The 270,025-nt window shown below is 38.8% G+C and overlaps 10 protein-coding genes and 1 long non-coding RNA gene across 21 annotated transcripts; 3 read left to right on the top strand and 8 right to left on the bottom strand.

Annotated features, from left to right (window-relative positions):
* The first annotated feature begins 56,835 nt into the window (after window positions 1-56,835).
* Window positions 56,836-60,510, top strand: glulb (glutamate-ammonia ligase (glutamine synthase) b). Its single transcript, XM_058403575.1, has 6 exons — window positions 56,836-56,993; window positions 58,014-58,205; window positions 58,336-58,497; window positions 58,611-58,757; window positions 58,874-59,201; window positions 59,512-60,510. Exons 2-6 carry the CDS (start codon window positions 58,040-58,042, stop codon window positions 59,825-59,827), a joined length of 1,119 nt encoding a protein of 372 aa, XP_058259558.1. The 5' UTR covers window positions 56,836-56,993; window positions 58,014-58,039; the 3' UTR covers window positions 59,828-60,510.
* A 21,814-nt stretch (window positions 60,511-82,324) lies between these two features.
* On the bottom strand, window positions 82,325-88,263 carry LOC131361348 (uncharacterized). The gene is made up of 3 exons (XR_009206021.1): window positions 88,195-88,263; window positions 85,893-86,035; window positions 82,325-85,613 (listed from the first exon to the last, which is right to left on the bottom strand). It is a non-coding gene; the product is annotated as an uncharacterized LOC131361348 (long non-coding RNA).
* Window positions 88,264-91,680: 3,417 nt separating this feature from the next.
* znf648 (zinc finger protein 648) lies at window positions 91,681-95,353 on the top strand. Its single transcript, XM_058403383.1, has 2 exons — window positions 91,681-92,464; window positions 93,337-95,353. The coding sequence occupies exon 2, from the start codon at window positions 93,384-93,386 to the stop codon at window positions 94,542-94,544; it is 1,161 nt and encodes a 386-aa protein (XP_058259366.1). The 5' UTR covers window positions 91,681-92,464; window positions 93,337-93,383; the 3' UTR covers window positions 94,545-95,353.
* Window positions 95,354-95,363: 10 nt separating this feature from the next.
* sec16b (SEC16 homolog B, endoplasmic reticulum export factor) lies at window positions 95,364-119,042 on the bottom strand. 4 transcript variants are annotated; one of them, XM_058403382.1, is made up of 26 exons: window positions 118,643-119,042; window positions 118,424-118,544; window positions 117,631-117,920; window positions 116,751-116,848; window positions 116,553-116,643; window positions 115,953-116,037; window positions 115,589-115,709; window positions 114,986-115,131; window positions 114,800-114,861; window positions 114,058-114,196; window positions 112,869-113,111; window positions 112,212-112,309; window positions 109,590-109,671; window positions 109,269-109,386; window positions 108,907-109,018; window positions 107,524-107,629; window positions 107,200-107,337; window positions 106,402-106,500; window positions 105,620-105,704; window positions 104,822-104,848; window positions 104,444-104,740; window positions 102,722-102,750; window positions 102,417-102,521; window positions 102,233-102,325; window positions 101,196-101,301; window positions 95,364-98,022 (listed from the first exon to the last, which is right to left on the bottom strand). In XM_058403382.1, the coding sequence occupies exons 2-26, from the start codon at window positions 118,463-118,465 to the stop codon at window positions 97,985-97,987; spliced, it is 2,850 nt and encodes a 949-aa protein (XP_058259365.1). In that variant the 5' UTR covers window positions 118,466-118,544; window positions 118,643-119,042; the 3' UTR covers window positions 95,364-97,984. The 4 variants fall into 4 exon arrangements, with proteins under 4 accessions (XP_058259365.1, XP_058259362.1, XP_058259363.1 ...); XM_058403379.1 differs by having other exon boundaries at window positions 95,365-98,022; window positions 104,444-104,848; window positions 118,643-119,041; XM_058403380.1 differs by having other exon boundaries at window positions 95,366-98,022; window positions 104,444-104,848; window positions 118,488-118,544; window positions 118,643-119,040.
* Window positions 119,043-121,980: 2,938 nt separating this feature from the next.
* On the top strand, window positions 121,981-124,695 carry gadd45ab (growth arrest and DNA-damage-inducible, alpha, b). The gene is made up of 4 exons (XM_058404216.1): window positions 121,981-122,146; window positions 122,743-122,844; window positions 122,977-123,193; window positions 123,942-124,695. The coding sequence occupies exons 1-4, from the start codon at window positions 122,097-122,099 to the stop codon at window positions 124,053-124,055; spliced, it is 483 nt and encodes a 160-aa protein (XP_058260199.1). The 5' UTR covers window positions 121,981-122,096; the 3' UTR covers window positions 124,056-124,695.
* Window positions 124,696-128,391: 3,696 nt separating this feature from the next.
* On the bottom strand, window positions 128,392-181,981 carry gng12b (guanine nucleotide binding protein (G protein), gamma 12b). Of its 3 annotated transcripts, XM_058404156.1 has the most exons (6): window positions 181,408-181,981; window positions 171,932-172,044; window positions 149,163-149,200; window positions 148,928-148,976; window positions 133,014-133,132; window positions 128,392-132,760 (listed from the first exon to the last, which is right to left on the bottom strand). In XM_058404156.1, exons 5-6 carry the CDS (start codon window positions 133,104-133,106, stop codon window positions 132,635-132,637), a joined length of 219 nt encoding a protein of 72 aa, XP_058260139.1. In that variant the 5' UTR covers window positions 133,107-133,132; window positions 148,928-148,976; window positions 149,163-149,200; window positions 171,932-172,044; window positions 181,408-181,981; the 3' UTR covers window positions 128,392-132,634. The 3 variants fall into 3 exon arrangements, with proteins under 3 accessions (XP_058260139.1, XP_058260138.1, XP_058260137.1); XM_058404155.1 differs by lacking the exon at window positions 148,928-148,976 and having other exon boundaries at window positions 181,408-181,971; XM_058404154.1 differs by lacking the exons at window positions 148,928-148,976; window positions 149,163-149,200 and having other exon boundaries at window positions 181,408-181,952.
* A 942-nt stretch (window positions 181,982-182,923) lies between these two features.
* dr1 (down-regulator of transcription 1) lies at window positions 182,924-190,022 on the bottom strand. Of its 2 annotated transcripts, XM_058404152.1 has the most exons (3): window positions 189,279-190,017; window positions 185,415-185,578; window positions 182,924-184,085 (listed from the first exon to the last, which is right to left on the bottom strand). In XM_058404152.1, the coding sequence occupies exons 1-3, from the start codon at window positions 189,496-189,498 to the stop codon at window positions 183,933-183,935; spliced, it is 537 nt and encodes a 178-aa protein (XP_058260135.1). In that variant the 5' UTR covers window positions 189,499-190,017; the 3' UTR covers window positions 182,924-183,932. The 2 variants fall into 2 exon arrangements, with proteins under 2 accessions (XP_058260135.1, XP_058260136.1); XM_058404153.1 differs by lacking the exons at window positions 182,924-184,085; window positions 185,415-185,578 and adding an exon at window positions 185,585-186,373 and having other exon boundaries at window positions 189,279-190,022.
* A 3,247-nt stretch (window positions 190,023-193,269) lies between these two features.
* Window positions 193,270-204,634, bottom strand: scinla (scinderin like a). Its single transcript, XM_058403378.1, has 17 exons — window positions 204,476-204,634; window positions 202,251-202,436; window positions 201,210-201,364; window positions 199,973-200,134; window positions 199,391-199,540; window positions 198,763-198,849; window positions 198,117-198,249; window positions 197,480-197,568; window positions 197,172-197,387; window positions 196,367-196,500; window positions 196,179-196,269; window positions 195,895-196,065; window positions 195,513-195,687; window positions 194,890-195,005; window positions 194,596-194,673; window positions 194,416-194,476; window positions 193,270-193,894 (listed from the first exon to the last, which is right to left on the bottom strand). The coding sequence occupies exons 2-17, from the start codon at window positions 202,429-202,431 to the stop codon at window positions 193,734-193,736; spliced, it is 2,160 nt and encodes a 719-aa protein (XP_058259361.1). The 5' UTR covers window positions 202,432-202,436; window positions 204,476-204,634; the 3' UTR covers window positions 193,270-193,733.
* Window positions 204,635-213,606: 8,972 nt separating this feature from the next.
* si:ch73-389b16.1 (coiled-coil domain-containing protein 18) lies at window positions 213,607-215,795 on the bottom strand. The gene is made up of 3 exons (XM_058402219.1): window positions 215,089-215,795; window positions 214,606-214,819; window positions 213,607-213,739 (listed from the first exon to the last, which is right to left on the bottom strand). Exons 1-3 carry the CDS (start codon window positions 215,267-215,269, stop codon window positions 213,646-213,648), a joined length of 489 nt encoding a protein of 162 aa, XP_058258202.1. The 5' UTR covers window positions 215,270-215,795; the 3' UTR covers window positions 213,607-213,645.
* Window positions 215,796-219,626: 3,831 nt separating this feature from the next.
* Window positions 219,627-251,868, bottom strand: btbd8 (BTB domain containing 8). 5 transcript variants are annotated; one of them, XM_058402560.1, is made up of 19 exons: window positions 251,681-251,868; window positions 251,050-251,215; window positions 247,068-247,247; window positions 244,865-244,995; window positions 244,389-244,506; window positions 240,380-240,469; window positions 237,837-237,917; window positions 237,620-237,716; window positions 234,959-235,047; window positions 233,621-233,723; window positions 232,967-233,149; window positions 232,509-232,685; window positions 231,322-231,451; window positions 229,877-229,950; window positions 226,868-227,417; window positions 225,644-225,731; window positions 224,956-225,080; window positions 222,656-224,494; window positions 219,627-220,556 (listed from the first exon to the last, which is right to left on the bottom strand). In XM_058402560.1, exons 2-19 carry the CDS (start codon window positions 251,151-251,153, stop codon window positions 220,015-220,017), a joined length of 4,701 nt encoding a protein of 1,566 aa, XP_058258543.1. In that variant the 5' UTR covers window positions 251,154-251,215; window positions 251,681-251,868; the 3' UTR covers window positions 219,627-220,014. The 5 variants fall into 5 exon arrangements, with proteins under 5 accessions (XP_058258543.1, XP_058258544.1, XP_058258545.1 ...); XM_058402561.1 differs by having other exon boundaries at window positions 251,050-251,218; XM_058402562.1 differs by having other exon boundaries at window positions 251,672-251,868.
* A 2,010-nt stretch (window positions 251,869-253,878) lies between these two features.
* Window positions 253,879-266,484, bottom strand: ephx4 (epoxide hydrolase 4). Its single transcript, XM_058402069.1, has 7 exons — window positions 266,078-266,484; window positions 264,090-264,175; window positions 261,298-261,455; window positions 257,475-257,603; window positions 256,735-256,838; window positions 255,638-255,786; window positions 253,879-254,578 (listed from the first exon to the last, which is right to left on the bottom strand). Exons 1-7 carry the CDS (start codon window positions 266,318-266,320, stop codon window positions 254,338-254,340), a joined length of 1,110 nt encoding a protein of 369 aa, XP_058258052.1. The 5' UTR covers window positions 266,321-266,484; the 3' UTR covers window positions 253,879-254,337.
* Between the last annotated feature and the right edge of the window lie 3,541 nt (window positions 266,485-270,025).

Raw genomic sequence — 270,025 nt, forward strand, 5'->3', positions numbered from 1 at the left:
CGTATTCCGTTCATATACACCATTTATCTATTATTTATGACTAACCACTACTGTCATGTGCTGCTGGAATACACCCTATCAGGTTAGCTCTCCTTCTCCCACCCTCATGCTACAGTTTATCACCAGTGTTGTGTACCCTGCATGCTCTATCTAAAAGTCTCCATGCACTTTAATGAGAACAGTGTCAGGTTTGTAGTGTGAAGTACTATTAAATAAATACATTATACTTTACAGCAGATGATGAAATAAGAGCAGATCATATCTCTCCTAATATATATTGCCTCTTTGCTACCCCCCTCCACCTCCCATCCCCTTTGGAAGTGTGTAAAGGCTCCTCTGACCCTCAGGCAGCCCATCAGTCCACACATATGAATCATGGAAATGCCAACTGCAAAGGTCACCACGGCAACAGGGCACAGATGCCACGGCAACCAGGCCTAGACACCAGTCCACTAGAAAACAAAAAACAGTGAATACAAACACACCGAACCATATTGATTCGCTAAAGGTCAGACTAAATGCAACTGAACTACATATATTTTCTTGATATGTCTATCCAGAGTAACAAAAAAGAAACATACTGAACTGAAACAGACTGAAGTTAATACATAGTGTTATTCTGCAGTGCTTTGGGTTTCTTTCAAGCTAAACATTGCTGAAGTGTGAACAATCCAGTATGTACATATTGTTGTTTAAAACGATGACATGAAGTTTGACAGTCTAATCATTAGGATTGTGTAAAGGACTGCTCAAATGATTTATTTATTTTTTTATTTTCATGTTCCAGTCCACTAATTTGATTGGACAAGCCAAGATCCAAAAAATGCTGATATTTAGAATACGTTCTAAATACATTTCACTTGGCTTGCCTGTGTTTCCTACACAAAATTTCGAATTCTAGTTCATTACACAGAAACTGTACCATTTACCAAGGGCTGTTAGTCAGGCTGTGTATCACATGCCAACACGCAATCCAGCTTTAACCAGCTAGCTGTGAAGTCTTCTTCATTGATGGAGCAAAAATAAACCAAAATATTCTCTCTTATTGTGTCTGAATTGTCAGTTCGCAGTTGTAGCGAATATTGGCACATAGTCGCCACAGCTGAATCACAGCCTTGCCAATATTCAGTAGAACAGCACTCTTGCACTTGAGATATTGCCTAAATTGAAGGCAAGTAAGATGCAGAATAATGACATCACGGCGTCTTTTAAGTGTTCCTGAGTTAAGAATCTTAATCATTGTGACTTTACTCCATTAGCCTTTACAGAAAGGTCACGATGGGGCAATACATTATTTTGATCTAAATTATGGCATGAAGTCTAATCTTTATCTTGCAAAGTCTTGTTCCTCGCTTCTGCAAAGACCCAGTAAATATTTTTAATAACATGTTTCATTAACCATTCCCTTTAGAGGTCAGTAAGATGATTACTTTGGTTTTTACTTGTTTACACCACTGAAAGGCTTTAAGGGTTGTTATTCATGCCAGTGCAAGCCAAATTCGCCAGCGTGCTGTTAACTGGTTGCCAATTACTTGCATTGTGCTGTTTTTCATGGCCATCAATTAGGCTTAGCCGATGCAGCCATTTTTTGCTGACCTCAGGCATAGTGTTATAAGACCTGTTTTATTTCTTACAACCCCATTATTTTTGAATGCTTGCTATTTATGTAACCCCACTTAAACTCCAATAGGCGAATTCAAAAACAAACTAAATACAAATTTATTATTTTATTCTCAACAAAAAAAAAAAAGAGCAAACATGCACCCATTGAACAACAGCATTTGTTGAGCATTTTACATCTGAAAAATGTGAGATTACTCTATTAATGCAAATGTATTTACATAATAAGGCAATGTAGGGATACCAATCAATTGGATTCCTTCACTTTCACACCTCCTTTTTTGTTGCCATTTAAACAATGATCTTAGAATTAACTAAAACCAGTATACCTACATACATTAAATTGTAAAATGATTTTTTTTGCCCACAGACCTGGTGTGAAGCAGATTGTCCAGATAAATTCCTCAGATTTCAATTCAGCTAGCTTTAACTCTCACGTGTAGAAATTTGTTAGAAACGGATGTGACAGTGATTGTGTTTGTGCAGTGGAACTCAAATTTCATCACATGAAACAACACAAGTTTACTTGTAATATGATCAGACAAATAGTAGTAGTCCATATTATAACCCATAAGGACATAAAGTGAGAATTTGGTTTTTATTGTGTTCTGGAAACAAACTATTATATAAGCTAGTGTAGCCCAAATATTGATTTAACTGCAGATCTAGACTGTACAGTTTAGAATTAATATTAAATGATGTTATATGTGGGAACTTGGCTCTTTCTCTTTAATGCCTTCCAATCCATTAGCCTGACATGAGTATATTTACAGTAATCCCGCCCATGTCTTTTTGAGATGATGGTGGGATTTGCATTGTTGCCATTCAAAATAATAATGTGCATACTTGCATACTACATCAGAGCTGGTCCGCAAATCATTTTAAGAAGAATTTATGGCATCTATAGATAGATAGATAGATAGATAGATAGATAGATAGATAGATAGATAGATAGATAGATAAAGTATATCTATAGTATAAAGTCTATCTATCTATCTATCTCTATCTATCTATCTATCTATCTATCTATCTATCTATCTATCTATCTAGCTAGCTAGCTAGCTAGCTAGCTATGTGCAAAGTTCTGAATGTAGCTAGATCCTGAAAGTGGGGCTTTGACTGGGAACTTGCTGGAACAACTCCTAGTTAGGAGCATGTGGCAAACCAGTCAAGTCAAGAACTGGAGCCTTGCCTTTTTAAAAGGTGATGACAGCCATCACGAATATGTTAATATTTGTTACAGTTGGATGTGGGCTTTTTGTTATGTATAAATTAAATATGGAGAAATGCCAGAAATCATAATAAACCCTATGGGCAGAGAGGCAGAAAGTGCAAAGTTCAGAGAACGGTCAGGCAGAGATGTGCCTTTAAGCAACAGAAACTTCTAGATTGCGACGACACAAGTTAAAGTCTTTCAAACTTGATCTGCGACAGCTTGCGAGCTGGAGTGAAAGGTACGGCACACTTCACCATCTATGAGTGTCTTCCCAACAGATGGATCAAAGATGTGCATCACACTGAAAATCTGGAGATCTTAATAATTCAGCAACTTCTTGTCTGACATCGAGTGTAGTTCAGCTCTCTCTCAAACCGGGCACATATGGAAAGACAGACGTTCCTTGCCCAGAAAAACGCGAATCTAACAGGAGAAGTCCCCAAAGAGATGAGAGAAGAAGCGAGAAAGGTACGGATGGACAGAATGCTACTCAACCCCCCTGAGGCCTTGCAAGACTTCTCCCTTAGTGTTTGAATGCATGTGTGTATGTGCGTTAGTGTGTGTGAAGTGTGTGTAAGTGTGCAGATGTGAACAGCTTGATACAGTGCACCACATGCTGCAGGGAAATAGTCCTCCTGTTCACAACGTTAATTTGTGCTGAAATTAGCGACCAGCCTGAAGTCTGCCATTCTGCAAATGATTGATTAAACTTACCAACTTTATCAAGAAAACTTACTGTATGGTAAAAATAGTGAGCAGGTTTATATTACAAATAAATTTGAAACCCATGTATCCTACATTTCCTATTAAGCAGAAAACATAAATGTCATCAATAAAGTCTTTAATTACTGACGTGAACCTCATTGAACCTCATTAAAACTGTTAATTTGATCTGTTGTTGGTATGCAGAGCTGTGCTGAAAATCAGACAATGGTCTCAGAAGGGCTTCACTGCTTAATGAGAAAATAAATGGAAATTAAATAGGGCTGTCAAAATTAACGCATTAATAACACATTAACACCATATATTTTTCATGCTACTATTTTCTGACCACATTTTGAAGCACTAGTGAACCACTTTTGAACGACTGAAGGGTCTGTAGTGTAATGATTGAATGATGGAGAAAGCTGCAACTGGTTTATTAAGTAAAGACTACTGGACGTTGATGGGTAACCATAATTACCTTGGGGTTATTGCACATTATGCTGATGAAAATTGGAATTGTGTTCACATCCTCTTACCATAATAACAGAAGAGGCACAATGCCAAAGTGTTCGCAGTGCATTTTGTGGATGTAGCAAAGCAGTGTAACGGTGAAAAGATGTACTTTACGTATCAGTTCAGGGATAATGATTTCAGCTGTCTTTTAAATACCTGGCCTGTATCATGCACAGTCCACAGTCTTTTTCCAACACAATCCACCAAATGCTGCAAAACAAGCATGCAGTTTTGAAACTATGTATTTTTCACATTAGCACAGATAAAAAAAAATTTTACATAATAAAAATGGACTTTTAAATAGTTTGACACTTAAAGGAATAACTCACGGTTATTCATTATGTTTCAGTCTGTGTACATTTCTGTAGCCAGGTTGTGTGCACCATTCTTTCTGGCTGCCAGAAAGCCTTCTACAGCACTCGGCATGAATCTTTCAAACCCTCTCGAACCTGATGGCTATACAGTCCTATTGAACATGTACAACAACAGCTGCACATAAAACATGAAAGTTTGATGGACGCTGGTGAGCTTTTTCATTTTATGCTGCTTCTGCAGATTTGAGAATGCTTTTTCTTCTGTATTTCCAATCCGTTTGACACAAAAGACTCAAAAAAAGATTTTTTTGTTATTTTTTTGGGGAGGGTGGGATTAATATTGTGATTTAATGTAATCTACCTGTTTTTTGGCCATCAGCTAATTGTCAGTCTTGGTGTAAATGACCAGCACTTGCAGATGGAGTGGAAAATAAAGCGTTTTAATAACATGCTGTCTAATGACATGCCCATCTTTGATAACAGTGATACTATATATTGTTGATTCATGCTTCTAATGCTGGTAAGAGGATTTTCTAATCGAGAGATCTGTAGCTTTCATATGCCAGCTGTACAGAATGTGGGAAATCCAGACGGGCTGGAAAACTTGAACATTTGTATGTTGAGTTAAATTATTATTCTGCATTACCATTATTCTGAGTCCTCCTAAAATATAGCAGCTGGTTTAAGAACATTTCCCTGACTTATCTCATTCAGTGTGCAGCCACTGAAACTTGACTGAAACACTGAAACAGTTGAAGACAACTGTTAGCAGTTCATAGTTTGCTATAATTAAGGTGATGTAGATGCAATGATGTACATGACAGACAAATGACCTGTTTTCTGCATTGACCCTGAGAACCTGTTTTCCTCCATGGTGTAACATTAGCAGCTGAGCTGATAGACTGCAGGGTCTGACCAAGTGACACATAGTCATCAGTATAGTGAAGCTCAGAGATCTTCTAGATCCACAACTTCCCAGACCAGAATTTGCTTGTAGTTGTTAGCCTGCCTCCTTTACCCATGTCCAAGTTTCCAGTCACATTGATTGCTTTATCTTGTGTTTTTCTTTATTGTAGCAACAGGAATTATGAAAAAGTACAAGCGCCTACACGTAATCCTGTAAGGAACAGGTCAGACTATTTTTGTTTAATGCATATGAGTTCATCCACCCTTGAAAATCCATATGAAACTCGGAAGTCCCAGCCAACAGAAAACAAGAGAACAGACTGTGGTGTCTGAAAAAAAAAACAAAAAAAACAAAATGGAGGAACTGCTAATTACTATGTAGTCTTCACCCCACTAGTTTCTTAATGTTGCTCAAAATCAAATGAACTAGCCGGCTATTATTAGGTGTTCACTTAACATCTTTTTCTCCACACCACACCAACACAAAGAAAATGTTGAAGTTAAAATAATGGTATTACGTGATGCCCAAGTGCAGGAATTAAGATCAACTAGCCAAAACTTGAAAATCTATCAAATATCAGTTTAAATACATATCAGACAATACAATACAATTCAAATAACTATAGATATCACATTAATATAAGAACAAATAGCAATAAAAAATCTTTGATACAAGGTAAAAGCCCTTGACAAAACTGATGCCTTTAGGTGTGACTCAGTGGTTGTATAAATTGCCTATTGTTCCATAGGGAGTAGTAACAGTTCGACTGTGGAGGTAAAATACATGGAGAAATACACTGAGAGCATTCCTTAACACTAAGCGCTACATTTAACAGTGGCTGCTACCTAGGAATCGCTTCATCTGCAGACACAGAAGCATTGTGCTTACTTATTGGTATACTTAGTTCAAAGCTACATAAAACAAGCCGGGACTTAAAGGAATGCAAGTGGTCTGTAGTGTCTTATTTCTGACCTCCAAATAGGATATAATCCAAAATTTCTCTGTGGAACATTTTATTTTTAATAACCATCCACTAAATCTTCTTGTTTATGGAAGCGACATTGTGTTCCTGGATTCATGTTCCAACTTTCTGAGAAAGATCCCAATCACCGTTTCACAGCAGTGCTGTTCATGTACTTTTGAAGATTCGTATTTATGAAAACATCTTCTTTAATCTGGAGGATTTGCTGCTTTACTGCAGCGTTCACTCCTGAAGGGTGTCTGTTCATTGCAGTGGTAAGCCTGGCATGGATTCAACACCTTTTGGAGCTCTGTCATTTGTTGGATGGAGAAATTGGCTGCGGTGTCCTCACATTGCTCTAATATCAGTCCCTGATGAGTTCTGTCATCTGCTGATTTTATGGGTGCAATAATGTAGTCCCTGAGGTCACAGAGACAGTGTATACTGCATCCTTAGAGCTTGGCATATCTTGAGGGCCCGCATTCACCTCCTTTCTTTGTTCTTTTTCGAGTCACTATTTGAGAATTCAAAGTAAAGCTTTATTAGAGTAAATGAAATATTAATACGTAAATAAAATATTGATTTAACAAGCAAGACGCTGCTCTTTTTTGTTCGAAGTTGCAAGCATTTGTTTGCATTTGTCAGTTTCATAATGCCTCCATAATCAGTGTCTCATTTTTCCAAACATGATGAGCATTAATGTTTGTTTCCCGTTACTGCATATACTGTAATTCAGAATGATTTTCCGAATGACTCACATTTAGTTTATAAAATTAGTTCTGGTCCACTAATTTAAAGTTAATGAGTGCCGTTCCATGAATGCTGATACATATATGTTGTTGTACTGAATATCAGCACAGCTCTGATTACCTGCAACCTTGTACCTACGGCTGAAATCACATCCATGTTGATATTCAGTACAGCAGCATTTTTGCTTGTGCAATTTTGCTTAATTAATGCTTCATCCAGCATTTGAAGTAATACTTGTCATTACTGCTAGAAACCATAGTTTGTGATTAAAGTGTAGTGAAGGGAATGAGGAGTGTTATTGGGGTTAATGGGGTTAATGCCTTAGAGTGTATCAGTGAGTTTGGAAATAATTTTAGCTGTAATTTGTCTTATGCTGGTTTGAAATAAAGTGGTGTGCTGATGCTCCAGATTTTCTGGTGTGCCTAGTTGAAGGGATGTATTTTTAAGTGTCTATTTTGACCAAGAAGGAATGTCCTGACAGGTACAGTTTCCTGTCCAGAAGACATTACAGAGTAGGCAATTTTTAGGTCACTTTTTCTAGCCTTCTTTCCTGCTCAGTTGAGCAGTGCAGTCTTTAAATAGGGCTGCTCTCACAGATGTCTGTGAAACATGCCGTTCAGTCCCAGCTGCCAATGACCACCGCTTCCCTATCGCCACCAGATTTGTCGTAAATAGTTCCACTAAACAAGATTAGATAGCAGCAAAATGAAGTTATAGAATGGTAATAGGGGTTCAAATCTCCTAGCTAGACTATATTGAGAGATGGTTTCAATGGAAAAGAGAGACCTATGTGACAGTGCCTCCTCTCTACGGGAGTAAAGACAGTCAGGAATGTGCCTTAACGCTGGCTGATACTCTTCCTTTTCTTTCAGGATATGATTTTGTCTTTGTCTTTTGAGATTTTCCGAAAAGGAAGCTGATAAGTAGAGAATTGGAACAGCGCTGAGATTTTCTGTCCAGTTAGCATGGTGTTGCAAAACAACCTGTTAGTCTGAGCCTGATTTCCTGTTAGTCTGCTTCTCTACTAGTAACTGATCCTAAACACCTCTAGCTAAACCCTTGAAGCAGACCTTTAAAGAAGCAATTTGTAATACTTAGAGCTCTCAGCTGACTGAACAGCAAATTTCAACTGCAACAAATACATTGACAGGCCATCCTCTTTCCTCTGACCAACCCCACACCCTCTATTGAAAATATATTTATAGGCATTATGGGTGACCTTTAAGGGAAAAGGGGGAAAGCTAAGCAGTTCACTTGAGGAGGAGCTGATTTCCAGGCTCAAATAAGTGATAAAAATGTGAATACTAGTAAATGTGAGTAGTAGCAAAAAATTAGACACTTCCATTACATGGCAATATTACTGTTTTTTTTTTAAGGCTTCTTTGAAACCATCTGGATGTCCAGCTCACTGGTATGCAGGAATGTGGGGTGGATATTATTGGAGTTTGGAGGAATAGAAAAACAAAAATAAAACTAGACTGACACAGGAATCAATTTATGAACCGTTCCACTTTAAGCAGTTAAGCTGCCCTGTTAACATGGTAACACTAAACACACACTCTCACAGTGTTACTTAGTACATCGCATACAGCTACTGCCTCGGATCGTAGATTAAATAATAAACACTTTATTACCATTGAATAGCTGCCTTTATTTGTACATAACAGTACAGTGAAATTGTTTTTTCACATATCCCAGCTTGTTAGGAAGCTGGGGTCAGAGTGCAGGGTCAGTCTTGATAAGGTGCCCTGGAGCAGAGAGGGTTAACGGCCTTGCTCAAGGGCCCGACAGTGGTGGTGCTGAGGCTTGAACCCCTGACCTTCTGTTCACTAACCAAGCTCCTTAACGGTTCAGGCACTATGGTCCTCTTACAATAAATTCTAATAAGTTATGAATAATTGAATGTAGATAAACAAAAAAAAAACCCTGCCAAATGAATAAATGTAATGTAAATGTGATGGATTGGCAAGGACAGGCTTAATCCTGTTACAATGTTTCACCCCAATTTTGCTGTCACAGACAAAAATCACACACTGTAAAGACTTCTTTATTTATGAGCTAAGATCTGTGGTCCTAGGACGCATAATGTGACGTGTTCACTGGCAGCCGAAGCAGTGCCATTGTGACCAAAGACAGCTGACAACAAAGTTCTGCTAGTGTCCAATTTTTAAAATGAAAATCTCAGAGTGTGATCTCAGCTATGAGGCTTGTCTAAAAGCCACAGAAAGGAGGACAGCACAGAATTATGTGACAGCAACAAATAATGGCAATAGTGAAACATAAACGAAACCTGTGGGATTTAGGAAGAGCATCGTGTTGAATTGTGGCAGCAGAGAAAATGTCTCATGTGCTAATGGACAGAAAAAATATCCTTATTACCTCATGCTCACTTTGAAGAATGGGTATTCCATGTTGTCCTCTTTTACCCAGAGGCAAAAACTCATCCTTTTGTTGCCATTTGTTGTGTTTTCTCTAAGCATAACATTGCTACTATTATAACGAGACCTTGTTTCTGTTTATGCAAGCCTGCTTTCAGCACAAGCCCGGTGTATATCATTAGAGAATATCCGTCGGATATTCTGACATGGAGAACATCTCCATGTCTCACAGTCTGTTATAGAATCCGGCCAAGATTTAATTGGCATTAACTCATCATAATTTTAAAAGACTAAAATAATCGCACAGTCTATAATCAGGCTTTGCATACAGGGCAATAGAATACCCTGGTATTCTGTTCAATACCAGGGCTAGCCAGCAGTAGTAGGTTGCAGCTGGATAACGGATGGGAAGCAAGTGTGCATCCAGCCACTACTCTGAAATAGTACACTAGGCACATCCCATTCACCCTGTGGGGAGCCAATGACAAACTTAAATGAGTCTTACACACACACACACACACACACACACACACAGACACACACACATAAGCACAATCAAAAGTTCAGGATGAGCTAGTTAGGTAGGCTGCATCCTCTGTCTCTCAATCTCTGGCTTTCGCTGCCAGTCTTATGGCCTAGCCTCAGGCACACATAGTTGTTAGTGTCTAACAGCGGAGATGGTGGTGTGAGAGCAAGGCAGGGTCTCATTACCTCCACCACACACACACACACACTATTCGCCTGTAGTACAGGGCATGTGTATGTGTGTGGTAGCTGGATCCTGATGTGTTGTGATGTTAGGAGAATAATGAGGCTCCATGGTGTGAGACTCAACATGCTCGTAGGAGTGATGGTTCAGGAGGGGAACAGCAGTAGCAGCATCCAGCTAGCGAGATGGAAGGTCAGAGAGTAAAATCTACTGTGCCCCAACTATCCTTCGTTTCCATAACACTATTTTTGGCATTCTGTCTTTCTCCGTCCCTCATTTTTACCCCCTTCAGCACCACACTTAGTATTCATATGGTCAACAGAGTACACATATCGCTTTGTCTTCAGTCTCCCTGTCCTTTCTAAAAATCTTTTGTTTAATGGAATTCTGCAGTGAAGACTACAGTCTTTTTAAACATAGAAGCATAAAAAAAACCTACACAGCAGCCCTGGTGCTCGTCTAACACGCAAGATCAGGCAACAGTCTACTGCGAGAGCAGCCACTGTTGAGTAGCTTAATATTATTGACTAGTCAACGCAGAGGCTGTAAAGAGCAGACGAATGCACACACACACACACACACACACCCATCCTTCTCCACATCTCCACGCCAACGCCTCCCTGACTGACAGGTGCATTTGATAAGACATGAGTTTTCCATTACTGTGTCTGGGCTGATGGCTATGAGTGCATACACGTGTAGAGCTAATACAGAGCCATGTCTGCATCGCTCATGCCTCGCACTGCTGCACCGCAATACCCGCTGATTGCACAGGCGCACAGAATTTCCCACCCCGTCCCGACTCATGACCTTCTGTCACACACAGACACACGCATTGCACAAGGCATTGGGCATCCAGGAATCTCAGAATGTGTGCGGTTGCTGATATATGCAGGGGTCGGGCGGTGGGGTGGTGGTGACTAGATTTGGAAGACTTCGTTCTGCCTTCTGAATAATTCAGACATGACACTCCACATCTGATGTCAGATTAAACAATTTCTGTGGAGATGCTGACTGTAAATAAGATCTGGACCAGGTGACAGCATTATTTTCGATGGGCAGGAGATGAAGGTGATGGTACAGTATAACCTCCTAGTTGGGCTCTTGTGAAATATTGGGAATGCACAAGATTGGGTGGGTGATACGATCTCATAAAAAAATGAACGGTGGATCGAACAGAGTAACGAGCTGCAGATGGTCATAATATCTTTGATACATATGAGATTATGTCCGAGAGAGGCGGCAATAAAGATGGAGGCAAAAAACACCAGCGTGTCCAACAGTGTCTGCTATCTAAATTATACCATGGCCACTGAATAATATGAATAATATGAAAAAGCTCATTCTGATTAGATTTTTTTTCACTCATTTTCTAGTCCCTCATGCATATCAATAGGACACTGTTATTGCCTCATTCTTCCAGTTCCCTGAGCCTATATATTCATTATTTGCATAACTAAAGTTATTAGTCTAATTGCAGTGTCAACCTATGAATATAGCATAAGCCATTACTGATGTCACATAAATGGTAAATACATAATATGAGGAGTATTCATTTAGAACTGGGATTACATTTTTGCCTTCCTCATATTATCAGATAATGGAAAGCGACCAGCCAATCAGAAGCGAGGATTTTTAATGAACATTGGATAATTGCATGTTTCGTCTAGTTTCGATGCTAATTATGTCAAGAGTCTGGCTTTTCAGGTAGGTGTACTTGAGAACGTCTCTTCAAACACTAAGGTACAGTTTCTAATGAAAAAGCCACCCAGGTATATAGAAAATACAGTATAATATTTATTGAAACATGCAATAGCTCTGGTGCTAATTTGCTGGTAGTGTTGTACTGTGTGCATCTACAGTGCTGGTGCAGTCACAATTGTGTTGAATAGGAGGAAATTGGTCTGATTTCTCTGTTATCGCCTAAACTCAAAACAGCAAGAACCTTTTCTTCCTTTTTCTTACACCGTTTTCCAGTGTTGTTCAACATCGTTTTAATGAGATAGAAGCACACACTGGACTCAAAGTTCCAGCATACAATACAGCTATCCGGTGCGGCTGCTCTGAGCAGTTACAGCAATGCTATTGATGGTGGTATTAGCATGAAATGTGCAGGTTTGTGTTTGAGCAATGGCATGGTGAAGAGATGAGGAGGTGTAAGAGCACAAATAAAACACTGTTGCATCAGTCTCAGTCATCAGAGATGAAGTGAGCGCTATTCCCACAGGCATCAGTATAAGCAGGCAGCCGAATAGCATTGTGGGTAATGCAAGGAAATATGAACCATTCCAACATGTCGATGAAAGAACTCGGACTCAAAATTTAAATGGAACTGAAGAGCCATGAAGCTTAACATGCAATGCATTCAAGGTGATTTTTTTCCCTTTAGATTTTCAGGTTTATTACGTAGTTTATTTATTTGTAGAAGTTGTCTAAGCTAGCTGTGGAAGCTGTATAGTTATTTCTTGTTTTTACGTGTCATGTTCCACAGAAACATGGGCAGCTAGAACCCAATCATCACGAACTAGCTCACGTTCACCTTCATCCTGATGGAACACCTGGACTCAGTTGCACAATCACAGCCACAAAGCTTAATGTCTCACACACATTACATTACCATATACACTTGGTGTCGGTACCAAGTCTTTTAATTCTACGCCACAGCGTTTATGGTTACGTCTCTTCCATAAGTATGACTGTTTCCTGACTTCTGCATGTTCATTGACCATGACACTGTGTAACGGTTTGGATCCATCTGCCTTTGATTTAATAAAGAAAATGAACTGTCATCATCTCCATCACCTAGCATTATGTATAATAATAAAATGTCCATATGACTACAAATGGACAATGACAAGGAGACAAGAAGACAACATGGTTTAGAAAGGTGTTTAATTTGTAATGAAATATTACAAATGAATGGAAACTGGTGCTCATTTCCACTGGCATGAGGGCGAATCCTGACACCTTTGTGAAGCAAAAAAAAAAAGGAGAGGGGCTTATGGATGAGACATGATGGTTTGCTCTGCCCACATTAGAACATCTTGGCACTAATATCATTATTTATGCAGATGGATTGTTTGAGCTGACATTCCCAATGACTTTATCACAGTGTTTGGACTTGAATAAAGATTGACTTGAATGCTTATTGTTGCTGAATTCTCAGTGAAGGATGACAAAGTGTAAGGTCATATGCACAAAAGAGCAGACAGGATGCTGAGAGAAAGCACTTTCTGTTTGTCTCCTCTTTTCTCTCTCCTCTGCAGGGTGATGTATGTATCTCCAATACTCGCCTTCAGAGGAGCGATTGCATTCCAGCGTGACAATCCTATCAGATGGGTAATAAAAAGAAGAGGTTTTGTCTGCCTTCCCTCTCCTGCTCTCTCTCACATACACATTCTCCATCCATCTCTCTCTCTCTTCTTCATTCTTTCTCTTCTTTAGGTGATGAGGGAGTCTTGCAGACAAAGCCAGGCAGGTGGATTACCCTGAGCTCACGAAACTCAGTCTTTCATAGATTGCGATCAGACACACACACACACACACACATACACGTACACACACACACACACACACACACACACACAGCCAACACTCAGCTTCATTGTGTTATCTAATCTACTGATAATCTGCCTCTGGTCTCCACCGAGACATGACAAATGATGATCAAATACATATTTACGACTAAGAAAAGCAGGGGGAAAAACAGATTTTGCAGAGTTGAGCATATTTCCTCACACACTCTGCTGACAGGACACTGGAAAGAATATAAAAATGACAACCAACTATGAGAAAAAAGCCACCAGGGTTCACATTAATCAAGCTGAGGCGCCAGCTAGCACTGTGGATTCACACAAAAACACCTCGTCCCATTTCCACAGGGTAGGACAAGTGGGGCTGCTCCAATCCCACAACACAACCCAAGCCAAGAACTTCCTGTTTCTTGTTTTGCTGCAGTTCAAACACTTTACAGGTGCGACAAGGCCTGATGCCGCATTTCTTAGAGTGAGCGAAGCAGTAAAAGTCTAGCTTGATTTGCAGACAATAACAACTACTAGAATTTCACATATTTCCTGTGTTCAAAAGTCATCTTTTGTTTTCAGACAGTTTGAATCTGCCCTACACACAGCCTCAAAACTGGAACATTCTGCTGATTTATTCATTTTTCATCATGCACATGTTGTCTACTTTATTTTGTTTGCAGTTCACAATTTTAAGTGAAACACTGGGGGCTTCTTCTTCTTCTTTTCTTTTTTTTTAATCGAGGTTCAGTGAGCAGCAGCAGTTACAACAACATGCAAAGAAATGACTTTCCCAGTAAATGTTCATGCTTATTAGCATCTCTGTCTCTGTCAAAAACAACAAAAAGGGGCAAATGATAAGGTTATGCTGTTTATTTATCTGACAGTTTGAGATTTCAGTAAAGTGTTGATTGGAAGGTAGTTCAGAGCATGAGTACAGTCTGTTTGTTAATTATCAGGAAAAGCTTTACAGATCTGTGTAGATTTTGTAGCTCTACAATTGAAATATTTATTTGGAAAAATACCCCATGCATTTTATAATGCAAACAATACAATTGGAAATGGAGCTTGAAAGCACTGGCCATGTTTGGAGTTTCTCCCCAAGGTAGGTGTTCCATTTTTATTAGTTTGAGCAGACTATAAGGGTTAAGAGCTAAAGGAATTGAGTAGAAACCCTTTAGCTGTGGCAGCTTCTGCCATTATTCAAAAGAGTTCCCATTATTCAAATAGTATTCAGTCCAAGTTTATTGTGCTGGCAGAGAGGCCACAGAGATTATGCACACCAGCACTAAATCAATTTGCCAATTAAATCTGGCATGGATTTTTTTTTATAAAGGGAGAAAGAGGAAGCAGAGTAAAACGGATTTCCCAGTAGTGTTCGCTTCCTCACCGCCACTGCTATTCCTGGTGCTTAAACGGATGGAGATGCATCCATTTTCGGAACAAGGACTCAAAACTAAACTACTTTGAGCTTTTCAAATGGAATAATCTGTCCTGTTGGTTCCTTTCACGGGATGTGAGGGCAAACAACAGGAAACATACTGACAGCATGAAAAAGTGGCCTTTTCTCCTTGTACCATTATCAGTGTTTGAAGGTGTATCTACTATGGAAATATTTACATTACCATGGCAAGTGTAATTTAACCTCAAATATAAATTAACCTCAGTCTTGATCTATTATTTCCATATTACATATATGTTATATAAGGCGGCACGGTGGCTTAGTGGTTTGAGTCTCGCTCCCACTCACTGTGTGTGTGGAGTTTGCATGTTCTCCCCATGCTTATTGGGTTTCCTCCCACAGTCCAAAGACATGCTTCTAGGTTGATTGGAGTCTCTAAATTGCATGAGTGTGTGTATGTGTGTGTGTGTGTGTGTGTGTGTGTGTGTGTGTGTGCCCTGTGATGGGTTGGCACTCCGTCCAAGGTGTATCCTGCCTTGATGCCCGATGACGCCTGAGATAAGCACATGCTCCCCGTGACCCGATGATAGATCGGATAAGCAGTACAATGAAAAATATATGTTATATACTTGTATCCTATTTAAACTCACTTGAAGGCCACATTAAAAGGTCAGCTTGATTTTAAAACAATTTCCTTAATTGCTTGTTTTCTTTATTACCTGATACAAGTTAAAATATTAGCCAAACTATACCCTCTTTCAGTGGATATTAATTGCATCACTGGTAACTCCTACACAGCACTACAAATCCCAACCCTGGAATAATTTCTGACAACACATTTTGTTTCAGCCCCATATTAGGTCATTCATGATTGGCCAACTTCAACTATTACTTTTGTAAAATAGTTGATTCATACTTACCTCATGCTTAGATGAATGTAATTGCCTTTTTCTATGGCATTTAATATTAAATCCTTAATAAATGGTTACTGCAAAATTCATTTGCTAAAGTCTTTATTCACACCACACATTCAGCTCAGATTGTACCTGCACTCCAAGAGTTAATGGATATAATGGAGTTCTTAGTGCTGTAAAAGTCTTTAAAAAAAGAAAATTGCATGATTTTGAGTATAAAATTTTAATATTTTGAGGAAGAAAGTCCAAATACAATGATAATATGGTACCTAATGTATTGGGGTAATATTTGTGTATTTAAATGAGCGGCATTAAAGATTTGGTGATTTGGTTTTCCCAATAAAGAAAATCTCTATGACTGCACCTCCTTCTCCTTATTTAAAAAGCAGCTTAACTTTTTCTCTTCCCCCCAAGACCTCTTTCTTTCTATTTCCTATCAGAGTTTTTTTTTTTTTTTAATGTGTATCTAGAGTGACCTTGAGTGTTATATAGGGCGCTATATAAATGGAACACAAAGTATTTCATTTTTGGGGAGTGGCCTTCAAAAAACATCTTTGGAGTCAGGGCTGGCAGATTAAAATGGCGCCAAAGTGTGTAGAAAATAATAGCTGTATATTGCACCACTGCAAAACGAAATGAATTCCGCTAGACAATGCGCATTTTGCTAAAAATGACCAGATGTGTCTGTCTGTGCCTCTCTGTATGTGCGTGTCTGTACCAGAAATGGGACTAATGTCAGTCCATTACTTAATTACGATGCGTAGCTTGTTTAACCTTATTTCTGATGCATGCAGCATACTAAAATTGCACTACATTGTGATGTTGTTCCAGGACCACAGCGATGTCCACCCTGATTGCTATGAGTTCACCTTTCTCAGAAATCAATGAAATGGTCTTCATACATTTTTATGCTGCAGTGTCTCTGTGCTTTGGTGATGAAGTACCTAGACTGAAGTTACATTGGATGTTGCTGTAGTGAAAAATCCCGTAATGGATTTTAACCTTTACGTTTTGAACTGTAAAACGTGTCTTTTTAGATGTCCGGGTTTGTCTAAATGACTTCTTCGGAGATCAGATGAAGGCTGTGTCATTGTCTATAGAGATAAATATTTCCATTTGTCATTTGTTGTCATTCTGATCCCATACCGAGTCTCTGCCAATGTGATCTATTTAAAACTGATGTGTTACTGATGGAGATTTTCTAGGAAGAGAGCAATCACTTTGTAATAAGCACCATGCTTGGACATTTAAAAAAAAAGCCACACATACTTTAAGCATTAGTACCTATAGTTTTACAACAGTTAATAATCTATTATAGTAGTGTTTTCTTTTTTTTCAATCTAATTGATTACATAAACCTGGCTGTTAATTCAAAGATTGATTTCTTCTTTCATGTTTTGCCAGTAGAGTGTATTTATTTATTTATTTATTTATTTATTTATTTATTTTAGACGGGTGCTCAGCAGTTGTTTTTCAGCTATGTTTGCCTTTCTGAGATCTAAAATGGGGGTGGAGTAAAGGGGCCTTGGGGAGTGTCTATAACAAGACTGACAGGAGGTACATGTCAGCGCAATCAGGAGTCTTCGTGGACCTGTTTTCCCAGACGGTTTTTCTCAGGCATATGGTACACTTCTGTTGATGACATTTAACAATCCATAATGTTCCACATATATTTCCAGGCAATTTGTAACAGCAAGACAGGGAAATATGACCTAATGCACCAAATACTAATAAAGAACATCATAATTATTATTTATGTGAATCCAGGGCATTTCTGCTTCCAATTAAATTAATCTAGGATATTGTTTCATATTGCCATATTCACATTATATATTTTATATATAATACGAAATATGATGGTGTATAGCAAGGAACAGTTTAGAGTAGGTAGACACAATTTAACCCTATTTCACATTCAAGTTCTACTGTAAACAATTACACAAAAAACCCTTGGGTGAATTGTAATTATTATAGGTTCCTGTTACTTCTTTCTGGTCATATCCTATAGATCCAAGTCTTAACCATGGACCTGGGGATCTAGATGGGAGTGATGATGTTCTATTTGCTGTATGAATGCTGTGGAGGATGTGAACTGTCCTGAGGAGTGCTCCCATGACAATCTGAGATGACATGCCTCACAATTATCATTTTAATTTATTTATTTCTATTCCTTCTGGTATTACCATTACTAGTATTATTAAATCACATGGTTCTGTTATTATCAGACTTTGTTGAATAAAGAAAGAAAATAACAAAGAAAGTGGAATTCCACACAGGAGATTCATAATGCTGGTGAATACGGTGCTGAAGACAAAATAACGGAGCTACTTTTTTTCATTTCGTGTTTATTTGATGTTATTATAAAGGTCACCAAATAAGAGCTGAAAAAAGAAGGGAATGCAAAAAAAAAAGAAGAAGAAGAAGCTTTGAGATCATGTAATCTTCTAGTTGTTATTAAGAAGAAGCCAGAGTGTCTTTTTCTTTGCAGCTCTGTATCCATGCTGTAATTAGTTGTTTATTTTTCTAGCATTAGGTTGAATCTTATATTTTCATGTGAACAATGTGCATGGATTTAAATTATTGGGTTTTTTTGTACTTGAAAATATAGAAAAAATGCAAACAAGGTGTCTTTTCATTGTTAAATGTTATGTGTATATATATATATATATATATATATATATATATATATATATATATATATATATATTATTAATAATTAATCCTATATATTAATAGGATTTCTAATGATATGCATTCACAGTTTTTAAGGTGTTTGTATGAGCCCATACTGCAGATAAAACAGATGTGCAGAGGGCTTAAAGAGGTGGGGCTGTCATTAAAGAGAGGCCAGATGTAACATTGCTTTTCTCTTAGACTGCCAGCTGCTGCGCTCACAGGTAAAGCATGAGGCTAATTCTTTGAACAATGCAACTGTATACAACACAGGGGGAAAAACAATCCATTGCTCTTGGTTTTGTGGATGATGCTGGAAAGACTTCTGTGGCCACAGACCACAATATGAATGACAATGAAGATGGAAACATTGATCTAGAGATGAAATCTAGCAGGGTATCTGCTATATATATATATATATATATATATATATATATATATATATATATAGTCTGTAAGATTGACATTTTAAAAACCATTTCAAGATAGGAGGAAAAACTGTTGAAGGGAATCTTAAAGAATATTACTATATTAATATTCAGTGTTTCATTTCAACAACCCAATATCTAATGTTATGCTGTTATAAAGCTAAATCTACAATATGTCTGAAATATAGACTGCAAAACGCAGTAGAAACTCAAATCAAAAAGTAGATATAAATGAACTAAAAAATGTTTGTGACCAATCTCTTATTAGTCACTTACAGCATACACTTGTACACAATATAAGACAATTACAGGCTTTCACTAACAAGCTGAATCTTACCTTTTTTCATCAATAACACCTTTACACATGTGTTGTTGCCTGTTATAAAAACATTCATATAGATTCCCCTCATCTGTGTTTGGACAAAGAATCAAGTCCCTAATATAAAGATGGAACATTTTTCCATATTTAAATGTGCTGTATGTACTTTACTGACACTGAAAGACATGCTGATCTGTTCAGACGGTTGGTGTTTTCCACAAAGAATCAATAAATAAACAAGAGTGTATTTTTTTTTTGACACATTGCAGCACTTTGGTCCCTGTTTCCCATTGTGTTGTTATTCTATTATTCTCTGTTTAGTGGTAGGTTTTTTTCTTATGTAACGTGTGGTATGCAGATGTGTGCTTGACCATTTTATTTCTAATTTTGTCCTCAATCTCAGCCTGTGTGGTTTTGATTAAAAATCAGTGATGCTTATTAACTTTTTTTTCTTACTATATACTCAAGACAGTCCTTCAAAGCTGCATTTCTTCTGCTAGAAATGCTTTGGGTTTTTCCAAGGCCAGCAAGGGTTTAACAATGTTTGAACTCTGAACTTATATTTTAGCTTTTCCTTTTGTAGTATTGGCTTAGGAAACAAAAATTTCTGGGTAGAGCTCCATCAAGGGAATTGAAATAGGAAAGAATCAATAGCCCTGTACACAAAGCCTCAGCATGTTCCAAGGCCTTGCATCTTCTAGTCCACTAACATGATTTACGGTCTTTTCAGTGAGACATCCACACTTGTCTCAACTCTGTAGCTGTGGGGTTTAGACTTATTTAATGCAGAACAATTTAGAGAGCTGCTGACTGCTGGTTTTGTGGGGGGTTTTTCATGGAGTACTTTGCTTCTACAGTACAATTATAAATAATAAATGGTTTTTTTTAACCAAAAAAAGTATTTAAAATACAAGATGCCATGATGGATCTGTAATACTGAGCACATGTTTGGGTGGTCAATAGAACTAACTTGTCCGTGTCATATAGGTGTCCACTGATGTCCCTGTGGTGATTTTTAAATTCGTGTATTTGTTCACGCTTTGCTCAAAGATGTGCAAGATTGAGAACAATGCTGGTGAGGTTTTTAGCTATTGTTACAGAGCTATTAGCTATTGTTAGCTATTGCTAGATTAAATGTTTGGCTATTTTACCTCTGCTGATGCTTAATGACTCCAGAGTGTTTTGTGAGCTCTTACATTTAACATGTACAAGAAGAGTTTGTTGGTGAGAAGTCGTAATGCTTTCTTTGAAGATAATCAAAATGTTCATCTTGCTATAGTGGCATGGATGGTTTGTGTTGTCAGTGAGCTAATGTTCAGGTTAATCATTTAACTAGCTATTAGGTTATGATAATGTAACATTAACCCATTAAGCTGACTTCCAAACCAATGTAATTAATAATGGCTTCTCGTGTATGCTTCTGTGGTATTCTCTGCTGGGATTTATTTTAAAATCTAATTTTAAGCTAAGATTAAGTTTAGGAAGAAAAAAAGATTTAATAAGATCTCACACAGGGCCCACAGACTCAAAGGACAGCTCTAAAAAAAAAAACTAGAAACTAATGTAGAAACTGCTATGCTTCCAGATCTTCTTCCTTGTCATCCTTAGACTACAAGAACAAAGGCTAAACCATAAACACAGAAACATGGGCTTTTAGATGGCTGTAACTTTGTGAAGTAGAGAAATAAATGGACTTCAAATGGTTTGGGTCAAAGATCTCTATTAATGATCTCTATGATAAGAAGTTATCACATGGATTGCTTGAAGTTACGGACAGAAAACGAGGCACAAAAGGTTAATGTGAGCAGTGTCTAGATGTCCAGCATCATCATCAATTTGAGCAGTGAACTGTAAACTGTAGACTGTGTCCTGTGTCATTTAGCATGCTATTATTATTATTATTAGTAGTAGTAGTAGTAGTAGTAGTAGTAGTAGTTGTTGTTGTTGTTGTTGTTGTAGGGGCAGAGAGAATTTAAGTTAAGATGTTTAGTTGTTAAGAATTAGTTGTTGAAATGTCTTACATGTTTGCGGTTGGTGGCCCAATTCCCATCTCTATCCAGTTTCCAAGCTCTCCCTGTGCATCATGGGTTTCCTCTGGGTATTCTGGTTTCCTCTCCAGTCCAAAGAAATGCTGATTGGCATCTCTAAATTGTCTGTGTGAGCATGTGTGTGATTGTAGCCTGTAAGGGTGAGTTCAAAAAGCCCTAATGCTTTGGGATATGCTGCAGGTTTCTACCCCTGGTAGAATAAGTGGTAGAGAAAATGGATGGATATTATCTATCTATCTATCTATCTATCTATCTATCTATCTATCTATCTATCTATCTATCTATCTATCTATCTATCTATCTATCTATCTGTCTGTCTGTCTGTCTGTCTGTCCTTATGTCTGTCTGTCTGTCTTCTATCTGTCTGTCTGTCTATCTATCTATCTATCTATCTATCTATCTATCTATCTATCTATCTATCTATCTATCTATCTATCTATCTATCCGTCTGTCTGTCTGTCCTTATGTCTGTCTTCTATCTATCTATCTATCTATCTATCTATCTATCTATCTATCTATCTATCTATCTATCTATCTATCTATCTATCTATCTATCTGTCTGTCTGTCTGTCTTCTATCTGTCTGTCTGTCTATCTATCTATCTATCTATCTATCTATCTATCTATCTATCTATCTATCTATCTATCTATCTATCTATCTATCTATCTATCTATCTTTTAATTATAATTATTACTTAATATCATCCCCCGAAGACATTCAATTCTGGCCAGGAAGCAGGAGTTGTGATTGATGCTTGTTAATGCTCTGACACTAATTTTAGCAATAAGGATGCTTTAAGCTCAGTTACTTGAGTTTCATGCAAGTAGAACATCTGTTTTTCATTAAAAAAATATCATTTGCTAGACACAGATTTTAAAATGTAATATAAGCATTTTAATATTGATTGAGCACACCTTTCCCTGTAAAAAAAAAAAAAAGTGATGTCTCTTTTCATTGACTCATGTCAACTGGATCAGCTCTAAAATGCCATTTTTTCTAAACTGGACACGCTTAGCAGTATTATAACCAGTGTCTGTATGTAAAAAGTCTGTTTGAAATTCTGCTCTACCCTCTAAATAAGATTCCTCTGTATTATGTTTTATAAAATGCTTTTGAATAAGTGTAACAATCAACAAGGCACCACACATATGCATTGATAAATATAGTAAGCATCCCTGCATTAATGATATTGCGCTTGCTGCGTCTGTGCTTCATTAAGAAGATTTATTTCTTTATCCTGATAACTGATTGCCTGCCCTAATACAGTAATAGCTGCAGTGTATGCAGACTTTTCCTGTCATGCTGCTTCGTATACACAGCTGAGAGTCAAACACACATTTCACCATTCACGCTAACAGCCCTGATGTTGAAAAGATTTCATAAATTAAACTGCAAAGCGTTGTAGCATTCCCTACATCTACAAAAAAAAATGAAAGAAAGAAAAAAGACTCATACAGCTTTCATCTCTGCAATAATACTACAAATTGATAATTTACCATTTACCAAGCCGCAGCGCACTTCTAGAATAGATTATGACAGGCTTAAGTGATCTAATACTTTAGTGGAAACCCAGACTGTGGTACCACATGAAATATTCAATGGTATTCAAGCCCATGTTGTTGTTGTTTTTAGCATCTTCCAGATATATCATCTGCAAAAAGAAAAATCTACATTTCAGAATTGGAGAGTGGGAATGAAATCACACTATTCACTTACAGGCTGCTCTTTGCTGCAGAAAGAGAATGGCAAAATCTTTTTTTTTACATTTCCAGAAAAGCCTTTGACAACAAAAAAAAATAAAATAAACTTTAAAAATAACTAGGTTATTAATAAATTGAAAGATTCCACAGGTAAGAGTGCATTCAGTTGCAGAAGTTTGCTTAAGATTGTGTTTACTAACGTTTGAGAACAATGCTGGTGCTCCAACATTATTCATTATCAGCACATGTGATAAACATGTTAAAATATGGCTTTACTGATATTGCAAAAAAAATTCAGTGCACAGGAATATAAAAATCTGGAATAAAAATTATATCTCAGGGTGTTTGTACTTGACACATATACCTCTGGGATAAAAATAAATGGAAAGTTAAAATTTTCATTTATTTTTATCCCTAATGAGCAAGCCAGAGGTATATGTGTCAAGTACAAACACCCTGAGATGACAAGAGGAAGAAACCTTGAAGAGAACCGGATTCAAAAAAGAGGAACCCATCCTCGTCTGGATGACCCTGGAGAGTTTGATTATAATAGTAATAAAAGTAAAAGTATGTGGACACCTGACCATCCACACCCATAAGTGTTTGTTAAACATACCATTCTAGATTTATTCTCCCCTTTACTGTTATAATAACCTCCATTTTCCACTAGATGTTGGAGCATAGCTGTGAGGATTTGCTCATTCAGCCACAAGAGCATTAGTGAGGTCAGCTAGTGATGTCAGACAAGCAGGCCTGGGGCACAGTCAGCATTCCAGTTCAGCGTCCCAAAGGTGTTCAGAGGGATTGAGGTCAAGACAAGTTCTTACAATCCAGGCTTATCAAACCATGCTTTAACGGAGCTCACTTTGTGCACAGGAGCAATGTCGTGCTGGAACAGGTTTAGTTCTCCTAAAATTTGAATGTTACAGAATTAGAGAATACAAAGACATTCATACAATTGTGTGCTTCAACATCTCAGACATTTTCACATATGGGTGTGATGGTCAGGTGTCCATATACTTCTGGCCATGTAGTGTACATATATAAGTTGTTCACTAAAAGTATTGTATTTCGTATTACATTTGTAACTTCCATTAGCTATCCAGTTATGTATAGTTATATGCTTACTAAATATTGTTTTGTATTAAAGGTCATTTGCATGTCGTGCTCATTCATTTTCCGTTTCAAACACCAAGAAGAAAAATTCTTTTTAAAAGAAAATACTGACTATTAAAATCATAAAACACATTCGAGTGATCACCATTACAGCAGGTTTTAATCGCTATTATATCCAATAATTGCTAATGAACATTGAGGTCATTTAAGATCTTCCTATAAATAGTCCCAAACAAATATTTAAGCAAAAGCTGTTTTGAACATCTTGTTTGCAGGGTTGGTCTTTTTATTTTTCTTTTAAAATATTTTTTAAATACAATTTTTGTTTGTTTGTGTCAAACCTTACCTAAGAATGATATAATCCTTTTAACGACCATTTTCACAAAGCAGCTTTACAGAAATCTTGGTCCAGATAATGAATGCACAAGTACCAAATGACTAAGGACCAAGTGAGAGCAAATGAAAACAGCTTCAGAACAAGCAAAAGACTAAAAAGGGGAAAAAAGCAAAATGAGAAAATGAGATTCCATTGCAAATATTACTGCAAAAGTATTTTAGAGTGGGTATGACTTTGCAAATGGTCAATTTGTCACTAGCCACAACATACATTCAGACAAAATATTACATTAAATATTGACTAAAAACATTGGGAAATTGTCTCTGCTGAAAAATGCTACAGCACAGTGCACACTGATTCCTGGGAAGCCAATCGATGACCTGAGCCAACTGAGGGTGCAAGGAGGGGGGCTAGGCAGCTTCAGTGACCAAGTGACCTTTTTTCTCATCTCTGGGGTGATGATGACTATGACAAGTTGCATTGATCCAGTGGTTCATAATGTCACCGAAACCCCTTACAACTATAAATCAAACTTTTAAGAAGTTGTTCAATTCACCCATTCTTTACTAACCGACTTGTAAGGCCTTATAATGTACACAGGAATGTCAATCAAAGACTATGAAAGGAATTAAAGTATGGTTCCCTAGACATTTTTGCATAATTTTCTCTTTACTCAAAAAGTGTAGTCAATCAGCCAAAGCATATTTGGTGTCTGAAATTTACTTTAGTTTTGTAATAAGCTATGAAGTCTTTTCCAAGCTTCATATGTATTTTGTATCTCACGGCGTAATGAACTGGACAGGATGACAAAGACAAATTATTTTGTGCTGTGGGTGCACTGAATCACCACTTATCTTCATCAGACAGCCAATCAGATCGAAGAGCGAGTGGGATTTGCTCTGACAGAAACAGGCTTTCTCTGATCAAAAATAGATAAATCATTGGCGGACATGTTTGAATTTTACATTCCTTTCAATTTAAGATCTTAACACAGGCATGTCATTTTTGGTCGCTGTGGTTTGCTAGGGTGATGGGCTGCTGCGTGTATCGAGTTAGCTTAATTTGTTGTCTGTGAACAGCACTACTCTTGAAGCTCTCAGCCATAAAGGACTCATGATTTTTAGTTATGTAAGTTTTCCCACTTAATAAATAAAGCTGTCATTTCAAAACGCTGCCTAGCTAATATTACGAATAAAAGTCACTTTTTATACTGTACTGTTTAATAATTAAATAACTTTGTGATATTTATTTAATTGAAAATAACACTATACATAAGGTTGTATATATATATATATATATATATATATATATATATATATATATATATATATATATATATATATATATATATAAATCATAATAATTGACGTCCCTGTAAATCGACAGGTCACAGATGATATTAACCGCGGACTACTTACCTTACCTCCTTTATCAACCTTAGTTTAGACACAGTGAGCACATCAGCAGTGCTTTTTTCTTATCTTTCTAGCCCAGATTGTGGGTAATTGTTTGTTGTGTATTCATTTTTATTTCTCCCCAGATGCAGAATAACACTGCTGGATGTGGTTTCAGTCAGATATTTACAATGTGGGTATGTATTTACTGAAGATTTCACAGATTTCGGGTAAAATTGACAGAACTTCAGAGCTACATTAGCCCCCACACACCCACCCATCACCCCCTCCCCCTGTAGCTGCAGCACAAAGCAAAAGACACCAAGTATATAGTATCTTGGCTGATTGAATACATTTGGGGTAAGTGGAAATTTCTGTGAATTAGTGTGAGTTCTCTGCCAGAGGAATATAGCCTTGCTTTTGGATCTTTTCCTCAGTCTGACATTTCAAAGCATTTCAAAGGGAAATCCCAAAATGTGGCTGGAATCTGGAGCTCAGAAACCAAATTTATCTCTGCCGAGCAGAACAGGAGGTCAGCAAATGGTTCGGGTTCAAGAGAAAAAGAAAATATAATCTCTCTCTCTCTCTCTCTCTCTCTCTCTCTCTCTCTCTCTCTCTCTCTCTCTCTCTCTCTCTCTCTCTCTCTCTCTCTCTCTCTCTCTCTCTCTCTCTCTCTCTCTCTGTGTGTGTGTGAGTCTCCTGGCCCAAATGAGAGCCAGAAGTGCTAGTCTGTTTCCTCTTACCCTGTGCAGTGGAGACAGGGAGCAGGGGTGAGAAGTCAGATGGAGGACAGTATGACAGATCGAGGAGAGGTGAAGCACAGGTCAAACACTGCAACAGCCATTTCCTCCCTGATCCCTATCTCGCTCTCCATTACACTACACAACACCTGGGAGTAATACGCACACATACACACACATGCCTCAAATGATCCTACACAAGAAACACATGCTCAACTTCACTTATCTTTGAGGAACACAATACACACTCTCTCGTAACATCTACCACACACTATGAACGAGCAATCCCATTCACTCATGAAGAATCAAATTTGTGTGTGTGTGTGTGTGTGTGTTGTGTGTGTGTGAGAGAGAGAGAGAGAGAGAGAGAGAGAGAGAGAGACTCTCCATCTCCTCATAACCTTCCTCTGATTGTGATGATGCCCCCCCACCCGCCACCCCCCAGTTTAATCAGGCTGGAACTCTCTAAAGACAGATTCAATTATCCTCCACACCTGAACACACAAAGACTCGATTCTCTCCGCCGAGCCCATTGTTGCTCTAAGCATCAGCCTCGCTAATGGGAAATATTGATTCAAATTTTCTCTCCCTTCAGCTTCAGACTACTGCAAGCAGATTTTTCTCTCTGCGGCTTCGTTCTGAACTCGTAGGTGGATTGGGTCGGAATCACAAGTGGAATGGGCATTTATTTCATTCCAAGTTTATTTCCCTATGGAGCGCTAGAGAATCTGACTCGCACAAGAGCAAACTCTGAAATCAAACACTGGCCCATCAATTCCAATGATACACGTTCAATATGGATAATAAAACGCATCAATGACCCGTCCTGCTGACTGAGATAATGTTTCTAGTCATCATGGTGAGCTTGATGCTATACAATACTATATGCTGCAGGATGCTATTTAGCTAAATGCTATACTGAGACAAAAAAATCTGTTCTTATCATAGACAATCTATTATTGTCTGTCTTCGGCTTTAGTTTTTTCTGCTTCCTGTTTTTTTCTCTATTCTATTTTATTGCAATTGTATGTTTTCTTATAATTATTGTACTATATAATTTGGTACAGTATCAGCTACCTACATAGGAATTTTGGTATCCACCCCTTAAGCACTCTTGTGTCACTAATAAAGGCAACTGTAGACCTAGGTTTGTAATTAATAACTGCAATAACTCACAAATCCTCTGATTCTTTGGGTCATGCCAGGTTATACAGTGATGTACATATATCATTCTGCCCTATTACAAAATTTGGATCACAGCATCATAACTCTCTTTATTCTTAAAAACATTTTTCATAATGCACAAGTCACCGAACAGGAAGTGAGGTCATATCTCAGCAACACATGTGTTAACACTAAGCTAAGCACACGTGTTTAGCAAACCTATGTTAACAATCAGGTTTGACTTCATTTACAGCTTTTGTTTTCCTGAAAACAGGAAGTGAGGTAACATCTTACCATTTCTTTCTCATTCTCTCAGTTTCATCTCTACCCTGTCTTTCTTTCTTTCTTTCTTTCTTTCTTTCTTTCTTTCTTTCTTTCTTTCTTTCTTTCTTTCCTTCCTTCCTTCCTTCCTTCCTTCCTTCCTCCCTTCCCTGTGCTCTATTCCTCCATTTTTCTCTGTCTCCTTTTCTGTCACTCTTATCTTTCTCCCTTTTTCCGCTTTTCAGTGTCCTTTCTGTCCCTTTCATCAATCCCCCCCTCTCATTCTCTCTCTCTCAATGTCTGTCTCCCTCTCCTCAGTAGGCAGACATTAGGATTCAGTAGTCCAGCCAGCGAGAAGTGCAGTAGATTCATCATGATCTGGCTCTACAATGTACAGTGTCCACACACACAAGTGCCGTGCAGATCAGTCCATAAATCTCAGTCTGTAACATTCAGCTCACATGATGAAGCCTCACTTTCTCCAGACGGAAGAGGTGTCGACATCTACATGGTGCTCATGACTCTGCTGAAGTGTTTGAATCCACAGACACTTATCAGTCCCCCTGGACAGAGGACACGGTGTGTGTGAGCACAGAACAAATCTATCAATTTCACTTGACCACTTCTGTACATGCAATCATTACTATATGCCTTTTTTTTTTACTTGCACCGTGTCTGAATATTACCATAACATGCTGATACACATATACACACATATATACACAACCATCATTCTGCTGCTCTCCCTCCTCACTGTGAGCCAAAATGTATTGCTTCCTCACTGTGATACCAAAATGTATTGCTTTAAAAGTCATATGACTAAATGACACTTTCTTGTATTGTTGCATGTTTTGTCTTCCATTACCAAAGTAGCTATGTTAGCTAGCTACCTAGCTAATTTTATTTTCTCTGCAAATATAACAACTAATGACATTTGTTTGCTAGAATAGACTATTTATTTGACAAATTTTAGTGTTCCACCAGTGTAATTAAAGAAAGAATAATGTGACTGAGTGACCCTACTTGATTCACTGAGCTATATCAAATAAATAGTCTTATCCAGCACACTAAACATAGCTATCAAAATTGTCTAGCTAATGACTATGGATGTAATTTACAAAGTCACCATGTATTATGCACAAACGAAAAATGTATAACGTTAATCAACTCCCAGATAGTGTACAGGCATCTTTCGCCAGTGTCAGCACACACGTACACAAATTACTCCTCAGCAACGTCTCAAGGAAGCTTGTTTGCTAATTTGGAGCGCAACGTCGTTTTGGATCGCTGATAATGCACATTCTTAACATTCCATTTTTTACAGTAGCTTTAGCCAAGTTGGAATATTTTTTTCAGTTGCTGTTTGCAGTCAGTCGTGTGTTATTGTTTTTTTATCCACAGAAAAACGAAGATTATATCAAATAATAACAGAATGAAATTTGTGTGAAGGGAGCTGAATCTGCTTATCACTCAGTGAGTGTGTAGAGAGTAAAAAAAAAATCATCAAAGTATTACAACACTGACAGATTTAAAGTCACACATTCTAACCAATGATAGTTAAAAAAAGCAGCAGATAATCACGATGATGTATATGATGACATCTTCCCAATTAGCAAGCAAGGCCACTGTGACATGATAATTGATTGCACATATACCAAAGTCTGTGTGGAGATTATATATATATATATATATATATATATATATATATATATATATATATATATATATATATATATATATATATATATATATATAATATTTTAATATATATATATAATTAAATATATATTTATTTTATTATTAACAATATAAAGGTTAGTTTTTGAATAAACCCAACACAGTTACTGCATCCTTATTTATTAACTTCATTTAAATGCATTTAAAGCCCACACACACACACACATACACACACACACACACACACACAAACTGCATCCCAGCTCTTACTCGATTTCGTTCCAGTCATTAGCAGTGTAGATTTAATACTTTCAGTTTAATGTGCTTAACCGACAGGTGTAAAAGTAGCTAAACTGTAATAATACTACTAATCAAAGACTAACAATATTAAAATATCAATATCAATATTAAAGTGAACAAACATTGTTTCACTTCTTTAGCCTCAAGCAGTTTTGCTTCCACGGCTGATGAAGGACTGCAGGAAAGCATCTGTAAAGCACAAAACCGAAGGAGTGAAATGTTTCTGCAAATAAAACAACTATAAAGAGCAGTAAACAGTAAAAAAGTAAATCAAATCAGTACTTGTGTGACCGCTCTTTGCCTATAAAACAGCCTCGGTTCTCTAAGGTACAGTATCATAGTAGTTTTATGAGGAAATTTGCAGGTTTCGGGCTGCCAGGATGCCTGAAACTACCAACCACAAATTTCCTTTACAAAACTGCATGACAGCGAACCTTAGAGAACCGAAAACCGTATCTGAGAAGTGTTCTTTTACTTGATATATTACTTTCTTTAATCATGTACAAACAATTCTCTGCAATATTCAATTTGTTGGAAAATGACTATTTGACACACTAATGCAGAAGACATCATATAAACTTATATGATAATATTGATATATTTCTTTTTTATTTATTTATTTCTATCAGTGTACAGCACTGTATACAGATAAAGACATATTTAGTGGCTACGATAGCACAGATTAGTACATTGTGATATATACTGTATCTCTTTTATGATGGATTGTGATTTCAGTAGTGTAGAATGATCAACACCCTTAAAATGAGTATTTTCTGATGAAGATGGTCATTGCCAAAGATTTGATGATTTTGTAGGTGTTTAAACAGAGCTCTTTTTATTTGGAAGTATATTTGGCTCATCGCGTATTGAAAACATTGCCTCTGGCCGAACCTCCTGGCAGAGGGAATCAGGTTTTTGGTCTGAAATTTAAATTTATGATGCCATCAGTCTTCACAAAAGCACCTGCCACAAAACTCCAACATTTCAGTGATCCACCAGCATATTATATACCAGGTATAAAGTCTTCTTTTACACAGCATGAAACAAAGGTTCGATTTTGGTTGGCTTATTTGGCTGCAATACAATACAGTCCAAATGGTGCATTGGTGAATTTCAGGTGCTGCATTTTGTGAAATCCTCTCATCTTTCTTGCATCTTTCAGATTTTGAATGTTCACATCCCTAAGCATCACTGCTTATGTAATGTTTATGTCCATTACCTGATTTGTGCAGGTCAACAACTGTCTGTCTCTTGTGTTGAAGCTTCTTTTATTTCTTCCCATGGTAACGGATGATATATGAAATGTGTGCAATCTCACATTTATACCCCATGGAACCACAACATGGATGAAGGCGACAGAGTTCCTGAGAGCAAATGAAATGCAATATGTTTATCAAGCATGACACTTTTATTGGAAATATTCCATAGGGGTGTCAATAATTTTGCGTGTATATTTTTAAGATTATTTATGAAAGAAATGATTTGATTCGGTTTTAAAGGTATTTCTTATTAGAATGATTTTCTTTTAGAACCAAGATAAATCATTTGAATTTGAATTATTGCGTGTGATGTTTATTTCCTACAATTTATTTATCATTTTCTTTTTATTTCTCATGCGTGTATATCTATATATATATATATATATATATATATATATATATATATATATATATATAGTACCTTAGTTAAAAAAAAAGAAATTAAGTGAAATATATATCACTTTCTTTGTCATGGCATACATATTGCAGACAAAGCGGGTGCACTCAGCTCATAGTTATGTAAATGGATATGCATAAAATTATGATTTCATTATATGTACATGTTCCTTGTAATAGAAAATGAATCATTTAATGATCTTCCTCTTTCACTCCCTGTGTCTCTCTCTCTCCCTGTCCTCTCTCTCCCCTGGTTCAGTGGTGCATGTAGACTCCTTGGAGTGCCGTCATACCTGCCTCTCCCACCGAGGCCCATACGGAGTGAGAGAATGAGGGAATGAGAAGAGGGAGGGGGGTGAGAGAGGAATCCGTGATCTGCTATCAAGCGTTCAGGAGAGCGGAGCCGGCGGTAAGATTGATGACACCCTCCGGAAGAAACAAAAGATGGGCGCGCGGTGAGCAGCCGCTCATGAGCCCTGATAGACTCGTCTCTTAATAAACATCACTGATATGTCAGCCACGCCGTGTTTCACCCAAAACAGCTCTCAGCGCTGGTGAGAGGGAGTCAGGAACGGCTCACGCACACACACATACATATTCTCACGGCAAATACGAACACCCTGCTGCTCACTGCTGCTCAGTTAGTCAGGATGCAGCTTCGTGTGCAGAGTCACTGGAATAGAACGGCACGTGCCACATTATGAGGATTAATTCAAGATCATTTGCACCCAACGCCACGAAGCACTTTCAGTGTCAGCGTGTCAGAAGTGAGACTTCCAAAACACTGAGGTGCTGCAGTCTTAAATGAAGACAGATGATCTTGAAAAGGCTTGGGATTTCTAAATTAAATCAGCCGTTTGCAATAGGCCGGTAATCTTTAACTCATTCCTGGGAAATCCCACAGAATGCTGACTTCGGTTATGAAGAGAGTTTATAGCTGCTGTCTTTTGTGAAGTGATCGTTGCTATGCCTACTACAGGTGAAGGCTATATTTTCCAAAATTTAAACTTTGAAGGGTCCTCAGAGAGAGGTTGAAAGTAATGGCCATTTGGAGTGCACTTGAAATAGCTCGGGTCAGGTGTCTAACAGCTAAAAAGTTGGCTGAGTGGGTCTGTTACATTTTTACCAAACAATGGCATGCTAAATGCAGTGTATGTGTGCCCTTGCCAGGTGCTGCACCTTTTTTTCATTCAGAATAATAACAGGAGGTTGTCTCTAAATGTTCGTTTTTTTTCCCTCTTCAATAATTGTTTAAATAATCCCTCATAATCATTTACTTGTAAAGGCATTTGAGAAATTGTTTTCGTACGCGTCGGTTTGGAACGACCAGGTAAATGGCTGCTGTGTGTATTCTCCACTGAGGAGCCCTGGGTAGGCTTTATCGCTTCAGAATACGCCGCATATCATAAGCTGTAGGAGAGATGGGCCCGTTAAGCTGTTTATAATAAAACGATTATATGAGGATTCACACTAACAGGCTGGGCCTCGTCAATTTTCATGATCAAAATAAAGTTTAACGATAGAAACAGAGTTTCTTCCTGGGCCACATAAACACCTCTAACTACAGTGGCATTTGTTCTCTAAATCAAAAAGAAAAGGTCCTGAGATGTTAAATATTTTAGCGCGAAGTAGCTGCAGGCAGCAATATGAGATAGGAGTAATTATTACTTACATCTGCACAAGGCCACAAGCAACACAAGGAGCACGCTTTGGGATGGTGAAACACTTTCACTGCTCATTCTGGAGAAATAAATGTGAAGAATCCATCAGAGGTTGGTCGATATCTGACATTATTTTGCAGACAGAAACAGAAAGAGAGGGAGACTAGAATCCGCCGAGCAACCACAGCTCAAAAAAGACGAAAACATTTCACCGCAAACCCCTGCCAGCTTTATGGAGTCTACTATTTACAATATTCTGTATTTTCACGATAAAAAATGTTGTATCTGTCACGATTCTATCTCCCAGACTCCCCCTCTACACTGTATAATGCCTTGTTAAAGCCAGCCGTGTGTGAAATGGTGTTTTGAAATAAATGAAACCGACCAGGAAGGCCGGGGAGTGGAGGGGGTGGATATTGCCGTGTCAAGCTGACAGGCAGGCAGTGAAAATGTAACAAGTGCCATCATCTTAAGGAAAATCGGGATTAAATAAAAGAGAAAAAAAACACCCTGCACACATGCGCGTCTCCTGAGCTCATATTGACATGTTGGCGGCAGGCCATTCTTCACTGTCTCATCAAGACAAAGCATTATGGGAGATCAGGCCAGCTGTGCGTCACACGGAGGCCTCCGTTCTGCTTTGTGTGGATCACCAACATTCCTCGAACCACGGCAAAGCCATTGAGGGGGAGCAAGCTGTCAGCTGGAGTTTGGAAATGGAAATTTGGAGAAAGTTTCAGACTTTCACTGTGAATATGTATGAAACGTCACTGAGATGACTTCGATGTCGATTCAGGAGCCATTTATTGTTTATCAGCGAAATCAGTCTTTCACATGAATTTGTGATCAGTGTCTTTCTTAGCGAGGCGCTGCGAAGGCTAACCCTGGATTTGCCATTCTCTTTTAGCTGTTAAATACCACAAAGTTCAGAAATGCAGCAGAATCATGAATTTGTACTGTCTCACAGATTCTTCAGTGGCTTTCTGTTATAAATATCTAATTTCTGTGAACAAGCTCTTCGTCTAATAAGAATTCTACTACTAATAAATGTTTTGCTATGTTTTCCAGTGATGTTTAACATTGGCATAATATTATAAGCAACAGAGAGTGCGTAGACATACTGTAAGCAGAAAGAAAAGCATGAGTGTTTAAAGGTAAGATTTGAAGATGTTGTATACAGCAGTATACATTATTTATACAGCAGCATTATACTATTATTTATAGCAGAAGGCACAAAGCTACACGGTCACATTTATTTAAAATGAATTACATATTATATTATTTTACATATCGCAGTATTGCAAAATATTTGAAATATTTGCTGTCACTAACTGATCTGCACACGCTGAATATAGTCTGTGCACTGTGATCTTTTCATTGAAGACATGAAACAACAGTAGGTCATTATGAGTCGGCCTTGGTTGGAGCTATTTCAGTGTCAGTTTGGTGTGTCATGACCCTCAGAGCTGTAACCACACGCGGACAGACACGCAAGCCACTCAAAATGTACACACTTTCACAAAACCACTCAAACCTATACAAACAAAACCTGACATTATTCTTTTCATATATACGGGAATGGTGGCTTAGTGGTAATTAGGAGGAGAAAATCATATATCATGTCTCTAACACGGTGAGCTTGTATATCTTTAGGGGTCGTTAATTTTAAAAGAGCACCATTAACCTGGGGTGAGGTGGAACGGGCGAGTGAGAGAGGGCAGCTTTTATAAAACAAATGCATGCAGATGTGACCGGAGGGACACAGGGGAACGGGTGAAGGAGGAAGACTGATGTTTGCTTCTCCCGCACCGCTCTCTGACTCTCTGCCCTGATCCCTCGTTAGGTGGGAGAGTAAATCATTAAAAAATCCCCCAGCTGTGGGAATCATGCATTGATGTAAACCAGTTGTTCAGACATGAACTGCAGGGGGTATGAGCTGCAGCGACGTTACATCAAAGGTGTAATTCTTGAATTTAACACCTTAATCAAAGTTTAACATCATTCATAAACCAGATGCATTTGGAAGCTCAGGTGTTGATTTTGGATGTGTCTGTGATGAGCAGTAGCAAGAGGTGAAAGGAACTTTTGTTCAATAGCGCTTTTACAACAGATCAGTTCTGTCAACGATGCGCCAACAGCACAAGGAGAATTCTCAGCAGTGGCTTTCTGGTAGTCCTGAGATTTGACCCCATAACCTCCCTGTCACTAGTGCAGAGCCTTAACTGCTGAGCTGCCACTATTAGATGCTACACGGTTTACTTCTTCAGCTCTTTAGGAGGCTAGAAAGCAAATGTAGATAAACAGTAACACATGCTTATAGTTTTGATGTTTTTTTTTGTGTGTGTGTGTTATGATTTACTCTAAACTGGTGGCTGTGAGGTTGCTTTTACTTGTTAGATAATGCACATTAGTCCTCTAGCTCCGATCCAAAATTAAAGAAGCCAAAATCAAACACCAAACATATGTTGGCTGATCAACTAAATTTGGGGCAACAGGAAAATTGTGTAAATTTCATCTTTGGCTGAACTTTTGCTTTCAGTCTGTTTCTGAAAACATCCTACTATAGAAAACGACTCTGGAAGTGAGCAGTGCTCAGTGCTGTATGTCGGGGAATATAAATATTTTTTCTCTGTGTCCCCACTTGGCGAGGGCATGGTTTGATTCTCCCCCAGAGTTGGAACCCTATAGCCCCAGAGGGAGGCGGCTGATTGCTGTTTGGCCTTTGCCGTCCTCGACCAGAGCCAGCGTGTCACATCTGAGAGGTTTATTTTCCTACATCAGAGAGTAGCGGAGTCATTCCTCACCCGACAAGCGCACTCAGAGAGACTGCGCTGACCCGACAACACTGAGCGCCACACAGTCGGACGATTATTTAGGCTCTTTCCTACATAAGCGCTCACATCAATCTCATTCCTGCCTGAAAACGTTTCTGAGCTCCTGGAAGATGCTAATCAAATTTAGCAACTGAAGAATTCTTGGCTTTTGCGAGGAAACATTGTTTTTGTTCTGCTTCCTCTATTTCTATAAATCTCAAAAGGCTCCCCATTACACAAATCGTCCACTGCATAGATAGTGGGAGCCATTATTTCATAACCTTGTATTGCACAATATGTCCAATTGGGATTCATGTGAGAGCCATCCTTAATAAGAATACAATACCTGGGTAAAGAAAAGAGAGCTGTGTCCCAAATGGCTCTCTATTAGATCTACAGTACCGCATTCAGTGCCGGAGCCATTATTTCACTCCCTATTTAGTGTTCTTAGATAAGAAGTAAAAAACTAAATCCCAAGTGGCTCCTTATGGAAGAGTTCCCCACCAACTGTGTAGGAGCTATTATTTCAAACCCTCTGTAGTGCCCTTAGATAGAGAATAGGGAAGTGAATTGCAGACCTGGCCCATATGGTGGCCTACATTGTGAAAGACGTTGTGGAAGAAATATTTTTACTCAAATACATCGGGAATGTTTCATTAATCGCGCTAACCTCTGTAACGTATACTTTGCTGCTGTTCAGTAAGCTAAGAAATAAATGTACAATAGCTCAAATGGCTAAATCATACTGTAGCTATATAATAGTATGTTAAAATGAGAGGCAATAAAACAGCTACTGAAAATAGCTAAATAGCTTATTGGTCTGGTAGTTAGCTTTCACCACTCTATTAAGAAAGGATTCATTAAAATACGGTAATAAATAAGATGGGGTTACAGAGAGAGGCTATTACTGCAGTGGCTTAACATTGCTTACATGACCTAGATAGCTAGCTAGCAAAATCAGAGGTAGTAGGTCCTCAAGTGTCTTTTTGTAAAGATAACATTAAGGGGCAACCATGCTTAGTGTCCTGTCTTTATTCCTGTCTGTAGTCTAAATGTGCACAGGGGCGAGTCATGCTGATTGCTGTGGGCTTTTATGAAAGAGCAGAGTGAGGAGAATGGATGTGCTCGGCTGAAGCAGTGTGTCGTGGTGCTGCATGACCGAGCAGCCCAGAGGAGTTCAGATGGAGCTGTGTGAAGAGTGAACCCCCCCCCCACCCCCACCCCCACCCTCACCTGCTGTTCTCTCACCAACATACCCAGCTCTGTGGACACTGAATCCCACTCCACACACAAACCCCGATACACATACTTGCACACACCGACTGACATACACACACTTACAAAGCCATGCTCATGCACAATACATGTTTATGCACACTGACAAACTCATGCACAAACACAGAGAAAACTAGAATACACACACTTATAAAATCCTGATACACCTTAATACATGCACATAGACACTGAGGCTCATTTAAACAAAACCATGGTCATAAACACACATACAAACTCACAATGTATGCACACAAACACTTCAGAAAAACACACAATAAAAAAAACCCTTGATACACACACACACACACACACACAACTACAACACACACACCTACAAAATGATATTGATATTTGCTCCGACTCACTCACAGAATTACAATGCATGCACATAGTCATTCAAAACCACACAACCCACAAGTCTCTATTTCCAGCCAACATACATGGAAAGGTACAGAAGAGCATCAATCTACACCACAGCCAATAGCTCCACAAACACTTCCCCCCCCAACCACCCCCCTCCCTCCAGCACACACAGACAAAGTCAATAGCGATAAGCAAGCATCGATATGTGGACTGTCTGCATGCATATCAGTGTTTGGTTCTCTTTTTCACATGAAAAACAATGTTGATATACTTTATGGTGCTTTGTTATACATCCGATTGATGCAGAAATCCAATTTATTCTAACATGTCCAGATAACAGAGAAAATGACATTTTAGTGGTTTGGGACATCGTAACCACTGCACTACACAGAATTGTTAAAGAAAGGGGGAAATTGTCATGACATAAATGTTTAGATGGCACCGTAAACACATATAACCTCTATCTGTATGTTATAGATGGTATTGCTAACATCTCTTAATCATGTGATAATCATTTGAATAATGCATTTGTAAATGGGTTTTGTTAAAATCGGCAGATAATCTCAGCATTTTGGGGACGCTCTTCACCTTTGAAAATAACATTGTATAAAGACCATCGGAAATTGATAGTATGGATCCTATGCATTGACTTTCTAGCATTTAGAAAGGCTGATGTTCTGGTATGAATGTTAGTTTTACCAAATAAAACAGAGTGGTAGATAATCAGCTACAGAGGTCCTTATAAGAAGGACACAGTCACTGATATGGATAATTTCCATGGATCTTACATAGATAGCATGGGTCTGAATATCAATAGCATTGGTATGAATGTTAATATTGTCTTAAAACAATGGAATAGGATTGAACTGAATTTGATATTTTCAGTCCAGCCCAACGATTCTATATTTATCCTGTGAATGTACATTGACAAATATAATACTGATCATATATTTGACCACAGGATATAAAATGTTTTAAGAGCACAAGGCAATCACACCAGTGATGTTTCACATAGGTTAAAAACTAAAGCCTTTAGAAGGCTTCTCATCCACTGTGAAAACCTTTGTGTCAGGTCACTATTTAGAAAAATATTAGGGAAATATTTTAGGTATTGATATCAGGATCATATTAAAATTTGGGGGACTGGAGCGGGGTCAATGGGCTCAGCACAAGTATCTCCAGCCGTTCTAAATGTTAAGTAGTCGTGTAAATCATAAATGTTGTAACAGCATTAAACATCAAATGAAGCAAATTGGAGAGGCACTTAGTTTCAGAGGTACAGCGTTAAATCATATTTTCAAAAATAGGTCTACATTTACATCTTAAGAGCAAATGTATAACGGCTTAGGTTTCTTTGCAGCAATAAAATTTTACTGTACCTACTAATGATAATTACCACCCTTTCAGTCTTCTTTGAAAGTCATTTAGTCAATTTACTATTTAAAAAGAAATGGCTTTCCTTCCTATTCCAAAAGAATGGGCTTTACAGAAGGTGGGGTTCAAATTTCAGTTTTCTTATTATCACTGATTCCCAAATGTCTCAGTATTGAACATAAAGTGCACTATGTAGAGCGTAGGAGTCATTAACTTAGCCCTATTCAGACCTTATCCAGTGAATTTAGACAGGGAGTAGGGAGCTGAATTTCAAAACAGCTCTCTATGAAACTTATAGTGCCCTACAGACGGTATAAGAGACATTATTTAATACCCTATGTAGTGCACTTGCTGAATCCCTAATAGCTCACAATGGCACATATAGTGCCCTAGATGTAATACAGTGGACGTTAATTAACATTCTATGTAAGGTATTTGGTATGAAGCGGGGAGATGAATTCTCAATAACTAAGCATATCATATATAATGCACTCAACACGGTATGGAAAACATTGTTTTAATAAGTGATAGGATACTTGGGTAGGGAGCTTGCATATGTTTCACTCTAGCACATACATAATATACTGTATGTAATATAAGGATCCCTATGGCAAATTTGGTGTCCTAGATACAGCATAAAATCCATGCCATATGTAGTGTACTTTGATACAGAATAGGTAGACATTTGGGATTTAGACCTGAGCAAAGAGGTCCGTCTGCCCTGTTTCCATAATCACACCTAACTTGCCCACAGTGCCCCCTGCTGTCTATGTAGAGCACTAAACTGTCACAGCCCAGTTACTGAGCTTTGATAAGACAAGACAAAGAGAACATAGAGAAATGTGGGATTTAAGTAGTATAATCAGTATATAAGGCACATTTTGTTACTTTGGACCATATATAATTCTGGAAAATCAATAACAAATCATGGATGCAGATGTTACTGCATTACCGCATAATTTAGCTCAATTGTGTAGGTGCTTTTTGGACACTATATGTGTTAATTCAATATAGAAATACTTTTATTCCATACTTAATTAAATACATATTCATTTAGTGCTGTAGATATTTACTATAGCACTGTATAAAAATAATAATAATAATAATAATAATAATAATAATAATAATAATAATAATAATAATAATAATAATAATAATAAATGTAAAAAATCAATAACCTCTTTGCAAAATAGCAAAAATGTACAAAATTAAATCATAGTCTTCAGTAAAAAGGATTCCCTGATTAAAATTGTCCAGTTAAAAAACCTAAAACGTGCATGTTCAGCGCAGGTCTACCATGGCATAAGGCAACCGAGCAAAAAGCAAGATGTTAAAGCATGATAGTCAAGGTTTGTGGTAAACATTGGATTATGGCTGGAGTTTAAAAGTTATTTAAGCTGTATTGCATTCTGGCCCGTCCATGCATGCAAATATAAAGACGCGAATCTTGTACTCTATTCAATAAGAAGTAGGAATCCAGTCCATAAATGAAATATTAGTGTGATACTATTACACTTTCATACTTTCATCAGCAAGTCCCATTCTATCCATTTCCTGGACTCGGCTAGTGCTAGTGCAGGTTTTGTGGGGTCTGTCCCATCTGCTGAAAATGATATTCAGTCTAGGATTCTTATGGTCTAAGGGGCTCTTGCACTCACTGTTCCCCCTTACTGATGCCCCTGCTTATTAGTATTCAGGCTGCACAATTTTGAATGTTTACTCAAACCTGTCAGTGTTACTTTAGCAGTTGGGAATTTGCTGCAGAGATAAACTCGAAACTAGAAACGCCCCACTGCCATGTAGTTTATAGTGTTTTTCCTGACAGAGAACACAAACAGGCTTGTCACAGTGTATTTAATTGCTGCATGTCCAGCCGAATATCACTGTCACGGCTGCAAATTAACTACAAAGTGCGCAACGAGCATCAGCGAGTATCAGAGTGCCGAATAAAAGCGTTGAGCGACAGATTGATGGACATCAGCACACAGAGCCGAGCTACACCTGAGCTCAATACACCACACACGTGTTTGACAGCTGCTATATATCTGCTTGTTTTCATTATCAAGATGTATTATGTTTGATTGCAGTGTATTATCTTGTCTATCTAGAGCGGGGGTGTCAAACGCACATCCTGGAAAGTCATGGCAGCCCTGCAGAGATTAATAATAACGATACATTTTATTTATATGATGCTTTCCAATAGATCAAAAACATTCATAATAAGTAGCAGATATATACAGATATATACATGTATGTGCACACAGATGAGATTGGAGTCTATCAAATCTGAAAAGGCTTTGATGGGTCAAGGATTGATGCATAGGAGGATGGATGGATGGATGGATGGATGGGTGGATGGATGGATGGACGATGAAAGGTGGGAGGATGGGTGGGAGGAAATGGGGGCTAGTAATCAAGCCTATAGAGGGATTTGGATGGGGAATAGTGATTATCTAGATAGAGGGATTGTTATCAAAGATCAGATGGATAGTGATCAGGTAAAGGATGTTATATGGCATTAGAGAGAATGTAGTGCTAATCAGTGGAGGTCTAGTGAGCAGGTAGAGGAGGATAGCTTGAGGGATAATATGCAGGTAAGTAAGGTTGGAAGGAGGGATAATGAGCAGGTAAAGAAGGTTGGGAGGGGGGATAATTAGCAGGTAAAGGAGGTTGGATGGAGGGATAATGAGTAGCTAAAGGAGGTTGGATGGAGGGATAATGAGCAGGTAAAGGAGGTTGGATGGAGGCATAATGAGCAGGTAAAGGAGGTTGGATGGAGGCATAATGAGCAGGTAAAGGAGGTTGGATGGAGGGATAATGAGCAGGTAAATGAGGTTGGATGGAGGGATAATGAGCAGGTAAAGGAGGTCGGATGAAAAGCTATAATGAGCAGGTAAAAGAGGTTGAGTCGAGGACATACAGCTCTAAAATATGTGGCTAGTAATTGCATGGATAACATGTAATTACATTAGATGAATAGGAAAATTAAAAGAAAATGAAAATGGTGGCCGGATAATTAATAAGACAGAAACATATTGTGATCCACATTTAAAACTGGGTCCTTCTCATGATTTCCATCGTTGACATAAAATGTTGTTCGACCACTTGGATGTCACTTTTAATGATGGCACGAGCAGCTTATACTCTTGACCTAGAAACGTGGTTTGCTAGGGCTAATTAACGTCTGAAATGAAAAAGTGGTTAGGATGCATTAATTAGGCTTCCTTCTTATCTCCTTTCATCATTAAGATTCTCCATTCGAAGCTTGTCATGTAATTGATATTGTGAAACATTATCTAGTCCATCTAAATCAAATGAAAATGGTTAATTGGCATGAGTTATTCCATTCAAGGTCCATCATTAAGGATTACATTCTTGGAAAACTCGTTATTGGTTTCTTTTTCAGGAGGAGGTAATTGGATTCTTGATGAAGAGTTTGGTTTTTATAGAAATGGTCTTTTTTCAATCAGAGCTCTTTAATTGAAAGTAAATCTTTTTTTTTCTCCTTGCTTCACCACACCACAGAGCAACGTCAAGTCTTGACATGTGTCAAACATCTTCGCTTTTGTCGTCTATGTCAGCAGATTCACAGTAGTAGCTGTTTAATATGACTGATTCTGACAGGGTCAAAATAAAACATGGCTCCATGCGTAATGCTCATGTCAAAAAGAGGACCGTTCAAATCTGATCAGATTAAATGCATGATGTCTGATAGAAATATATAGCGACACAGTTAAGCATGTACAACATTCTACAAACTGCTCATGAAAGGCATACACACACACACACACACTACACCTCTCCCCAGTGCACCAGATGAGGACTCTCTGTGTGTCTGTGTCCTCTTGTCCTTGGGCTGAGAAGGATCTATTAGAGCAGACCTTCCCATCAGCCCGTTCATTAGCTCTGAGGCTAAAACAGACAATAACATGTGAGGCCAGGTGTCACTAGCCACTGAAACACATGATAAAGATGCAGAATACAAAGCAGATAGAGCAGGAAATATAACAAAAAACCATCCCTATTCCACTGAATCATCAAGTTCAGATGAAACTCACATCCTCATTCTTCAGATTCAGCTGAACCTCACCAAAGTCCCTTGGCAAACAAAAATAAAGAAAACAAGTTTCATCATTGTGCCTTTCATAGCCTTTTTCCTGTGGTGTATTTCAGTATATATTAACAGAAATGATAGGGATTGACAGGGCTTTTATAATAAAGAATAGTGTATTTAACAATTCAGGTATGCAAAAGAGAGAGAGAGAAAGAGAGAGAGAGACGTACCTTTACCTTTATTAATCCCCCGTAGGGGAAATTTAAGTTGATTGAGTAGCGCAAGGAAGAGGAGTAACATCAAATAAACCTATAGATCAAAAATAGTATAAGATAAATAGAAGGAATAAAAAATAATAGATAGATAGATAGATAGATAGATAGATAGATAGATAGATAGATAGATAGATAGATAGATAGATAGATAGATAGATAGATAGATAGATAGATAGATATGAATACATACACATATGAATATATAGAAGAGTCTAAGAGCCTAAAGCAGTGGAATGGTGAGGTTTTTGTGCACAGGGATCAGAGAGTGTGATTTGCAGAGAGCAGCTTAGCAGGGTTTCTTTCTGATGATCCTCTATCTGAAGCTTAAGCTTGCTCCACATTTGTCTCTTTTGCTGTTGTTGCTCAAGAAGCATTAACTTCTTTCACCTTTCTTCTTTTCCATTTCTCTCTGCATTTAATTTGACTTTCATTTAGACGTCTACACAGTACAAATTTCAACTACATTAAAAAGTGCAAAATCATCATCCAAATAATTTCTTATGTACAAATCCACTGTAAGTCTGATACCGCACTGTGGTCAGATTTAATTCTAAGCTCAGGTTGCTGTCTGTCAGATTTTATTTATTAAATTTTTTTTAGTGTTTTTTTAGGATTCCTCCAGGTTCTTTAGTTTCCTCTCACAGTAGGTGGACTGGCGATGCTTCATTCCCGCTAGGGGTAAATGAGTGCATTAAAATGTGTCAATGTATGTGTACATCCAGGGTGTATTCGAACCTCATGCCAACATTTTTCCATGGTCAACACCATGAGCAATAAAAAGCAATTACAGAAGATGAAGAAATGAATTACGAGTAATTTCACCTTAACAGTATGATCCTCATGTATTAAGATATACAGAGTGCTCATTTGTGTGTAGCTGTGTTTTTGGTGATTTACAAATCATTTTAAAAACTATTGTGTAAATGATATCGTGTGCAGTGTATAAGATGGAACTAAATACATTGTTCCTTAGAATGCAATCTTTCCCTAAAAGTAATCTTAAAAGGATATCTCTACTGTGGTAATATTGAGTTTAAAATAATCAAGAAATGTGAAATAATGGTCTTTTAATGCTGGAATAGGTAAATATAATACCTAACATATGTACATTATTAGTGACAAATCAGGTAACAGGCAAAATAGATAATCTGCTCATTAAAAGGTGCAGTCTTAATTAGATGATGTGATTAAATTATCCTGCATGTTTTATCTATGATCGAAGTTTGTATGTGTTTTTATAAGGCACGTTTCAGTAAAACAGGGACTATGTTGGGAAAGAGAGTTGTCTTTTTGTGCATTTCATAGATGAAATATGATATGCAGGGTCAGAAACCACAAGCGTGTGTGTTTTAGAACTAGAGATTGCACTATGCTAAACTGTGAGTTGTTTAAGGGTCTTACTCCAGGGCCTCACAGTGGCTACTGTCTCTTTGGCTTATAACCACTGGCTTATAACCTAAGCCACCAAACCACTGAGCTACACATATGACGTAGGAGGCGGTATTTCATACTGTATATAGTGAACCTAATCATAAACTAGAGACCTGAATTGGGAACTCCATAGGGCACATGAACATACATACAGTGTAGGAGCAATTATTCCAAATTCAACGTAGTGTAATTATATGGACTAAGAATATAAAGCCAAGATGACCCATTATTGGACATGTACATAGAGTACACAAGCCATTATATCACAATATGGTTTGAATACTCTACTCTAAATTTGAAGATGTATAAATTTGGCAATTTAAACTGATAATAGATAATAGATCTGACGGTAACATAAACAATAGGTTTATATTAATGAGCTTGTTTGAATATGTTATTGTTCTTACAGCACCAGCAGATACACAGGTGGATGTTCCACACAATCAAAGGCTCATAACAACCAGATTGATAAAATAAAATTTGTTGTTTAATAAATAAAGTCATATAAGAGTTTATACAGTTAAGCTTTCTGTTAGGAAACATTTAACATTAATAAGAGGAGTCTCTGGGATCAGTGCTTATTGTGCATAAGCACAATAACACACTTTGAGCCATCCTGATGTAAGAAAATAATCCTCTATGCACTGACAGCACCCCAGTGCATCCTGTGCAGTCTTTTTGTATATTGGGTAGGGATCTGAATCCTATATATCTCCCAATGTGCATATAATGCATTGTGTCTGGGGTAAAACCCATTATTTCATACCCTATTTAGTCTGCTTGGATAAGGAGTAGTGAGCCATTTGGGCTCTATTTGGACCTAGGTTTAACACATCTGCTATATATCCACAATATAACCATATTCAGCATTCTATATTAGAGCCAACACCACATTCTTGCAATATAACGATCACCTTGAAATATGTCTGAGAAACACTGGAGAGTAATAAGGCGTTTCCCTAAATCCCAGAACACCTCAAGGGCCTCGCACACTCGCATGTCTCTGATCCACAATCCAAGACTCATTCTCTCAATTTCTCCAATTTACTCAATAAACAAAAAGCCCATTTCACAAACCCACACAGAGATAAGACAAAAGAAGATGTGCAATGAGCACACAGTCTAACCAGAGCAACATCACTGTAATCCCATGGGCCTGTGGGACAGGAATCATCTTAATAATGTGGCGCTCTGTGGGATTATGTCAACCTGAGGGCCAAACCTCCAGCGAGGAGCTCTGAGGGTGTGTGACAGCAAAGGACCGGCAGCAGCGTGGCATCGCAGGAGGGGAGGAGGAGGCACTCATCTGGCACAGCCTGGCACCGAACCGTTTGTCTCAGAGAATGCGCCCCGAAACATCTGATGTGACACGGCTTCTGCTATTCTTAACCATACACTCCTGTGGCGCTGCTCCACTGGCACTGTGTGTGTGTGTGTGTGTGGATAGGGGCAGCGAATGAGGGAGAGTGAATAGCTATAGGGGCTTATGGCTGCTGCCTGACAGAGGCACATCTGACATTCTCATGGCAAGAATATGCTGTTAAGATCTCGCTCTCTCTATCTCTGTTTCTTTTCTTCTTCAGCCTCTGGGTGTGTGAGCCCAGATTTGCCCATCTGTGTGAGCTCTCTACCTCTTGCACAGCTGCTAATACAGAACTACATCAACAACCAGAATCAGTGACCCAACATTATCAGCAATTACATTTACTTTTAGACACTTTTATTCACTGTGGCTTACAAGGGATGTAGAATTCAGTTCAAGTAAGACGTGTGCACATTCCCCCTAGTCTGTATGGGTCTGACTTACTCCGAATACTCTGTTTACCTCATACTGCTGAAAAAACAGGTTGTTAATATGTTAATTTGGCCTTGATGAGAAGGAAAGTGTGAATGTTGCAGGAATGCACAATAATACTACTATAAATATCTAATAATTAGGAGCACTGATCCTGCATTGATGTTCAGGCGATCTCTGAGGACTGAAATCTTCAGGTATTGGAAGGATGTGAAAGAAACTACAAAGCTCTTTTCAACAAGGTGAAACCATGGCAGAAATGAGTGTGGCATTACACAATTTAAGGAGCAGTGGTACAGTAGCTACATCATTCTCAGACTATTGTGATCGGGATAAAATGTAGAACTGGACCATAGACTGTAAGTATTTAGGAAAACTTCCACTTGTTACTCGGTAGGCTATTAACACAGATTTATATTTCATACAATCAGCTACATGACCAACACCACCACCAACACCACCACCTCCACCATCATGCTCAGTTCTGTCGACTCACATTCCTTTCAGTCTTTTCTGGCTGCGCTGCATCTAAGTACATTAACAGTAAATGTAGCATGTAAGAGCGGGATGTTTGAGTGTGTGAGTTGTGTATGGGTTTGTGTGTGAAGATTATGCGTGCTGACACTCGACAGACAGCTGAAGTAGCTGTAGGCCACCTGCTCACTGCAGGCGGAGTGTGTGAGAGGAACCGCAGGCCTCGTGCAGAGTGTGTGAGAAAGCCCAGAGCCAAACGCAACATGCAACTCTGCTAAGAAACTCCAGCTCTCCTACTCCAACTCACTGCCCAACAGCTGCATCACCAGCAGAGGCTAGAAAGAAAAGCATTAAATAAAACCTCCATTTAAAAAAAAAAATCTCCTGCTTAGAAACCACACAATTGTATATCAGTTCAGGTATCAGTATATCAGGATAGGTAGTGAAGCCTTCCTCTCTCCCCTGTTGAGCAGAGCCACAGCAGCCAACAGAAAGTGTCTGTTAGATCATGTGTAGAAAATAGAGCAGTTATTACTCTCCTTTTATAACAATGATTCAAGCAGAAAATTTGGCAGCCAGCTTTACGTGTCCCATAAGAAACATGTGTTAGCTTTTGGCCTGAGATATTAATGGCAGCTGTAAAATAAGAGAGACCTAAATGATGCACTGTGTATTGGTAATAACTAAACTGGGAGAAAATAAAATAAACCATGATGCATAGTAATGTGTCTTTTTTTTTTCTTCTTTTTTTTTGCAGGGCAAAAAAAGGTTGCAGGGCTTGTGAGAGGTCCAAGAGAGCAGATTCGACTGTGATCTCTGGGTGGAGAGAGATATATTTCTTTCTCCCCTGTCAAGTCACAAGAATACTAGCCAGTCCTGGGCATCTGTGAGCACATGTAAGTGGAGGAGGTTAGATGACACACTCCTCAGTTTGAAAAGATACAGTGGTTGGCTTCACATGTCTCAAAGAAAACATGTGGCAGCATTCCTGTTGATAGACGTCATGTGATGGGACTGGCAAATGATCAAAACCAGGAGGAAATGGAGTAAAAATGTTTTAAGTCAGATCAAAAGCTAGCTCACTGCACTTAATAGTGTAGTATAAAAGTTATGCAATATAGTGCAATGATCTATAATATTGGTTCATACAGTAAACGAAGAATGTTTTGGACTTTGCAAGCTATACAGACTTTAGATATAGTATTTTTAAAAGACTCGTACTGTAAATCAGAAATTATTCTACATGCTGAACATTTAAAGAGCATTTAAGCTCCACTCCATTACTAAAGATAAACATATAACAAGAGAGTTACCGCAGGCATAGGCACTTTTAGAGACTGGAAAACAAGTGTGTGTGTGTGTGTGTGTGTGTGTGTGTGTGGTGCACTAGAGAGAAGGGTGTTCTAAGCCACCATTCCCGTGAACATTAATGAACTCCTCTCCATTTGGGAATTGTGCCACTATCTCTGTGCTGCCATTTGGCAGGCACATTTGCTTTAATTAAAAGAGCACATTTTAGAGAAATTAAGCGCCGTCTTTCACCCCTGGGTCGTCTCTCACTCAAGCTGCAGTCTGATGACATTTAGATGATGTGTTTGTATGTGTGTGTGTGTGTGTGTGTGTGTGTGTGTGTGTGTTTTGAGGGGTGTGTGTGACCTGCTGAGCTTTGACAAGTGTAAGACAACAGTATGTGTTGAAAATATTCAATAAGCAATTAGGATTTCATATCTCATGATTCAATCAGTAGCCAGAAAATTATTTTGTTCCAGTGAGTTATAAAAATGATGCTGCACTACAGAATTAAACAGGTTTTAAATCATCTGTAGGAATCTGATAAAACAGGAATCTGTAAAATTATGTATGGCTGTGAAATGTGTACAATTATTAGACATATATATATATATATATATATATATATATATATATATATATATATATATATATATATATATATATATATATAAAGATAATGTAAATATAAGATAGTAAATAAATATTGTATTTAGGAAGGAAATTAACAACTGATAAGGAACTTTGAGGTGATATTACTGTACACGGTAAATTAAAGAATATTGTTGTTATTATTTAATATCTTATTTCTTTTCCCCCCATAATGCACGGAACACATAATAAAACATAGCCACGCCTGAAAATCTCTATGGTGGATGGTTTAAAATGCACAGATACACAAAATAAATAAAATTTTATGAAATGTAACTTAACCAATTCATTACAATGATAATAATTTATTGAAGAATAATTCTATTTGAGAAAGCAAAATGTTTTATATGACTGACTATACTTTCTCTCAAAATCAAAATTGTATTCATTTATTTATTTTTTTGCATGTGTGAATAAATTGAACTTTTGCATTTCAAGCCTCCTTAGTAATGGGTCAACCATTAATGGTTATGAAATTTTGTTCAACATATTCAAATGTATGAATATTTGGAATAATCCGCAAGTCAGTGTTTAGTATGAAGCTATATCATCCAAACCTACTGGAAATCATGAAATATTAAAGACTGAAAGTAAATTATAAAATAGAAAAAAACGTGAATCATTAGAATGTTCTTTATGTCATCCTGGCCTAAGCAGAGATGCTATTTACTCACAACTTGACATTTTAAAATGCTTTTTAAAAAATGTAATCCTGATACTAACTTAAAAGTACATTTATCAGCAAAGAAAATGTTTAATATCAGATCATTTTCCCTGAGATTAAATACATTTTAACGTTTATATGCATGTTTTGAAGAAAGAAAGAAAGAAAGAAAGAAAGAAAGAAAGAAAGAAAGAAAGAAAGAAAGAAAGAAAGAAAGAAAGAAAGAAACTTTTTAAGAAAGCTTTTAAATAGTAACAATTGCTAAAATTGCTCTACAGTCATGGACTCTCTCATATATAATAAATATTAAGAATGCGTAAAACTACAAGCCTTCTGATGTTTCCCACCAGTGACAGATCAAGTAAAATGAAAATATATTGCAACAGCTGAAATGAAATTAAACACAGGCAAAAGAATACCGACACATGGTAAACATTTACTACTTTTACATAATATTCTTCGACTGTTGATTAGAATGTTTAATAAATCATAATGACTGTAAAAAAAATAGTACTTCAGTGTTTAAAATCTATTATATTGTATGCTAGATGTTTGAAACTATCTAAAATATTCTGTTCTGTGTTTAAAAACCTTACCAGCCTTTTTTATTTCTTTTGTCTGGTTATCTCTCTCCTTCTTGGTTTTCTTTCTTTTTCTTTTTCTTTTTCCTTTTTTTTTTAAATATTGTTACTCTGAAGTGTGCTAAGGAAGCACTTCAACTTCACTTCAACAAGTTATAGCTTTTTGTTAAAAACCTATTGTTTAAATGGCAGCTAGAAGGCAACAACACACAAAAGCTAATAGACAAAAATCTCTGGAGCACTGCTATGTTCACAATGAGTATAAGGTTTGAGCCCAGCAAGAATTTTTAATGAACAACATGTTCAGAAAAACACAGCATGTCTCTGTGAACCACGGTTAAATTACTTTAACATCAATCAATACAGTCTTGATTTTATTCAGGATTGGTGTAGATACAATATATATATATATATATATACAGTATACACACACAAATCAAAAGATCAAGTTCACTGGGTCCATGGCGTGGTGAATAAGGACAGGACCCGATGGCAGGCGGCTTCACGCTGTACACACTGTCATTTTTAATATCTCTGACGTTTGATCAGATATGCTCATCCTCTCTCTAACGATAACGCAGATAAGCAGGTCTTTGCATGGAGAAGAAGGAGAGCTGCAGACCCCCCCCCCCCCACTGGCCTTTGCACTGCCCCCTGTCTCACTCATTCAGCCTCTCATAACACACCACAAAGCAGGCAATCATCTCCATAAAGACACAGCACACTCCTCTCATCTACTACCACTTTCCCTTTTTGCCTTTCTGTCCCCCAAATTGGTTTGGAGCTGACAGGTTTTAGAGAATAGAAACACACACACTCAATTGCTTTTTTTAATTGCTTTTCTCTGAGAGTAACAAAGAGAGAAGGGGGGGGGGCTGATGGGGGGGATAATTTTAAAGCGAGTCCGACCATGTTAGCAAAAAGGATTCTCCACTGAACTGTCCCACTTATTCTGTGTTGGAAAACTTTTAATTCAAATTACCACTGTAGATTAATTTTCTGATACATAAAGCATTGTTCTGCATACTAATTTGACACGATTTCTCTATTGTGCAAGGCCGAGGCTATAATTAACGCAGGATCTTAAGCCTTTTCATTGCACATAAGAGCATAAGTGATGCAATTATGATTTCACAGACATCTCTGAAATGGTCTTTTCTATGCTTTTAATAGGCAGACTGGGGCTATTTGATTGCACTGAGCCTCTAGAAATATTGTTGTGAGTAAAAGTTGGTGAACACACTGGAATGATCTGTATTTCTGCATGAAAGGCTCCTAAATATGATCTGATCTTCACTTAACCTAGAAATTCAGAGGGCTGCTCTGACCAAAAGAACACAGTTTACATTAAAATTAACATAAAAGGAGATAATCTTAATGATGTTCCAATATTTCCGTTTCAATTTTTTGAAGTTTGAACGTACTAGCACTCATCTTTTTTTGTATTACAGACTTATACTGACTTATACTGGGATCATCTTGTGTCACTATAGTAGCCAATACACACTGCATAGCTGTAGCCGGTCAGAGTCCTGCCAAAGCCATCTTTTGCCCTTTACCTTTAGAGTGATGTTTATTCTATTAGGAAATTTAAGATTTAATATTTGTGTAGCTGTTTATGAGAATGTCATACACACCCAAGGTAGAATTGCAAAATTTGCTAATTCTTGAGTTCTGGATCCAAATAGGAACCATCTACGTCTTAGGGCTCTCCAGCTACAACATATCGGTTGGTGTATATGTGTTAGCAAACCTAAAGCCCGAAAGATGACAAACAAAGGGAGTGAGCTGGTGTAATGCCAGGACCTGCTCATGTCTCCAGACTTACACTCCCTTTTAAAACAACATTTTTTTTCATTGTAGTTTAAGGTGTTAATCACCCTACTAGCTATATTTCTATGTTCCTGAGTGTTCATTTGTATTTCACCCATGTTATTAATATGTGTATATTTCTGTTTATCTTTTTTTTTTTCACTTAATTGAGGCATTAATAAAGGTTAGTCCTATCATACACATGCAGAAATAACAAACTTTCTCATATCTCAGCAATTCACATTCAGGTACACAAAATCATTGATATACAGTCAGGTGTAACTAGAGCATCTAATGCTGAGTTGCATCAGGGTTGCACTCACCTCTTGTGTAATGAAGGTATAATAAAGTAAATGTGTGAGAAACTACACCTATTTCAAGATATGAGCAATTACAGCTATTTTAATACACACACTGCCCAATAAAACAAGGATTTGGCTTCTGAGCACAAAGGCATGTAATAGGCGGGGAAAATGTGTCTTTGTGGGTGCTCATTAGATGTCACTCAGTGAAAGAGAATGTTTTTTAGGCTGTAGAAAAGACAACTGTTGTGTATGCGTAGGCATACGAAATGTCAAACATAATATGGACCAGAATAGGACATGTATTTAGGGGACATATCAAGGCGGACCAGGACCAGCTTAAAATGGACCAATAAAAACACTTTTTTTAAAAAATTAACCTTCACACACATCACATCTTTAATGTAACAATGTCACTTCCAGGATATATAATTTTCTCAGTAATGTGTTCACCAAGGCATCAAGTTTACACAGTTTTAAAGATGTAACTTTTATGTGTCTTTTTTTGTCATTTATGTTTCACATAATTTACAGTGTTTGTAGAAAATTCTCATTTCCCTACAACTGTGCATACATTGTCCAATTGTTAACAATGATAAGCTACTATACATCTGAATATACATTCTGAATATACTTATGTCTTCTCTCTGGCATTCTTCACGTACGATATAATGCAATTTTGACCAGTTGTCCAAATTGTCACATTGATGATAAGCTTGTCCAGGCAGACTCTTTTTGCAGCTCATTATGTATGTAAATGTCACAGCCATAATGCTAGAAATAGCTACTCGGATTTCCATCACCATCCTAATTTATATTATGAAATTGTAGTATCTTCAGTAGCTCTTGCTCAAGCCTTATGAAAGAGAATACAGCAATTTAACCCAAACAACAGGAGCACTGTATGCTGCTAATAGCCTGCAGGTTTATTTGTATTGAACATGTGCTTGGTCTCCTCATTGCTGAGATACGGTAGGGAAGCATCTGGTGTTGCACTGCCATCTGGAAGGGCAGTCTAGGAATTACAAAAACAGAGAGAACATATAAAATGGTCCTAATATAAGTCCTACTTAATTTGCTACCCATGGGAACATTTCAACCCCCTCGTGACTGTTTTTAATGAGCGCTGAAAATCAGGTTTTCTCTTCAGTGTTAATTTAAATCTGAAAATTTTGATTTGGTTATTAACATGGTCCCATGGCACATGGTGTCTGTAAAAGGTTAGGAGCACTGTTCTGTTCACTAGCTCATGCACACACGGACAGACAGACACAGAGAGAGAGAGAGAGAGAGAGAGAGAGAGAGAGGGAGAGATGAAAGCGAGGTATTACACAAGCTGTAATTAGAGAGGGAGAAAAGTACATTATATTACATGCATAAATGCAATGTAATACACTATATAGTATGCATAGCACTATTTGCCTTTTCTTCTACCTTTACCTTTTAAACACATAAAAGAAGCCTCCAACTAAATGAAGAAACTGCACATCAAGTCTTCTCAACTCTTTGTCGTGGTCAGCTGATACCAAAAAACAAATTTTTGATCCTCAACACTATCAGCACATTTGCTATAAAATGGGGACTGCTGACCCCAGCTCCACTGTGAAGATGACCAAATCTCTCCCACTTTGTTAGACATTAAGAATGAGGTTCAGTAGTGATGATTAATGTAATAAATGTGCATTGAATGTGGGCCAATATTCCTGAAATACTGATATGTAGAAAATGGTTTTGTTTAAAATAAAAACAAGCAAAAATAAATATGTGTATAATATGAAAATATGTGTCCCTATATGTATATGTGTACATATGTGTCCATGTTTTATCAAACACAAAATAACACATTTGGCATGTCATTCATTTGTTATTCATTTGATTATTCAATTTTTATTCATTTTAATAAAATGTCCCTGTAACTCCAGAAGGGGGTTTAAATCTCAGCACATCCAAAGAGCCACTTTTGTGCACTTTCTTCTCAGTCGTTTGACTTTTTGTTATGACTGAATCCTATCTCAATTGTGTCACATTAAAATGAGTAAATATAGTAAGTGTAATGTAAATAAGTTCCTAAGGCACTTTTGTACAGCGTAAGAAGCCAGTGATGATGCACTTTTGTCAGAAATGTACTGATTCTCATGAGATTTTGCGTACTAAGCTGCTATTTGCCTGTTGAAAAATGAAACATGAGCATTATGGCTAGAACAAAAACTTGTTCTCATACTTGTTGAATACAAAAATGTTTACCTTTCATATTTTACCCTAACTGTAAGGTTGTTACTGCAGATCAAAATATATCCAACAGGTGGCAATGATGTATCAGTATTGTATACTAGGGATGGTGCAAATAAAATTAAATCAAGTCAAAGTCAAAAGTCAAGTCAAAGAAACTTTATTGTCACTTCAGCCATATATAGCTGATGCAGTACACAGTGAAGTGAAGCATATAAAATAAACAACAGTAGCATAAACAGTAAGTCAAAAACATTAATAATTAAGCCAAGATCTCTCTCTCTCTCTGTGTGTGTGTGTGTGTGTGTCATGGGATCACATGACAGTCTTTACAGAAGTGTTCTGTGTTTGAGTTTAAAACAGTTTGCAGTTTGATCATCGAAACATTTGAAGCATTTGAAACCGCCCAATGTACTAAGTGCTCAAATTATTGAGACCAGCCCAAATGATATGCAACAATGAAAGCAGCACAGACTGTCATTTACTGACGACAATCATAAACCATCCAAATTCCTCCCCAATTCACTGACCATATGTTCTGTTGTTTTGTGGCTTGCGTTGCATTCAGAAAATATTCAGACAATTTCACTGTTCCTCATCTGTTTATATTACAGCCCCAGGCTTATATGTAAAGTCTGTGATCCTCTATAACATGTCTATACTTAAAAGAAAAATAGTTTAAAAATAGTTTGAAATTAAATGTATTACACTTTTGGGATTCTCTCTTGGCTGTAGTGTAAAGTAATAGTGTGATTTAAACCTTACCACAAAATCACATATATATGTATGTTGTTCTTCTTCTTTCAGCTGCTCTCTGTTTTGGGGTCGCCACAGCGTGTGGTCTGCACATTTCAATTTGGCACAGGTTTTTACGCGGGATGCCCTTCCTGACTTAACCCTCCCATTTAATCCGGACTTGGGACCAGCACTGAGAGTTAACTCTTCAGTGGCTGGGTTAGCACCCTGCCTGGGAATCGAACCCGGGCAACAGTAATGAGAGCACGGGATCCTGCTGCTGGACCACCAGGGGGCAAAATCATATATATGTATGAAGGCTATATTTCTGACTGCACTAAAAGACTGACAGTTTTAATTAGTGGGCACACAATAATTTACAAGAAGTAAAAAATAATATTCAATATTATAATATTATGGACATTACTGAAATTTGAACAAATACGAACATTTTAAATTTGAACATTTCCAAATCTTGGAGATTAGCTAATTAAGTACTGTTTTAATGTCTCAAGCTTTCTATACACATGGCCATTACTAATGGGGTGAAAGGATTGTAGTTTAGTTTAGTTTAGTTTATTTATAAAGCACATTTAAAAACGACAGGAGTTGCAACCAAAGTGCTGTACAACAAATATAAAACAAAATACCCAATCAAGACAAACAAAGGGACAAATAAAATTTTACACCCTCACACCGAATTAAAACAAAACGTAATGGCCCACAGCTTATGGGTTTCTGTCCCCACACACACACACGTTTCATTTCACTATGTACTGCGTCAGCTATATGTGGTTGAAATGACAGTAAAAGCTTCTTGACTTGACTTGACACACACACACACAAACAGGGGGCCTATACCACTATTTGATCAGGGCTCCCAGACCTCCCAGCTTGTATCCCTGCATTCCTACTTGTCCCCTTGGCTATACTGTAGACTGCCTGTGTAGTGAAGTTGATCTGTGTTTCCTTGACACGCCACTGTGAGTCGCTATTGACCACTAACGTGTGTGTGTGTGTGTGTGAGGGTGTGTTTAACATGTAATCACAAGTATAAAAGACAAATATTCGACATCCGGTTGGCCCTGCCTATGTCCAATCGACTCTTCCCGTTGGTACTACGTCATCGACGCCATGGACCGGTTATCCAATCCGTCCTCTCTCTCTCTCTCTCTCTCTCTCTCTCTCGCTCTCTCTCTCTCTCTCTCTCTCTCTCTCTCTCTGTCTCTCCGAGGGTCATCCTTCCAATGACATCGCTCGATTTCCATTTCGTCACCGAACCCGTTTGGTTTCCCACTTACGCTAAGTCTGCCTGGTCACATGTCTCTCCATTATCCAATCAGAGAGCAGCAGCTTCCTCTGGCGCTTTAAAAGTTCGTGACACGGGCGCGTTTACCGGTATCGAGGATGAGAGAAAGAGATTTTGTGCTTTCCACCAAAACCATCTGGACACACTACTGGTCATCTACTTATTATTTATTCCTGTTGAAAGGTAACGAAGATTCAGTGTGGTTTTTGTGTGTGTGTGTGTGTAGTTTTCTTTCATTAGATTAATTATGTGTTAACTTTTGGTGTCGCACAATATCTTTTAATTTATTTTTTCCCTTCTCTAAATCAATCATGTTGAATAAACATGTTTAATATTCAGATAATGGAGTACTTCTGAATGTGGTTGATTTAAGGGTTTCTGTTAAGGAAGTTTCTGATTGTTATAATCAGTCGTTTGTAACTTCAGTTGTCTGTTGCATCATTCTCGTAGAGCGGCAGGTCAGCAGGAGAAATACACATGAAGTGAAATAAAAGCCCAGTATGGCTTTTCAGGAATATTATCAGCCTTTTGTTGTTGTTAAAGAAACCTTTTGTATAATTTTTTTTTTAGATCTGTTAAGGTTAAGGTACGTGATCAGGAATAAGTCCTATTGTGAATGACGAGGTAAAGTTCTTAAAGCACTTAAAATGGTTATATTAGTGTGTGGGGTGAAGATGAGGATGATGAAGTGCTTTGTCCGGCATGTAGAGGTGTAGCCCCTGGACCCTGTGTAGCTCTGCTCCCTCTCCATCATGGCGGTGTGTCTTTGTGTGCATGGCGCTCTGAGAGCTTCACTCTTTGTTGCTTGTTCGAAGTTTACGAAGACGCTAGAGGACGCTAGAGGCCCCCCCCCCCCCCACACACACACACACTTTTTAATTGGCTATTAATGAAGTTAAATGGTGTTAATGAACTCGATAAAGGACCGAAATTGCAAGTTCAGTTTAGTACAGATCACACACGGTACAAAATGTACCCTGGTTCTTTAAAGCTCATATCTGAGCATCTGTTCATTCAGAGCTCTAGTTTTAGAGAAAAGTGTATTGGGATAGATAAATAAATAAAAAGAGGTGTATTGGGATGTTTATTGGTCATTTTTTACACCAAAGTATCGTGAAACTGTATCTACTATGTTCTTTACTTGCATTGAGGCAGGATTTCAAGCATCTAAAGTAATTATGGTGTGTAATTATGTGATTCTAGGTTTCTTATAGCCCCAAGAGGAAAAAATGGCCTTTTCCACCAGTTCGAAGATGAATAAAGCTGTGAAGCAGCAGTACATGGACCTGCCACAGGGAGATAAAGTGCAGGCCATGTACATCTGGATTGACGGGACCGGAGAGGGACTTCGTTGCAAGTCCAGGACTCTAGACTCGGAACCCAAGAGCATTGAAGGTACGCTTTAGTTGACTATTTTAATGGGGTCTTTCTTTTCAAGATGCTCTTTGTGTGTAAACATTGGCTAAATATCGAAGTCTGATTGCTCTGATTTGACTTGGAAGTTATGGTTTGTTGGTTTCTGCAGAACTCCCAGAGTGGAATTTTGATGGCTCCAGTACATACCAGGCTGAGGGCTCGAACAGTGACATGTACCTCATACCAAAGGCCATGTTTAGAGACCCATTCAGGAAGGACCCCAACAAGCTGGTTCTTTGTGAGGTTCTCAAATACAACAGGAAACCTGCAGGTATGAATTTGATATCACTTAATTATTGCTGGTAAAAATTTCAAATCTAGTGTCATTTATGAAGGAGTGTTTGTGGATAATGACTGTATGGACTTTATCGATTTTTCTCTTAGAAACTAACCTTCGTCATACATGTGAAAAGATTATGAGTATGGTGACAGACCAGCATCCTTGGTTTGGAATGGAGCAGGAATACACTCTTCTTGGCATGGATGGTCATCCTTTTGGCTGGCCCACCAATGGTTACCCAGGACCACAAGGTGAAGATTTTTGTGGATTGCACTATGGTTTTTAATTCTGTCCTACTCTCTACCCTTACTTATTTAGGATGAGTACATGAATGACTGAATGAGGGGATGTTGTGTGTTTTCAACAGGTCCTTATTACTGTGGTGTGGGAGCAGATAAGGCCTATGGCAGAGACATTGTCGAGGCCCATTACAGAGCGTGTCTGTACGCCGGTGTTCTGATTTGCGGCACCAATGCAGAAGTCATGCCTTCTCAGTGGGAATTCCAAGTGGGTCCTTGTGAAGGCATAGACATGGGAGACCACCTGTGGTTATCTCGTTTTATCCTGCACAGGGTGTGTGAAGACTTTGGAGTTGTGGTCTCCTTTGACCCCAAACCCATGACTGGCAACTGGAATGGTGCTGGCTGCCATACCAACTTCAGCACCAAGAACATGCGAGAGGATGGAGGCCTCAGGTACTGACATAATTACAGTTGAAGAGTGTAGTAATGGATCTGTTAATTTTAACAAGACCTAATATGTAGCATGCTATAATTGAAATTGTATTAAAATTAAACTCTCATCTCTTTTAATGTGTAATTACAATCTAGTTTTAATTTTAATGTCATTGTATATACAATACATATGTATTTTTATTTTAGAAAGAGTAGATGAAGCAGTTTGGAAATGGTCAAGTCCTGACACCTTGACTATTAGACTTATAGAAAGGGACTTTTTTTTTTTCTTCATGCTGAGGATCACTTTTTTTTTTTCTTTTTTTTGCAGCCATATTGAGGAGGCTATTGAGCGGCTGGGCAAGAGGCATCAGTACCACATTCGTGTCTATGACCCTAAAGGGGGGCGTGACAACGCCAGACGTCTGACTGGTCGGCATGAAACCTCAAGCATCAACGATTTCTCAGCTGGTGTGGCAAACCGTGGGGCCAGTATTCGAATCCCACGAGCCGTGGGCCAGGAGAAGCGAGGCTATTTTGAGGATCGCCGTCCCGCTGCTAACTGCGACCCATATGCTGTGACGGAAGCGATCATTCGCACATGTCTACTTAATGAGGAAGGGGAAGAGCCCAAAGAGTACAAATGAACTGTAAAGAACTCCAATGTGCCTTCTTTTATATAAGTAATTTGGGGTAACACTATATATATATATATATATATATATATATATATATATATATATATATATATATATATATATATATATATATATATATATATATATATATATATATATATATATATATATATATATATATATATATATATAATATATAAAATATTTTTTTCTGTACACTATGGTTTTACTGGATCCTTGTACATTGTTGACTGGTCAATGTGCTACAAGAGCCTAGGTGGAGCTGACTGAAGAAAGGTACTAGCTGTCTCTCTTCCTCACTGTTTTAAAAAAAAATTATAACTCTGGTTTTGGTTCAGCCTCAACACATCACTGCCAAATTGTTGTAACAGACCTTATTCTGGATGCTGGTTGTCTGATGTATGAAAGATTCCTGTTCGCATAATATGAAGTTAGTTTTCCCTGTCACCCTCTGTTTTTGAGCATTAACATGGGACTACCCAAATGATTTTATATTCCTTTTATAATCATGTTTTGTTCTTATCCAGTTTAGGGTACAGATGACTGATTTCATTTTTTATGGGTCAAAAAGCAAATGTACATCTTTTTAATGACTTCGGTGTTATTCTTAGTGTATAATTTTGTAACAGATTTTAACTATTACAGGTACATTAAAACGTAGTATTTTCTGATATATTTGTACTCGCTTCCTTGATTTGCATGGGTGTCGGTAACAGTACAGTAAACATATCTTGGGTGATCAACAACTTGGCTGGTTGGTTCCTACAATTTTTAGGTCTGGTGTGTGAAACCTGATTTTCTACTTTTAAATTTCCCCAAAGCTGTGGGAAAGGGTGTGTGGGAAGGTACCTTGCCATGCACTGATTCCATTTAGGATCTAGGATTATCTCTGCCACTCGGTATAGGAAGAATTGCACAATTGGGTAGTTTGCGTGCCACTAAATAGATATGAGACTTTCACACCGTTTCAAACGTTTGCTTAAAAATATAAAATGGAAAATATCTGCTTTTCTTGTTGGTGAAAATTGTGAAAGTCTTAAAATCCAGTGTTTTTCAACAGTCAGTATTGCCCTATGTGATCTTACTAAAAATATGTAAAGCTTTGGAGTGATAACACTTCACAATAACCTTTGGCTAAAAATAGTACAATGAGCTAAAACCCATACAGCATTCTATAGCACAGGCAAAAATCAAGCCTGTATTAAAGAGCCGGTGACCGGAGGGCCACATTCAATATCTAAGGATTTTCAGGTCCTTTTTTTGCTTAAATGCAACATTCCGAACCAGCTTAAGTTAAACCTCGATGAAAAACTAACAGAGCAACATGGATATCAAATGAATACAACAAAGTAGGTGAGCTTAAATAAAGGAAGTGTCAGGGAATGCATCTGCTTCAGGATCACAGATTTTTTTTGACCTATGTTTAAGAGACCCTGTTAAAATCTTCAAATCAGCCACATACTTGATCTGTAAAGTGGAAAAGTTAATAATGTAGACGTCAACCATTGATTAAATAACAAATACTCTGCCTGTGACCTAGTGGACATTCAGAGCACTTCTGCTACAAAAAGTAGCTGAAGTGTTCCTATCTGGATAAAAACAGCACAGTACATCTTGCTGAGTTTCACAGTGTGAACAAACTAGCACTACATTCACTAGAATGTACAAGACATATGCCATTCGAGCCATCTCAACTTGGATATTTCTAATGGAAACCTTATTTAACCCAGTTACACTGATTGAGATATAAATATCTAATACGTTAAATCTTCTTCCACATGTAGCATATGACCCATGCCAAGGCAATCGGCAGCTAGAACTTACCATAAACTGAAAGTAGCAGGCTTGGCAAGTTTTAGCTCAGTCTACAACATGTATTTACATGTGTTTTTTAAGGCTTTTTTGCACAACTCTATCGAAACCTTTCGTAGTAACCAATAGTGACATGATTACAGGATATTAAAACAGATAATAAATAATCTATTGTTTTAGAAATGCAGTGTGACAACATGACCATTTGCTGAAACGGCTGCAGCTGACAAGAAGTCTTGTGATTGTAACATTTATTGTATGAGACAGTTATAGGAAGGGTGTGTATGTGCCCTTTTAAAACAGAAAGTGAATACAAATTAAAAGAGAATACATCACATGTTTGCATTTCTGTGATGCTGTCTTTAAGGAAGTAATATGAACCATCTTTGTAAACAGCCAAGCAAAAACAAGCCAACATAAAAATGAAAGTATGTGTAGACACCGGGGAAAGACGACACTTCAGTGCATGTAATAGACTATTAGTTGATGTATCGAAAGAATTGTCACGACCATACTCTGTAAGATGTGCAGTGAAATGCTTTTGCAACTTTCTGTGATATAATAGAATGAAAAATAGAATTTACATAAATAGGTATTTACTTCTATCAGGTAGAAAAAGATCAGTAGCAGAAACAATATGGCTATATTTCAATGAAGTGCAAATGTGGGCAGTTGCACGCAATCTTAGATTAAAAATTAATAAACTAACCAAGTTGGGGTTTTTTTTTTAAAGATTTTCTCATTTTTCTATTGTAGTTTTCATATCTCTGAGCCGTATTTATGTTTCCAAATTTTATGACCACTAGTGATTTTTATGATAAAATTTATTGGTTAATTGAACACACTGAATGCAAATTCCTTCTTACAATCTTCATATCATGATAAACAAGCTCAAGCTTTATCACGTTATCTATGATGCTGCAAGTAATTTTGTTAAAAAAATAAAAAAACATTTTACAGGTGTTTTTTGTTATATGAGGAAATTCTCCTTTGACTCCCAGTCTAAATTGAGCCTGTAAAAGTTTCTCATGTCATGACCAGCAGAGATTTCGTAGAGCTTTTTTCCCCGCAAAACAGAATTCTGTTCCCAAAAGTTCCTGTAAATGTTTATAGCCGCCTGCGAAAGTAAAGAAGGATAAGGGTAGAGGTGTACAGCGTATGAGGTCATCAGGTCTGTGAATATACAAAATTATCACAGAAAAGTAACAATTATATTGTAGCTTTGAGGTGATTTTGTGGTACCGTGAATTGTTGTGAGCACATCAAGTCTGGGCAAGTCTCAACTAAAAACTTCCTCACATAGCAGAAGAAGGAAAAGGGGAGAATAGAAGACCAGATTAAAAGGAAGCACCAACTCATCGTTTGATTACAGTTTTTGTAGTCTCGTGGATTTGGCTTTTTTTATAAATCCTGAATAAAATGAAAGGCTTGTGTGCTTTTGCGCATCCTGTAATTCCTCTGCCGTGATTCTGTCCTGCCAAATGACGTGCCGTCGTCTCGAAAAATAACATCTGAAGTTAGTGCTCACACGGCTGTGACAGATTTCAGTAGTTAAAGGACAGAAACCATCCTCCGTGTCGCAAAGAAAGAAACAGATGATGACATCCAGCTTTAAAGGTTCCTCGAGGTGAACAACTCAAGGAAACCTGTAGCGTGTTAGATTTTTTATTTTTTTTTGGAGGAGTTAGCATTCATAGCATTCATTCAACTTTATGCATGACACAATAATAGCCTTATTATTTGAAAAGTATTTAGAATGTAACTGGGCAGGATCAGATGGTTTTAATGCAATAACTGCAAGCAGAGCATGTTTGCCATGATAATTTGTCGATGCAAAGCTTTGAGCGGTGAGTTTTATGGATATCACTAAATGCAAGTGAGTTGTGGTCTGCTCATGATCGGCATTTGATTGGCACAATTCAACATAGACACGTATGAAATAAACCAGCATTAACGAAACATTTGTTAATCTGGGGGAAAAATGTTCATGAATAATGGCTTATTAGAACTGCATTTATTTATTCAACTAAATGGTATTTTTAAACAAGGCTTCACTGTATTCACTGATATAAGTGCACACGCTAACATTCTGTGACTAGCTATGCAGTAGGCAAAATGTTGGATGGTGGGAGGCTACCCACAGTGTAGGGCTATTGTTTTTACATTATTAGAATTCCATCCATTCATTTTCTGAACCATTTATCTCAGAGGTTCAAGACACAAGATGCACAAGGCAGGGACACCCTGGACGAGGTGCCAGTCCATCACAGGGCACAATCACATGCACACACACACACCCATTCACATACCGTAAGAAATTCAGAAATGCTAATGAGACTAGAGTGCATGTCTTCAACTAGGGAAGGAAACCAGAATAGCCAGAGGAAACCCCTGAACACAGGGAGAACATGCAAACTCCACACACGTACAGGGCAGGAATCAAAAGCCAACCCTGAAAGTAAACATGTTAATCACTAAGCTACAGTGCCAAAATTAGTGGACATTAAATGACAAAATATTAAGTAATGCCTTATATTTCTATAAAAGGTTTAAATTCCATCTTCACATGTAATCATGGATACTGAGAGAATGCATGTTCTGCTGTGAAGAGCGCAAAGGATAGGTCATGTTTCCAACCACAAGTTGCTATGCAGATGATGACTTTCCATATAAGAAAACTTGAAAGGAAACTGAGAAAGAGAAAAAGACAAATTCCCTAAATCTCACCAAAATACACTTGTTTGGGGGGTGGTAAAACTTGTAATATGCATAATGGATGGGTGATCAAAAATGATCAAATAATAAAGCAGTTAGTGTCTGTCAGATGCTGTTAGAAGTTGTGTATCTTTACTGCATTAGTATAATGTTGCTGTTCTCCTTCAGCTGCTCTCTGTTCAAGGTCACCACAGCAGATCATCTTTTTCCAATCATTCCAATCCACATATGTGATTTTGGCACAGGTTTTATACGAGATGTCTTTCCTGACCCAGGCCTCTTACAATGCATAACCCTTCAGTTGCTGGGTTAGTTTCTTGCCCTGGAAGAGCACAGGATCCTGCTGCTGGACCACCAGGGAATTATGGCAAAAGGATAATAATATGTTTTATAGAACTTGGTCATATGGTCATTTCCAATAGTGTACATTCACAAGAGCCATTTACCTCAGAAATACTGCTTTTATGCAGGGGATTTTTAGTTGCTTTACTACTGAAAACTTTGAGCATTTCTAGTAGTTTTTAAATGTAGAATTATTTAATGTAATTTCATATTACGTGTTGTTCTAGATGGTTCTTCTTGGCTTTTTTGTTCAGCAGGACTGATCCATCATGTGTATGATCCAATGGTGATTAAATAAAAATGCAAAGAAACAGTGGGAAAGTGGTGGAAACAGGAATAAAAATGTAAATAGAGTAACGAAATAACTAGCATAAATATTTTTGTTTTGGTTTGTATCAAGATAAATATCATTTATCTTACACAGTGAAGAATTAAAGAGCATTGAAATAAAACCACTTTAACACATTACAAAGCCGTTAAGGTGCAAATTTGCAGATTCACGTTGGCATGTTTTATGTAGACATGCTGTAGCTGCTTATTTGGAAACTCAGCCTGAGTTGTGTGACCTCTGTTTATCATAAACATACTGGAAATTTATGTTATTTACATCATGCCATCCTATATACCGCTTTGGTCAGGGTTTAGTATGATCATAGATTTACTGGAAATATTTATGTTGTTCACAGTTCTACCAAATCTGAGATACTGTTTCTGGGTAGGGTTTAGTATGAGCAGTACATATAAGTATGTTGTTTTTGATACTTCTTGTATGACACATGATTTAAATTAAATGTTGTGTTCACTCTTTCCCTCATGTCTGGGTCCTAAATGAAGAAACAAACATAAACTGATCCATGCACACACACACACACACTCAAGACAGCAGGGTGTGGTGATTACAGTCATGTACACGCAGCAGCAATGAGGATATGTTTAGGAAATGCAATTAAGGCAACCACAAATGGCAATTACTAAGAGCTTACGCACAAATCACACACTCACACAATTACATACACAAGCCCAGTAAACACACACGGACATACTATACATATACATTATAATATACACACAATCTGATTCACATCTAGATGATAACACATACGCGCACCTAGACACACGTGCTAGCACACATGTATCTATTTCACAAACACGTGAATATAATCACAGATCCGTTTGGATAATACAACTGCATACACCTAATATATATACATATTTTATGCACCCTGGTCCATTTCTAGTCTCTTTATTGACTTTTAGAAACTTTTGTAAAGAAAGACATGGACCATGAGGCCATTTTTAAAATGATTTGCAATGTGTGTTTTTGTTTGTTTGTTTTAGTGACCGCCTAATAATGAAAGTTGATTCAACCCTAAAATCTGTGCTGAGAGCTCTACGCCAAATCTTTGCATAAAATTTAAGAGTAGAACCCAGAAATAGAGTAGACACGCAGTAGTCTTCAGAGTTTTGTCCCAGTAGTAGAGGGAAAACAGAGGATGGCTTGGTGTTTTTGAGAATCGTAATCCAGGACACAGCGGCAGTGCGTAAACAATCGTGAAAAGTAATATATACAGGCGTGATAAAAATGGATATACATACTTCAACGCATGTGGACATGCGAACACATACATGCACACTGAAAAACACACTGATGTGCTAACACACCAGTGAGCACAGAGTACACAGAAGGAAATGGGAGCTTTAAGGGGAATTACATGTCTAAAAACATGGGAGGTTTCGAGAGGCTAGTAACTGTGACGTTGCCATAGCAGCGATGACTACCCATTCAGTTTTGTATGTTTTACCGTATGTGTGTGTGTGTGTGCTTAAGGGGTTACTGTCAGCCTTTTTAAAACCAGTGCATGTCACAATTTTATGCCTCCATCAGCAGTTTTAAAACCTGAAAGTGTTTTAGTGCCACACACATGATAGCCTTTAGTGTTTAACATGAGTACCTATATGAGTCCATTTATAAGAGCCGGACAACAGTGAGCTTATTCAAATGCAGAAAAAAAAAGAAATTAAATGTAGATAAAAATGATATAACACCAAAAGAGCTGACCTTTCAAAAGTAACTTAAACAAAGCAAGTTGATCTGCTGTTAGACTTGTTTAAAACGTGACACTCCAGTGAAGATAAAAAAGAGCAAGGCATGAAATCTTTACTGGTGCATTCCAAGTAAGATCATAGAATAGGAAGAAGAAAAGAGAAAAATTCATACTATGCTTAACCGGCTGGTTCCACAAAACAGGACTCTAGTTCTAGTTCTAGATCAGAGGACTTTATTAGGTTTGAGTATGCATTTCTGGTAAAAACCTCTAAGTGTAAAGTTTAAGCAAAAAAATTCCCCAAAGGCCTGGAAAAGCTAATAAACACTGTCTGTTATAATGTTCTTATATCAAAATGTTTTGGGGTTTTTAGTTTTTTAGTGTACAGCTTGGGATCTGATGTGATGGCAAGAGATGTTTTGGGTGTATAGCAAATTGTTGTCTCGAATGTAGCCAAAATACCTGCACGAGTTCTGATATTAAATTATTATTCCAGCTTTCCAGAGCAACCGGCAACAACTCTTTCTGTTCTCACACATCACCTGGCTGTTCGAAGACACACAATCACTGATGAGTTGTTCCATGAGATGAAGGATGGTTGTGTGACCTAGAACAGAAACGAATATGTCATGTTTAGGGACAAACTGTGATATGACGCCAATGTCAAGGTTGCCTGCTGCTTCAGTTATGCAGCTGAGAAAGCAAGGCAAGCTGGGATGAGAACACAAAGACTTGCCTGAAAAGGACTACAGCGGTGGGGGGGTCACAGCATACACACACACACACATACACACACACTGTCATGAGTTGGAAGTGAAGACAAATGCAAATGGATTTTGTGGTTTTATTACAAATGAAAGCAAACAAATCCAAAACAGGTAACAGTCAAGTTAGTGGTCAGTCAGGTGATCAGCAATGCTCAATATGCAGGTAAAATGAAAAATCACAAACGACATGCAGAACAAAGTCAATAGCAGAATAAGAATGCACAGAAATAATGGCAAGTTCCGGTAGATACACCCCACACTTCACTTCACAACATGAGTGTGGAACTGGAGTCAGTCCTTATATAGAGTGTGAAGCTGATTGTGTTCAGGTGTGTGAATATCAGGAGAATGAGTGTGGAAGTGTAGTCTATAACAGAAATATTTGTGGGCCACATTGTGTTCTGGGAAAACGAGTCTCATGTTGATATCAGCACTGACCTGGCACGCACGCACACACACACACACACACACACACACACACACAAATCACTGTAATTCATTCTAGTTCATTCTAATTGTTCATTCGTACAAGCATCTACACAATATTGTATTCATAAAAGTCCTGTAAATTCAGAAAAACTTTCATATCCTACTCATTCTCCTGAGTGTGTGTAAAATTATGCATAACTAGACTAACTAAAGCAAACATTTATTGATCCGATTCAAATTATAATTTGCAAAAAATGTACTTCATTTAATTCATAATATATTGATTATACTGTCCTGTTTAAATTCACTTATTTATACATATACAAATAGTTTTTTTTTCCAGCAAGCCAACCCAAATCTATTTAAAGCAAATAAGACTAGTAATTCAGAAGTAATGGCAGTATATAAAAGAAGGGCAGACTGTTCTTCTCATATGGTATCTGTAAGCTGAGGCAGTTCAGATGACAAAATTGATACTACTGGAGGAGTTAGCTGTGCTTGGCAACTATTTTGGCACATTTCAAAATGTGATAAGTGACTGATCTGGCATGTCTCAACTTACAATAAACCATATACTGTACTTCCTAGTGTACTTCAGAGTGCATTCCTCCACCAGCCCTAAACCCTAGTGAGGATGCAGTTATCCAACATAGCAAGGGTAATTTTGATAATTTCACCTTTTGCAGTGATCCGCATATCACCTGTGCCATGCAGACACCTTGTAATTTGCATGTGACTGCCATTTATCCACTTACAGCATGTAAATCTGGTGGAAAAATGTTTTGTTTGATTTGGCTTAAGCAAACGTTTACACACATTTTTACAAAAAAAGACTGATAATATGTGAACATGAATCTTTCAGTCTGTGTATGTTTTAATAAAAACAGTCAAGACACTGTGTGTGTGTGTGTGTGTGTCTGTGTGTGCGCATGTTGATGAAGGTGCACTCTGGTGTACTCTGGTGACCCAGGAGCAGACAGAAGGGGAGGAGTACCCTGTGCATGAGCTACTAGGTAAACACTGGATCTAACTGGATAACTCAGTAAAGCTCTATTAACATCACACATTGTGACAAAGTAGCTTTGCCACAAAACAGGTATAGATTTACATCACTAATGACCATCTAGAGGTGACAGTGGAGAGAAAAAATTCCCTGAGATGACAAAGAAACTGAGAGAAATCGGGCATGAAATGTAAACAGTTCTACTCTGGGTGACGTATGAAATTATAGATTATTATTCTTCCACATTTTTCTGTAATAAAGTTAAGTAGTACTAATTGTGTTGAAATAGGAGTTGTATAATTACAGCGGCAGTTCTTACATACAAAGCTACAGTAAAATGATCCCCTGACGAACAGTGTGGCTTGAGTATAAACTGTCCAGCGTATCCATGGCACCATCCAGAGTGAGTCACAATAGGGCTGGACGTTGTGGTTAGAAGTGGACAGTTCATAACCATGACACTTGTTTATGCAAGAAAAAAAACCCAACCAACTGAGATTCTTAATTCAGGATGAAGTCAGACTGTAGACAAGAGCAGTACTGTAATAATTACATAGTGAGGTATGCAATAGTACCGTGTCTAAATGCCTTGCGGTGCATAAACCACTTCAAATCCTCATCCACAAGGCAGAGAACAGCCTTCACAGCTACCAGATTTCAACCCATGGAGGGATGTGGTACACAGGGGATATTTTTTATCCCTCCAGGATAGTTCCAGAGATGCGTAGAATCTTAATACACTTTAAACAATTTTCATCTCTCACATCCACAACCATACACAGAATGACAAACAAAATTACGATCAAAATGGAATTTACTATACTATGTGGGGGGAAAAGGAAGAAAGTACATGGAAATATTAACCAATATATATATAGAACGTAGAATAGTATGATTATTATGAATAAAGCGTGGGTGTGCTGATTTGTGCAACTGTAATGCGGTTCTTTGCCAGTCAGTATTTTTTTTTGCTTGTATTAGTCGTGCACCGTAAATGAACATTTCTACTTTCCACATATACAGAACTTCTTGACAGTTGGAACTCCTCTGTACTGTCCTTTCACTTGCATTCTTGGCATATTAGTTACACATTGAAAAGGATTGCAGCACTGTAACCAAATATTAATCTCTTACTGTTTATAAGTTGTTCATTCCTTGTGTGTTCGGGCATACGTCATATAAAATGTATTCTGATTTATTTCAGTTATCTGACTAAATTAGCAAACTACTATGTTGTAATAACCCTAACGTTTTTTTTGTTTGTTTTTTTTAATCATAGTCTTTAAATGTGGATGATCTTCACTTTTTGGTGCTTCTTTGAACCATTTAAGTTGCATTTTTTAAAAAGTCAGAGCTCAGAGTCTTCCCCACACACTCACACGTACGTGACAATCAGCACGCAAAATAGCTGCTGTAATTGCAGGTCATAGGTCACTAAAGACAGTACAAAATACCAGGTATGATTACAATGCAGCAGATAAGAGACCAGATACAGGAGGAAAATATTTTGTGATTGTGTCACTTACATGTAGAAAGGTATTTCCTTCACCAGGAAGCTGTTTTTTAAGTCAGATGCCATAAACTAGGCAAGAGAGGAGATTTATTTTTGTGACCATGATTCCTGTCTAGGGTAAACTAAGATAGAAGGCACGGTAGTGTAGAAAGCTGTAAGCAAAGGACTAAGCTTTGTTCTCTTGGGTAAATAGAAAAAGAAATAGAAATAGCAAGCAATAAACTGAGAATGCTTGGTCACTTGTAATAAAACATCTATAAAGAGCCTACATTTCCTAATGCAGTGATCAGTGCCCATCCTACAAAGTTCTCTGGGGATCTCCCCTACCTGTACCATATACAGTATTTCCTCTTTCACATTATACAGATATATTTTGGATTCTTAGTATTCATGTAGGAAGCTAACAACCAGCATGGATGACATCATGTATGCCAACACCAGATGTAGTTTCTCTTTTTATCATTCATCAAACAATTCTGTACATGCACTCATCAGATATTGGAAAACTTTCTGTGATGGCATTATAAATCAAGATGAAACAAAATCAAGTAACATGTGGCAGGGAATGTTTTGTTGCTTGAGGCTGTTGTTGTACTCTTTAAAATTTGCAGTAGAAATCTGGAACAGCAGACCAGTAATCTTTTTTTTTTTTTAAACAAATCCTTGCACAAAAGGATAAACAGGTGATGTAAAAACAAGTGGACTATATCATACAAAGAGTGTTCAAAAACACAAGTCAGGATATACCGTGTCCTACGTCTAACGAACAGCGAAAAAAAAAGATTCAGAAACACCTGACATAATTTTAGGATTAAGTAGGATATGGTGCCATGCAGTGCACTAATCATTTCACTCCCTTTCTCACCGTTATAATGTCCTCGTCGAACCTCTGCATGGGCTGTGCAGCATGACTTTACGCTACACACTCCCCCACTGCCTGCCTTTAATCAGCCAGCTTTGGGAACATTCCCACAACTCTAAAAGAGCAAGGGAGAGCGAGGCTTTACAAAAGTTCCTTCAGAGCGGTGCACTGGTAAACAAGCAGGGTTACATTCACACAAGTGCTCTGTCTCAAATGCCTGGCAGTGTTTCATTTGCAAAAGTGAACTCCTCCAGCAACTGAAACTATCTACACTGACTGAAAGAGATCTTGTACTTGAAGAGATCGTTTCATTTACTGCATTTTTTAGAATGTTTCTATAATCAACAAAAATCATTATTAAATCTTTCTACAAACACACCCATATTGGCACGACTGTTCATTATGGGAGATCAATCTACATTTGCAACTTTTGATGAAAATTATAATTCGCATGGTTGTTTTTACTGTGATTATCAGACACCTATTTTCCTTGCTGCAGCATTGTTGTGCGCTCAGCTTTGGTTACTGGTCTGCTATTTGCTCTGCGTAGTTCACACCTGTTTGCTAATTGTCTCGCCTATTGTCTGTTTCTTATGTTGCGTATTACCTAAGTGGCTAGGGTTGTGTGTTTTCGTTGTTTGTTTTCAATAAAAGGCAAAACCTGCATTTGTCCCATGACTGCTTCTACCTGTCTTTCAAAAGCCAGAATATTATTTGATATAATTATATCATGATGTAAACACTTAGGGAAATTAGTATTCAGACATATTTGCTTTTGTTTTCATTTGTTTTAACTGAACATACTTTCAAAGCACTGCATATGTAAACACATGATGTAACACATCACATGATGTATATATATATATATATATATATATATATATATATATATATATATATATATATATATATATATATATAAAACATTATGAGCACTGACAGGTGAAGTGAATAACACTGATTATCTCCTCATCATGGCACCTGTTGTTTACTAGGGAAACACATGGCACCAGGATGACACAAGTCTGATCCACGGAGGCCCCACCTCACAACTTACAGGACATAAAGGATCTGCTGCTAACATCTTGCCGCCAGATACCACAGCACACCTTTAGGGATCTAGTGGAGTCCATGCTACGATTGGGCAGGGCTGTTTTGGCAGCAAAAGGGGGACCAACACAATATTATGCAGGTTGTCATAATGTTATTCCTGATCGTTATATAAATACATCGGTGTATATATATATACTGTATACAGTAAAGTCAAACGGTACTACGTAATGTTTTGAAAAAATATTCAGTATGAGCAGAGTGTAAATAAGAGTCCTGAGACTCATATATACAGTACTACGTAGTGTTATGAAAGAATGTTCAGTATAAAGAGAGTGTAAATAAGGGTCCTGAGATGAGCACGAGACAGTCTTTATGTTTAGGTTCATGTTCTCCTCAGTTTCCTAGTACCCTGTTAACTGAAAGTTTAGTTTTACTTTTAGTTTATTTAAAGTATTCATAAATGAACAGTAGCTTAATTGCAGAATTGGTAAAAATTAGAAAACTGGTCTATATAGTGCTATATGACAAATTAAATAAATGGAAAAAGGGTTAAAAATCTCTTTTCTGCAGGGCATTAGAATGCAGCAAGAAGGTAGCCTAATTAACAGATAATTAGCTTTATTAACAGATCAGTATCTTAATTCATGAGCTGTTTAATTAACAGAACTTTAGCTTAATTAACAAAACTAAAAGACATGGAAAGCCCCGCTGTGGGTTCAGGATTTCATTCCAATTAGGCTACAACTATTTCCACCTTTTCAATCATTTGATCTTGGCTTTAAATAGATGAGGTGTGGCTTCTGTGTGCTTGGAATGAAACCTTGCATCCACACCTGCTCTTTCCAGATAAGATTGTACACTATTACTTACCAACATTTGATATATACCAGACTTTTTTAAAACACCCATGTTCCTCTACTGTAATAAAGTGTGAAGTGCAAGTCAGATTGTGTTTGAAATGAAAAGGAGAATTTTATGTCTAACCAAATGAAGTCATATGAAAAGTAATAGCATTCTGCTTGAAATGGGTGACACTCAAAATGTTAAAGAAAATGTTGCTCTGCAGTGTATGCTTGTGACAAAACATTATTAATGTAGAGAAGGTGCAAATTGTATAAGCATCTATATGTAACATTTTTCTGTGAAAGTGTGAGACTACTATTCTCCCTTTCACTCCCTTCAGGTGAAATGCTGCTCAACTGGGTTAAGGTCCGCTGATTTGGCCAAAACATCTCCACATGATAAAGTCCTTTGTTGTGTTGGCAGTGTGTTGCCTTGCTGCATTAAGAAGTTCCTCCCAAATATGGGATGCATTTCTCTTTAAATTGGCAGACAAAATGTTTTTTATGGACTTATAAATTCATTCTGCTGCTACCATCATCACCAAAAAGATTAGTGAGATTGTTCCAGAAGCAGCCATGTAAGCCGAAGCCATGACATTACCTCCAATGTGCCTGAATGATAAGCTCATGTGTTTTAGATGCTGAGCAGATCCTTTCTTCCTCCACACTTTGTCCATTCCATCACTTGCAGATAATTCATCTTGGTTCCAAAACGTTTCGGGTTCATCTCTGTATTTCTTTGGTGAATTCTAATCTGTCTTTCGGATACTGCTGATCAAGTGGTTGTATGTTGTGGTACGTTTTCTATGAATGGCAGCTTGTGATATCTTCACCTCTGCCCTGTGGAGGTTGTTGGTGATGCCACTGACTGTTGTTTGAGGGGTCTTCTTCACAGCTCTTACAATATTTATGTCATTATCTGTTGTTTTATATGATGTATGATTATTAGTACATCGTATAGTAACTTTCTTTTTCAGGACTTTCCGAATTGTCCAAAGTTTGTGCAATTGCTATGATCTTTTTTTTTTTTTACCTCTTTTGTCAACTTCTTAATGACTTACTTTTTATCCTGTGAACAGTTTTCTGGTCTTTAACTTGGTCTATCCTTTTTAACAACAAATACACAGGTGAAACCCAGGGCTCAAACCAAGAGTAGACTCTGAGCGCTATTCATTGTTCAAACAATCAGTATAACAGGACACACCTGGTCAGCAATGAACACTGTCAGTCATTCACCAATATTTTTTTTTATGACTGTAATGGGTGGCTTCAAAAAAGTGTGTCATTTTCTACATAACTAGATGTCATTTTCAACATAACTAGATGTAAATATCAGAAATAAAATTCAGTTCTGATCTACCATCTCATATTAATTGTTTGAACTTGAAAACCAAATGGTTTCAATGTATAGCAAAAAAAGAATATAACTGACCTTGCCATTCTAATACTATTGGACTATATGTACAGTATGCTGGAAATTGGCAGCATCTCTGGAAGCTCCTTCAACACACTTGTGTTGAATTAGCATGTGTTGACAAGTAGTTAGCGTCAAGGAAGGTTTGTGGCTCACATGTTTTAGGCAATCATCAATGGAAATCAAGTGTTAAACGTTCATTTCTGCAAGATTTTGTGTTTTTTCATTTCCTGGAATTGAAGCAACAGTTTATAAAAAGGGTTAAGAGTTTCAGGACATTTATTTAAGCAGGTAAATCATATGGAGTAATGCAGTCTCATTAGACATGTCTGTATATCCTTGTTGAACCAGTCTGACCTGCTGTCAGCAATCATGCACACAGATCTTAGAAGGATTTTAACCACAAATACACTATATTGCCAAAAGTATTCGCTCACCTGCCTTGACTCGCATATGAACTTAAGTGACATCCCATTCCTAATCCATAGGGTTCAATATGACGTCGGTCCACCCTTTGCAGCTATAACAGCTTCAGCTCTTCTGGGAAGGCTGTCCACAAGGTTTAGGAGTGTGTTTATGGGAATTTTTGACCATTCTTCCAGAAGCGCATTTGTGAGGTCACACACTGATGTTGGACGAGAAGGCCTGGCTCTCAGTCTCCGCTCTAATTCATCCCAAAGGTGTTCTATCGGGTTGAGGTCAGGACTCTGTGCAGGCCAGTCAAGTTCATCCACACCAGACTCTGTCATCCATGTCTTTATGGACCTTGCTTTGTGCACTGGTGCACAGTCATGTTGGAAGAGGAAGGGGCCAGCTCCAAACTGTTCCCACAAAGTTGGGAGCATGGAATTGTCCAAAATGTCTTGGTATGCTGAAGCATTCAGAGTTCCTTTCACTGGAACTAAGGCTCCTGAAAAACAACCCCACACCATAATCCCCCCTCCACCAAACTTTACACTTGGCACAATGCAGTCAGACAAGTACCGTTCTCCTGGCAACCGCCAAACCCAGACTCGTCCATCAGATTGCCAGATGGAGAAGCGCGATTCGTCACTCCAGAGAACGCGTCTCCACTGCTCTAGAGTCCAGTGGCGGCGTGCTTTACACCACTGCATCCGACGCTTTGCATTGCACTTGGTGATGTATGGCTTGGATGCAGCTGCTCGGCCATGGAAACCCATTCCATGAAGCTCTCTGCACACTGTTCTTGAGCTAATCTGAAGGCCACATGAAGTTTGGAGGTCTGTAGCGATTGACTCTGCAGAAAGTTGGCGACCTCTTCACACTATGCGCCTCAGCATCCGCTGACCCCGCTCCGTCAGTTTACGTGGCCTACCACTTTGTGGCTGAGTTGCTGTCGTTCATATTTAGGAGCGAGGAAATTTCACAACTGGATTTGTTGCACAGGTGGCATCCTATCACAGTTCCACGCTGGAATTCACTGAGCTCCTGAGAGCGACCCATTCTTTCACAAATGTTTGTAAAAACAGTCTGCATGCCTAGGTGCTTGATTTTATACACCTGTGGCCATGGAAGTGATTGGAACACCTGATTCTGATTATTTGGATGGGTGATTTTGGCAATATAGTGTATATTAAACACAATATATATATATATATATATATATATATATATATATATATATATATATATATATATATATATATATCAGTGGTGGACCATCAGGGCCAGCAAGGCCTTCTCTGCTGGCCTAAACAGTGAATCACTGAATCACTGTTATATATATATTTAAATATATTTAAATATATAAATTTAAATATTTAAATATATTTAAATATATAAATATATATTTAATATATTTTTCCATGAATGTGTATTAAATTATTCCCAATAGTCTATTCTCTACATTTCATAGCTTTTCTCTTGGTTGCGCTGCTTCCAGTAGTGTATATTTAAGGCCTTCAGAATCAATAGTGCAGGCGCCCGGAGCTTAAAATAAGTGGCAATGAAACTGTTCTATTAACCAATCAGATTTGGAGTTGGCGTCACTGGGGCCACCTAGCAGGCATACGATTACATCAGCAATTTTCCGTCTTTTGATTGGATAATTGGAGTAGTCAGAGGCTGCGAACCACACAAACTAAATAAAATATATATATTTTAACTCACAATGGCTGACAGAGGAAAATAAATCGATTTGGTCGCAGACATCCTTACAAGACTTCAAGAAAATCCTTTTGATTCTTCAAAATAGTTGGTAAGCTTTTTCAAGAACCATTTATGCTTTTGGCTTTTCTTTTTTTCTGGGTTTTCAGTTTGCCTTCATTCCAGATCCCCAGGGTGGGCTGTTATTTTTTTTTTTTTTTTTTGCTGCAGTGAAAGGAAACTTGTGAGACTGAATTGTGTTAATTTGTTTTTTGCTATATGTAATGTAATTTTATTCATGTTCGCTACAAGAGCCTGTGACACAACGCACTGTTATACACTGTTATATATTCGCTGTGTCTCATTTCGGATGCTGCGTCCTCCGGAGATTACAGTTTGCTGTATATGGCATCAAGAATGTCTTTTTTGAGAAAAGTAACCGTAATAAAAATTGATTATTCCTTGTGAGGTGTGAAATACTGTAGCCTAATTTCTTTTTTACTTTGCTATTTAACGGTTGATTAGTATCTATTGCCGTGGCGTCATAATGATGGTATAGAGGTGGATTAATTCAGGAAGGACACCAGTGAAGGCCTTGGTGTGAAATGCACAGCTGAAAAACAGTTAGGAAGCCCATGCTACAGTGACGTACCATTTAGTACAATAATCTGCAGTTTGATAGTGAGGGTTAAAGTATCTGTGTATTTAATCTGTGCATTTTTAAAGAAAGAATTTAAAGTGTCTTATAAGTCAGCTGTTATCTATGTGTGTGTGTGTTAAATATCCCTCCCATTTCTGACATATGCTGGAAAAATCTAATTCATCCTAGTTTCATGATTCATTTATTAAATATTCAGTAATGAGTTATGATGTCAGATGGGATGTGTCAACAGGAAAGTTGACACATCCTAACAGGAACCTTAGAACCAAAGAAGGTCAACAAACCTATTCTGAGTTATAAGTAAATCTAATGTAATCAAGATATTTTTATATCATTTTCTTGTCTTCCGTGTTCTTTTCCTGCTCTCAGAAGTGCTATTTTAATCAATTCAAAGGAACACACCTTCCCCACGAACTGGCACACCTTCATGATATGCCTAACATGGCATGAGGAAATAATAAACTGCTTTTGGTTCATGCATGTTTAATATTTTACATGAAACCAAAAGTGTTGATTTGTTGAAAATAACATCGCATTATTAAGTAGGTATATTCCAGCGTATTGTAATAACTAAAGTCAAACTGGTTAAGGTTCATGACTGTGGTAAACTGAAGTCAAGCAACAGCACTCTGTAAACAGCAAAAAAAATAATTGTCTTAAACATGTGTTACTTGTGTATCAGTGTGTTACATGTGTAACATGTGTAAACGTGTTAAATATGTCTCATACAGTCTACTCCTGTTTAATTCTCTCTCTTTGAATCTGGATATAGATAATATTTAAGCGGTTATTATCTACACCACTACTGAAAAAATATGTTTTGTTTGTTTTGTTTTTTTTTACCATGGAAGCTAAATGGTTAAATACCTGACCAGAACTAGCAAGACTGTTGAGGGGTTACAGAGCCTGAGGGACTGTCTCTATCCTGTTCTACCAAAGCTGCTTAATGAGTAGGCCTTAGCCTCTAATTACTCTCTGAGGTCAACCTGTTCTGTCCCTGTAACTACTTATAAGTGTAAGAAGGCATGTGATATGCAAATGTTTGGCTGAATATAATCAATCTTCATTTTGCAAGAGAATGAACTTATTTTATTTTATGCATCCAGTCAGGCTAAAAGCAGTGAGTTATTCTAACAGTGCTTCATAAGTTTTGATTTAATTTACTTGCATTAAAAAATAATGATATTTTATTATCCACGATTACATAAACGCCCACCGCACATTCTTCTTCTATAGGATCATATTAGGAATAATAGGGTTTTCTGTATAAGTTTATAGTGGCTTTCTTGACCAGAGAGTAGCTCGACAAACCTGATGGTAAGATAAGATGTAAAACACGGCAATGAATGGAAAAAGCATTGGTATGAACACACATTGTGAGGTCAAGATACAAATAGAGATAAAATACATATCTACTTACAGATCCAGAATACATCAGAAGTAATGAGTTAGAGGGTGTAACGTTAGGAGAGAAAAGAATGCTATGATTTTAAGTAAGTAAGAAACTCTGTGGAATTAAAAGATGATAATATCATGCTAATATCATTAAAATGCATGCATTCAAACACTGTGATAATTAAGTACCATGCCAATGATCATGTATATACTTCTTTAATGAAAGCTGTACAGCTTCTTTTCAACTTTTTAGTAATAAACGCTACTAGTCAAACAAACCAGATAAAGTAGTGTGCATGCTTATAGCTAGATGTCATTAAACATTAAACATAGATGCCAGAATATATACAGAAAGTCACATATTTGTAGCGATAGACATTAGTTCAAAAATTGCTTTTATTCAAGAATACAGAATAAAATTCTTTTTTTTTGGTGTAAGACAATGTGCTTGCATGCACACATACAAACAGCCACAGATTGCAGCCATTTTGACACACATTCATCAAGGGAGCACCCTTTAATTCTTTTTGTGAAGAATGTTTAAGTATACAATTGTTAGGACTTTTGCATCAGTAGAAGGTCAAAGGATTAGGTGGTAGAAAAACTCATGTAAAGTACCCGAGTACTTGCATACATAATCATACTATTATTTTCAACAGCTAGTGTTTAATGTAGCAGTGTATCTTTGCGTATTAACTCATGATGGCCTTTGTTATACATGTGACACTTTCCTGAGCGTCATTGGCCTGTCACACCCGTCTTGTACTGTGCGTCATATACTGTGTGAGTGGGTGTGTCATGTTTTATTTCTTTCTTTGGGTGTTACTGCCAAGTAAGTACTTTTTTTCTGTCGGATATTCAAGCACATTCTGTACATACTGAAACTACACCAACATGCACACAAATGCAAATGTAAACAAAACACTGTGCTGTATTCCCCTTGTATTCAGAAATTGCATTTCATACACTCTTGATGCAGAAGGTGAAGGAACATTATCTCACACATACACATACTCTATACATATAAAATAGCTATGGAATATTAAGAAACGGTTTTTAATTTTATCATTGAGCCATTACAGATTAATGCACACATCACCACCACTTTCAAAGCATATTTCTTACACACACACACACACACACGCCCATAATAATGCATACAATCTATTTTGATGGAGTTTCTACACACACCCTCCTGCACTGCCCACACACACATACAAACATACACTCTTTATTAAAAGCAGTCTCTTCCATGCATTAAACACTTTGTATTTTTACAGAGATTGTTTTTGTGTGTGTACAATTACATTTTATTTAAGCCTTTCTCAGCTGGGTTCTAGGTTTATGTACCATCATACATTTTTTTCAAAGTTCATTAATGCATTTTTTTAGGGTTTAGGAGGATAAAACCCATATGTGAGACCCATATTCACCTTTGCCACACAAATTTGATCTGTTTTTGCCTTATTTTGTAACTGTCAGGAAGTTCTGTATATACCCTCTGCCTCTTGCTGTCTTTTGTGTCTATTCACTTCTTATCCAGGTGTCTGACTCCTCCTAGGTTTACTCTTTATTCTTGCCTGGTTTTCCTTTGAACTGAAACAGAGGTGTCAAGTATACAGCCTGAAGGCCTGAACTGGCTTGATAAAGGTTCTACTCGGACCCAGCAAATGTTAAATTTAAAGTCATCTCATAGTGTGTAATGGAACTGAATGATAAAAAATACACAATTCTTCATCAGCAAGATGGAAATTTGTTTCTCTCCTAAAACCAGATTATGTGTTTCACAGAAACAGTATTGAATACTTATGCAATTAAAAAAAAAATTGTAAATAATTTCTCCTCCACTTCAATATTATGAGTTTTGTGAATCTTCAGTTAAGTCCATTTCAGTTCCAGGTGGAAAAACTTCAAAATCTGGAAAAGTACTCATTGCAGGGTACTGTCTGCCCTAATGTTTTCAGCACCTTAGGTGGAATTTTCCATTGACGACCTCCCTCCATTAACTGTCTGCCAAATACCTTGCAGCCCACATCCCCCATCAACCATCCCCCATCACAGTAATCCTCTCAAAATTAAAAATAATCATAATAACTACAAAAAAAAGACCCTAAATTGACACATTTTGACTACCAAAAAGAGTATGAGCATTTTGTCATGCCTGTTTAGATACTGATGTGCAGTTGTAAGTTTGGGTTTTCTTTAAACCAGCATGCATTTTGCATAATGTTTAAACATCTTAATGTTGTCCAGTGTTGAAGCAAATCAGAGAGACACCCACCGAGCAGTGAATATGCTCACAGGGCAAGGTAGAAAGATTGTGTGAATGCAAGTAAAATACTATAAAATATTCAGTACTAGCCAATACTACATGAAGAATTTCCACAAAAAGAAAGGGAATGTTTGAATGTTTCATATCTTTTGTATTACACCAGGTTAAGATCATTTCAACTGAGGTAATATAGAGATTTCATGTTTAGGTTTGGGATGACTTAAAGAATCTAATAATACATCGATCAGGCATAACATTATGAGCAGTGAGAGGTGAAGTGAATAACACTGATTATCTTCTCATCATGGCATCTGTTAGTGGGTGGGATATATTAGGCAGCAAGTGAACATTTTGTCCTCAAAGTTGATGTGTTAGAAGCAGGAAAAATGGGCAAGTGTAAGGATTTTTTTGCGAGTTTTACAAGGGCCAGATTGTGATGGCTAGACGACTGGATCAGAGAATCTCCAAAACTGCAGCTCTTGTGGGGTGTTCCCGGTCTGCAGTGGTCAGTATCTATCAAAATTGGTCCAAGGAAGGAACAGTGGTGAACCGGTGACAGGGTCATGGGTGGCCAAGGCTCACTGATGTACATGGGGAGCGAAGGCTGGCCCGTGTGATCCGATCCAACAGACGAGCTACTGTTGCTCAAATTGCTGAAGAAGTTAATGCTGGTTCTGATAGAAAGGTGTCAGAATACACAGTGCATGATGGGTCAGGGCTGTTTTGATAGCAAAAGGGGGACCAACACAATATTAGGCAGGTGGTCATAATGTTATGCCTGGTCAGTATATATAAAAGTCTTTTTCAAACTATATTACTGAAATGGTTTCATTATCATATTGCTTTTACTTAATTTATGACATTTTAAAATGAAATACAAATAAAATTGCTAAATAATATTTGCTTTCAGACATTAACTGCACTGGTGTTTGCACTGGAAACGGCAAAACAGAATCCTATTTCAGTTCCAGAGAAAGCTGTACATCCGAGTGTGATAGAAAATTCCAGCACTGAGTATGGTTTCAATTACAGCTCACTTTCCTGGAGAACAAAGTCTTCACAAACCAGCTCCAAAAAGCAGAATGAGTCTGCATTTTTTGCTTGTTTGTTTGTTGTTTTCAGTTCACCCATGCCATGAGCAGTACTGGGTTATTTGATAATCATTCCCAAATTTATTATTCACAATAAATTTATATAATTTATATAATTTATATAATTTATAATTTATAAAAAAAAAAAAAAATGATTGCATGCAAGTGGTCTCCATTCACATTAAAAGCCTTCAAGCATTTTGGAAATAAAGTTTTGGATCTACGAGTACAAAATAACAATACAAATCTAATCACAAGAACTGCAGGTGGCTAAACAGGTCACAGACCTTGACATCAATTGGCATCCCTGAGAGGATGCTAATGTCTGCGAGAGTGCAGAAGGTTGTGATCCTCTGCTGGATCGACTCTGAGAATCTGACCTGTCCAGCTGCGAGGCATGACTGAACACTGTAGGCCTTGGCTCGCATTAGCTACAGCTAAATACGTCCGCACCGACAGCATAGTACAATCCTTTAATCACTCTCTTTATAGCAACTCAAATTAAACCTCCTGTTTCCAGTTGACTTTAAATTATGGCAAAGGATTTAAATGATTTGTCTTTAATGGTTATAATTTCATGGATGTACTATGGATGTGTTCGAGCAAAAAAACTTGAACTTACAAATTTACAAAGTGTGCAGCAATCCTGGTTGAAAGATATTCTAATTATATTTGAAAGTATTTTCTACAAACATTAAAGTAGTAACACTCGGGTTTTGTGTAAGATGATGTAACTCTGGTTTTTCTGAGAATTATAACCAACTGTATCATCCATTTTTTCTCAGAAACGTGAGTTCTGATTACAGTGTAGGAAATTCTACAAAAGGGCCTTATGTGTGGGTCCAAATCCATGCAAAACCTAAAAAAAACCCATATGTGTAATATAAAGCATGTATGTTTTTAATTAGACCAAGTGCTTATCCTTACATCAGTTAGACTCGGGCAAAATCAAATTAGCTACAGATATCCAGCATGAAGTACAGGCCATGCTTTCTGCTGCTTGTTTTTCCACGTCTGCAGGAAATTCCTAACTTGAGGGTTTTCTCCATGTTTAAATCTAAATGAAAGAATCTGATGGAGTCGACTATGGATTCTCTGAAACTTACTCTCAGTAAAGTCAAAAATTAAACCAGGATGTACACGAGGTACGAATTGTTGCACCTTCCTTTAACCTTTGGAATAAGTACTAGAACATTTTGTTTCTAACACTTTCAGTTCTAGGATTTGGGTCACTAATGGAAACTATTTCATTTGCTGTTGTGTCTGCCAAATGAAATCCTGTAAGCTGGCTAGAATTACACAAACAACATTATGATAACTCCTATAGATAGATAGCTGTTGATAGATCCTAAGCTTAAAGCTGCATTCAATGTTAGAAACATTAGTTTTAGGTTCTTTATTTGTTTGTTTGCTTTTTCACTGATCAGGTCCTTTAAACATTTACCTCAGGAAATAGACAATAACTAACAGGACAAGCTTTTCTACAAGATTTAAGTGTTCCGTAAATCTGTGTGATCCTATTTGCATGTTAAATATGGATATCCACCTGTTTGCATAATACAAGTTATACTAAGAAAACCGTTGGTTACTAGCTTACATTCACTGTTAGCATAAAGTGACCACTTTTTAATAATGATGTTTTTAAATAAAGAATCACTAGCAACAAATAACATCATATTAGATTGTATATAAGCACATCAGCTTGTTGTTAGTCTCAGGTTAGTAGCACTTTTATTTGGCTTGAATTGAATTCTGCCGCTTTTGATAACAGCATCTCCCAAATAAATAGCTGTAAATAATTATCTCAGACTACTAATTCACATCCCTGGACTGATCTCCTTTTAGCGAATTATTAATCGGGAATTAAAACCTCATCATTTAGGGTCATTCTGAACAAAAAAAACAACATGTAATATCCGTTTAATCTCCTGTATTCATCCATCCTGTTTGTAAGAACCGTAAACCTAACCATAATAGACAAGTCCTGTATTATATTACAGTGTTGGCTCTGCTCACTGTGAATACAAGCATGGTGCATGTGATACATGGTCTTCAGATGAAATTAGAGTGCAAAAGGAGCTCTAATCAACAGAACATCTGATTGTCAAAAGGGGCAGGAGTTCAGCTGGTTCCCATACAGCTCAATGCAAAAACACCACAGTTGGAACGTGCAACTCTTTCTTGTGAAGCACCGTCATTAGTAGAACTGCTTTTTACTGCTTAAGTTTAACAAGCGTACATGCCACAGCTATAATCAGGATGTTTTCGTTGCAAAAAAGAAAAAAAAAACGTATGCATATCCCATGTTTAACTGTGTATAAACACATAATGTCTGTTTTATGTTTCAGGCTATATACAGAAGACCACTTTGAAATAATATGATTTTCCCAGAGCTGAGCTAAGAGTTTCTTGTATAGCAGAAATCTGATCGTCCATACAAGAACATATAAAAAGTGTGTTGCTCAATATGTAGAAGCTTGCGAATATTTTTTTTGGCAGGGGATTATAATACTTGAGTAGTGAGCTTGCGTAGTGTTTCGTAGAACAGGTCTCGACACAGAGCATGGGATTAGTTCAGGTTCATGAAGTACATAGCATAGTCAAGCAACAGGATAAAGGTAAACAGGGTTTTATATTTTAGGTGAGTTTGATTTTCTGAGCAATTGCGTGGCTTAATTACAGCTTTAAAAGCTGGGGCCCCTGTTCTTCTGAATAGCTGTCAGGCCAGCAGACTGCTGTGATAAGCTGTAAATTGTGGCCCTGCATTTGTACAAGATTGAATGTCTTGCTCTGTGGTTAAACATCAGTGTCTGAAAAAAGCGACAACTGACATGGAATGTGTATTGAGTACGACTGAGAAGACTTTATAGAACTTTATAGAAAAAATTCGAGACACATCAAACAAACACTGTCTTTGAAAAGTTTTTCACAAGGTTAAAGCTTTCATTACTTAGACAAAATTCATGTGAAAAAGCGTATCACCAGTTTCTTAGTAGCAGAATTATGCAAGTATAATAGATATGATCTAACAGGTGTACATTATTTCCTATTTGTTGTTAACAGTTTTAGTCTTTAGACTGAACTGTAACATCATATAACATAAAATGCAAGATCACTACCCAGAAATGGTATCATACTTAAATGGCGCAAATAATCCTCACTGCAAGTAAGCAGCGATGCAAACAGTCAACTCAGGTAAAAATGAATTTCTGACAAAATATCCAGCATTATAATACTGATATGGTAATAAGTCACGCATGTTAGTTTCTAATTAGCAACATTCACATTCCTTTAAAAATATTATCATGTGAAATGCATAAGCGCTGCCAGGGAACAGTAAATTGTCCCAGGAATCAACATTCCCCAGTCTTCCTGTCCAATTTAGAGGGATCTGGTTTGAGCCAGATGCATTTTGTATGTAACGGCAGTCTAAACTCCCTGAGGCAGAGGTGCTGTGAAAGATAACACACAGTTAGGCCTTGTGTGGTGTTCAAGAAAGTTACTGACATTGCAGTGCATCCAGCAGACACTGGAAACTAGTATATGTGACTTGGATAACTATAAATATATAAGATGTTCAGAAATGTATAACTAGGGATTTCGATAAATACTAAAAATGAATAAAAGGCACTAGTGCAATATGTATGTAAACAGACTCAGGAAAAAAGCCTGGTGGCTTAATGGTTAATATCTTTGCCTTATACCTCCAGGGGTGGAGGTTCGATTCTCACCTTTGCCCTGTGTGTGTGTGTGGAGTTTGCATGTTCACCCTGTGCACTGAGGGTTTCCCTTTATGTATTCCAGTCCCCTGTACAGAGTGTCTGCCTCCTGGTGCCCCAAGTCCCCTGGAATAGTCCCCAGGCTGGCTATGACCCTGTGTCAGATAACCGGTACAGAAAATGAATGGATGGATGATGGCCAGACAGATGGCCTTTTCTGAATCAGGAACACACAGTTAAATGGAAACTGTGACAAAACCTAACATAATATAGCTTGGCATAAAGGTGTCCTGCTGCTTGTAACATTTTTTTGTATAAATATATAGACCATAATGAAGACACTACCATGACCTGAATACAAAGGGAACATGTCAATCTTTTACTTTTATATGTTAAGCTTTTACTTGTCTAGGAAGCTAGTTTATATATTTATAATTTGTCTAGCCCTTATATATGGGTCAAACAGAACATTTAAAAAAAAATTACTTAAACATTTCATCATATCACTCAGTGCTTTTTTAAAACTTCTGTGTGTTATAATGTGGCATTTTGTACAGACTACATATTTTAGCCCTATTTTCTTTTCACATATATCTGCACTGCCAACCCTGATCCTTTATTACATCAGCCAAATTATTTATTACTTCAGAGAAGAAGCTTAGGTAGCAAGTGTCTTGTTATGGTTCAGGACCTAGATATCAGCCCATGGGTGAGGCTGGTACAACCTGAAATATACACAGTAACAGGACACACTTGAGAACGGGCACCAATTCATGTACCGTCTTTCCTTGAGGCCTGAACATATACAGTTACAGTATCCTGTTCATTAATCAAATAAATATTTAGTGTTTACACATAAAGTCTGTCAGAGTTTAAATGCTTAATGTTTATTCAATATATAACAGTATATTTCACCAGCACCTTAGAGACCTTTTTTCATTAGATTTAATTGTTTGTACAGTAAATAGGAGCTCAGTCTATAAGGCTCAGAAGCAATGGTCTGAATGTTCTAAGTTCAAATTACAGAGCTGTCTGAGACTCTCTCCTGGGCCCTCGTCATCTGCTCAGCTTTAAGCTGTGATTGTATACTCTCATACTTATAAATTGCTGTGGATAAAAGTGTAGGAGGGGTTAACAAATCATTTCAAGGAACTGCTCATGTTTCAGAATTACTGAGAACTTCACGTTAAAGGACATTTCGTTCTGTCTCTAAAGAAAACATGCACCCAGGCCCTGGGTGGAGACGTGAGGAAACCGAGACATCTGCGGGGCAGTAGTGGTACTTCAGGTTATTTACATCCTTTTTGCCACATGGTGATTCCTGTCCAAACTCCCAAAAGAGGCTGGGAAAATGAACACAATGTTCTCATCTAGTAAGTGAACATACACACACTCATTTAAAGTGGTACACTTCTTTTAAAAACTCATTCACAAGGATCATTTCACTGAAGATGAGCTTGATCTTAAATGAATGGGTTAGTTAAACATTTGACTGGATTATTACAACCAATTACTTTGGTTATATTCTTCCAAACACAGGGTTTTTATTTTAACATTTTGTTGTATTATTTGTTTCTTATTATTATGTGTTTATAATGCTGTTTCAAACAATAATGCTGAGGATATCCAATGAATGACTAATTGTTGTTGAAATATTTATTTATTATTCATAGCTAATTGCACAATTCAATGCAATATAAATTGTCAACAAACAATCCACCTTGCTTTTTGTTTTTAAGTTTTCCTAAAACAATTTTTCCAAACATCTGGCTCCTACACTTCTTCTGTTGCTTTCTGCAGATATTGCATCATGTAAGTCCCAGATAAAAATAAAATAAAATAAATAAAACACATGTAATTGTCAGTTGTGTTGCTTCTCTGTAAATTTAGGACCAGATAAATCTATTTTTAAGTTACAGAAACATCATATTTTAGTGCCTATTAAATGAAATAAATAACTCGTGGAAACTCTGTGAAGTCTGTGATTGGTCATTTTTAATGTCACTCAAATGACCTCTTCCCGTTAAAGTAGGCGGTTCTTGGCCACGTTTATTGATAAATACAGTATAATGCACGTCTGGTCTGTGATATTATTATTATTATTATTATTATTATTATTGTTATTATTATTATTATTATTATTATTATTAACAATTACAACTAATAAGTTGTTATGGTGGCAATGATCGGACAGTCGATGATGCCAAAATGGACAAATTGAAAAATGGGGGAAATAAAGAAATCTCTTGGCGGCTGTATTTTCATTTAATAGCTAATGGATGAATAGATTTAATATGTGATACTTCCAACTCACCATTTTTAATCCCCAGTCCATGCAGATTAACCCTGTATGAATTTTCTTTGATGCGCATGTTTCAATGGCACACATTTCCTGGTTTTTAGTAAGAGCCCTGTGTATTTAATAAACATGGTGCGCCATCTAGTGGCCATTTAGTGTAAAAGCATTGCTGCACGCGTGTTCACCAGGTTTTTAAATATGGCCGCTCACGTCTGTGAAGCGCTCATTTAATAGAACACGTGTTTTCAGTTTTGGGAAATTTTTATTTGTCAGTGGATATTTACTCTGTAAGGACTGCTTATTGTTGATTTTTTGACACACGGCTATAGTTTATTAAAGAATACTGCAAAAATTGTATCAGATTTGATATTGTAGGCTTACGTAATAGATAGATAGATAGATAGATAGATAGATAGATAGATAGATAGATAGATAGATAGATAGATAGATAGATTTTTAATTTGTCTAGCCCTTATATATGGGTCAAACAGAACATTTAAAAAAATTACTTAAACATTTCATCATATCACTTAATACTTCCAGCAGTATCTGCAAACATAATAAGGTAAAAAAAAATACTACAAAAATAATAAATACTAGCAATTTAGAGGTACTAAAGATAATAAGGTAGAGATATATATATATATATATATATATATATATATATATATATATATATATATATATATATATATATATATATATATATATATATATATATAAAAGCACTTTATCCCATGTTTTTTGTTTGATTGTTGTTATTATAGTTTTTTTTATGATTGATTGATTGATTTTATTTTATATTATTTTATTTTATTTATTTATTTATTTATTTATTTATTTATTTATGCATTTTTGCTATGACCAAATTAATCTGCAATTTAAAATGAGGAAAAGTGTTTTATAAAAATTAAATAACGTTAAATAATGATCCCAAAAGTTTAACATATCAAGTGCAACATAAACAATATGTATATAATTATAAATGTATAATTATGTAATCATTTTTATAAGCATAATATTATAGGTCTGGAATTTAACAGTGCCTGTCCACTTCACTCCTAAAAGCAGCAAAATAGCTTTTTCTGTATCATCATCAGTATTACTCAGAAAATGTTTTTCTGTTTTAGTTCTATGTGGAATGATGGTGATGGATGTTTTGTAAGTTTTTTAAAATTCTTTTGGATCAGGCCTTGTGAAATCTTCTGACTGACCATCTCAGATTTGCGTCATGCTTTCTGGAAACAATGAAAGTATCTCCAGTAAATTTCAGGCTTAGACCTGAATTCGTTTATGATATTTAGAAATTTTAATGAGGGGACAAATTGCTCTAATTTTACTGTTAGAAAAATAAGTACTGTTTGAGTGATGAACCAGCTACAGTTTGATAAAAGCAGGCCAAGACAAGAAGGTTTTGCAGTTCCTTTTCTTTTGTCATTGCTGCAAACATCTGATTTATATGTAAAATGCCTACATCTCTGACACCGTGCGCCAATGGAGAAATGTTCAGTTGTACTGGAAATAATCTGAAATTGCTAAAATGTACTACAGTTCCCAAAGTCCTATACAATCAATATACACTACTCACAAAAAGTTAAGGATATTTGGCTTTTGGGTGAAATTTATGGAAAATGTAAAAAGTTCACACTACAGTGATATATCATGAAAGTAGGGCATTTAAGTAGAAGCATGCAATGGTGATTTCCTCATCTCAAACAATTTATTGAAACAAAAGCCAACAACAGTGGTGGGTTTACCACAACAAAAAATGTCAATGTCTCAATAATTTGTCATGTGCCCTTGACCATCAATTACAGCTTGACAACGATGTCTCATGCGTTGTTGTCAACTTATGAGTCCACTTATTGTGCTCATCGTGAATCGACTTTCATCAGAGAACAGCACTGAGGCCCACTGGTCCCTCATCCAGCGTAAATGATCCCTGGCCCATGCAAGACGATGACGCCTGTGCCTAGTGGTGTGGTCAGGTACCCTTGCAGATCATCTAGCACACAGACCACGCTGATGTAAACGGTTTCAAATGGTCTGACATGACACTTGGGTGCCTCTCACCTCCCTTAAATGTGTCTGGAGTTGAGTGGCATTCATCATCTGGTTCCGCAGGGCACTGTTCACAATGAAGCGGTCATCAACATGGGATGTGGCCAAAGGACGTCCACTTCTATGCCTTTCTGTGACTCTTCCAGTCTCTCTGTATCTCTGTCGCAACCTGCTGATGACACTCTGTGACACTCTAAGCTCAGTGGCCACTTCATATCCTTCACATCCTGTTTGAAGCCTCGCAATGGTGAGGTACTGCTGATCAGTTGTTACTGTAGGTGTCGTCTTGGTCTCATGATGTCAAAATGTGAACAGCATGATGAAGTGGACTGTTTAAATACCTATTATATATACCTAAATACCTTAATTGGTTAAATACCTAATTGAACCAGAGAATTTATTGGTCGATTCATGGATCAAACACCAGTTGTGAATTTTGCCGTTAAGCACCTTGTTAGAGAACAGCAAGTGATGCAAAAAGTACTGAAACACTGAACAATTGGACATGTGCATTCAAAAGTGTAGAGAAGATCAAAATAAGTTCACCTGTAAAGGTTATAGTGCATTTTAGGTGCATCCTGAAATTTCACCCGAGAGCCGAATATCCTTAACTTTTTGTGAGTAGTGTATGTATAATGTGATAATTGGTGAAAAGGCTACACACATACACTAAAATGATGTTCCCTTTTTTAAAAGTCTCTATGTCTTAAAAAGTAATGCAGACATAAGCCTAAAATTCTGCCTGCTAATATCTGGTGATTTATCCAAATGTTCTGGTTTATATCACCTACATTGTGTAGTGTTGGGAGGTTAGAAAAATGATTATTTTAATCATTTCTACAGCAATATATCACCTTATTCTTAGCAACAGCTCATGGTCATGAGCTGCTCACACACTTCTGATGTATGGATATTTTTTACTCCAAAATTCCTCTTTCCCTCTCTTAATATTTACAGTCTTACAGTAGAAATGGTCCGGTACATCATATATACACTTTCGTTACTTTGTAGTTGTTGATTTGTAGTTGATTATATTTGCTATAAAGTATAATACTCAATGCTGCAGACTGAATGACTGTTCATTGTTCAAGTATTCACTAATTTTTGCTGTAAAACTAACTTCCCACACATGTTAATTTATAGTTCTCCTGTGTGCCTGTATCTGGAAGCCTGTATCTTTTATTTTATTTTATTTTATTTTATTTTATTTTATTTTATTTTATTTTATTTTATTTGATAGTTCCTGATTCTGTTTGTTCAGGTATATATTTTCTATGTATATATATTGCATGGATCCCTTTAAATATTTTATTTATAAAATGAAAAGAAACTGGACCAATCACGATTCAGTCTAGAGGAACCCATCTGGGTTTGTGCAGAGAAGTGCATGGGAGGCCAAGGGTAACTCTGTGTGGAAAAAAATCCACAGCTTACAAAAGGTTGAATAGTTCAAGGAGGTAAGGTTTAAGTATTCTCTGATTGTAAAATCACTCCATCTCTTTGACTTTGATATAATTGATCTTATATATGCAAAACACCAGCATGCCAGAACTAATTACCTAAATATACATTGCTACTATATACGTTGGTGTAGATCTGATCCATGGGCAACACTTGCACATGTAAACAGGTGGGTGAGCTGCCATTGCTCAGAATTGACTCCGTCCTTCTCGGATTCCCTCTGCCGCTGACAATCAGTTAATTCTTGCAGTCTATCTGGTGCTCCTTCTGGGAGCTATCGGGTGATCAGTAACATACCGTATCAGCATATGTTATTTGTGTCTCTTATGCACTTCACTTGGTAGATCAATTAAGTGCAGCATTTATGTACACTAATGGTATTTTATTTGAATGTAAAACATTGATACCCAATGAGCCGTTGCCTTTAACGGTTGACTAATTCATTAATGAAGCCATGACGGCCGTTTTCTATTACATGTATGGTAAATATGAAGCAAGAAAAATATGAGTGAAGAAAAATGTGGGAAGTGCACGTCATCCTGTATTGTTATATTGTATTGTACATTTCAAGAGATGTGATGAATTATGTACATTATATGCACAGTATAATATTCTAAAGCACCATGTGGCCTTGCTGAATTGCTGACAAGTGTGTGAGCCATGCAGAAGCGCTCAACTCCTCCTCCAGCATCAGAATCCTCCCCGCTGGTTAAAAATGCAGCAGTCACACTGAAATCAACCTCAGCAGACGTGTAGCCTGAAGGTAAGAAACTCAGACATATGCAGATGTCCTGTTGTCACAAGTAATTGCTTGAGAAATATGCTATCACATATCTAAGCTCACACTGACAGTGGGGATTTAATCAGGTGTTATTTTGTTTAGGAACATGAAATTCCTCTGGCTTTCTTCCAGTGTGCTTCTTCGATGTCATTTATCTTTTAAACTTTCAAGATGCATTTATTTATTCAGTATCTCTTAAGGAAAAACCTTTAAGTCTGTTATTTATTTTATGTCACAGGTATCTTGGTAGTCTAAAGATATGATAAGTTAAGTGAAGTGATGTATCTGAGAAATGCTTATCAGTTTTTATATTATATTATATACCTTTGTATATACAGTACAAAGGTTGCCCGAGATTTATGCATTAGTAGTAAAATGTAACGACGGGAATTAATGACAGGTTTTGGATTCCATCCTGCTGTCAGTGAGCTCAAGACATGTTTTACACAGATGGCTTGTCATCAGCTCAGTTTTCCTGGTTTTATTATTATGCTTTTAAATGCTAAATTTTTTTTTATAAATTGCCATAGCAAAGAGCCAACCATAAGCCAAGTATTTAAATCCTTTATTAGTTTATCTTAGATTTCAATAAATCTAAATAAGTTCACTCCTTTCAGCAAATGATTAGAGACTTATACTAAGAAGTCAGTGCAAGGAGACATAAGTTATTGTGTTTCACTGTGTCAGTGTTTTGGTCTTATAACATTTCATCAGGAAATCCCAAGCACTGAACTTTAATGTAGTTTAATGTGGCCAGTTGGAACCACTGAGGTATAAAAACATTGTCACTCACTTGCTTTGCCTTGTTTTAAAGATCTGGTTATTAAATTTTACCTACATTTTTTTCCCCGCAGTCTGGTGACCTGCAATTGTCTGGGACGAGTGCTAACCAAAACTAAAAATGGCAGAAAATTGTAACAGCTTGAAGCCTGACATCTTCAGTGATAAAGCCTACATGTCAAAAAGAAGCATCAGAAAGACCTTAATTAATAAAATACGTTATGTTCCCATTGAGAGGGAACTCACCGCTAATGCTAAGGAATCATCGTCCTCTGCTGGCTGTGAAACACAGCAGGAAATGAATGAGTGTAAAAATGTTAGTGTTATCCAGGAGGTTGGATCTAAGCCTGAGGAAGTGTCCAGCTTTGCCGGCCTGGGGCTGAAACCTGAGGAAGACTGGACTGAGTTTGAGTTGGCACCAGCTCTAGAAACACAACAGGACACCACAGTAGATAAGACTGTAGCAAAGCAATCCAGGGAACACGAGCCAAATTCAGAACCAAAACAAACCGGCAAGCCACATTATTTTTTTGCAGCTATGAAGAAGCGGTGCATAGAGGGAGATGCAGAAAACCGCCCGTACAAGTGCCCTTACTGCAGCTGGGCCTTTAAGAAATCCAGCAACCTACTGAGCCACATGGAGACACACAGTGGGCTGAAGCCACACGTGTGCGAGCTGTGCGGAAAAGCCTACGCACATCAGGGCACCCTGCAGCAGCACAAGCGGCTACACACAGGTGAGCGGCCCTACAGCTGTCCATTCTGCGATAAGACCTACACATGGTCCTCTGACCACCGCAAGCACATCCGCACACACACTGGCGAGAAGCCGTACATATGCACAGAGTGTGGCAAGGAATTTGTGCGCTCATCAGACTTGCGCAAGCATGAGCGCAACATGCACACCAACAACAAGCCCTTCCTGTGTCGTGCATGTGGCAAGACCTTCAACAAACCTCTAGCACTGCTACGGCATGAGCGTACGCACCTGGGTGAGCGGCCTTTCATCTGTCCAGACTGTGGCAAAACCTTCGCTCTTCCCTCCCGTCTGGCTGAGCACCAGAAAGTCCACAGTGGTTTGAGGCCGTACGTCTGCCCCATCTGCACAAAAGCCTTCACTAAGTCCTCAAACCTGAATGAGCACCTGAGTGTTCACACGGGTTTCCGTCCGCACACGTGTGGCGAGTGCGGTGTGGCTTTTGCCATGCCTTCACGCCTGCTACGGCACCAGCGTGCACATGCAGCCCGACGACTGCAGCAGGTCATTCAGTTACCAGTTTAGCACTTGTGTTCATTCATTACTTAGTAATATTACCTCCCATTTTAGCAATACAGCTACAACAGTAATTTACCTAACATTTTGTCTCTTTATTGATAGGAATATAAACAATCCTGTTGGAGCCTCTTCCCTTCCATAATGCGATACTGCTAATGACCATTGGGATTCGAAAATTAGACACAAAACTCATTTTAATAGCTTACAGGGTTCCAACAGAAAAGTGATTGCCTTCTTTTTAAGAGATTGATTGTTCAAATCCCAGTGATCATTTATGGCCAGAATCCAAAGTGACTTTTCTGTGCATCTTTATTATAACCTCAACAGAAAAGGGGTAATTTATGTGGCACAATTTTTCAAACCTAATGTACCTTTTTATTTTATATATTTATTCTATTTTGTTTTTGTTGATCTGTTTAGCATTGTTTTGTATTTTTTTTTTCCATTTGTATGTATTATGTCTTTATATATCATTATAGGTATAGGTTTCTTTGACTTGACCTCTGAACGCACATGTAGCCTGACGACTGCCGCCAGTTTAATATGTGATTCGTTTTTGTTATTCATTCTGACATTCAGACAATTTCTTACTTACTTTTTTTGTTGAGCAATGGTATTTTTTCTCTGTCTAATGGTTTCGAAATGTAGATGCTTACAATTTTTGTCACCTCCTCCACCATTGCAGTAAATCTTTCCTGTCATACCCGGTTGGCGGATATCCATTCTGAGCCATGCCTCTGTGGAAGCCTCTGAGCACGTGTTCTGTACTGCTATTAGCACAAAGTTAATTTAAGCCAGTTTTAAACCCCACCAGGACACTGTGTTCCATATGTTGATCGCACATTTTGGACTGGCTTAGGGACATAAAATTACAAGAGTCAAGTATGCTATACTTGTTAACGCCTCACTGACGTTTACATGAGTGCTCCCTATAAAAATACCATTCAAAGCAATGACCACTTCAGCTTTATCTAGTCTTGTCATCACGATTTATTCACGATCAGAAAATACAGACGGGTATTTTCAATGCCTTATCCGAGTGTTCTGTGCCAGTTTGAAGACCAGCACTTGAGTTACAAAGCAGAAGAAAAGAAACATATCGAAAAGAAATGAAGAAAAACCTTCATCAAAAGCATTTTGCACATCACACTGATTAAACCTTTATCTATTCTGTTATGTTTTGTTTCCTCCTTTTTTGTTACTCGAATTTCTCTGTTTCAGTGTGTTAAAATGAAACCTGAACCAAGTACGGTATATTGCAGGAATTCATAATGTTAACACATCATTTTTTGTTATATTTTATATGTTGTACAAGGTTAACAAAAAAAGTTATCATCAATTTCTAGTATTCTTCATAGTATTTTAAAGACCTCGGCACTGTTACTTCACAAGTCATTTCAATTATAACACAGTTATACTATATTAGTTTATAAAATCGAAAACTACAAATCCCATTAACAATGGATTTCTGAATGCGATCCACACTGTCAAAAGCTCAACAATAAGAAACTTGTGTTTCAAGTGTTTTATTATAATCAAGAAGTAGAAAATCAAGAAGGTGCTTGGTAAAGAAAAGGCAGCTGAATGCTCTGGGCATATATAGCTTACACAGAAGGAACATCATTTGAGTGCTAAATAAAAAAATCATCTGTGGATTCACCTTTTAATTAGGTTTAACTGTGCAGCATAAAGTGAAAGAAGGCCCTTCTGTCAACAGACTACTTTAATTCATTCATTCATTCCCTCTCTCTCTCTGTATCTGTCTCTGTCTGTCTCTCTCTCTGACGCTTGGTCCCAGCTAAATCCCGCTCTGCCAACTCATGGTAAAAGGAGCCACCATCCATCTCGTGTAATTCTGTTGTCCTAATTGGAAAATTCCTTGAGGAATGTAAATTATGCTCATAGTTACTCAAGGAGGTTCTCTCAATATAGTACCAGCATAAGGCCCATAACATGAGGACGTTTCATTTTATTTTCTCCCATTATTCAAGGCCAAGGACTGAGTCACATATATAAATTGTCTTACTGCAAGAGAATATACAGTATCAAATAAACACACAGTCAATCCAACATATTCTGATCATGCAAATAGTAATTGGATACGTTTAATAAACTCTTAGTTGGATATGCTCAGTGAGCAAAACATTATTTACAAAACTATGAACATCTTTTTAAGATATAGCCACAAACTGAACAACTGACCATCACTTTGTAATTATTATGCAGTTTTGTAGAGGCGACATAAAAGAGAGACAAAAATTACGATGTTCTACATTTCATACTGCTTTACACTGAATTCATTTCAGAACTGCAAAACGGATTTCTTTCTTCAGTCACAGCATTTATTAACTGCTATGTGTTTTATTCTTAATATATATTTGCCAGAAAGGGTATTTTTATATAATCTGATCCTAAACCTCAAAATCTAGAAAACCAAAAACTACCCACATAACTGTGGTTATTGAAGGTCAAGAAGCCCTTATAGAGTGAATACTGATATATGAGAACCCTTTTCAGTGTACAATATATAGGCACCTATAAAGGAAGTAGGTTTTTCACACTTCTTAAATCCCAACTGAACCCCACACACAAAAACCAGGATTCCTTTCCAAACGCATGCTACAGAATGTGAGCTTCCCAACCTAAACAGGACAGTGTTCAAAAATGAACAGAAGCGTTCGGTTAAGTCCATTTTTGGTCATCATAGATATGAAAAAGTTGAAGATACTATAAAAAAAAAATACTTCTGAACCATTTACAATCACCATCTGGAACTTGTTCTCTTCTAAATGAATTAAATATTTGATCAGTTGCTTCAAAAGTGTGCAAATTGCATCATCGCTTCAAAATGAAAAGTATAATTAACGTGATAAACATATTTTCAAATACAAAACGCTTGAAATGTGACAGATTTGCGTTTTGTTCCCATCACTACACAATATCATGGAAATCTAGTGAGGCAGCTACTATAAGGAGTTTGGCTTCTCTTGCATCATAAACCTGAGACTTGCATCATGTACTTGTTGCCCAGTTTTGTGCTTTCCTGAAATCTGTTGCATAATCATTAAAAAAAGAGCTCACAGGACAAAGCCAAAGCTGTTGTGATATTTCAAATCTGGTCCAACATCACAGCTGAAACACGTCCTTACTATTAGCTCCAGCTCTCAGTCGTTTCATTTCTTCAGTGAAAGACAACAAAGTCTAAGCCCTTTTGTCTCAAACGCACTAATGCAGGTTTCTAATGTAATCTCAAATAGTGCAAATTATTCATTTGTGTACCTCTTAAAAAATATGAAGTGATGACCATGTTTTCCCGGTCATTAAGGGGTTCTTTGGGTTTCTGCTTGATCAAAATCTAATCCTGAGATGTTGTGATCCAGACTCAGCAGGTTGGCCCCACCTGTAAGCCTCTTATGAATAGAACAGCCCCAATGTGCCCAGCTGTATTAGGGACCCTGGCCCAAAGCTGCACCTGGCTTTAGACCTAAAAGACAAAAAAAACTCTAGTCATAAGGTGAAGATAAAAACAATATTGACCTTTTACATTCCAGGCATCTAGTAAAAACTAATTGCCAGGCAAGGAATTTGTATGGCATGACACTGCAAAGTTTTATGGGTCAATGACAAGACATGTCTTTTTGCATGTCCTCACAGCCTCTGGAAAAGTATCTGCATTCATCCCAAGATCCAGTGCACCCAGCATTCTGTGAGATTATAGCAGATTGACCCTTTTCAACTAGACTGGGTGACTGGATCATTCTGAAGAATATGTGCTGTTTATAATAATGGAGAATGAACACTGTTACACTGCAGGAGGTTGGCAATGCACAAACTGACTGCCGTTAAACACTGACCCTTTTACTGAAAACTTAAGCAATCATACTTGGGCTATATCTCAAACTACTAATTTACTAAGTAATGTCAGTAGACCATTGGTTTCAATTATACTAAGCCATACTACTTAGGCAGAGGTGGACGAAGTACACAACTTCCTTACTTGAGTGAAAGTACAAATACTACTGGTCAAACATTACTCCATTACAAGTAAAAGTTGTAAAGACAGATTTTTACTTAAGTAAAAGTACAGAAGTACTTGTTTTTAAAAGTACTTAAGTATCAAGTAAATGTCAACGCATTGTTTTATTATTGTTGCATTGTTGTATGCAATACTTACAGTACCTTTTGTAGCAACCTAGCAACCTTATTTCTTGAAATTGTGATTATGGCTTACAGATAAGGAAAACTCAAAATTCTGTGTCTCAGAAAATTAGAATATTACATAAGATCAATAAAAAAAGGATATTTCAAACAGAAATGTCAGACTTCTGAAAAGTATGTTCGTTTCTATACACTCAATACTTGGTTGGTCCTTTTGCATGAATTACTGCATCAGTGCGGCGTGGTATGGAGGCAATCAGCCTGTGGCACTGCTCAGGTGAAATGGAAGCCCAGGTTGCTTTGATAGCAGCCTTCAGGTCATCTGCATTGTTGGGTCTGGTGTCTCTCATCTTCCTCTTGACAATACCCCATAGACTCTCTATAGGGTTCAGGTCAGGCAAGTTTGCTGGCCAATCAAGCACAGTAACACCATGGTCATTGAACCAGCTTTTGGTACCTTTGGCGGTGTGGGCAGGTGCCAAGTCCTGCTGGAAAATGAAATCAGCATCTCCATAAAGCTTGTCAGCAGAAGGAAGCATGAAGTGCTCTAAGATTTCCTGGTAGATGGCTGCGTTGACTGTGGACTTCAGAAAACACAGTGGACCAACACCAGCAGATGACATGGCAGCCCAAATCACTGACTGTGGAAACTTCACACTGGACTTCAAGCAACATGGATTCTGTGCCTCTCCACTTTTCCTCCAGACTCTGGGACCTTGATTTTCAAATGAAATGCAAAACTTACTTTCATCTGATCCACAGCCCAGGTAAGACGCTTCTGGCGTTGTCTCTGGTCCAGGAGTGGCTTGACATGAGGAATGCGACATTTGTAGGCCATGTCTAGGATTCGTCTGTGCGTAGTGGCTCTTGATGCGCTGACCCCAGCCTCAGTCCACTTCTTGTGAAGCTCCCCCAAATTCTTGAATGGATTTTGCCTGACAATCCTCTCAAGGCTGCGGTTATCCCTTTTGCTGGTGCACCTTCTCCTACCACACTTTTTCCTTCCACTCAACTTTCTATGAATATGCTTGGATACAGCACTCTGTGAACAACCAGCTTCAAAATTACCTTTTGTGGCTTACCCTCCTTGTGGGGGGTGTCAACGACTGTCTTCTGGACAACTGTCAAGTCAGCAGTCTTCCCCATGATTGTGTAGCCTACTGACCCAGACTGAGAGACCATTTAAAAGCTCAGGAAACCTTTGCAGGTGTTTTGAGGTAATTAGCTGATTAGGGTACGACACCATGACTTTCCAATATTGAACTTTTTCACAATATTCTAATTCTCTGAGACACAGAATTTTGGGTTTTCCTTATCTGTAAGCCATAATCATCACAATTTCAAGAAATAAAGGCTTGAAATATTTCACTCTATGTGTAATGGATCTATATAATATATGGGTTTCACTTTCTGAACTGAGTGACAAAAAATATTGACCTTTTTCATTATATTCTAAATTTTGAGATGTACCTGTACACATCTATGTGTATCCACTCATGAACATTTCAATCAAATGGTCTGTAAATGAAGACTGGTCAGAAAAAAAAAATCTAACCTGCTTTAAAACCCAGCTACACAACTGTAGCTGTACAACCACCCAACAGCAACACTGCTTTAACAAAGAGTTATATATATCAATTCATTTACATCGTTTTAATATGCATTTACACCACTGTCCAGGCTCCTCCCTCCTGTGTGCAATGCGTTGTGGGCAATACCCGTTAGAGTGTGCATTGTTCTGCACTTTGAATTTTTGGAATACTCTTTTCAGTATACTACGATTTGGGGCATAATAATTCTATTTTTGAATACTATTTAGGACACATAGTATGAGAATTTGGACACATATTCAGCATACGTTTTTGTGTGTTAACTAACATCATTACCAATGCGTTGGTGGTGTATAATATACAAAGCATATATTCGTCCATTTTGTCAGAAATTGATCAATTGAGCAATTGAGTTAAAAAAAATTATGGAAAACCACTGAACTTTACAACACGTGACGCTACAAGAGTGAAAAAAATCATCCTATGATTAATGTAACTACTTTCTACTCAATGACCTTGACAGAAATGTAGTGGAGTAAAAAGTAGAGTATTTGTCTTTCAAATGTAGTGAAGTTAAAGTAAAAAGTATCCAGAAAAAATAATACTCAAGTAAAGTACAGATACTCAAAAAGTGTACTTAAGTACAGTACTCAAGTAAATGTACTTCTTTACTGTCCACCTCTGTACTTAGGGTGCAAATGTAGTTTGGGAACCATCCTTATATTATGATACACTATTTGTGCACCAGCGGTTACTGTATCCCAGAGCAACCTTGCTTTGACTAAACACATTAAGAGTCAAAGTGTTAGGACTGAAAAAGGAAGTTGTTTTCTCCTGGACAGAAAAAAAAAATGGTGGAATTATAATCATAGAAAAAAAGAAGCATTACAAGGGAGACATTAGGATCATAGAGATTTGAGAACTGCGCATGCACACACACTGAACTCACCAGCTCTCTTAGAAAAAGGATTGATGCCAGCAGCTTGGGTCTGTGACGGCAGCATGGTGGAAGAGACCTTTGGTGGAGCAGGGAAGGTAGGAATGGGTGTTGACTCCTAAAAGAAATTTGGACAATTGGAAAACATCTCTGAACCCAGTAAGGTCAATAGACCAACTAAATACACCTATATTACAAATACTACACATATACCATATGGCCAAAAATATGTGGAAACCTGACCATCATACACATACATAATTATTGAAATTCCTGTTCCAAAAGCATGGGCATTAATATGGAGATGATTTCACGTTTGCTGCTAAAACAGCCGCCACTATTCTGGGAAGGTTTTCTGCTAGATTTTGGAGAGTTGCCTGTTTATGCCCAAAAGCTTTAGTAAGGTCTGGCACTGATGTCACGCAAGAAGGTCTTGTGTGCATTTGACATTCCAATTCATCAATTCATCCTAAAGGTTTTTTATAGGGGTTGAGATCAGGGCTCTGTGCAGGCTACTTAAATTCTTACAAAACAACCTTGCCAGCTCTTTAAGGACCTTGTTTTGTGCACAGGGCCACTGCCATGCTGTATCAGCTTTAGGCTCAGCCCCTTGTAGTGAAGGTGAATGTTTCTGCTCATTAAAAACTGTGTGGCTTCTAACTTTGTGGCAACAGTTTGTGGAAGACCCACATATGGATGCAGTGCTCAGCTGTCCCCATACTTTTGGCCACATAATGTACACACACACACACACACATACACACATACACACACATATATATATATATATATATATATATATATATATATATATATATATATATATATATATATATATACACACACACATACACACACACACACAGTGCAAGTACTTCTAACTAACAGGAACAGGAACTTTCCAAGAGAAAGTTCATAAAAACTGATTAAAATCAACTGTAATATGTGATTCTGTTTACATTTATTTTCAAGATGTATTGAACTTAACCTTACTGAACATCTTTGGTACTTATTAATAATGTCTGGAGCAGTAGTAGCAGTATATTTACCATGAAAGCAGGTTTGGTTTGTTCATACTGTTCCTCTGGAGTTTCTCTTGTCTTTGACCTGAACCATCCACTAAACCATCCTGACTTTGATTCCTTTTTAAAAACAGAAAATAAAATAAATGCAAAGAAGTTGTACTAACACTTTAACAGGATTTATAATATTTAAAATATATGAATCACTCACCTTTTCTGATTTCTGAGTATTTGTTTCGTTTGTATTAGCCTGGGCAGCGGGTTCCATGCTCAGATCAGCACTACCCAGAGCTGTTCCATTTTGAGGGCCTCCCATCTTAAAAACACATAGTTGTTTAAAAATGTTATAGAGTAGGAAATAAGTAACAAATGTACTGTGCTTACTTTTAGATTCCATGAAAAATAAACCTTTGTATGATTACTAAATACTGATTGCTAAACTGAATGATGATGGTTTTGTTTGGAAGAGAAGGGAAATCTGAGAAAAATGAACTTTAACATCAACTCATTTCTTACCATGTTTTTACCAGCGGAGAAATCACCATCTAGGGAAAAAAATCCGTAGAGAAAATTGATATACAAACATATACAACTATGCAGTATATGTATCACATTACATATATTATGTTAAGCTTTAAAATGTTAAAAAAAATCAAATAACAGTGTTATTACAAAGCCATATTTTTTAAAACAAATAACAAACTAACACAAACATTTATTAACAAACTCTACATTCACCATCATCATTCAGTAATGAAAACATTCTCCATCACCAATACTCACATATAAATATTAATTCACCAACAAACACCAACATTCAGCACACACCAACATTCACCAACATTCACCATCGTTCAGCACACACCAACATTCACCATCGTTCAGCACACACCAACATTCACCATCGTTCAGCACACACCAACATTCACCATCGTTCAGCACACACCAACATTCACCATCGTTCAGCACACACCAACATTCACCATCGTTCAGCACACACCAACATTCACCATCGTTCAGCACACACCAACATTCACCATCGTTCAGCACACACCAACATTCACCATCGTTCAGCACACACCAACATTCACCATCGTTCAGCACACACCAACATTCACCATCGTTCAGCACACACCAACATTCACCATCGTTCAGCACACACCAACATTCACCATCGTTCAGCACACACCAACATTCACCATCTTTCCGCACACACCAACATTCACCATCTTTCAGCACACACCAACATTCACCATCTTTCAGCACACACCAACATTCACCATCGTTCCGCACACACCAACATTCACCATCGTTCCGCACACACCAACATTCACCATTTTTCCGCACACACCAACATTCACCATCTTTCAGCACACACCAACATTCACCATCTTTCAGCACACACCAACATTCACCATCTTTCAGCACACACCAACATTCACCATCTTTCAGCACACACCAACATTCACCATCGTTCCGCACACACCAACATTCACCATCTTTCCGCACACACCAACATTCACCATCTTTCCGCACACACCAACATTCACCATCGTTCCGCACACACCAACATTCACCATCTTTCAGCACACACCAACATTCACCATCTTTCAGCACACACCAACATTCACCATCTTTCAGCACACACCAACATTCACCATCTTTCAGCACACACCAACATTCACCATCTTTCAGCACACACCAACATTCACCATCTTTCAGCACACACCAACATTCACCATCGTTCCGCACACACCAACATTCACCATCTTTCCGCACACACCAACATTCACCATCTTTCAGCACACACCAACATTCACCATCTTTCAGCACACACCAACATTCACCATCTTTCCGCACACACCAACATTCACCATCGTTCAGCACACACCAACATTCACCATCGTTCAGCACACACCAACATTCAGCATTCAACATTTACCAACAACGAAATTCAGCATCACCATCATTCTAACACTAACACACGCTATATTCAGCAGCAAGCAAGAATATTTATTCACCAACATACACTAACTTTCACCAACTGCAACTTTCAGTAAAAAACCTTTAAAACACACACACACACACATTCACCAGCACCAGTATTCACCAATACATATTCACTGATATTCACTAATGTTCAGCAACATTCACCAGCACACATTATTTGGGTTTGTTGGTGATTGCTATTTAACGCCCAAAGTGCAATGACCCAATATTTTTCAACAGCGTTCTAACCTGTGTTACTGTGACTCCTTGGATCTAGACTGGATTCCGTCTGATGGTATGATGTGTTAGGGTGACTAACACTATCCTGAACTGCAGGAATTGGTGGGAGTTCAGAAGATACCAGATTCTGATGGGAATACATGGGAATTGGAGCATAGATTTGAGGAGGCTGCTCTTCAGCAACACATGTTTGGGTTTCTGGCATGTACGATTGTTCCTCTGAGGGGTAGCAGGGGTAGGAGTGTTCTGCTGGGGAGTAAGTGGAGTAAGACTGCTCTTCTGAGGGGTAGGAGGACTGGGGATGTGCTGCAGACAGAAACTGATTGGAATGCACATTTCCTGAATCATTATGATTGTCATCAGTAAGTGTAGTGTGGATCATCTCACTGGTGGAAAGTTCATCTTGGTTAAGATCTACAAAAACATACACGTGTTACTTTACAGCACTGAACAGATCAAAATACAGAAAACACATTTATAACAAATAAAATTTACAATGAAAAAAAGCATAAATCAGTTTGTTGTATACTATTGCTGGAGACAAACCTCTGACGTTACTCCGCATTATCTCTTGGTAAGAGATATGTGTTATGTTTATTTTTATGAAGTTAAAAATATAATAAAAGTGCCGCTTGCCTCTACTGTATATAAAGACATAACAGTTTGCTAACAAGCAGACTGAATTAATTAGGTCATCTGAACTGTAATGTACAGCTCAGTTATAGCTACATAAACCTCAGACTGAAAACAGCATTTTAAAATGTTATATTTTGGAAATACTAGCATTTTATTGCATTAATTAAATAAAGCATTTCATTGGTTCTGCTTATACTTACGAGAAATGTCTATTGCCATATTCTGGTGTTTTGTTGAAGCAATGGCTACAGATTCCAGCAATCTGGATGAACTCAGGAAGTCTATAGTCATGCAGACCTGATCCATTGAGACTCCAAGTGGCCAAGCTAATACATTACACCTACCCTAATAACACCGAGGCTTGGCCCTTAACACACCCCCCTGATATTCTCTCCACAATGAATGATGAGGGCAGTCAATGGTAAACAGTACTGTAAAATTGACTTTACAAAGTCTCTCCTGTTCTACTGTCTCCTACTGGATGTGCTGCTAATAAAATGAATGACGTGAATGTCCCCATTGTGGTAAGGTTGTGGGACACTAATTTACCTGCACACTCCCTCTTCTCCTCTCGGTTCCAAGCAGTGGCTTTTGCAGCTGAGACGTAGAAACCATTACTGCCTGAGTCTCCCATCTACAAATACACATGCTTTATTGGGACTGCTATATAAGACATAAATCCAGATAATTACAACAGAGGCAAATTACACACAGGAAGACAGAAATGTTGGCGCATAGAGCAGTGTAACTGAACTAATTATGTAGGAATAAGAGACTACAGGGTATAAGGAATAGAAATGTATTTATTCACATTTCCAAATGGGGCAGATTAGGTCCAAAGTTTCTGATCTGAAAGTGACAGACAGCAATACTATGACTGACCTCATAACCTTTGGATTTGATTTGTATATATACTAATTTTAAATGCTAACTTATTCTGCAATTGTTTATGTAGAAATGGTATAACCAAGCCTAATAATATGCTTTACTTGAAAACAAACTGGTATTTTTAATCTACATTAGCTTTGCAGCTACAGAGCAGACTGCAGCCTAAAAAATAAAAATAAATAAAAAAGAATTTAAAAAAGCCTTAAAAATGTATACATCATTCACTGGTATAAATATATCACATACTACTACCACTATAAGTCTCACTGTATTTTAATGTAAATAAATTACATGTGTCATGTTGATTTTTTTCTAGACCTCTACTAGCTACAGACAGAAATAGAAGACAAGACAAAAATAAAAGGTCTATGTTTTTATCCTGTCAAGCAAATCAACCAGTAAATTATGGTCAGAGTGACCGCACAGATGGAGTATGAGCTCACCTGCAGGTCCTGTAGACGCTGCCGAAGGTGAGACAGCCAGTCTGGATCAGCGCCTGTCTCACTGATCTGTGTTTCAGAATGTTTAAGCCTGTCCACCATCTGTGGAAGCAAACTAAAACAATGAAAAGTCCACACATTTATTACACCAAATGATTTTTATTATTATGCCAATATCTTTATCCAGGTCTGAATCATAATATTGTTCTGCTGTGCTGTTACACTGTACTGTGTTGTAAAATAAATAAAAAATATAAAATAAAATAAATAAAGCTTGTATTTTGGATATCACAGACTTTACACAAGATTCACATGCAATGTGCTTAAAGATTGTGTAATAATCTGGACAAAAATAGAAAAAAAATTAATATTTAAAATCACCACACACTGGGATCAAGACACAATTTGGTTCAGTGCTCCTATTTATACATACATTTACGTATAAAATGCTTTAAAATAGACTTCAAATAGCTAGCAATGTATTGAACAATCGTAAACAGCATCTCGGACAGACGGGCAGCGGGACAGATGGACAGACATCCCATAAGCATAATACCTCCACCACATGATAGTGTACAGAAATTAAATTAGTTATCCACCATTTAAAATCAATTCAATTACAGTATATAATTCCACCTTTAAACTTTGGGTCTGATCTCCTATCCAAGTCTAACACTTGTGAATTTATTCCTAATTATGTACTGAAGAAGAAAGTAATCCTAGCTACAATATAATAAAGCTGGGAAAGCATGATAAAGCATGCACATAGCTGAGTGGCTTTTTTTAATGAGCATGCGTTACCTTGATAACTTCATGGAGCAGTATGATGTGTGGCTCTTGTATAGCGAGTAGAGCTTTGGCTACAAGCTCACAGTAATGGAAGGCCTGTGAGAACAGTCCGCAATCCAGCAATCGACACGCATACACAAACTTATACACCTGCACAAGACACACCACAGCAACAGTGGAGCAAACAGGAAATAACCATCAGGTAAGTCACAATTTAGTTAAGCAAATGGTTCATGTCATTGAACTGTCTTTGACCCTAATTGAAAAAACCAAATGAATAAACCAACTTCTGGACATGACTGTACATAACACTAAAGGGAAACAGAGCAGACGTACCAGAAAAGAAGGGATGGCGAAGGACGGGTTTGACAATCTCTGGCAGTATTCAAACACCTCAGTGCAACGAATGGCTGAATTATGACAGAAGTCAGCAAATGAAGCACTGCAGGATTATCATATAAACAAAAGAGAATTTAGTATTGTTTTCCAGTAGCATTTGATGCAAGTGAAGGTAGAGACAAGCAATACATCTTCAGACATTTCAATACAAGCCCAAAATCAATATATCCAGCATAATGCTGCTTCATTTTTTATGGCAAAATCATAGCAAGTGCCAGTGACTGGCAGGAACAAATGACTGAACAAATGGACTAAGCTTATTATTATTAAGCAATTATGATTAATATGATATGATCTTATGTCTTCAAAAATCATCACACACATAACTCATGAAGGAACACAAAGCAATGTCCAATCAGCAATGACCGAGAGTGACTTGTAGTACATTGCACTTTCATCAGGTTGCACAAGATATATGAAATAAGACTGATAGGTCATGTGTAAAAGAATGGTTTAGAAACTCCAATTCATTTTGAAGCCACTGACTCGCTTTGCATGAAGTGACCATCAGTATATAAATGAAAGGGAATTCACTGGGGGGGGTTAGTCTAAAATCATTAATCTTGGTGTACCCCTAATAAAGCTCTGAGCACAATGTGCATGCCAAATATTAATTTAGAAAAGAAGAAGACCTTCTCTGGAGCATTGCTCTGTAGACATAGACTCGATTTTTCTTAGAAACAGAGAGCATCCACTCTCAGAGGAAACCCCATCATTAACATACTTGTCTGTATTTCCAGTGTTTTATGGTACTGTAAGGTAAGCTTTGTTTATTGCATCCACGCTATTAAGAAAGAAATTGAAAGAGGTTTTGTGAAGATACAAATTCCTGAGCACACAAATGAGATGCAAGGGAACATACAAATTAGAGTTCTGTTGCATCCAATTATATTTATATAGCGCCTTTATTAAAAAGCTTTACTAACAAGCAAGCCATAGACAACAGTGACGAGGAGAACACAAGCTAGACACTCAGAAGGGAAGCTATACTCTCCTGGGTGACAAAAGGTAATGAGATTATGAGTTATTACTTACCCACAAATGTATACTAAGTCAAACAGTACCATGTGTGTTGAAAAGATTCGTAAGTCTTTACCTTTAAAGCCTATAGTAGCCAAATGAAGCTATCCACTGGAAAATGAAGTCTTGAGTGTAGATTGTTTTTAGTAAGTGCATTAGGCTGGATAACATTAGGCTATCCAGGTGACATCATCCACAGTAATCTATAATGCATCTGTGTGGTACCATCCACACAGCTAAAGAATATAGCTATAACTCATACAACTATAATTATATATATAATTTATGTAAGCGTCTTACTTATGATTGCTGCTGAGTAGCACCAGATGCTGTGCTTTGTTTGTGTACCAGCCGAAGGGTGTGTGAGCCATGAGGTAGCAGATGTGAGCTGCATGCAGCAGGCCTCTGGAAGCTAACACAGAAACATAAAAAACCCAACAGAAATGGTGTCAGTGCTGAACAGTGGTCTCTAAAAATGTCTTGGGGGGCTGTCTGCATTTGTTTCAGGACTCTTTATTGAATTATGTGGGTATATAAGAAAGGGAGGAATGGTCTAAGCTAGATGGACGTATAGAACTAAAGTTTTAATAACTATTAGAGGACATCTGGGAGGCGAATAACAATAAAATGTGAGAATTGGATTAATGTATTTAATTTTGTACCTAGTACGTCACCCAAGTTTATGATAGACCTGCAGTGCAATGCAGAATCTCCAGTTTCGTTGGACAACATAACAGCAAGGTGAGGCCTCCAATCACCCCACTTCTCCTTACTATAGGACTGAGAGAAGAGAAGAGAAGAGAAGAGAAGAGAAGAGAAGAGAAGAGAAGAGAAGAGAAGAGAAGAGAAGAGAAGAGAAGAGAAGAGAAGAGAAGAGAAGAGAAGAGAAGAGATATGATTAGGCAAATCAGAATACATACAAGAACACATGTGATAAAAATGATCTAGTGTAAACCACAACAGAGAAAAGATAATGGTGTTACCGTGGCAACAGCTGGAATCCTCCCAGAAAGGAACTGGAAAAGGGTTTGGAGTGGATCACTAGAAGATAGACTCGCTGTAAACCTGTCATCACACACACACACACATTTATATAATAAAATACCTGTAATAAAGTTAACACATGAAAAATCCATTTAATCACTCAGCACCATTAACTGTACAAGTCTGTTAAATTATATTAACAAATACTCCATATATCAAAAAATAGTAGGACACTGGACACACAAATTAAGTAATATGACTGAATAATGTTAAGCTAATTATGGCTTCACCAAATATTTGTAAGTGTAATATACACTTTATATATATATATATATATATATATATATATATATATATATATATATATATATAATATAAAAACTAAAATTTAGCATTCCCAGCTCAGATAGTGCAGCAGCCATTAGTCAACACCTTGGGGGAGGGAAACAAAAAACAATAAAAAAAAAAAAGGGCTGACTCAGTAGTTTGAGGCATGTGTGTGTGTACGTACATACACACACACGCACGCACGCACACACACACACACGCAAACCTCAGCTGGCATGACAGTGAGCCTTATTTTTTAACTTTATTAAGCAGTTTATCTTGCTCAGGCTTGTGATGGATCTCAGGAACACTGGATGCAAAAACGGAATACATTATAGATGGAAAATATACCATATGCACACACATTCATACTCTCATTCATCCCTAGATGCACTTAAGAGTAGCCAATCTATCTACATCTCTGTTTTTGAGAGGAAGAAGTTAGCAGGAGAGCCCAAAGGAAACCCACACAGTCATGGAGAGAACATGTGTAAAACTATGCACAGACAGTAACCTGAGCTCAGGATCACAGAGGAAAAATGTCTCCCAAAATAGGAGGTGACAATTTACTGTCCATCAAGCACTGCTGGATAGTAACCCGGAGGGGCAGAGTTAGATTTCACTCCAGCCAGTTCAGCGGCAGAATCAGGTGCCCATGCAGAAACTGAGACTTCTATATCTGACTTGCAAATGCTTCAGCCAACAAATTTACACGCTGGACATTTGATCTCCTCTATCACTACGGTGTTTATGGCCTATAAAATGTCCCATTACAAACCAGATGCTCCACTAACCAAAACATGCCAGTGGGATTATTACGAAGATGAAGCATTTTGGCAGCAACGAGAGCTACTTTCTAGACAGAAATCTTGCCTCTGCATTATAATTTGTGGGATTGTGCCAGCTGGAAGGCCCCAGGAAGCCCACATGCTTGAAATGATTTAATGCCTGGCACAGTGTGCTACCGTGTCATCTAGTTAACTCAGCTGTGTGTGGAGAGGGTAGCACTGTTTTGTCATTCACTACTCTGTGATGAGTTTAATAATCAAAACCAAAAATTTAATAATCAGCAAATATGTCTAATTTCCTCTGTCACCATGGTGAACACAACCTAGAAATTTAGTGTCACATGTAAGATTATTGTGGAATTATTATACTGAGTGTATATTTTAGCTGCCTCACTAGTTTAACAAATATGATATGATTTTAGTTGTGGTGTTTTTAAGGGCTTAAATGGTTTGCTTCTATCTAGCAGGTCTAAAATGATTAAAGGTGAAAACATTGATCAGTTATACAAGAACCTTTGCAAGAAGAAACCATGTCAACAAGCTAGGAACAGCTCCAAATAAGAACCCTGGCTACAGGGTTAGTGTCATTACCTATGTGTATGTGGACCAGGAGCGTAACACAATGCCATTTTCTGTATCGGTTTAGTGCTCAAAATGTATAGAATATACATATCTGAAATCAGAAATAATTTTCTGAGTATGATCCTCTCAAGGATTCAGCCTAATACTGTATAATCTCAGCAAGCTGTTCCTGGAGACAGACACTTGATCATTTGGGATAAATTTACATTTAAAGCTCCGAATTTATATCACAATTTTGTAAAGCTGCTTTGTAACAATGTCCATCATTATAATTGGTGAAAAAATAAATTTGCAGTTGAGGTGAGAATTTTGCTGATATTTGGCAACCCTGCCCATGTGCTTTGAGGTACTGCTCTGTAAAGAATCACATAAAGGTAAAAAAAAATCCCAGTGCCTGAAGCTGGCAAGCTTTCTTAAAAGAAAAAATAAGCTACCCTTTGTTCATATCTGTATACATGTCTGTTTAGGTTGCATAGGTCACAAGACAAATCATAGATCAACACTTTTGTATAATCAGTAGTTTGTTATCCTCATCTGCACTTGACTATTTAGAAAAGCAAATCTACAAAAAAACATGGCCAGAGCTGTGATTTCTAAAACACACACTTAGGCCTTCTCTACAGCAGAGTCCACATGTAGCAGGACCGTGCCAGGGAAATTGTTCAACAATGCTGGCCCCTGTCTACATTACACTCTGTGGGATTTGTGTCAGCTGGAAAGCCACAGGAAGTCCACATGCTTGGCCAAATGCTTAAAATGATTCCATCGCTAACAAATTGTGCTAACATTAAATCTACTTAACCCATCTGTGTATGTGTGTATATGGGTGGAATCTAATAGAGATCTGTGAATCCTTGATCAGGTTTGGTAAATATATTAGGAGTAAGAAAACTGTTATATAGAGGAACATACAGTGACACGCACCTACTCAGTACAGTGCTGTAGGCCCTACTGTCCATCTTGCTGGCCAGAAACAGAGCATGACCCCATAAGCCACTTGTCATGGCTGACTCCAGCGCTTCCTGTAAGGATAAGAGGCACATTTAGAGGAATTAAAGGTTCTGTAATCGAACTATAACATTAAAAAGTTGAACTGCAATTGAAATGAATTGTTTATCCATATAATAACAATTTCTCTTTCACTATCGGACAAATAGCCCACATAAGACAAGGCATATGCAAAATACATACATGGCCAATTCAAACATTTGGCGTAAGATTTTTTTTTAATCAAAAAATAGAAAACATAGCATAGAAGCCTCAGCCGTTTTTTTTGATTGGCATCAGATTTAATATCAAGTCAATAGTTTAGCTGGGATGGTAGATAATTGCTACAGTAATCACTGCAGGCCAAACTGTTATACTAATATACAAAAGAATTAGAAGTAGCATATAGTGCTGAAATGTTCAGTACAACTCATACAGCTCTACACTTAAATTACTCATCCATATTAAATATAATTTATTTTATTACCAATGCTAAAAAAAAAAATTAAACCTTGGCTGTCTGACTGTTTTATAACACACTGTATTATAACACAGAAGAAACCAGAAGCCACCAAAGTGAGTGAAAGTAATGACCTTCTTTCTTCCAGCCAGCAGGAGTTTGGTGTAGTTCTGGATGTTTTGCTCTGAAGTTTCTTCACTACTGAGCGGGTTTCCGGTTAGGAGATCCGAAGCGTTAAAGCTATCCATCTCCGATTTTGGAGTTTCATTCAGATCGATGAGGCTGCCCACATCTGACTGCTCGCCATCTCCATCACACGCTCCTACGATGTGTCTTCCTCGAAGCAGGAGTTCTGCAATATCAGAACCGACGATTCTCTGCACAACACGCAAACAGTGTCACCAACTAAACAGCCCAGAGTGAGCACACACATGTTTTAGAGTTTGTTCTTACAGGCCCACAGCAATGCAAAGCTTGCACTACCACATCTGACTGAACTCATAAAAACCACGCATATTGAGCCGGGTGTGTTAAGCCTGGAAAGATTTCATCCACAGTCTGAGTTTAAAAAGGAATGGTTCAGTCAAAAATCTTTTTGACTGATTTTCCCTGTCAACATACACTACCAGTCAAAAGTTTGGACACACCTTCTAATTCCATGGTCTTTCCTGATGTTTATTTCTTTCTACATTGTAAAACAATGCTGAAGGCGGCCGAAATACACAATAATGTCCTTTGAACAGTTGATATTGAGATATGTCTGCTACTGATGCTCTGTAAAGCCTTCATAATGGCTCTAATCTGAGGTGCTGTTAATTGGTGATTTCTGAGGCTGGTAACTCTAAATGAACTTACCTCCTCCTGAGGTAAATTTTGGTCTTGCTTTACTGGGATGGTCTTCATGTGAGCCAGTTTCATCATGGTGCTTGATGGGTTTTGCAAATGCACTTGACAATACTGTTCTTGCTAGAACTATTCCAGAACACCTGACCTTCATGTCTTAAAATAACAACTGACTGTTTTTTGTTGTCATTACATATGGATTACTTAAGTCCATGTGTGTTATTTCATAGTTTTGAAATCTCCAGTATTGTTCTAGAATGTAGAAAATAAATCCCTAAACAAAAAACGTTGAATTAAAAGGTGTGTCCAAACTTTTGACTGGTAGAGTATACGTAATCAGTCAGACAAAACATGACTGGTATCTTGGGTTTGCTGAAGCACTTTTGCACTGGAGCTTTGAGGGTAATGTGTAACTTTAGTTTACTAAACTCTCACCTCCACACTAACGGTTTGGCATAACAGCAAGCCGTTATTTCTTACCCCGTTCTGTCTACACAGCAGTACCAGGAGATGCCACAGGAGGGAGGCAGAGGGAGCCTTAAGTGTGGTTTCATCCTTCAGACAAGAATCAGCCATCTGTAGGGCAAAGTTAATGACATCCACCTTATGCAGATCCTCCCTACATAAAAGAATGAGATAGATAGATAGATAGATAGATAGATAGATAGATAGATAGATAGATAGATAGATAGATAGATAGATAGATAGATCTCTTTGTGTTGAGGCAAAAAATGTATGATTTCATAAATAAACTATTGAAAATGTAAAAATTATAACACCTGACTACTGAAATGCTGCAATATTTTCCAGCAGCTTGTATCGGGTGGCAATGGTAATGTTTGGTGTTTAACAGAAAGCATCTTATAACTATATTGGGATTATATAGAGCCATGTTTATTAGACAGATAAATGCTTGTTGGAATAATTGTGCACAGTATCATTTTTAAAATTTCAGCTACATTGCAAAAAGATTTTTAAGCTGCTAATCACAGGTCTGAGACTTGGTAAATCTTGCCTCTCAATGTACTGAGACAGATAAGAGTAGAGAATACTAGCTATTAAGTATAATAAATATACAGTATAAATAACTTTATGCAAAGTAACCAAGGAATTAGCAATGTTAATGCATGTAGTCAAATAAGACTGTCTTGTAGTTGAAAAGTAAACAGTAAATTCAGAGAATACTAGCTTCTAAAAACGTACTTTTAAAGACAGGACATACCTCGCCAGTGGTCCAGGAAAGCCTCTCATGTCATTCTGCTCATGCGTATGACTTAGTATAACCTATGCACATCAACACATCAAACATATTACCTCCACACTTAACAATACACATTTTGGTGTTTAATCCAAATGATCTAGCCTCGTTAAGAGCTGCTACAGTAATGCCTGACACATGCTTCCGTACCTCCAGGCTGTGGACCTCCACCTGAGCAGGTTCCCCATGAGATGGCAAAGCTGGAGTGACTCTCACCAGCTGCCCTGCAGGCCCAAAGCTCAAAGCCACATGAGGAACACTGAACTTCAGCGGAACCATTGACTTGGACTCAGGCTCTGGTTGTATTAGCATAAAGACGTACAATTAAAGTGTTAAAGGAAAATGACAACAGTCGTAGCACAGAGGTTAAGAGTTTTGTTTTAGTAACTATAAGGTTGTATCATATTTCTGGACTAATTCATCCTTTATACAGTAAGTGAGTGTGAGAATATTAATTTTATTTTTTTACTGAAAATATTGTTTTTGGTCATTTCCAATGGATACAATGCTACAACTAAAGAAGATTAAGCTGAAAAATGAAAACAGTATTATTCCTGTATTATAAGTAAGGAACTGTATTAACTGTATTATAAGTAAGGAACTCTAGCTGCTCAGCTATGTGCTTAAATTAAACAGTCTTGAAATAAAATGCAAATGCACTCTGATGATCAAAATCCTAAGACTGTTCTGTTGATTTACGGGCAAATGTGACATTATGATGTTTATTCTATGTATGTTTACTCCTAGATCTACCTGAGTGTGCTGGAGGTGGAGCATTGCTCTGCTCCTCTCCATTCATGTACTGGCTGAGTTCGTACGTGCTCGACGACAAGCCAGAGGTTTTAGAGCTGGCCAGGCCTCCAGGTTCAGATACCTGCAGAGTACATTTGGGTTAAGCTTGATACAAGACAAGATACAGAGTGCTTTGTTATGCTTTAGTTTGCTTTAGCTTATGAGTTTTCACATTGCACAAATACACCACATGTTACATTATTATTTAAAGGCATAAGAAATAACTAATATACAGTAACAGTACATGCAATTATGTTTACCACTGCGTTAACAATTTTGTATAAATAAGACATCATGGTAGTAGGACAGTGAAGATACAGCTGACCTCTCCAGCTTCATTCCTGGTATCCATGCTTTCTCTCACAGATATACCACCGTCATACTGTCCACTGTCTCTTCTTGGCTCATACCTGAGAGATTAATTTAAAAAAAAAAATGAATCTCTCATTTTACTCAAATTGTAGATATTAAGGCAAATCTATGGTTTAAATTAAACTTGGATGAACAAATTAGTAAACATATATAGATATATTTCTGTAATGAAGACCGCATGATTTTCTCATTATTTTCTGATTTTACATAATTCAGTAAAATCTTAAACACTAGCAGTATTAGAAATAGTATTATGTTAGGGTTTATATTTGCATACAATATAGTACTAGAGCTCAGCTCTACTGACTGGACAAATAAAACAGTGGTGGCTATACAGGCAGTTCTTAAGGTTCTGAAGTAGAAATAGAAAAATTGTGAGTTAAACCCTAGGACTGTCACATAACCACTGCTGACCGTTGAGTAACTGATCAGTTTTCTGTATGGCTTGTATGAATCGATTTGGACATGTGTATGTAAGGAATGTGCAATTCAGTCCCTGCTGAATGCTTGCACATCTCTTACAGACAAAGAAATTAATGGAAAATTTCCTGACCCGTGCTGAGGTGTGTATGTGGCTCCTGACCACTCCTGATGCCCCTCTGTCCTCCATCCCTGCACTGGCCATCCACTGGCATCTGAGGCTGCTGCATTAACAGAAACAGACTTGGCAAATTGCATTTAGCAGGAACACTATTGCTTAATAATTATTTAAATTAAAGTTTAAAAATCTGGTCCATGATTATGTGAATACCTGGATATCCATAATGTCCTCTGTAGTAGCCATGGTCATAATAGCTGTAGTCATTCCTGTAGTCCCAGTAGCCCTGAGGAGGATAATCGTATCCCTGCCTAAAAAGATCAAACTAGTTAGATACACACTTCTCTTACTTATTTCTATAGTACTTTAGAAACTGGTCAGTTCTAGTCGCTTTACATTGATTAGAAGCAGGCTGGAATATTGTGTATAGCTACAGATGGATTATAGACCACCAACCAGGCATAACATTATGACCACCTACCTAATATTGTGTAGGTCCCCCTTTTCCTGACGAAAGAGCCCTGACCCGTACTGCACTGTGTATTCTGACACCTTTCTATCAGAACCAGCATTCATTTCTTCAGCAACAGTAGCTCGTCTGTTGGATCGGATCACACGGGCCAGCCTTCACGCCCCATGTGCATCAATAAGCCTTGGCCGCCCATGACCCTGTCGCCGGTTCACCACTGTTCCTTCCTTGGACCACTTTTGACAGATACTGACCACTGCAGACCGGTAACACCCCACAAGAGCTGCAGTTTTGGAGATGCTCTGATCCAGTGGTCTAGCCATCACAATTTGGACCTTGTCAAACTCGCTCAAATCCTTATGCTTGTCCATTTTTCCTGCTTCTAACACATCAACTTTGAGGACAAAATGTTCACTTGCTGCCTAATATATCCCACCCACTAACAGGTGCCATGATGAGGAGATCATCAGTGTTATTCACTTCACCTGTCACTGCTCATAATGTTATGCCTGATCGGTGTATAGCTGCACAGTGACATGTAGGTAGGTGTATCTTATAAACTAAGCATAGATTAAAAAAATAAATAAATAAATAACAACAGTAAGATCACATCACTGTACTAACCTGGATTGTGATCGAGTTCGGTCAGGTGTATAGGTTTGGTTGCTGTATGCTGACTCTGCAGGAGGAGGACCACTCATGTAGTACATGTAACGTGGATCTGGAGCATACCACTGTCTCTCGCTCTCCCTTATATTTGCGGGAGGGTAATGGCCTCGTTTTCCTGTGTAATGGAACCTGTATTGCTCATCTCTGGCTCTGTGATCAGAGAGCTGGTTCTGTGTCCACTGTTCATTCCAGTCCTGCCCTCGGGGATCCATTATATGCTCAGTGTTGAAGCCAGCCACAGTAACCTGTCACATTACAGACACACACTCCTATGAGAATAGCTTTATTAGAATATAATATTTCAGTCATTTTCGGAGGATTGGGGGAACTTATTACAAATGATGGAATGTCTCCTAGGGAATACAAAAAAAAAGTACAAACCCTGTGTGAAAGCTTCAGTGAGCTAAAGTGAAGTCTAAGGTACACATATAGTCTAGCAATAAAAGATTATAAATGTGATGAAACATAGGCTTACAATGTTTTGTAATTACAATTTAAGTCATTCTCAAGACAGATGTTATTCAGAAAAGAATAAAAGAAAATAGGATAGAATTAAACAGAATACAATATTGGTGTCTTTGTTTTCTACTTCTGTGTGATAATAACCACCGCTTATTGATGATACATAAGGCCAGTTTGTGTTTATCTTGTGTGCGAGAGTCACAATGAAGAAAAACAAAACACCACAGGAAAGACGGAAGAGGGGAAATGATGAGGGAAATTAAATCTAGACTTTTAGTATACATACTGAGAGCGGAAAAAATACTTTTACAGCCACAACTTGATCCATTCATTTCTAATAACATACGCACTTGAAAGATCTTTCTTTAACAGCGTCCACTAAAGCATAAAGCTGTGATCATCATTTCCTGCACAAACAGCAGAGTTATAAACATAAGTTAAGGAATAAGAAAGCCAGATGTTAAACATGCTTTAAGGAATAAGAAAGCCAGATGTGTACACTCACAGATCAGCAGAGGTTCCTGTCCTGTGCGCACGAATGAACACACATTGCCACATCATAACACTCCATATCACAGCCCCACTCTGCAGTGACCCATGGACCTGCTCACAGAGTCCAGCAGATACACAAACAAACACAGTGCACACACCCTGATTTCTCTCTCTAAAGGGTCATTCACAATACACAAGTCAGACGTTTTACAAGTTTTCCAAACTTGCAGCAGCTGTGCAGCGCTCCCTCACACCAAAAAGCGCTCACACCCATACACGCTGACACACTGCTCAAACTTAAAGCTGTGCCCTGCTCTCTCTGTGCGCGCGAGGACTGGGTCCATCCTTACACGCCGATTCTGAGTCGCCACGTCGCTCGGAACCGCTGCGCTCGCGAGGCTTTCTCGTTTCAGGAACAGTTACAGCCACGGACACGCGAAGAACAGTGGAGCTAAAGATCCGCCATTTTGAGAAGGACAAACTCCAGCAACATTATATACAATGAGATAGAACTTTATAAATACCGAAGCAAATTCTTTTACCTTTAGATTACAAGAGAAATAAATATTAATGAAATGTACCTGAAAAATAAGTAAAATATACTATATATTCAAAATGTATTCAAAATGATTTAAAACATATCATTATTAGTATTATATAATTATATAATTAAGAACTAAGAACATACACTACTCACAAAAAGTTAAGGATATTAAGGGACCAGTGGGCCTCGGTGCTGTTCTCTGATGAAAGTCGATTCACGTTGAGCAGAAATGATGGCCGCCAAAGCTGTTGGAGACGTCAAGGAGAGCGCTATACATCAGCCACTGTTGTGGTGGTGTTACAGTCTGGGCAGGTGTGTCTACTCAATACAGAACTGCCCTACATGGTACAGTGACAAGCCAATACTACCTGAATAACATCATTAATCCAGTCATTGTGCCCATGCATGAACAACACAGGCCTAATTTCATCTTCATGGATGACACTGCTCCAGCTCATCAAGGTCGCATCATTAGGTAAAGGCTGCTGGAGGCTGGGGTACCTCAAATGGAGTGGCCTGCACTTTCTCCAGACCTGAATCCCATAGAAAACCTATGGGATCAGCTGAGTCGCCGTGTAGAGGCTCGTAACCCTGCATCCCAGAACCTGAATGACCTGAGGGCCACGCTTCAAGAAGAGTGGCATGCCATGCCTCAGCAGACAATAAGTCGACTCATGAACAGCATGAGACATCGTTGTCAAGCTGTAATCGATGGTCGAGGGCACATGACAAATTATTGAGACATTGACATTTTTTGTTGTGGTATACCCACCACTGCTGTTGGCTTTTGTTTCAATAAATTGTTTGAGATGAGGAAATCACCATTGCATGCTTCTACTTAAATGCCCTACTTTCATGATATAACATTAATGTAGCATGAACTTTTTACATTTTTCATAAATTTTACCCAAAAGACAAATATCCTTAACTTTTTGTGAGTAGTGTATTTCACATAATGTGATATTGCACATGATATGGTCTGGTACATGGTATGATGGTATGGCATTGCACATGGTATTATATTGTAATTATTGTGAAATTTTGATAGTGCATATAATGGCACAGTGGTACTGTCAGTGTTTATTGGGTCAGCTCTGCTCCCTAATAAAAGGGGAGGAGTTATAGAGTTTGATGGCCACTGGTAGGAAAGACTTCCTGTGGTGTTCTGTGGTTGTCTTTAGTGGTCTCCAGTGTCGCATGCAGATAGTGTGACGTGTTTTCAAGGATATCGAGACGTTTCTTCAGCATTCTCCTCTCAGACATCTCAACCAGAGACTCCAGCTCCACTCCCATGACAGAGCCTGCTTTCCTAATAAGCTTGTTGAGTCTGTTGGCATCGCCTGTCTTCACCTCGCTACCCCAGCACACTACAGCATAGATGATGCTGCAACAGAGTGGTAGAACATCTGCAGCATGGTTCTGCAGACATTAAAGGACCTCCTCAGTAAGTACAGTGCATCAGTGTTTTTTTACACTCCTGTACTTAGCCTCCTGACCTCTCCTAATACAGCCTACAATGGCAGAATGATCAGAGGACTTTTGCAGATGGCAAGACTGTGAGCAGTGTCTGATGTCTGATGTGTCGTGTGTGAAGAAAGGACAGTCCCCTGAGGGGCCCCTGTGCTGCTCACTATGATGTCTGAGACGGTGTTCAACATCCTCACATACTGTGGTCGACCTGTGAGGTATCTGATAATCCAGGTCACCAGAGCCTCACCATAAGCATTTCAATGTACATATGACCTGACAACAACAACATCAACAATTACACAGGCATATACATTCCTTGGTCAAAAAGCTTCCTGAATTGAATAAGTGGGTACAGACAGTGAATGAATAAATTAATTAATTAAATATGAATTAATCTGCTTTGTTTCCTTTGTGGTTGAGTGTTGAGTGTGATGACCTCCTCCACCCTGTTCTCCCCATGCTCTGGGAGTTCCTCCAGTACTCCAGTGGCATCTCATCGGAGTATGTGAATAACTGTGTTCTCTGCTCTTCAGACCTGCCCGATCCAGCTTGATGCCCTACATCTGGTTGGAGTCTCATCACTTGGAAGTGCTCCCTGCTGCTGAGGATGGCCTACGTGGACTACATGTAGATAAGGGACTGCTGTGGATAGTATCACAATCACTGAACATTCGATGGCTTCGACAAGACGGAATTTATGTTAAATCTAAAATGTAATCAGTAATCACGCTAATGCTCATACTAATAAGTTGCTCAAAATTCCACTTTTTACACTCTTTACAGTTTCCTTCGAGTCTGGTTCATGTGAGTTCTCTAAGCAGCCACAAGGTGTCGCTGCAGACTTAGAAGTCTTTCCGGGGAGAGTGGCGCGCTGTTCAGATGCACTTTGACCGCATTACATATGGCTTCGGATACATTTGATATATTTTGAGACATCATATATTCTAACATTATAAAATACATTGCGTTAAAAGTCTAATTACAATTGGTTATAGTTATTTAGGCGCAGTGTGCCGGATACGGCGAGTGTTTTGTCTTGTATTACTGCTGCAGTAGGCCAATCAGGACAGCGTATGCAAATTAGGTGCTATAACAGACGCCCAGGCTATCCCTAGTTCACGCGCTGCCTACCGTAGTTTGCCGATAAGGGACGTGTGTGCAAATTACGTGCTATTAGACACGCCCAGGCTAGCGCTGGATCACAAGTAGCTGGGCCAATAGGAATCTGTATGCAAATTCGAAGCTGGAAGAGGCACGGTCTCTCATGCTCCCACGCCGCTTCGGGCCAATAGGAGTCCGTATGCAAATAAACAGGGATATGAGAGACTGCCAACGCTCGTGCCGTGTCATAGCCGGCGTATTCCGTTCAAGCGCTCGTGCGTGCTTTGCTGAGCGCCTTAGGATTTTACTGTCAGCGAGGTCTTCAGAGTTTGTCTCACGGAATATTTACCTGATGTGCAATATGACCTACGAGGAATTTTGTGGAGATAACGCCACGGAAAGGTACGTTTGTATCCTATGAAATATATATATACATATATATATATATATAATGTGTGTGTGTTATATGCTGTAGCGATTCTTACTGTACGTGCAATACTTATCGCGTTCTAGGTTAGGGAACACTCTAGATTTGATTAGCTAACCACAGCATAACGCTTCGGGTGTTTCCTGGAAAAAAAGATCTGTCATCTTGCACTGGCTTGCAGGAACGACACGTAAAAGCATTTTTTTGGTGTTCTTTGTGATTATTCTCAGATAAAGCCTCGATATTGCAGTTCATTTTTCGACACTTTCTACTGCGCGCGCGCACCTAGTAGTGCACGCGACCAGACATTCGCCTCACAGCAGATTTTTTTTTTGTTTTATTCCCAGTGTGTTTGTGTTTATACTTAACACTGAAACTTTACATGTGCATGTACATTGTTGTTAATAAACATCAATACTGAACCTTTTCGTAAGCTGAGAAACGCATGCACGACACTGCACATTAATTAATTAATTAATTAATTTAATGAAGGCACGAGACTGCACGTTTTAGCTACAAGTTCCAGAGAGAGCAATTGAGCTAACAGGTGTCTTGTTGCACCTTTGCACAGAATGGAGTCTGTGGTGAAGGCACTGGAGGAGGTGCTGACTGCTGCTTTACCTCAGGGCTGCATCACGGTCGGAGTTTACGAGGCTGCAAAGTCACTCAACATGTAAGTGAAGAGTCCATAACGCTCACCCCAAACCCCCCCACCCCCCACCCCAGTCCCTCATAAGGCCTATCTGAATGCATCTGCACGTGATTTATCTGTGCCTCTCATGTTTATGCTGTTTCCCTCCCCCAGAGATCCAGACAACGTGGTCTTGTGTCTTCTGGCTACAGATGAGGAAGATGTCCAGGACGTTGCCCTTCAGATCCACTTCACGCTGATCCAGGCCTTCTGCTGCGAAAATGACATTAACATTTTGCGGGTGAACAACATGAGATGGCTGGCGGAGATCCTGGACGGTGTCAAGCCGGTGGGAGGAGAGCCAGTGGACCTGCACTGCGTCTTAGTCACCGTACGTGCCATTTGCTTTCTCAGTGATTGAAGGGAGGTTAAACATGTCAGCTATTTAAATGCAAAGAGCAACCCCCGAGCCAATTCTCTCCTACATGCTTGGTTTTTTGGGCTTGCTCACACTTCTTCCTCCAACACCGGGTGCGGATTAGCATGCATGTCATGTCGGTTTCTCAGGATTGACCTTGGCTGCCTTCTTTGCAAATCCGTGGCACTGTGAATCTTTTGCGCCAAATACTGACTGAGCTGAGAGTTGTAGGTTTTAGCCACTGCCTTTGAAGGCGGCTTGTTAAAAGCTGCCTGATTCTTTTGAGTGTGTGTGATGTGGCATTCCAGTCAGTCTGAGGCTGCAGCAAATTGGCAGCCCTACAGAGCCATCTGACTCCGGTTACTGAGCGTTTTGCAGCTGTTTTGGGCTGACTTCACAGCACTTCCTGCAAGGCTGTTTGCGCAAACAGCGTTTCCTGGAAAGAAATGTTCTGTAAAGTGACCACCGATTTGCAAATTAGAAAGGATTCTGAGAAAACAGCTTCTTTTTATGTTAGCAGGCAGCACTTAAATCACTTGCTGCCAGACTTGCTGTGTGGTCCAAGAGTCCTTTCGTCTCTCCTGTCTTTACTGTTGAGCAGGCATGCATGCATGCATGCATGCATGCAAAAAAAAAAATGTATTTAATTTTTTCTTATGAACGTGTCTTCAATGTCCTCTATCAGAACCTAGTGATTAATTTGCATTTGTATTCTTTGCAGAAACCACAGTCGTCTGCATGCAAAGACCCAGCCTTGAGCAAACTGAATCGTTTCTGCAGAGACAGTCGCTGTTTGGATCAGTGGGTGCCTGTCATCAACCTGCCTGAGCGATGAGACCGAACAGAGAGATCACACCACCAATCACACAAGCTACTGCACCGTATTTGCGTATACCTGCCTCAGCTGAATCCCTGGACTGTCTTTACATTGCCACAAGGAAGATGACAGGAGGGGGAAAATCGACAAAATGCAAGGAACAAGGAAATCTTATCCACCAGCAATGCTGATCAGGAGCATGGGGATTTTCTTTCAGGCCAGAGAGCAAGGCATGAACAGGAAGCATGACTCGGCAGGGTGTTAGCAATGTTGACACGGAATGAACAGCGCCTGCTTTTCTGGAATAATAAGACTGTACCGGAAATCAAAGGACCAGAATAAATCAGTGTCTGCACCGAGCACGACTCAGATTGACGGATTACTAAACACAGTTCCGAAACAGAATGTTCTGGAAACCCGGAGAGGACTTTTAACTTATGATTAATTATTACATTTAATTATTCTAACTATTTAAACAGGGGGAAATAGTGTTCTTGGTTTTGCAAAGCAGATGGGTTTTGTAAAGCTTTATCTTTATTGTGAACGTTCTCTTCGTCTGTCTATTTTAATGTGTTAATTTAAAGATTTGTATTTATGTTGCAATGTACAGTTTTGTATAACTGTTAAAAATAAAATAAAATGAAAGGGCAACATGACTTATGGCTTCTGCCTCATATTTTGGACAGCTTTTTGGGTAGATCTAAAAAAAGCGCACGCTTTTTGCCATTACCTCATGATGTCAAAGGTCAGGGTAACACTCATGTTGAAGTGACCTCGGTCACCCTGCGCATAAGCTGACATTAGCTAGCCGTTTTGAAGTAATGATGACGCTGCACATACAACAAACATATACCAAGCTTTACAACATGTCTGCAGTGATAATAGTAGGTACGTGTTGATAACTGGTTATATGCTCGAATGCAATATTGAAACAAGCTAATGAGCAGTATAGACACGTCAATTAGAGAGGGGACTGTTCTTTATTTTGACCTTTATGTGAAATTTTTTTGTTTGTTTTTCTGGAGAAGGCATTTTTCCACTTTTCCATGTGAGAACTAAATAAGACTTTTTGAGAAGCCACAGAGAGCTGGACTGTCGCACTAGACTGAGGGCTTTGTTTACACATAGTAAGTAAAAGTATTACTGTTTAAAGCTAATTTGTTACACCCAGTATCAACTTTATACTTAAAAAAAAAAGGACAACAGCCACTTATAGAAGCTTTCAAGCAAACAAGTCACTGAGTGTTATAAAAAGGATTCACCAGGCTCACTACTAAGTATAATTCCAGTTTGCTGGATCTCTGACTGGAATGTGCATTGCTTGCCTTTTAATATTCCAACTACAGCAAAACTTTCTCAATTTGAATGTACTATTCTTGCTAGAAGCAGTTAACATGAAGATAATAAACAAAATGTTCCCAATTCCTTTGTGTACACCAACAGGTTTTGCCATGTTGCCAGCATCTCATTGAAAAATGCACCACCAGCAAAATGTTTTGCACTCTAAGCACATAATGGTATGGGTGGTAATCTCGCAGTGCATCATTCACCCTCCTTTGTTTTGGCAACAGTAAAACAAGGACACTGAGCCCAGAGAAAACGGCCCACACCCTTGCTTTCCAACTAAACCAAAAATAGACGTACTAATGCACTCTGACAGCAGGAGAACTCTGTTCCGGTGTGTACAGCAGCTGCGCTGTGGCTGAATACTGGGCCTCTGGGGTCTGCAGCCATTACACAATACACAAGATAACAAGGGTCCACACAGATCCCAAAATAGCAGCAGCACAGAGAGAGAGAGACACTTTGTCAAGCATACCTAGCAGCAGGGCATTGCTAATAGGGAGCTGTGTTTTAGGGACAAAGGAGATCTGAAAGAAATGCCAATGGCATGAGTCAAAGCCAATCGAGACGGGATGTGGCTAAAAATAGTCCTGAAGGCAGGCCGAGCATTTTCTGCTGGAGCGGACAGAGAAGTGGTTGGCATGGATAAATGCCATTAGCTTTTGGAGCATGAAGGCCACCTGTAAATCAGTGAGAGGAGCCCGGTAAGAAGTCCAATGGTCAATTCAACTGAACTGGTGAACAAGAAATGGAGAAATAGTTCTTTTAACTGGAGTTCTGACGAATCTCTTCACTGATGAATAAATTCACTAATGTGACAGGAAGATGCATTCAGAGCATGAGAGAGGGTTATAGACCTCCGAGTTATTTCTAAACATTTCCAACTTCTAGTTACAGCACATTTCCCCACTAATACTTATGTAAATCATGTACAAAAAAAATTGAAACCCCAGATTTAAGTGATGACAGAGAGAGAGAGAGAGAGACCTCCTGGAGGTGTCTGAAGACATGGGAACAGAAAACATCTCACATTATCTCTGCACTGGTAGATTCCAGAGCTGATGTTCAGTTATTCTCGCTTTGCAGAAGGAAGGAATGCAGCCGCAAGCAAAGAGAGGGGGAGAGAGACAGAGAGCGGCCGCTTTGTGGGCCGCGAAGTTCGTTAGAAGCGCCACATCAGCCTTTCCCATGACTCAAGGAATGCAAACTTATTAAGGGGGTCTAACGGCATTGATGCAGGTCAGACTCAGCCAGCATGAGGGTCAGAAATGTCCAAAGGCAGTTATATAGTTGTAAATCCAATGACTTGTTTATCCGGTTCATAAAACATTGGAATGTAACTCCTAGCTCAATACTGTTGAGTATGGTTTTATTGGTCTCAGGTCAGTAACAACAGACAAAAGGCTAAAATGCAGTACTACCAACCAGCACATCTTTAAGGACCTTCCTCTGACACTGTCTGGACCCACACAGAAAAATAGGTCAGATATTGAATGTATTCCACATGCTGGATTTATCACTGAGCTTGTACTCCAAGCAAAAAATGCAATTCAATCAGGAAAGGCAACCAGACCACAAATCTATGTTCATCACTCCGTGTGGATAAACAAATAGAGACTGACCCAGTTCTGGGAGTGACGAAAGGGTGGATCATTACAGAACACTGATCTGACCTAAACATTTCAGCAAGTATGTTAGTGCAAATGTTTTCCTGAAACTCGGTCTGTACCACCATTTGTACCACCAATGAAGAAAGAACAATACACAACAGCATTATATAACCCTGACATATTTCATGCTTGACATTGTAACACCTACAGTACTATTAACAATTCTCCTTGTAGAAAGAAAGATAATGAAGATCATTTCTATGTTTTTTTTTATGTTATGTTGGGTGCAGTGCAGTGGCAAACTGTCTTTTTGCTGTAGGAGGATACCCAGCATTACAAAAAAACAAAACAGTAATATATGGCATATATTTCAGAAAGGGCAGGATTATTAAATCTTGGACAGGATCCTACTCAAACACTCGCTCTCCATTCTGTTACACAACCAATGCAGCAAGCCTTGACATTACCTGCAACCCAAAATCGTACAAACAAACATCAAAATGCATCTATATTACAAATACAGTGTGAGAATTTGTATAGCTGTAGTCTTAGGTGACAGACTTCATTACTGCTTTTCTTCTAACAAACTCATCCGCCAAATCCTCCAGCAATTTAACAAGCTCTACCTCAATGGCCAGCAGTGACAGCATGCTGAGTCTTCATTTTATTTTGGATTTGTTTTTATTCTGACCTATTGTGGAAAACATTCCCATACCGTTGTTTCCACCCACTTTATATAACACCGGTGTAAAGAGTTAGGACCTAACCGAGCGCTCACTGAATCTAAATTCAGAACCACACACTGATAACAGATAACTTATTTCAGACCCTGTGACTTTACATTCATTGAAACTTCTTTTAATAGCTTAAGTGCTCCCTATGATTTTGTATATCCTTTACCTGATTCGTGCAGGTCAACAACTTTCTGTCTCCTTTGTATTGAAACGCCTCTGGGTTTTTCCCCCAAAGGGATTTATTATATTTGTTCAACTCGTATTTACAACCTAAAAGGGAAAAGGACATGCTTCAAGTCAACAACAGTGTTCCTGTAGACTGAAAGCAAATGAAAAACAATATTTCTTATAATGAACTGTTTCGATCTATTGAAGCGAATCCTTATGGGTATCAGTAATCCAATTTATGATGTCAATAATCTATAAAATAATTGTGTACTTTGAGATAATGCACTATTAATTTACGAAAATGATCTTACAGCAAAAGAAAATATTTGAGAATCATAGCTTGAGTGGAAAATGTGCATTATTGTGTGCAAGGTTTATTTTAGAATTATTATGGCTCAGTTGTATAAAGGGTGCCGACAATTTTGGAGAACACTGTAGATTCCATATGAGTGCAAATCTCAAACAATAAAACACGGTCAATAAAACAGGACAGAAGTGTTGTGAATAAAATTATATTTAATTTTAACTGGAAAAAGGACATTTGTAACATCAGAATTTGCCATCAAGCTCTGGTGTTTTTCACAGGTCAAAGGTTCGTTTGAGAAGAAAGATCCACACAAAATGGTGAGGATGAGTGCACTTCTTATTCAAACAATCATTTGCTTTGAAAGGCAAAAAGCTTGAGCGAGTTATCACAAGGGTGCATACAAAATCACCTTCAGGGACACTACACATTATTATCCTGCGTGAATTACAGAGTACCCTAACAAAAAGAATTCAATACTCTTTAGGGGGAAAATACGATAAAACATCACTTAATAGGCAGTACAAGGCTGTTTAGTGATTAAAGAATTCAGTTATATATATACTTGGAGTGCTGTCATTGGAATTTAATTTAGTTTCTATGTGCATTCCAGATCCAACACGTTTCATTTTAGAATTCATTTCTCAAGTTTTTAAATAAATGACGAGTGATTGTATTTGGCAACCCTATCAGTAAGGTTTGGTTAACTGTGCTAGCACTGCTAGTCGGCTATTAAACCCCAGATTTAAGCATGTCTAATTGTTGACAGCTGCTGTTCCATTTATTGTTGGCCATGTCAGCATTTGTGCTAAACAACTTTTTCTTTTTTTTTTCCAATTGGCATGTGCCAAAGGCTTTACTCCGTTTGTCCTGAGGATTGGTGATACACAGTGTGTAGGACTGCAGGCTGCTAGTTCACAGTAGAGGAACCCTTGAGTGTGTAAGAGAATAGCTAGAGTGAAAGCAAGAAAACTTTATTAAGGCCTTCACTTGTTTTCAGCCAGCCATATGATAAGCATACACATTAAGCGTTCTTATATATATATATATATATATATATATATATATATATATATATATATATATATATTAAAAAATGCACTCACACACACATTAAAAAGTGCATGGTATTATGAAGCGTTTTCACCCGAACCTGCAGTTGTAAACATGGAATGTTCAGATTCACAATAACAGTCACTGGAGTAATTCCTAGTCTAAGGTTTGCTCAGCATAGATAAATAGAGAAGCACTGGCAGTGACTCTAGACACATTACTGTGGCTGGCTAGACTGAATGTGACAGGATGGCACAAACAAGTTACAGAGATCATCATTCAGAAGAAGATATTATCATTAGAAATCAAAACAATCAAAAGCATTTTTTACATGGAAATAAGGCATATAATCATTAAAGGGTTACAATATATTACTGTACCATTATCTGCAATCATATATATTGCTACTATATCTACCATAAACAGGACAACAACAAAGGTCTAAAGTTTTCTAAGGCATATGCAAGAACGGTGTAGGCAGGGGAATTCGGGTCATGCTTCTCACTTCTCAAACATGCTTTTGGCAGGGGCTGTGCAACATAACCTATGTAGGCCATACAGTAATGATGGTTTTTCTCATTCTTGCAGCACTGCGCTCACGTTTTCTGCACGCAAAAGACAAGAGAGCTTTCTATCGCACTGTGGAAAAGCTGATGTGTGGTGTTTTGGCATCTTTGTAAAGGGAAGAGTGAAAAGAAAGCATGGTTGGTTTAGTGCTCTGACAGAGGAGGCGAACTTTCACTGACCTGTATGAAACTCTCCATTGTTCACATGTGCCGTGTTAAAGAGGGAGTGCTGGTACTGCTGAGGACGAATTACGTCAGAGTGACGCCACAGGTTTCTCCACAATGAGCAACAGGGCTCTAAAGGCTATTGGTCATCTGGGTCATTTTCATTGTCTAGTAGTATTAAGACAAAGCAACTGGACTTGTGTTAAATCTTTGAGAGTGTGTAGAGCTGTGTATTTGGTGTTTAATTCCCAAAGCTGTTTTGTTTAAGCTTGCTTATTATTAAAACCAGTCCAGAATGGCAGAATATAAAGAGAGATTAGTCACTTGGTTAGACGGTGCAGGCTAGTCTGTGTGGGAACAGCTTTACATATCCATCATTTGGAATGGTAGTGAAATAGACTAGTGGACAAAACATTTCAATCATTTGTTTGAGCAAAAACACAATTTAAACAATTTCCCCTAACCCCAAATCAGCTGGGACGAGCCTCATTCATGAATCATTTCAAAGGGTTCGAAGCAAAAAAAAAAAAAAAAAAACCCACAATAGTCGGAAACATATCGGTAAGACATTCACATGTTCATGAATGGCGATTACCAGTAAAGTACCAGGGGTGTTCACAGCACAGCTGACTTACATTTAGAGTTGTCACAAAACTCCATAAAAGGCAACGGCAAGGCAAACAGAGAGCTGGGAACAACAAAATGGAGACTAAATAGTGGAAAAGCACATTGTTAAATGGGATGATCTAAATTGTCTAACAGACCTTCCTCCTGCCATTTATTTTTTGTCTTAAGTGAATATCTAGCCTTTTTTTTTCTTAATTTAGGTATTTGTTTAAACTTTGCTTTTTTTAAGAAATTAATATGAAAAAATCCACATTTCACTTAGATTTGTGAGTGTAGTCATAAATAAATAAACTATTTAAGTTTGACAACATAATTAGATTAGCATACAGTATATAAAATTTCAGCAACTCAGCAACCAAAGATATGATCAGAATTCTGTCAGCTGAGATTCTATTTAATATTTAATGCAAGAAACCTAGACACATTCATCGATATAAACATTTCTCTGGACTTACTGGAGTTTCACGAATACCACATTTCTTGCCATGCTCATATGAGTAACTTGTGAGTTTATTTGTTTGTCTCCTTCATGCTAAATGAAGTCCAATATCACATACTCAACACCATACAGTATAAGTTACCAACCTCAAATGCACTTGTTTATGTGTTTTCTGATCCTGTATTAAAGAGGTAAATATGGGCTGAGCAAAAAAATGTCAAATAGCTATTATCCCTTTTTTTTTTTCCTATGCATGTGGTCTGCTGTCAATTTACACCTGACACACAGAGGTTTGGCCCAGCATCTGAAGGCACTATCCATCCATCCATCCATCCATCTTCTATACCCGCTTTATTCCTAATTAGGGTCATGGGGGTCTGCTGGAGCCTATCCCAGCACACATTGGGCGAAAGGCAGGGGTACACCCTGGACAGGTCGCCAGTCCATCACAGGGCCACATATAGACAGACAACCACACACACTTACTCCTATGGGCAATTTAGAATTACCAATCAACATTTTTTTGGACTGTGGGAGGAAACCGGAGCACCCGGAGTAAACCCACGCAGGCACGGGGAGAACATGCAAACTCCACACAGAAAGGCCCCTGCCTGTTCGAACCCGGGATTCGAACCCAAGACCTTCTTGCTGAGAGGCAACAGTGCTAACCCATACTAAGCCAACTGAAGGCACTAATTCAGACATTTTATAAAATAATCATTAGTTTTCCGTGGTGGGATTTAAGATAATTCAGGCATGCAGACTGCATTATGCTAAAGAACGACTTTTTTTTCATCAACTATCACTTGATAATGATAAGTCCAGTTGCCTTGATTAATTACTATGTGGAGCGGTGTTAGTTTTGCACCAGTGACTCTATCATTTTTATGCTAGAAATACATTTTATCTTATCTGCAAATGTAAAAATGCACTTCGCAAATAAAGTAATTCGTAATAAAGCAAATAATTCGAAAAAAAGTAGTATTAGACATTTAGAGCACTGTTTCAGGTGTCGAGACTTCTCTCACTTTCTTTGAAAGGTAAAAGGTTGAATCTTTAGCTCACTGCTATAACACAAAGTCACAGAGTGCTACGTCTGAGCTTATCAGGAACAGAGACATTAAGTGGGCGTGATGATCAAAGAAAACGGAATTGGCCTTGATGAGTAGAGCTCTTTGTTTGGGTACTTCCCAACTGAGATTTTTTTTCTGTTTCTTTATTTGCAAAATGGTCTGGTCTAGACCACATCAGATAGCACGATCACAGCAAACAGCTTCTCAGTTCTGGCAATCAATAGAAGGGTTTAAAAAGAAAAAAAATCCTATCACAAGCTTTGTCAATGCACCATAAAACATGTTTACTTAGAGGTTTTTGGTCTGGTTTCCTTGAATAGAACAGAAGTAAAAGAAGGGGATATGTTTCAAGTGTAGACTCCTGTTCAAGCCTGGAGGGCAGGAGAATAAAAGAAGAGTGAGAATGAGGAGGTTAGCTGACTTTAAGGCGACTAGTGTATGAATGCTTTAAGGTAAAATATTCTTCTCTATAAAAAAAAGGAGGCATCAAAGAGCACATGATTAGTGCTATCCACTACAATATAGTGCAAGGTTTCTTATCCTTAAAAGGGTTTTCTGAGGCTGGGATGCCCATGAGTAGAGGGTCGTACTTGGCGTGCTCGCTGCAGTAATGCATAAGGTCTGCAGAGGCTTTAGAAACCTACGAGAGAGAAAATGCAGGAATGACAAGTGGAATAAACATAATAACAACAAAATGAAAAAACAGAACAACTTATTGAGCAGAAATTAGATTGCTGTGGTTTTTTAAACACTTTCTCAATAATGTTAAAATTCAAAAACTGAGATTTGCGTCTCTTACTGTCAGTATGACCTACATTCATTTCCTTCATTTTTTTTTTTACTATGCAGTATCTATAAAATATACAACAGATTAGGATCTGTAGACCTTTTACCTTTATTCTCTCGATGTTTGCCTCTATCCGTAGCTGCTGTACAATTCTTCTCGCCTGCGCTATGTTATTCGAGCTCTGCATCTTTGATGACATTCTTCTTGATGGTGATCTTCACAGACCTGCAGATATAAATAAATTCACAGCTCAAATCTGATGCATGTATTTCAAAACTGAGAGGTCTGTGAAACACAGTTAAAATCAAGCTGACTGATTCGGTGCATAACACAAGAAAATATATTATTCATTTGAATTCCCGATAAACAAACGGTAGCATGCTCTTAACAGAGGCTGGGGCCCCCTGTTTCCGCAGCAGTCGGGGGGTGTGTGTGTGTGCAATGCTGTGACAGGGTATGTCATTGCATTGGCCCAACAAGAGTCTCTGCACTGTGTGTGCTTGTGAGAGAGAAAGAGAAAGCAAGAGACAGAGAGTGAGAGTGAGTGAGTGAGCGAGAGAGATATAAAGAAACATCTGGAGCAAGCTGGGTGAGTCTTTCTTCTAAACTACCGTCACATGCAAACCTGCTAACTCACCCTAAACACAGGATTCACACACGTGCACTGAAGCTGATACAACAGTGCTGCAGCTGTACCACAAAAACTAGTAAACACACAGCTTCCTGAAATGTCAGGTGCTACCAACTTGCACAAGCAAATTTGATGGCCAACTTGTGTTAATTCAGTACATATTGCCAAATGTGGACACTCCACCTGTACTGCGTCAGACAAATGAACCGTGGGGGTTTGTTCAAGTAAACTCTGGTTCACTATATATTCAAACTTTTATGTTTTGAGAGTATTACAGAAGCTGTTACTACTGGATCTGCACCAGCTGCTCTATTTGCAACAGCACAAGCACAGAAATTATGCACATGCCTACACAAGTGTTCAAAATTTACACGGATAAATTTATTTCTAGAGCACACGTAGATCAATGCACATGCATTTTTCCCTTTAAATCACATAAACGCATTAATAGTCCATGCATTATGGGCTATGATAGCATCGCAATGAACCACAGAAATGGACATGGACAGAAATTGTGAGTGATCCTAAATGATGGGTGCTGGTATTTTACGGTCCAAAAACATTCAAGGAGGTGGAGCAATACTGGCAGAATAATTTGATCTTTTTTCTAATAAAAGCTGAGTACCTGCAAGACCTGGGAGGAAATTTACAACCCTCAGCAAGAACCAGCAAAAAGTGTTTATCAAAAAAATCAAAAACCACAGAACCTGGTGTACACTTGATGTAGACTTTAGCAAACAATGCAGCTATGAAAGTTAAATGTAGATATGGAGATTGAGAGCCAGAGAGTGTGAAGGACCATACAATACTTATCTGATGAACAGAAACCAATACTGCCCTCAGTATTATACCCAGTGCTGCGCTAGCACCAGATGTTCAGACGAGCCACCGAGTGCACAACACACTGTTTATCCCACTTCCTGAGAAAACCAGGCGCTCTTATCAGACATTTAGAGGAAGAGCACACAAAGCCCTCTGCTCTGTCTGTCTCTAGGCTTGTATCTCTGCAAAGTGGAACGCCCTGAAACGAACAGAATGCACAGAGTGCAGGAGGGTAGAGATAAACCTGAATGAAGGGGCTTATAAATCGTCCTGTCTGATTGACCTGGCTCGGTACCAACCATCATGATGGGTTAAGAAACCCCAAAGCAATCTACATGCAAAACCTCACAATATGACATGTCCTGAGTGTGCTGTGAGTATATGCATAAATAACCCAACTCTGCAGAATGTGTCCTAATGTGATGAAAATGCGAAAAACAAATACGAGTGGGACAAACTAAGCTTCCTGCGAAGGTTAAACAGAATGACAGTTACACTGGAAGCACACAGCAAGACTTTAAACAGAAGACCTCAGCACAGAGGGCTTCATTTCCTGCAACCGTTCTCCTTCAGCATTTACTCCGGAGGTGGAAAATGACATGCAATGAAAGATTATGACAGCCATTAACTCTGATTAACTGGAGTGAGGGCAATGCCAGCAGTGCACAGCATCCCTGAGGGATGATATAAAAGTTCTTGTGAAAAATAAGGGTTTATATTATCCTGCCAAATATCACGTTTAGTGCACGGCATAACTGGCTGAGAGAACATTGAGCGTTGTTTCATTGTCACCTGGCTGGGCTGAAGAGACAAAGCCAGTGATGGTGCAACAGTCAGTGTGACTGTTTATTTGCCATATACTGTGAACTATGAGAAGAAGGAAATGGGCAAATTTGTCAATTCATTACAATGCATTTACTTAGTTGGCAGAGAGTTTTTTTTTTATTTCCTGCAACCACATCGAGCTCATGCTGTTAGTGAAAAACACCAGTAAAACAAATAACCACAGGGTTTCTTTATAATTTCATAAATTAACAGCACTGGCACACTGGGTAAGAGTTGGTTGCAAGGGCATTGGGAGGAGAATTTTATCAATTCATATCGGGGAAACTGAAGCACCGGTGTCCCTTTGCAAACCTATGCAACATCACCTTTGCCAACACTGAGACAGCTGCACAAACTGAGTTTTTACAAGATCAACCCCTTTCCTGAGAAATTCAGCACTAATCACTCATTATTGGGTTCTCAGGCTGCCAAAATCGCCCGCATGTTCGTACCTAATATAAAGGAAGTTACATTGAGGTAGGAGCTAATATAAGCGGTGGATATAGTTGCACTTCAAGGGTCTTGCTCATGAACATAGCAAAAGATCTGTTGGTAGTCCAAGGATGTGAACTCACAATCATGAAGTTGAGTAAAATCATTACACCAAACACCTACACACATTTAGCCAATAAAACACACAAGAGATTGAAAATGCAACAGATTGCAACTATATGCATTCAGGAACTTGCGAGAGCCGACGTTCAGTTTTGTGGTCATTTTGACTGCATTAAGCCATCGTCATGTTTGCAAATGCTGGTGTGAGAACAACATTCACTCATGTTCACACTAACAGAGAATGACAGCCTCACATCTTAACACAGAGCTGGCAGACAGAAAGGAAACCAGCTCACACACTCACTCACCCCTACAGACCGCTCCATGAGATCAATCCTTCTCCACTTCCTCTCTCTGTGGCCAATTGGATGCTCACATGTGACAACATGAGTAACTAGCAAAGCTCAGATAGCCACATCCGTTTCATTAACCCACTCACTCGCCCCTCTCACTTACTCCCCCCTCTCCCTCCCAACAGGAAGCTCCTTTCCTTTCTTCTCCCAGCCTGGACAGTATTAAATGATTAAAAGTTGTGTAAAAAAAAAACACAGAGGGGAAACAGGATAAAGGGGGAGTTAGTAAGAGCAGGAAGCTTACCACACATGAGAGCCAAGATTTGAGGTAAGCACAACCAGTTAGCTGATCAAATACAGCACTCAAGGGATTTCATTCTTTCATATATGAAGTGATGCATCCATTTGAATTAAAGCCTGGTGTGTTCTCCCCACTGCTGCTGTTCGTTTAGGCATGTAAAAACACACATGAGCGAGAGTGCAAATGTTCTGAGACACTACATGCGAGAAGGTATCCAACCACTTCCAAGCATGCCCTAGTGTGAGTCAATTGCAGAATTATGAATTATGCTATCATATATATCATATCTAGCATGTTTGCCTCACACCTCCAGCATCCTGGGGTCGAGTCTCACTCCCGCTCACTGTGTGTGAAGTTTGCATGTTCTCCCCGTGCTTGGTGGGTTTCTTCCGGGTGATCCGGTTTCCTCCCACAGTCCAAAGACACGCTTCTAGGTTGATTGGAGTCTCTAAATTGCCTGTAGTGTGTGATTGCGCGAGTGAATGAGTGTGTGTGTGTGCCCTGCGATGGGTTGGCACTCCGTCCAGGGTGTATCCTGCCTTGATGCCCGATGATGCCTGAGAATCTCCCCGTGACCCGAGGATAGATCGGATAAGCGGTACAGACAATGAAATGAAATTAAATATATCATATCTGCATATTTCCTTTAGCAAATGCAATTAATTTTATAATTGAGAAGGAAACAGAATCAGCATCAACATTTACATATATGAAAGTAAAGAAATTTATGTACAGCTAATACATTTCCCGTTCCTCGAAAAGACTTTGTGCTACTTTCCTACTTGTCTATGTGCATATGTACATTTATATGCACCATATATAATCAAAATACGATGAAATAAATAAAAAAAGAAGAAGCAGTTTTGGATTAGGATCAAGCAAAAGACAGTAGACTTTGTAGTCCCCATGCACAGCCACACCCTGAGCTCTTTGCACTCATGTGTATCCTAGCACTTTGGACAGCCTGTCTGGCAGCGAGTGCATGGTCTAGTGAAGTCACTTAAGCTGCTTTAGTGGGAGAGACACCCTGCTTCGTTTGACGTTCGTATGTGGACTTTATCGAAGGTTCCACAAAATTGTCCTAGAAAATGTACTGTTTTCTGACAACTGTACTATTCGATATTGTGGATTTTAGTGCCACTTATTACAGCCTCTCATTTTCAACGAGGATTACAGAAAATGCTATACAACACTGCTAACAGAAACGGCTTGGATGTTGTTCAAAACCTGTGTTCCTTGTGCCATCTATAGCTGGACAGCATCTATATTTTCATTTGCATTCACAGCATTTTTCTAATGGCTTTATCCAGAGCCACTTACATAAGTGACAAAAGTGCTCATGAAAATAATCGAATAATGAAATAAATAAGCTTAATTAAAATGTCCTACTCATGGTACACCAAAATATACTATCACACCCCTGATTAAGCGCTTTAGACAACATACTCCTCAGGATCGAATGAACTACACTGCATGCTTCTGTTTCATGATCGCATCTGACACAGAGTTAGTTGTGAACTGGGATGCCAAAGAGCTCTGATAAAAAAAGAAGAAGCAATCTTTCAACTCGTCATGCAGGTAGTTCTTTGAAGGTGTTCATATTGCAAGAAAAGAAAACGCAACAAGACAGGCACAGATTTCTAGGGAATGAGTCAGGCTAAAGAATTCTCTGTAGCATATAAACAAGCCAGAGAAAAAGAGAGACACACAGGACCACCTAAGGGCAGACAGCAGGGCTGGGCTGAGCAGCAATCCACATGTAAAGGCAAACCAATATCATTAGGCCACCCTAAGAGGCTTCAGTGCCCTACATCTGCCCCTTTCTCTGACTCTGCATGAGTGGCCCTGAAGTTCCATTCCAGGAATAACATCTGTATGCAGGAAAAGCCACACTGGGACCACCATGCATGTAGATGCACCTGGAGAAGACCTTCAGCTGCAAACCCTTGAAAGACACTCTGCACTGTAGTAGATAGTAAGCACGGCAGCTCCGTCTGTTCATAATTCAACACTATTGTGCAACCTTGTTTGCACAGACATACAGGAAGACTGAAAACCACACTACGCCATTCATGATGACACTGTGTGCATTCATAAGCAGTGCCAGGAAGCAACGGGTTTAATAAGACACAGAGTGCTATCTATACAGCTGGCTTTCCACAGTTTGGTTGTGTAAGGGTTGAGCATACAGAGATCAGTGTGTTGTCTCTCACCTGAAGATCGCACAGCTGATCAGTCAACTCAGTAAACAAATCTGCGAACCAAAAAAATGCACATATGCAAGCATAGATACTCCATTCGTAGGTCAAAAGTGCGAACTGCAGCTTGAAATCATTTAACTGTTCTGCTGCGTTCTTAGCATTCTTACCATTTCACAGCAATACAAATTTTACTCTACTTTACTACTAAAACATGTACTCTAACCTCTCCAATATATGTTGCACCTTTTCAATTCAATTATGATCGATGCAGTAGTGTTCACAGCTCCAGGGTCTCTGGTTCGATCCCAAGTTCGGGTTCTGTAGGGTGGTTCACATACTCTTCTTGTGATCGCACTTGTGCTCTGTCCAAAAAACCTGCAGGTAGGTAGACTTGCTACTCTAAATGGTTTCTAGGTGTGAATGTGTGAGTGAAAGTGTGTGTGCAGGGTGCCCTGACAAATTGGCATCCCAGTGAATCCTCCTGCTCTGCGTCCAGTGTGAAAAAGGGGTCATCTTGACCTGAACAGAAAATAAAACTGAATAGTAGGATGGGAACCTGACATTCAGGAACTGGTTGCACCTTTATTTGTTTTTGTTTTTTTTATGGTATACTTGCCAATATGCCCTAGTCTTTTGCGTTCTCAGAAGCGATTTATTACCTCTAATTCGCACTGTAAAATTGCTCAGCAGGAGTCTGACAAGAGCTTGAGGCTGGGTACTAGAACCGCATGTTGCGCTATCAATACACAATGGCACTGTTCAGCATGCACGGTGCACAGGGAGGACAATGGGAACTGTGCTATCAGCACAGTGACACACTCCAGCATGTTAGGCAAGAGATAGAGCGGCATGAGACAGTAGAACCAGTGACGAACAAGAACGGAGTGAGCTAAGTGCACCCCTATGAGTGTTAATCACACACAGCCTGATGTTATCAGACAGACAGAGTGTACAGAGTTGAGGCCAAGGAGGCGAGAGGGAGGAGACAAGATGGCTTCTATCACCCAGTAACAAGAGAAAAAGGGGGGAAGGGAGACGGTGGAGACAAGAGGAGGGGAAAAAAAAAGGGAAAACAGTATTATTGTGATTGTTATATTGCTGTTAATATGACAGTCAATTTATTTGCTTGATTTCTTTTACAGACATCTATAGCAAATAATGACAGAACTGTCAATAAGATAAGTATCTAAACTAAAGTTTAGTTTACTGTGACAATAAAAAATTGATATTGGCTGGTAGTTTCTACAATTCCAAGTCTCTACAATCTTCAGCTCTGTAAAATTCCACCTCTTTGTCCCTTCAAAATGTAACATGCACAGAGCTGCAGATGATTATTTTACTAAATGTACTCTTTATCTATTGTGTAGACTACTACTGGGAAACCTGAACCAACTGACTGATTATCAAGGCCATAATGAGTTGAAGTAGTTGTATGGAAGCCTGGAAAACTTCAAACTCAATAGTCAATGGGTTCCCAGACCTGGCATAGAGAGCAACTCCTGCCCTAGTTAATGTCCTGCACTATAAAAGCCTTGCTGATACAATATATTCAAACGCACAATATTGCTTTTGTGAAAACTTTAAAGTACTGTCACTCCCCATGCATCTCATTCAGAAGGAGGCTGCTATTTAGATCGCATTTTTTTGGGCAGAGACTGTGCTCCTGTAATAAAGTTACATTCCCATTGCAGGACGCAGTATAATAATCTGAGTGCTCTTATTTTTCATATGCGTGTACAGTCAATCCATTTAACATAGTTGTGCCTCTAAACTCACCCTTAATTGAACTGATTGACAAAGATAGGGAAAAAGCAACAAGGACAGACAAAAGGCACTCGTCAATATCTCATACAAATCTAAAACTGCCAAATGCTAACATCATTAGTAATTCATAAGATGTGAACACATCATAGGCTGGTTAGATAATCATTGAGATAATAATGAAATAAAGCAGCAGATCAGGTGCATCTGGCTGCTTTATTTATTTATTTATTTATTTATTTACTGAGTCACAGCCTTATAGTCTCTCTCTCCCTCTCTCTCTCTCTCTCTCTCTCTCTCCCTCATGCCACCTGGGTAGTGGGAGGCTGACACAGCATGGGAGACAAAGCAGTCATAAACGCATGGCTTCATGTGTTACAGTCAGGGAGGAGAGAAGGAGAAGGTCACACACAGGGTTATGATCCCTTCTTTCCACCTGCACTGGGTCTTGTGACTCTGCCTGTATGCAGAGACACCCCACTGCCCCAACCATTAAACATCCCTGCCACCCCCAAACCTATGTCCTCGCTGCCCCCTTTATTACTGATTAGCATGAGTAAGTAGTGTCGGCTGAGTCTGTTTGATCTCCTCAGGGTCGACAAATAAGCCAGACATGTCTATGAAGGTCTTTAGTTGTGCAGGTCATTTTGTAGTGAGTGGTTTTGTGTGGACAACAGCAATAACCGCTGATCTGAAACCGAAATCTGAAAAAGCAAGACACTTTCTCTATCTGCACTTACCTCCATGTGGCCCGTACATAATCTGCCCCCCAAAAAAAAACACAACACAAAACACACACACACCCCTCTTAGCCAGGTGATTGAGATCAGAGAGATTAAGTCTACGTTTGAAGTGCACTTGCTTTTCCTGCTGCCACAGCACATCTGCACAGCAGCAGAAGAGACCAAAAATAGAGAGGGCAGTGAAATGGTAGCAAATGATTGGAGGGCAATTTTTTGGGGGGATTGGGGGGGGGGTTGCTCTCAGGAAAAAACATGGCAGGACAGGAAGCCAAGCAACATGAGAGCCAGAAGGGCCCGTCTGTCTGTGGCCCGGGGACGGAACGGCCAGATGAGACATCAATGAGACAACACGCCATCTGTTTCTATTAATACCTTCTGTCTGGCACGTACAAAAAGAGAAGGAGAAGGAGAGAGAGAGAGAGAGAAAGAGAGAGAGAAAGGGGGGGGGGCAGAGGCAGGCATGCAAACCTGTTGCACAAAGTCTTTGAACTGCTTTGAAGCTGGTGGGTGATAAAAAATATCTTGCATGCAAAGCTGCAGATGGCCATTATGTACTGCTGTAACAAGCTGGGGTTAAGTATTGCTTAAAACAACAGTTCCAGGTTCAGAATTTTCAGTTTCACTTGCACTACTTGTTCCACAGATACAACATACATCCAGATACTTACCTGCAAGTATAACAGGTAGGGCTTGTCAATATGACAAAGAAGGTGGCACAATATACTTTTTTTTATTTTTGACCTACGCTGCAGAACGCATAAGCTTAAAATATCTCCAAGCATCACTATATTGCATATAGGAAAATTTACAGGAAAAATCAGGAAAATGATAACTTTGCAATGATTTTCATCAGTCACTCAGCTTTCTCTGAAGGGCACACAGCATTTACTCCACACGTGATCATCTCTAAAGGCAGTCTGAAAAAAAAAAAAAAAAAAACACCCCTCTCTGCTCTCCTCTTTAATCCAGACTGACATCCCCTCTGCTGACACACCAAAGAGAGCCGTTCTTAAATCAACCCTCTTCCTGAGAGCCGCCAAGTCTTTGTTCACTTTCCTGCCTTGTTAGTTATAGCTGCGTCTTTGTAAAGATGAAAAAGATGAAAGCACTGAGTCACACGGCGGCAGTTAAGAACCGTGTGTCTTCATTGTGAACGCGCTGCTCGAACCCTTTGTGCCGAGCAGGTATGGGACAAAGCATGCACAAAGGTAGTCTTTGTTCAGCTGTTGTCGAGGTGCTTTATCAGAACACGAATGCAGATAGGGGATCTGTGGGTGCCGAGGGGTTGATGAAGCTGCATGCTGAGACGCATATTTCCCCAGGTGGAGAACAAGATCTCAGTGTTTCACAGCATACAGGCCGACATTTAGTCACACCTAGTGTCTTTCAAGTTCCATATCAATAAGCTTTTCTGCAAGGCAACTATTTCTGCACATCTTGGAAGTTATTCTAATCTAGCCCACATCTGCATAACCATGTTCGATATAGCAAAATGCCACTAGGTGATTAATTCAAGGTGAGTTTGTTAGCTGATATAATCATGCTATAGTCAAATCAGGCAAAACAATAGGAAAGCTGCATGTAGTTTTTTGTAGTTTTCATTAAAAATGCTTGCTAGTTAGTGGCTGTTGTGTAATAGGGAAGAGTTAGCTGGTGAGTTGGGAACTGACAAATGACAAATGTTTTATCTTTTGCTTAAGGCAAAATTGTTACACTTCATGTAATGGAACAAAAATGACGTAGGAGTCTATGATAATATCGTTATTGTGACACGTTTGGTCTTGATATGCCTTTCTGCAGGTGTCATCTAAACTTTTAGTACTTTTTGGCCCAGTCATAGACAATAACCCCCAATAGTCTCACAATGTAATGAGTAGCTGATAAACACAGACATAAAACTAATTTCCTCACTTCTTGGGTGAACAGGTAGAGAGGAGACTTTACATTACTGACTGCTACTCTTCATGAAATGGAACAGAAATTGGACAAGCACTATATGATTTACTATACTGAATGTTTACCTTGGTTACAAATATTCAGTTAGATGCAATACGAACCTCTGCTCTAATCGTCATCATCTACATGTCAGCATGTCAGCGCCACTGAAAAAAATGGCTCGTTGGGGCAGTGCCATATCGAATCTGTTGAGCTAAACAATGTAAACGAAAGAGCCTCCCAGCAAGTGCACTGTGTTTCTTATAAACCACATGACTTACAGGCACCAAAAGTATCTGCAACAGTGTTTTTGACTGGTTATGAAACAGCATTTAGTTAGCATCAAAATGGAAAGCATATACTCCCACAAATCACATAGCTGCTTCATTCTTCAACTGATTCTGCAACATCAGACATTCTGTGGTACAACAGAAAGTTGAAGTCAGCTAGCCGGGATACATGACGGTGTACATGGCAGGGAAATTGCTGTCATCACACAGTAGCATGGTGAAGAAGATTAGACACAGGAGTAGGTGATAATAGAGAACGTTACAGGCGATCATTTATACCATTCACAATAACATTATACAATAGTTCACCTGTGTGTGACAGGTGGTAATACTCTCACACTGCACTATTACAACTATTAACACTTTGTTCTAGACTCAAAAGGTATTTATATTTATTATCTATTGCCAGTTTGCACGTGTACTGTACTGTAATGTAAATACGGTTAAATTCACAACTGTGTGTCATATCTGCACTGCTACGTTTAAATTAACTTATTGCACCCTATATTTAAGGTTTATATATATTTATATAATATTTCTATTATTTCTTCTTAATTAATATATATTTATATTTATATATATATAAATATATATATATATATATCTATATTTCTTCTTAGTCTAATATATATATATATATATATATATATATATATATATTTAAATATATTTTTGTGTGTGTTTTGTGTGTTGTATCTTGTAACCATCTATGCTGCTGTAACACAAGAATCTATCTATCTATCTATCTATCTATCTATCTATCTATCTATCTATCTATCTATCTAATATCGTTTGGTCTTGATATATTCTTTTGCAGGTGTCTTCTGTACCCCGAGTACTTTTTTGCCTAATCATAGACAATAACAACTAACAGTCTCACATTGTAACAAGTAGCTGATTGACAATGGCATAAATCTGTGTATACTGACTGACTCAATTGGCAAAAAATGCATATGCAGGAGACACAAGATTGCATGGGGTAATGAGGGTGCTAGTATCTCCACTTCATAAATAAAGTCATTTATTATTATTTCTTTGCTATTTTGTATTTCTCTAAGCACTGTTGATACAAGTTGAGATGCAACTGGAGCCTATTTTTGGGAAAGAAAATATCACAGACATTGCAAACAGGAAAAAATATAACGGTGTGAGTGGGATTAAAAAGAAGTCAGTCCCACGCACATCTCTTGTTGAGGTTTTGAATTCACATGGTGAGCAACTCGTGCTCTCTGACACTAGAAAAAACGAAAACTGGATTGATGTTTGGTATTTTCTGGACTGTGTGAAGTGAATAGGAATGATTCAGTGCTTCTGTCAACCTAGAAAGCAGGTCATCTAGATTCCAATTACTCAGTCCAAGTTCACCTCTGTAAGCTGTAGCTTGCTTGCTGGAACTCATTCACAGGAGTCTGAGAATATAGGATGTGCTTTGGTAGTTTTCATCAGAATTGCTTCACTTCCAGATGGAACTGGCTGTAATTAATGCTGCAGCGAAGTCGTGAAATATTACCTGCTAGTTAATTCAGGTTGAAAAGGTAGAATCTGGTATGGATAATGCATTTTTTGTAAGGTAAGCATCACCTGGATGCAGGGGCGGACTGGACATCAGGAATTTTCCAGGTGGGCTGCTTGATTTTCCTCTGTATGGTCTGGCGTGTTTTTTTAATTCTTATACTATTCTCTCTCACATGCTTTCTAACAAATGGCACACAGACATGCACATAGTTCAGCAGAGAAACTCCTTGTCCATTACATTCTGATTATCAGGTTCATGTGTTTGTGGACACATGTGGACAATATATAAACAAGAAAAAAATGAGAAAAAATGTCTCATTCCAAATCTGTTGTTGGTGATTGTGATGTCGTGGTAAACAGAGTTGAGAAAGCAGCTGGGCAATGATCAGCTAAATAAGCCTAAAGAATGATAAGCATTTTTTCATATCAGACTGTTTTTAGCTTTTGTTTGTGTTGCACTCTAATCACACAGATTCACACACATGAGAGACAGACAAATTGTCTCTCAGAACATTCACGAAGCTGCTTAAAGGTATATGATGGCTGGAAGGAGACGACTAACTAGAGAAACTGGTCCTAATGTGACGGGCCTTTGATACTACAGTTAACAACCAAGCTTATTATTAGCTAGCAAGACTATACTTTACCTCACTTGTTTCCTATGTATTGCAGACAGCAAACTGCTTATTAGTGTCCCAAAAGATTTGGTGGGTGCTTCTGAATGTTTGCTAGTGCAATGCTGATCCTAGATTTCTGAAATCGAAGCTCCAGAGCCAGCCGACAAAGTAGCTAACTGCTTACCAAAGAATTAAGTCAATGCTCTACTTAAGAACTTATCAAAATACACCAATCAGGCATAACATTATGAGCCGTGAGAGGTGAAGTGAATAACACTGATGATCTCCTCATCATGGCACCTGTTAGTGGGTGGGATATATTAGGCAGCAAGCGAACATTTTGTCCTCAAAGTTGATGTGTTAGAAGCAGGAAAAATGGGCAAGTGTAAGGATTTGAGCGAGTTTGACAAGGGCCAAATTGTGATGGTTAGACGACTGGATCAGAGCATCTCCAAATCTGCAGCTCTTGTGGGGTGTTCCCGGGCTGCAGTGGTCAGTATCTATCAAAAGTGGTGCATGGAAGGAACAGTGGTGCACCGGCAACAGGGTCATGGGTGGCCAAGGCTCATTGATGCATGTGGGGAGCGAAGGCTGGCCAGTGTGGTCCGATCCAACAGACGAGCTACTGTTGCTCAAAGTTAATGCTGGTTCTGATAGAAAGGTGTCAGAATACACAGAGCATGATGGGTCAGGGCTGTTTTTGCAGCAAAAGGGGGACCAACACAATATTAAACAGGTGTTCATAAAGTTATGCCTGATCATGTTCACATGAGCGTATACTTAAGAGGATGATGAAGAAAGCCACTGCAGTGTCCAGCAAAGAAGAAACTGTCATTAGAAGATGAAGCTAATTAATGCACTAGTTATGCAAATGCAAATGCTAATGCTAATAATAAATACTTAATACTAATGAATTAATACTAGTTATTAATATTATTGAATGCACATTATGGAGTAATGTTTTTTAGGAGATATGTAGGCAGCCACTTTAAAACAATTATTTTTGCTTCCTGCCTGGTCCTGTCCAAATGATGATCTTTAATAGCTGTGCTCATAATTAAAGCAATTTCATACATCTATTTCATTAGATGTCAAACAACTCACCACAAATAGGCTAATAATTACAACAATGTTAGCCAGTTGGATCTCTGCTGCAGGTTTGTATTTGTTTATATTTCTTTTTTTTCCCTTGTACACGTAAATGTAAATAAATGCAAGAGAAAATGTCCCAGACAACCAAATAAAAAAAAAGATCGGAATAAGTGTGTCCGCTAAAACAGCATACATGTAAACAGAAAAAAAAAGAAAATGATACTCGATAAGGAAGATGTATGTCCTGGAATCTTCATGACTGACTTCCTTCCAGTTACTGACATGTACGTATCCAAACACAAAGTGGACTCATGTTTCAGCACTTCTTCATATCACATATCACCTAGCTGTTTTCTCAACTGTACAACAGATGACCATCATTCTAATGTCCACCTTCCATCTTGTTTACTGCTAGCTAATTTCCACATGTGACGATCATAGTGTCTCACTGCATGCACAGTCTGAATGTCAGTGAAACTGACAGTTTGCATATCGTGTCATGTAACCTTTCTAAGACAACACCGGGGAGAAAGCACAAAGGTACATATTACCAAACATACAGTTTTCCTAAAAGATAAAAAACAAATCAATCAGAAATGTTGACTATAGATGAAGTTATTCTTCTGGTTCTTATGTAAAAATCTTAAGATCATAAAAATCATAAGACAGGACGTTGGCACAAAAGTTCCTGATACATTTTTAACATTTTTGAAATATGACAGTGTGTAATGACAGGATGGAAACATATTTTCGACAAAATTATTATGAATTGCGAAGGTAGGACACAGAGCTAGTGTGTTGTGGCCGTAGCCAAATTAGACTTAATGCCAGATTATTTCACTGTACATGTCTGATGATAATTGGGTTGGAACAACTCTCAGTAATTCATCTGGTATTAAATAATAGTTTAAGTACTAGAGTCTTCTATTTCTGCTGGACTTTGGCTAACAGCTTGCTTATTATATATCATGACTATAAACACCCTGTGCTACCTTAGAGCCTTTATTAGGAGAGGATTAGTTATGTATGTCTATTCTTCATGCTTAGGGAATATTCATGCATTCCCTTTACTCTATGTTGTTGGTCTTTCGCAACAGAGCACCCTGCCTGGGAACTGAACCCGGGCCACAGCAATGAGAGCGCGGGATCCTGCTGCTGGACCAACAGGACGCATTCCCTTTACTCTATAATAACGAATTAATTAAACGGCTCACTAGCTAGGCATATGTTACTACATTCACCTAATTTTTATCCAAAGTTACTTACAATTAAAAGAACATATAACTGAAAACATGATCAAGGGTCCAACAGATGTCCTTTTGATCCATTAAGCACTGAGACATTCTGCATATGGGATTGCCACATTGGACTTTTGTCCACCACTGTACAGCATAAAAAAAGAAAATAGAATATTAAAAGTATTATGAAATGGCAAGGCTATTACAGCCAAGGGGAACATAGAATAAATAAATAGAAGAAAATAGAATATTAAAAGTATTATGAAATGGCAAGGCTATTACAGCCAAGGGGAACATTTTACAGTAAAGTTGCACAGTGGCAGAAAAGGGGAAGGGCCAGACAGAAACTGACTGGTGTGCCGAGTTGCCAAATATCAATTTGTTTCCAACTGCACAATCCAAATGAACAAAGATTAAATACGCGATCATTATTCGGAGGAAAGGGTGCACACACACACACACACACACACACAAACACACACATTTATGATTATGAGGCATTCCTGCTTCTAAAAATAAAGAGGTAGCCAGTGTGCTTGTGTTACTCTGTGTGTAACCGGAAGCTTGGGTACCCAGCTTTGACCTTTCGAGAAAAAATGAGAAAAGGAGGAAGAGACGGGGGCTTTATACCTCTCTTCCCCAACTCACACACTTCCTGATCTCTGGGCTAGGATATTCTTATTACTGCATGAATGAATGCGTTTAGGTCGCGCCACTGTGTCCACGTCTAGACAAGCAGGCTAGACTGAGCTCATTTCAGAGGAATCTGGCAGACCCACTGTAGCACTAGAGCGTGCCTTTCTCCCCACACCCTACAACTGAAACTTAAATGCAGCACTTATTTCTGACAAGGTAGGGTTTTTTTCCCCCTTGAAAACCTCACTGTCTTCAACTTCTGTAAATAAGGTTTCTCAGGTGGTCAGAGATATAAAAAATTACAACCAGCCTAAGCATGAAAACCTTTCTTGTGTTTAGTATCTCTTCGCAAATACGAAAATCTCTCTGCAAACACTCGCAATGGAAGAGCAAATGAAGGATTTTTCCATTAGGAAAGTGTGCGTATGCATGCATGAAATGCAACGTAACCACAAGTACGCTGGCATTGCAGCGTGGCAGAGATAGTGCCTAATCAGGCTCTGGGTGTTCACTGAGAGAAAGCACAACGCAAGCACTTGCAAGGACACAGGAGTGGAGCAGTCACCTTTTCCCCTAATCGTCATCCACATTTCTCTCCATACAGTCCACAAAATCTACATGCAGACATTCAGGTGGGCAAAAAAAGGAAATCATAGTCATTATTTTGCATTCGACAGAAGAAACTGCAGTCGCGAGGAATTATAATTGCTTCGTTCCTCGTTAATATGTGTGCGTTAATTTATGTGTGCACTTGTATCGTGAAATATTGGACATTTCATGCATGCAACAGCTTTACTTACGTAGAGGAAGAGGGGAGGGGCTACCAGGGGCACTGACACTAGATGAGAAAAAAATGTCAAATTTTTCAATTAGCCCACCTTCAACATTTAAAACATTTACAGTATTATGTGTTTTACATAATTTGCCATTCACTGGGAAAAAGCTTATACTGCAGGTTGGGGAAATAAATAGTGTTCCATTTGAAACCCTTCTAAAATTCACACAATGATTCATAGATGATAAAGTACGTAGTGCACAGTGTAAGTGCATAATGTGCGGTATGTGATTTGGGATGCAGATAATGACTAAATGTATCATCCAATTAATGAAATCACTAGGATTGAGTGATTTGCCTCCTAAGTTGTCCAGCAGCAGGATCTTGCGCTCTCATTACTGCGGCCCGGGTTCGATTCCCGGGCAGGGTGCTAACCCAGCCGCCGAAGAGTTAATTCTCAGTGCCAGTCCCAAGCCCGGATTAAATGGGAGGGTTGCATCAGGAAGGGAATCCGGTGTAAAAACCTGTGCCACCATGGAAACATGTGGACCAAATGATCCGCCGTGGCGACCAGGAACAGGGAGCAACAACAACAACTATGATTCAGTGGTTTACTTTAATGCAATGCACTGCAGAACTTTTTCACACCAGTAATGAAACAGCAAGACGTGTCGTATCCGACTTGATGCAGAGGTGGTTGGATCTGAAACGCAAGGTTTTGCATTAATGAAAGCAGCCATACTGTAAACACTGATACTGATCCCAGTGTGCTTATTAGGCATTGCTAAGCTATACATATATTCTGATATTAAGTGTCCAGTTCAGCTGACTGGACAGTGAAGGAAGTAGACTTCTAAGAACCGTGTCAATGAACCGTAATTTGCCAGATAAGACTTATCTCCCTTGCTCACCAGCTGTTCCTGCAAAAGTTCCTGTAACTTGCACTTTATTTGAATCAATTCATGAAACTAAAAAACAGCTCAGCAAAAAGAATGCACAGTGCAAGTGAATAATATTTAACATTTCAGCATTCTTGTAGCTGACCAAGAACAAGAGGTCAGAGACAAAGTGAAAAAGGACTATTTTTGGTAGCTGGCACATGAGGAAGTGCCTGCTTCAGCAGATAAAGTTTCTAGCTAAGTGGTTCTTAAATGCAGACATGCAAATGTTGTAGACTCCTCATGAACGTCACAGGCACACACATGAACTCTGACTGAGACTGAACAGGATTTGACTGGCAAATGAGGGTAATGCTAAGAGGCATCCTGGGGAATCCTCACACCTCGCGAAAACATCTCTGTACTCACAAGATTCCAGAAATAAAGAAGGCAAGAGGGAGAAACAGAGAATAGGAGATGATGCGCAGCGACAAACATGCAGGACGAGAGTGATGACACAAACCACAGGTATGACCGTGGTACACAAGCGTGAGAGGTCAACCCGTTAAATTGTTTGGTCGATCATACCATCATTACGACATTATGCTGCTCCTCTTCAGATTAAATTACATTACATAAGGCATGCAAGTATACCTTATGGGAAATGAAAAAATGCTATGGTAATGCATGGTATTGGTAATGAATATATGACAGTAAGTGACTGAAAAATGTTTGTGGAGTATTTACGTATGGCTGTTGTTCAGGGCTTTTCATAATTATTTTGGCTTGTGCTGTTTTAACCTCCTAAGACCGGAGCTTGCATTTTAGATTTCTTCTACCTATTTGGGTTTAGGAGGAACCAATAAATATAATAACCAGATATTATCTTTGAACATGAAGCCACTTCTTTTGTGTACAACCAAAAATGTGATGTCCATGTATGTGGATGCCAGGTTGTAGGAGGTTAATGCCATAATAATCAGCAGAACAGAAGTTATTCAAGCAAGACTCAAATAAAAATGTCTTCATTTGGGAAATTTGGCCTGATCCAAGCCCTTTGTCTTGCTAAACTCATTTAATTCTCTATGTGGTTTAAGTGTGCAGAATAATCTGACAAATCTACAAATCCAATGGCTGTCACTTTCTATTTTAACTGTGTGCATAGCAAACCATCTTCATTGCTCAACACTTATGACAGTAGTCCTTATCACCAATTAAAAAGTGTTGTTAGCATAGTGGTGCTACTGGGCACAGTCTTCCAAGGTCAGATAAAGATAACCAGGCAGGGACAGTTTGTTTAGCTCATGGGGTATTTTTGCTTACATGACAGAAGGGTCTGTCCAATAGAAATACATTTTGTTCAGCAAGGAAAAAAAATGGAGCCAACACTGATTAGGACAATTATCCTTATCACAACACTGCTCTTTGGCCTTTTTAATATCACGTCATCATGTCTTTATGATTTGCAAATAAACTTTCTAACTAATCATAAAAATTCCTGATGTTCGTGTGGCTGTTTTAAACGCTTTACGGCTTTAACATGATTAAAGAACTATAAATACTTTTGGCCAAAATATTGCAGGCCTTTCATGAATCTTAAATTAATCTGAGGATTGAGTTGTTTTGCAACGTAAATCTCAATCAATTACGTTTCAACATACGCTACTTTTATGGGTTTTAGGACACCCCTCCAAATCGGGTTGAGGTCAGGACTCCACACCAAACTCGCTCATCCATGTCTTTATGGCCCTTGCTTTGTGCACTGGTGTGCAGTCATGTTGGAACAGGAAGGGGTCATCCCCAAACTGTTCCCACAAAGTTGGGAGCATGAAATTGCCCAAAATGTCTTGGTATGCTGAAGCATTAAGAGTTCCCTTCACTGGAACTAAGGGACCAAGCCCAACTCCTGAATTCAATGATTTGAACCTTTTGCCAATATTGTGTAATCACAATGTACTATTCTGACCATATTGTACATTATATGTATGTACCACTCAGTTGGTCAGCTTTCCAGTATGTCTTGTTCAACTGCTAATAAATCAGAACATGCACATGCAATGCCTTTTTTACTCTGCTGGCAAATCAAGGCCTAATGTATGGGCTCCCCATCAGGGTATATATTTTATACTGGTCATTAAGGTCACGTGCCAGTGCGTGGTACAAAGTCTAAAATTAGACAGTGGTGATTCCATGATGGTCGAGTAATTTACCTTTGAAAGAAGACCTAGATGATACCCCACATATGGCAGAGGAACTGCTAACAAGTCTCTCAGTGGCTTAAAAAAACTTTGTTCTTTTCAGTGCTAAAGTCTACATTGCTTAGAAAAACAGAGCACGTTAAGACATTCAAATACTCATAAGGCCGCATCTCCCTGCAAGGAAAGATCATACAGCATACAGCACTTGCCGTTTAATAGAAACACCTGATCACCTGCAGATTTCTGCGGTTATACGGCTGATCATACAGCGGCAGCACAGTGCATTACACAGTTTCACAGTTCATCAGATCACATCAAACATCCAAATGAGGAAAAAGTGTGATCTGTGACTTTAACTGTGGCATGGTTCTTGGTACCAGTTGGGCTGGTCTGAGAATTTCAGACACTGCTGATCTTCTGGGATTGTCACACACAATAGTCTCTATAGTATACATACATACAACTGTGCAGAAAAACAACAAAAACAACAAAAACAAACAAAAAAATAATACTGAGTGTGTGACAGTCCTGTGTGGGGAAACGCCTTGTTGATAATGATAAAAGAGTTCTGAGAAAAATGGCCAGATTGGTTTAAGCTGCCTGATTGGACAAATGTATGGATGTGCAGGTGTACAGGTTACAACAGTGTTATAATGTAGATGAATGTAGATATGCCATCATTTTAGCATACTGTTTTCCAAAATATCAATGAACAAATCCACCTGTAATATCATTATATAGACAACAATCTGATAGCATATGATGCTACACAGACTATTCATTAATGTTGTTACAGCTTAAACAGGGACACTAATGATAATAGTATCAGTAGTGATAACATTTATCTGTATTATCACTGTTAAATTAATTATATAATATTAATTAGCTGATTAATTTTGTGTGCAGATTTACTCTGCTCCATAAGCACTCAGCTGAAGCTCTGTGTGTTTTTACTAAAGAACTGGAAGCTGTTTGAGGCTGGTATTTCCCGCATAGATTTAGACAAACCTACATTCTTATCTTTTAGCATTGTAGCTGCAGTGCACAACTACAGATGCAAACATCAGACAACAAAGGTCTTGGCTGATCAGCTACATTTGGTGTAAGGGGGAAATTGTGTAAACTGCTGGCTTCTTTGTACTCTGGGCTTGAATTGGATTTTGCCTTGCTAGCAAGACACTTTCGATAAAAGCTCTTGCTAAATTCAGATGTTAATGCATCCCTAGTGGGAAATGCACAACTTGTATTCGTAACACAGTCCCCTTTCACCCAGTATGGGAAAACTGGATCCATGTCTATTGCTACATGTCAAAGCAATATTTGTACTAGAAATCCAGGCTGGAAGGAAAGCACTGAATGTATGGCCATGAATCATGCATGTGTCATGTGGCCTACATTTTGCAGAAAGGGAGACTTGCATCCAGAAGAGTCCGTGCATTCACAAAGAGTCCAATGACGCTAACAATACAGCACCTAGTCAAACAAACTCCACTGGAACACTTTCAACGGAAAAGATGAACTGAAAAAAATTGAGATGCTTTAGACACAACTTCACACAACACAGACAAGAGGCACATCAACAACTTGTGTAACTAAAGTGCATGAGATGAGTCACTTAACTGAGCATAGGCTATCACAGGGAGAAAGTCCCTGATACAGGTAAAAATGGGGCCTATTGTTTTAAAACAGAGAGACAGAGAGAGTGAGTAAGAGCAGGAATGAGAGTGATCTAATCATGGCATCATCGGGAGCATTCTGGTCACTCCAGAAGGGAGGGAGGGGGTGTGAAATCACAGCAGCTCCCGAATCTTTCCATAAAAGGCATGCTGTACAACTCTATTGTGTGTGTGTGTGTGTGTAATACAGAGATAGTGGGCATCTGTGGCGAAACAAAGCCGTGTACCATTGCATGAATGACTGAACTCTGCACATGTTGGCAAGATTCCTGCAGAGCACTGACAAAAAAAAAGAATTAAGGGTGAGCAAGATAATATGCAGAACAGTGTATGTGTGTGGTGTGTGGCTAAGCTGACCTCAGTAGAAGAGGAGAGGGGGTGGTAAGTTAAGAGGAAGTAGATCTGGATTCTCTGAAATTCTCAGGGGCTGATCAGAAGCCACCTGAATCTTGCACATTCTTTCGTGCTTACTCACTCACATACTCACAACATTCACATTCAATGCACTGGAGGTGAAGCACATGCTGTACTTTTAGATTAAATTCCTCCTATGACAAAGAAATGAAACTATAATAACTGAAAAACAAAGAGTGCAACTGAAAATGACAGAGCATGCAAGAGAGAGAGAGAGAGAGAGAGAGAGAGAGAGAGAGAAAGAAAGAGAGAATGTAAGAGAAACTGTGTGTATGAGAAAGGTGCAGTGTATAAGAGTGAGAGAGTCAGAATAGACTATAGGACAGTGTTTCATGAAAAAAGGGTGTGCAATAGAGAGACACAGAGAAAGAGAGAGAGAGCTGTGTGTGTGTGTGTGTGAGAGAGAGACACAGAGAGAGAGAGAGAGAGAGAGAGAGCGAGAGCTGTGTGTGTGTGAGAGAGAGAGAGAGAGAGAGAGAGATGTAGCTGTAGGGCAGCTCACAGTTAATGTTTAATGTGTAATGGGAAGCTGAGGCTGAAGCAGAAGGCCTGTTCAGTTCCTCCTGCACTTCTTGGAAGTGGCAGCTCAGAGTTTCACACTAACTGACAATGAAACGCTTCCCTGAACAGGTGGGGCCCAGAGAGCCTGCAGTCACAGCCCTGAAAAACAGAGGCCAGCCAGGGGGCAGCTGGAGTGTAACAGTTAGTGGAAACCCAGGAAAGACAAGAGGCATTACACAGATCATTTTTTTAATATGGAAAATAGATTTAAGTTTAGGTTTTGTCTGCACACTCATGCAAACTCCTCTTCACATTCAACATGTTTTCATTTAGGTGAAACTCATTTTAAGGCAAAATGTTGTTGATAAAACATTAAAAATTAAAAAAAAATAAAAAACTCATTAGGTCAGTGTTAATCAGATTGCACATTTGATATATATATATATATTTTTTTTTTACATTTGTGTGATTGTGTAATACAACTAACTAGTAATGAAATGGCTGACTGGCATGATTAAGTGCGCTTTGCATGCACGTGATGCAAGCAAAAGATCAAGGTTCACAATGTGCGTCAAATGTGTGAAGAGCATTGCCTAAATAAAGCGTATTGTAGCTGTGTGTGTTGTGTGGCAGTGCTGTGCTGCCATGTGGAGGCCGTGTGCTTGACCTGTTTCTGGAATGCACAGAGTAGGCAGCCTCTGTAGGGGAGCACTGAGGGGGGCTGTGAGAGTTACTGAACGGCCCATTGCGCAGCACTGATAAAGCTTTCAGTTAGACAGCAAAGAGACAGAGCAGGCGTAGGAAGATCCCACCTCTCAGTATTACAGTCACATAGGAAGCCTTAGGAAAGGATAAACATTTCCTGTTGTTTTCTCAGCACTGAAAATCTTCAAACCCCTGATCAATCAGCATGAATGCTAGTTTAGGGAGTGGGGAAAACAAACCGATATACACCCACCCATGGACAGAACATTGGTTGTTCACCTTTATATGGACAAATCTGATGTGTTTTTTTAAACCAGCTCAGGATCACAAGCTCTTGGGTAATGGCTGCAGTGAACACGCAGCCTGCAGGCACACAGAGGAGCCAAAAAAACAGGAGGCCATGAAGATGAAACGCCACTCCTACAGAGCGTCAGTTTATGATCGATACGAAAAGTCTGTAATCAGAAGTAGCTGCTGACAATCACATGGCACCAACACAATACAATGGCCACTAAATGAGAAAATGGAAACATTTTGCAAAATTAGCCTGCAATATCTAGTAATATAGTCAAGGATGACTACACCTAGAGAAAGCCAATGCATTACAACGCAGAACTTAACACAGTGTGTGACACAAAATTCTCTGGAACAAAGCGGTGAAGACATGCATACGTGTATTTCTATAAAATTATGAGAGGCCTTTTGGGCCATAATTCAAATATCTCATGCATACCCACACACACACACACACACACACACAGACAGACATGCTCATAGTCTCCCTCTCACACACTCACACATCAGTTAAACCTCCTACACATTATTATACCTCCTACATGCACTATCAAGCCATTTACACATACCATACTCTCACACAAAATCTAACACACAATGTCGTACTTTCTTACACACTGTAAAACCCAGCATTCACTCAATCATAGTCTTGTTTAGGCTTAATACTATCATCATTCAGCAAGACAATAATCCAAAACACACTGATTGTGTGTGAGCAATAACAAGATTAAATTGTGGTCTAAAGGGCCTCTCATATACAATACCATGCACATACTCATCACACTATGCACTAACATAAATATTCATTTGTTCATTCAACTTTGCAGGTCCATGCACAAAACACCGATGTCTCACACACTCACACACACACACACACACACACACACACACATACACACCAGGACATCGTGCTGCCTGTGCATCGGTTAAATTAACAGCACATAGATTGTGTGTGAAATGAAAGTTGAGAGCTACCAAGACTTGGTAGAAAAAAGAAATGTTATTGAAGCAGTCCGTTTATAGTCTTTGTAGATGGAGCTGTAATAATGCACTTTGCTAGACAACAAACAAACCAATAAAGAGCACATTCTTTTGGCTTCAGACGGGGAGTGGCTAGCGTGCGGCAAAAAAGGTGTGTATATCTTAAAAAATTGTTCCCAATGACAGAAAAACAATTATAAACTATTATTATTGTGTTATATAATAGAAAATGAACCGATTGTAGGTGGAAACAACAATGACATCAATAATCATTGTTGGCTGCTCAGCTTTATATAAAGTATATTTTATTTGTAATCTATTATTAATTTTTTGGCCTTCAACCCAACAAGCCTTCTTTTGGTATAAAAATACTAGCAGGAATATTTGTCCAGCATCCTCAATCCTGGTCATGTTTTAGTAAAATTAAAGCATTAATAAGAATTAAAAGCTGCACTTCTTACCCATATTAATAGCACAACTCATTAAACATTGTAGTATTATAAATAGGTATCCATGGAAAGCGTGCATATTTTAACTGGCCAGCTATGTGCTTTCACATCCAAATCTGAGAGGAAAAACTTACTAAGACTTCATGTGCTGATGCTCAGGTCTAAGACATATTTTTGTAGCCAAAAGCATGTGACCACCTGGCTTTAACATGCATGTATGCCCATTACAAAACAATAGGCATTAACACAGAGTTAGTTCCCCTTTTGGTGTTTTAACAGCCACCTTTACACAATATTTTAGAGTGTGGCTGACAGAATGTGTGTCCATTCAGCTACAAGAGCATTAGTGAGATCAGGCGCTGTTGTAAGCCTTGGCATGCAGTCACAGTTCCAATTCATCCTGAAAAGGTGTTCGGTGGGGTTGAGATCAAGGCTCAGACCTCTAGAGGTCTTCAACACCAACCGCACCAACTGCACCAATGTCTTCTTGTGCACTGTGGCATTGTCGTGATTAAACAGACATGAGTCATTTAGTTCCAGTGAAGGGAAATCTTAATTCTTGAAGACAGCTTGAAGACAGTCCAAACAACTGGAATGCTTTCAACCTATATATCCATGTGATGATCAGATGTCTGCATACTTTTGGCCATATCGTGTACTTAATGTCATGTGCTTGTTAAACAGTTCCTTGTCTACTCAATCACTCCTGACAACAAAAAAATGACCATATATTTGAACTGTATTAAATTTGTGAAAAAGTATATATCCTTAGATGAGGGTATGACCATGCACATTGTATAAACTGCCCTTTGTTTATCAGCAGCAAATCAGTAAAGCACATCTTGCGCCTACCCTGTGCTGTTGTGTTGACGGGAGCATCAGGGTTTAGGTGCCTTGCCTGAGGGCACATTGGCCGAGGTCACAGAAAGGTTAATTTGACCTAGCGCCCTCCAGTGGGACTGCAGGCTCCCACATGCAAACCTAGGTAGTGGGGAAAAAACCTGGTGGGGATGGCACCCACCTCATATCCAGAACCATTATAGCGAAATATGTTGGACTACATGTAGGAAAAAGTGTAAAAAGTAATATGTGATGATAATATCACAGACTGTTTGTATGGCAACATAACATAGAGATAAAACAGATTACATAATAATAAAAGTATCCAAGGGTTTAAACTAAAATCATTAAAAGTAACCTGCATGGTAATGTAAAAAAAAATCTGTCTTAAGGGGTGATCTTTTTGTGAAGATAACACGATCTCTGTAAAATATGTGAAATGATATAGAAATGAATATTACAGTGGATTGCAGTTGGTAGTGGACTGGACCACTAAGGTTCTTTAAAAAGCTTCAGATTCTACAGAGAACTACTGAGAAATAAATATAAACTAAATGTAATATTAGGGATGGCTGACATCATGAAGTTTCGTAAATGAACGTAAAAAAATAACTGTTATTCTAGAGACACGATAATTATAATAACAATAGTGAAATGAACTAATTTTGCACATATTTTTTACTGTCTGTTAAAAAATGTTACTTGAATAAAAATATTACTCGTATTTTTGTGTCCGGTTGATGAGTATTTGTTTCTCTTTTTTTTTGGCTGTTTATGGTAATTGTATAAAAAATAAATAAATAAATAAATAAATAAATAAATAAAATTAAATTAAATGCAAAAAACTTCATATAAAATAGACATATTTTAAAGTTTACTAAAACACAGATCAGAGAATCGAGTGATAATCCACTGATAATGAGATGCAGTATTGTTATTGTAAAATAAATATGATTTAGCACTGTAGATAGAATACTTATTACAGATATTGTCTATTTTATATATGTACATGCCACAGTTTATATGAAATAGAAATAAATATGATATATGGATGTATTTATGAATGCGTGGGTGTGTGTTTGTATACATGATTAACTTGTATTTCATCTTGCTGGCTACAAGTATGCAAATGATTGAAGTTGTTTTTGGGTTAACAACCAGCATTTCCTGAATCATCAACCAGCAAATGCACACATGGAGGCACCTTGTAGCATGCTGCCTTTAGTCTGAGTCATCTGTTTCAGCAGGATGTATATGGTTATTGCAGGGGTTACATGACAGGAAAAGCAGCTTTTTTAACAGCCCATTCCCCTACACAAAACAAACATACTCAACCATATCACGCTCCTCACAGCCACCAGACTCCAGGAGAGCTCTGCTGTTTAAGACGGGACTTCTCATCTTTTTTTTTTAACAGTCCAAGCTTAACTCTGATGGATCGGGAGGGTTGATACAATTATTTCTTATGAGTCAAGGACAGCTTTGCAATTAAAGCCCACTTATTTTGGGCCTGGCAAATATTTCCTTTGAGTCCATTCTCTGTGGGGCACAGCTTTCCAACACACACTTCAAACACACAGTCCCAAGCTGCACCAACAAGAGGAATGTCAGGCATGTCATGGAAGTGGACGGAAAATATTTTTCCAGTGAAGCCACATCAGTGAGGCCACATCGCTGCTCGGCAGGGACATGGTGCAGCCGTGTTGATCCACTTAAAGCTCGGTTCTGGGTTAAGGTGTGCCACATTCCTGTGCACACATGCAGGCCTTATAGGAAACGTGAATGCAAAATACAGAATAATGCATGAGGAAGTATTTCAGAGACTTCCCTGTAGCTCCTGTAGATTCTAACAAACAGGTGAAGTGCTCAGAAGACAATATGAACACAAAGCAGTAATTTTCTGGCAGGGAAAGAACAAACCTACATCTGCACATAGACATTCAAACACACACACAGACGTGCATAGATGCATACATTCACACACAAACAGGCATAGTTCAGACACAGGCACAGTTTCACATGCTTCGCAGACATACAGGTGCCAACATATTTCATGCACTAATGCACACGTAGCCCTATTCTACTGATAAAAAGTCTATGTCTAAATAGGAACTGTAGCATCTGTTTTCAAATCACGAGATGGCTCTTGGTTACCAGAAGTTGTTTTGGTTTTGAACCAAGATCATAACAACTCAGGCAACTAGGATTTATTTTTAGACCATGTCAATAGTCATATTTAATGATGGTTGAAAAATAAAAATTATTTATTTGTTTGTCTGAATTGGGCAAATTAGAGCAGACAATCCACCTGGCGGGATGTTTTGGGGAGGTGGGAGGATAGCAACCCTCTGTATACCAATAGTGATACAGGGAGAACAAGGGAAACTCCTTACAGACTGTAATCTGAGCCCAGTATCAACCTGAAGACACTGGAGCTGTTAAGCCACAAATTCTGCACTGAATCATCATGCTGCCCTGCTCAAAAATGATTTTTGAAAAGAAATGATCAGAACGAATATGGCAACAATGAATCGGTGCTCTGAGGAACAAACATTTTACTTGCAATGCTATCAAACTGAATTGGAGCGGTTTCATACCGCAAACAACTCATCCTTGTCTAGAAAGATGTCTCTGTGTTAGGCAGAACACAAAAGCTGAAGCACAAAACAAAGACGAGAAGTAAACCGGTAGAATTAGTGTTAGTATTTTGACACGATTTTCTTGAGGATTTTCTCATGTTACTGAAATAGCTTTTCAAATACAGCTTAACCCGCTGAAGACACAAGACAATTCTTAGAAACTCATTATTACACGTATACACAACCAGCCCAAACTATTCTCCCCTTACACACCACACACACTCACACACAGGTAGCTAGAATGCAGAATAGCTTCTGAGTTTAAATAATGTTGTACCAGACATACAGCATTACTGCATAAATAGGCCCTGCTGACCTACATTTGCTAAGCGGCAGCATAGATGAAGCTGTGTACAAGGAACATATGTTACACGCAGGCAGACAAGACCGCTGGATCCTCTCCAATGCTCACACACAATGCAGAACAGGACACATTCACACACACACAATCTACATTTCTCCTTTACACGTTGCTCAGTGCTAACTGTAAGAGTTGAATCACCTCTTATTACGAGACTTGATGACTTTTACCAAAAGACTGGCTATCTCATTGCACTGCTGTATTCTGATAAATAATTAATCATCCTAATTAGTAATGCAGACGTACAGAGGGCCAAAAGACTAAACTGCAAGGCTTCTCTATCACACACGACACCATTCAGACACAGTAAGAACCTGGGAAATGCATATGACCTTCACCTAACGTTTTCATTTCTTTGAAATGTCATTCCAATAAGGTGTGACTGTGTCACTTTCAGAACCTGAAGGAACTGTGGGTGCATGTGGGTGTCAGACAGAGACAGTGATGTTATTTTTAACACAGTAGCCGGATATCAAAAATATGCTAAAAGTTTAGGCAATTATCACAAGGGTTATAATAATTTAAAGTGCTTTCTCGCCTGGTAGTGAGACAGTAAACAGTGTCTTGGCAGGCTGTGGGACCAACATTAGCTGCCAAAACAACATCTTGCACCTTGGCAGAGATTCTGCAAGTCTGATGAACTATACTGGAGAGATGCATGCCGTTCTTGTAAAACAATATTCCCTCATTTAGTGTTTTGATGATGGTGGAGAGTACTCCAAATTCTTTCAGTAGTGTTTACTTGAGGGTTGAGATCTGGTGACACTGAAGGCCACAGGGTTTGATTTACATAATTTTTATTTATATGTCCTGTGGACCGGGTCAGAGTACAGACTCCTTCCATAAGGATAGAAATGAATCATCATAGTAGTGTGGTGATAAACATGACTTATATTCCTTTTCTCTTTCTTTTCTGCAGAAGAGCAAACCAGTTACAGAACTTATATAACATGTGCAAGGTCATTCTTATACAATCCTATTGAATCAGGAATGAGGAAGATGCTTACGATAGGCTGCAAGGCAAGCGTGCAATCTGACAAAACAAAACAAAGAGAAATAGAATAACAAACCCAAACCCAATGCATTTCCTCTTTTTCCCTACAGGCCAGCGGAATTGGAAGTCGAGATCACACAGGATCAAAAAGAGGAATATAACAAAGTGCTGTGACATCACATCCTGACAGGGCACGCCTGTCTGGCTTCTGTGCGTGTTAGTAAGAGAGAGAAAAAGAGGATGTTTGAGAGTGGGTGAGGGCAGGATGTAAGTTTTGCTATCCAAGGAAAAAGTCCAAATATGGTCATGAGATAATTAACACAGGAAGGACAGAAAAGCCTACGTAAGGGTTGGGCAATAGCAGGAACTCAGGAGCCAGATAATATTGGCCTTATATCTCATATCTCTCACTGAGACGCCTGAAGAGGAACGTGTTGCACACAAACACACAGCCTAATGAAGGTACACGCATGCACAAGCATATGCAGGGCAAAAAGCAGGACGCTCAGGTTTGTTCAGTTCCCCTTCATCCCCGGTAATAGGCTTTCCCAATGACGGATGTTCACATCCGCTATGCCTGCCGGTGTTATGCAATGGCTGCACCGAATGTACTGCTGTTTTGTTATTTGGAAGTGGAGAGCATTTTTCTGCTCTGCTTTTTTTTTTTCTCAACAGAGAGGAGAAAACACACCTCTCAGATAAGAGCTCTCCTGCTCTGCACCCTGTAACATATCGCATTATATGTCATGCCCTTAATGACCTCACACTGAGTTCATCTCTCTAAGACCAGCATTCCTGCAAGGGCAAAAGCCTCAAAGGAGCGGGTCTACTGGAGAGGGTCTGGTGCATACATACATACATATGACATCTAAACACTCACGTTACTGTAGTACATTAGGACCCAAGTGCTTCTTTCTCTCTGTTACAGGGACAGACAGATCATGGCACATATGAAAAAAACAAAAAAATCTGGATAACCTTGAGGAAAAAAAAGCTAACAATAAGATTTGTAAAGCATTAATTTTAATATACTATTCATGTAAATAATTATGTAAATATCACAGTTCTTCTCACCAAGTGAAACAATCAATAATAAAAAAAAATCTAAATCTGGAAATAAAAAAATGTAAATATCACTCAGCTTAAATTCTGATGTCTTTAAATTATTTTATGGTAAATTTTACTACATTTAAATTAGTCTAATTTAATGGCTGTCCAGTGCATGGCATTTCCGAATCATTTCTAAAACACAAGTCTCTCTCTCTCTCCCTCACACACACACTCACACACACACACACACTCACACACACCTGTTTGACCCTAAAAAGAAATTTTGTCATGCCACCTGTAAAGAATGCAACCACACACACACACCTGCAGAGCAATTAATCTTAGGTCATCTTAGAAAAGCTAGTTCAAGGCTGATGATCTTACACCATTCATTCATTGATTTTAAAAATTGTAAATATGCAATTTACACATTTATTAAACTACATATTTAACTAAAAAACTAAATCACTCTGAATTTCTGTCTTTGTGAATGTCTAATAACTTTTTTTTTATTGTTGTTAGGCTCCAGGTACCTGTACAAAGACAAACCAAGATAAATAGCGCACTCTGGTGGATACTGGGCATAATGCCCCATCAAAAACAACAATTTGTTTTTAAAAATGAGCGTCCTAAAAGAGTATAATTAGGATATAAGGATATAATAATATAAGTTAGAATTTAATTGGCCTAAATAGTCAAACATTTTCTGTATTTCAAACTCCTAATCACATTCCTATATATATATATATATATATATATATATATATATATATATATATATATAGATAGATAGATAGATAGATAGATAGATAGATAGATAGATAATGTCAAACAAATGCATAAATTAAATATTGGTGATACTATTTGTGTCTATTGAGAATGCTGGACTACATGTGTTTAACACACAGCTACCTGGTGCCTACAATGCTGTGTGTCGTGTTGTGGGGTAAACACAGATATATCTGTATCTGTTTAGTGTTCAAAATACGTGTATTCATGTCTGAGCTCAGATATAATTAAATATTAAATATTAACCCTACCACTTTTCCACCTGAAACACTGGGGAAAACCCAGAGGCAGAAATGATATTTCCTAACTAATCTGGCTGGATCAATTTGCCAAAATCTAAACAAATCATTAGCTTATTTTAAACCACTACAATAATGAGCAGTCAGATAATAAAGTCCATTAACATAAATGCAGTTTTTATATGATTTTTTTACTATAGTTACAGGTGGCTCACGCCCATACAAAAGCAAAGTCCTCCTGCTCATGATACATTTATTGTCTTTTAAATGCTGCTACATAGAACTATGGGTTTCCCTTTTAGTACTGATCATTTAACACAGGATTTGACTAAAGTGATTAACTATGAAAGAATGGGTCAGTTGATTCGATGTTGCTTAGCAGCTGGCCATGATTAACCTTCATGGCTAACAGTCATGTTCACCCTTAGAGAAAAGCTAGGAACAGCTCATTTCCTGGATCTGACCTTACGCATACTTTTGCTTTTGATCCAAACAGGAAATATTAAATATTGGGTACAAGGTCAGACATGAGCTCACTTTCACTCGGGCATAGCATCTACAGGAAGTCTTTGATGCAGAGAGTTTTCACACCACATGACTCAAACCTAGACAAGTGGCTCAGTGTGTAGCAGTGTGTTTATCTGAGTCATTTCAAACAAACAAGGAAAAACCAGTTGCTTTAATATATAGGTGCACTGCTGCATTTACTCCACAAGAGAGCAGCATTGTCCTGCATTAGATTAAACAAGTTTGCAGGTACACTATAATGGCAAAAGTTTTGGGACATCTGCCTTGTACTTCAATTGGCCTGCCCTTTGCAGCTATAACAGCTTTAACTCTTCTGGGAAGGCTTTCCACAAGGTTGAGGAGTGTGTTTATGGGAATTTTGACCATTGCTCTAGACGCGCATTTGTGAGGTCAGGCACTGATGTTGGACGAGAAGGTCTGGCTTGCAGTCTCTGCTCTAATTCATCCCAAAGGTGTTCTATCAGATTGAGGTCAGGACTCTGTGCAGGCCAGTCAAGTGAGGAACTTGACACCAAACTCGCTCATCCATGTCTTTATGGACCTTGCTTTGTGCACTAGTGTGCAGTCATGTTGGAACAGGAAGGGGATATCCCCAAACTGTTCCCAAAGAGTTGTCCAAAATGTCTTGGAATGCTGAATCGTTTCACTGGAACTAAGGGGCCGAGCCCAACCCCTGAAAAACAACACCTGAATTCAATGATTTCCCAAAACTTTTGGCAATATAGTGTAGGACAAAGCTGATGAAAAGTCATGTTCGATGATCAACAAAAGAAAACAAAACACAAAACAAAATAACCCCAATGAAGATGGTGTACAACGCGAAGGCAGCAGTGAATATTCTCACAGCTAACACAAAGGATGTCTCTGGTGGTTTTCTGTTTCTTAGCACAATAACTGCTAACAGTTTACAGTCTATTAGGGATGTGAATCAACAACCTAATGTATGAAAGCTACATTTAAAGCTACCAAAGGTTTAATACAATTCTATTCAAGAGTCTGCAACACAATGCAGAGCAAGTAACTCAGTTTTGAAAGGCAATAATTCCTTAATAGAGACTCCTTTACAGGACTGAAAAACAGAGGCCATACCTCATTCAAGCTTCTAGTGAACTATTAATCATCATAATGTGAATACGCATCAAGAATGAAAAAGTGAAGTGCTTCTGAAAAAGATCTCCCAAACTGTCTCCTCTCCTCTGCCCTGATGGCTTCACCACATTCCAGTGAAACCAGTTCAACACCCTGACCGATCAGCAGAGTCAGACTAAACCAACATGACGCAACCAGGTGAAGAATGATGCAAACTGTGGAAAATTCCAGCTGTTTTTTTGTTCTGTATCACAAAAATAAAATAATCACAATCCAAAAACTTAAGTCATTGGTGTTTGTTGAAGCATTTGATTGTCCAGGCTGTTTAATGTGCCCTTTTTTATGTTGAGGGGGGACAGGGACCATGATGACATGATTTCAAGATTTGTGAAACATTTGTGATGTTAAATTCACGCCTATTCCATACATCTTAACAGACCTGGCTGGTGAATACGATACTGAAAGAGACGTTGTTCTTGTCTGGCAGTGCAGTGCTGCACTGAGAGCTGGTTTCCTTTCAGGACTTCATTAATCTGCACTTAAACTGAAAACTGTTTAGTTTGGATGTCCAGTGCAGAACCATTCGTGGGGCAAGATGTTAAATTCATTTCATTCGCGCGGAAACAGAGAGAGAGAGAGAGAGAGAGAGAGAGAGAGAGAGAGAGAGAGAGAGAGAGAGAGAGAGGGGCCGGGGGGTTCGGGTTTACGCATTGCCAGGCAACGGAAAGAAAGCATCTCAGAGTTTGCTTATGTAAGAGTGAAACGGCTGTACAGTACAGAAGCATGGCAAGATAGCAAACATACACTCTTCTTAATAAAAAAACAAAAAAAAAAAACAATCATAGTCTAGATCTAGTACATTAAAATGTGTTAATTGAGGGAATTTTGAACAGAGACGCCCGTTCAGTCCATTTATGCATTGCAGAACAATACAAAACCCACATATGAGGCTTCACACAAAGACGCATATATGTGGAAAGGCAATGAGTTGAGTAATACTGCCCTTTGTGTATTAGGATTCAGCTGGAAGTACGGCTCAGATTTACTGACTCATTGTACGACATGTGTAAGCAATAAACAATAAACAGGCTAGCTGAAATGGACTAGTCTGAGCAAAGGAGCTTTGTTTTGGGAAGCAGCAGAAAACAGCATGTGTGGCACTGACCAAACCATGCTACCCCCAGACACAAACCCAAGTCAAATCAGGGTTTAAGCATTGCTAGGCAACCAAGCAGGAAACTCGTCATGGAGACCAAGAGAAGAGAGCAGAGAGATAAAGATGGATATATCTCAAATTATATAGGGAGAGGGGGAGATATAACAAGAACAACAACAGCAATAAGAAGAAGAAGAAGAAGAAGAGGAAAAAGATTTTTAAAACAAACAATAGTTTTTATGATGATCAGCACATCTATAACATTTAAAATCAGCATGCTGGGAACTAGCAGTTTGTTTTCAGATTAAATTATATATATATGCTGAAGAGGTTAATGCTGGTTCTGATAGAAAGGTGTCAGAATACACAGTGCATGATGGGTCAGGGCTGTTTTTGCAGCAAAAGTGCATAAGTGGGACTAACACAATATTAGGCAGGTGCTCATAGCGTTATGCCTAATCGGTATGTATATGTATATATATATATATATACTGTATATATGTATGTTACCATCAGTAGCTATAAACTAATCAAAGAAAGAAACTGGATGGACCTGGTAAGCATTCCCCTTTCCTATTAATGTCAATGTATCATATGACTGCTACTTAAAAACTTCTGAAGTGCAAACCATTACTTTCTGTCAGATAATACTCACTCCCATATTCTGTGCATGTTCTTGCTATAATGAAGCATATAAACAAGGGCAACCATGCTCAACACAAGCTAATGAAAAACAAAAAAGAAATGTTGCTTATAAAACCACAATGCAAATGTACAGCTTAGTGACTAAGAGTCAAAATAAATACTATTGCTAGCAATTTATAGACGAACATTTCCATGTTTATATATATATATATATATATATATATATAGTTGCCTGTTGCCTTACTTTGTTATTTGAGATGAGAACACATTACCATATAGTAACCTAGACAGTTAACTCTAACATTGTGGCTGAAACACAAGGCCAAGATGAAGACTTCCGTCTGCCATTATCCTCAGCATGCTGATCATGCAGATTTACACAGTGAGCTGTCCACATTGCTCCACAGGAAAATGGGAGGCAGGTTTCTGACTATACTACTATCAGGAGTGGTGAGGTGAGATGTGTGAAACTTCACACCAATCCAAACCTGACATCTCTGCATGTGAATTACATTTCCTTTACCCAATTCGACTAATCACAATAAACTACTTTAATGCAATACATTTTCAAGCAGGAGAATGTGACTGCTAAAGAAACACATTTCAAACTAATATGAATTGGCGTCTTTCAGCCGTCTCACATGGTTTATAATTTCCCTGTAATTGAATGATTACTAAGTAGCTGCAAGAAGCTCACTCAGCTCCTTGTCTTGAGCTGAAATCTTAATCTAAAATAGATTTAGCTTATTATCAGCCTTCATTTGTGCTACAATTAGATATGTAATATGTGTAGATATTCAGAATTGCACCTAGCCCTGCATATGATCTATGTACACTGTATAAGATTAAACTTAACATACTGTACAGTCTGAGAGCATGCTTATTAGTTTGGGAAAAATTTTATACTTTGCATTAGTCCACATGAAGTCCATATACAGTATTGGAATGGCAGGGCCGGTTCTGTTTTTTGCTTTTGCACTGAAGACATTTGGGTTTGAGATGAAAAGATGAATATGAGACTTCATCCATGAGCTTAAACTAGAACACAGCACATTTAGTGACAGACCACCCCATTTTGGGGTAAGCAAATGTATTGGAACATATAGTATTCATGTAAATAGAACATAGTACTTGATTACATATCTCTGGCTTGCAATAACTGCATAAAGTGGACAGCACGCTGACGTCACTTGGTTGCATTCTTCTTTTGCGTTTCCAGGTTTTAACCACATTTGTTTGTTTTGGGCCTTTCCAAGTTTTTGTGGTTCATCTCTGTACTTCTTTGTGAATCAATATGCCCTTCTTATACTTACCTCAGATGAGGTTTACATCTTGTGGTATGGCCTCTATATATCTGATCTCAGAGTCTTCTTTGAATGTTAGATTGTGATATCTTCACATGTGTCATGTGGAGGTTGTTTATGACGTCACTGACTGTTGTTTCTGGGTTTCTCTTCACAGCTCTCACAATGTTCCTATCATCAACTGATTTTTTTCCCCACCGATCTTTATGATGTCTGGTTATTAGTACACCAGTGGTTACTTTCTTTTTCAGGAAATTCCAAATTGTTATATTGGCTATGACCAAAGCTTGTGCGATGCCTCTGACAGATGTTCCATCTTTTCTCTGCTTCAAAACGGCTTGCATTTCTGGTTTATCCTTTTTAACAGCAAATGCAGACATCACAAGCAAAACCTGTGTCCCGGGCTCAAACAAAAGCAGACATTCAGAGCTATTAATAGTTTAAATATTCAAACTAACAGGTATACCTGGGCAACCAGAAACACCTGTAAGTTACCTGTTCCAATATTTTTGGTTGCTTGAAGCATGGGTGAGTTCAAACAAAACAAGTTATTTTAGCACACCTGTTAACACACACAATGTACATATCAGGAATCTATTTTCTCGCGTAATCTCGTGTAATGAAGCTTGACGCAGAAATTCATAAGCATAATAGATGAATGAGTGTCTTGATTAACCCTTAAAATCAGAAACAGTAATTATAGAATAATAAAAAAACACTTAAGTGTTAATATCAGCTGTAGGTTTCCAGCTGAAAGGTGAATTAGCAAGAGACGAGTGTGTGTGTGTGTGTGTGTGTGTGTGTGTGACTGTGGGGGGGGGGGGGTCATAAACTCCAGGCAAAGTCCAAACACTACACCTCAGTGCACTCCTGTACTTCTTCCACATCAACACAATGTTAACCTTTATTGTACAAAACAGTCACTAAAAGTAGTGAACAAAGTCCAAACGTAAAAAACAAGTACTAGTGGTGTACTAGCCACTAGCAGGAGAGAAAGACTTCCAACCCTGAATGTGCAGTTAACACACATGCCGTTTTCACAACACAGATGTGACGAGAGATAAGAGCGAGCATGCCGAGGCCTTCCTGTGCATGACACATTTACACAAAACAAAAGACTGCATTATCTCAGTGCAAAATCAGAGGGAGGAGGCATGTATGTCAGCGCCACCTCCATATATAAATGCAGAAAAGACTTGGAATCTGTTGAATGGTTTAGCATAGTGTATAGTGTGTTCTCTGTATGAAACATCCTCTCGGGTGAATGAATACACATCAGGTCTGATCCGGTTATCCCAAGCATCTCCTCAACCTGTAGACCATAATATCCTCTGTATGGCTGATTTTTTTTTATTACCTGCTGTGTTCTCACAGTTGCTAAGAGACCCATTCCTCCCATCGATGTTGTGAGAACATTACTGCTCTGCAATACACTGCTACACAAGACACCTAATTAAACAGATATCAATAGGTGGGCATGTGGACAATAGTCTGTTGTAGCCACTCCGCAGTAGTGCTGCTGTTTGTGGTGTTGTTTATAGGCTTTATGTAAGAGGCTTTGATGTGAAACCCTGGCTTCTCAAACAATACACAGTGGGCTGCCATTTCTGTATTTGTGACTCCCATCATATATCATGCTGGCCAAAATCTTAATATGAGTGGAAATGTTTATATCCCCAATCAACCTAAATGAGTGGCTGCTTTCTAAACAGGTTAATGTTTGTCCTGCCTTTTGTCACCTAAAGGCCTGGAGAAACATCTCAAGGAAGGAAACTCAGAATTTGATGTCCATTGGTTTCAGACTTCAGGCAGTTTGTCCAATTAGATTTGAGACTATGAAAAAATTGCTGTAATATCTATTGTAATATATATAAATACACCAACCAGGCATAACATACCTAATATTGTGTTGGTCCCCCTTTTGCTGCCAAAACAGCCCTGACCCATCATGCACTGTGTATTCTGACACCTTTCTGTCAGAACCAGCATTAACTTCTTCAGCAATTTGAGCAACAGTAGCTCATCTGTTGAATCGGATCACACGGGCCAGCCTTCGCTTCCCACGTGCATCAATGAACCTTGGCCGTCCATGACCCTGTCACCGGTTCACCACTGTCCCTTCCTTGGACCACTTTTGATAGATACTGACCACTGCAGACCGGGAACACGCCACAAGAGCTGCAGTTTTGGAGATGCTCTGAAATATACTGCCCAAATACTTAAGGGCCCAATAAGTTTTATAAATTCATATTCACTTTTTGTTGTGGAACGCCAAAACAAGTTCATTCTTGCTACCACTGACATGAAAGCAGCTATAAACACTCACCCCAATACCAACCCCTTTTACATAAACCAAACAAATTGAGCTTATGATGTTACCAAGAAATAAGGAAGTGCAAAGTCCTCTTTCTTGAAGACTTGTTCCAGAAATACTAAATAAACCTCTCCTCAGAAAGTTTACCATTTCAACAGTCAGAAACATTTCGACATTTATGTGGAGTGGAGTATCCACTATAACTGCTTAAACTGTTACTAGGGAAAGAATAACATATTAATACAAGCACATTAATATAAACCGGTGACATGTCTTCCAGCCTAACAACCATCTGAGCCAAACAAATCAACAGCACCGTGGTACATATGACTTGAGAAAAGTTGCCAGTATATTATACATGCAATAATGCTTGGCATGGATCACATTGCATGGAAAAACATGAGGTAGCATTTTTATGTATGCAAACATTTGGTAATGGTAACCACTGTTTCTTATTCTCATTACAAGTGAAATGATTTGTATTATAATATAAGTGCTATATTTCAATAGCTTGTTGAATTATGTCTTGAAATATGAATATAGTTTTGACAGAACTGTAGGTACTTTTTCTTTTACCCTAAAACCAAATGTCTATTGGTTAATAACTGCTGAGCTCTTGACTGTGGCTGTAACAGTTACAGAAAAGAGTAAATTCTCATGATAATGATGGCATATCATCTTGTCTACCCCTATTCTCTATTTTAGTAAACATGGAGGTAGAAGGAGTAAAAAGCTTGAGAAAATACAAACCTGATTGATGCGATATAGGCTTACGTTGAACTGGAGAACTACGACAGCTGTCGCGTGGTGAATTCCTCTAAATGACTCTCCTGTGATTCAGGCACACTGAACTCTGAGGGTACCTGCGGGAGACGGAGTGAAGTTAAAGAATAAATAATAATTACCACTCCCTTGTGGTTTCTTCTAATGAGGCTTTACATCTCCTGATAATATGCTTCAGTGCTGGAAAACCGAGGGAGTAAGAGCCTAACAAATCTCTTCTGACCCTTTTCAACAGTTTTATACTGTGCAAAGAGGACACTGGAGTGATTCTCCATATTGATGTGGTTCAGGTCTATTAACATATTATCATGATTATTATGATGATGGTGATGATGATAATTAATATGATGATAAATAATATTGTAGAAGTAGCAGAGACTTAAAAATGACATGACAATGAAAGCTCTGCAGTATGGCCACAAGTTTGAAATTAAGCTATTAGCACAAATCTTCTGAGGCCAAATTAAACAAATAAATTAATAAAATAAAAACAATTAATTAATTGAGTTAATAATAATAATAAAAATAATAATAACTGCCAAAAATTAAGACATAAATAAAATAACAATGTATGTAATAACCCTGGATATTTTCTAAGTCATTTTACAAAACATATTTTGTGAGCCCTGTCATCATATTTTGTGTGGTCTACACACAGACAGGCTGAAAAGATATAGTGATAGAGTGCCTGGCAATATTTGCAAATTATGCAAATTAAGGATAAAAAAAATAAACTGAATCCTCAGACCATCCTTGTGGTATATGTGGCCTGATGTTTCAGCAATTTCCCACTCACAATGTTAGCTATCTCCCATTTTCAATTTGGGGGAAAAAAAGCAAGAAAACCTTGTTATTTTCTCTTGACAGAACTAAGACAACTATTTTAAAATATAGTGCTAATGAATTTTACTCAAAGAACAAACATGTTTTTTCTATAATGCTCAATAAGGCTGTTTGGTAAGAAAATCACTTAACAACTGTTTTGTGTTACATTTTGATAAAAACCATGTCAGAAAATAAAGGTCAAGAAAAGAGGTCAAGAAGATGAAATGATATCTATAGACCTTAGTGTAAATTTTGTTGTAATACTCTTCTGTAACAATACGGAAGGTATTTTGCCACCTAACAGGTGTATCTCTTGTGAGTGATGCTTATTAACACTGAGCGAGACAGCAAAATGAGGTTTGACCCTAAAACACCCAATCAAGAATAGCAGAATCACACCAGATCTCTAATGACAAATTGTGTGTTTATGAGCACACCAAAGTCATTTAACAGGACGACACTAATGTAAAATTTCATACTAACACTGGTCCAATTCTATATCATATAGAATTGATAGAATCATTTTAGCACTGATTCTGTATGATATACAGAAATCACAGAAAAAACACTACAGGGTCACTGGGACCAGTCTTCTGAAAAAATCTCCTCCTTCACCCATTCCAGCCCACTCCTGAGACACTCCCCGTGGAATAGAGCATCCAGACACTGCCCAGAGGAACAGGACACAATTTTCAGATGCACTTAACTACTAATGCTGCACATGACCCACAGATACCCAGTGGGATTGGGAAAGCAGGCGATGATAACCGCTATTTTAGTAAAGGATAGAAAACTAAGAGATGTCATTTTAAACAGCTTGTGAAACTGGCCAGACGGCAGACACTATGGTAGCTTTGCCTCCTTATAGCTCCAGTGTCACCGTTCCCTCCTGAGCTTATTTCAGCAGCATGAAGTCTAAATATATTTCTCACAAAGCGATAGCCTATATCGAAGACATCCAGACAAAACGTAGAAGCATTAATTTATGAAGCATTACACAATATAGGACCAAGTTGTTAAAAATTGCTCATTCAGCCTCAAAAGCACTAGTGAGGTCAGGTAGTGATGTTAGGTGAGGAGGCCTGGGGTGGAGTCAGCAATCCAGTTCATCACAAAGGTGTTCAATGGGGTTGAGGTCTGGGCTCTGTGTAGGCTATACAAGTTCTTTCACTCCTTCTTCATGGAGCTTGCTTTGTGCAGGGGCATTGTCATGCTGAAACAGGTTTGGACCCCTTAGATCCAGTGAAGGGAAACTATAATTCTATAGATACAAGATACGTGTGTGTTCCAACTTAGTCTGGGGAAGAACCACATATGGGTGTGATGGCCTGGTGTCCACATACGTCTGGCTGTATAATGCAAAATTTATAGTTTCTAAGCAAAAAAAGAACCAAGACACTTATTAACACTGACAACAAGAAAGGGAGAGTGTCAAGAAAAAAACACAGGAAACTAATAATCAATGAGGTGATCTAATAAGAAACAGATTATTGTATAATTTATATTTACATATTTATATTACTTCTATAAATTATATATACTACTGACATTGAAATCTGGGACTGAGTTGTTCATCTTATTTAAAACGTAATTAAAAGTGAATAAAGAAATGTGACTAATAGCCTAAGTGCTATTCAGTCTAACGTTCAGTGAATGTATATACACGTTTATGGTTTTCATGTGAACGTACATTTGAGGTCCTACTCTAAAGAGGTCACCTGCATGCACACACACACACACACACAGTATAGCCTCTATGCAACTAACCTACATAGAGTATAGTAAGGTATAACCTACTGTCTTGGCAGTATTCAGTACTCTTGCCCTTTTTTAAAGATCTTTTCTGAATCATTTAATCATTTGGTGGAAGCTAGTTCGGGGCCAGAGTAAATTTCAGACAGAAGTTATCATCTGATCATATCAGCTTTAAAGAAATCCGGAAATGTGAAATTTATGACTACACGCAAGATCGATGATCCATCTGACAATGTGGGTTTGTGTTTCAAAAGCCAAAGTTACACAGCAGAAGTTGAGCACAGTACTAAAGTTGGTGTACTCTTGCTACGTTCCAACACTGGTTATAAATTAACACTCTATCAGCAGCCCTTTGTGTGTGTTAGTTTTCGTGAGCTGTCAGTTGAGAGGTTGTCAGTTCAGACACTTCCTCCAGATTGCTCCAACTGGACTGCTGTCTTAGTATGCTGAAGCATTAAGAGTTCCTTTCACTGGAACTAAGGGGCCGAGTCCAACACCTGAATTCAATGATTTGTCCCAAAACTTTTAGCAATATAGTGTAAATGAAAGCAAATGACTTTGTAACACAGCAAGTTTTCTGAGACCTCAGGTGTACATGTGTTAATCTTAGCTTAGCTTTTAACTAGATTTAGTTCTAATCTAATGTATTAGCTATTAAATTATAATAGCTGTTCCTTGGTCTGTGTTTTGTTAACTAGCTACACTTAAGCATTGGAGTGACTTGTGATCTACAAACGTAATTAAATGGCAACCTTTTAAAGACAATAAGGCACAATGGCACTTTCATGAATACATTTTTCATTATGACACACCCTGAGTAACAGGGCTTTTATATCATGTGTGAACGTGTATGACCTAGTACAATACAAAGTGAAAAAAAATTCATTAACTAAAATATAGCTGATAAGATATGCAACCCGTGTCCCAGGTGTTGTGTACGAAAGCCATCTTCCTCCTCTTCAACTTGTGCAAACGTGGCCTTGATCATGACCCTACACACACCTATTTTTTCACATCACTAGGCTTCAGAGTGTGAAAGAAGTGTGAGGATCTGAGGACGTTCTGAGGAATGGAAACTAAAGAGTAAAAGACAGCGGTATTTTTCTTCCCCCTAAACACTTTCTCTGAGAGTGTGTGAAATAGTAGAAAAGAGGCTAACATGTGGTACTGGTGTGTCACATCTGTTCCGCTACAAGAGGAATGAAGGTGCATGCAGGAAATGCAAATCTGATATGGTAACGCTGCAACTGAAAATTGACACCATTTACCCTTTACTAGAGGAAGATATTCGATCTGCTATGACATGCTTCACGCCTGAGGTTTTGCACAGCTAACAATTAAGGAAATACATCATCAATATACAGCAATACTATATACGACAAACTGTTCCTTTATGACATGAAAGACAAATACAGCAACTAAATGATCTGCTCCATTCATCGGTTAATTGAAAAGGAATTGTTCAATATCTGGAATCAGAGAAAACTATGATTTTATTAAAGATTACAAATTGCAAGATCTAAACTGATTTTAAATCTGTCACTGTCATAATAGTCAGGATAAGTTTTTTTTAATCTTTTTTCACTGTAATAAACTGCCTGCAAATATGATATGGAAACAGACTAAGTGACTAAGTGTGCGAGAGATCCATCTGTCATGAGTAAAAAAAAAATATTTTTTTTAAAAATCTCTGGATCACAAAGATGATGAAATATGACTCGGAGGCAAGGGCTAAACTGTTGTCCTACACAAGAGGTATGAGCTGCTGGTGAAATCACAGACATATCTGTCTGGACTGGACTAAAATAGTCAGACTTGTGTTATTACAGTGTCATGGTTTCATGCTTAGTCACAGTGCATGAGCAGTATACCTCACTGCTGACCTTTGGAAAATACTGAGTAAAATGCATTTCTGTGTATTATCTTGTACTAAGCTGGATTCCACATCGCCCTCCATTAATACTACAGCAGCTTCCTTTTCTCAAAGGGGTTTTGGTGCCAACACGTTACACTGCTAATGCTGCTACTAATCCTAGCATGTTCTCCTGTACTGTTCTCCTGGCAACCACCAAACCCATACCCATAAACCCAAATCAGATTGCCAGACAGAGAAGCATGATTGGTCACTCCAGAGAACACGTGTCCACTGCTCTAGAGTCCAGTGGTGGCGGCGTTTTACACCACTGCATCCCACGCTGTGCATTGCACTTGGTGATGTAAGGTTTGGATACAGCTGCTCGGCCATGAAAACCCATCCCATGAAGCTCCCTGCGCACTGTTCTTGAGCTAAACTGAAGGCCACACTACGTTTAGAGGTCTGTAGTTATTGACGCTGCAGAAAGTTGGTGACTTCTGCCACCGTGTGCCTCAGCATGCGCTTACCCCGCTCTGTGATTTTACATGGCTTACCACTCCGTGGCTGAGTTGCTCTTGTTCCCAATTGCTTCCACTTTGTTATAATACCTCTAACAGTTGACCGTGGAATATTAATAGTGAGGTAATTTCATGAATGGACTTATTGCACAGGGGGCAACCTATCACAGTACCACGCTTGAATTCACTGAGCTCCTGAGAGCGACCCATTCTTTCACAAATGTTTGTAGAAGTAGTCTGCATGTGCTTGATTTTATACACATGTGGCCATGGAAGTGATTTGGTGTCCCAAAACCTTTGGCAATATGGTATATGAATTGCGTGCCATTCCGAGAAACATGATGAAATCTCATGTGGCCCAACCTTGGAAATCAATCATCCCTTTGTTCAGTGTATCCATGCTATATGTGCTAACCACACATAGGCATTGTGTCATCACATCAACTAAAGAAGAAGAAGAGGAAGAAGAAGAAGAACAACAAGAAGAACAGTGAGAAGAGTTCAATACATATTTTAGAAAGCAAGATTATAATAATTCTTCTATTTTATAATATAGATTATTTTATAATTATTTTATAGATTTTTTTATAATAAACTTTATTATAGGTATGTACAGTATATAGTGTATGATACTATATGCAGTTTTAGGCATTCGGTGAGGAACCTATGAACAAGATGTGTAATGAAACTTTTAAGCAAAGATTAAGTAATAAATCATTCTGTAATACTGTCATAGTCATAGGCTATCATAGTGTGAAAACTCCAAACACTGCTAATTAGACAAAAATGATCAGACTACCCTAGTACAGTGACTGGTGACTTGCAGCGATAAATCTGTTGTATTTATGAATGTAGCATAAAGTTTTGCATAAAGCCCAGGAGCTATACTACTGCTATTTAGATTGCTGGCTGATGATCACGTCTGATTATTGTGTTCCACATAACCAATACTGAGATCTCTATTTCAGTACATCGGCTCATTAACAAACTCTTCATGCTTTAACATGCCCACTTAATGAGGTTATGGGGGCACCAGAGCAGGAAAAACAATAAGCTTTGTAGGGCATGATCAGAATAATCTAATTCAAGTAGGAAAAACCTTACTGAGATGCTACTTAAGATACAAAACTTTCGGCTAACTAATTGATTACCTTATATACACTGTATTGCCAAAGGTTTTGGGACACTCCTCCAAATCATTGAATTCAGCTGTTGTTTTTCAGGAGTTGGGCTCGGCCCCTTAGTTCCAGTGAAAGGAACTCTTAATGCTTCAGCATACCAAGACATTTTGGACAATTTTATGCTCCCAACTTTGTGGGAATAGTTTGGGGATGACCTCTTCCCGTTCCAACATGACTGCACACCAGTGCACAAAGCAAGGTTTGGTGTGGAGAAACTTGACTGGCCTGCACAGAGTCCTGACTTCAACCCGAGAGATGACCTTTGGGATGAATTAGAGCGGAGACTCCGAGCCAGGCCTTCTCGTCCAACATCAGTGTCTGACCACACAAATGCACTTCTAGTGGACTGGTCAAAAACTCCCACAAACACAGTCCTAAACCTTGTGGAAAGCCTTCCCAGAAGAGTTGAAGCTGTTATAGCTGCAAAGGGTGGGCTAACTCCATATTACATTCATGTACATGTAAAGGCAGACGTCCCAAAACTTTTGGCAATATAGTGTATATGAGGCCATCAATTAGTATGGTATGTAACTTATGGGTCTAATATTGAAATTGAAAATGCAACTATATTGCTTTTATAAATTACCAAAAATTTCATATCTGCCTGGACAGTCCACATTGAATCTTTCATGTTTGCGACATCAACAAATAAGCATACAGAAGTTTACAGACCCTACAGGATACTCCAGGGCTTGACATTAACTGACATCTTCAATTCATCCTGGAGAACGTTTTCACTCATCCTCAAACAACCCTGCCTTATGGCTTTATAACAATCCATCGGTAATCCACCTAGCTGAAAACCCATTATGGGTATCTGTTGGTTATTAGGTTTACAGTTTGTTCAGATTTTTGTGAAAAAACAACAACAGATAAATAATATAAATTTATTACGTTTTTTTGTTGTTGTCAAATGTGGATATTTGTTTGTTTATGTAAAATAAAAGTAGTTATTTAGAAGGACTCAAGGAGGGTGTACATTGTTTCCCCATGAATGTATACTGTACTAGACAAGCTGTATAACGGTATCATGTTATAAAACCTTATGGGATAAGCAAATGCAGTAACCTCTCTATAATTCATTCTAGCTTGAAAATTTACTGTTCATGTAAGAAAAATATCATTGAGCTAAACATCGGCAACAGGAAAAATAAATCTGGATAAAACTAAATAAAACATTTCATTACATTATAAAAACAATGACATTGCCTCTTAAATTCTCCAAAACATGTATATGGACAAAAAGAAATAAATGCCAGATACTACACTATTACTAAATGGACTGCGACTGTCTGTGAGAAAGTTTATTCCAGTTAGAGACATCATCAGGATCAATCATGGCACTCACCAAAAGACAGAATAGACCAGTGGCTCTCAAAGCAGCCATTGTTGCACTCCTGGAAATCACAACCCACCATTAAATATACTAAATGTCCAAAAATTTGTGGATATCTGAGCATATTATTTCAGACTCTAATTCGCTTTTATAATAGGCTTCACTCTTCTGGGAAGGTTTTCCACTAGAATTTGGAGAGTGGATGTAGGGATTTGTGTTCATTTAGTTACAAAAGCATTAGTGAGATCAGGCACTGATGTCCAGCAAGAATCCCTGGTATGCAGTCAGTATTCCAGTTCATCTCGAAGGTGTTCAGTGGGGTTGAGGTGCAAGTCACTCGAGTTCTTCCACTCCAACCTTGCTGAATCATGACTCCACGGACCTGGTTTAGTGCACAGGGGCACTGTCACGCTGAAACAGATTTAGTCTATGCCCCATAGATTCGGTGAAAAGGAACCTAATGTTAAAGCCTACAAAGACATTCTAGACTATTTATTGCTTCCAGCTTTGTGGAAAAAAAATGCTCAGGTATCCAAATACTTTTGGTCATATAGTGTATTACACACTGATCAGGCATAGCAAAATGAGCACCTACCTAATATTGTGTCGGTCCCCCTTTTGCTCCCAAAACAGCCCTGACCTGTCATGCACTGTATATTCTGACACCTATCAGAACCAGTATTACCTTTTTCAGCAATTTGAGCAACAGTAGCTCATCTGTTGGATTGGATCACACGGGCCAGCCTTCGCTCCCCACGTGTATCACTGAGCCTTGGCCACCCATGACCCAGTCGCCGGGTTCACCACTTTTGATAGATACTGACCACTGCAGACCGGGAACACCCCACAAGAGCTGCAGTTTTGGAGATACTCTGATCCAGTCGTCTAGTCATCCTTGTCAAACTCGCTCAAATCCTAACGCTTGCCCATTTTTCCTGCTTCTAACACATCAACTTTGAGGACAAAATGTTCACTTGCTGCCTGATATATCCCACCCACTAACAGGTGCCATGATGAGGAGATCATCAGTGTTATTCACTTCACCTCTCACTGCTCATAATGTTATGCCTGATCGGTGTATAATCCTGCGTGACTGGTTAATTGATTTGGGATTTGACGCAAACCTGAAGTCAGTGATGATAAATACCCAAAACATTCTTACGTACACTGAATTAACAGTTTTGTGCGTCTGTACGTCAACTCAGTGCTGTGGGGTTTATTTCAGACAAAGACAACAATAACAGGGCGATTTCTCCATTTCACACAGCTCACTCTCAGGTGATCAGGATGGACTGGACAGATCAACGGTTAACGCATATTCATGGTAATCCTTCTGGGATCATGATCTCCTCACACTGTACCAGAGAACCTGATTTGCCTAAACCACAGTACAACATTCCAGTAAACACAGTTCACCACAAACACAGCGAATTAACCAAACAAAACCTCTCATTTCCCTCATCATAGTATGTGAGGGCATCTACAGTTATTTAGGTGTGTACACAAGTGTAAATACAGACAGACACTCAGTTATTCATTCAGTTATTCAGCCATACATTGAAGCCTAACTGATTTTAGCCTTTGGGGGGAAAATAAAAATAAACACAGGGTTGAAACTCATGTATTATTTACACCGAATACACACCTTGTGAATGTTACCTACTGGCTAATTACAGGCTCTATCATTTGTAACATCGATCAACACACACACACACACACAGCTATTCAAAAAGAAGCCACTACATTTATTACTTGTGTGTAAATATTTAATATAAATATAAACTGGCATTTTTTGACATGATCCAGCTACTACAGGGAAGTGACAGGAAAACTACAGCAAAGCTCCAGTGACTCACTCACATTTACCAACAGCGGACAATTACTCCATTACAACATACACACATCTGTAGCAAATATAAACACTTTAATTAGATAAATGTTTGACTGTTTTACACACACACACACACACTCACCTGAGCTCAGCCTTAGAGACCGTCGCGTCGCGTGAACTGTTTAAAAAGCACTACTCTTTACCAAGCAACAAAAAAGATAAGCGAGCTTAAGATACTTCACTTGGAAAGTACGAGTGTCTCTATTATATACAAATAAAACGACGGATTAGAGAAAACAAACTGAAACTGTTTATGGGTTTAAGTGGATAAACAAAAAAACAAAAACAAACAAACAAAAAAACCCCGAGGAGGACAGGCGACCTTTCACTTCTCTCAGAGAAAATATACGCGGAATGGTGGGAACGGTGCTGGACGACTGGAATCCAAAAATCTCATCGGCTGTATAGCAAACGCCACGCTATTGGATATGTAGGGTACTAGGAGCGCCATTATGTGACACTACTTTGTAGGGTGCTTATCTAGAAAGTCAGGAGGTATTGGAATACGGCCTCATGGGGATTTTTTTTCTCTCTTGCTGGGCCTGCTGAAAGCGCCCTCTATCGGTAGGATTTTTACAACCACGACCCACCCGTTGCATCAAATCTCTTGTACTATGGACAGAGGCATCCAAATAAATAAACAAACAAACAAACAAACAAATAAATAAATAAAGAGTACTTTGTTTTAAATATCATTTACATTTTTTTTTAATTATAGTAAAATATAAAAATAAAATATTTTATTTTATTTTAAATAAATAAATAAATAAATAAATAAATAAATAAATAAATAAATACATACTACAATAATGTACTATTTTATATAGGCTTCATATAGACTTTTATTGTGCAGGTTAGACCCTAAAGTTGTTAAGCAGGCATCATATCCATAGACAAAGCTTTCCATTTAAATGACACCTCCTTAATTTCGAGTCAGTCAAGATTTAGTCAATTATGATTCAACTTTAACGCCTCAAGTTTAATAATTCTGCAGGAAAAAAATGGAGCAAAAAATGTATACTCGGTACAATACAATATTAAACATTCAGGGTAGGAATATACGACTTTTAAATCAATGGATATAACAATCAATAACGGCTAAATGAATGTTTCTGTTGGGCATTAAGATTAAAGGTGAAGATCAAACTGAAAACTACTTGCAAACATTGCTGAGCATTGGTGTAAATGTAATTCACATCCACACTGTTAAGACTACTGTGAAGAGATTTTTTTGAAGTTACTACAAATTATGTGAATTAAGCCCTGAATTTTTTGTGAATGATCTGAAGAAAATTAGGTACTCAGTGTACAATGGCAAGTGTATGCATATGTGTATTTTGGTAATCATTTCTTCATTCAGCTTGATCTTCGTTAAGGAATATCCAGGGAATACCTGAGTGTGTACGGTGGGAATACACGCTGGATGGAAGCGAAGTTCATAGCAGGGAATAATGCATACATGTTCACACTTACAAGCAATTTAGAGCTTAGGATCGAATCGGGAAGCCTGGCGCTGCGAGACAACACTATCCACTGCATCGCTGCGTCACCCGATTCTGAGAACGCTATTGGGGAGGAAAAAAGCATTCAGATCTTAGTTTATAAAACATTTTGACTTTTATTGCTTAGAGAATACAGCTTACAGCTCCTGCAAAGCCATGTGGACACGTGCCTCAACTAAAACTTACCAATCTTCACAAGATAAGAATTGACCACACATTTACAATGTAACTTCTACACATTGCACCAGAGAGATACAGAGGAACAAAAACCTTCTGCTCGGATATGAAAAACATTTTATAGTTTGATAGTTGCTATCAGTATAGGGACACCGACGGTGGTGTAGTTCAGTGACCAGAGTTTCTTTCAGTAAAGAGTGTAAAACTGTCCAGAGGTTTCTTAAGACTATCTGGTGGCTGAAGTTTCATCTCTATCTTTGGTACTAAAGAGACAGATATTATTCTGTAGTTCTCCTTTCAATACTGTTCTGAACACAGGCCAGACAAAAGCTGCATCCTACATAGTCTGTACTCTTACCAACTTGAACTAAAACGAAACAAAAAAAGTCCTACTTTACAACCCAGCTCAGCTCTCTGCCTAACACACAGAGCAGGACAGGGAAGGAACCATTGCTGTAAAAATCAATTCTCAAGAAAAAAAAAAAAAAGAAAGAAAGATTTCAACTCATAACTATTATACAAAAACAAAAAGCAAGAAATCTACAGGACACCTAAAAAAGGAGGCATTTGAGTTTAAACACTCATTTCCTGCACCAAACTGAGAATAAACATAACGCATCCTGCTGCCGCCAATATATCATAGGGCTCAAAGTCCAAAAACAATGATGCACATACAATATGGCGCCTTAAAACATTTTAACTGACTGAAAGAAAAGCAGGAATTCATGAAGAAATATGTCTCTTAAAAATAAAAGGAGGGGGGAAAAAAAAAATCGAACGCTATTTTGACATAAAGGGAGGGCCAAATAAAACAGCCGTCTGGCCATGGTATTTTCTAAAAAGTCAATATAAACGGATACTGCGAGTGGAGAGAGAGAGAGAGAGAGAGAGAGAGAGAGAGGGAGAGGGAGAGGGAGAGGGAGAGGGATCACATGTCATCCTCTTCATCATCTTCCTGGGAGGACCGGGCATGTTGAGCTGCGGTGGCTGAAGCTGCTGCTGCTGCTAACTGAGCCTGCTGTGCCGCCTGTTGCATCTGCAGCCACTCCTGCTGGGCGAGCTCAGCCTGCTGCTGCCGTGCCTACAACACACAATGCATGCGTGAGGGTCATGCACCACACTGCTCCATACACAGGCACAGGTCATTATGTATGACTACCATATAAGCCAAAACTACACACTTTGGATGTTTTGGTCTTCTCACTGCACGAGCTTTCCAGAGAAAATGTCTCTTCTTGTAGCAGACTCAAGTAAGCTGACTTGGTGATGATGCTATATACAGGTATATTTCAAGTACACTACACAGCTAAAGGTATGCAGACACTCATTCCCGAAACACCATTTTGCCAAAAGTTTTGGGACACTCCTCCAAATCATTGAATTCAGGCGTTGTATTTCAGGGGTTGGGCTTGGTCCCTTAGTTCCAGTGAAAGGAACTCTTAATGCTTCAACATACCAAGATATTTTGGACAATTTCATGCTCCCAACTTTGTGGGAACAGTTTGGGGATGACCCCTTCCTGTCATAAGGTTCATAAAGACATGGATGTGTGAGTTTTTGGTGTGGAGGAACTTGACTGGCCTGCACAGAGTCCTGACCTCAACCTGATAGAACACCTTTGGGATGAATTAGAGTGGAGATTGTGCGCCAGGCCTTCTCATCTAACATCAGTGCCTGACCTCACAAATGTGCTTCTAGAGGAATGGTCAAAAATTCCCATAAACACACTCCTAGATCTTGTGGAAAGCCTTTTCAGAAGAGTTGAAGCTGTTACAGCTGCAAAGGGCGGGTCAACTCCATATTACATCCATGTGCATTTAAATGCAGGCATCCCAAAACTTTTGGCAATATAGTGCACATGGGACTTGCTGAAAGTTGGAAGCACACAACTGCAGTTCATCACGGGTGGACAGCTGACATGCATAGCCATTCATGACATTTATTACATCAGCCGAATCCCATTTCATGTACCTTAAAGGGCTGTTTTAATCGCGTGATCTTCCACTGTATTTATTTTTCAGGTACTGATGTCTCACGAATCCTAGCTAACATACCTGCACACTCTGTCCCACGCTAATGGGATACTAAAGGTGGAATGGAACGTTCAAAAACCATATGGAGATGGTGTTCAGGTGTACACAAACTTTTGGCCATATAATGTATTTGTAAAAAAAAGTGTCTAATGTATTTATGATAACTGATTCTAGCGTACTCTGATGTTAATACGTTGGAGTTTTTCAGTCTGTTTTGCCACCCAGCAGTGAGTGTGTTTAAAAATTCCAACAATACTGTGACTGATAATCTCTCAGCCACAACACACACACACACAAAGTGCAGCCATAATAATTAACAAACATTTATAACAGTGAAAATATACGCCATCCGGGACAGCCACGTTTGTGCTGCTTACCTTGGCGAATAACTCCTGCTGCTGGCGGAGAAGCTCCTCTTCTGGGATGCCGAGATTTTCCAGACGTGAACTGGCCTTTCTCCGCTTCAGCGCGACTGTCTTACATTCCTGCAAAACGTCCTTCACTTCCGCTATGTAGGATCCAAAACCGAGACTTTCAAGTGCTTCGAGGGGAAAAGGGGGGGGGGTGAGAGAGAGAGAAGGGATCTATTGATCATTGGTGCCTGTCATTCATTTGTCACGAATATTACTGGCCTATATCCTGAAACAGACCAAGAACACAGTATGAATGAGCTTTGCAAACCAATACATAGTACCTTGGGATATTTATAGAAGAAAGCTCATACAGAAATAACCTTGTGCTGATGCAAAAACTATGAGGAGTGTGCCCCAAATTAAAAATATATAAATAACATATACTTCTAAAGCTGCCTTCAAGAGCTGTATTTGGAGACAGGAAGGCACAGTGTCATGCCCAAATCCAATGTTTGCATGGAATGCTGCTTTTTGAATTAGCGTCATCTGGCCGATTGTCAAAGGAGACATACGAGTCTTATCATTAATAAATCCCATAATCCAGCCAGCTTGTAATGCATGTGTGTGTGACATTTGTGATTACTACAGCTTTAAGATTTTATTTCTAGCTAGAATTGTCTGGGGTCAGCACAAAATATTCACTCTATTTTACCAAACAGTACATTATTCTATTTCATCTAATGGGTCATTAGTGTATGTCGGTAACCTAGCAACATGGTGATTCACACTGCCCTCAAAGCTCATATATATAAAAGGCTGTCTTGTTAGAAAACTGACTGTAAAACAGCGAGGAATCATGGCAGCTTTTTGGCACACCTCTCCGTCCCAGTAAAGGAGGAGTGGCTTGGCAGTCCCAGCAAACGAGGCGTGGTCCCTATGCCTGTCCGTCTCAGTGAAGGAGGTGTGGCTTCTGTACCTCAGTCCTAGTGAAAAAAGCATAGCATCTATGCCTGTCTGCCTAGATAAAGATTCTTCCTGGAAAGTTCACCACTTTAGTATTCACAAACTTTTCGTAAGAAATCTAGACAAACCTGGACTTTACTTTTCCATGCATACCAATAAATAAATAAATAAATAAACAAACAAACAAACAAACACATGGTAATACATCACATAGGTTACAGGAAAAATATACAAGAGTTGTGTCACGATGTTGCAGAAAAGAGCAGTGGCACAACACAATGAACTGTGCTAATGGTGAAAGCTGTATCGTGTTTTAAATCTATGAACCATATAGTGCTGTGACTGAAAAAATGATCTACAAGAAAAACGCCAAGTGGTGTAGCTCAGCTATTACTGTCCTTTAGGAGAAGAACTTTGAGGTCACTAAGCTGCTTGACCTGTACATACACTTTGTTTTTGATCCAATTTCCACAATCAGACTCTAAAAGAATCTGAGGTTTGCCGTGTCTGACAAGAACAAATTATATGAAAGCAAAAATAAATGTTTATTCTTTTTTTTTTAATCATAGGTGGAGAATATTAATGTTATTCAAGCTTTTATCATGTGAAGAGCTAAATTTCCCTCACAATCCACACAAAACTGAAAGCCATGAGCTTTACACGAATACAGCTTCTTGTGGACGATGAAAGACACCACCTTTACGTAAATTTTCATGGAAAGCAGAACAGGTTAAAAGTGCCGGGTAGGAGCTGCTAAATGGGATGATTTGCCGTCAAAAAGCTCACAGATGCAGCTGATGTTGCAGTTCAGTTTATTCACAAAAAGCACAAACTTGATCTGCTCAAAATCTGTCTTGGATAAGAGGAACAGGTCATGGTTTATATGTAAAATTATTTGTTTAACCAAAGACAGACTTTTCTCCCGTTTCTGCCAGTGCAGTATGTGATCTTGTGGAGGCATTTATAATGGAGTTGTTCACAACATTACTCTGGACTTCGATATATTCAGTCTCTGCAGTTCATTTGTGAACATGAGTCTTCTTATGTATCCAGCGCAAATTAGAAAAACTACACCGAACAGGAAAACCATGCTCACGGTGCATGACTATGTGGTTGAGGAGTCTGTTACCCAAAATAGCAAAAGTTTAATTTGCACTACCTACCTTCCACTACATGACAACACAGGAAATTCCGACCACAAAACACGAGTCGAATAAAGTTCGGAGGAAGCCACACTATATCCTCCTATGCTACAAAATCGAACAGGGAGAAATTCTAATACATCCGACACATGACAATCATGCATTAAAAAAAATTTACACTCAAAGTAAAAGACATCATTTGCACCATGTCATAGTAGTCTGTAACAGGACACGCATGCATTTATATTGCACATGATGGATATGCATGACATCATGCTGCAAGAAAACCCTTTACATATGCAGTGCAAAACACATTATAGGCATTGGGTTACAGTTTTATATTACTATAAGCCTTTTTTCACCCAAGCTTTTGTTGTGATAGTAATATTAAACACTGATCAGGCATAACATTATGACCACCTGCCTAATATTGTGTTGTTCCCCCTTTTGCTGCCAAAACAGCCCTGACCGGTCGAGGAATGGACTCCACTAGATCCCTGAAAGTGTGCTGTGGTATCAAGTACGAAGATGTTAGCAGCAGTTGTGATCATGGATAGCTCCAAGTTGTGAGGTGGGGCCTCTATGGATCGGACTTGTTTGTCCAGCACATCCCACAGATGCTCGACTGGATTGAGATTGGGGCAATTTGGAGGCCAAGTCAACACTTCAAACTCGTTGTTGTGCTCATCAAACCATTTCTGACCCATTTCTGCTGTGCCATGGTGCATTATCCTCTTGAAAGAGGCCACAGCCATCAGGAAATACCGTTTCCATGAAAGGGTGTACATTGTCTGTAACAATGCTTAGGTTGGTGGTACATGTCAAAGTAACATCCACATGGATGGCAGGACCCAAGGTTTCCCACTAGAACATTGCCCGAAGCATGACACTGCCTCTGCCGGCTTGCCTTCTTCCCATAGTGCATCCTGGTGCCATGTGTTCCCCAGATGTGTTCCTCCTAGTAACAGACCGGGAACACCCCACAAGAGCTGCAGTTTTGGAGATGCTCTGATCGAGTCGTCCATTTGGCCCTTGTCAAACTTGCTCAAATCCTTACACATGCCCATTTGTCCTGCTTCTAACACATCAACTTAAAGGAAAAAAATATTTACTTGCTGCCTAATATATCCCACCCACTAACAGGTGCAACGGTGAGGAGATAATCAGTGTTATTCCCTTCACCTCTCAGCGCTCATAATGTTATGTCTGATCGGTGTAAAAATAACAGTCTGAGAAGCTCACTAAAATATTATCAGCTGCAGTAACCATGTCCTTCTAAACATTTATGTTTAACCTGGGATGACTTTAGGAAGAAACCTTTAAGTACTACAAGCAGAACCCGTCCTCTTCAAGGTGTCACCGGATAGTGGGATTATAACTCCTTCATATTTGACAGTATACAATGAAGTCAAACAGCCCAAATTGTGAAGAAGAGCCTTGAGATGAGCATGAGGTCTTGGAGAATAACAACAGGTGTTATGCACAGATCTACAGTATCCAGGTGAGATTATTCACTGGAAGCCTGTGAACTGTTTTTAGAAAGTGCAAATCTCTTGGGAAGACCTATTCTTCTGCTAGAGACAGATAAATGATGCTGCTTTGTCCTTACATTGCCTTCTGCTCCATTCTGTCTAAAGAGCCACCTCTTGTCAGTGTTATTGTGCATGGTGAACACTACTAGCACGTGTCTAATGACAGAAAAGGGTATAAAGAAACAGGAGTGTCCTGGTGAGGGGTGTGTGTGTATGTATGTATGTATGTATGTATGTATGGACACGCTCACCGTTGATGACATGCTCCGGGGAGATGGTTTTCTTCTCGGACTTGTTGCAGATCTCATTGGCCTCAGAGGAGACGAGGTGGATGAACTCGGTGCAGCAGTTCACCACCAGCTCCCGGGCGTCGTTGGCCACTCGCACGTTGGGAAGCGTTTCTTTAATCATCTTGTTGATGGCCGCCCTCGGGATGGTGAGGTCGTCGTCGTTTCCGGACGAGGAAGCCATTCTTCACCTTTGAACTCACTTCTGATTTCACGGGAACTTCTTATCCAGAGAGCCAAGTGGAGCAAGTTTAAAGAGACGGAAAGGCAAGCCGGTGCAGCGGCAGTACAAGCTGGGCTTTGCTTTCCCCCAGTGTCTTGCCTTTATTTTGACAGACTGGACTGATAAAAACAAAGCACTAGAAACACGGAGAATGTGTTTAGACTTGTAGCTCTGGCTAAGCGAATACACGGGAAGTATAAGTACATGTACTAAAAAAAAGCGTACAGGCGAATGGAAGCGTTTCCCCTTATCTGAACGTGTTAGTAATTAATATTGAATTCCCCGCTACCAAAACAAATCACGTCCCGCTGCAAACTTGGCTATATGACTAAACAGATTATAAACGGAGGCATGTTTACGTTATACTGCATTAAACCCCCCGGGAGCAGCATTTAATTCATTACTTTTATGATATCTAATTCTTTCCCCCCCACGGTTGTTATAGCGATCTTCAGAGTCAATCCCACAATGCAAGGCTGAAGGATATCCGGTGCTGTTTTCCGACGAAGTCCCGCCTCTCTCGCGTTATGATTGGCTATTAGGCGCACCAAGCTTCTAGGTATAGATTGGCTAGATTTCTTGTCCAATAAGTGAAGGTAAAGTAGTAGTAAAACACACGAAGGGGCGTGGTCTATGAGAATAGGACTATAAAAACCAGGAAGCTTTTTTTATGCAATAAAATTTTTTAATCATTATTTAGGTTTGACGACAAGAGGAGGAAAACCCACTAGCCTAAAATGAATAAAAAACAAAAGAAGCTTCCTGGTTTTTATAGTCCTATTATCATAGACCACGCCCCTTCGTGTGTTTTTTAATAGGCTATATATATATATATATATATATATATATATATATATATATATATATATATATATATATATATATAATAATGACGGTGGTACCAGGCTTTTCGAAAAAAGATGTTTTTTGAAAACATATTAGTGACATCTGGTGGTCAAAGTTAGGAACTGCACTCAGTAATCTATTAAACGCCAGTGGATGTTTCAGAGGATTTTCCCCTTTTTTTCCCCGAAAAAGTGGGCTTTCTTATTTAAAAAAAGGTTGTGATTGTTCTTGTTGAATTTGTTGAAAGGAACGTTGTGTATAACAATCTTGATCCACAGGAAAAAATACAAACAAACGAACCCTTCCTTCATGCAAAAATCCTGAACTATGGAAAACTTTCAGAAATGATTTTTTCTATTTTTTTGTCAACAGTGAATACTGTAGACTTCAATGTTAACACAGGTAACATTGTCGGAGTATATACATAAACTATCCATGAATCCCGAGACACACGGCATTTTGTCGTGAACAGAGTCGACCTGAAAAACCACAAGAATCAACTGTTTAGCCTGCCATGATCATTGTAATGCCAGCTAACATCACAAAGCTTTCAACCGCTAAACTCTGTACATTTTGGGTGAATAGATTCTTAATTTCTCCACCTACCATCAACCTCTAAATTTTTTTATTTTTAAAACGTTATCATTATTTATCATAATACGAGACACACGTGATCAAAGTCAAAGTCAAAGAAGCTTTATTGTCACTTCAACCATATATAGCTGATGCAGTACACAGTGAAGTGAAACAACGTTCCTCCTAGACCAGAGGTGCTACACATAACACAGACAAAGTGCAGTGACACAGACAAACATAGAGTTAAACATAGAGATAAAAAAAATTTAACTATAATTTAAAAATTGAAATTAAACTAAAAAATTAAACTATACTTAAGGTGCGTGATGCTAACATTATTAGTGATGCTAATGAAAGATTGCTTATCAATTTCGTCCCCAAAGTGAATTAGAAATAATGAAAAACAAGCAAAGAAGACAAATAACAAAGCATTTTGTAATAATTCAATTATATAACTTTTAATATTTAGTTTGTATTTTTTTATATTTCAGAACGCTGACATACTTCGACATATACACCATAGAGGTTTCTCAGACATGCACCAGTGACAGCACCTAAATAACACAATGGCAGTAGGGATAAATGTAATTTACTATAAAAGCGAGTGGTTGAGTTGTTGGTCAGACTCTGATTTTGCTTTTTGTGCTTCAGATCCTAGAGATAAAATATGGAAAGATGTAATATTTATATTTTATACATGTATATTTATATTACTTTATCTAAATACACCGACCTGGCATAACATTGTGACCACCTTAGCCCTAATATTGTGTTGGTCTCCCTTTTTCTGCCAAAACAGCCCTGACCCATCATGCACTGTGTATTCTGACACCTTTCTATCAGAAACAGCATTAACTTCTTCAGAAATTTGAGCAACAGTAGCTCGTATGTTGGATCAGCTCCCCACATGCATCAATGAGTCTTGGCCGCCCATGACCCTGTCACCGGTTCACCACTGTTTCTTCCTTGGACCACTTTTGATAGATACTGACCACTGCAGACTGGGAACACCCCACAAGAGCTGCAGTTTTGGAGATGGCAAAAGCAGAAATTCTAACATGATTGGCTGTAGTTGTGGCTATTTGAAGCAATTCTTTCATGTGTGTCAGTATGAACAATGTGATCGCATGTTTCAGGGTTGAAAAAACTGCCTAGCCACAAGAGCATTAGTGACATCAGGCACAATTATCGAGAGAAGAGGCCTGGGGTGTGTTCCAGGTATCAACTTTTTAGTTAATCACAAAGGTATTCAATGAGGTTGAGGTCAGGATTCTGTGAAGACCACTCAAAAACCATGTCTTCATGGAGCTTGCATTGTGCACAGGGGTATTGTCAGAGTTTAGACAGGATTAGACTCCTTAGTTCCAGTAAAGTAAAATCTTAATGCTATAGGATGCAAAGACATCCTATGCAACGGTGTGCTTCTAACTTTGTCCTTACACTGGAGATGGCAAAAGGAGAAATTCCAAGCCAACAAAGGCCTTCAGAAGAAGAGGACCAGTGTTTTGGAAAGGCCCAGTCAGAGCTTAGCTCTCAGTCCTTTCAAAAGTGTAATGACTTCTGGAATGAAGAGGCAAACCTGTAAAATGTCATGAAGAGGGCTATGCACAGTAGATGCCGTCACAATTTAATAGATCTGAAGCATTTATTACAAGGAAAACTGGAATAAAATATGCGCTAAACTGGACAGAGAGCTGTATCACAAGCAAAAGCTGATTTATCCTAAATTTCCCCTTTTATGTCAGTATGAACAATGTGATCGCATGTTTCAGGGTTGAAAAAACTGCCTAGCCACAAGAGCATTAGTGACATCAGGCACAAATATCGAGAGAAGAGGCCTGGGGTGTGTTCCAGGTATCAACTTTTTAGTTTATCACAAAGGTATTCAGTGGGGTTGTGGTCAGGATTCTGTAAAGACCACTCAAAAACCTTTAAAAACCATGTATTCATGGAGCTTGCATTGTGCACAGGGGTATTGTCAGAGGTTAGACTCCATAGCTCCAGTAAATTAACATCGTAATGCTATAGGATGCAAAGACATCCTATGCAACGGTGTGCTTTTAACTTTGTGGTAGGAATTTGAGGAAGAATCACATGTGTGATGGTCAGGTGTCCTTAGCCATTTAGAGTGTATAATTGTCTTGCTGCCTGCTAGTAGCACACTGGAAATAGATTTTCACTTAATCCCCCCCGCCCACTATATACAGAGATCACCAAAGAGCAGTACAAAGATACTTTAATGATTTAGATCAGTTTAGGTATTCTTAAAGCAGTTAAGACATTTTAACCACAAAGGAGTGACACTAGCTATTGTTTCAAGGTGCCCATTTTATTGTGAAGCAGAATATTTCAATATGTGTAATGTGTTCACATTATCCTGGTAAATGATATAAATTATTATATAAAATTTTGATACTGGCTCTGTTAACAATTTTTGAAAGTCAACTTTTCAGTATTTCAGTTTGAATGCTCATGATTATGAACTCCACATTTACATTCCAGATAGAGAGAAAATTACGTTCTTACATTTAGGTTCAGGATAAATTTTTATTTTAAACTCTACGCTTAGTACGTTTTCAAAACATGGGCATATAAAAGCATATATTTCAAGAAGAATAGGCTTGACAGTGTATATAGTGCCTAGTGCATAATTTCATTACATTTTTTTTTGCTTTTAATCTTTAGCTCTTTCAGATAGCAAACTTGTCTTTTGGCAAACAGCAGCACTTGCGTCTATTAGGGAAGCCATGTAAACTGTGTGTGTATGAGTGTGTTCAGAATTTGGCACAGATACATTTCAGAGGGTCTTTATACCACAGTTGAGCATCCCAGGCCTGGAACCAGCCAGTGAAAGTGGATGGCTCCTGGCCTTGCTTTATGATGCTGATTGGAGTGCCACAACGGCCAGACGGGTCTGAGTTCACATATTCAGTAGCTGAAGGAGCAAAATACAAGAAAAATAGGATGTTTATCTGACACATTTCACCATTATACTTTAATATACTTATGTTACAGTGCAAGCTAGCATGTAAGGGAAGCAGAGAGCTAACAGGATAGCATTGTGCAAGCTGCAAGTCTAAATCATCACACAATAAGTTCTTCAGTAATATCCCATTGACTCGCGTATCTGGTTTCTGACACTGAACAGCACTTAATTCTCTAAAAAAAAGCTGACAGCTGGGCAGAAAAGATGGCCTTCTACCTTTCCTATAAATCACAGCAGTGTTTGGTAATTGCTGAAATCTTTCCACAAAATAAAACTCTTAGGACTACTCTCCTATGAGGTTACTTGAACAGTTAAAAAAGGTGAGGCTTCCAACTACATGAGCCTTGAATAAAGCATCTGCCTCTGAACTAACAGCAGATGTACAATAGAGGAAATTCAGCTAGTCACCCCAAAATGCAGTACAAAGATGTCTGATGTGATATGACAAGTCTGTGTAGCATCAGAATTACCTATTTTATGTGCTCCATTCTTCTCCACTTCGTTGGCATCATTACCAATCCAGATAAAGATCTGAAGAGAGAGAAAAAAGACAGAAAGTTAACGTCCTGCACATTCAGACCCGACAGGCTACTTATCACTGACATAACCGCTATATAGGAGTAAGGATTTGATGGTATGTGCAGAGGTACCTGGTGCCAGGTGTCCAGAATCATGACATCATCTGTGGCCAAATCAACCTGAGTGAACTCTCCTGGCACTTCCTCTGTCTGGGAACAAGACAGGAAAGAAAATGATAGAGAGAGAGAGAGAGAGAGGGAGGATATATGTACTAAGCATTTCATTGGTTTATTGGCTTTCTTCTACCAGTTTGAGCCACTGTCTCAATGTAATATGTAATTGATATCCTACTAGTGCAATAAAGTTAATTGAGAAAGTTATTTGTTAAATTATGAAACCCACTGACTCCTGCTCTGGGAACTCACTATGAGACGGCCGGTTTTGTTAGAGCAGCCAAACAGACGAGGTGGTTTAACTGTCTTCTGCAGACTGACCGAGGTCTGATAGTCCTTCTTCCCACCAAGAGCAGACCAGAATCCAGCTGAGAAAGAGAGAGAGAGAGAGAGAGAGAGAAAGAGAGAAACATTTTAACAAGCAATAATATTTTTGGACCAATGCTTTTAGTTAAACAGGGCTACTACTGATATGATTGCCAACTTAAATAAACAGCAAACATAGCATCTAATAAATATCACAGGTTAAATTTAAAACAATTCAATAACATGACGTCTCAAGTGCAAATATACAGTATAGTGTCTGACAGAGTGGTTCTGCTGTCTACAGTAGGTCTCATCATCACCGTGGAAAAATGAAAAAACCTAACTCTTAAACAAACTACATTAATAGCTAATATTTATACACTCCCTAAAGTGTGTTCAAAACTGGATACTTTTAATGAATGCACTTTTTTCCATTATGAATAATGCTTCCGACAATGCTTAGAAGAAGAAGGAAACACAGGCCGCTTTGATCAGACAATCAATATATCGTATTCATAGAGCAAAATGTTCATTAAATACATTTTAAAGGCATTTGTTTAATTGATCACCTGGTTCCTTCCCCTCTGCCACTGCAGTAGAACTGCCACCCAGGAAGCTGCAGACATGTTTGGCAGCATCTACCTCCTCATCTGTGGCCCCAACTCCTTTCCACAGAAATATGGAGTCTGGAGTCTTCAGTACAAACACATCATTGGAGTTCAGCTTTTCAGCAGAGGGCTTCACCTGAGAAGAGAGAAGGCACCTTTTAATGTTAGTTTTCTATCTCAGATAGAGATTCAGTGAGTTTTAACAGATTGCACTCAATGGTTGCAACTGAAACCACACCCTTTAACTTGAAATAATAATAATAAGTGCATAGTATGCAATACCTGTTATATAAAATACAGAAAATATTCATTTATAGTACTATGATGTGATGGTGTAACTGACTTCAACAGCACGTGTAGCACGGGTGGAGCTCTGGCGGATGTGGAAGAGACGTGTGCTTGCTGTACTGCTCTGCCCGCCTTTTCGTGAAGTCCCGCCCAAGAAGATGATCATCGGTTTGCTTTTAAACAGGCTCATCAAATGGGGTGGCTCCTGGCCTTGAGTGACACGAACCTGCAAAGATCACACAGCAAAGCTGAGATTATACATCGAGGATCATGGGTTCATCCCAACTGAATATCTTAAACAAGCAAAATTATTTTGACTACAGTCAAGACATGTCTGACCTGCACAGGAGATCCTCCCATGGACTCATCCAATTTGACTGTTAAAAAGGCAGAGGCCCCCAACTCATCCTGTGTGCACTTCAGTCCTTGCCTAGAGCAATCAATACCAATTTACAATACCAATCAATGTTACGGTCAGTTACTGAGAAGGTCAGTTAGCACTGAGGCTTATGGCTGGACTTTCTCACCAAGTATAGATGATATGCTGCTCTTTGCCTCCCTGATTGTAGCTGTAAAGGATCAGATAGCAGTCACCTCCATAGAATTGACCGTAGGTGGATGCGTCCACAGGAACTTTATCCCCACCTTCAACTCGCCACACCTGTAAAGGTAACCAAAGGTTACAAAATCTTGCCTAAAAACCTTCTTTAATCTATTACATCACTGACACGTTGTTAAATGAGACAGACCGCTGATTTCACTGCTGTAAAGTGACAGTTCAGAATGATGTTAAAGTTCAGTACACAGTTCCAGTTACTGGAACATACTGTTCAAGAGGTCTCAATCTAAATGTTTAACCTAAACTGCATATAGAAGTAAGTACACAAATGTGTGCATGATGTCCTGCCTCACATCCAATGTTCCTGGATACATTGTGACTCTAGCCAGGATAATGTGGTTACTGAAGATGAATAAATGAATGTTAATGCAGAGTTTACAGAGCTCCAGGCCAAGATCACAGGTGTAGTGTTTCCTGATGATATCAGACAGATGGTTAAAAAATGTCCCTTCGGATTGCATATAGTGACTTGCACTACTAGTTAGAACAGACACTGATCTAATGGTAGTGCAAATTCTGTACACATCTAGTTGTAGATTTTGAAGTACTCAAAAACCTATGGTTAGGATTAGTTTTGCACCTGACATTGAGTTGAATCATGTGATACTCTTCATACATGTCGAGGCAGAATACTTGAAATCTTATATACAAAGTCTCACTTTAAAATCACATAAAAATACATTTGTATGTAGCAGATTTGCGTTCTGACTTACCTGCACTTTGCCCGAGCCGTCGTCCACCATGCCGTGTTGAGCAGCCATGGCTTTGCTAGAGTGCAGGCTGGATGCATCAAAGGGGATCTGCTCCACTTTGGCAATTTTCCCAATAGTGTATACCTTCCCAGGGCCAGTGCTCTGATCTTTATCCTTCCAGTTGCTGAAGAACTGTTTAAACAGGGTGGTCTCACCGCCTGCAGGCAACAACTGGATCTAATAACAAATGATCAACAGATGTTGACAGCTAGACTTCAAATAGATTGAAAACAAATCTGAGTTGTGAGGAGCTCTGATTGGATTTTTACCATTGTGTTTTTAGGGTAGTTATGGTCTATGATAAATTGCTCTGCAGCTTTCATGGCTGCCTTACGTTCAGTGTCACTGGCTTTGGGACCTGAAGGACAAAAGAAGACAAATGAGCCAGAAATAAATAATCCAGTTCAGCCTGAAAGTTCAGTTTAAATTCAGCTCAATGATCCTCAAACGTTTATTATATTCCAGATCTTATTACACCTAAGCAAGATGTGAATTCAGTTAAACTGAACTAGTTATAATATGATAAAAGCTACCAAGTCTATTTTTCCAGGCTACAATGAACGTTTTTTCTCTTATACACTCAAATTATCTACTCTTCAATCAGTCAGTTCAATATTAAGGCCTTCACCGATTTAAGCGAGGCACTAAACACTGCAGTGTTCAGCCATCTAACAATTCACTCCACTGAAGTAGAAGATGCCTTTTACTATTGTCACATATACATTACATTACATTCTGTACATTACAGAACAGTGAAGTCTTTCTTCACATATCCCAATTTTGAGATTGGAGTCAGAGCACAGGTTCAGCCATGATATCAGAGAGGGTTAAGTAAGCTTGTCACCAAGCTTATAGGTGGGCATATCTAACTTTCATATTATATAAGAGATACAGTACAAGTCTCACCTTTCCACAAGAAGATTTTGCCATCAGTCCCATTGTCAAGGATGTAGCATTCACTGGGAGAAAGCATCGCCTGTTTGAATGGGCTGCTCTGAGCCACCACAGAAGTCTTCATGGAGCCTGCAGCATCAGAAACCTAACACACATGCACACACACACACACACACACACACATTATGAATAATACTATATCTTCCAGCCTTATTAAATGGCTGCGGGAAACCTATAGACTATCTAAGGGGCTTAGGGCACAAGGCAGACTGGACAGGGAGCAAACTCATCACTCAAACACTCACACTAATCATCCTACAACGCATGTGAATGTACTTGGGATTCGAACCCCCTACCCCTGAGGGGCAAACATGTTAACCACTAACCACTGCACTTGTGAAACCACAAATCTAATAATTAATCATTTAAAAAATAAATACATTAATTAATTAATTAATTAATATTACTTAAATTTACTATATAGTGTTTAATGCATTTAGGCTATTACTTTTGTTATGTATTGAACAATTATAAATATGCAATTAAATCATATTTATTTCATATTTGTTACTGTTTACACACATACAGATACAGATACAGATACAGATACAGATACAGATACAGACACACACACACACACACACAACTAATGGTTTACCATGTAAAGAGTGCCCTTCTTGCTGGCTCCGTCAACAACCTCCTCATCAGGACTTCCTCCTGGGATCTCAGTTTTGGGTCCAAGAGCCTAAAAATATGCAGCACATGAAGCAAACATTTCCGATAGTTCACCGACTAAGTGTTTCCTGCAGTTAAACCCACACATGACAAGTTCAAGAGCTTGTAGGAGGAGTGAGTGGAACAACCTTCAAAGCTTTATGCTGAGGCTTAGTATCTTAATTTCATAACAATATATTTATCATTGTTGTTGCTGTTTAAAACATAGTTTGGCTAATAAGAAAATACACACAATTTCCCCCTTACTCTGAATGTAGACAATTGGAAAGGATATGTTCTTTTTTTACTACAGTTTTGCACTGAGAAGTTTATAGCAGCCAGGTGTCTGTCACAGAGATAGAGGCAATAATTTGCATGGTATAGGAATGAGAAATTGAATAAATTTTGATTTGAATGATAATATAATACTGTATATAGTAGTCATATAGCATCAGTGAAGAAGCAAATTTCAGACACCATGCAGGCTCAATAGGAAATTTCTTGAAAAATGCCTGAAGAAAAAGCACTTAAACAGCATTCGTGTTGGGTTTCTCCCCTTTAGCTTTGCTTACAGCAATAACGGCCTCCGGCTCCGAGTCGTCCTCAACCATGTGCAACTTTGCACGACCATTACGCTCGTTATCACGGATGTCGATGGCTACCTGAGACGCTTTCATACGCTCAAATCGGTTACAATCCCTGCCACACCACTGATAGATGTCCTGAAAAAAATAACACAAAACATGTCATGTTATTCTTGGAATGTAGTGCCGTTAATTTATTGCGGAGATGTAATGAAAAGAGAGTAAAATAACCAGTGTGATTTCAGACTGATTATTGATTATAATGGTAGTGTCCCTGCGTCCTCTGTAAAGCTGTGAATGCTATTTGCTAGAAACTCTTCTCTGCACTGCTATGCTGAACAAAACCACACTTTCATTCAGGCTTTCTTAATAATTAATTCATATTAAAATGAATTGATTCATTTATCTTTTAATTTAAGTAATTCATTCCAGTGTAATAATCAATTCTTATTAATGGTTAGATTCTCTTTTGTGTTAAAACGTTCATTCTGTTAAATAGACACCAGAAACCCAACAATGCTAAGGATAATTGTGCACCAAGCTCCTGTATTTTGCTTTGTGACCCCTGACCTTGCCCAGGTCGATGATAAAGCAGTCTCCGCGATTAAAGCTGCTCCATGACAGAGGAACCTCAGTGGCACGGATCACCCTCCGCCCTTTAACCTGGAGTAATCTCTTCACATCCATATCGTTGGTCACCACGTGTCGAAAGCCAGAGGCCACACCACCTTGCTGTGTGTGAGGGAGGAAAAGCATCATTGCAGTGAAGACTGAACTGTCAGAGCTGAATAAAACTGCTGCATGAAATGTTAGCAACGAAAGATCTCTTTGCTGACCAGCAACATCCAACCAGAACAAAGACGTGTCTTTACTTATGTCAATCATGTAGCATGTAAAGTTAGATGGCAAGTAGCCTAGGCAGATATTTTAGGGTGTGGTTTTAGACGAAACAGTAAATCAGTTCACTATACCTTCTAACTATACCTTCAATTTATCTGTTTCAGGGTTTCATCAGTGCATGTATGAATCAAAACGACAGATCTTTAGTTCTGCAACTGCTGATTTATTACTGTAGGTGTGAATCAGCACTGTTGGATTTGCTGTTTGTTATTCTATTAAAGTGTTTTTCTTTCTATTCTCAACACACTGTGATGACACAAGAGACCCACAAACACAGTGCTTTTATTTTCCATTGGGTTAGGTGCATGTATTTACTAAGCCAGACTCTTGCCACTACTGGAGGTCACAGAAATTAAAAGCAGATGTGTAAAGTCTGGTGATTCATGACTGAAAAATCACCATGGAAACAGTTGTGAAGAGTTGACAGAGTGGAAGGACAATACAGTTTCCCAATTTTCCTCTTAGCAGCAAAGCAATAAAGAAGGAGTGTCTCTCTGCTCTGATAGACATCTGGAATGAGGATGTTAGTGCAAGCCCAGGCCTGGCTAACACCATTGCATAATTTTTCATTTTAGACTATAATTTCACTGTTAAATCCAGGCACACCATCCATTATTGCATTTTTGCATTAACCCTTGAACATCTTTAAGCAAGTTATTATCTAACTATGAATTAATCAACAACACATTAAAAAATGTAATTATGTGAATGAGAAATCAAGTTCTAAGATGTCTAGGTTTAGAGGGATTAATAAAGACAGAAAAGCATGCCTTATTAATATACAAAAGAACAAACCATATTTTAATCTAATCTAATCTTTAATCTAACACCTGAAAAGGAACATGCTGTGCTTTGAGGATGCTGGTATCTATCAGTTTCATTTCAAAATCTAAACAGAATATGCCACCTTATACTTGAGACCGGACTTGAAGTAGCTGAGGAAGGTGAGGGACTCGTTGTTCTGGACCTCACGGAATTGAACTGGACTCCCACCCAAGAAGTCATCCAATTGGGTAGCAAAGATTGCTGCAGCTCCACTCTCATCCTGGGAACACTCATCCCCTAAGCAGACATGACATACCACAATATCACCTCATATATATATATATATATATATATATATATATATATATATATATATATATATATATATATATATATATATATATATACAGATTCACACTTTAATTAATGTTTACACCAGACACCAGTAAGGGAAAAATGTCATTTCTGTGACTTGGATTGGTTTGCGTATTTCACTGCAGTCTCTAGAATTTATACAGAATGGTGGGAACAGCATGTTTGTGAGGGTCTGCAGGCTAAAGCACCTTGTTGATGAGAAAGACCAAATTAGTTGACTATAGTAAGTGTATAGTAACTCAAATAAGCACTCTTTATAACCATGGTGAGCAAAAAAAAACATCTCATTGTATCAAACCTTTACGTGGACGAGCTACAACAGCAGAAAAACACATCATGTTCCACTCCTGTCAGCCAGTAACAAGAATATGAGGTTATCATGGGCACAGACCCTCCCCAAACTGGACAGCGGACAGTATGGAAGAAGAGGTGATTTTTTTTTTTAAATTATCTTCAGCTGAAAGGGGCTAGTCTATTCTATCCCAGGAGATCAGCAGATTTTGAAATACTCCAAAAAGGCCATCTTCAACCTCCATGCCATGCAACATCCATCAAAGTCAACGAGATCATAAATTTTCTTCATCCTGATGTTTGGAGCTCTTGACCTGAATCCGCATGATTTTATGTATTGTGCTGCCGCCATATGACTGACTAATTAGATAAACCAAAATCACACAAATCTGCAGGTGTACAGGTGCACCTTATAAAGTGGAGTGTGTGAGTGTATAATTGGACAGACAGACAGAGTGATGGATAGATATATACATTAGATATGTGGGAGGATGGACAAAGACAGAAAGAGCCTCACCAAGCCACATGTGGATGGCATGGGATGGAGCAGGAGTGGTGTAGAGGAGAATGTAGGCATCTCCGATATAGAAGTTGCTATAGAGCTGCTTGGGTACTTTCACCAGGTCCAGATTTTCCACTCTCCATATCTGCAGGCCTGGCTCTTTCCCTGCAGTCTGGAACTCTTTGTGGACCACCATGATCACTGTAAATACAAACACACTTTACTTTTCCACAAAGAAATCCTACAGACACACACAAAACTCCTATTTGCATCGAAAACATTATCAGTCAGATGTAATCCAATGAATGCATGATGGTGTGAATCCCACAGGGTCATATCCACTGGGGAGCTGTGATTATCTGTGACAAACATGCATGTGCACCTGCTTAGTTAAACACAGATAATTACATGCTCAGGATGCAGCAGAGAATGTTAGAGAATGGCTAATTTTCTCAGCATCTAAGAATAATATTACGTAAATCTCTCAGTCAACATGAGAGTTAATAAGAACACGAGATAATATTTTAGAATCTCATGTCTAGGAAAGGGTGAAGACAGGCAATGTTACAAAAGTATAAACAGGCAGATTTATGGGATGTAATGTGAGTCCTAACTGTGTACAAGAACATCAAGATACCTAACAATATGCACAGATTATTAGTAACCTGAACATCAACATAGGAATTACACAGACTGTATATTTATGACTTGGGTCTTTTGTTAAAACCTGTATTTCTGGAATGATGGGTGTGGTTGATTTTACATTTAACTGAAAGTAATCAACATATCAGTAAACATTATTACCCATATTTTTTGTCCAATAGGTAGCAGTGTGTGCCAGGAACTGAACCTCGGGGCAGCCCTGGTTTATGCTTTCTAAGATGACTAACACTATTGTAAAACGAACGTATTGTGTTTTACAGTATCAAAAGCCACCATAAGATTAAGGAGATGAAGAATGGTTAGTGAACTGGTATCAACAAACAGAACTGATTCAACCAACAGAATATTACATTTATAAATGCATCCCTAGTGAGCAAGCCAGAGGTGACAACAACAAACCTTGCGTGAGAGACCTTCAGAAAAACCAGATTCAGATGGGAAACCCATCATCATCTGGATGGATTATAAATAATTTCCCCATATACTATATAGTCAAAATGTACAATTGTGTTAACTTATGATCTTATGAGCAACATATGAGTATGAGAGTCAATGCAGAGTCATTTCTGGGGGGAAATTTTGATTTATATTTTGCATAAACACATTATATCTGAATGCCACTGTGGAGTGGTCAATCGAATTAAAGTTTGGTTTATGTAAATGAATATGTTAGGTAGAAGAAGAAGACAAAAATCAGAAAACAGTAAAGTGAGTCATACTTCAGGGCTGATGCCCTTGGGGCAGTGACTCATCTGGCAGTGCTGCAGGAATAGAAATCCTATTTTCTATTTCACGACACATTTGTGAATCAGGCAAATTAATACATACATTAAAACACACTTTTTCCCCCGCAATAGTTAGTGTCCTTTTCGCCATCTTCTCACAATGCTCTTGTTTCATTTGTGTAACACTAAATGCAGAAAAAACATCTAAACTGGACAGGTCATTTGAAATGCCATACTGACTAGACTATCTTTTAGTAAGCAAATAGACAGGCATAAGTCATGAAATTTGGTGAAGGTTCAGCTGAATTTCCTTTCACTCAAATTGCACATTATCATTCCGTGACATCTTTCAAGGATAAGTTATGTCGTAAACAGATACAGAAATGCACATGCCATGCAAAAACAAAAGCTTGGTCAACAATTTTTATTTCTCATGAATCAAGTAAATGAATCAACTCACGCGCAGTTCGGTATTAACACGTTTGCTCGAAAGAGTCGAGTCGCGAATCAGTTCATAATAAAAGAATCATAATAATCACCGCTACACGGATGACCCGGGATACGCCCTCATATATAATGCAGGAAAAGAAAGTATTAAAAGAGAGAAAGTTTTCATTTACGTTTAAATAAAAAGTCATTTCATAACGTAAAGTCGCACTTGGACTTTTTCAAGGAAATCCGAAATGTTCTTTCAAGAAAATTTCGCAGTCTTTACATCGTTACCGAACAAGAAAAGGTAAGAAGGGCGCAAATAGTTCACCTACAAAAACAGTTTAATTAGTGCAAAGTAGTAAAGCTAACTTTCCTGCTGACCAATGATACTGTGCAGAAACATTTGTTTTTACAACTTGCCTGTTTTGTTGCTGAACTGAGTGACTGCTGGATGTTGATGGAGAAGCTGAGGTGTAAAAGCCGCACCTTTATGATCACTGTTTATAAGGAGGAAGTGAGCAGCCCTCTAAGTCTCCTCCTCTCCTTCTGCTGAAAAATCCAGTTTGATCTGACCAACATCCAGTTACTAAAGCGTAGGCTGGACTCGTCAAACTGGTAGACTGTATTTCTGAGCTGCATGAGCTGGTAGAAAGGTCCTGAATTTCATTACATATGCATCATTGATCAGCTGCCCCTTCATGTGAGGCACCAAATGTTATACTTTTTTTTTTGTGTTGAAAGTCTGAGATACAAATTAACACAAAGTCATGATTACAATATAAAGAAAACTTCTAAGAAATGTTTATTAAAGACTCTATAATAAAGTTCAGGACTTCCATAGTATTCCATAAGCAGTTCTACTTATAAGTATCTCTACACTATATGGGCAAAAATACATGGACACCTGATCAGCATGCCCATGTGTGCTTGTTGAACATCCAAGTCCGGATGATTTAGTTCCTGCTTTGCTGTTATGATAACCTCCACCTTTCTGGGAAGGCTTTTTGCCCAGATTTATTTGAGTGTGGCTGTAGGGATTTGCAGAGTCTGAGGACACCTAACCACCACACCCATATGTGATCTTTAAAGATCATGTTCCAGATTTTGATTTATGTTCCAGGCTTTCCACTAGATTTTGGATGGTTGCTGTGGGGATTTGCCTATTCAGCCACGAGAGCATTAGTGAGATCGGTTACTAATATTGGATGAGGAGGCCTGGGGCACAGTCGGTTTTTCAGTTCATCTCAAAGAGTTCAGGGCGGTTAAGGTCAGGGCTCTGTGCTACTCAAGTCCAGCTTTGGCCAACCATGTCTTCATGGATCTTGCCTCGTAGTACTAGTGAAGGAAAATCTTAATGCTTCAACATACAAAGACATTATATACAACCGTGTCCATTGTGTGACGTTATATACCACTTTTTTGGGGAAGAGCAACAATTTGGGGAAGAGCTACATATGGGTGTGGTGTCCACATCCTTTTGGCTATAAAGAGTATGATTGAATATGACACTATTTTTTGAAATTTTATTAAAAGCGCTTGTTAGTTTTTCTGTTTTAACATTTGATGAAATGAATTTTTTATTGTGCTTTACATAATTTTTTTTCTGTAGTTTTCATTTCGGTTCATTAGAATAACCCTGCTACAAAATCGAATGTAAGTTAAAATAAACAAGATTTTAAGCTTTTATTTTCATGTTAATTGCATGTTAGTTTCTATTCATTATATGCTGTTCGAATACTGTCACAGTTTTCATGGGGAATTTGCATTTGACATGTTTTTCACATGTAACTGAATAAAAAAGATAGGATTATGTGTGAAATTTTTCCAAAATGTATATTACTAGCAGTTTACTAGTAGAGGTCCACAGGTACACACTTACACAAAAGCACTATCAGATGTAAGGTTCTCTTTTTTATATTTCTCCTATATCCAACACTATTACCTTCATCCCTCATTTCATATTTTTAAGGTCTGCATTGCTCTTGCCAGTCCAAATCCACAACAGAGTCTGGCTTCAACTGCAGATCACAAAAGACGTTCCCATGCAGCTGATCAAAAACTGCAGGTCTGGTCAGCTTTTGTTTTAATATACAACCAAAAATCCTTTGCCTTTAATATTAAGCCCAGCTCCAAATACAGAACATGGTCTGTTTATCCCAGTATGTTATTAGATATTGGATATCTGTGTATCTAAGATATCCACCAATTTGAGGGAATTGAAATCGTTCAGTTTCGACCTTTTGGTAGATCACAGGTCTTGTGTGTAATGTATATTAGATATAAATCTTGTTTATTCAGAAACTCTGGTGGAGAGACTAAGTAAGAATCATAGGCAGAGTCACAAAGAGGTTACACTAAATTATCCCCTTGTCTAGTTCAGTCCATCTCCAAATAATACCTGGTCAGGGGCGGTCCCATGGTGAAGTATTTTCATTTATAATCATGGTAAAGGGATTAAAAAGTGAGTAATTGTTTGAAGTGTGTCTATATCTTGTGTGTATCTTAGTAACTGACAACACAGTCTTGACAGCTAAAACAGTTTATAGAGCACTAACAAATACCGCAGAAGAAAGAAAGGGAGTTACTATGACTCATGGGGAAACTACATTTTCTGCTTTAGGAAGTGACCACTGAATGCTGAAATCTATTTTCAGACAAATGATGTATTGTTTCAGTGAACATAAAAGGGAACAAAACAAAATGTATTTTAGAATAAATACTTCCTTTTAAATGAAAAGAACGAAAGTACTATCTGAGTTAAGTCAACTTAGCAAATTATCATAACGGGCATGTTGATGTGTCTGGACTGTTGAATTGGTGGCTTGGGTGTCTGAGTACTTTGTGGCCTACATGTGGCAACCTGGGGGAGATATGCTGAATCTGTGTGTGTGTGTGATTAAGCAATGTGTGCAATCAGTAGCACAAGGAGAGGTTTAGAGCCTAAAGCCCCCACAGCAATCTCAGCATTTTCAGCTATTGTGTCCCGCTTTAGTTACACACACATGCACACACCATGCGCTTGCCAGTAATTCCATTGCTCATTCAGACTCATCTGAAGGCATGATTTGATCGTAGCTGTTCAGGTATTGTTCGAGTTTTAGTCATCAAAGTATAAACAATGTGTAAACAATGTCCAGTTCTGCTCCAGTGACTGTCAAATTTCAAGGTTTTTTAACTGTTATAAGGAACAATATGTGAACCTGCACACACTTACAATGCACAAAATGGATGCAGACATTCACAAGAATCATGATTAAATCAACCCAACTGCATGCTAATGAAAAGCTGAACAAACAGTAATGGAAAAAAACAGCGAAATCAGATAGCAGTATTAAGCAGATTATGAAGATGCCTATATTTACATATCAGAGTCTTGATCAAGGGCACAACCCTGCCAGCATGTTGGTGCTGGGGCTTGAATCCCTGACCTTCTGACCAGTAACCCAGAGTCCTAGCTGTAAAGATGGTAAAACACTCAATACATTTATTTACAACCTTACAGACTGTCTTGATGAGTGATTTACGGAGGAGAAACAGGCCTTCGCAACAGAAGAGTTCTGAACCTGCATAAACATTGTGCCTCCACATTTCCAGTTGAGGCAGTGGAAATTTACTCTGGCTTCAGACACCACCATTCCAGCTACTCACATTTATTAGTCCACAAGAATACACACTCCCACACAAATGGCTTAATGTCGTTTGTTTTGCTGTTCTCACATCTGCAGACAACCAGAAACTTTATACCTCCAATATGAACTTGGCCATGAACAACACATCCATCAGGGTGTAAAGATGAGCTCCATAAGAATGTAATCTGTTATGTCTCTGTGATCCTGTGGATTCTGGAGCTTATTCTGAAACACATTTAATGCAGAACAGATCCCATATTCCTCTACCTCAGTCTTTTCCTATTTGTACTTCAGAGTACTTCAGCTATCACAGCAGGAGATCCCACTAATGCTACATCTCACCCATTATGTTCCAACTAATTAATGAATAAATCTTCATTACATTTTCCATTCTCAATTTTATATACTAGGAGGATATCTTTTTGTTCTAGTTGAATTAATCTAAAATCAGATCCCACCACAAACAGACCAAAATGTCTGGCAGTTTTGGCATAGAATGTTTCAATGAGACATACAGTGGGTAAAATAAGTATTGAACACTTCACCATTTTTCTCAGTAAATATATTTCTAAGGGTGCTATTGACATGACATTTTCGCCAGATGTTGGTAACAACCCATGCCAATCCACACATGGATGGAAAGAAATCAAACCAGGGATGTCCATAAATTAAGTTATGTGTAATAATGTGAAATGAAACAGGGAAAAAGTATTGAACACATTAAAGAAAGGGAGGTATAAAAAGGCATGGAAAGCCAAGACACCAGCTAAAATCAGTCAGTGATTAGAAAGCAATCCTGCCCCTTGTCGGTGCAAATTAATATCAGCTAGTTCAGTCCCATCTTATTACCAAGGTGTTACAGAAACAGAAACATCTCATGATGGGTAAAAGCAAAGCGCTTTTATGGTTTGATTTCTTTACATATGTGGATTGCATGGGTTGTTACCAACATCTGGTAAAAATGTCATGTCAATAACACCTTTAGAAATATATTTACTGAGAAAAATGGCGAGAATAAATTTAGAAAAATGGTTCAATACTTATTTTAGTCACTGCATCTGACAAATGATTATCACAGGAGATGTGATAAAAGTATGTGAAAAAGTATGCACTTCCACAAGTAGCCCTTTATAATTGACTGAAAGCATTGTCTATTAGACTGAGAGCCATAGTACAAGCTCAGGCAAGTACAAGGTTCAATGTGTTGCATAGTATTACATAACTAGGCTAAGAAGTGGTAGCTAATGTAGTCTAATAAAGTTTATTAGCCAGTGTTTCAATACTCCTTAACTACAAGGTGATGTGTCGTGCTAGCAGGAGAATGGCATTGCGCTAGACTCTGTGATTAATCCAACTAGTAAAGTTGGATTAAGAAATCATTCTACTATCAGCCAGATTGTGGTGCAGTAGTTAGATTCAGAACGAGTAACTCACACTATAGTTACAGCACTGAGGTGTGTCACACTACTATGAAGTGCATTACATTTGTTCATACTGTAAATACCAGACAAACAACCAGTTGCCAAACCTGATCTGTTGAACCTCAAGAGAAAGGAAGCATTATGCTTTTAATAATATGATGCACATATCAGACAGATCTTACACAAAAGCTTAAATGCAGACACAGTTACATCATTGCACCAATGATTGCAGGAGCTTAAACAAACCACTGCAAGAGAAACGATCTGAACCTGTGTGAACATTGTGCTTCCACATTTAAATTGGAGCAGTAAAAATTTAGCCTGGCTTTAGACAGCACCAAGAATACACACACGCCCCTCACAAATAGCTTAACGTTGTAGCTGTAACGTTGTTATTTATATATATATATATATGTATATATATATATATATATATATATATATATATATATATATTTTATATATTTTTATATACACATATATTTGTATATATATATCCGATACACAAATTGGCTTTACATAACTATTGGTGTTTTTCAGAATTTATCTTGTCTTTAATTTCTACTATGATAGTTTTTATTCTTCCTATTTTTCTATATATATATTTTTTTTATTACCTACTGTATATCCCTATACTTTTCTTGTCCACACACTTTAAATTCTTTCTTCAAATGTAGGAGAGTCATAAAAAGCATTTCACTACATGTCGTACTGTGTATGATTTTGTATGTGACAAATAAAATTTGATTTGAATTTGTTAAACTATACTTTATACGACTAATAATGCTTGCAAGCATGTGTCCATAGTCTACTGTAATTTTATGAGAAGCAACACTATTGCTGGTTCATGACTGAGTGTGTCTTAGTATTTTCCACTTGTTTTTCCAGTTGTACTTTGTTAGTATAGTAAATATGATGTATGTGAGATTCTGTTACAGATAAAATGTTTTGTAAACACAGAAAAGGCATACTGAAGAATGTGCTGCAAAACCCATATTCAGCTTATTCTCAGCGTTTTACTGACTGCTTGAATAAGGAAGTTTTGCCATTTGACTAATCTGCTGTCTTAGAAATACTATAGCAGTTGCTCTCAGCCTGTTTTATATATATATATATACACACACACTACCACTCAAAAGTTCACTTGCATATTTCAGCTTGATTTCAGCTACGGAGGAAGACTCCATCAGCCAATCCATCTTGTGGGAGATGCTCCAGGTAGCATGGGGTGAAATCTCATCAGATTATCTTGAATAATTGACAGCTAGAATGCCCAGGCTGTAGTTACTGCAAAAGGTGTTTGTTTTTTTTTGATGAAGGCAAAGTTTAAAGAAAACATTCAACATTTCCATCAAAATCATTATTTCTCACTCTGACATGTCAGCATGTCCTGTTTTTTTGCTATATTTTCTGTTCAGACTAATTTTGTGTGCGTTTCCTTGGAAAACAATAAAATGTTTGTGTGATCCCAAATTTTTGAGCGGTAGTGTATATCCTGGCTAAGCCTTACAGACTACCCACATAATATGTGTGTATTAATATATAATTATAATGTATAATAATATACTGAAGTTGTTTACACTACATGCTTTCATAATTCAACAAGTTTATTTAGTTCAGAATTAGTTTAGTATTAGATTTGATATACTGCCTCTTATTGCTTTAACAGTAACATTGGCATTTTACTCATCAGTGTTAAACTTGAAATTGAGGTTTATGCAGCCGGGTTGAGGTGAACATTTTGGTGGCTCAAGTTTTTAAGGCTTTGGATTGTTGATTGGAGGATCAGGGTTCAAGCCCCAGCACCACCAAACCCGACTGTTGGGCAATTGAGCAAGGCCCTTAAACCCCCCATGCTCTAGGGGTGCTGTATAATAGCTGCCCCTGTGCTCTGACCCCAACTTCCTCATCGGGGATATGCTAAGAAAGGCTTCATGCCCTCAGTTCTTCTTCTTCTTTTACTGCTAACATTACACTTAACTTCATTATCACTCTGATTATCATTTATTTATTTAATCCTTCATTATCAGATACAATGAACACATTTTTATTTATTGACGTAAAAATGTTTTTAGAAAATCTCATTGACCCGCTGTAATTATGGTATTGACCACAAGAGGTCCACAGAGTCCAGATTGAAAAACCATGACATGATTGATGTCCCATGATGGCTTTATTTTCTTTTTGAATTGAAAAACAAGCAATTCACATATACCAAATACAAAAATGCAAGCTAGAGAAAATATTTCCTAACCTGACCTCTTTTGCTGACTTTTTTTTTTTTAGCTCCATCTTATATTATAATCCACTTTATAATTTATAATAGCAGCTGTCTTTAATATATATACTGTATATACTGTTTATTTAAAACTGGTATTGGAAAAAAAAAAGAGAAATCAGTGTATGAAACTAAAATGTCTCTTATTATTATAATCACAGATTGTTCACTTCAGTTTTATAATGATTGTGATATACGTCCGTATTTAAGTAGATTACTAACACTGTTTTAATTGTTATTGTGATGTATTCATGCAGCTTTAATTTTTCTAGGACAAATTTGTTAAAAATACACAGATCAGGCATAACATTATGACCACCTGCCTAATATTGGGTTAGTCCCCATTTTGCTGCCAAAACAGCCCTGACCCATAGAGGCATGGACTCCACTAGATCCCTGAAGGTGCGCTGTGGTATCTGGCACCAAGATGTTAGCAGCAGGTCCCACCCATGGAGGGCCCCACCTCGCAACTTACAGGACTTTTGATAGCTACTGACCACTGCAGACCGGGAACACCCCACAAGAGCTGCAGTTTTGGAGATGCTCTGATCCAGTCGTCTAACAATCACAATTTGGCCCTTCGTCAAACTCGCTCAAATCCTTACGCTTGTCCATTTTTCCTGCTTCTAACACATCAACTTCGAGGACAAAAAGATTCACTTGCTGACTATGGAAACACTATTTGCATACAATATTATAATAATAATGTAAACTGAGCAAAATATCAGCCATTTGTACAATATAAAATATTGACGCTAACCTAGTGGCATAAAATGTTTTACAATTCTAAGAGATTTGAAGGAAGAAGTGGGTCATTTTCAGTTCATTAATTATATTAATTATTTATTTAGAATCATATTCATTTATTTTGCTAATGTTTTTTCTTTCTTTTTTGCATAAGAAGTGGCATATATGTGTTCATCAAAACCTTGTGCTGTTTGCTGAAAGTTCTCATCTGTTTCTTAAATCTTGTTCAACTTCTTTTCTCATATGGTCCAACTTTCCTTATGCATGAAATAAAACTTTATACATTACAGAGTAAGAAGCAAAACTCTTTAGTTGAACCCATGTGAGGCCATAATTCAGAAAAGTAAATATGTATATCGGTTATAGAAATTCAAATATTGTAAATTATCAGTGATTATGATGAACATTTTAAATCATCATCATTATCTATAATATTTGGGAGAAGGATCAATATTTTGGGTAAATTAAAAATTCAATATAGAGAATTTTCACAATTTTATTTAGGAAGGAAAAAAAAGGTTTGACTTTAATACATGTTTTAAACCCCAGTGAAATATAAATGAATTTATTAATTCATCTTCAGTATCCAATTTATTCTGGTCATGTTGCTGTTGATCCAGATCCCTGGTACACCAGGAATGAGGCAAAACACCCATCCCATCCTGGAGGGGACACCAGTCCATCACAGGGCACCATGCACACACACACACACACACACACACACACCTATTCACACCTAGGGGCAATGTAATGTAGCCAAGCGATGCTTTTGAGAGTTTACACCCACACATGGAGTAAAGAACATGCAAACCTCTGTATGGACAGTAATCTGAGCTCAGACTCAAACCAGGAGACTCTGGAGCTGTGAAATGGAAACACTATTTGCATACAATATTATAATAATAATGTAAACTGAGCAAAATATCAGCCATTTGTACAATATAAAATATTGACGCTAACCTAGTGGCATAAAATGTTTTACAATTCTAAGAGATTTGAAGGAAGAAGTGGGTCATTTTCAGTTCATTAATTATATTAATTATTTATTTAGAATCATATTCATTTATTTTGCTAATGTTTTTTCTTTCTTTTTTGCATAAGAAGTGGCATATATGTGTTCATCAAAACCTTGTGCTGTTTGCTGAAAGTTCTCATCTGTTTCTTAAATCTTGTTCAACTTCTTTTCTCATATGGTCCAACTTTCCTTATGCATGAAATAAAACTTTATACATTACAGAGTAAGAAGCAAAACTCTTTAGTTGAACCCATGTGAGGCCATAATTCAGAAAAGTAAATATGTATATCGGTTATAGAAATTCAAATATTGTAAATTATCAGTGATTATGATGAACATTTTAAATCATCATCATTATCTATAATATTTGGGAGAAGGATCAATATTTTGGGTAAATTAAAAATTCAATATAGAGAATTTTCACAATTTTATTTAGGAAGGAAAAAAAAGGTTTGACTTTAATACATGTTTTAAACCCCAGTGAAATATAAATTAATTTATTAATTCATCTTCAGTATCAAATTTATTCTGGTCATGTTGCTGTTGATCCAGATCCCTGGTACACCAGGAATGAGGCAAAACACCCATCCCATCCTGGAGGGGACACCAGTCCATCACAGGGCACCATGCACACACACACACACACACACCTATTCACACCTAGGGGCAATGTAATGTAGCCAAGCGATGCTTTTGAGAGTTTACACCCACACATGGAGTAAAGAACATGCAAACCTCTGTATGGACAGTAATCTGAGCTCAGACTCAAACCAGGAGACTCTGGAGCTGTGAAATGGAAACACTATTTGCATACAATATTATAATAATAATGTAAACTGAGCAAAATATCAGCCATTTGTACAATATAAAATATTGACGCTAACCTAGTGGCATAAAATATTTTACAATTCTAAGAGATTTGAAGGAAGAAGTGGGTCATTTTCAGTTCATTAATTATATTAATTATTTATTTAGAATCATATTCATTTATTTTGAGCTGCATGAAATTGGCATTGCATTGGAGTCATTTCAACTGGTCCTTAAATATCATATAAGTTAACGAGAATACAAAAAAATAAAACCCCCACAAATAGTTCTCCAATACTGTCGAAAGGAAACACACTGCTATTGGTGAATTTATTGTGTCAGTATAACTAGTCATCACGAAACAATATGCTCTAAAAAAAAAAAAAAAAACGATTGCACATTGAAAATCCTAACTCTCTTCGAATGCAAGACAGCAAAGGAAGCGTCTTTTCCAGCACACAGTTGCTTAGTGACATCAATCATTTACACACTTGTACATTTTAACCCACACGATGGATAAAATATTACAAAACATAACTCTACACACAAACCAGCAAAGTATTAACCCTCTTGCCGACTGGGAGATCATTGTCTTCTAAAATGACAGAACAGTCAGATCAGCAGGAGGGAAGGCTTGTTGCTCAGGGCCTCACCTGAGCTCGGCATTCAGTTTCTCCATGGCAGCTTGGCGCTCTTCTGCTTTCTGTTGTGAGCGTCGCAGGACGTCTCTGAGCGCCTGCAGGTGGTCCAGCGTGTCCACCAGCTCACCACGCACTGTCTTCATTTGACTTTCTAACAGCTGTGTTCGGTGCAGAGAGTTACGCCGCTCTCGCTTACTGCGCTGCACCTTCTCCTCCAGCTCAGACACTGAGAAGGAAAAGACAGAGAAACGAGAGTCTGGATAGAACTTGCATCACTATTGGCTCCTTTATAAGCTATACTCTCAGCTTTACTTACTGTGTGAAATACACTTAATGTAATGTAATGCATTGAATCTGTGTGACAAGCTTCAGAATGGTGCAAATATTAATGCACAGAGGCAAAATATACGTTCATCAGATGTTAATAAATGTTTAGCATATATTAAGCAAGCAAAATGTACATTAAACAAACACAAAGAGAGCTGTGATACAGACCCATGTTGTCCTCAAAAGGGTTTCTTTCTGCGCCAGTCTCAGTCTTTTTGTCCATCATGCTTTTGGTCTCCTTGAGCATCTTCTCCATCTGAGCCAGCTGTGAGGCTTTGCCTCCGCTCACCCTGCGTATCTTCAGTAACTCCCGTTCCTTCTCACTCAGCTCACTACGAAGCTTATTCATGTCCTCCTGAAGCTGGCTGGACGGCCAACACCCGCACACACACACTCCAAGACTCAGTCGGAGTTGGACTCAGAGAGGATGCCGGTGAATATATAATTGGAATAAATAAACAGTGGATAAACTCCAAGCAGAAACCGTTACTGTTCAAGCTGAAAAGCAAAACAACTGGCTCTATACTGTTTTATCACTGAGCATCGGTATATAGTTAAGTATATGAAGGATTTAATTACTTAGCTACACCAGTACTGTTAAGTAAGTCCCTTCAAATATATAATGTCTTCTCTGACACTGTTGCTGTCTTTTTGAACCGTCCTCTGTGATGGAAAATGCCTTCTCCTTAAATACCTCGAATTTAAGACAGAACAAACACTGACAAACAAACTGTGATCTAATGGTCATGGGATCTGCCTCATTCTAGGCCTCTGGCTAACTGACCTCATTAGCCCTTAGAATGATCAGAGACACAGAACACACTCATCTGACAGAGGCGTTTACTATTCATACAGTTCTGTTTCTATGCAAGACACAACAAATGTCAACGCCAATACTCTAGTCACATTTAAGAATAAAATGTCCAACTGATTAAATAAGAAGATATACAAACTTACCTGTATAATGTCCCATTATTGTTCCTGGGTTTTTTATACAGTGGGGTCCAAAAGTCTGAGACCACTAATGAAAATGATTCTGTGTGCACAATTTAGCATGGTTTTCTTTAGAAATTATACACTGCTCAAAAAAAATTAGAGAAACACTTTGAAAACACATCAGATCTCAATGGGGAAAAATATCATGCTGGATACTTATACTGCTATGGACTGGGTAATGTGTTAGGAACAAAAGGATGCCACACTGTTTGATGGAAATGAAAATGATCAACCAGGGCTGAATTCAAAGACACTCCGAAAATCAAAGTGAAAAAATGATGCAGCAGGCTAGTCCATTTTGCTGAAATTTCACTGCTAATCAGTAGTTTGTATGGCCCCCATGTGCTTGTATGCATGCCTGGCAACGTCAGGGCATCCTTCTAATGAGATGACGGAATTTCCCCCAGATCTGGACAGTCTGAGGTGCAACCTGGAGGTGTTGGATGTACAGAAACATAATGTGTTTATGGGAATATTTGACCATTTCTCTAGAATCTCCTCAAACATTTGTGAGGTCAGGCACTGATGTTGGACGAGAAGGCCTGGCTCGCAGTCTCCACTCTAATTTATCCCAATGATGTTCTATCAGGTTGAGGTCAGGACTCTGTGCAGGCCAGTCAAGTTCCTCCACACCAAACTCTCTCATCCCTATCTTTATGGCCCTTGCTTTGTGCACTGGTGTGCAGTCATGTTGGAACAGGAAGGGGTCATCCCCAAACTGTTCCCACAAAGATGGGAGCATGAAATTGTCCAAAATGTCTTGGTATGCTGAAGCATTAAGAGTTCCTTTCACTGGAGCTAAGGGGTCAAGCCAAAGCCCTGAAAAACAACACCTGAATTCAATGATTTGAAGGGTTTTCCCAAAACTTTTGTCCATATCGTGTAACTCCTCTTTCTCAAGCTGTTGCTCCAGCCATCTTATTTGCTCAGTAGAAGAATATGGCTTATATTTAGCTGAGGGAAAAACCAAATGGCAAGAAACAAGATGTTTCTTCAAAGAAGTCCAAAGGTTGCCTCTAGTATAACATGACTACTTTTTTAAAAAAAAGTACATTGGTTTGTCACATGAAGCACCAAAAAGAGGCTTCTTTTAACTTGCTGAAACCTCTAAGCCCCGAACGAGTGCTTCACTTAACAATAAGGTTTTTATAAAGTTTAAATAGAGATATATTGAATAATAAGAACTGGGCTGCTTGGGAATCGTATCTTTAGGGTATGTCAGAAGCACACTTTGCTGATTCAATAGAGACTTTGTGTATCTGTCTGAACATTTTACAGCATGTTCTGTGACTTTTTTTTTTGCCTCATATTAATGTTTAGCTGTATACTATTGTAACCTTAGTGCTACCATAATACTAAAAATAGCCATGCTAGGATTATTGTAGTGTAAGAGATCAGACAAGCAAAAGTTACTATGAAAGCAAATGACAAACACTCATTATTAAACCTTGTGTGCCACTGAACTTTGCTAAGACAGGCAGCTGTTTTCCAGGTTTGACAGGAGGGTTGTGCCTGAAATTGTGCCTTTTTGTACAAACATCAACTGGCATTCTGGGTATTCTGTAACTTTTGAGTATCATTAAACCTATTGTGTTATATTATGGGATTTGGTGATCACTGAATATTGGGTTTTCAGCTCAGGAAACAGTACAACACTGAACTCCAACAAAAACTCAACTATTTAGAGGCATTATAAACATTAATGAACATAAACATCCTGCTACAACAATATTGAATATGTTAAATGAACGTGTGAAATAAAGATGATTTGATGTTTAGGGTTGAATACTGAGCATGAAGTACTGTCTGTGTGGAAGTGTGAGTGTTCTTACAAATCTGTATGAGCCTCCATAAAAGATGCCAGTAGATATACACTATATTGCCAAACGTTTGGGACACCCCTCCAAATCATTCAATTCAGATGTTCCAATAGAGAATTTCTCTAATTAGTCTAATACTATAGCCTTCCATATGGCACATCACATTTACACATCACAAATACACTATATTGCCAAAGGTTTTGGGACACCCCTGGAAATCACTAAATTCGGGTGTTCTTTTTCAGGGGTTGTGCTTCGACTCTTAGTTCCAGTGAAAGGAACTCTTAATGCTTCAGCATACCAAGACATTTTGGACAATTTCATGCTCCCAACTTTGTGGGAACAGTTTGGGGATGACCCCTTCCTGTTCCAACATGAATGCACACCAGTGCACAAAGCAAGGGCCATAAAGACATGGATGAGCGAGTTTGGTGTGGAGGAACATGACTGGCCTGCACAGAGTCCTGACCTCAAACTGATATAACACATTTGAGATGGGTTAGAGTGGAGACTGCAAGCCACGACTTCTCGTCCAACATCAGTGCCTGACCTCACAAACGCACTTTTAGAGGAACGGTCAAAAATTCCCACAAACACACTCCAAAACCTTGTGGAAAGCCTTCCCGGAAGAGTTAAAGCTGTTATAGGTGCAAAGGGCGGGGCAACTCCATATTAAACTCTACAGATTAAGAATGGGATGTCATTAAAGTTCATGTGCATGTAAAGGCAGACGTCCCAAAACTTATGGCAATATAAGTGTACGTTTCTCTAAATTTCCTCTAGGTGTGAATGAGCGTGTTACATCCATCTGGAACATTCCACAGACTCACCAACAGAGGGCAGCCTCCCCCAAATTATAAGCACACTTCAACTCATTTCCTGTTCCCACAATATTAAAAGCGCCTGGACCCTCATGCACCTCGTAAAGCCTTGCGTTGCTTATTGCTTTGTCTTTGTGTGGTGACTGCACATTGAACATTTCTGAGGCAATGAAGCATTCCTCCAAACGTATCTGGAGGGTCATTACTCAAATTTTGTCCAACGCTGTGCACATTAGCGGCATCTGGTGGCCAAGAGGATGAAGTGCAGCTCCTAATAGGCGCTGTCGAAGGGATTCTGGGTTTCAGATAAAAACCTCAGTGTAATGCTGTGATTTTATAATTATAATTATAATAAAAAATAATAATGTCAACTGGTGGAATAATGCTATGCATTATATAATAATGATAAAACAATCTACTTACAGAACAAAGAAATCAAGGCCAAGCTCTTTCCAGGAGTAGCTTTTACCGGCATTGTCTGAATGTCAGAGAGGTTGCAGATGACAATCTTCCATCCAGACACAGGGACAAGAGCTGGTATGACGTTTTCCTGATGTCTGCAGGTTGTGGAGGGTGATTTTCTGTGTACTGTATGCTGCTCTCATATAAACACTGAATGAATAAAATGCTATTACATTATATTTATATACACTTATTCGCTAAATTTTATCTTGAGGGAAAATCAAGGGTTTCCAGGTAAATATGTACAGATGCATGACAATTTAAAGGAGAAGTTATCAGCCTGTGTCTCAGTAAGGTGTTGCACCATGATGAGCTGCCAGGACAGATTCATTGTGCCTTGGCATTGATTCTAAAATTCTGTCAAACTGTACTGGAGACAGGGAGCACAAAACAGTGCTGTTATTTAGATAGTAGTGGAGGTGAGTTTGATGTGTGTAAAGGATGTTTAGACATGTCACAGAGAATGTAGGGAGAATGAAGGACGGAAACAGATTCACTCATCTAAGGATTTTCTTTTGTCACTCCTGTATACAGTACATTCAGTAATTAAACATTACTAATTGTCAAATTTTGGTCCAAGGTTATGACAATAAACCAGGCAACAAAATATAACCACACATTTTATTAACATAGAACAATGGATGTAAAGCACCATACTTACTACATATACTAAATCCTTTTTCAAAGCCATTGTCTAACAATCGTTTAACTGAAAGTGCAACAGGTATACATTTTTTCGTTTTCAACAAAGATCAAAGCGACACCAAGTGAAACAGTAGAACATACAAAAAAATGTCCACATGCAAATCAACATCAAGTCCACTCCTTGTTAAGTACCTTTAGAAGACATAGTTTTAAGCAAAATAAGTTAATATGCAGCCGAAAAAGGTTACCTGCCGTCCCTTAGAAAGAAGTAGAAACATCCAAGTGTCAGCATAGAGGGAAGAAAATGCAGTACTCCAAAATGGCCTACAACAAAAGTACGTTCATCCTCATCAGTGGTGCGTTTCTAGCTCCACGATGGTCCACTCTCCCTGTGGAGAGGCAGCATCCTCCGGAGAGAAGCTAGTCACAGTGATGCTGGTGGTCGAGTCCTCCATTGGAGAGATGAGCTCAGCCCAGCGCTTGAAACTTTGAATATCTTTCTCATGATGAATAAAGGCCTGCTCGTTCACACAGTCCCGAGACAGGGACAGCGTCTGCTTGATCAAATACTGAGCCAAGTTCAGGTCTTCAGGGACTGGGTTGATCACGCCCAGACTGGACTCCTGCTCAGATAGGAGCTGCCGCAGCAAGCTCCAGTCTCGTTCCGCAAACTTAGTGTTCTGATCCTCCTCTCCGTTGTCCGCCTTTTTCTCTTCCATCCCCTCTTTGTCCTTACGAGTCTCGTCCTGAGGTTCTTTCTTGGTCCTGTTCGTGTCCAAGCTTTGCTCGAATGCCTCTCCCACGTCCATCTCGTAAATGGGGGACAGGACTTTAGATGGGCGCCGGTCATGTGTACAGCTTTGATCCAATCTCTCACAACCCTCAATGTCCCCTAAAAACAATTCACAATACTGCACAATGACCAACTGTTTAATCCATACACTTGGAGTTCAGCACAGACTTTTTCACGTCTCATGTTCTCGAGTTTCAAACATGAGGTTTGACCCCTTAGTGCAATATGTATATAACGAATATTTGTACATTTAAGAGAAGTTTTTACTTCCTTATTCCCCACTGTCATTTAGTCAAGACTTAATGATTGAAATATTAGTTTGGCCAAGAATTCAGTGGGCACAATTTCCCCCATACCCTGAACATAGATAATCAGCAAGAACATGTTTGGTGTACAAGTTTCTTTTCTAAGAAGCAAAGGAGGAAAAAAAAAGATTTTATAGAAGCTTGAATCACTAGTAGATGTCTGAATTATTTCTAACATATAATTCTGCCTGAAAGGAAGCTCTGAGAATGACAGATTGCTGCTACTGTTTATAGCTCTTGAAATACTTTGGTAATTTATATATAAATAATAATAATAATAATAATAATAATAATAATAAGCATCAAACATGTCCTGGCTGATGGACTGCATTTAGGTTAAGGGGGAAACTGTCCGGTTTTTTGGCGAAACTGTCAATTTAAATGACAAGTGGTTTACAATGAACCAGATATGGAGCATGTCAGAACTTTACGTGATGAAGATTGACAGCTGCCATAGAGGTGATGCACTGAGAGAAATCTACATCAAATGTGTCTCTTTTATCCACATCTACTCCACCAACCAAAGAGCCATGCTTTTGCCAGCGCCTGTATGCATAACTCAGTGACATTCAGACACAGTAGAGGATAGTGATCTGGATGCATACATAACCGAGTAGTGCATTTTTTGTTTGTTTTTTTTAAATAGCCACATAAGCACACACACATACAGAGAAACAACCTTACACAAACTTGTAAACAAAAATTCTCAAAACACTAGATGTAACAGTTTTCCTCTTCGTCGAACTGACAGTTACTGCGAACTATGTGACATGCTGGCAAAAGACAGACTGTTTTCGGGTTTCTATGGTCAGAGGCTGCGATTATAATCTACCGTGACAAAAGAGAGACATACATAGCAAGAGCGTAACAGAACACACTATACAGAAAAATCTACAGAAGTCTACAGTACACTGAAAAAAGAAATCTACAACACAAAACAGATCTACACTCAGTAAAATGGTTTATCTACTAATTACCAACATCATGCTCTAGTGGAAATGAAATGGAGGGGGGAGAAAAATGAATAAAGGAAAAAAACAAAACACATACACAAAACAAAAACCGATGGGAATTCAGAAACGATGGAAAACAACAGTGTTAGCATGCACAAATTCCCAGCTGGACTGATTAATAGAGACACACAGAGTGTTACGGAGGATCAGGCTTGAGTATCCTCATGCTGATCTTAAGTTTAAAAACAATAAACAAAAATAAATTAAAAAGTCATGGATCACAGACTGGTAACTCTTTTTTCCCCCTTCACTGCCTTTAGGCTAACGTTGCTGCTTTGGCTAGTTATGATTATAGGAAGGAAGTTTGGTGGGCTGTGAGTGCATGTTAGATTTTGAAATTCAAGTCAGAGAGTGCTTCTTTTTTATTTCTAATGTACATGTTTCAGGTATCGAATAAAAAATGGCAAGGACTGCATTTGTTAAAAGCAAGACCCTGTGTCAAAGTGCATCGGTACAGCTACTTTAGCTCATACCTGATCTCATTCGGCGTATCGTGTCTTTTATACACACCTGCTTTTCAGCGTTTCTGTTTGTAAACTTATTAAGGACACAGTGCCTCAGTGTGCAGGTAGTTTAGCCATCAAGATGAGTGATGGATGATTACTGGAAGAGATCCTGATTGTTTGGTAAAAAAAAAAAAAAAAAGGAAATGAAAGGAAAAGAAAAAGGACTAGCGTACGCAGCACTCTTTTGGTTTGAAATTGTTAACATGGAAGATTGATTTTATAGAAGATTTAACTCCTATGGAAAAGGGCTGAAATGAACTCCTAAAATGGTGTATTAAAGGAGACGGTGTAGTGCTGGTAAACATTGGGACTGTGGGTGAATTAACAAGCTGGCGTCTTTGGAGGGGGGCTGTGGCGCTAATATTATACATTACCTGATGGGGACTGGGAAGGGTGTGCAGGTGAGCTCGTAGTCACCTGAGCCTCGGGTATGTCTAGCCATAATTCTGCTCTCTTGCTCTCTGCATGCTTAGACTGCGAGCTGCCATACTGCTCGGCCAGCTGCAGGTCCAGGTGACTGGGTCGTTCCTGAGGATGGACTTCGGTTAAGTCTGTATCTAGCTGAGAAGGGCCTGACTGATTAAGCACACATGTGTCCCGGACGGGAGATTCGTGGACCTCTGTACGGAACACCAGGGACTTAGGGTCTGGATTCTGAAGGCTGTCATTTGTTGTGCTGGCGGGTTTCTGGGAACAGGATTTGGCCTGGATGGGCACGTCACTCTCAAAAACCTCACCATTTCCAACCTCTTCTGATCCCAGCTCCTCGCACTCATCCACCGAGAGCAGAACTGAGCGGTGGAAAGTGGAAGAAGGCTGGTATTCATGCTCATTCTCTTGATCAGCTGCGTCTTCAAACGCCGGGTTGACGATGCCCTGGTACTGTGGCGAAGGCTCTGCATGAGGAGGTGCAATGCCACCAGGCAAAACTTCCACTTCAGACCTTTCCTCTTCAGAATCTTCTTCCTCATCCTCCTCTTCTTCTTCAGAAGAGAAGAGCTGGTGTTCTGGAACACTCTTCACATTTGTTAAGGTGTCGTCAATCTTGCACGGCTCCTCCTTTACAGGAACCTCTTCGTGTCTTATCCATGACTGTGGCCTCCGACGTCCTGCCTCTTCCTCGCTTGTAGTCTCTGCGTCACGGCCCCTTAGCCGCACCTCTACTCGCATCCCAGCCCCTCCTTCGTATATCTTAAGCTCCTCTGGAGTGCTGGTGTCACTGCTGCTGCGGCCTAAGAAGTCAGGGCATCGCATCGTCCCACATTTAGTTGCACCACGCTCATGTGAGCAGCAGTCATCATCCTGCGAGCCACCAGCGTCATAATCTTCCGAGCGTGGCTTGATGTCATCCGAGGATGTAGTGGCACTGGCTGTCTCCGATTCAGGACTGACTTGTGGGTGGATCCCACTCCACGAGTCCTCCAGCGGGGTGTCTGTGCTTCCCAGGCTGCATGGTGTGTCAGGGGGAAGGTCTGACTCTCTGGAGTGATTCTGGGAGGTGATTCCATGTGTAGCTCCAGTGTTGAAATGAGGAAGAATGGTTTGACCTGGAGGAACTTTACTTCCACCAACCTCACTGTTTACACTGTCTGTAGTCATGCGGCTTTGTGGTGCTTTCTGTTCTGTTGTGTGTTTCTTGTCAGAACTGCTGGCTTCACCAGGTGGACTGGTGTTTTTCTTATCAGTGGAGGCTACCTTAGCAGTTTGGGGTACAGAATCCTGAACTGTACATCTCTTCTCAGGTAGACTCGTGCCAACATTCAAATTTCTGCCAGCTGACACAGGGGCTTTGGGGCTCTGGTCTGGAGTCGACCTCACTTCCTGTCGTACTGCCTGAGCCTTCACTTCCTTTGTAGTAACATCTGTCTGCTGGGGGGCCACTGAGTGTTTTGGGTTAGATGCTGAATGCTTGTCTGCAGCAGATGGCTTTTTGGAGGCAGCAAGTGAGGAATGTTTGGATGGCGTCACAGATTTGGGAGAAGATTTTGCCGCTGATGTTTCTGGAACTTTCCTATTGGGTCCACTTTTAGTTGTAGCAGCTGGAGATGCTTTAGATGATGATACTGTGGGCTTGGCTGGTTTGGTGTTTGGTTTTGAATCTGTGCTTGGTTTTGTTGGTTTCTTTGCGGTTGAATGTTTAGAACCATCTTTTTCATCCTCTTTCCTGGGAGAGGAAGGCTTTCTGGTCACGACTGAACCAGGCCTTGGTGAAGCTGTTCACAAAAAAATATACATTTTTGAATTAATGTAATACAAAAATGAATATAATATCCTACGAATATAATATACTATAAAAAACATTCAAAGAAAAATATAAACTGGTGTTTGTTAGAGCAGGATTAGTGCAAATAGGGTGACTCAAAAATGAAGGATAAGGAAACACTCCCCATTTAGGCAGATGTCTAATATAATTTAAGTAATAATCCAAATGCATTATTAGAATTCATTGTATATTTACAAATTACAGCATTTGCCAGATACCCTTATCCAGGCCCACTTAAATCTCATTTTATACAACTGAACAGTTGAGGGTTAAGGGCTTTGCTCAAGGGCAGTAGCAGCTTGGTGGTCTTAGGATTTGACCTCACAAACTTCTGACCAGTTAACATGTTAACCACTGAGCTAGCACTCCCCACTCCACACAGTGTCCATCTGAAGCTAGGGTATATCTTACCGTTGTTCTCTAAAGAGCCTGAAGCAGCGCTCTTGCTCTTTGGCTCGGTACGAGCTGCAGCCCCCACACTGGTGCTTGTTTTGCTGCTCACTGTGCTCTTGGGTTTGTTTGCTTTATTAATGGGGCTGGGAAATAAGCAGAACAAGGCACTTAGTAAGGCATTTCTGTACAAGTGAAAAAAAATTCTAATTAAGTGTTTCACTACTACAAAGCAAATTCCATGTATATACACTATATGGACAACTGACCATCACAGCCACATGAGGTTCTTCCACAAACTGTTGCCAAAAAAAAACGCACAACATGTTCAGGAGGTCTTCGTCTACTGTAACATTAAAATTTCCCCTCAATGGAACTAAGAAGCTCAAACCTGTTCCAGCATGACAGTGTCCCTGTGCAGGCTATACTCTCCAAAATCATGTGTAAAGCCTGGAACATGAATTGAAATCTAGATCTCCATGTGGGTAGATCATAGGTGTGATGGTTAGATGTCCTCAAACGTTTGATCATATAGTGTATTTACCATGCTTTGGGAAGATAAGACACATTTTTGTATCCAAGTTCAAAATGTATAGTTAATTATTCAGAATAATTAACATCAAGCATATTTGAGTCAATGTAATTATTGCAGCACAAAACATTTTAGCTAATGCAATCTATAAAGCTGTGTTCTGATTTGCGAGCTCACCTATTAGTCTTGTCCTTCTCTGGTTTCTGGACAGGTTTGGTCAGAGGAGATCTTGTTGATGCCATGGCTTGGGGTTTTGGCCTGAGTGCTAGAAAGGTTTTGAAAAGAAAGCATAAATTATGCCTGATAATTATACTGATAAATATGCAGAAATAATTATTGTGATTACAGTTATGTAAACATGAGTTTGATGTGGTATTATAGTTGCAGTTAAGAATATATAAAGAAATTGTGAAGTACACTGCCAAATTGTCAGTTTCAGAGTCAGTGAGACAGATAGACAGAGATGTAGGACAGAGCTGAGAGAATGGGGGTGAGGTTACAGGACCCAGGACAGTCAACAGGGGTATGGGATAAGACCTAGGGCTTTAAAAATATGGACTTAAAAAGATTTTTCAGATCGGATTGAAACGCTGATCTGTAATAGATGATGTGCTTGTCCAGTAAATATAGAAGCATCATTAATTAAGTATATGAGCTATATTTATACAGTAGATGGTAGTAGATAGTTAGATGGTATTCATTAATATTATAACAATTAACAGACATGTTGAAATATCATTATCATGCCTGCAAGCTGATTGCTTTACATTTCTGTCCCTTCTGTTACCTCTTTTCATTCACTGTGTTTGCTTTGTTGCTCTGGAAGGAAGGGGCATGAGGAACACTCCACTGAAAAGCAGTGAACAACATGTGGACCAAAGGATGAATTTGTCACACTTCTGTGTGATTTGGCCTTCAGGCTTTGGGCTCAGGTTGAGCCATTGTTTGGACTTTAAAAAGTCTTAGAGCTTTACACAGACCCAGACACACACAGACTTGATATGCAGCGTGCACAGTGCTAAACTGGTAGGCAAGTACATTAACCTTATAGATACAACAGCAAAACCACACTTGGGGTAAGGGAAAATTATTTAAAAAAAAAAATTTTATATATATATATATATATATATATATATATATATATATATATATATAAAATGATCCATTAACTAGAACTATTGGTTTACTCGTTTTTGAACATATAATCAGTAATAGTGATTAACCTTTCATATTACTCAGACTAAAATCAGATATAAAATAGAAATAGCTTTATTTTGCTTCACTGGCTCTGGAACTTCTTTCTCGTGGCCAAGGCTTTACATGGCAGAGGTCTGATAGTGATAACACTCAAGGCTTGAATAGAGGAAAGTAGATCAGCTATGATGGTTATCATGGTCAAACCTTGGCCGCTGGTGTTCCGGGGACTGCTAACACTGCTCTCTGGTGAGACGCTGCCTGATGTAGAAGGTGTGGTTTGGGAACACTGAGCATTTCCAGGGCTGTCAGAGGTGGAGCCGTGAGTAGAGTCTTTCCCCGACACTGTGGTTTTGCTTGCTTTAGCTTTACTTGTTGCCCCAGTCACTGCAGTGGTGGCAGATTTTGGCCTGGCACGTGGTGCCACACTTTTTTCCTGGGGTGATTTGCCTGATGTGCCATTAGCAGTAGAGTTTTCTCTGCGTACCGTGGGGCCAACACTGCCGTTCAGCACAGCTTTAGTGGTGGAGGTTGGTTTCTTCTTAGCCGGACTGCTGGTTTTGGCCCGGCTTGAGTCAGCAGTGCCAGGTTTGGTTTTTGTGGCAGCTGTTGGGCCCAGACCATCGGACTTCATGGCACTCGTGGCTGCTACAGTGCTTTCAGTAGAGGGACGTAGGCCCCTGTGGGCCTTCAGAGGCCGAGAGGTCGGAGGACTCTCACACGGTGAGGATGAGCCTGATGGACATTTCCCAAGCTTCTGATGGAGAAAACAGGAGAAAGGAAGAAATTGAAATGTACTGAACTGTTTTTTTTTTTTTTTTTTAACAAAATTTTTCTTTGGATAAAATATAAATTCACTGCTTGAGAATATGAGACCTCACAAATTTGAGCTTAATATCCATTTTGATTAAATAATACAGGAACACTTGATATCACAAGTCACAAGAGTGTCACAAGAGTTGATTTCTCAGTTCAGATAGTGTAACAGTGATAATAACACTAATATATACACTAATATATTGTAATACATTATCCTTAAAATAGCAACCACTTACTCAAGGACTTGGATGGCAAACATAACATAAAACATAACACAAACAGATTTGGAAAACAATGATATGGTGATATTTTTTATTTAGCATTTTTGCCAGCTGTCTCTAGCTCTTTCTGAGAGTCAGATGTAAAAACTAAAGTTTTGCAATGTGGGAAATTCTAATTAAAAGCTTTCCAGTTTCTAGTAACACAACAAGCTGCATTTTTTTGCCTTATTAACTTCAAAAGAGAGGAAAAAGAGAAAGGCTGATGAGCGAGGATCTGCAAACTGAGGAACAAACCTATCTTGCAATATGCTGCACAACAATAAATGTAACTGTAAAGGAATAAATTGTTCCAACATCGAAAATAACAAAGGGTAATGATTGGAAAATGACTGAAAAAAACCCCCACAGTAAAACACTGCTTGCCATCATGTTTTATCCCATACATAACATTCTCTGGAGAATGAGATGCATCACTGAAATTTACTTCGTTAAGAGCTTCTGTTTGTCTTATAACTTTGTTTTTCACGGTACTAATTTATTCATTAATGTATTGTTATATGTTGTATGTACATATTTAAGAAAAGAACCCACAACTCAGTTTTTAGGCTAATGGTATCGTAAGTCTGTAACCTATTGAACCAGTGTTAATATATTCATTGATGGAGACTTTAAAGCACTTTTTTTACGTCGCTCTGGATAAAAGCGTCTGCCAAACGCCAGAAATGTAAATGTAAATTTCTGCTAGTGGGGCTATGGAACTTTCCCTTTCTATAACCTTCCCCTTTAATCGCTGCAGGAGTACACCTTTACAACATTAAATAAAACAAAACAACATTACACAACAGGACATATTATGATTATGCTAATGCAAAATGTAAATACAGAGATCACTTTACTGTATAAGCCACAGCACCAGCTACAGAAAGGTCCATTTATCACCAGTATTACAGTTTCATATACAAGACAATATAGAATCCAGAAACACAACTACACAGACGGTGAGAGGTGTAAATCGCACAAGACAGTTTCAGTAAAAGGAAAAGTAGGAATAAAGACAAATGGAAAAAGAATAAGAAATTCAATACGGATCAGGAAAAAACCGTCAGCCTTACAGCCTTGATCCAATGACTTCCTGTCAGCCACAACAAGGTTGCCATGGTAATGCCCTACGGAGATGCAGGGGCTTTTGCAAGGCGTCCATGCGTCAGAGGCAAAGCCAGTTTTCCTACAGAACACCTGACTAAGCTTAAAAACACTGCCTAGAACTCATTAAAACATACTCAGGCTCAATGAATCAGATTCAGTTCCTCATGGTCTCTGAAGAACTGTGTGTGTGTGTGTTGGGGGTTAGCAGATTCAAGAGAGAGCTCACGTGATAGTAATTCTGCACACAGCCTCTGTAGCTGTAACAATGAAGCCGCTTATTATTGGTATATTCATCTCGGTCATTTACTGAGAGCCTGAAGCAGGTGAAGATGGTCTGGCCTCTTTACCTGTACGCCTCAAAGTTAGGCGTGGCCTCTTAACATCTCAACCTTAGCATGGTGGGAGTGGCCTCTATACCTGTAGGCCTCATCAAAGGAAAAATGGTGTCCCAAATCATGTGCTTTGACAGTACTGCCTTCAATTCAGTAGCTACTGTTCAGCTGTTGATACAGTACATACTGATCAGTACATGTGGGTAGCATGAATACCATCCAGATACACTACATACGCCATGCTGGTACTGTCATGTGACCACAAAGTCGGTATGAAGTCAGATTAACAGCAAAGAATTGTCAGGTGTTGTTAAAGAAGTATAATTCAGACACAAGGAACAACAGTTAATACCTATAGCACTTAGGCTGTTCCTGGGCTTGTCCTGTTGCATGATTGCACAGTATCCATTGTTTCCATACTGAAGAATTGGTGGAAGTGGAAGCACCGTGTATTTCTCACCCACTGCTTTAAGAACCCTGGACATACTAATCCTCCGGTGTATTGCTTTTCACCTACTCAATAGCAGGGTATTTAGATGCAGCTGTGGTTTCTTTATCTGTAGTTCTCATTAAAAGAGGTGAGGCCTCACACTCCTAACACTTCTTCCACTCTTTGCACAATACTGAATCTCATTCATTTCAACCAGCTTTACACTTCACGTATATCAATATACAATCAAAATGTCACTGAAACATACATGGCTGATTACCTGAGAGCTGGTTAGGACAGGCTTTTTACTCAGTCTTCTGCAGTCTCCGGTATCAAGAGTAGCTTTATTTGGTGATGGAAGGGAAGAGAGAACAGAAAACATTCACAGTATAAATAAATGCACAGTTTTTAATCAGTCAGTTTGAACAGAACAACATTAATATATATTTTTTTAATACTGAACATACACCGTAAATGTATGCACAAAAAAAAAATACACCTTTGAGAGAAAAAGTGAAAATCAAATCTCTCAAACATCCCAAGTCAGACACCAGCCAACTGGAATTTTGTTAAAACAAGCCCGATAATTGCATTTTTCCAGATTTGAATGCATTTCGCTTATATGGACAGGGCATTTGCCTTTCATCCACATAGAAGTGGTGTGTAAAAGAAAAAGATGCAGTTCCCACACACACCCAAACACTATTACATTCCATTACTAATCCAATCCAGTGAGCAGATGTGTCAGTGCTCTTCAGCAACAGTTACATGTTAATGAGAGGGAATTTTCCAAATCTGAATCCCATCCTTTGAAGAGCGAAGACATGGTGAAGATGAATGAATCAAAATACAGAGAATCGACAGTAAAACATCTTTTCAAAAAAATAAAAATAAATCCCTGTTTGTGTGACTGTATGCTGAAATACATTTCCATGTGTCACACCATGAGCTACACAGTGTACCGGTACTTCATTTATAATTGAAAGCATATTCATGACAATTCTGATTTACAAACAAATGATCAGCCACATGTTTTTAAAAGAAAAAGAAAAAAGGCCTTTGTGAACATCTGCAGTTTGATTGAACATCTACAACTAAACAATTAATTGTAATATTAATGTGTATGCGAGTGAGTACCATCGCAATAATATTATCAGATTGTGGCATTTTTTTGGGATAGAGGTATATTTATATTACCCAACCCTTTTGATAAAGTCATAATTCACACCATATACGTTTTTAAATACGTTTTTAACACAAAGAGCATCATTTATTTCTGGAGGTCTGAAATCAGTAACAGAGCCAGTTTGAACCTCCTACATACGCCGGCCCTTTAAATCCGCTGAGCCCAGCGCATTCTAGCCTTAATGTTATACTCCATCAAGCTGCTACAGAGCTACATTAGCATGAGAATGAAAGCATTTCATACACACACACACACACACACATAATGACACTCCCACTGAACACTGAAGCTGGACAGAAATGATACGTGCTACCCATGGCTGATACAAAGACAGTGCTTTGTTTCTGCACTATATAGGCAAGTGTACACGTACACACACACAGACACACACACACACACACACACACTGCAGTCAGCGCCTAATCAAAGAAGCAAGTGCTAGATCACACTCTCCTCATATTCTTCAGTAAACACAGTCCTCCCATTTTGTGTGTGGGTGTGTATTCCTGTCTTTCTTTTCTCCTTACCTGCGAGTATCTGTTCCCGGTGTCTGGGATGCAGCGTTTCCCATCCTCTCGTGTGTCTCACTGCAAAGAATGACTGAAGCAGAAAGGTCCAGAGACGTGCACGCAGCAAACACACCTCGCGTCTGAAAGGCTGGAGCACAACCAGTGAGTGAGTGAAAAACGAGAGGGAGTGTGAGAGAAAGGAGTGAGGTGGGGAGGTGGGGAGGGAGGCTGGGGACGACAACAGCAGGGAAAGAGGAGCCAATGTGCAGCTGCTTGCAGAGCCGGGTCGCCTTGGCAACCCTCCCCACACCCTCCCAGAATTCCCCTTGAGCCGCATCAATGATGTCAGCAGCCGTTGCTGCCTGTGGCTCTACCTTCACTGACTCCCAAAAATTTTTTTGGAAAGCCTCTCCAGTTCCCTTGCTCTTTTATTGATGATTTCTGTTTTCCAGTCTTTTTGGACTGAGGGCCAGAGCACTACTGACCAATCATCATCTCCCCAGACATACAGATTAAAGAAGAACAAAGAGAGAGATGTACACAAAAAATATTTTGCTGGACAACATTCATTTCTTTTATGTGAATGTAGAAAAATTCCACATTCAGTTTCTAGCCCAGTTTACAAAGACATTTTCCAAAATGTCCTTCTCCTTCTTTGCAAATTTTACATCTATTACTGAAGTAGATGCATTCATCTTTCTGTAGATACAGAAAGAGAGACAGTGGGTGTGGTTGTTTCATCCGCTCAGTTCTATTTGTAGTGTCACTTTAACATAATGCGTTCTAAGTCACGGACATTAAATGCACAGCTTAAATCTCAGGATCAAATGAGGCTCTTGTTCTCCTGGCACATGTCATCACAGAGACACACACACACACACACACACACACACACACACACACACCCCTTTAACTGGCAGTCCAAGATCCAGAAACTTAGTGCTATAAAAAGTGTTGTCCTCTGATATATTGAGTGGATTGGCGTGAATTAATTAAGTAATTTGTACTCCAATAACACCTAATTAATATTCATTCAGTGTCACACAAATCCTAGCACATGCTTAGTAATAGTGAAAATGTGTAAACTATTGGATTGCAAAGCAGACAGAACAAAGTGGCTTAAGAGGGATTTGAATGAGATTAGCTTTGATCAGACTGGAATGCTATTTTCAAGCTTTGTTTTGATTGGCCGTTTCATTGTTTACCTCCATGTTCTCTTGCATCTGATTGGCTGATTCTGCTGTCAGCATGTCCGTTTCGGAGTGTCCGCTCAGTTGGTCCACCGCGCTGAAGAGTTCACAGCAGTTCTCCACAGTCACGCCTTCCCACACAGCTACACACACCTTCTTCAGCAGTGTGGGATCATGTGTAAACTCCTCCCTCTGAGACAATCAATTTATGTCACAGTTACAAACACATCTATATACATTGTAAAAGTTGCTATATGAGATCGAAGGGGTGTGTTGCAGCTTTTTAATTTGTGAGACCAGTTCAGAGAACAGAAAACACACCTGATCAGCACACGGAAGGAAGCAGTGGTGTGTGTGTGTGTGGGACAATGGGATAGGTTTATACATGCGTGTGTGTTCCTACCTTACAGATGCTATGGAAGGCTGGGTTGTGTATGAGTCGTTGTGGGTGTATGTATGTGCGTTGTTCCTACCCTGCGGAGGCTGTGGAAGGCCGTGGTGTGTATTATTCGGGGTAGATGTGCGACAATGGTGTGTAAACAATGCTCCTGCAACTCGGTGGCCAAAGACACAACCTGCTTCGCCCATTTCACCTCAGGCAAAGAGCCAATCAGCTGCTCAGTACCACACAGCACTGACACTGAAGTCTGCACTGTCTGGAAAACACACATACACACTTTTTTTTTTATTTTTTAACACCCAACAAAGGCACATCCCCCCCCCCATTTCATTCAAACACACCAAGTATCTCCTCCTCTATAATGGAAACAGTGCACACACTCATCCATATTTCAGTTAATAAATCAGCAGTGTAATGGATAGCATGTTAAAGAGGCTCCATGTTAAGCAGTGACCATTTCCTAATGTAATCTAATCTACAGTAGTGTTTGTATGTGTGTGTGTGTGTGTGCCTGTGTGTAATAACGGGAAAGCAGCCAGTTCATGACTGTAGAGGTCATGGGCCGGCTGTTTGTTGATGCAGAGACTAACTCGATTAAAAACCCTAATTACTCCACAGTCATTCACTTAAGCAGCTGTGGATCAGGCTGTTGAATTTCTTCTTACCCTACGGGCAGACAGAATGACAACGGGTATGGAGATCCTTTGGTAATGTGTATGTGTCTCACCATGTTTTTATTGACAGTGTTAAAGCAGTCTCTCTGTAGCTCAGGAGGAAGCATAGAAAAGCTCCTCTCCGACCAGCACTTTACAAAATGCTCAGCTACCCATCTGAGGAAGAAAGCCACAAAAAAAAAAAAAGATGTAAAAACTGTATTAGAGAATACTTTTAGAGAACAGATAAAACTGAACAGAAGAGCTTAGAGGAGCATTAAGGCTAACAAGTACATTTTCGCCCGTGAGTAGCAGGAATAACCTGAACAGCTCGCAGAACAGATAAAAACAAATCTGAAAACCCCCCAAGGAGGTCTGAGAACAGACTGTTTAATCCAAGCACTTCTGAAACTAGTTACAAGCTAACCAGAACAGCTGAGAAAACCACTGGGTGCTAAGTGGAACAGCCTGACAACAGCTGCAAGCTAAAGGTTTCCAGCTCGGCGTATGCTGTGCTGCCACTTTTCACCAGCTTTTTACCCCACACTCCTCGGGGTGAGAAAGGCGCGATAGAACAAAAATGTCCTTTTCCTCTTATTATTAAAGCTAAACAACTCTGAGGCCTATTAATATCAGTGAAAAAAAGTGTTCGCAACATTGCAGCTCTTTATGGCTGACTCATCTCCCACTCCTACTTACAGCACAGGCAGCATGAAAACATCAGGGACACACACACACACGCGCCTTTTCCTCACACCTAAGGCTTTGGAAAAATCCTGGTTTAGAGAAAAGAACAGAGCTACAGAGCCACATAATTTACATCAACATGACATAAATGTGCTCCAAACGTTAGTGCTCCAAATCTGAAGAAAAAAAAAACATACACCAATCACGTCCTGGTAGAAATCTTTAAATTATACCCCTTCCACTTTATAAGATTTTGACATGGTCAGTGTTGATACAAATCCATACAAGATTCTAGCAAGGTCAGGAAGATTTTGTCTGTCGCATTTAAATGGATTCGCATCAAAACATTCAGGACAAACAGCTGGGATAACTCACAATATCGACCTACTTTTGGTTTGCTGCATGATCTCAAAACACTGTGTGTGCTCCACAGTACAGTACTGAACATCTAATGCACTAGCGAGCTTTCACTGCCTGCACAGAATACGCCCTTCATTTAATTATCCTCTTGAGATAAAATATGGAAAATACCGAGGCTGCTCGTCATGCATGTTAAAGTATTGTAATGTTGCAATTTCACATTCTTGCATTACAGAAAAGTGAGAGCCTTTTAACATGTTATTGTATACCGTCGAATCTCAGAGGCTCTAGATTTATGCTCAATTTAAGCTCAGCGTGTTCATTGGCTGATCATTTTTTTTGGGTTGTTCTTTACACATATTCACCTGACACATGAGCTGTAGAGATTGTGGAGGCCAATGGAATGGCTGATGGCAAGGCACTCGAGTATGCTCCTCTGCACTCCTTCAACAGGCTGAAATAATAAGAACAAAATAAGCATTTTTGGGGAAAATTCTTTTCATTTCATTTCAGTTTTAAACCCCAATCATTAACTTAGTTACCTCCCTAGTCACATGATCCCTACCAATCTGGTTGAAGCCTTTTAAGACACTGTACCAAGCTAAGATTACTAAATCTCATGACTAGAGAAGGAGAATAGAAGATGGAGGGCACAGATGAAAAGTCAGGACAAATGCAAAAAACACTCACACGCTTTAGAGACATCTATACACTCACCACCCACTTTAATAGGAACACCTGCTCATTTATGCAGTTCTCCAATGCGGCACAATGCATCAAATCAAAATAGGGTAAGAGCTTCAGTTAATGTTACTAAACATCAGAATGGGGAAAAACAGCCTAGCTTTAAAGCAAGATAAATATATTTGACCGAAATAACAAAAAAAGGTTGTTTTAATTGGCTTTTAATCTTTACTAAGCCATCTTCCTCAACAATCAAGAGGTCAGAAACAGTTATTCTGCCTAAAAATACACAAAACCTTGTTGGCTAAGTGTGACTTCCACAGACAGTGAAAGCCAGACTTTAACAATTCAGTTTGTAATTAAGCAGCGATAATTAATTTGATGCAAGTTTCTAACCAGGCTTTAAAAGACAATATTTTTTAGCATGTAAAGGTTTTTATAGCCAGCCACACATTTAGATTGTACAAACCGACTCCTGTTGTGTCAACATTTGCTTAGGGTTGCAAGTCATACTCCTAGTTATCATGAGCTACGACAAAAACTTTTAGGCATCAGCATTTGTGAATCTCTTCGATTCAAGGCTTGTGCAACCGGAACTTAGACCAACCTACTTATTTTTACTTTTAAACCCTGTGCACAAGATTTGTGAGCATTTAAAAACTCCTTTTTTTCCAACTGAGATCCCTCTTCATTAGGACATGAATACCACATAAGATTGCTTGGTTCAGCGTAGTCTGCAAAAGGCACAGAATGTCATTTTTCATTATTTATTAATTACGATAATTGTTTGAGCATGTCATATATTTAGCTAATGACATTTATTTATTTTGTAATTAAGCTGCTATCTGCTATGTTCTTGAGGCAAGCCTGAAATGAAGTGTGCAGTTTAGACTGAACAGCTGTACAAGCACCGTGAGGTGGTTCATAAAAGAAACCGGCACTTCACTTGATGAAATGCACAACACAGAGCTGAAGGGCTTCGGGAGAAAAGGAAAATCTGATTGCTCCATTTGTTTGTTTGTTTGGCTGTTTTAAGACATAATAATCAGTTATCTATTTGATTGTAAACTACTTATAATTAATCAGTTCTCAGAATTTGGCTGTTAAGTACAGGATTCCGACAACGGAAATGAATATGAAAAGATGACATCAGATTACATCATCAAGTTATAGATATCCAGACAGACATCACTTCTATATATACACGGTAAATGGGGCTGACTTGTACCAGCTTGTTGTCTGGAACTCAGAAACAAGCTATCATCAGCACAGAGCGTAGTATACAGCCAGTCCAGGCTTTAAACCAGAGCCTGCATTCATATCTGTGTCAACAAGCGGAACAGATGGAGCTGCGGCTGGAGTTCTGCAGTGCTTCGTAAACATGCAGAGAGACAGAACACTGCAGTTAGACAGCACACGGGCTAAGGTACACAAGCCAGCAGCAGAAAACCCGCCGGGAATTTCACCAGAATCAGGAATTCTGCCCCAGAAGCACATTAAATGTTGTCATAGTCTTAGGGAATCAAAATTGTCAGCTGTGTAGCAGCAGATTCTGGAGTAGTTGGGCAGATTTGTAGCATTATTAATTAATATATTATTAATACAACATTATTATTTTGCTTGGGTCTGGTATAATTTGTTTCCCCAAACCATTATATAACAGTTTTTACTTGTATGCAGCTTTCAAAGAAGCAGACTTTTCATCCAACCAGTTGAGCTGATGTGAAGTTGCACTGATGCTGTTCTCTTCCATGTTTTCTCAGAGGGCTTTCACACTGGCAGTTTAGACTGAAACAGAGCATGGTTGAATCATGGTCAACATGGTGAATGGTGTCACATGGACCAAGAAGTGCACCACAATACTGAACTTAAGACTACCTATAGGAGCTGGTGCGAGTTCGGTTGCCGTGTCGAAATTCCTGTGAATGTGAACTCGATTCATACTCGGGTCTGCGCTTGTCCAGAAAGCAAAATAATTTGCATGCGTTTTAGCTAATGATGACATCATTAGTTTTCCCCAACTCATGTGTACCAGAAGATTTGAGGTGCCCTGCTGCAGATAATAGCACCGAAATAATGAAAAATATAACTGTGTGTGTGTTTTGAATTCTCCATGAGTGTTGACAAGATGAGGTGAAGGTTCAATAGAATCAAGAGAGTCCAGTGGAGAATGGATTTGAAAGAAGGCAGAGGATTGATGGGATAAAGGACTCTCGCTGTGGGTGCTTATATTCTGACTTATTTCCATTAAGCCATATTACTGAAATGTTTGTGATGTATTCTGGAGGACATTCTGAGCATTTGGTGGAATAAACTAACAGAGAAAAAGAGCCACGTTTTACCTTGGGGAAGAACCTGCAATAGTCTCTGGTCAGAACCATTTCGGCCACGTCCTTCAGTCCCTCCAGACCCAACATGTCCGCTGCCAAGACAACCTGACTGAGGGACACATAGGACAACTCGAAATAAAACACGGCAGACTACTGCACTGAATCGCCATCATGACCCTGGAGGGAGCAGCGTGTTGACAAGAAGCCACTAGAGTAAATATGAGGCTACCTGACATTGCTCCCTGGTGGAAGGTCCAGTATGGCTCCATACATAAAGTGCAGAAGAACCTCCATTTCATCGGGGCCCAGTCTAAAGGACACACATTCAAAAGAATAGCAAATATATAGTTATTTCTGGATGTTGTACTAGGACACAAGTACAACATGAAATATTGGGCCAGCTTTTCTAGATCAAGCATAACTTTAGCCTTGGACTAATTTAAAGGTGCACTGGGCAACATTGGTGAAAAATAGGTCTTGAAGAGGTAATTGAGTGGAGTTGAATCATTTTTTACTCATTGAACCTGCCCTCATTTCATTCCTCTATGTACACAAAGCTTCTACCCCTGAAAATTACAGAGATTCAACTAGAGTTAGCACGCTTACTCTGAGGTACCATTATCAAGACATCATTTTCATGCATTTGGGGGATGAGTAGCTCAGTGTTTAAGGTGTTGGACTACTGATCAGAAGGTTGCGAGTTCAAATCCCTTGGTGGACCTGCCACTGATGGGCAACTGCTCAGTTGTATAAAAAGAGACATATTGCAACTGGATAAACAAACTAGTGAATAGAAATGTAATGTAAATGTCAAGCACTCGCAGACATTCAGAAACTCCAGAAACATGCAACTTCTCGTCAAAATGATTTATGTAGCGGCGTTGGGGGCATGTCTTTAAAATGACTGAAAAAACCAAATACAATCACATATTCCAGACCAGATGGCAGATATCCAAACAGGGGTTTGTTTTCAGCTACAGAACACCTTTTCTACACTTTTATTTTAATCACTCATCATTGTGCTACTAATAATGAACACATGCTTTTCTATGACAACTTTAAAATTCAGAACCAAGTTCCATTTGGCAACCTAAAGTAGTAGCAACCATTTTCACCTGAAGGTCAAACTCTTGCTAAGTGCACCATTATATTAGCTTTTGCATCTGTAGTCACAAAATCAATAACTTAATAAAACAATTAATTAATTTAATTGGTGCTGCTGTCTAGGTGGAACAGAAGGCTTATATCTATTATTATATTACTCTAAATATCTATTCGTCTGTCAGTTAGCGTTCCCTCAGTGCCCAACACCTCCGAGTGTGTGAGAGGGAGGTGTGTTACAGCTATACATATAAGCAACATTTAAGATTTTTACTGAGAAGTAATCCAAAAGATTGGATTGAATGAATGTGTGTATACTAAGAAATTGCTTTTGTCAGCCAGTCTGTGCTTGTCTGATATTGGAAACCACGTCCACACACACAGAGATGTGGTGCCTGATTTACAAACACATACTATAGCATGAATAATTAATACACTGTAGGCGGGCTGCACAGACTGTCTCATATGCCAAGCTTAGTTAAGCAGCGTTGCCTGGAACATGTTATATTAAAAGAAACTTAAAGCAGGAGGGAGAAAGCGAAGGTAGTTGGCAAGTCATAATGGTGGCATTAATCCTAGACACACTGATGCAATGTTTAATTAATGATGAAGCTGAACTAGAGCTCAGCCTATCTGCTGATACTGAGTTGATAGTGACTTTTTTCCCCAGTGATAATTGCAAAATCTGTTAGAAATCGCTGCTGTGCGGAAGCCCCATTTGCGTCTCTTTCAGTTAATTATGAGATTAAGATGAAAATAATGAGCTGGTTGCAATGCACTCATGAATAATCTGTCAGTCGATAAGACATTATTTAAAAAACTGAGTGGTTCAGATTGGCAAAATGCAAATCCAAAGCGAAAGTTATTAGCGATACTCCATACAGGATAGACAAATCTATCTATAAAACTTAAGAGTTGCCCGTTTTTTTGTTTGTTTTTAGATTTTACACATTCTATGTCTGTATTAGCAAGCTACATGGTGAAAACCTTCCACTCATTTTGTGACCTTGGGCCTTGATTTCTGTAACAGTGACAAGAGCCATACTGACATGAATAAAGATTTTCTACATTTGTAGCAAATTAGTTACGACACTAAAGTGACAAAACTCTTGCTACTGTGAATCCAGTGTCATTCTAAAATGATGTCCAGCTCTTTTGTTTCCTGACTAAACCCATCATGAATTATTTCTATTCATATTTTCATTTAGTTATTTATAAGAACAGTCTAAGGAGCAGTAGGCTAGGTTTTCATACTGTATATACACCAATCAGCCATAACATTATGAGCACTGACAGGTGAAGTGAATAACACTGATTTTCTCCTCATCATGGTACCTGTTAGTGGGTGGGATATATTAAGCAGCAAGTGAACATTTTGTCCTCAAAGTTGATGTGTTAGAAGCAGGAAAAATGGTGGCCAACGGAGGCCCCACCTCGCAACTTCCAGGAGTTAAAGAATCTGCTGCTAACATCTTAGTTCCAGATGCCACAGCACACCATCAGGGACCTAGTGGAGTCCATGCCACAGTTCAGGGCTGTTTTGGCAGCAAAAGGCTGACTAACACAATATTAGGCAGGTGGTCATAATGTTATGCCTGATCGATGTAACTGTGTATATGATAAGAGTATCTTGAATCTATTTAAGTTGCATTGTGGATTGTGTTAACTTACCCCTGTAGTGTGATGCATTGGCGTGAGCTTTCCATCCAGCTGCCACACAACATTGCTCGAAAATACTGAGAGCGAGCGCAAAGAATTGCCCTGAAGGATATGCGCACATATATACACACACACACACACACACACACAGGAAGAGAAAGGTCAGATTCATATATCACACTCAACTTCACACCACATCACAGTGGCTGAAGTTCAGCCCTTGGAGCAGCCAAGATTTACACCAGATTTAACATTAGATTTAAGATTTAACATTAAAAGCATTCAAACATGAAGTGAATAACATTGATTATCTTGTTAAAGTGGCACCTGTCAAGGGATGAGATATATATTACACAACAAATGAACGATCCATTCTCCATCCATTGATGCGTTTAACGCAGGAAAAATGTGGGAGTGTAAGGCTATGATTTACTTTGACAAGGACCAGATTGCGATGTCTAGACGACTGGGTCAAAGCAGCAGGTCTTGTGGGTACCTAGTTGATCCAAGGATGGACAACCAATTCAAAACCATCAGAGGCAAGGGCTCCCAAGGCTCACTGATGTGTGTGGGGAGAGAAGACTAGTGGTACATTCCCACACAAGATCTACTGTAGCACAAATTGCTGATAGAGTTAATGCTGGCCATGATAGAAAGCTGTCAGAACACACAGTGCATTGCAGCGTACTAAGTATGGTGTTGCATGGCCACAGACCAGTCCCATGATGAACCCTCAGACCTAGATCATGGGGCAATGAAACAAGGTTAGCTGGTCTGATGAATCATGTTTTCTTTTGCGTCATTTACCTGGGAAACAGATGGCACCAGGATACACTGCACTATGGGAAGAAGGCAAACCAGCAGAGGCAGTGTGATGCCCTGGGCAATGTTCTGCTTGGGTCTTGGCATTCATGTGGATGTTAATTTGACACGTACCACCTACCTAAACACCGATGCAGAATGAGTACATTGCTTCATGCCAATATTATATCCTAATGGCAGTGGTTCTGTCAGCAGGGAAATGTGCTCTATGACACATAAAACACTGTTCAAGGAACATGATAGGTGTTAGTGGCCTACAAATACCCCCAGACCTCGGTCTCATCCCACATCTTTGGGATGTAATAGACAAACCAAGCTTGATGGGTCAGACCTACTTTAGTGCCACAAGGGGAACCAAACAATACTAAGCTGGTGGGTTTAGTGTTTTGGCTGGTGTGTGTGTGTGTGTGTGTGTGTGTGTGTGCGTGTATAATCCTATTCCCTAGTTCAGAAGTAAGCAGAAATGAGTAATAACTAATTTTCTCCTGTCGTCTGAATCACCAATCAAACTGCAGGAATCCGAGGGTGTGAAGGTGAGCGTGTGCTTCTTTTAAGATGCACAAAAACAGCAGACATCTCTTTCAAATGCATCTCACACAAATGCTCTCTGACTAGCAGCCATTGATGAAGAATTTCTACTTACATCCTCCTACCTATTTCAACACATACTTCCCCAGTCTAAAAATAGACACTTTTTTTCTTATTCTGTCTGTTTACTCAGAGTAAATTATGTAAACTAAAGAAGATGAAAAAAACCCTTCTACTTACGATTATGGCAGCTCCCGCTGTCAAAAACAACTGGGAGAATTTCTCTAATTAGTCTAATACTATAGCCTTCCATATGGCACATCACATCTACACATCACAAATACACTATATTTGCAGGGGTTGTGCTTGGACCCTTAGTTCCAGTGAAAGAAACCCTTGCATGCCAAGAGGAATGCATTTCTAGAGGAATGGTCAGACATTCCCATAAACACACTCGTAAACCTTGTGGAAAGCCTTCCCAGAAGAGTTGAAGCCGTTATAGCTGCAAAGGGCGGGCCAACTCCATATTCCATTCATGTACATGTAAAGGCAGACGTCCCGAAACTTTTGGCAATATAGTGTATAAGGCCAGCTACAGAGCCACTACAACATGGATGCAAAGACTGAAAGAATTAAACTGGAACACAAGTTTATTTACATTTACTATTTTATAAGTACTATTTAGAACCGCATTTAATGAACCAAACTTGGAGGTGATTGGAAAGCTCAGTATATCCTTTCAAAAATATTATTAAAATAATCGGATTTGTCTCTTTCTATCCCGGCCTCTGTGAAGGTGGCATGGCTTTGCACACCTCTAAGCTAGATACTAAGATAATATTCAGTTTATCACACTGAAATGACTATAAATGTTGCAATACCGAATCGTCATTTTGAACACATACACAGATACACGTCTCTATTTTAACCCGAAACATCGCCTGCCAATCGAAACATTTAATTAGTCTTCGTTTCTTTACTTTTCTTTCAAAGAAAGACATCTTGATTGACTGGCACAGCTGTGTGCAAGAGTGAGTGAAAGAGCCTCCTCTTCCTCCTCCAGTGATAGACAGATAAAAAGTGAGCAGAAGATGAGCGATTAGCTCTGTCATTGAGTTGTAGTTATGTGGACGCTTAACGCTGCAGTAGTCACTACAAGCACATACTGATCAGGACTGTAGCCACTTTAGCTCCCACACACAAGCAGCAAAGGAAGTGTCTTGTATCTCTAAACTGTTACAGAAGAGAAGACCAAAAAATATAATCTATCAGAAAAACATCAACACACTCTATGATTATTTAGGAGTGAACATCTGTGTCACAGGAAACACTGGATGCTTACTAAGAGAAATGGCATGAAATCTAATTGGTTTCTTTACGCAGATTATGCTTTTCATTAGTTTCATTATGCCGATTATGCTTCATGAATACGAGTTTTGGGGTCCGCTGTGTTTACACAATACTAGATAGGACAAGGATCCTACAGAATTCGGGCAAAAATGTCCTAGTTCAAAGAAAAACACCAACCATCGCATGCGGGGTAGAATTAGGGCGACTCCCATTGATTACAGCCACACAAAATAGAACAAAAAAGTTCAGTATGAAACCCTGAAAACCCCAAAACTCAGTCCTAAAAGCAGTTAGCTGATCCTGAGACCCACTAATCACTAGCATACCGCGGCCTCAGACCTGAAACTGGTCTGAAACTGAAAAGCTACTCTCAAACCCAGGCCAGATTACCACTCTGTTAGGAATTTAAACATTAGGATGAATTTGCAGAAAATATATTCGAGTCTCTGATCATAGGCTCAGCGGTGGAAAAAGGGCGGACGAGAGAACCTGGCTGTCCAGAGAGCAGAGACTGTGTGCTTGCTGTATGAGAGGTGAGGTCGAGACAGCAGTCTAATCTTTCCTATACTGCGAAAAATATTTCAGTGATTTAATTTACAAGGAATACTGCACTGCTTTTGGAAAAAAATTTCAAGAGAGAAACTCACTACAGCGTTCGATGCAAATATGTTGCAGAACGTCTGTCTGGTTGTGATTGATGAACTTTCATCTGTTTTTTTTTTTTTATAACAGAGTTGAGACAAGACAGGGGAGGGGAGGAGAGGAGAGGAAAGACGAGGAGAGGCAAAGCAAGGCTTCTGGTCAAACCCAGTTTCTATAGTAACGACCTGGTCATAATGACGTTAAGCTGCGCTAAATCTATGTGTGGCAATACTTTGCTTTGCCATTGCACTGGTTATGGCAGACAGAATTCAGTTTAAACTACAGTATAAACACTGTATTTGGAAAATAATGAAAAGCATTGAAGCTCACTATCAAACAGGCCATATTATTGATTAATACACAATGTCTAAATATATATATAATTATTATCCATAATGATATATGAACTCTGTTCATGTGAGTTTAGCAAAGACCAGAGGAACAAGATAAAAGAGAGGCTAATGCAGCGCAGCACTGTCCTCATGTCCTCTGAGTGCTGGCCTTTTATAAATATTCAGACTTCAGAGATCTGACAACTCAGATTGTCTCTGACTTTTATAGACTCTCACCAACTTCTCAACATGTCTTGTGCGTCACATTTCATTTTTTTGGCAGTTCTAGTGCAACATCCAATTATTAATAAGGCTGCAGCTTGCTGAATGTCCTGGTGTTAGATTACCTGTGAGCTGAGAAGACTCTGTCTCCCACCTGGATGCTGATATCACAGGATTCACCTCGTTCATACAGGGCCAAAAGATCAGCACCAAGCCCAGAGGCTGGCTCTAAATGTACTGAGTCTGACAGAGACACACACACACACAGAGAGAGAGACAGAGAGAGAGAGAGAGAGAGAGAGAGAGAGAAAACAACAGATAAGACTTGATTGATCTCTGCTGGGAAACTGATTTGCTTCTTAAGGGAAAAAAAGACAGTATTTACACAATTTTACCCTTTACCCTAAACATAGCTCAAAGGAATCTTAATGCTACCAGTTTAGCAACCTCAAACATACTTGCATATGTGGTTTCTATAAGAAATATGCATATATACTATATACAGTGTGTCACATTATCTATAAGTACTTCACTTAGAAAAAAAACTGTTGCAGAAACCATTTGTAATCGATTTTTATTACACTAGTTTTGTCCCTTTTACCTGGCTCTGCACTAGCATGAAACTCTCCATCCTCCTCCACCACAGCACCGTTAGTTAGCAGTGAGTGGGCATGCAGTCCAGCGGAGGCGGCAGACCCCTTCCCCATGCACTTATCATCTGTGTAAACTCTCCTGGAAGTCCAAAGACATTTAAACAAATCATCACACAGATGGAAGTGATGCATACGCACATAATCATGATATAAATATGTTAATTAAATCTGCTTTGAGATGATCCTCTCCGAGGTCTTCACAAGCATGCGTGTATGTGCCCATGTCTGAAATTGTGGCAGATCACTCTTGCATTGAAACCACTAGCTTTTGTCTCTTGTAATTAAGGTAATGAAGCAATGCTGATGTGCATTAACATGCCTTTTAAGTGGGCGCATGCTTTTAAGGTGCTCTCAATAAGAGTGTCTACGACGTGAGTAAATTCAAGTGTCGGATTTATCAATTTCATCCTCTCTAGGGAGAAACATGCTAATGTGGATGACGATTTTATCTCACAGCTGCAAGAGTGTCAATGCACGTTCAGAACACCTTCAGGGCTGTGTACCAAAATGCATAATGCATATTAAGTGAGAGGGACATTTCTAGCTAGAAGTGGTGTCAGCAATCACTCAGGGCCTCAGGGGGAGATAAGAAATCCTGAGCCCAAGGTCCTTGCTGTCTGCAGCTTGAGCGGTATGATTGGCGTCATGGTAGAAAGCAGTTTCAGGCACTGCCAAAGCGTTCACAAATCTCTGGATATAATTACTTCGTTTTCTCAGTATTACAGAACCATCCTAAGAAGAAGAATAAAAAAATAAAAGAAAACAGGAAAGAGACAAGGAAAAATAGGCAGATTTCTATTTATATAACAGACAGTGTAGAGTACAAAACTATGACTTCTGGTAACTGACAAGCTATCATTCACTAGCTTCCTTTATTTTAAATTATATCATATTATTTTATAGAATAAACAAATGTCAAAGCAGGAAAACCTAAAATTAGGAATTCAATAACAAATTCTGCAGCGGCTCAGACAGGACACCCGACACCACCATCTTGCTCCTGTCCTTTGCTCTGCATCCCCATCTTCTTTCTCAGCATTCACATTCAGCACAGAGTAAATGTTCTGTAGAACCCAGGATTTTACTCTACCAGTGCAGTAACACCCATGCTCAGTCTACAGTGACAGAAGTTAATCAGGATGAGACCATGCTTCCAAAGGCTACACTTGCAATGCATTCTGGGAAACTCAAATGCTGAACAACGTTATCTCAGCCTTTTTTCCTGTCCAAACAGCCAAATCAGTCACTATGTCAATATCTCAGTATCGCTTTTGTGCCTTGTCTCTTGTCCACTGGCCCATTTAGGATCAACTTTTAGTGCTATAAATATAAATATGTGCTTCTATTTTGTAATGAACTTTGTCAAGCGAGTGTACATGGTGCCTCTCTAGGGTGTGTTTATTTCAGGTAGTGTTCAAGGGGCAATGAGCGAGATGTTCCAGATACACCACGTTCCAGAAAGAGAGAGAGAATCTCTCTCTGGACAACGACTCAGTGCTGCCCTGGAAATTTATGAAAGAACGAAATTTGTAAAACTGTATTAAGAAGTAGAAGACAAAAGAAAGATGACAACTAAAACAAATAACGAGAATAAAGCATGATCACTAGCACAATCAACAAAACTGTTATTGAGGAGATGACAACAGAACATACAAATGACTCTATTCATGCTGCTAGACAGGATGTTTGTTGTGTTCACTGAATAGTGCAGCATGCCAACAGTTTATGACTGAAGAGAAAAGAATTCACTCCTACAGAAAAACAAAAGCTTACTATAAAGCTGATATAAAGCGCCACCTGTCGGCCGCCTAATGACAATGCAGCTTCCAGACGGCGAGGGAATTGTATTAAATCTGAAAAGATATCTGGGAACTAAGATACATGCAAAGTGGCAGTAAATAAACGTATTATTAGATAATCAGACTATCCGGTGTCACGTATGAGAGGTTCCTTTGTGAGTCTGGTTTCTCTCAAGGTTTCCTCCTCATACGGTCTCGAAGAGTTTTTCCTTGCCATCGTCACCTCTGCCTTGCTCATTAGGGACACATTTATATCCTGGTTTTATAGATTTCTATGTGCTATACAAATACCATTGAATTGAATGCAATCAGTGAAAAAGCATGCAGTAGCAATCAGACGTATAACACGCACCGAATGAGCTCTTTGAGTGCACTAGGTTCCGTTCCCTGCAGGTTGATGATGGAAGCATTTGGTGCGGTTCCCTGGAGGAGGTGAGGAGCTCGAGCCAGCAGCACAGCCTTATGGGCCCTGAGCCGGAAACCTGAGCTCAGACACACACTCACATCCGTCTCCTGCTCCTCCTGCAACAGCCTGCAACCATTAGAGAAATCTTTACTATAGTAGTGACAGAAAAAACAACAACAACAACAACAACAACAATAATAAATATTAATTAATTAGTAATAATAAAAATTATGTTTTACAATAATAGTACACATTGCTTACAGAATCTGGTAAAAAATTTAAAAAATTAATGACAACTCATTTTTATGTGCAAACCCTTCAACACTGAATTTTGGAAGTCTTTAACGTCCTCTTCATGACACTACTACAGTCAGCCTGTTTGATAATTACAATTCAGAAGCAGCCACCATCATCGATTCGCTAATTAATTCATGTTCGGAAACGTTTCTCCTCATCAGGGACACGATGGATCTTAAGCCGGTCATGCCGTGAACTGTTCAATACCCGTCCGCCCTTAAAGCGAAACATCGTTGTAGTAGCAGTTCAGTAATAACTAATGACAATGTAAACTACACAAGAGTCCAAATCCATGAAACAGGGCACAGGAAGTGAACACAGAGGTCACTATGTCCTTTTGTGTAGGTTTGCTATTCAGCTTCTCCTCATGCTACTAGCTTAATCGAGCCATGACTATAAAAGCATCTGTCCTTGAGGATGACGTGACCATCAATAAAGGCAAGCGAGCGCGTCCTTCTGGGAGCCACCATGCTTCATATAAGGTTACATGTTAAGGTTTAGGTTTTAGTGACGAGGGCAAATTGGTGTAGCATAGGATGTATACTAAATGCTAAACATGATTCACATGGCAAAGAGAGAAAATCTGAATTTATATCCTTAGAATCCATGAGAAGAAGAAAACCCTTTATGTTCCTTGGCCCAACACTCCCATCATTCATGTCCTCTGTAGTAAGGAGGCTGATCTGGGTGACCCAGTATTTTACTCCTGTAATGCTGTAACCACTACTGCTGAAACAACCACGCTGACGGAGAAGTAGGTCAGAACGAGCTCGAGGACGATCAGACATGCTTCATAAGGGTCACTTATTATTCTTGTTTCTGAAATTAAACACTTTTTTTTTTTAAACATAACCTCCCTCTACCACATCTTTATGACCAGTAAGTACCATAATTAACTATAACTGTGACCCAGCTCTTCATACTGAGAAAAAAAATAATCATTTATTTATTCAGGATATACTTATTTATATTGGAAGCATAATGGAAAGTGCAGAAAGTCAGGCTGAAACGATTTAATGAATTATTCAGACAATGAAATGGTAAATTAACTCTTTCAGAGACCTTTTCAAAAAGAAGAACGTAAAATTCAAATGCAATTGGTCACACACAGACACACACACACACACGACATGCGATGGACCTTTTTCTGACTGTCCAGTGACAAAAAACAAAATTTACATAAAGCAGAACTTACTTGCACACAAGTAGAAACATTTGTTTTTGGTGTCAACAGCTGCTGATAAATAAATAAATAATAAATAAATAAAATTTAAATAAATAAAATGCATGTTGTGTTGTGTATGGTTGTATGTGACAAATAAAATGTGAGTTTTATTTAGGTAGGAAGTTTAGGAAGAAAAAAAAAAAGCACAGGTAATGTACTTAGCAAAAAAGCAGCTTTGGTTTGGTTGGTAATGGTTGCAGGGTTTTTTATTTTTCACTAATTCAACAACAGCCCTTCCAAATTTTTCCCTGCTTTTCTCGGTACGTCAAATGTGGGTCAATATTATTGTTAACGGCAGTCAGTCACTTGTATACTAAAAGATACAGTAGACAGAGATTGTTTTATATGAGAGAAATGCTCATGATGCACATGGTTTTGCAAATTATTTTTAAGGCTCATGTGTAGGGCGAGTATTTACATCCTCAATCTTATCCAAATTAGCTCAGCCCTGAGACTTACAACTGGGAATAAACACTCCTCTTTATATATTTTTTATATGAAACCAATATCAGTAGAAATATCCTAACTGAAGAGTATCAGCCGGTTGCAGATACTGATTCAACACTGACATTCACACAGTAGCCGAGACTACGCTCTCTAAGCTTTGTGTTATGCAAAACAACAGATACAATAGCAGGGTTTCCTTTAACACGAGTTGTGGATCGGGACATCCCTCTCACAACCCAACACTCACTGCTCTATAGTCCCATAGCACTAACAACCAGTACAACCAGTGACTTCTGGTAGGGATATTAGATAGTACTAAAAGTTGTGGGGATGTGATAGCTTAGTGGTTAAGGCTGGAATCAAATTGACTCAAAAGGCAAGACTCAAATTGCCTACTGATTAGATGGTTGTGAGAAGGTTCGAATCCCAGCTGCCACTGCTGGGCCCCTGAACTAACCCTCAATTGCCCAGTTGTTTAAAGTGAGATAAATTGTAAGTCGCTCTGGAAAAGGGCGCCTGCCAAAAACCAGAAATTTATACAGGAGGACCGAATTATCTCACACACTGTCTGTATACTATTACTAGGATTTCTATCTGATATTTATTATACTATTATTAAGTATTTGAAGTCCAGAATGAACTACTGGCTTCATACCATGTTCCCTTTAAATGCCAGGCACAGTCAACAGAGAAGAAAAAAGTCTGTTGTCTGTCCGTTTGTGTTATTTGCATTTGATTGGGGTGTGGTAGCTTTGTGGTTAAGGCGTTGGACTACTGATCAGAAAGGTTGTGACTTCAAGCACCCACTGCTGGACCCAGAGCAAGGCCCACTCAATTGCTAAGCTGTATAAAATGAGATAAAATTTAAGTTGCTCTGGATAAGCAGGCATCTGGCAAATACCAGAATATAAATGTAAATGATTGGACAACAATCTACTTAGCAACTTTCGCCTTCAAAAGACATCTTAGGAGAAAATGATGAAGCAAATAATCTTCCTCACACATGCTTATTACACCCACGACTAATCAAATTTTTCAGGTCATACCTGAAAAAGCATTATGCAGCAGTGACACACGCTAAAATATACACTATATAACCAAAAGGATGTATCCTGACTATCACACCCCCATGTGCTTCTTAAACATGTCATTCCAAAACCACAGGCATTAACATGAAGTTAGTCCTCCCGTTGCTACTATAGCAGCCTCCACACTTCAGGTAAGGCTTTTTACAAGATTTTGAAACATGTCTGTTGGGAAGACCTGCCGCACATTCAGCAAAACAACTGAGATCAGGGCTCTGCGTAGTCTGCTTGGGTTCTTCCACACTACATAAGGCAAACCATGTCTTTCCGGATCTCATCTTGTATACAGTGGTACGGTCATGCTGAAACAGGTTTGGGTCACTTAATTCCAGTGTAGAGAACTCAAATAAACACACACGGTATATAAAAGACATCCTAAGCAATTGAATGTGAAAAGTTTGTGTAAGGCCATAACATGGATGCTTTTGGTCGTACAGTGTATCAATCAACACAGACAGCAAATCTATGGGGATGTTTCACTCTGTAATCACGTGACTCGACTGTTACTGACAGGCTGCATGAATCTACAGTCTGGGCTAGAAAGAAATCAGCCTCATTTCTTCATATCGCTGTGTGATTTTTTTTTATTCTTATGACCTTTGGTGAGGAAAAAGACAACTTAAACACATTTTTCAGGGCAAATAATCTATGGGGGAAAACAAAAATGAAAGCATATATGTAAGTCTTTTTTAAGGCTGCATGAATCTACAGTCTGGGCTAGAAAGAAATCAGCCTCAAAAAGACAACTTTTAGGGCAAATAATCTGCTGGGAAACCGAAAACGAAAGCTTATATGGAAGTCTTGACTTTAAGTGATCTTCTAGTTCATTTACACCATCTGCATCCACAAGGCGAGAGTGAGACGGAAGAGCTACCTGTGCAGGTCTGAGGACAGGGCACTGGCCAGCTGTTTGCTCAGATTGCTCTTGTGTTTTCGCTCTTTACTCTGGAGCTCTCGGCCAGTCTCTGTGGAGAGCATCACTGCGGTCTAACACTCCTCAGTCAGCATGAAGCCAGGATCTCTAGAGGCTTTCTGGAATTCTGCTGAGAAACACAACATTATTTTGGAGTTTGCTTAAGTTTGCTCTTTTTAAAAAATAAATAAAATCCAATATCTCTCAGTCAGCATCTGGACCTTGGCACACAAACAAGATGTACAACTTTGACTTATTAAAGGTGTACAAAATGATGAAAGACACAAAGCAGCAAAACAGGTTGTGGGGGAAATTGGGTACTTGTGCTAGCTGTTAGCATCACACACGCCTAGAGAGTGAAAACAAACCGTTGCTTGGAAAGATTTTCCCCCCAGAGAGATCATGTTATTGTTAATACCGATGCTGATGCTAATGTGTCTCACATTCTCATCTCTCACAAATGCCTGTTGCAAATGTTAAAGGATCGTCGTGTTTCTATAACCTGCTAACAAAGCTAAAATTTACACTACATTGTAACTCTGCTTTAAAATCCCAAACGCGTGCACGCGCATCAGATACTGACCGCACTGACCTGTAAGACATCAGGTAACAAAACACGCCATATCTCCTCTGCTGTCCTCATGGCTGGAGATCTACTCCTGCACTGACGTCGCTGTTCATATGCAAAAACCTAAAATAACCCTGGACTGACAGTGGGGCAAACGACTCACTACTGCCTACGTAGGTGCACTACACAGTAGTGTGAAGTAATGGCTCCGGTGAGAGGTTCTTTAGACACCGACCCCTCCCACTCTCGGGCTAGTTCCGGTTTTTGATTTCCGCTAGAGGGCGGTCTTTTAAAAAAATCAAGTGGGGCTTGTGTTTCTGATTAATTAAAAATGTGTAATTAATTCCTTATAAACCAAGATAAAAAGTATTCAAATAATAATCAATTCATAATAATTAGAACTGATTTATGATCAATTCAATGATCTGAAATAAATCATTTGAAATCAATGTGTCAGGCCAAATCATCTAATCCTTACAGCTCTGCCCTTAACAACCCCATCCTCATTCATAACCACAATGGATTATGGGTAAAGCAACGGTGCCCCATTTCAGTGCAAGCTTTACCAAAGGTCATGTAGAGGGCACTTGTGTGCACCATTTTGAAGCAGATGAAATAGGATAAGCCTGGGGAGTCTGTTTTATCTGCAGTTTCATTATGTGTGCAGGTTTTCATTCCAAACTCCCACGAACCTGAGTGAAAGAGCACTGAAAGTGAAGATGAGATGGTGAAAAAAGAGGAGTCAGATACTCCTGCTTGGTTGGAATGAAAACCTGCACCTACACTGGGGACGTGGTAGCTTAGTGGGTAAGGGATTGGATTACTGATCAGAAGGTTGTGTTCAAATCCTAGGTCCATCAAGATGACACTGCTAGGCCCCTGAGCAACGCCCTTAACCCTCACTTGATAAATTGTATTAAATGAGAAAAATTGTAAGTCACTCTGGATAAGGGTGTCTGCCAAATGCCAGGAATGTAAATGTACACTTTAGGGTTCTGTGGCTCTCAGGATCACCATTTGGGATGAGGTATAATGATATACATTTAGTAAAGCTATATAAAATATTCATCACATACTCTTACAGAACATGTCCACTTGTATGTTTGCTGTATTGAATCCTATTCTTTTATTCTTAACGGAGAGCACAGTGAAATCTGCCTTGTCATACAGCATTGAAAGGAGATACATAATATGATTGCTCTAAGCTAAGCAAAACTTTAAGACAACCGCTCCAAACCCTGATCCTGGTGTAGAATTAGCTGATCAGGTAGGGCCGGTGGTAGCTCAAGTGGTTCAAGCCCCAGCACTGCCAAGCTGCCACCGTTGGGCCCTTGAGCAAGGCCCCCAACCCACCTTGCTCCAGGGGCACTGCATCATGGCTGACCCTACGCTCTGACCACAACCCCTAAGGATGGGATATGCGAAGAAAGAATTTCACTGTGCAGTAATTTATAGGTCACAAATAAAGACAACTTAATGTAAAGCAGGACAGTGGCTTCTCCAAGACCAGGACTAACCAATTCCACAGACACTCACACCTGGTGCAGGCGAAAATAAATTGTCGTGACATGCAGCAACAAATTGGCATTCCCATCAAAGAATTTGACTCTATAACTGATCAGCAACAGTGGTTGCAATGCTATCAAGTCCCTCAATACCCCTAACAATGTAAAAATGAAAAGATGATTATTCAATATTATCAAATCCACTTAACATTTCTTCCTTCATTCTTTCCCATGCACGCCCTCTAGTGCATCTATAATGCATGGCACTGACCAGGAATGAAGAGATAATGAATGGGTTCTGGCTTTTACACCCTGTATAGTGCCCTGAAGGTGCAATTGATTGAATGTCAACACGAATCGACATTTTAGAAGGAGTGACTTCCGCTCCACTGCTAGCAATTTAATGTTGTTGGTCATGGTCACATAATTTGGCGATGTTTATTCGCTCTCAGAGAATTTCAACACAAGCATGTTCTTTGGTCATAAGAAAAAGATCCCCAACCAGACAAAGTGTACACGATATTTTAGCTATTGTTTATTTGCTTATAAATCCAAAATGGCGCAGAGCTGGTTTAGTGACGTTCTTATATGCAGCGTGTAGGAAGAGATAAAAAAAAAAAAAAAGTCTACAATATTTAAACATCACTTTCGTTTTATCATACAGAAGGATCACATTCTCAAATATTTGAGCCAAGTGTCATTAAAAAATACAAAAAAGGAGAAGAACAATATTTATTCATTAAGACAACACTACCTGAAAGAGGTTGAGCGATTCTAGGGGTCTCGAAAGATTTGTCTGGTTTACAGCGTAGCGATCCCACAGCTCAGACTCAACACACATGGCACATTTTATATCTCGCAACATGGTACAAGTTCAAGTCAAAAAAGGCACCACACAATACAACTTACTCACAAAGAGACTTTTGCCACACACAAATGTTGTCACCAACAATTTAAGGCGAATGTCATGTGCAAAAAATCTGAGAAACATCAACCGGACACTCTACTCTCTATTTAACCTCTTCTAAAATGTGCTTTTCTTTTTATTCACCTCTAGGCTTCACATTAGTGTTTTATTAACATCCAAGATGTGCTGAAATAGACAGGATGCTTGCATTAATCAGAAGGTGTGCAGGCCGAGGTGTAGGGTGAAACAAGGCCCCTTTCTTTACAGACTCAGTTCCTGTAGTTTTTCCGTCCCTCTCCCTCTTTAAGGAACGTCCATATAAGTGTGTTGACGATGTCGGGCTGGTCCTGCTGAAGCCAGTGACTCGCACCGGAGATGATGTTCAGGCGGAAGTGGTTGCGGATGTAGAGGCGACAGGCCTCGGCCATGTCCTGCTCTAGGAAGGCGTCCCTTTCACCCCACAGGAGCAGCACTGGCGAGCGTACCTCGCTCTGTTTGAGAGGGAGGAAACTGCAGATACAGGCAGACACATCACCACAAATGAGGAATAAAAACACACAGCACTGTCATAGACACAATGAGTTGCCTAAATTCTACTCTGTGTCTCCCAACACACAAACATGTTACTATATATGTATCCAAGCCTCCAAAGTCTTAGACCCGCCCACTCCTGTCCACTTGAGGGCATTATTCGTCCACTCCCTTGATTTTCTAGCAGCTTCCGCATGATCACGGTCCTGATACACACGTCTAGTTTGTGTCCTTTGGGTTCATTCATCAGAACACACACAGATTATAAAAAAGCCCTCTTTGAGGTTCTTCAATTAACAAACCTATGTCACTTCCACAGATCTTTTTTCAGGACTCACTCAAACAGTCTCTGAATCTGAGCAACTTAGTGAAGTGAAAGCAAACTAGATGGGAAAAGCATAAAGCAGACGTCATTGAGAATAATGAAAGGAAAAGTGACTATACAGAGCAGCAAACAGTAATGACATCAAATGGATAATTTGTGGGAAAACACGGCCTATACATCCTCAGTGTGTAATACACAAGCTTCACATGGACATTTTCACAGCCTAGAAAGTATAACATATAACATGCATATAACATAAGCATCGTGTGGCGGTTTAAGTCACAGCACCTGCTTATGAACAAATAAAATGTGATGCAAATAGATGTGTGATATTGGCGAGGTGGCAGATATATTAAAAGGAAAAATGTACAGTGACTGAACCATGAGATTGAAGTGTGTGTCCTATTTTAATGTAATACTGATATCTGGTGTGAATCATATGTAATATTCATATTTGACACTAGAGGGCAGCACTAGCTCAATATTAGTTGTTACACAACACACAAGCTGAGGAAAAGATTGAGCAAGATAACTGATAGAAACCTCTGTAAAAGGAAAAGATGTGAAACAAGATGATTTGAGATCAAGCATTATATCTGTGTTTTAGTAGAGTCAGAGATTAATAACCCAGCTGTGGCTTGAGTAATACGTCAGATATATACGCTTAAATAATTTTATTCATTGTTTAATCAATGTATGTGTGAGAGTCATACCTGAACACATTTCTGTAATAGTTGAGGGCAGCTGTGAGAGCTCCGGGCTGGGACAGGGCATACAGGTAAGCCTCAAGTTCTTCTGCAGTCAGCCAGCGGCCCTTAAGCCCGATCCCTGTGCTCCGGCTCGTATACAAACTCTTCAGTGCCTGCACACACCCCATTAAGATAAATTCAATTTAATTCAACTGTTTTTGTGCAGCACTTTTAACAATGGACTTTTAGTCACAAACAAGCCTTACAGAAAAATATAAATTTAGGATATAAATTTAAAAATGTATATTTATCCTTATACATCTTTGTACATCCTTATATATCTTTATATCCTTTATTTATACACTTATCTATCTATCATACCTTTTATCTTATAATTTTTATCCCTCCAATCTTTATACCTTTTATCTCCCTACAATTATCTTGAACTTATATGTGGTCAGTTCTCCACCTTTCACAATTCTAGCATATTATCAGCTCCTTTAACATGAATGTATTTGATTCAGATCACTTGTAGAGCAATATAATGTAAATGTGTCAAAAGAAAAAAGCACCCGCAGTATAGTTTTAAGATTTGGTTAGCCCCAGATCGTACAGAATAGAAAGACAGAGATGGCGAGGGAGAAAACACAGATTCAAACACTCCCAGTCATTTACTGTTGCCCTTCATTTTAGCTATATAAACTTTCTTCACATTTTATTATATTTTACTATTCACATATTGTTATAATTCAGATATTCACAATAATAACAATGTATTATAACTAGTCATGCTGTTACAGTCTTGGTCCAAACATCATATTAGGAGGACCATGGAGAGACTGTGATGTTAATAAACCAGTCTAATAAACCAGTGTCATTTGCAGCATGTACAAAATGTCTGCAATCTGCATGCCTAAACCAGCATTTACAATTTTTCAAGTGGATATCATGCAATATTTATATAGGCAGTAGACAAGAACCAATAAATGCGTATTGACCTAAAAGTATTTCACTTAATATATTTTCTAACTGAATATGAAACGGTTACTCCTACAACATGTACAAACACACACACACACACTCACAAACAGGCAAACAAACAGAGGGTGAAGCAGGTCCACCTTAAAGTCGTTGATGGAAAGCATAAGCTCTGGGAAGCGTGGAAGCTGGAAGAAAAAGAAGTAACTGGACTTGAGCATCTGACTGGGGTGGCGAAGAGCATAATCTGGGGAGAAGATAAAGAAGAAAAGGAAAGGAGAAAGGAGAACACAAGGGTGTTAAAGCACAGGGATAAGCATTAAGCAGAGGATACAAGGTACAGATAAAACAGGTTGGCAAAAAAAGATGGGCTCGGAGTGGGCAGAGGAAGCAGGCTGCAATTATTCTCCTGAGATAAATGTTATATCCTATTTAGAACGCGGCTAGATATATTCTAAAGGTTCCTTATTACGGGCAAAATTAAAGACAACATCGTTGCAGCATAATAGTAAGGGTGAACATAATAGTGGGACTGCCTTTGTTAAAAAAAAGGATGCATGCTGTCTTAATGAGAAGTCTTCATTTCAAATCCGAAAATGACTGCAAAGTTTGTGATATTTCCAGCACACAGATCACACAATCTCCATTATCTTCACCTGAAGGTCTCAGTAATTACCTCCTAGATGTCTTCCTCTAAACAAAACAACAGGAACCCACTCTAAGACAGCATCATGCTCCCGGTCTAGCAATAACCCCCTCATTTTAAATGATGCTAATCACACTACAGTAATGCGTTCAATGACGATTATGAAGCCTTTGGGGTTTGTGTGACTTGATAAGAGCTTCTAAGCAAATGAACAGTATAGTAAGTGAGAAAGCTTACCAGCGAACACACAGGGATGAGGGCTGTTCAGCACGACCAGCTTCACCACCATTTCAGGATAATGAATTGCGAAGAGCCAAGCAATGATGCCACCCCAGTCGTGTCCCACCAGGAAACATCTGTTGTATCCTTGAGGGAGATTCACACAGGTTTGTGTTTGGGTACTCTCTAAACGTGACTCACATAGACTAAACTGAATCTTAATGGCTATAAGAAGTGTTAGAGTTACTGAAGCGAAACGGGGCGATTGTCTTTCGCATGATTACACATCACTCGCATGTTTGGTTTTGCTTTCCTACTCAAAGTGATGGTGCAGAAAGTGATGACTTGCAGTGGAGTAGTGAGTGCTGTCAGTCTAGGAGTCCGTTCATCATGATGAATGATTCCTTCAAATCTATTGTTACACACTTCTATCTATCACTAATGCTGCCTGAGTAAAGACACCAGCATCTGTGAAAGACACAAAATATCCAATGTCCACCGGATTCCATAAAGGTTTCCGTAGATATTTGGCTCAGAGAATTTAAAATTAAATGAATGTAGTATGTTAATATTTTACATTTATGACATTTGACGGTTAGAACAGTGGAGCAGTGCTAGAGGATCAGCTCTGCAATTTCACACTGCAATGCTTGTACTTTCTGTACTTCCACTGGAAGTACAACTGTTCCTAATGTTGACTGGTGAGCCTTGGAGAGCACTTTTTTTGTTCTACTATTTACTCGTACGCTCGCTGTCCACTTTATTAGAAACACCTGCATATTTACTCAGTTACACAATCAGCCAATCATGTGGCAGCAGCAAAATGGTCCAGGTCAAGAGCTTCGGCTAATGTTTAAATTAGACATCAGAATAAAGGAAAATCTGTCTGACTGACAAGATTGTTGGTGTCCGGTGGGCTGGTTTGAGTGTTTCCGGGATTTTTATACAAAACAGTCTTTAGAATTTACACAGAATCAAAAACAAAAAAACACAGAGCACTTCTTTTATTATCACGATCAACACCCGCAGAACTGTCACTCACTGTGGTTTTTGTTTTGTTTTGTTTTATGCTACCAAATGATTAGGTGACTAAATAAATGCATGCATGCGCAGGAGCACAAGTGTTCCTAATAAAGTGGACGGTGCATGTATATGGCTAGGATGACAAGAGAGCTCTCTACTCTACTCCACAGTGTCACTCCACATATATGGATGACTCTACTACATAATAATGCCCAAAGCCTTGCGTTATTTAATGACAACTGTTACATCCCACCTGATTATCTTCTGCGTCTTCTGTGTGTGTGTGTGTGTGTGTGTGTGAGTGTATATACAGGTGGGAGGGAAAATAACTAGTGAAGTAAATGGAACTGCTGCTAACATCTTCCTGTTTATTTCGTACCTAAAAACAACACCCACTTTCATTTCATGCTGACCGTAATATCTGTCAGAGTGTCCATTAGATATCATGTTTGTTAAAAGAAAACACAGCACAGAGAGAATAAAAATCATGGCTCACTAGTCTGTGTAGGTGTTTACACCACATCCTGCATTTCTGTCTTTTCCTCTCTGCTTCCACACCTGGTGCAGCTTGTCAGCAAATTAACAAGCTCTTCGTTAACTGAATTAATTGTGTTAGAGCATGAGACTCAGTAAGCAGTGCAGAGCAGGCAGACTTTAGCACTGGAAAACAGCTCTAGGGGAACATCATTAGCAAGGAACTGCATTAGCGTGTCACCTGAATACATTGCATTGGAAAAAAAAAACAAACGAAGCTGTCCTTACTGTTACCTCTGTGCACTACAAAGGTTTCTACATTCTCTGTAACGAACTATGCAGTCAGTAGGAAGGATTCATCCTGTCGCTTGGTTTTCTAGCTGTAGAGCTAGCTAGTTCCCTAGAAGTTTAGCTACTCTAGCCTGTATATGTTTCCATCATAGTTTATGACTATTAACCTTAGAAAGGACTCAAAACTAAAGTTAACGTTTTAGCTGATGATCTACTTAGCATGCTGCCTTTAAACAAACTATATCTTATAGGAAAAAATTTCTCAAATCCCTTCATTTAGCTAATCCACAATCAACAATACACTGATCAGGCATAACATTATGAACACTGACAGGTGAAGTGAATAACACTGATGATCTCCTCATCATGGCACCTGTTAGTGGGTGGGATATATTAGGCAGCAAGTGAACATTTTGTCCTCAAAGTTGATGTGTTAGAAGCAGGAAAAATAGGCAAGTGTAAGGATTTGAGCGAGTTTGACAAGGGCCAAATTGTGATGGCTAGACCACTGGATCAGAGCATCTCCAGAACTGCAGCTCTTTTGGGGTGTTCCTAGTCTGCAGTGGTCAGTATCTATCAAAAGTGGTCCAAGGAAGGAACAGTGGTGAACCGGCAACAGGGTCATGGGCTGCCAAGGCTTATTGATGCAGGTGGGGAGCGAAGGATGGACACATCCAGCAGGCGAACTACTGTTGCTCAAATTGCTGAAGAAGTTAATGCTGGTTCTGATAGAAAGGTGTCCGAATACACAGTGCATGACAGGTCTCGGCTGTTGTAGCAGCAAAAGGGGGACCAACACAATATTAGGCAGGTGCTCATAATGTTATGCCTGATCAGTGTATGTTCTCTTTACTGTTTTCATTGTCTATTAGTCAGGTTAAAATGATGAGTTATTGCCTGCTGCTTTTGGCATGGAACAGATAATTATAATAAATAATAGCAGAGTAATAATAAAACAAAAAAGAGATAAATGATACTGTGTCTACAATGAGGATTGTGGTAACCTGTGAAGAATGTGACAGAGACAAAGGTATCCTAAATGTGTGCTTGAGTCTGTAAGGACAGACTGGCTACCCTTGGAAAAAAAGTAAAAGTACAGTAAAGGTGCAGTTTAGTGTAGTACAACTGCAACATTACCAGTTGTACTGCAGTAGTTTTAAGTAATACGGTTGTACTGTGTCCTTTTTACTGCATTACCGATGTATAACGTACAAATAAGCTGCGTTGTTCTGGTGACTATCAAGGCATAGGATTTACAGCATTTCTATATTCATCAAGCCCTCATGGATAGGTGTGGAGTCAACCTGGAAGAGACTACTCCTATGAGGATAGAAATGTTGCATCGTATATGATCAAAACCGACATGGAAATCACAGGGAAATCTATTATTATAAACTCAAAACAAAGCTGAAAGAAGAGCGTGTACAGGGAACAGCTGAAGCCAAAGGAAACAAAACAAGTTAGTAGAAAACAAATGTCTCAAATTATCTTAATATAATATGCACTGAAATGAAATAAATGTTCAATGCAAGCACTCGGGGCATCTGAGTGAGAAGAAATGGGTTTGATATCATTTACTTGGGAGGAAAAAATATACAAGGAGCCCAAACCAGGCTCAAATTCCATTTTTTGGAGAATTTGCGTTAAAATGCATGATATCCAAAGACCAGTGTGAGACTATGAGCAGTGCAGCTAGCTAACCTAACCGACTATGTGTATACTATATGGGGTTTTTTTTCCGTTTCACTGCAGCTCCTTTACAGTCAGAGTTCTATGATGGAGAGGCCATCACCAAAGAGAAAGTCTACACTAATCCATGTCAAAACTAGTTAAATCCTGTAGATTATATGACGATACTCACTGCTGACACTCCCGTGTAAAATGAAGGTCATGTGAGCTAAAGAGTACATTAATGCAGAGGGCAAGGCTTATCATTAAATTACACCACAACAGCCCTTATCAGCTCCTTTAAGCCATTTGGATTAAAAAGAAAAAAGGAAAAAAAAGAAGCAGAAATAAAAGAGTGAGATAAAGAAGAGCTCATTCCTCTTACCCAGATACTCTACGATGTCCTTGACGTCAGTGACGAGGTAGTCAAGCCGGTAGCAGTCAGTGGCAGGAGGCAGGTCAGATTCACCGTATCCTCTCATGTCCACAGCCACCACACGAAACTCGCTCTTGAACTCCCTCAGCTGGTGCCTCCACGAGAACCTGAGGAAGAAATGTATGCCGAAATTGTCCGATTGCCTGGTCATTATGGTTTTAATCATCCTCTTCGTGTTCACAGATACTTAGCAAAGCTGAACATCACGCTACACTTCACAGAAAATGAGCCAAGAATGTAAAAGACAGAAATATTAGAATGAAGTCATTTTAAGGTTTCATTTAAATTGCCTCATTTTGGTCTGAAGAAATGGCAACACACTGTACAGGTAACGGACAGAAACGTCCACCGTTTATTCACCCTAATAATCTATTAATAACTGTAGGTCAATCAAAATAAAAAGTCTACACATCTCTTCTGAAATAGAGTAAACCACTGAAACCATTTATATGAATTTTTCTTAGTAAATATTTTAATAATCTATTAAATGTAAGAATATTAGTCATCACAACATTGTGAGTTAAAATCCCAGGAGTTTCAGAAAGCTCCTGTTGGGTTCTTGAGGACGATGTGTACCTCTCAGCTTTCTTGGATTGTATCCTGATTTGAAAGGCATGTTGGATAAAGGGAACTATTCTACAATAACCTTGACAGATTGTACAGAGTATGTTCTTTTGATGCCAACCATAACCCAAACTAAAATAAACAGATTTCAATTCAATTCAATTTATTTTGTATAGCGCCTTTTACAGTAAACATTGTCTCAAAGCAGCTTTACAAAAGAGGAAAAACGGAGAAGGGGGGGGGGGGGTAAAAATAAATAAATAAAAATAACTAAATAACTAGAAATAAGAGTAAATCATTAAATTTAATAATTAAACTATTTTATCCCTAATGAGCAAGCCTGTGGCGACGGTGGCAAGGAAAAACTCCCTGGGATGGAATAAGGAAGAAACCTTGAGAGGAACCAGGCTCAGAAGGGAACCCATCCTCATTTGGGTGTAGTAAATTTCGATGTCTTTTTACTCATACCTCTGTAACCTGTCTTTAGGTTTTTTTCTTTATTGCTGTTTATAGAAATCGTGCTGTCACGCCTCTGATAAATTCACCTCTGAAGTATGAGATGTTTCAAATTTTGCCTAACATCAGTTTACTCATCATCCATGCAGACATCCTAATTGAAGATGTTATCTGAGGAGAAGGGTTGCAGACTCACAAAATTGTGTGTGTGTGTGTGTGTGTGTTGGGGGGGTTTAGAAGGCAAGATGCTGGCTGTAATTCTGATGACTCAGATTCAGCAGAGGCTCCCAATACAGGATCCCAATCTGTTAGAATATAAATGAGCTTTAATATTTAATGGGCGAGCGCGCACACACACACACACACACACACAGTGAATGGGGAAGGTACTGCTTTGCACTTTGTGAAAGTGGAGCAGGAGAGGATGAAGGAGAATCGTCCTCCACCCCTCTGCCAGCCTGACCCCAAACGTTGACGTCTGATTCTGGAGCAGTAGATTGGTCAGTGGAGCAGAAAGGAGTTAGTGCCACGTTAATGAGACGCTCTTCTGTACTCAGTTCAACATCCTGGACTGCATTTGTAAAAACCGTGCTATGTGCCAATAATATTAAAACCTCATATTAGAATAACTGAATAGCCTTCATTCTATTTCTATTCTATTCTATTGGCACTGTTGTCCACTTGAATGACCAAAAATAAAGAACTGGAATTTGAATGCGACACTTTTAATCTCTGGAACACAAATCCTAGCCACACATGCTCCTTACCTATCCAGGTACTTGAGTATGTGATTTACTGAAAACTATAAGTTTCACCAACTTGTTACCTACACCGGCCCTTTACAACAAGAGCAACTATCAGACAAGAAACATGTTTTGGTTTATCCTTTACATTTGAGAGTATATGGTCTAGGTATGTGGTATTTGTGAATACCCAGTTCATTCAGAGTAAAAAAAATGTATCCTACACAAAGCTCCTTGGGTTGTGTAAATATACATATAGAGAGTCTTACTAATGGGAATCACATTAGCATAAGGTACTAGGTATGAGCTCTGCCTTTTATGGAGTTTTATTGTATCACAAAATGTAAATCAACTAGTGTCATGAACATTCGTGGTCATTTGAGGGTTACTGGCATTTATCAACATATACGTACATGAGAATTTTAGTGTAGTTGGATCAATAAACACATTTACACAACATAATGATTGCTTTTTATTTGCCAAACTGCTCCAAGTAGATCACACTTTAAGCAAAAGTCTGTGACAATATTCACCATACTGTGTCGGATCAGCCGACAGGGAAATTATTCCATTAAGATAAATTGGAAACTTTAAAACCTCTGATTAAAAGTTGAACAAATTGGCAAATAAAAAAACATCTTTCCGGCTTGGGTAGAAACTGGTTATTTATAATATCCATCTGCGCTGTCCTCCATATGCTGGCTCTTTATGTAATAACAGGCGTAATGCCATATGCCTCGCAATCAGGAAATGTTATTTAATGCTGTTATGTTATTTATGTGACTGTAAAGAGAGAACAGAAATGTGCCGAGATGAAAAGCTGGCTACATGCACTGCAAATATCACAGTGATCTCAATTCAGTCTCAATCACTGTACCACTGAGATGTGCTGTGGATGCTTTCTCCCTTCCCCAAAAAAGGAAATCTGTCTATAACTACCTAAATCTATGTGTAGAACTTTTGTCTTTAACATCTCACCAGAACTCGGGGAACCCGTGCAGGAACAGCATGAGTGGTTTGCCCCGCTCGCCCGCAGCCACGTAGTGAAATCTGAGGCCAGACTCCTGGAAACACAAAACAATCGATCACATTTGAATGAATTAACCTCCTACAATGACCTCCATCTGAGAGGCTAATGTCAAGCGCATTCTCACACTACCTAGCACACACACACGACCCATTTTACAGAGCTATAAAGAGTTCATAGTGTCCTGGACACCAGCTTCAGAAATTATCAATGGCATATGTTTTATTGACTGCCAAGGGAGCGGTTATGAGTTCACTGACTGTACTGCTGACACCAAGCAACCAGAACGGTGATTTGCTTAGTTTGGTGTTTTCTATTATCGGCAAAGTGTTTTACAACACAATAATTCAGCACATCTGTGTGTGAACAGCACAGATTAAACAACAGTGGGTTTTGAAATAGCTTACTGAATATTCATAGACTGCTTGTTTTTAACACCCTGTATTTCAGCATTTTTTGGATAGCTAGCAGAGGATATTAAAAATAACTGGCGACCTGTCCAGGATGTACCCCTGCCTTTCGCCCAATGTGTGCTGGGATAGGCTCCAGCAGATCCCCGTGAGCCTAATTAGGAATAAAGCAGGTATAGAAAATGGATGGATGGATGGATGGATATTAAAAATATATAGATATTCCATTTTAAAAGTGTTTGCACTTTTTTATTTTATTAAAAGTAATCTTGAAACCCACATCACTTGCTCTTGATGCACTGTCTTTTATTTATAGGTATAATTAGCCTAATAAATAAGTTACCCTGCAAGTTCACCTGCCTTTAATTTAGAAACCCATTAGGATCTCAGAGTGGCCAGTTAATAAGCCTTTAAATATAAATATTTAGCTATTGCCCCTTAATAGTGATTAAAAGAAAAGTTTGGTAAGAATCACCAGGTGTTGATAAAAAAGATTCCTAATATTAGCTATTCTCTTGAATGTGTTCAATTACAAAAACCTATTACAGAGGTTTCAGGCCTAACTGGGGAATTCAGCTCATCAGTTCATAACCAGGTTTAGTGGGTATGTCAGTGTCTAAACCTTCCCAAAGAGTGCTCATGTGGTAAACCTGATAGCACTGAATAGCAGAAACATGCTGATCCACAACTTTGCTAGTGGGCCCAGGGGGGCCACACCAGCTGTGCAGAGATCCGGGATTCCCTCTTTCTAATATAAGTCATGAAGGATATTTTCAGTGAGCTTATGAGGTGTTTCCTCAGTTCAAGCTCTGGGAACACACACCTTGTTTAAAGTTTTCCCTGGCAGCACAGCACTGAGGTCTCACCGCTGCAGGATCACTGAGCTTGAGTTACTGCATGTAATTTCTGCATGTGTCTATGTGGGTTTTCTTCCCACCTCTCAAAAAACATTTTGGTAGTTAGATCAGTTAAGCTGAATTGCCTCTAAGTGAATGCGCAGACCAGATGGCTGTATTCCCACCTCACACACAGTGCTTCATGCATAAGCTCCAGATCCACTGTGACCCTGACCAGAATAAAGCGGTTAATGAAAAGGAATGGATGATTGAATGTTCTATTACAGCTGGTGCAAAAGAAACGAGCTTGACATTGCACTGTTGCGATGGACCATGGGTGGTAAATGTGAGGAACAGAAGAATGAGCATTAAACTTCTGAGCTGTAAAAATCTGGGACTTTAACAGAGATGGGATTATTAAATTACAGGTAAACAGAGGCCTCACGTGTGGAGGTGTGTTTTGAGTGATGCTGCTCCTACACCATCTGTCTTTCCTAAAGGACACAATGCCCAGGCTATGTCACGCCCTTAACTTGGTCCAGCTTTAGTGCTTCATTTTTCTAAACATGCCTCCTAAAGTGCGTGCTAATGAGTTCAATCAGGTGCAGGAACACAGTAAAACTAGAGAAACTAAAAGGTCTGTCTGTGTGTGTTTTGTTTCCTGCGGCGTCCCTGAAAATCGCGCGCGCTCACCTTGATCCTGACGTAGCAGTGCGTTCCCAAGGACGTGTCGTTGAGGCAGGGCGGCGGGGTCTCGCGCACAGTCCACCGGAAGGTCGCGGTCGGCCTCATGAGCACGTTCCAGCAGAGGCGGAGGAGCGCCAGGAGCGCGCACAGGCCGCAGCATCCGTAGATAAGTGCCCAGTAGCCCGCGGCACGGAGCTTCACCGCGAGCCGCACCGACAGCAGCAGCACGCGGCCGAAGAGCCTCGCCATCTTCGCATCCCGCGTCGATTCTGCTGGTGTTTCCGAGTGCTTTGGGTTTCGAAAGCGACACCAGCCTACATGATGGTAAACCTGACAGCAGCCCCCGTGAGCAAGGCGTGATGAGGAGAGAGTCGCGAGCTGAACCTTTTAAACACAATCGGATCTTTTAGAATGAATCGGGAGAATCGATTCCTGCTCATGAACGAGTCGGAATTTTTTTTTTCTACGCAGGAAGCACTCTAACACTCCCTCTGCGTTGTGTTTTGTCTTTGACTATCTCAACGTTTAATTAACTCATTTCCACTGTCTGACATTTTCTGTGATAAACATATGCCTTATCTTAGGTTTCATCACCATAATATTTTAGATTATTAAAGGTCTAAGTGGGGGTCTGAGAACCCCAGGGCTCCCTGTAGAGAAGTAGAGAGTCTATATATATATATATATATATATATTATCTAACTTTTCCTCTATCTATGTATATACAGTATATACACTATACCCCACATCCCACCACACACACACACACACACACACACTTTCTCAAAGTCTGTAGCCCTTCCCCTCTCCTAATATCTTTCATTAGGATGTCTGCATGGATGAAGAGTAAACTGATGTTAGGCACAAATTAAAACATCTCAAATGACAATTAAGGGGGGAAAAAAGATGAAATCGTATAGTAAATTATTTAAAAAGTAATCATTTTGGGTGTATTACACACACACACACTAATATATTATACTAATACTGGGTAGGGGCTTCTTTTGCTCTCAGAACAGCCTCAGTTTTATGGCATGGAACAAGATTTTGTTGAGATTCTGGTCCATGTTGACATGATCACTTCCTGTGGAATTTTCAGGTTCACTTGAGTCTCCTGTTCTACCACATCCCATCAGAGTTCTACTGGATTGAGATCCGGTGACTGAGAAGATCCATAAAGAATACTGAACTCATTGTTAGGTTTATGGAGCCAGTTTGAGATGACTTTTGCTTTGTGACATTATCATGCTGGAAATAGCCATTAGAGGGTAAATTGTTGACATGATCTGGTCTTCTGCTGTTGTATATCTATCCTCTGTATGGTTCAAACAGTATATATAATGACATCATGATACTATCAGCTACTACTGTATTACAGAACTTGTGAAACCCTGAATATAAAAGTTTTACAATTATACAAATTATAAGCTATTAATGTGCTTATAAGAAACCTTCAGCTTCACTTTATTTTAATTTTTATAAATTGGGGCCACAGATGACCTGTACAATCAGGCAGGATGACCCGTTCACTTTCAGATCATTTAGACAACAAGCTAATTCACACCAAAGGTGTTTCTGAAGTGTTTGTACTCTGTATACAAATCATATACCAGCACTGGACAGATGTCTTTTCCAGGGTGTGTTCCCATCTCACGCCCTGAATTTCTGCGACTGGCTCTGGATCCACTGTGACCCTGACTAGGATAAAGCAGTTACTGAAGATGATTGGATGATCACATGACTAAATTATATCCTCACATCCTGAGTGTGTTTCCAGATAATTTATTTGCAATATTTTTTACTTTTAAATGGAATAATGTGCGAAGGCTACTAATGTGCTTCTCATAAGAAATCTTCAGCTCCACTTTATTTTAATTTTTATCAGATCATTGAGACAACAGGCCAGTTCAATGTATTGAAAGCAAATACCAGCATTTATATCTGAGCCAAATTTTAAAACTCTCAAGGCTCTCATGGAATAAAGGATGCTTTTTAAATTTTTAATGAAGCGGTTGAGTATAAAAAGCCCTTGAGTACAAAGCAAAAGTAAAGAAAAAAGATCATGTAGGCTGAATAATCTGGCCATCCTAATGTCATAACTTATGGAAAAATCCCATTTCACATGTGAGCCTATGCTTTTCTGCATGGGGTTATATGAGTAATAGGTGATCGCATGTGAAAAACATATGAAGGTGCATTTCACCATGTCATGCCTTTACGTAAAACTTTGCGTAAATAACAGTTTATAATAATATCACATGGGGAAAAATGGAAAATAAATAAAACCACGATCTCTAGAAAAATGTAAACGTTAAGTAGATTATTCATGTGAAACAATAACCTTTGGAAAACTGAATACCTATACACTTGATAAATGCCACTATATACTTATACTGCATGCTAATAGTTTTCCAGAGCCCAGGGTTCGATCCTGAGCTTAGGTTACTGTCTGTATGGAGTTCACCTCATGTCCCTGTGGGTTTTCTCCAGGTTCTCTAGTTTCCTCCCACCTGCTAAAAACATGCCAGGTGGTGGACTGGCTAAGACAAATTGCCTCTACTGGCATCTATCCTGTCCAGGGTGTATTCCTGGGATTGGCTCCAGATCCATCACGACACTGACCAGGATAAAGTGATTACTTAAAGTGAGTGAATGATTCTTAACGACATGTTAATGGGACCATTAATTATTGCAGATTACACTGAGACACTGTGAACATGACTTAAGTGTTGATTTTTTTTTTTTTTTAAAGACATTTTGGCTCTGCAGTATGGCAAGATTTCAGTACTCTATAACCCCATCAATAATGTAAAACAAGCACAATTAACATAAACTACTGCAACTTTAATAACATTAAAAGTTAATACATTTATTTTATGTTGACAAAGCATTTATGGTTAAAATTTTCTTTATTTTATATAATTGTGGGAGAATAATATATATTCCTGCTTATTTGGTGTCACACTGAAGAGAATGGTTTCCCTTTCGAGTCTGGTTTTTCTTCATGCTGTCTCAGGAGGATTTTCTGTGACACTCCTGCCTCTGTCTTTCTTCGTGACAATGCCTATTATCAACATCCCAATCTAATTCAAATTTATAATAATGAGAAAAAATATAATTGAGTCCTACACTGGACAGATGTCTTTTCCAGGGTGTGTGCCCATCTCATGCCCTGTGTTACTGGGATTAACTCCGGATCCACTGTGACCCTGACTAGGATAAAGCAGTTGAAGATGATTGAATGATCACATGACTAAATTATATCCTCACATCCTGAGTGTGATTCCAGATAATATATTTGCAATATTTTTACTTTCAAAATGGAAGAATGTGCTAAGTAATAAATATACACCGATCAGCCATAACATTATGAGCACTGGCAGATGAAGTGAATAACACTGATGATCTCCTCATCATGGCACCTGTTAGTGGGTGGGATATATTAGGCAGCAAGTGAACATTTTGTCCTCAAAGTTGATGTGTTAGAAGCAGGAAAAATGGGCAAGCATACGGATTTAAGCGAGTTTTACAAGGTCCAAATTGTGACGACTAGATCAGAGCATCTCCAAAACTGCAGCTCTTGTGGGGTGTTCCCGGTCTGCAGTGGTCGGTATCTATCAAAAGTGGTCCAAGAAAGGAACAGTGGTGAACCTGCGACAGGGTCATGGACGGCCAAGGCTCACTGAAGGACGTGGGGAGCGAAAGCTGGCCCGTGTGATCCGATCCAACAGACGAGCTACTGTTGTTCAAATTGCTGAAGAAGTATGCCTGATCAGTGAATGTTTGAAAGCACATGAAATAAAACCTCAGGTGTAATGAAGACAAACCAGATGGATTATTTTCCATCCTCAAAATGTCTTCGAGGTGAAACTGAAAGCAGACTAATTATCCAAATGCAGCACATAGACAGGTTACTCAAAGTAACAACTACACAAGAGGAAAAATAACAGAAAT

Source organism: Hemibagrus wyckioides, linkage group LG11 (genome assembly GCF_019097595.1).
Source record: "Hemibagrus wyckioides isolate EC202008001 linkage group LG11, SWU_Hwy_1.0, whole genome shotgun sequence".
Lineage (NCBI taxonomy): Eukaryota > Metazoa > Chordata > Actinopteri > Siluriformes > Bagridae > Hemibagrus > Hemibagrus wyckioides.

Coding starts and splice junctions, on each gene's coding strand:
- glulb (XM_058403575.1), top strand. CDS start 58,040: ATGGCCTTTTCCACCAGTTCGAAGATGAATAAAGCTGTGAAGCAGCAG. Junction 58,206..58,335: donor GGAACCCAAGAGCATTGAAG/GTACGCTTTAGT, acceptor TGGTTTCTGCAG/AACTCCCAGAGTGGAATTTT. Junction 58,498..58,610: donor ATACAACAGGAAACCTGCAG/GTATGAATTTGA, acceptor TTTTTCTCTTAG/AAACTAACCTTCGTCATACA.
- scinla (XM_058403378.1), bottom strand. CDS start 202,431: ATGGTGGTCCACAAAGAGTTCCAGACTGCAGGGAAAGAGCCAGGCCTG. Junction 198,250..198,762: donor AGAAGGGCACTCTTTACATG/GTAAACCATTAG, acceptor CATGTGTGTTAG/GTTTCTGATGCTGCAGGCTC. Junction 194,674..194,889: donor ACAAAACCGGCCGTCTCATA/GTGAGTTCCCAG, acceptor TCTTGTTCCCAG/ACAGAGGAAGTGCCAGGAGA.
- dr1 (XM_058404152.1), bottom strand. CDS start 189,498: ATGGCTTCCTCGTCCGGAAACGACGACGACCTCACCATCCCGAGGGCG. Junction 185,579..189,278: donor CCCGGAGCATGTCATCAACG/GTGAGCGTGTCC, acceptor TTCCCCTCGAAG/CACTTGAAAGTCTCGGTTTT. Junction 184,086..185,414: donor AGCAGGAGTTATTCGCCAAG/GTAAGCAGCACA, acceptor TGTGTGTTGTAG/GCACGGCAGCAGCAGGCTGA.
- ephx4 (XM_058402069.1), bottom strand. CDS start 266,320: ATGGCGAGGCTCTTCGGCCGCGTGCTGCTGCTGTCGGTGCGGCTCGCG. Junction 257,604..261,297: donor GGACATCGTAGAGTATCTGG/GTAAGAGGAATG, acceptor ATCTCCCTCAAG/GATACAACAGATGTTTCCTG. Junction 256,839..257,474: donor TCATCCCTGTGTGTTCGCTG/GTAAGCTTTCTC, acceptor TCTTCTCCCCAG/ATTATGCTCTTCGCCACCCC.
- gng12b (XM_058404156.1), bottom strand. CDS start 133,106: ATGTCATCAAAGATGCAGAGCTCGAATAACATAGCGCAGGCGAGAAGA. Junction 132,761..133,013: donor CAAACATCGAGAGAATAAAG/GTAAAAGGTCTA, acceptor TCTCTCTCGTAG/GTTTCTAAAGCCTCTGCAGA.
- znf648 (XM_058403383.1), top strand. CDS start 93,384: ATGGCAGAAAATTGTAACAGCTTGAAGCCTGACATCTTCAGTGATAAA.
- gadd45ab (XM_058404216.1), top strand. CDS start 122,097: ATGTGCAATATGACCTACGAGGAATTTTGTGGAGATAACGCCACGGAA. Junction 122,845..122,976: donor GCTGCAAAGTCACTCAACAT/GTAAGTGAAGAG, acceptor TCCCTCCCCCAG/AGATCCAGACAACGTGGTCT. Junction 123,194..123,941: donor TGCACTGCGTCTTAGTCACC/GTACGTGCCATT, acceptor TATTCTTTGCAG/AAACCACAGTCGTCTGCATG.
- sec16b (XM_058403379.1), bottom strand. CDS start 118,465: ATGGATCAAGTTGTGGCTGTAAAAGTATTTTTTCCGCTCTCA. Junction 113,112..114,057: donor TGCTGTGTAGACAGAACGGG/GTAAGAAATAAC, acceptor CGTGTTGTGCAG/AGAATCGTCGGTTCTGATAT. Junction 109,019..109,268: donor AAACTTGGGTGACGTACTAG/GTACAAAATTAA, acceptor TTTCTGTGTTAG/CTTCCAGAGGCCTGCTGCAT.
- si:ch73-389b16.1 (XM_058402219.1), bottom strand. CDS start 215,269: ATGAATAAGCTTCGTAGTGAGCTGAGTGAGAAGGAACGGGAGTTACTG. Junction 214,820..215,088: donor CCCTTTTGAGGACAACATGG/GTCTGTATCACA, acceptor TTTCCTTCTCAG/TGTCTGAGCTGGAGGAGAAG. Junction 213,740..214,605: donor AAACTGAATGCCGAGCTCAG/GTGAGGCCCTGA, acceptor TGTCCCCTCCAG/GATGGGATGGGTGTTTTGCC.
- btbd8 (XM_058402560.1), bottom strand. CDS start 251,153: ATGCTCTCCACAGAGACTGGCCGAGAGCTCCAGAGTAAAGAGCGAAAA. Junction 227,418..229,876: donor GCTCTCAGGTAATCAGCCAT/GTATGTTTCAGT, acceptor TTTCTCCATCAG/AAGCTTGGGAAATGTCCATC. Junction 225,732..226,867: donor CCGGAACACCAGCGGCCAAG/GTTTGACCATGA, acceptor AAACCTTTCTAG/CACTCAGGCCAAAACCCCAA.